Source organism: Rattus norvegicus, chromosome 11 (genome assembly GCF_036323735.1).
Source record: "Rattus norvegicus strain BN/NHsdMcwi chromosome 11, GRCr8, whole genome shotgun sequence".
Classification (NCBI taxonomy): Eukaryota; Metazoa; Chordata; class Mammalia; order Rodentia; family Muridae; genus Rattus; species Rattus norvegicus.
The window spans coordinates 91,846,420-92,096,356 of NC_086029.1; the positions used below are offsets into that span (position 1 = coordinate 91,846,420).

At 47.3% G+C, this 249,937-nt stretch overlaps 1 protein-coding gene and 2 long non-coding RNA genes across 20 annotated transcripts; 1 reads left to right on the plus strand and 2 right to left on the minus strand.

Moving 5' to 3' along the window:
* Nucleotides 1–32,185: 32,185 nt before the first annotated feature.
* LOC102552590 (uncharacterized) lies at nucleotides 32,186–61,145 on the minus strand. Of its 11 annotated transcripts, XR_010056187.1 has the most exons (7): nucleotides 60,434–61,145; nucleotides 57,831–58,118; nucleotides 57,037–57,288; nucleotides 50,823–50,881; nucleotides 50,422–50,576; nucleotides 49,685–49,788; nucleotides 32,186–48,829 (listed from the first exon to the last, which is right to left on the minus strand). It is a non-coding gene; the product is annotated as an uncharacterized LOC102552590 (long non-coding RNA). The 11 variants fall into 11 exon arrangements; XR_010056194.1 differs by lacking the exon at nucleotides 50,422–50,576 and having other exon boundaries at nucleotides 32,186–41,987; XR_010056191.1 differs by lacking the exon at nucleotides 50,422–50,576.
* On the plus strand, nucleotides 42,538–237,296 carry Dgkg (diacylglycerol kinase, gamma). Of its 7 annotated transcripts, XR_005490982.2 has the most exons (26): nucleotides 42,538–42,678; nucleotides 81,483–81,796; nucleotides 94,003–94,079; nucleotides 102,823–102,988; nucleotides 103,542–103,595; nucleotides 112,424–112,594; nucleotides 116,360–116,409; nucleotides 120,278–120,352; nucleotides 120,933–121,055; nucleotides 124,484–124,601; nucleotides 126,111–126,199; nucleotides 128,993–129,109; nucleotides 130,038–130,130; nucleotides 131,804–131,863; nucleotides 134,793–134,872; nucleotides 135,883–135,957; nucleotides 138,338–138,423; nucleotides 142,987–143,076; nucleotides 144,692–144,852; nucleotides 154,378–154,442; nucleotides 181,103–181,193; nucleotides 202,466–202,643; nucleotides 221,796–221,916; nucleotides 224,816–224,876; nucleotides 234,461–234,904; nucleotides 235,742–237,296. XR_005490982.2 is itself a non-coding variant. In NM_013126.2 (25 exons), the coding sequence occupies exons 2-25, from the start codon at nucleotides 81,730–81,732 to the stop codon at nucleotides 234,557–234,559; spliced, it is 2,367 nt and encodes a 788-aa protein (NP_037258.1). In that variant the 5' UTR covers nucleotides 42,617–42,678; nucleotides 81,483–81,729; the 3' UTR covers nucleotides 234,560–235,350. The 7 variants fall into 7 exon arrangements, 6 of the variants coding, with proteins under 6 accessions (XP_063126382.1, XP_006248600.1, XP_006248602.1 ...); NM_013126.2 differs by lacking the exon at nucleotides 235,742–237,296 and having other exon boundaries at nucleotides 42,617–42,678; nucleotides 234,461–235,350; XM_063270312.1 differs by lacking the exon at nucleotides 221,796–221,916 and having other exon boundaries at nucleotides 234,461–237,296.
* On the minus strand, nucleotides 148,798–154,834 carry LOC120095691 (uncharacterized). Of its 2 annotated transcripts, XR_005491472.2 has the most exons (4): nucleotides 154,514–154,834; nucleotides 152,663–154,423; nucleotides 151,106–151,154; nucleotides 148,798–150,300 (listed from the first exon to the last, which is right to left on the minus strand). It is a non-coding gene; the product is annotated as an uncharacterized LOC120095691 (long non-coding RNA). The 2 variants fall into 2 exon arrangements; XR_005491469.2 differs by having other exon boundaries at nucleotides 148,798–154,423.
* Nucleotides 237,297–249,937: the final 12,641 nt, after the last annotated feature.

The window sequence follows — 249,937 nt, forward strand, 5'->3', positions numbered from 1 at the left end:
GAAATAAATTAAGTTATTTTGTAGGAAATAATAACATAATTAAGAGAAAGGAGAACTCAAGGCAGGTCTTTGCAAGAGAAAAACCGTAAGTTCATTAATTTTCACAAGTTAGAAGAGTGTTAATTAAACAACCTGTGACTAAAGTTTATTTTTTGAAAGAAACTTGTCAAGAGGGGATAGGAAATTGTATCGAGCCACTGCTAGGATTTGAGTCTGTGTGTTGTCTCCCAAAGACCCATATATAAAGGCTTGCTCCCTGACTGTTGAGAGCAGACCCGGTTGTCCAAGAGTGGTAACACGTTTGCAGCCCCGGCATCCGGGACAGGAAGATCAGAATTTAAAGGTCCCAGGCTAAACAGTAACTTTGAGGCAAACCTGGGATTCATGAAACTCTGTCTCAAATTCTGCTCAGAAACAAAAAGTAAAAACAAAAACAAAGAGCCCTGTGGACTTTGTAGCCATTGGCCTCTTAGGGGAATTGCAGCCTCTGCCTTCTGGTTTGACACCGACTCCATCAGACAGACATTCCTACCACGTGGTGTGAATGTTTCTGGAGGCCTGAACAAGTGCAGCTACCTGATCTTGGCTTAAAAAGTCAGAACTGTGTCAGCAAGTGTCAGATATTCTATTCCAGTGATGGGAAGTTACTATATCTACTGGTCTCGTGAAACACACTGTATATGAGAATATATTTGACCTTCTTGGTCTTCAGTTACGTTTCTAGCTCTTTCTCCATCTTAGCCTCTCATCCCTCTACCGACATCCCTAGATATCTCAGAGTTCTAAAATAGCTAACCCAGTGAAGTAATGTCTGAGACTTACAGTCCCGTTTTCCATGGTTTCAGCAACCTGTGGTCAATTTGGCCCAAAAGTATTAAATGCAAAATCCCAGAAACAACAAATTCATGAGTCATAAATTTAGAAACTATGAGAACTACTGTAAAATTTAAAATATTAGTAAAAAAACAGAACAACGAGGCATCACGGTAGGCACCTGCAGCCTCAGCACCTGGAAGGCTGAGGCAGGACTTTGAGCTCCAGGCCAACCCTTGGCTACCTCATGAGTTCTAGGCCAGCTCAGATTTCCTCAGAAAGAAAGGACAAAAGAAAAGGGGAAGTAAATAAGCATCTACGAAGCTCAATGAAGCCTCAACCACCTGACTCTGCCCCTCCCAGGATGTGGTCATCTTTGTTCAGCACATCCACACCCCATGTGTCAGCCACCTGTCTGGCACTCTGAAGGCTGCTCAGCTACCGAAGTGACTACCCGAGCGTCAGAGGGTCTGTGTTACGGTAATCTTTTATTTTCCCTTAGTAATCGCCCAAGGTGCAACGATAATAATGATAGCAATTTGGGAATGTTTCCTAAAGTAGAAAAGGTGAAAGTTCTCTGCGTTATGGGTTTGGTGTTATTTGTGGGTTCAGGTATCTGCTGAGGCTCCAGGAAGGTGTCCTCTGCAGATGGGGGGACGGCCGAGCACATCTCAGAAGTCAGTTCTCTGTGCAACCTAGGCAGGGTCATTTCTTCTCCTCTCTTCCTTTGTGCCTTCAATTATAACATCTCAAAGATCTCGGTTGCTTTCATGTCTTGTTGAGTCTTTCCTTTCTCTTTTCACCGCCACCGTGACCACCAGCCCCTTCTAACTGTCCCATGTTAGAGGAATCACTACTGTGTTGTCTTTCTGCCTCCGGCCTGTCCACTCCATCTCCCCATACATCTCCTCTTTAGTGTCTAATGACTCCTTTAAAAGATAAATACACAGGTTAGAGAGATGGCTTAGGGGTCAAGAGTTCATATTTCTCTTGCAGTGGACCCAAGTTTGGATCCTACCACCCACCAAGCAGATCACAACTGCTTGTTACTTCATCTCCAGGGGATCCTGTGTCCTCGTCTGACCTCCATATATCTGCATGTGTGTGCACAGACTCCCACATAAATACACACATACACATACACACACACACACACACATACACACTTAAAATAATTATTTAAAAGTAAATAAATAGAGCTAGGTAGCTCTGTTGTGCTTGTGAGCCTCATGGGGCTACAGAGACATGAGCTCCCATAACAGCAAGAGATCAAGTCCACGGCTCCAAGGAGCTCCAGGCCCACTGGGCTTATGTCTGGCGGAGTTGGGCAAAGTTGGGACTGACAAAGTGACAATCCTTCCAATTCCCGGACAATCACGAGTTGTGGCTGGGCCCTGGAGAACACATCAAGACAGGCTAGGCAAAGAGCACAGCTATGGGGTTGAAACAGGAGCTTAGTGACTGGGCTGTGACCCTCCAACACCATGTTTCACAGGTCCATTTGGGGATTATAGACTATAACAACAGCCTATATCAATATTTTATACTCAGTTTCCTACAGACTACCCCTTCAAACCACTAGCAGTTGTATTTTTAACAAGAATTTATCATCCCAATATTAGCAGTAATGGCCGCATTTGTCTTTATATTCCGGCCACAGGCTCCTGGCTTAACTCTTACTGCTATGTGACCCTAACACATGCCAGAGATTTCACGCATCCATAAACAGAGGCAAGCACAGTGCCTTGTCTGGGCAATAGACTCAGGAGTATGCCAAGAGGAGGGGTATACCTCCAAGTCGGAAAAGCCTGCATCTCAGCTGAATAGACTTTACATGGAATGCTGCTCCCCCACCAACCTTTATCATTGCGTATTTGATTTTGCTTACCTCCCTCCATTCATTCACAAACTCACACTCAGGTTCTTACAGCTTTGAGCAATTGCTTTAGGAAACTCTATAGCAGTCTAAGAGTGTTATCTAACAGTGGGAATTAAAACAAAACAAAACAAAACACAAGAGTGTGAGTATTGAGTGGCCAGTATCTTCCTTCATACTTGGCTACAAGACTGAGACATCCATCACCACTCTAGCAGGCTTGTGAAGCCATCTGACAGGGAGGGAGATGGATGTCCAGCTGTCACGGCAAAGGCAGCAGCATCATTCTGACAGCATGCACCCCCTTGGGGGTGGGGTTGCATGATATACTTCCTGCTCATAACTGATGTGTTGGAGAATTGGTAACGAGCCTATTGCATCAGCAGAGCAAAAAGTGTGGTGTCTTTTGTGCACAGCAGTAAAGGGGTGTGCCCCTTGATTTTGCAGAGAATAGAAACACCCTTTGGATTCCAAATAGGGCCTCAAAACATGCTGTTACTTTCATTTACATTGTCAAAGGCTTCTATTACACTGCTTAACTGTTCATTATCACACGGAAGAAATTCTGCACACTGTCTACGGACAAGTGATCAGCTAATCATTCTGCTGATAACTGATTTTTTTTTCGATCAGATTGCATAACAAAACTAGGTGAATCTAGTTCCGTACCTTCCTACTGAGTGGACATCCCAGAAGTAGGCATCTCCAGCACTGTTCCAGGTTAACTCCACTATCCTGAGAGTTAGCTGGGCACCCCACTCCCGACATCCTAGTTCAGATGATAAATTATCTACTCTGCCTAACTCTTAAGTTTTCCCACAACCTGACTCTTGCCCATCTCTCCAGCTTCACCTCCCACTCCTTAGTCAGAACGCTAGAGATGTCACCACTATTTCTCAACAGAAAGATGATCCAGTAATGGCAAACCCCAGACCACTCAGCTCACATATGCAGAACTTCTCATCTTCGGGTTTGTTCTCCTACATCGGCCTTCAGTTACCATAACAAAAAGGAATCGATCAACTAAGAAGGGAAACTTTCCTTGTGTCTTCAGTCCATAGTTGTGGCCTTGTTATCTTTAGGCCTGCGAGGCATTACAGCACGGCAGAGGCATGCGACAAGACACTACTCATGTCAAGACAAACAAATGAAGAGAGAGGAAGAGAAGGAAGTGGGCTCCCTATATCCCCTCAAGGGCATGCCCCCAAATGACCTAACTTCCTCCTATTAGGTCCCACACCTTAAAGGTTCCACATCCTCCCAGTTGTCCACAAGCTGCAGGACAAGCAGCTCTTTTGGATTATCATCCCTCCAAGGGATGTGGAAACCCAGAAGCTGCTCCAGAGACTTACATTGGACGTTTGGGTTTCATGGCTGTGAAGAGACACCATGACCAAGACAACTCTTAGAAGAGACATTTAATTGAGGGTGACTTAAGTTTCAGAGGTTCCGTCCATTATCATTATGGCGAGAAGCGAGGCAACCTGCAGGCAGACATGGTTTGGGAGAAGAAGAAAGTTCTACATCTCGACCTGAAGGCAGCCAGAAGGAGACCCTTTCTTCCACACTGCGGGGGGGAGGGGGAGACTTGAGCAATAGGAGCCCACAAAGCCTGCCCAACACAGTGACACAGTTCCTCCAATGAGGCCACACCTCCTAATAGTGCCACTTCCTATAGGCCAAGTATACTCAAACCTCCACAGGTAACCTAGGTTAATTATTGAATGATGAGTCCTAGGGAGAGGCAAGATAACAACCAGGAACTCTCGGCAGCCTCTTGTATCCCACCCTCCCAACCCACCCCCCCGAGCCCCAGAAAAGCAATCACCAAGCCCAGCTTTTGTGGTCCATTCTGAAGAGACATTGTAGGGCATGAGGCCAAAGGGCTATGAGATGACTCATTGCCTGGGATCGTGAAGATCTTGGGGAGCAGGAGAAAGCTGGAGGAGTCAGTCCCCGCTTGACCTCATCCTGGTTTTCTTTGCCTTCTGTTCACCAGTGTGTCTGGGGAATGTACTATTGATTCCATGGAGATAACCTGAACAATGGAAGGAGCAGAATACCCAGTCTAAAGACAGATTAGTATCCTTCACTCTTGCTTCCCAGCTCTGTGACCTTGGCCTTCCTACTGGATGTCCACCACTCTCCTATATCGATTGCTTCCTCCCTGCCCACCCAGCATTCACTGTGTGTTTTGAGAAACGCATACTTGAAAGCATGCGTTGGTAATGTACTCTGCAAGCATACTGGGCTGTGATGTCATTGTTTGCTTAATTAATTTGCATTTCCCTATCCCTATCAGCCAGTGAGGTAACAGGGCTCATGCTACCTTGCAACTCAAGCTGTGTCTTTGCACCTGTAAAGGTTCCTCTCAGGATTTCTCACACCCCTAGAGGCACATGCCAGGTATCTATGCAATCAGACTCCACAGGCCCAATTTCCCAGCTGCTCTCCTGGGTAAGCCTCGATGTCCTCTTGATCCAGGATTGTCTCTGTGGGCATGCTACCAACGCCCAAGAGTCTTTTCAGTGCCAGTACAGAGCCATACTCCCACAACCGCTCACTCTCAGACACCAAACTATATACTGTCCCCTAGGGTTTGAACTCCACCAGAACAGGCAAGGAGCAGATGTCTACTAGCCTACCCCCCCCACCCCCGCCATACCTCTTTATATTCAGAACCTGTGCTGCAAATCTTCCTTCTCATTCTGCCAAATCCAGAAGACTGGTCCTGGTGTTGGGTTCACCAGATCCCCATGCCTTAAATGTAAGCAGGAGTAGTCCTTTAAGAGTCCCCTAAAGAGAACAGACCTGGGTTTTGACAAGTGAGCTGCAGCTGAAATGCTGACAAAGAAGGACTTCATGTCTCAACATCATGACAAGGGGATTTGAACTAAAGCTAAAGAGCAAAGGAAAAGAACCCAGAGAAACCCGGTTACCATGACAGTCTGTGTGAGTCTTGCTTTCTGAAACCGAAAGTGGGAACTCATTTATGTATCTTAAAAATCAGTTTAGTAAGTTGTCACCTTCATTTTAAATGATCAAACAGAAGGGCAATGGTTTTCAACCTGTGGGCCAAGACCCCCACAGGGGTCACATATCAGATATTAACATTATCGTTCATAATGGTAGCAAAATTACCATTATGAAGTAGCAAATAATTTTATGGTTGGGGGTCACCCGAGGAACTATATTAAATGATTGGAGCATTAGGAAGGTTGAGAACCACCCTAATAGAGTTAAAATAGTAGAGCTCACTACATAGAATAAGGCTAAGCTTGGCTTCCTGACACCCTTGCTTCTATCCAATAGTTATTGAACTGTATGGAACTGCTTTTGTGTCAAACAGTCAAATATCTAGAGCTTCGCCCTCTTCACTTTAATAATATATGAACCTACTTGGTTACAACTGAAAAACTAAGTTTAATGAACCACAATTAAAATTTGAAAATTGGTTTTTTTGGAAAAAAATAAATGTGTGCCAGTCCCACCAGAGCCCTTGACCTACTGTGTACTCGCGGAGGCCTCTCTCCTGTCTGTTTATTGGGAGGTTGTTCTGCCTATTTGGTTTAACCTCTATTGGGAATTATAGGAGAAAATGCATGTGCTGGTATGAGATAGATATTCATCTATGCATCATTTAAATGTGTAGGAGCTGCAAATAGTCAACTATACCCCAAACAGCTGTCTTGAAAAAAAATAAGTATATTTCCACACAGTTTCAGAAGAAGTCCAAAGTCTAGGATCTGCATGGTGAGGAGGTTCTGACTTTACTGTCCATGGTAAAAGACAGAATGGCAAGAGATCATACCAACATCATCAAGCCCACATGTAATTGGCATGTACCCACTCATGAGGGTAGAGCCCACTCCCTTAAACACCTCCCACTGGGCTCCATCTTCAAACACTGCTAATGCTGCAGATTAAACTCCCCAACTGCATCCTTTTGAAGGACACATTCAAACCACAGCAGCCACTCAAGCAAGAAAGAAAGAGGATAGGGGTGGGGCGGGGGCGAGGAGAAGCAGCAAGAAGAGATCATTGTCTGGGAGTAGAACAGTCTCGGGAAGAAGTAGATGTGGGGACTCAGATGAGACCCCCGGGTCTCTGTCATTCCCAGGACTCTACTGTTCTGCTTCCCTTTCAGAGTGCAGTTCTCTTGCTCAACAAGACGAGAGGGGATTTGATGCCCGCATGCCACTTTTATCCCATCCCACTAATGGCCCACATGTGCTTCCAGGGCATATGCGTCCTGTCTCTACAACAGGAAGATCAGGTGAAATCAACTGGGCATAAGCCCCTTACCTGTGCCCGAGGGTGGGATGTTGCAATGGACCTTCTAGTAGAGATAGGAATGCAAGCCTGGGAGCTGTTCTGAGACTAACAACTTGTTGTCCACAGAAGGAAGAGAGAAAAATGAGGCCAACCAAAGCACCCTATGTCCAACGGTGCAAGAGGACTAAGGAGGTTGGAGGTGAAGTCTGAGGCATCATTTCCTATTACAGCTGTTTAAGATGCCCATCAACACAATGAACAGAGCAGGGGTGGTGGACAGAGTCTCACAGTTTACCCATGAGGCCACATCCCTTACAAAACTCTGGTCACAGTAATCAGGGTGAGGCCGGACACGATAGGATGTTCTGGAGCCAGGAAGATTTAGGGCTCTCTGAAAAGACTCATCACCCCCACCACCACACCCCTGAGAGGGGCAGCATGCAGAGGACCAAGAAGGAAATCCCACAAGAGGAGTGGACGCTGGATCCTGGCTTTGGGGAGGAGCAAGAGGTTTTTAGTGCACGTCATAGAATTGGCCCAGCAGAGAGCAGGGTAACACTAGGACTTGAGCTGGTAGCAGGTCCAAAGGAAAAGCCCCGTGGCTGATGACTTCTTCCCAGACTTTCTTAGCACCCAGCAAAGATAGGAAATGGCTGATAGACTTCCCAGACTAAATTCCAACCAATAAGGAGCTGAGATGATCGCAGGAGAAGTGGGAAGGGAACAGTGCTAAAGAGGAGCTTCACGGGAAGAGAGGACGAACGGTGTTCATTGTCAGTTTCTGATAACAGAGGAAGATAACGGCTGAACAAGACCAAAGATGGATGCCTGAGAGTTTCGAAGGTTGGGTGTGATTTAATGGCTATGGGAGCCTAGAAAGGGCCAGCATGCCCTTTAAAATATAGTTGTGGTCACATACACTCCAGGAACAAAAAGATGCTGGTGTCTGAAGTGTAGCTTCAGTGCCATTCTCATGACATCTGCCTCAGTTTCTGTTCATAGTAGAACTACATTTTCTAAAATTAATTTGTACCTTCCTGTTATCTCCATAAATGTGTGTTCACAACCAGTGATAGGAGATAGATAAATAGATAGATAGATAGATAGATAGATAGATAGATAGATAGATGATAGAGTAGAGATAAAGATAGATGATAGAGATAGAGGATAGATAGAAAGAAAGAAAGATAATAGGGAGATAGATTAGAGATAGATGACAGATGATATAGACAGATTATAGATGATACAGAGATAGATTAGAAATGGAGACAGATGATAGAAGATAGAGATAGGTAGATAGATGATAAATAGACACAGATAGATGGGTAGAAAGCCTCCAACGACTAGCGTCCTCATTTCTCTCACCTCTTCCTCTGCTCCCGTCAGAGAATTCAGCCAGCCACTAAGCTTTGCGTCATCCTTGGGTTACCGCTCTATATTTAGAACACCATGTTAAAAACTTGTTTGTTAGCCGAAATTCAAATCATTTGGGCACCTGCTTTTTGTTTTGGTTTTCGCTTCTGTGCACGAACTACATCTGAAACTGTACCCCTCTCACTCCCACCCTTCCTCTGGGAGGGGAGACAGTGGCAAAGACTCTCAGCAGGGGAGGCAGCCAGGGACCCTCTGAATCTGTGGGTGCTGCGTCTCCAATCAACCACAGTTGAAAATAATTTTCTTAAATTACATCTGCACCGACCGTGTGCAGACTTTTTTTCCCCCTCGTCATTATCCCCAAAACAATGCAGTAGAGCAGCTGTTATGCAGTGGGTTGTGACCAGCATTTTAAAAGATCAGATGGGCTAGAACAGAAGTATTAGGATGCATTATACATACGGACACATATTGTTTCACAACATTTTACATATCATTGGCCCTGTATTCAGTTCTAAAAGGAAGCTGGAGAGGATTTAAAGTACTCAGGAAGATGCACATCGGTTACATACAAATAACACGCCTTAGACAATAAGGGTCTTTAGCATCCTCGGACTGGGACACCATGTTGGATCCTGGAACTAGTCTCCCACAACAGCGAGGGACAACTGGAACTCCAGACCTGGGGAGTTCCCAAGTGGCAAGAAGGGGACAGCTATTGTTCCCACCCCCAGGAGTTTCTCTCCTGTTCTAGTCCACCCACTCACTGATGGAAGGCTCCCAGAGCTGTTTTAGTTGTATCACTTAAGAGCTTTGAGGAGACAGCGCCTTTGCCTTTGCTGAGCTCTCAGTGAAGAAATCCTGCCCCCGACAGCTTCTCTTCCTGACCTAATGACTCTGCTGTTGTAAACCCTCAGGATTCCCAGGTCAAGCTTCTTTCCTGTCAGTCAGTGGATGCCACACTAGACTTCCTCCCACAGTTCCCTTCTGGCTTTTCTCTGAGCCCTTCAGGAGGCTGTTGTAGCTTCCCTTTGGGCACACTCCAAGTTGTTGTGGCCTCCCAGAAGTGAACAGTGTACCTCTAAATCCAACACCAGGCAGGACACCTGAAGGAAAGCCTCTAGTCTCCAGTGCAGGTCTGCTGGGGATGGGGTAGGCGCGGGGTGGGCTGGGGTGGGGGAATTTCCTAGATGAAGGCATTCCTACCGGTGATGGTTGGTTTTAATGTCAACTTGTTACAAATTAGAAACAGCTGAGCAGGGAGCCTCAGCTGAAGAAGTGTTCTTATTGCCTTAATTGATGCGGGAAGAACCCCCAAGTGTGGGCGGCACCTTCTGGTGGCAGCCCAGATTTTAAAATGGGGGGTGTGGGGGAGCTGGCAAAAGGAAACTCATTTGCCTTCTCCCACTTAGCCTTTCTCTTGGAGGCACTTGATTTACCCCTTTTGTGCTGCAATGGATTCCATTGTTCGTATCAGAACCAAGATTTCCTGACTTCCATCACTGGCTAAGGACCAGGTGCTATTTTGTAACCTTCCAGGTCCGCAGCCAATTAGGCCTGCAGAGGTATCCAGGCCTGAACTTGGAGCAGCTTGTAATTAGCATGCTCTGATTGATACAGCTACTGTGGGACAGTCCAACGACTGAGAGACCCAGGCTCAAGGGCTGAACAGCCTTCCCCCAGGTCCCTGGTTCCTGCCTCCAGGTTCCTGCTTAAGCTTCTACCCTAGCTGCTCTTGGTGATATACTCTAACTAACCTGTGAGATGTAATAAACCTTTTCCTCCCCAGTTGCTTAAGGGCATGGTGTTTTATCATAGCAACAAAAGGCAGGCTAAAACAGCCATCTCAGCTTGCCCAATCCCTCCTGTACCGCATGTTCTCTCTGTTGCCTGGAATACTTTATTTAAATTACATCTGGTCTCCCCTTAATCAAATACCCACTGATCGGAGTTGAAGGGTATAGACCATTTCCTGGGTATCCATGACATTCATATAAACATTTTGTACATTTGCCCGGACAGTTTCCCATTTCCTTCTTGAGACAAGTTTTTCCCATTCACAGCTAACAAAATAAGAATTGATCCCATGAAAAACAGATCAAGGAGATGCTGTTTACAGCGGTTTAATAAAATGAACAAAGTCGTTTACTCTTGGGAAATGTGTCAGGAAGAAGCACCTAGTAAAAGTGAGGTCATTGGGGATGAATGTTTTTCAAAAGCCAATTAGAGAACCAAATGATTGTCACTAAACTGTCCTTTTAGGAAGGTTAGGTAGATCTGGTGATCGAAGACACTTTCTTTGGTTTACAAAGGAGTGTAGTGTGCAAAACTGAGAATCCTTATAGGGTAAATTAAAAGTACAGTGGGGAACAGGAATATGTCTATGAAGAAGTAAAGAAAAATCTGGGAAAACAAACATCTCTTTCCAGCACTCCAGCTACATGAGGTTTCAGATTTAATACAAATCAGACGTGGTTAGGAGAGCAGTTGTGAATGTTACCATAGGATATACAAAGTAAAAGCTTTTGAACCTTCTCTGTGGGCTCTAGGAAAATGGCCTGCATTACTCACTGACAGGCTCGTAATGGAGACATCCTCGTGCTAAATTCTGTAAATGGAATGGACATGGATTGAAGAAAATGGGGCAGAATTAAAGTACTGCCGGGTGGCTTATGTGCACTCTACATTTGGCAATCATTGGAAATATTACATTGAGAGACTTCACACAGCTATTAAAAATAATGTCTCCGGGGCCGGGCATAGCAAGAGTGTCAGCCATTATCTAGGCAATTGCCAAGCTTGTTCCCTGGTACAAAGAACTGAACGACCAGGAAAGAGTGAAGACCTCAGAGGAAAGAAATGTGACAACTTAATATGTTCCTGAGGAGGGAAACCCAAGGCTGAAAGTCCATTAAACAGTTGCTTACTTGGTCCTTGGGTCCTCCCTTTTCCCTTGTTGGTTCTGTCTAGATCCTTGCCCCTGTGCCTTCCTGATGTTTCTCCTTGCAGAAACTTCTGGGAACTCGAAGCCATCATCTCAGGGAGCTTGTCTTAGCTTTCCCTGCCTAACCATGCCTCATGGGGAGTAACGTTCTTGCTGTGCGAGCATGTGGGCCTGAGTTTGTATCCCCAGCACCCAAGTAAAAATTGCTAGGAGTATTAATCGTGGCTGCCCACCAGAAGCTGACCTAACACCCTATTGGTGAAGACACTTGACGCATTGATTACAGAACAGAGAACTCAGGCTGGAACCAAGCTGAATGCTTTGGGCCTGCTGGCTGGCTTTCATATTGCTGGAAAGTGCTATGCTACTAAGTAAGAAAAGCCATTAAGACTGTGAATCCTGCAAGTTACAATTATGAATGGCTGGCAGTATATGCCCGCCAGTGTAATAGAGGCATGACTCTTATAGGATTAACCAACTGCTCTTTGATTGGATTGCCACTCCACAGGAAAGAACTCTTGGTTTCTAAGTATTCACGTTTCTTTTTTCTTTTCTTTTTTTTTCCATCTCTATTAAATTGAGTATTTTTTTTTCAGAGCTGAGGACCGAACCCAGGGCCTTGCGCTTGCTAGGCAAGCGCTCTACCACTGAGCTAAATCCCCAACCCCTAAATTGGGTATTTCTTATTTACATTTCAAATGTTATTTTCTTTCCCAGTTTCCAGGCCAACATCCCCCTAACTTCTCCCCCTCCCCCTCTATATTGGTATTCCCCTCCCCATCCTCCTCCCACTACTGCCCTCTCCCCAAGAATCCCATTCACTGGGGATCCAGCCTTGGCAGGACCAAGGGCTTCCCCTTCTACTGGTGCCCTTTCTGGGCTATTCATTGCTACCTATGCATTTGGAGTCCAGGGTCAGTCCATGTATAGTCTTTGGGTAGTGGCTTAGTCCCTAGAAGCTCTGGTTGGTTGGCATTGTTGTTCATATGGGGTCTCAAGCCCCGTAAGCTCTTCCAGTCATTTCTCTGATTCCTTCAACGGGGGTCCCCTTCTCAGTTCAGTGGTTTGCTGCTGGCATTTGCCTGTGTATTTGCCATATTCTGGCTTTGTCTCTCAGGAGAAATCTACATCCAATTCTTGTCAGTTTGCACTTCTTTGCTTCATCCATCTTACCTAGTTTGGTGGCTGTATATGTATGGGCCACATGTGGGGCAGGCTCTGAATGGGTGTTCCTTCAGCCTCTGTTCTAAACTTTGCCTCCCTATCCCCTCTCAATGGTATTCTTGTTCCCCTTTTAAAGAAGGGGTGAAGCATTCGCATTTTGGTCACCCTTCTTGAGTTTCATGTGTTCTGTGCATCTATTGTAATTCAAGCATTTGGGCTAATATCCACTTATCAATGAGTGCATACCATGTGTGTTTTTCTGTGATTGGGTTACCTCACTCAGGATGATATTTTCCAGTTCCATCCATTTGCCTATGAATTTCATAAAGTTTTGATAGCTGAGTAATATTCCATTGTGTAGATATACCACATTTTCTGTATCTATTCCTCTGTTGAAGGGCATCTGGGTTCTTTCCAGCTTCTGGCTATTATAAATAAGGCTGCTATGAACATAGTGAAACATGTGTCTTTGCTATGTGTTGGAGCATCTTTTGGGTATATGCCCAAGAGAGGTATAGCTGGATCAGGTAGTTCAATGTCCAATTTTCTGAGGAACCTCCAGATTGATTTCCAGAATGGTTGTACCTGTCTGCAATTCCACCAACAATGGAGGAGTGTTCCTCTTTCTCCACATCCTTGCCAGCATCTGCTGTCGCCGGAGTTTTCGATCTTAGCTATTCTGATTGGTGTGAGGTGGAAACTCAGAGTTGTTTTGATTTGCATTTCCCTTTTGACTAAAGATGTTAAACATTTCTTTAGGTGTTTCTCAGCCATTCGACATTCCTCAGCTGTGAATTCTTGGTTTAGCTCTGAACCCCAAATAGGGTTATTTGTCTCCCCGCAGTCTAACTTTGTGAGTTCTTTGTATATTTTGGATATAAGCCCTCTATCAGTTGTAGGATTGGTAAAGATCTTTTCCCAATCTGTTGGTTGCTGTTTTGTCTTAACAACAGTGTCCATTGCCTTACAGAAGCTTTGTAGTTTTATGAGGTCCCATTTGTCTTGATCTTAGAGCATAAGCCATTGGTGTTTTGTTCAGGAAATTTTCTCCAGTGCCCATGTGTTCGAGATTCTTCCCCACTTTTTCTTCTATTAGTTTGAGTGTATCTGGTTTGATGTGGGGGTCCTTGATCCACTTGGACTTAAGCTTTATACAGGCTGATAAGAATGGATTGATCTGCATTTTTCTACATGCTGACCTACAGTTGAACCAGCATCATTTGCTGAAAATGCTATCTTTTTTCCATTGGATGGTTTTGGCTCCTTTTTCAAAAATCAAGTGACCATAGGTGTGTGGGTTCATTTCTGGGTCTTCAATTCTATTCCACTGGTCTATCTGTCTGTCTCTGTACCAATACCATGCAGTTTTTATCACTATTGCTCTGTAATACTGCTTGAGTTCAGGGATAGTGATTCCCCCTGAAGTCCTTTTATTGTTAAGGATAGTTTTAGCTATCCTGGGTTTTTGTTATAGTATTCATGTTTCTATCTGTGGATCAGTGCTGCTGCCCTCAGCCTGCTTCAGGGAAGCTTCTCACTGTAGGAGGTGGCAGTTAATGCAGAGAATCATACATTTTCAGTGCACCAAGAGTAAGCAAGGGAGGAACACCTGACCCTACGGAGACATCTGTATCACCCTCTCCAACACTCAGACAACATTGCAGAAGAGAAGGTGTAAGAACCCCAAAATGGGGAGCTGTGCCATCAAAGGATGTCTTCTGGATAAAAATGACCTCTGCACTCATGAGCTCACAGTGTCGGTTTAACAGCAGAAGACCAGGCCCTTCAACACTTCATCATAGATGAGAGGGGGCCTCATGAGGTTCCAGAACCCCCTTAAGACAATTGCCAGTTAATAGTTATTGGTAGGGGAGTAATTTCTTGAATGTAGCCATTAATTGTAGGAGTAATGTTTCTGTACACTGTGAAGAAACAAATAGCCTACTACCTATGCTCATGGAAACAACCCTCTTGAACTTTGTGAATCATACTCGAAGGGATGTGAAAGTAGGAGGGGCTTCCTGGAAAGTAGGATGGGCTTATGGAAAGTAGGAGGGGCTTGTTGGAAAGTAGGAGGGGCTTGTTGAAAAGTAGGCGGGGCTTATTGGAAAGAAGAAACGTTTCATTAAAAGCATGCGGGGTGAGATAGGGCATTGGCAGTGAAAATGACTAAAATTCATTATATAATTTTATGAAACTGCAAAATAATTTTTGAAATTAAAACAATGTCATGTGTTTGTAACCTCAGGAGTTGGGAGACAGAAACGGGATCTTTGGGGCTTTCTCGCCAGCCAAACTAGATAATCACTGGAGGGCCAGGATTAGTGAGAGAGCTTGTCTCAAAGAATGAGGTGGACAGTGATTGAAAAAAGAAACATGATGTTGACCTCTGCTCTTTACATAATGTCTAAGCCTGGTGTGGTGGTACTCTCCCAGAAGCCAGCACTCAGAAGGCTTGTGGTAGAGAATGTTCAGTCCAAAGACTTTTTGGGTTACATAAGAATACTTTGTCTTAAAAAAACAAAATAGGGGTTGGGGATTTAGCTCAGTGGTAGAGCGCTTGCCTAGCATGCACAAGGCCCTGAGTTCAGTCCCCAGCTCAAAAAAAAAAAAAAAAAAAAAGAAGAAGAAAAAGAAAAAGAAAAAATAAGTAAATGAACATATAATATTAAAAATTAAATGATGTGCACAGAGACTTAAAACTATGAGTAGTTTGTGCTAAATGTTTGATTTAGAGAGCCAGGTTTAAGTGTAGAACATATAATCTTACTCATGTAAAAATTATATAAAATTACTTGAAAGTAATACATCAGAATGTTTGTAGATGAGATGGTAGAATCATGATGACAAATGATGGTAGAAATTATTTTGAAACAGAATCTCACTGCGTAGCCCTGGCTGTCCTGTGTAGTCATTGTGTAGACCAGGCTGGCCTCAGATTTCTGCCTCCTGAGCGCTGGGATTAAATGTGCAGCCGGTGGTTACGGCACGTTCTGGTACTCAGTTTCTTTGTGGTTCAGATCTATAAAATGAGTCCATACCTATGTGGTAAATAGCAATAGTAACAAAAACGAAAAAAGTACAGCATGTCAAACTGCAGACTGGTTTTATCCACCCCTCTGCCTCCCAAGTATGTCTCTAGTGGAATCTGCAGAGCCCTTACTGGGACCCTGTCCTAGTTAGCTTTACCAGGTAAGTTGACATAGCCTAGAATTACTTGAGAAGTTAACCTCAGTTGAAAGATTTCCCAGGTCATATCGACCCATAGGCATGTCTGTGAATGATGCCTTTGTTAACTGATGTAGGAATGCCCCCAAACCACTGTGGGCAGCACCATTCCCTATGCCCCTGGTCCTGGACCACGTAAGACAGTTAACCGTGAACTTGTGATGGAACCAGCAAGCTGCATCCTTTCATGATTTCTAAGTTCCTTCTTGAGATCCTTCCCTGACTTCCCTTCATGATGGAGTATGCCCTGAAAGTATAAGCCAGATATAGCCTTTTTTTTTTCTGCATAAGTTGCATTTGTTCGTGGCGTTTGTCACAGCAATGAAATGAAATCTAGTAGAGCCTTCAACAGCCCATGAGAAAGAAAAGGTGGGACTTGATAGACAGAAGTTGGAAATCCTTTTTTTGTTTGTTTGTTTGTTTGTTTGTTTTGTTGTTGTTATTTTTTAGCTTCTGGTCCTGAGGTACAGAAAGTAGATGCAAGGAGGATACTGTCTTCCTAGACTAGGGATGGTATTGTATCTGTAGGCCCCAGAGCAGTGGGTGGGATCCTTATGCATTCAAGGAAGATCGCAAGCAATGCTCACCAGTACTGGACTTGGCTTTTTGACGGAGACTCGAAAGAATTTTTCTCAGTCAAACGGAGATTCATGGAAACAGTATGAGATAAGGCAATAGTGGCAAGAAACACCAATGTGGGGGTTGTGTATGCTCAGGATTCATTCTTTCGACTTTACTTCTTTTCTCCGATATTCCTACTTTTCAAAAATAGTTGACATTATACCTTGGAATGGCAAAGCAAGGTAAACACTGTCCCTTCATCAGACTCGCTCTTCAAGGCCCCTCTTCACAGCGTTGCAACGGCTATCGTGGGGGTTTCAACAGGAATTGCCCCATAACTCATGTGTTTAAATGCCTGGCCCATAGGGAGGGGCATTATTAGGAGGTGTGGCCTTGTGAGTGGGTGTGGTCTTGTTGGAGGAAGTACGTCACTGTGGAGGCGGGCTTTGAGGTTTTATGTGCCCGAACTACACCCAGTGAGGAGAGACAGTCTCCTCCTGCTGCCTGCAGGTCAAGAAGTAGAACTCTCAGCTCTTTCTCCAGCACCACATCCTGTTGCTAAACATGCATGTTACCATGATTCCCACCGTGATGATAATGGACTGTGTTGCGATAAAAAAAAAAAAAAAAAGGCAGCGTGACCAGTTCCCGGGAGTACCGCTCTGTGCTTCTCTCCCGGCTCCCTCTGACCTGGGCGGTCACTCTCTGGCTAGTTCTGTCTCCATCAGGCCATAGGAACTAGTGCCAATTTATCTCAGCAGCTCCACACTGCCCCCAAGTACTCTCTAACCCAGGAGGTCCGCAGGCCGTTCCAGCGTGGCACCTTGCTACACTGGTCTCTAGTGTTAGTTCTGGCACCTGTGGGGCCAAATGGAACTAACCATAATTTATCTCTGATTAGTATCTCTCCCGTAGGCTCTCTGCTAACCATGAACTCTCTGGTTCCAGCTACCCAATAAAATCAGGGCTCTAGAAGTCCAGCATGTGCTGGCCTATCATGGCTCCCTGTCATGGACTCTACTCACACTCCCAATAACCCAATGATATCATCACTCAATAAACTGTAATTTATCAATCAGATTTATATGTTAAATTCCCAATCCACAATACATCCTCACAATTAACTCACAACCTATTGATAAGGATACAACCCGCCCACCTAGATAAGATAAATTTGTCTACAGTAATCCATTCCAGCTACCTTGGCTATTCAAGACCACCTAGATCTGAGGCATTCTCCATCTCCATCTTGATTCTCCTAGCCCCTCTCTCCTGCTTCTCCCTTTCCTTCTGAAACCTCTGTTCCTGCCTCCCTTCCTTCTCATCCATTGACAGGCCTTGTTCTGTCTGCCTTCACCTTCATAATGACATCAAACTACAGAACTGGACCTCTGAAACTGTAAGCTAGCCCTAATGAAGTGTTTTCCTTTCTAAGAGTTGCCATGGTCATGGTACCTCTTCAGAGCAATAAAACCCTAACCAAGACAGCCATGAACACACTGAGAGTTTTATGATCTTGTCAAGCCTTTGAACAATGCCCATTAGTGACCCCAGTCCCTCCAGGGACTTCCCAACCCTACTGTAGGCCATTGCACTTTCTCATGGACTTGGAGAAAGCAAGCACTGGAGAAGGACACAGCCAGTAAGAGCCACGGAAGTTTCCTCGCAGCCTGACTCTTAATTTCATCTCCCAGGGGCCACGTGTTGACACTAGTACAGATCTGCTGTAGGACTGCGTCCAGGAGACGTAATGAAAATAATAACTCCAGGCACGGAGCTTTAAAGGAGACAAACTGCCTTGAAGTCCATGTTAATGCAGTAGCGGTGAGCTAGTCAGGGATCTTTACTATTTTACAAATGAGAAAACCGCTTTGGAGAGGTTCAGTCTTCTGCCCTCTAAGCCAATCCTTGTCCCTTCCCAAGTCCATGGCCCCTTTGTTAAAGCCCATGCAGACAACTGAGACAGACCGTCTCTGATGACTCCAGACCATGACCCACATGGAATACATATGCAGAATGTGTAGGTGCTGAGTAGGTAAGGAGGCAGGGGTGTGAACTTCCTGTGGCTGCCATCATAGATTGTCACAAATTCAAGTAACTGAAATTCATTCTCTCCCAATGGGAGAGGCTAAAAGTCCAAAATCAACATTACAGTACAGAACTCAGTGTCCTATACTTTTGGGGGATTTTAGGGGACAAGTTTACCCTCGTCTCTTTTACCTTCTGCTGGCTGTTATCACTTCTTGGCCTCAAACTACATCGTACTTCTGTGTTGAAGCCAGCATCTGACATGTGACTGCAGGCAGGCCTGCAGGTCCCCGGATGGTCCAGGACCACCCCTACTATCATGCCCTTAACTTAATCAAGCATGCTCACAAAGGCCAGAGAGAGCAAGCACTTTAGCATAAGGTGACATTTACGGGTTTTAGACACGAGGACTCAATGTTCTTGAGGGTCATTACTAAGCCAGGCGCACCAGGCCAAGGCCTGGAATGCTACAGTGGCCCCTTCTTTTTCTGGGTAACTGCTTAAAGGGGCATACACTTCGGAAAAGGAAATATGATATAGTAACAAAAGAATTTGGGGGAAAACTATGTGGAGGAGTGTAGGCCCAAAATAGCCTTCCTTAAATAGTGCATTTGGTAATTATAGCCCCAAGCCAGTTTGCTGGTTCTTACAGCTACTGCCTCTGCTCGTGTGCCTCTAGAGCTGGCTCAAGTTCCCAGGCTCTGAGCCTCTACTGTCTCCAATCAAATATGGGGAAGAAGGGCTGGCCCCTCAGTCTTGGAATGTCAAAATTGAAAAGTCCCTAGGGATTGTGTTGGCCATTCTGCACTTCCCTCCTTCAGTGGTGTGGGGCCTGAGGCTTCCTGGACCAGGGTATAATGAGCCTCCATGGCCTATAAACAACTCCCACTATTTATGTCTATATTTTTAAACAGTCACTCCCCAAAATGCCTTTAATTCCAGGACACAGGGACAAGATTAGGAGTTAATGGGGATTATTAACTAAGTATGTGACAACTTTCAGGACAGCCAATGGCGTCCCTTCTTTCTGGCCCTCCCCAAGCTCTATTATAGTGCTTTTTCCTCGTCCCTCTGTGTCTCTAAGCTACCTGTTTGGCACACTCTCAACTCTCGTGGCCCTGCGGAATGTCTACCTTCACATACACACTGGCTCCTCTCCTCACTCTCTGTAACCTTCAGCCTCACAGTCCAGGCTGGACCCCATCCCTCTTTCTCTCTCTCTCCTTCCCTTCTGTACAATCCTGACTTCTACAGCAGTAGACTATTCACAATGTAATAATACAGATATTATTACAGATAATAATACAGAGCATAATGGCTTTAGGCTCCCCCCCACTCCCTCCCTAAGTTTAAGACCTTCAAACCAGAAAGATAACAAGGGAATAAGTGTTGGCTTGCAGAAGGGATGCGCTTTAACTTTAATACCTGCATGAATCTTCCTGTCATGTCATGTACCATCACACACACACACACACACACACACACACACACTCACACACACATTCACACACACATACACACTCACACACACTCTCACACACACAAACACACACACTCTCACACACATGTGCACACACGCACACACATACACACACATACACACACTCTCGCACACACACACTCACACACTCTCTCACACACACTCATACACACACACTCACACACACATACTCTCTCACACACACTCACACACACTCTCTCACATACATACACTCACACACTCTCTCTCACACACATACACACACTCATACACACATACTCACACACACTCACACACACATACACTCTCACACACACTCACACACACTCTCTCACATACATATACTCACACACACTCTCTCTTGCACACACACACTCTCACATACACATACACACATATTCTCTCGCACACACACACACTCTCACATACTCTCTCTCACACACACACTCTCTCTCACACACACATACACACACTCTCTCTCACACACACACATACACACACACTCTCACACACACATACACACACACCCTCTCTCTTGCACACACACACACTCACATACACACTCACACACACATACTCACACACACTCATACACACACACTCTCTCACACACACACACACTCACACACACACTCACACACACTCTCTCACACACATACACTCACACACTCTCTCTTGCACACACACACTCTCACATACACACACTCTTTCTCTCGCACACACACTCTCTCACACACACACATACACACACTCTCTCACACACACACATACACACACTCTCTCACACACACATACACACACACCCTCTCTCTCTTGCACACACACACACACACACACACACACACACACACACACACTGGCCTTTGGGTCCATCATGTCACCAATGAAGCATGTGTGCATTAGTAAAATCAGGCCCCAAAGTCAGCACCTTCGGGCCTTGGATGGTCACATTGCCGGTTACTTCTCTGCTCAAGTGTCAGCCTCACTTGTTAGCCATATGACCTCTTAACATACCTTCCTCGCCCTGGGAAATCACAGGGCTAATAATACCTGCTTCACGGGGACTTTGTGAAGCATAAATGAGGTGACGCCTGTGAAATCCTCTGGCACGGAAATTAGTGCCAGTTGACATCCAATAAATGATAGTGGAATCGATATCTGGGTCATTTCTGTGAAGACTTTTTTGACCCCCATCTCCTTGGAGCATTGACCTAAACCCTTTTGCCCCACTTGTACCCTACATATGGTCGTCTTAGAAATGATAATAAATAATTATCCCATTCTGCCCCACTGTCCCTACCGTCACCTCCCTCCCCAGGCTCTGGGCTTCTCTAAGACAGGTGAGCTAAGTTGACATGGTAAGGCTGTCTGAGGACAAGCATCTTAGCCAGAAATACTATTTCTGCTTCCTATTTATCAGTATCAGTGGCAAAGCCCATTGAAAGGCATCTGACTGCAGTAGCTTCGAGAGATTCTGTGGGCTGTGATTGACCCTGAGCAAATGGGCCTTAACAAGAGGGTTCAAACTGTTAATATCCTGCCAGGGCTCAGACTCACCCCACCCATTGGCATCATTTCCCATTGGGTACTCTCAAGACTTGGAAAGGAAAAGTCTCCAGAGACTTGTTCCTGAAAGAACTGCTTCATGGTCTCATTGCTCTGTGGAGCATCCTCTGTATGACCAGGTTCTTGTCTATGTGTCAACACACCCTGTCATGTCTAGACAGGAGGACCTAGGACATAGTCTGGGACCTGAAACTGTCGTAAGTCATAAATGTCCAGAGCATGGCAGCGTGATGTTCTGCGAGAATGGAACTTGGGGAAGAATAAGTTTAGCACCAAATCTGAGGCTGCCGTGAAGGGCCAGCAGCATATTAAGCTACAAAGATATAGTGTGTTTCTGAAACAGGTCGAAAAACATGAGAGAAGTGGGCTGGATGGTTATTAATAACTGAAGCTATGCATGCACTGTGTGTTGAGGAACTACTAATATTCCTAGCACAGATGGACACTTTATCTTTTCAGCTACCATAGGAATACAGGTGATAGATTTGCTCAAAGGGGGATGGATATCAAAGAGCTAAGAACCTTGTTGAAGCACAAATCCTAAGCAGAGAGCAGAAAGAGAGTTACACCCAGACCATGGATCTGGTCTCCCCTGCACACACCACCACCGACATGGCAACAAAGAGCCCGTGCCTTACGATGCCTCTTTTGACTCCTGCTTGCTATGCCCAGCTGATTTGCTATGCCCACGGTTGATGGGGAGGCATAGTACATCTGCTGCTCTAAAAAGAAATGATCCCCGTTACCCAGCTCTGGCTCTGGGATCCACACTGATGTCATTGCTCCGAGCTTCTTTCCTTTGCCACTCAACAAATATTCCTTCCAGCTAGTGCGGCCTAAGTAAAGACCTCTCGTTGCCGTTGGGAATATTGTCTTTGAGTTAATCATAAGAGGCAAGACCTGAGACAGAACTCGGAGAGAGTAAGAGAGGAGGGCTCTCTCTTTTCCTTGTCCCCAGAAAGCCTGCCAAAGAAAGTGGGTTTCTAGGGCACGATTTTTCGAGGTTGGATGAAACCCATGACATAAAGACCAAATGCAAACCATGATCTGGACATCAAGTTTACACGGAGCAGTAGGCTAGCTGGCTGAAGGCTACACTCCAAGCTTGTTTTCCCTGGGCAGCGAGCAAAGGCCTGCATTCTGTTCTACAGGACTGCTGTTGAGAGAAGGCTGCCCTCTGATGTCACTGCAATCCCAGAATCTACAACCAGACATGTTGCTTTCTGTTCACTCTCTAAGAAGAGCCCTCCTCTTTGGCTACAGTGCAGAGTACCTCACTTAAGTTTCTTCTGACTGTGAGGATGGCACATGGCAAATCAAACTGACGCATCCAAGAAGGGAACATCCCATTTGACTTAACTGGAGGCCCGGGTAGGGCAGGACCTGGACATTGTACGTTCTGTGCAGCAGTGGGGTGTCAGAGACACAGACTCTTCCTTGTGTTTCTACCTACTCTCTCTAGCAGCTCTGTCTCCAAGCTGGCTGTCCTGCAGGCTTCAGACGGCTGCAATCAATCGTTGTCGGGTTATTGATGTTCAATGCCAATCAAGATGTCTGATGCTTTGTAGAGTGGACTGTGGTTCCTTAGTCTTAGGGAAACACCTCCACACCCAGCACCAGAAGCCAGTGGGATGCTGAAGTATTGGTAATGGACGGATGCTCAAATATAACCAAGATTCAGCTGTGATTCAACCAGCAGAGCCTGCTGCAGAACTGACATACGGTTTTAGCCTCCTTGAACTCTGTATTCTCCTCATGGTTGATTAGGGAGACCTCTCCTTTCATCAAGGCTGGGCTCCCCAAGCGTGGTAGAAATGTCGACAGCAGAAATGTGAAGCGCTAAGTCATAGACCTATACATGACATGGCATTGCATGTGGCTGGGCCTGTAATTGTCATTGCCCTTGTCCTCCTGAAGGGAACTTTATACGAGTCTCTGGAGAGACTAAGAAACCTAAGAAGTAAGATACTGTCTCCAAAACTACTACCACTCATATTTTCACCTCACCCTCCAGGGCCTTCTCCTTCTCTGCTATGACTGCTGCCACCCAGCCCTGGTACCTTCTTCAATATCACCTCCATTGCCACCATCATATCTTCTGACAACCTTGTGTCTTCATCGACCAACTGCTCCACTGCTATCAGCATTATTACCCTACACCCACCATTCCATGTTGTTAACATCTCCCTCACCTCCATCGTTACCACGACAGCCATCGTTACCACCATCTCCACCATTAACACCTCCTCCACCATTAACACCTCCACTATTCCCACTTCCACCATTACCACCACAGCCACCATTGCCATCCTAGCCACCGGCTCCCCTCCCCACTGACATCATCACCTCCATCCCCATCCCCACTTCACAGCCATCATCACCACCACGCACACCACTTTCCTTCACGACCCCAGCTGTTGCATAATTCTGGGTATAGGTGATGAAAGCCTGTGTTGTTGAAATCGCAGCTCATTTTTCGTTTAACAACCGCTCCTTCTGTAAAAGTGCTCATAATCTATAGCTGTCCAATTGCCGACAGGAGAGCTATTTACTCCAAGCAACTTTTACCCATGAAAGAGAGCCGTTACCAAAACGGCCCTCAAATCCTCTTCTGCTTCCATGGCTCTTCAGAGTGTGGTGGGTGTGACCAGAGTATCTGTCAATGAGCATGCCTACTGGTGTGCAGAGAGGTATGTAATCAGTTGGTCCAGCCTGGTATATTTGCCTGTCTTTCTAAGGAAGTTCACATAGGACCTGGATTTCTAGACTATAGAGGGCTGAGGCAAAGACACTGTGTCCATAAACACTTCTAGAAACACGCCATTTAGCATTGCCAGTGGCTTCCCCAAGAATTCAGGTTTGTGACTCAGAGGAAGGGTCATCTGGAGAGTGTATATAATACACATACTACATAAATGTGTATGTGTACTTGTACATATTTGGGCTCAAGTTTACTTGTATGTATATTAACAGCCTATGAGATGCCTATTCACTGAATGGCTCAGCCCCAGTTTTACCTGGATATAGGAAATTTGACCAGTTCTCTCCTTACTGAGGGATTAAGGAAAGGGTAATGAGCAAAAATTTTGGATGTCTGGATCGGAACACAGTGTGCTGACTCCTTCCTTCCAGCCCCCACTGCTCCCGGACCCCGAAGCCATCAGCTGCTGGGGGAACACAGTTCTTGATGCAATCCTCTGAGACAGTGGGCTTCCTGTTCCCAGTTCTATCTCAAATGGCTCTGAAGAAAGAACACAGCGATCTTGTAAAATGTCACTGAATCAGAAGCTTGGCAGCTTTGCTGACAAGCTGGAGGAGAGGACTCTAGCTCAGCTTCAGGGGAGAGTGAGCAGACAATCCTAAAGCTGAGTTCCCTGTAGCAGCCCCCGGTAGGACCTTCATTTCTTCTCCTCTTGAGTATGGGGCTGTATGTGCCTGTGCGTGCATGCGTGCGTGCATGAGCAAACTCACACGCGCGTGTGCAAACTCACACATGAGTACACGCATACTCATAAGCCAATGTCTTTGTTGAGGCAAAGGAAAGTAGAGAATAGGAGAAAAGTCCCTCAGAAGCCCAAAATTATGCTCGTGACCTTGACTGACTCCCAGCCCACATCCCAGTGAAGCTGCCTGAACTGTGCTTCTGCTGCAATGCTCGCCCGTGGATCCCTACGCAAGAGCAGCCTGGCAGTCTACTGCCGCCGCCGCTCGCTTAGCTTCCCTCAGACTTCGCTTCTCTCAGACTGGGAGTCTCTCCAGCCTCTACCTCATTTCTCTCCTCTGTCTCTTTGGTCTAAGCAAAGTTTGGCAGAGCCTCCTGCTGAGAACTGGACTATGAATTTGTGATAATGGCCTCCCCTCTCGCCTAGCTGCTATTACTAGCTTCAAATGTCTCAGGTCACTTCCTGGAATGACAGCCAAGGAGCCAACAGCTCTACCTTGTCAGCAGCCATGGTCATGTGTCAGCTGCCTTCCTACTTCCTTTTCAATGCCTCAGACTCTGCAGAGGGAAGAAGTTACAACCAAACCCTTAGGTCCCTCAGGTGGATGTAGGAGCCTCACAAATACCTTGAGTCCTGGGTTTGATCTTTCCTCCACATACTGGCTACATAACTCTGGCAAGGTATCTGTCCTCGTTCTTTCTGCCTTATAAATTCAAACTATAAGATACAAACACGAGATAAACACAGGCGATGTCTGTGTAAGAACATTCTTGTGGATTTAAATGAGCTGCTTGCTGGCATGTGAAGACTTCTCGGTGTTGTACAAACATCAGCTGATGGTGCTGTCGCTACATCTCCTCTCACCCCTCCAACAACTGCTGCTGTTAACCAGCAAAGCTGAGCGAGGGGTAGCTCCAGATCCCAAGTCAGAATTAGCCTTGGCTACCATTTAGTTAGCAGCTACTGTGTGTCACCGCTGGGTGTCCTTGGTGACACTGGCTCTTGCAGTTAATCTGTGGAGAATGTCATATGATCTCTACCTCTCCACAGATAAGAAAGGTCAGGGACAGCAGTGAGACCTCTTAAGTCTCCAGGGCGCTGAGAGATGGGAAGGAAACTTTGCATACCGCTCATCTGGGCAGCTCTCGAACTACTTGTACTTCACTGTGTTACAAAGAAGGGTTGAGGCTATCTATGAGTGACCCATGGAAGATGACCAAGTGCACAGAAAGCAAAAAGCTTCAAAACTGAAGGGCCTGAGTCAGGATGGTGGCTCGGTCATTTGCTAATCAAGCAAATAAAAAACTCCTGTTGGCAGAGACTTGGAGAACAGTCAACCAGTAACTGCCCTAACTCGAGACCCATCCCATGTGAGAGGGCCAACTGGACACTGTTAAGATACTCTGCTATGCTTCTGCACATAACTGTCTCCTGAGAGGTTTCATCCATCAGTGGATGGAGGCAGATACAAAGTCCCAAAGCCAAACATCAGGTGGAAAAAGAAGAGAATAGATTTAGGCAAGCTGAGGGCATCAAGGATACCACAAGAAGACCTACAGGGTCAACTAACCTGAGACCATGGGGGTTCACAGAGCCTGGGCCACCTACCAGGGAGCAAACAAGAGCTGGGCCTAAACCCCCTATATATTTGTGGCAAATGTGCATCTGGGTCTTACTGTGGGTCCTCTGGCAAGTGGAACAGGGACAGGCTACCTGGACTGCCTGGCTGGGCCTCAGTGGGAGAGGATGTACCTAGGCCTGCTGGGACTAGATGTCCCAGAAAGGGGTAGTACACAAGGGAGAGCTTCTCTGAGGAGAAGGGAGAGCAATGGGGAGAGGGGTTTGTGAAGGTGGATCTGGGAAGAGAAGAGGGAGGTGGCTGTGATCAGGACGTAAAGTGAATTTTGAAAAAATAATAAAGTATTGGAAGGGAAAGAAAGCGAGCTTCAGTCTCTGCCTCCTGCACATTAGCTGTGCCAACCAAAAGACAAGCACCATCACTCTCCTGTGATGATGAATAAATCGAGATTTAAGATGTTGAAATTTTGTGACTTACAAAACTTCTAAGGGAGGAAATAATGGAATGATAATTGGCTCTGGTTGACCTGAGCTCCAGTGGCCACCCACTTCCTCTATCCTGTGCTGTCTACATAGTATTCTTCCGAGTTGCAGAGGAGTGGGGGGGGGGGGTCGACACAGTCCTGTACTCCCTGTTACATACCATGGCTTTGCATGTGCTTTGGATTTAAAGAGAGCAAGTAAAACAGGGCTGTCTGCTCTTGACCATCTCCAATGACAAATTATCTTAGCCTCTACTTTCAAGAATAATGAGAAGGGCTGGAGAGATGGCTCCGTGGTTAAGAGCATTGACTGTTCTTCCAGAGACGCTGAGTTCAATTCCCAGCACTCACCTGTTGGCTCACAACCATCTGTAATGGGATCCAATGCCCTCTTCTGGTGTGTCTGAAGACAGCCACAGTGTACTCATATTAATAAAATATATAAATCTTTTTTTAAAAAAAAAGAATAATGAGAATAAGTAGAAATTCAAACTTAGGGTGAAGAGAGAGATAGGGCGGTAGGAGCTGACGGGCAGTGCATCCCCACTGGCGGTAGGAGCTGACAGGCAGTGCATCCCCACTGGCGGTAGGAGCTGACGGGCAGTGCATCCCCACTGCAGCTTGAGTTGCTCTTGCTTCTCCCTCATCCTCTGCGCTGGTCTCCATTGCTGCTCATCATCTAGCCGAGAATTCAATGGGGCAACACTTTCTCAGCGTCCTCAGCGAGCTCCTGGTGGTTCCCAGCATAGACCTTTACAACACCTCCATTGTCCTCGTCAAATTCCACTGCCAGTCTGTCTGGATAATCTGCGGTTTGTGACCCAGTGACTATAAAAGAAAAACAGCCAGAATGCAAGACGGAGTAGAAAGCAGAAAGCACAGACAGCTGGGAGCACCACGCTGATTCTCCTTCTGTGCCTCCACCTTTTCTGTGTGCTTCTTCTAGTCTCAGGAAGTAAGCTACCCTCCGACAACCATTCCCCACTCAACAGCTACAGTCCACAACCTTTTCCTTGATTGGGTTTCATCTTGTAGTTACAGCATTGATGGCTGTGCCAGTTGATTTTCCATGTCAACTTTACTGAAATAGAAGATGCCCTCATAGATGGCAATGCTTTGTTTCTGGGTGTGTCTATAAGGGTGTTTCCAGAAGAAACTGACCCAAGAGAGTCAGTACGCTAAATAAAGAGGATCACCCTCAGGTGTCAACTCACTCATTGATGACCCTCACCATTGTGGGTAGACACATCCCTCCACCCCCACTGATGTCCCGAAGAGAAAGAAAAAGGAAAAAAGGAAAAGGTTTCATTTTAAGACTAGAATTTACAAGCTTCAAGGTCAACTGAAAATGAAGCAACTTAGGGTTGGTCTTAAAGAATGGATCTGGGAGGCAACCTAGAGCACTGGTCAACACTACATCACAGGTTCAAACCCCAGGACCTCTACTTACTGGCTGAGTAATCTTTAGACTCACCTACCTTCTCTCACACCTAATTTTCTGCCATGTCAATTGTGTGAAGATTCTAGGGGGTTTCTGCAGAGACGTAATGAGATAAGGTCTGAAACCATGTGAGATCATTCCCTAGTCATCCAACTTCAAAGTCTTGAAGCTTGGGTTTTCTGTAAACGTTACTCTACATGGCAGTCAGCTTCCCAACTCTGGTCATCTCTGACCATTAGGACTTTTTCCCCCTCTGTGTTGAGCCAAAATGGGTCTTCTTCTGCTGTTTGGTATGTCATCTCTAGTTCTTCTAGTCCTTTGGTCATTTGATGGAGTTCAGTAGATCTTGTCCTTTTATTCCAACGATGGGAAGTTTGAATAAGAGTGGCCCACATGAGCTCATATATTTGAGCACTTGGTCCCTAATTGGTAGAGTTGTTTGGGAAGGAAAGAAGGTGTGGCCTTGTTGGAGGAGGAGTGTCACTGGGGGCATACTTTGAGGTTTCATAAGCCCTTACTATTCCCAGTTAGCTTTCCCTGCTTCATGATTGTGGGTTAAGATGTAAGCTCTTAGCTACTGATCCAATGCCATGCCCGCCCACCTGCTGCCATGCTCCCCACCATGGTCATCATAAACTCACCCTCTAAAACTGTAATCTCTAAATACTTTATTCTATACGTTGCTTTGGTCATGGTGTCTTATCACAGCAATAGAAAAGCAATTAAGGCAAACTCCGTGAATCAAGCAGAAGTATGCTTAGAGACCATGCTCTATCAGAGCTGATTGGTGCTGAGGTCTGCTGCTTGTACTGAAATGTTAACACTGACCCTGGTTGCCTCAGGGATGAGAGAATCCTCGTGTACACCAAGTGATGCTATGTGACCTTGCTCCTTAATTTAAAACTATTGGTTAAATAAAGATGCTGACAGCCTATAGCTGGACAGAAGAGAGGTAGGTGGAGTTTTGGTTCCCAGGCTGGGGGCTCTGAGGCAGGGACCATGAGAGAGAAGGGAGAAGAGAGAGGGGAAGAGAGGATAAGACGCTATGGGGTAGGAATCTTGAAAGCATGGTCATGATGGTTGGCCAGTTGGGATAGGAATGGCCTAGACAGAACATAGTGAGTCACACTGATGGTTTAGTGTCAGGAAAGAAGACAATAATGGCATAGAGGGTAGATATCTGCCCAGCTCTAGTGCTAATTAAGGCTTATTGCAAACGTAAAGGTTGTGTGTCTTCTATCTGGGAACTGAATGATCAAAGGCAGGATAGAAATCCCCAGTCGAGATTTAAAATTCCTACAACAAGGGGTGGGCACTTGACTCAAGTCAGATCAATCAAAATTCTTCCCTAAGGTTTCAAATAGAGGAACCGAAGCAAACTACTGTTGTGTTCTGCAACCTTGAAAGAGCCAGACTACAGCATGAGAAAATGAGGAATAAAACTGGATTTGTGAGGCATCAGAGTGGGGGCAGGAGGAGAGATCAAGGCCTGACACAGTCCCCACCTCCAGTGTCCATGGTGTCCACCCATTTCCTTGCTTTTACAAGGCTTGATGCTTCTGAGGTTTGGGGTTGTTTTCTGTTGGCAGACACTTCTTCCACAGTATCTGCACGCACGCCATGTTTAAATTCAACACTCGAGTCCTCTGCCTTGAGCCATTCCTGCCCCCCCACCCCACCCCCATGGTTCACTAACCATGTGCAGTGATGGGATTTAGGAGCCTAATGTAGGCAGAACAGGGCTCTGCCTGGTCTTTACCACTGAGCTGACTCTAAGGCTCAGTTTGGAGTTGAGTTCATGGCTTTAAAGATTTGACAAGCTGCCCTTGATTTTCAGTTTTCTGGGGACACCCATATTAGCTTCATCCTGCATCTTTAGCATCTAGATTACACAGAGACACACTAGGTCATAGGTCACTCTCATACGAGTCAATCGATGCATCTTCCAGTTGGGTTCTTTACCACCTGGTTGTTTTTTCTTTGAAGGCACTGGGCTGAAAGTCACCTAGAGTTACCTTTATCCACACCATAAACCTCCCCTTTCTTGGGTACATTTCCCTTCTGCCAGGCCTGGACAGGACACCACCAAGTCCCACACAGTGCTCATTCTACACCCACTAACACAGCTAACTCATCAGCTGGTGGGCTAACTTGAAGGATGCCCTTCCTCCCATACTGAATTTTCTCTTCTCTTCCTTTCAAATCCTGCTGAGCTTTTATTCAGTAATGAAAACAGCAGAAATCATTTTCAAGAGGAAGCCAGCTGGTTCATTAGTCTGATTAAACCCAAGCAATGGGATCCGAGAACAGTCTACATATGGAATGCAGTGACTTCTCCCTGGCCTCAGGGAGATTGGCAGTTGTCATTAATCTGGTGGCTCGGTGGCTATCACATCTGCAAACTCACGTGGATCACAGAGGAAGGACTGGGTTACAGAAAGAACATGTCGGCGTAATCTGAGTCAATAAGGCTTGGTCTCCCCACTCAGCCTCACTGAAGGTCTGTCTGACTCTCCAAGGTCTGCCAGCCTCCTCTATTTATTGGAAAGATCATGATCAACTAAGTCATTGAGGTTTATCTTGAAGAACTCAGTAGTGTTTGCTATTCCGACACTACTGAGCTGGACTGCTGACTACACAGATTGGATTTGCTCCAAGGAACCATTTCTAAACTCTCTTTAAAACTAGGTTTGAAAATTTATCAGTTACATGATTGGAGGCTCTGATTCTTTAGCCTAAGGGGGAGATAAAAAATACAAGGACTGGTGAATACTTGAAGTTCCGGATCTTACGGAATGAGTGGGGTGTAAGCAGGAGTACAGAGAGGTGAGAATCCTTGGCAATTCCTTCAGAAGGGGCAGAACCACTATTGGGCACCAGCAGTTAAGGGTTTATAGTAAAGGTAGCAGGGACATTAAAAAGATGGCATCACTGGAGGATGCTAGGGCCTCCTTACTCAGGCTACAGGGCAGAGATGTGGTGAGGCGTGATGATCTGCTGGAGTTAGGGAGTGTGGCTGGATAGCCAGTTGTCACCACCAAGGTAGGTTGATGGGCATCTAACAGAAAGGGGTATAGAGCCAGGAAGGGTCTGCCTTTCTAGCAGAAGCCTGGGATTCAGAAGGAAGCAGATCAGATCGTCATGGCTGAGGGACTGAAGGTAGAAGGGGCTGATCCCTGAAGTCTGTAGCCCAGGAGGCTTGGCAGAGAATGGGAGCCATTTTCTAAGGAAAAACAAGCAAACGCCGTGAAGAATCGACGTCTTCTAGGACATTAGATGGATTCAGTCTTGAAGATATTGTGAGGTGCCGTCTTCAGATGTCCAACTTACAAATCCAATATGATAGAGCTGACCCTGTCTGAGGATACCCTACCACCACCAATGCCCAGACTTTCTTTCAGGGAGATCAATAGCCCAGTTGGCTAAGAGCAGCCTTTGTCTATCCAGTTTTAAAGCTTCCACAGGTAAGGGCAGGTGTGCTGGGGCTGCAGTGGTTTAGAAATGAATGCTATTGCCGATTCTAAGAAGTCACTTCCTGCCAAACTGCAGCAGGAAAGAGCCACAGGTTTGTGGCAAGGTGGATGGGGGAGAAAGTCCCAACAATGGTGGGGAATGTCAGGGAAACATGAAGATAAATAAATGCTAAGGGAAGACAATAAAGTGAAAATTAAAACGTGGTGACTGGCGTACAAAGGAATCCCTGAAGTGATTGACAAGAGGAGAGAGCGAGAGCGAGAGCGAGAGCGAGAGCGAGAGCGAGAGCGAGAGCGAGAGCGAGAGCGAGAGCGAGAGCGAGAGCGAGAGCGAGAGCGAGAGCGAGAGCGAGAGCGAGAGCGAGAGCGAGAGCGAGAGCGAGAGCGAGAGCGAGAGCGAGAGCGAGAGCGAGAGCGAGAGCGAGAGCGAGAGCGAGAGCGAGAGCGAGAGCGAGAGCGAGAGCGAGAGCCCGGGTCACTACGTGGACTCAGCAGGGCAGAAGGACCGCAGTTTAGAGCACAAAGTCTCGCCTTCAATCCCAGGAGGCAAAGCCCGGCTGTGTAACCTTGGCAGAGCTGGTGAGCTCCTCTAGCCTCCATCCTTCCATCGTTAGAGTAGCTGTGAGTACCCACCTTGCAGGGTCAGGCTGAGACTCGACTCCGTGAGGTGACTGGCACAGTGAAGGTGGTGGACAGTTTCACTGGTTACTCAGGCTTCAGCCGGCAAGCCAAGGATATTCCTGCACCCACGGACCTGCTCTGTCTCTCCAGGTCAGAAAGGACACCGACTACCCACCATCCTCTGCACACATCCTCCCACCCAAGGTGCTCTGCCGAACCCCTCTTGGTTAAGGGAAAGGTGGATCTTGAAAAATCACTTTTGGAAAATGGAAGGACCCAGGCCTTGATGCCTAGAGACAGTGTCTCCTGTCACCGCACCCCTAGGGTGACCTCAGGCACATCACCTGACTCAGCTGAGGTCCCCACCTTCTCCTTACAGGGTGATGGAGAAGACAAAATGATGTATCCTTCAAGACAGAGCCCGGCCAGAATAGGCCCAGAATACCTATCCTTTTTTTTTTTTCTTTTCTTTTTCATTTTTCCTTTGTAGTAGCTTTGAGATTCCAAAAGGATTAGAAATTCCGTATAAACTGCATAACGCCAAGCAGCATCAATCACTCTCTTACGTGGCTGTCAAATTTAATTGTCAGCAGAAGGAAGCAGTAAAACCAGCATCCAGAATCCAATGAAGAAGCTGATCCTGCCCGTGGTCGGTGGCGGATAGGTCGCGCTCCCAGATGCTCCTGTTTTGAGGCTTCAGAACTGAGGTTACATCACTACCAAGGCTGCAGAAAACACGTCTCTCTGTTGCTTTTTGAGCTTAACATATTCCAAATACAAGAAGCAGTGAGTGCAGGCCATCAACCGAGGGACTCGTCTGTATCTCTCTTTACAGCCCGTAAAGCAAAAGGCAAGACAAACAGCAAATTTCTGCCAGTCACATCTAGGTTAAAAGGTCATGGAGTTGAAGCTAAAATGCATGTTGATTTTAATAAGCCAATGTGGAGATAAAGGAGAAATCTAAAACATGTAGAGATGCGCTTCAGACTTTGCCTCCGAACCCAAGGAAGAGACATGTTCACTGTGCAGTGACAGCGATATGTCTCGGGGGGGAGGGGGACATTTGAGAGTTTGTGCATGTGTGTGTGCAAGCATGTGTATGCATATGTGCATGTGTGTATGCATGCTTACACATATGTGAATGCATTCACCCGTGCACACACCTGTGCCCTCTATACCATTGAGGGAAGCATCATCCAAAATCAGCTCCCTGAAGTTCTCACCCCCAACACCTCCAAAGAGCTTCTACTAAAGGACCCAGTGAAGGGCAACACCAGTCTGAGAGTCCCTAGGAGTGTCCACCTAGGGGTTCAATGGAAGTTCTCAGAACAGAAGAGCAGGCCGGTCATCCACCGGTTAGAACCGGAAGCCAGCCAATACCTTTACCTCAGTGTGAGACTCTTGCTGGTAAGCACTTAACCAGCCTAGAAATGGGAGGCCTAGGCTACAGCATTTTCTGGTGGTTGCCGTGTAAGAGCATACACCACAGCTGGTTTGGATCTACCAAGAGATGTCATTGGATCGGGCAGAGATGGGCACCATGACTTCTAGCATTGCCTCTTGGGAGAGTCCTGGGTCTGGACCATCTGCCAACCCTTGGGATTACAGTGGATAAAGCCTGAACCAACAGAGGGACATGGCATGGGAGCAGCTTTCTGTCTGCAAAACATAATGTCTATGGGTAGACAGGAGGTAAAATGCCCTCTGCCTCCCACCTTTTCTATTACCGTCGTGCATCTATTCCCCTGGCTTCTAGCTCTGCTCACACTTTAGCCTGGGACATGAGCAGTTGACAGTTGCGACACATACTAAAGGAGTATCTGGCTGCTTTGCATCCTTAGCCCAGCAGAGGTCGAGTTCACTCAAAGCAAAAGAAGGTATCATTCTCTGAAACGGATGTGTGGAAAGGTCACCCAGGGTGCCGCGAGTCCTCTCTTGTGCTTGACTCTCTCCCTTTTAGACTGTACCCTACTGCACCTCTCTCACCACCACAGTCCCCCTGCAATGCCACATTATGTTCCAACCGCAAGAGTGTGGGCTCCTCTGGGACACAGAGCAACACTCCTGTCTGACTTCGCAGCGGTGAACCCCTGGCAGAGGCTTCTGCACAAGGCTCTTGTATTACATAAACATGCTTTGAAATGAGAAAGCCTACTCCCCACACCTCTGAGCTCAGTACCCCAAGCTGTCTAAACCCTTGGAAACACCTAGAAACAATGTGCAGACAAGCACTCTGTGAAACTAGCCAGCCATCTGCAAGAAGACGACTTGGAGAGGCACGGAGTCCTTGGTCCGCGTCCTTCTAGGGCCAATTGTAAAAATCCTCTTCTCAGACAAATCGCTACAAAGGCTTTGAAACACAGACAGTTCCCTACTTAGGAACACGTTGTGTTCTGGAAGTCTATTTATGAAATAGTTGTTTGAAACTCAGATACACTTCCTCATAAACCGTGATCAGAAGAGTGGCTGACGGCATAGCTCGAACCTGAGACTCATCAGAGGACAGCAGGAGAAAGCTAGAGAGCTGTGCTTTCCCATAAACATCACAAAACAGATATGCAAAGTGTGTCAGACTCCACAGTAGCCTCTGATCAAGGGACAGTGCTGGAAGCCGTTAGACTGTTGCTCTGGCTTCAGGAAGCACAAAGTCGCCAGTCGGTGTTGTTCAAAAGTCAGAATTCCGTTCTCTCCTGGAGAATCAGGGTGTCAGGGGAAGGCCATGAGAGTCTCACAGCCAATACAGACAGCATATCTAGGAAAGAGGAGGCCACACCACCTCTGCCTAGGATGATGCTGCCTCTCTGAGGCAAGCAAGCACCTACCCCTTCCCAGGAAGTGTGCAGACCAGGGAGTTAAGTCAAGAGCGCGGACCAGAAATAGAAGAGATTCTACCATTCATTTAATAGCCAAGCTGCCTGGGGTGCTGGCAATCAGACTAGACTTAAAGGGCTTTGTAGGATTGGGAAATGGCCTCTTCCCTGGGTCTTCTGTCTGTCACACTTCCCCCCCCCCCCGACTATTTACTCTAGGTCCATGCTCGGAAGAGTGGCATGACTGTAGTGATGTATTTGGAGAAAGTCAGAGAAAGAGAACAGTCACTTGTTTTATTATCGTAAGCTCCACACCTATGAAGTCACAAGACTGTATAACGATAAGCTAATTTTCTATAATACAGCAAAAGTTGTTCAGAAATTCTGTAGAAGGAAAATCAAAATTGGAGAAACCTTTAGAGGAAGTGGGGAATCTCCCCCCCCCCCTGCCCCAATCTGGCTGGCTACTGGTTAGGACATCCCAAGCCACCATCCCCTGCAAAGCAAAGCCCTTGAGACAGTTGTGTACAAGACCACAGACATTTAGCATGCAGTAGGAGCCCGGTGACAGATTTTCTTTTATTCCCTTCCAGTTCTAGAAACGTAATGCCAGTGTTTGAGGTTGGCGTTCTCGACACTGGACTGTGTGCAGCACTTGGAGCATGATGGGAAAGCAATTAAGGTACAATCTAGGGATGAGCTCGATGGCTGCCTGTCCCTCTGATGGGATAGGGCAGCAGACGTGAAGTGCTCGTGGGCAAACCAAAGTGCCAGGCAGCCTGTAAACACTCAAATGGATCATGAGGAGGTTTTAGTGTGAGCACAGCAGGGTCGATTTAGGAGCTCGAACCTTAGAAGGAACTTAGGAGGAAGAGGAGGAGAATGACGAGGATGAGGAAGAGGAGAGGTAGGTGCAGGACAGCAGGTCTTCACTTCCAGTGAACCAGCACCTCCTAGCTGAAGACGGAACAGGTGGGTGAAGTGTGTTTGGAAGATGGCGCTATAGCCCGAGCGGATGAGTAAGACTATTTCACGTATGACCATGAATGTCATTCAGGGAAAGCTGGCTTCACTGTAAAGCAGTGGCCACAGCCACATCATTCACCAGGCTGCTACATGACTCATTCTGTGTTAGATTGCCCAGTCGCTTATCCTCTACCCCTATGCCTATGCCCAAGTCGGGTGACAGCTATTTCAGGACAAGGAATCCAATGCTCTGAGGACTTCTGAACACGTGGAGGACTTTCAAACGCAACTGTCCTGGTTGGTTTTGTCAACTTAACACAAGCTATGGTTTCTCTGGGGAAGGGGACTGCGATTGAGGAAACGCCTCAATTCGATCGCGGGAGGCAAGTTGGAAGGGGCATTTTCTTGATTAATGATGGCTGTGGGAGGGCTCAGTTCACTGGGAGTGTTGCTGCCCCTGGACAGGTAGACCTGGTTTGTATAAAACAGAAAGCTGAGCATGGCGTGGGGAGCAAGGTGGTAGCCGGCATGCCCCATGGCTTCTGTATCACCTCCTGCCTTCAGGTTCCTTTGCGTCCCTGTCCTGACTGCCGTCGGGGATGGAGTGTCACCTGAGAGTTACAGTTGAAACGAGCAAAGCAATAAAAACCCTAACTAGCACAGCAATTCTGGCAGGAGAGGGTGGAAGAATGGATGAGAGACATGGCACCAGGGGCCCCCTTGATTCCTTGTCTTCTGTGACATTTTTGCCCCTTCCCCCCAAATTGGTTAACAAGAAATAAAGAAGCGGCTGGTAATTCTAAAAACATTCCAATCCTCTTGAAAGTCCTGTGGCGAGGCAGGCTTTAGTGTTTATGGTCATTTCTGGAATTAGGACCTGCTCCTCCCCGGGGAGGTTCCTGGCAATACACATGAACCGATCCCCTCCCCAGCCCACCCCGCCCTGAAGATTCACTGAGGAATTCCACTGCAGCAGCTCCTGGTCAGGCGGCAAAGAACGCAGACCCAGGGTCATGCAGCGAACCAAAATTAGCCTCTTTACCAGCCCACGCAAGCAGGATGATTAGAGCCCATTGCCGAAAATACTCAGGAAGGTGAAAGCTCTCTCCTGCCTTTTCGCACACCCTGCTCGCACCTCCCTTCCCTTCTTGGCACCATCCGTCTTCCTGTAGACAATAAGCATAAAGGGACCTCAGGTGGGTAGGTATCTTCATCACCTTTCCCCAGACAGCCACCAAGGGCCGCCGAGGGCCACTGCGGGGCCACTGCACAGTTAGCTCCAGGCACGGGAAGAGTTCCGCAGTCAGCCCTGAATGTGGGCCAGCACATTTATTAACTGTACATGTTAAAAATATTGCCATTCTAATTTTTTTTAAGTTACTATTGTTAGGAGCACGGAGACAGAGTTCCTGGCCCGTGGTGCATTGCTGTCCCTTAGCAAGCAGACGATTGAGGGAGTATTACCACAGGTCAGCATTTTTCTTCCTTCCAGACGGTTAGGGGAAGAAATCATCTTCCACCCTCAGCCGAGTTCTTACACGGCACTTCTGAAACTGACAGAGGGGCAAGGGTGGTGGCAGACGCCTAGCCCTTGGAAGCTGAGGCCAGAGAGCTGGGCATTTGAGGCCATCCTGAGCTACAGGAAAGACTCTGCCTCAGGTAATAACAGAGTAAAGCTGGTGGAAGCCTGCACACACGTCTGCTTCTGTGTCATTCTAGAGAGAAAGTGGGTTCAGATGGCCTGACCTCATTTGAATTTATATCTGTTTCTTACTCCTGAGACCTTCGAGACTTTGGCTTCCTTTTATGCTTTTTTTTCAAAGTTTAGCCATGCTGTCGTGAGGATTTTTCCGGGCTGCTGCGTTAGAGGGTCCCACCCAAGTGATCAGCAGTGTTTAGGAACACTGTGGCAGTATTTAACAGCATACGAGAGCCGGGAATGGTGGTAGAGACCATCTCCGACCTCTGTTTTTTCCTGTGAAACCAAACCCTGAGGCCCATGGAGAGGATAATATGCCTATGTTCTCGAGGGTGGGTCTGTGAGCCCCACTCAAGGTGAAACTGGGGTTATGTTCTCTCCATCCCAGAAGCTCATGCACGTGCCAGGGGCAGCCCTGCCTTCATCACCAAAGTCAAGGTTAGGCAAGGCCAGGAGGACTAGATGAAGCCAGCTCGGGAGAGCAGAAAGATCCCGTTTTGATTGCAAAGTCCAAAGCGAGCATGCCGATCTGCTGTAACGCTGAGTCCTCTGTGTGTGACAAAGGTGAGGTCTAGAAAGGTAACCCAAGGTCCCCAAAGCCAGGTCTTCACATCTCCAACCACTGAGCTACCTGGCGCTTAGTAGCCCTGGTCTTGGTGTGCTCGGAGAGCCGACTGTCAACCTACTTGTCACAGACCGTTGGACTTAAAAATTTCCAGACACAGGTGGCTGACTCAGCCCTCGCTTTGCTGTGGAGATGGTGATCAGGCAACACCTGCTGGCTCGGATGATGTGTTCCCAGAGCGAGAGCGCGAGCTGCCAGCATTGGAGGCTCAGGAAATGCAACGCGTTGAGCCAGCTAAACACCCGAAACTGCCCTGTCTCTCAGAAATAAGGGTGACTCATCAGAGTGCTCCGTGACTGGGAGAGGCACCAGGGAAGCCGCTGGGCTTGGAAATCTTCACGGGGAGGCCCCAGATAACTTGACCACCTCTGGTCCCACCCACAGCTTCTTCTCTGGCTGAAAATGGACATAGGTGCCATTCTTAAAACTCTGCCCTCCTCCTCGAGGAAGTCCAGGGCGATGCTTTCTCTCGCACCGAGGGCCTGCGCTCTACAGTGTGGCATTTGATTCTCTATTTTGTTCTTTGCTTCTTAACCGTTTCCACTGTCTGATTGTAGCTGGCACGGACTGTAAAGTCTCGAAAGAGAGAAGCCAGCTTCCTCCTCTGTATTCACAGTGTATCCGAGAGTGTCACCTAGGAATGGAGACGCTCTCGGCCTCCTCCAGCTCACCCAGAGTCTGCGCGTACAGCAGGTGTTCCATAAATCCTTACCAGTTGAACCACGGCATCCGTGTGTGCAAAGTGCTTAGCAGTCAGGCCTGTGTGCCAATTGGAGAAAGGGTAGCCCTCCCTCCCAGGCAGATAGGGCTCACGGCCAGGCAAGAAGAACATGGGTGGGGTTTCGTCCCCTGGGTTGGAGATGTTATAGAGTGAGACACTTGTATCACCTGGGCTGTGGCTCCTTGCAAGAGATAGTTCTCCCCCACAGTACTCCTCAATTCTCCATTCCCATGGGGGACACCTCCTGCCTTGGGAAAGCTGGCTTCAGGCACTTCCCAACTTGCTCACAAGTACCCTCTTGTCTGAAGGAAATAAAAGGAACATACATACAGACACAGAAACACACATATAAGTGCATGCATACACACACACACACACACACACACACACACACACACACACACAACATGCACATGCAAAGAGAAAAAAAAGAGTTTACCTCACTGTGTCTCCACCCCAAGCAGGGTATGTAGAGTACTTGGAGGCTCTCTCCCACACCTCTCCTCTCAACCTTTTATAAAAGTGTCCATTTTCTCCTGGCCTTTGAGGCAAACACCACTCATCTTTCCAATCGCATGCCCAACCTGCCCCCTCCACGTTTTGTTTTACTTGTGCCTTCCACATTGCTCTGACCTTCATCAGGACACTTTTCCCGCATGTCACTGGAATGGAACTCAACCCGACATTTCTTCGCCCCTGTCAGCAAGGCTTTGTGTGCTTACCCTGTGTGTGCTTAGATGCTTAGCTCTGCACCACCACTGAATCCCCCAAAGGAGTCTATTCACAAACCCGTTTGGCGAACACTTTTGACTTCATAAATGGTGTATTTTATAGGAACAAGCACCTTCATATTTACCAATCTTTATAAGCACTTCTGTTCTCCAAATTCTCGCTTGGCACCCTTTGCAGAGTTTCTTATTGTTATATAATAACTTCCCCGGCATGCCAAGTTGGATCGCTTCACTCTACTTCTGCCCGCCTTCCCCATGTGTCCCATCAACCTTATTATTTCCTTACTGTAAAGGACAGAACAGCTCCATGTTGTCCCAGCTCCTGCTGCAACCATGACTTCCCCATCTGGGTTCTCCTTCAAGTCGGCCTTCTCTAGAATGAGTCTGGCCTAGGGAGAGCCAAATGGTTTTCTTTTCTTTTTTCTTTTTTTTTTTTTTTCCGGAGCTGGGGACCGAACCCAGGGCCTTGCGCTTCCTAGGTAAGCGCTCTACCACTGAGCTAAATCCCCAGCCCCGCCAAATGGTTTTCTGTGACACATGTACAACTGTGTTGGCCTCCTCAGGGATGCAGTTCAGAAGATAAGGACTCCATCTTCCATAGTCATTCAGCCCAGCACAGTGAAGATGATGTATACAGTAGACCTGTGCCCAGTGAAGATGTATACAGTAGGCCTTTGTTCAATGAACATGTATACAGTAGGCAGGCCTGTGCACAGTGAAGGTGATGTATACAGTAGGCCTGTGCCCAGTGAATATGTCTATAGCAGGCCGATGCCCAGTGAAGATGTATACAGTAAGCCTATGTCCAGTGAATAGGTATACAGTAGGCCTGTGCTCACTAAACATGTATACATTAGACCTGTGATCAGTAATTATAGATACAGTAAACCTGTGCTCAAAGAAGATGTATACAGTAGGCCTGTGTTCAGTGAACGTGTGTACAGTAAACCCGAGCTTGGAGCCTGACTTTGAAAAGGACAGGCTGCAAACATTTCTAAGCCCTTCCTGTCTTTCCATTCCTCTTTTCTCCCAGGCGAGGTCCGTGACCGGAGTCAGTGGGAAGTGCTCGAAAGGATAGCGGGAACTCTAATGAATATTCTCAGAATGAGTACGTCAGTACGTGACATGGAAACAAGAAGATAAAGGATGAACTCACGCATGTGTCGCAGAACGCGCTCACACCAAGTGTGTCGGCCTGGCTGAGGGTAGCTCTGAGAAGCTCCCCAGGGAAGGTGGATTAAAGAGTGGATCGTGGCTGACGGCTGACGTATGAGCACAGAGTACCAGCATCCATCCATTCATCTGCTTCGCCCTTATCGAGTGGGGAAGGAAGTGTAAGAGTTCTCAGGGCCTCTGTCTCTTCTTGGTTTCATCACCCTGCCTGCTAGTAGCCGGGGATGAATTAACCACCCGGGTCCTTCAGTGCTTTGCAACAGTCACATCTGCAGCTTCCTCCCCAGATGCCTAGACACCCAGCCCCCTGCTCCTCTGCCCTTTGCAGAAAGCTTTTCTTGGCTGCGGTTCCACCCAGGGACCTCCACTGCCCACTGGCAGAAGGGAATTCTTGGCTGTGGAAACGGGTGAACTCCACATATTTTACAGATGAGAGTAAACTCCTGGTGACTCTAAATGTGGTGTGAAACGGACAAAAGTCATTCTGCTGAAATAACATCACGGCCGCCACCACCCCACGCAGACACCCGCGTCATGGAAAGAGAAGGTCCCACGGGTCCCTGTGCCTCTGCCACTGCTGCCTCCGGTGCCCTACCCTCAGCCCCACGTCATCATCTCTAGTTTTCTACTTTTACTTTTTTTTTCTTTCTCTTTTTTCTTGCGCATGTGTATTTGTTTGTTTTAGAAGTGTTCTATTTGTCCTGTAGGAGACAGCCCAATGTCATGCACAGGAAAAGAAGGAAAATCACAACCTTACCCATCCATCAGAGCCCCTTTCTGCTTAGCTAGATCGATCCCGACCATGTAGGCCTGCTGAGGAGAAATGATCACCAATCTACTGCCACTGGGTCAAGATTGTCAGAAATGTCCTTCTGGACGGGACCGATGACAATAGACATCAGAGACAACGGGTTCCTAGAAAACAGAACTTGTTGATTTATTTTTATGTTTACAATTTTTTTTTTTGCTTTGGTTGAAATATTTAGGCATCCCGGACTCCTCCTAGGTTTCTAGGTTAAGGAAAGTAAACAGCCAGAGGACACTGGATTTTTCAAGTAATGTCCTCTACCTCGTTGTCAGCTGATTTCTCACAGCCACCAACCAGCACTCTGACTAAAGCCAGCCAGGAGTGCCCTGATCATGCACAGAGGTTCCCATGCACAGAGGCTCGGCATCCGTGGGTGTGCGCGCAGCACGTGTTTATGTGTGTGCACCCGTGTGTTTGTGGGGGGCGCGTGTGTCTGCGCGCGCGGGTGTGTGTGGCGGGGGCGGTCTCTGCGCCCGGGGGGCAGGGCTCCGCAGCGAGAGTGGCAGCTGGACTTGCCATGCTGCTAGGGACAGGGTGCAGAGCCGCAGTGCCGTAGCGGGTAGAGGAGGTAGCCTCCCCTTCCAGCCACCCAGCCCCTAGCAGAGGCGGAAGACCCTGGGGCGCCAACCCTGGTGGCTGCCTGACGTCTCCGCCCCAGAGAGGGCTGCACCGGGAGAACGCCCGGGCGCCCGCTTCGGTCCCCTTCTGTCTCTCGGTTCCTCTTTCCTCCCAAGTAAGGGAATAAGCGGCTAGGAGGGAGCTCCCCGGCAAGCGCGCAACCAAGTGTTGCATGGTGAGGTAAGACCGCGGCCGCGAACCGGGGGTCACCAGTTTGGGGGAACCCAGCAGCAACTTGGAAAGCCAGGGCAAAGCGAGAGTGGGTCCGTGGCTGGGAAAGGAGCTGCAGAAGAGGCCCCTGCGCCCATCCTGACAGCGCCACCTGCCACAAACCCGGGCCAGAGGGGATGCGCCAGTGGACTGTGCAGGGTGGGGCCCCCTCCCTGTGTGGTCGGTGCAAAAAAAAAACGAAGGTGTGCAGAGGATAAGCGGCCTTGCTTCAGGCAATTTGCTGAAGCAACTGGTCAAATGTCAGCCTTTCTTACGTTGGCTCCGGGTATCCAGAGCGCGGCACGAGGAACCGGAGGGCTGCGGGGAGCAGAGAATGTCTTTCTCTGCCTGGCCGCCAGAGCCTCTGACAGTCCCACAGGGTTCTGAGACTTCGGGACACTCCAAGTTCAAAGCCTCTAGGGCGGGGGTGGAGGGGGAGGCTTAGAGAGGAGCTGAACAGAATACAGACCCCTTGGCAAATAAAAGGGGAAGCGTCGTGGGAATCTAAAAGTGACCTGTTTCTTTTGGGTCACAAGGCATGTCTGTGTTGGTATCTATAGGGGAGCATCCACAATCACCTGTGGGGCTGTGGGGTGTACGAGAACTCCATCGGGCCCCCGCACCTCATATCTCCTAATAGTCCTAGTGAACTAGAATTTGAGGAGGGGGCTGTGGAGTTCTTAAAAGCCCTACAGGTGATTCTGGAGGAATGCTTCCATCCCTGCCGCCAGCGTATAGGGAAGAAAAGCACCAGAAACAAGCAGTCCTGCTGTGCAATTCTGGGTAGCAGGGTAGCGAAGAGACCCCTCCCTCAGTCGCCAGGGGCATCACGAGGGTCTGCTGGGGAGCGAGGTGACTTGTGACTGAACCAGAGTGGCGTTAGTTCGGGAGTGCTGGGTGGACCTGCCGGCTCACTTGTCCAAGCTGCAAGGTTATCTGTCTGTGCCTCATTAGCATACGATGACCTCCCTGTGGGGTGGAGGACCTAGGCGAGCTATCTGTCAGCTTTCGTTTCAGAGCCTTAGGGAACACATCACAGATCTAGAGACGTACAACGACCACCTCCAAACATAATGAGGGACAGTAGTCAGACACAAAACTGGAAACTGCCCCTCTGGTCTGGATGGGGACATCGACTTTGTTATCTTGGCAGCTGGGATTCAGTGTTCATAAAACATAGCTCCAAGATCCACTTGCTGGAGCACAGGGTATCCCCACAGTCAACAAAGGACTGAAGGACTGACATGGCTCACAGTGCAAACATCAGAAACCAAATACACACACACACACACACACACACACACACACACACACACACAGAGAGAGAGAGAGAGAGAGAGAGAGAGAGAGACAGAGAGACAGAGAGACAGAGAGACAGAGAGACAGAGAGACGGAGAGAGAGACAGAGAGACAGAGAGACAGACAGAGTCAGAGAGAGCACAGAAAGAGACTCTTTTACAACTATACCCTTCCCAGTCTATGGGTGTCCCCTAACATGGAAAGGTGGTTCTTGCTTAAAGGGTTGTATTTGCCAGAAATTCCACTTTGAATATAAATTATACTCATTAAATAAAACAGCTGCAACTAAGCTAATTTCCTGTGGTGCTTCTGTTCTGATCTAAGCACCACACCACCCCATCCCTTTAACATGTAACTCCAGCCATCTAGGCATTATTGATTCTGGGAAAGATCTGGAGGTAGGAAGTGTGTGTGTGTGTGTGTGTGTGTGTGTGTGTGTGTGTGTGTGTGATGCCTGTGTGTATATATGTTCCATGTTTCTCTTGTCTGTATGTACATGCCCTATGCCTGTGTGTGCATGCTCAATGTCTGTGTGTATGTATTCCATGCTTCTCTGTGTGTACATGCCTCCTCATGCATATACATGTTTATACATGTTGTGTATCTGTACGAGAACTCGGACACACAAGAGGGGCAGGGGGAGGGAGAAGGGGGGAGGAGAAGAGGAGGGGGAGGGGGAAGGAGAGAGGGTGAGAGGGAGAGAGAGAGAGAGACAGAGAGAGAGAGACAGAGAGAGACAGAGAGAGAGACAGAGAGAGAGACAGAGACAGAGAGAGAGACAGAGAGAGAGACAGAGACAGAGAGAGAGACAGAGAGAGAGAGATCCTCTATCACTTTCCACCTTATTTTTAGAGACAGGGTCTCACTAAACAGAGCTGACTGGTTCAGCTAGACTGGCTGGGCATGAAGCCTGGGAACCCTCCTAGCTCTGCCTCCTTGGTGCTGTACCACAGCTGCCTTGCCTGCTCTCTACATGGTGTGAGGATTGGAACTCAGATCCCCATGCTCCAGCCACAGACATTTTACCCATGAGCCACCTCCCAGCCCCCATTCACCTGATGTTTTTCTGTTAGTCTTTTGTTCAGATCAACTGAAATGATTAGGGAGACGATAAACATCACAGCAGCCTGGAAGGTAGCGTCCCCTGTGGACGGTGGAAGGGACACCAGAGGCCATCTACTCCAGCTTTTCTGCTGCCCACACATCAACCTGGGTCAATGACCCCAGTCCCCACCCGACATGGCCTGCCCCTCCCAGAGGCCCGCACTTGTGAGACAGGGAAAGAGGAAGTGCTGTTTCATTGTGGGTAGCATTCTTTTTTTAAAAAGTATCATATTGAATTACAATATTATGATATACTCCTAATATAATAGTACTTCCTGCTCATTGCAGAAGATTTGGGGAGTAAAAAGTAAAAAGAAATTATATTGCCCAAGATTCCTACCACCCAGACCCCACGTTTTTAATACATTGACATATTTCTCTTCCGTCTATTTTTATGCCTTGAAACCGTACGCTCCGTAGAGGGCCAGCATTTTAGGTAACCTAATAAATGTACTTTGCATGGTTTTAATCATTTTATCTCCATTATGTCACTGAGTCCTAGGAAGTCCCTCTGAGATAGGTGTTATTATTATCAACCCCGTTTTTCTAGGATGGCATAATGTACAGGTGACTCGCTCCGGTGCCGAGCCACGGTGCCAGTCCAAGCTCACCGACTCCGAGGTGCGGTCGCCATCACTCCTCTGGGGTTTGTTTTGTTTCGTTTTTCCTCTATTGGTGTTCTAGTGAGCATCCCTCACCACCAGCATTTCCCAACTGTGTATTGTTGGGCTATTTAAGTCGCGTGCTCTCTTTAGCAACCTCAAATAATTCCGGGCAAAATCTCCCACACTCATGTCCAGCTCCCTCTTTCAGGTAGATTCCCAGAAGAGGAATCACCAAGCCAGAGGGTATGACTAATAGGAGATTCCTTATAGGTACACGAGAAGCCACTGTTCTTTTAGGTACAAAAGAGCTACACTGACTTACACTTCCGTTTCCCTAGGGCGGCTGTACCACAGTCTAAGTAGGTAACTCTTTTTTTTTTTTTTTTTTTTTTTGGTTCTTTTTTCCGGAGCTGGGGACCGAACCCAGGGCCTTGCGCTTCCTAGGTAAGCGCTCTACCACTGAGCTAAATCCCCAGCCCCTAGCTAGTAGGTAACTCTTAGCTACTCAAGAATTGTCCAGAACTTCACAGGACAAAGCCACAGACATGACCGTCCCAAGTCCAGTGGGAGAAGCCATAAATACCACCTAATTTATACCCTCAAATATGGGTGAGTAAACTATTTCATATAAGGCCATAGTTATTTATTGCTGTTTTCCAAGGCAAGGTCTCACTAATGTAGACTAGGCTAGCCTCAAATTCACAGCAATCCTCCTGCCTCAGCCTCCTAACTGATGGGTTTACAGGCCTCTATACCCATCGTTGGCTTTAAAACTGTATTGCTTTTACATGAATGACTGTGGGCTACGCAGTTCTTTGGCTGGATATCATGTATTAACTCGGAGGACATCAAACTACTGTATAAAATATACGGAAGTATATAATGTCCCACATCTTCACACAATGCTTATAGTAATCTTCACTTTTACAAGCATACATCACCTTCACAAACAGACTCAATAGGCTCCTGTTAGTCTCTTACATTCCTCATAATCTGGCCGGATACACAGAGCGATTTGTTTAAATCAAGTATCAGACTACCACAACAAAACCAACAGTGCCAAGTAGCAAGTTTGTCTAACCAAACAGCAGCAGCACAGCCCAGAACAAGGAAAAATAGTTTGTTAGGACGTTGCGGACAGGAGATGCTCATCAGAAGAGCATTTGTCATGCCCATGCAAAAACTAGTCCAAGTTTAGATCACACCACCAACATACAGAAGAACTCTTTACAAAAGAACGTGCTGTGTGCCTATGATCCCAGTGCTGGGGAGAGGGAGAGAGAGGAGGGTCCCTGAGGCTGGTTGGCCAGCCAGCCTGGCTGCAACAGTGGGCTCCCGGTTCAGTGAGAGGCCACATTTCATAGTGTGGAGAAAGTGGGAGGGAGGGAGACTTCTGACCACAGAGAGAGAGAGAAAGACAGAGACGGAGAGACAGACAGACAAACACAAACAGAGAGAGAGAGAGGGAAGGAGAGAGAGAATCACAAAAATATTATCCTCACGTCAAAGAAAGTGTTGCTGGCAGAAAAGAACCCCAATCACGCAGTGCACCACCACTCCGGAACAGGGCAATTTTAAAAGAAAACAACTGGGCCCTAGTCATGGGTTCTCTTTAGCACATGTTCGCCTTGTACCTACCTCTCCTACCAGCAGTTGGCTCAGTTACACATGGAACAAACATCAGTTGGATCTCACCCTGAAATCAACTTTTGCAAGACTCAGCTTGGATCTGGCCAGGTCCTTCTGTAAATCTCTCCCCTTCTGTGCATGGAAGAGAGACGTCTCAACAGCCCACAGCATATGCTTACCTCACATGGTGAAAACACCTCTTGGCCTGTATCTTCACTAAGGCGCAGGCTCCCTGAGGGCAGCTTTGCCTGTGTCTGCCATATTGCTAGCATCTGACATTTATACATCGGTAACAATTTGGTAGATGGAAAGACAAGTAAGACTGTCCGATGCACTGTTCTGCGTGTTGTGTGCACAGTTTTCCTTTAAAGCATCTTAATTCTTCCCTGACGAATAACTCTGTGTCTGTGTGTGTATGTGTACGTGTGTGTGTACATGTGTGTATGTGTGTATGTGTGTGTAAGTGTGTGTATGTGTGTGTAAGTGTGTGTATGTGTATGTAAGTGTGTGTATGTGTGTAAGTGTGTGTATGTGTGTAAGTGTGTGTATGTGTATATAAGTGTGTGTATGAGTGTGTGTGTATGTATGAGTGTGTGTGTATGTGTATGTGTGTGTATGAGTGTGTATGTGTGTGTATGTATAAGTGCGTGTATGAGTGTGTATGTGTGTGTATGTATGAGTGTGTGTGTATGTGTGTATGAGTGTGTATGTGTGTGTATGTAAGTGTGTGTATGAGTGTGTATGTGTGTATATATAAGTGTGTGTATGAGTATGTATGTGTGTAAGTGTGTGTATGTGTAAGTGTGTGTGTAAGTGTGTGTATGTGTTTATAAGTGTGTGTATGAGTGTGTGTGTAAGTGTGTGTAAGTGTGTGTATGTGTTTATAAGTGTGTGTGTATGAGTGTGTGTGTGTGTATATGTGTGTGTGCGCATGTCTGAGGTAGAACTAGAGTTGTGTCATCTCTCATCCATGCTTATTTAAATCTTCAAAGCAGAACAATTAAAGTTCTCAGCCATGCTGGTCATATTTCTGGTGCATAAGTGCTGCAGGCAGCTTTTGGTGAATGCATTAGAGAATGTACAAGAAGAAAACCTTAAGTGCAAAGAGTCCAGCACCCCAGAGCACAAACTGGGTGTCTGCATGCATCGTGTTTTCCGTACACACCCTCTGCACAGAGTCTGACCCAGAGGAAGAGAGGAAAAGGAAAGCAGAGGAAAGCGAAGGCAGGGCCTGTCCAGCACCTCCTCCAAGCCCCTACCACGCTGCACATGAGCACATACTCACACATATCCACGTCATCACTAGGAGCCTGATATTAATAACCCCATCTCTCGGGCAAGGACGGTGAACCTCAGACAGTTTGAGTAGCTTTGCCTGTGTTTGCAAGGCTGGTAGGAGAGATGGGATTTTCAAAGGCTACATGTGTTGCCTACGTATCGATGTGCGCGGTGATGTTGACATGACTCGTAGCCCTCTTGGCTTCCTGGGAAGCAGATAAAAGGGTGAATTTGAAGGGGTTCCAAGGGAAGCCATCCATACAATTTGAAGATGTAAGTAACATTCAAGAGTGCAAATTGTGTTCAGGGAAGCAAGAGACCTAGCCTCTGGATGGACAGAGAGAAAGGAATTCACTGCCTAAGCACTCCGGCCAGCCACTCTTCTCCTTGAGTCTGCCAAGAGCAGTGCTGTCTCACCCAGGATCACAGCCCTCTTCTTGGGGGGTTGGGAGGGTCTAATTACAACACCAAGTGAATTGAGCACCTTCCTCATCCTTCATTTCTATCTCTGCTAAAAGCTTCCTGACATCTAATTAGATATTCATGCCATTAACACTGGCTGAGACTCCTAGCCACTGAAATAGCTCGACTTGTCTTCAGACTGGCCCCTGACCTGCCCGCTCACTGCTTCGCCCCTGTCCCATCGGTGAACAGGTGCCATGTGGAATGCAGACGCAGAGCCTTGGCGTTTATTCTGCATTGTGCCTCATTTAACTTGCCTTCTTGCTAACATGGGAAAGCTAACTACATCAACATCCAGTGTTTCTGCTGGCCCTTCCGGCCAGCTTCCAGCCATGTCAAATCTAATGTTCATGGCCACATTGCCTAAGTTCTCAGGACAAACAATGAGTATTGTAGGATTCCAAGGTATTTCTCTGCGTGCCCCAAGGACTGGGTATGAGTTCAATAATTAAACAGCATGGTTTTAGAAAACTTATTCAGGGGGTTGGGGATTTAGCTCAGTGGTAGAGCGCAAAGGCCCTGGGTTCGGTCCCCAGGTCCGAAAAAAAAAAAGAAAAGAAAAGAAAAAAAGAAAAAAAAAGAAAACTTATTCGGCTTACACTGTACTCCTTTCCAAGAGATCGTCAACCAAAGCTTGTCAAACATCTTGGGAAGGTCCTGATTCGCTATCAATGATATTCCTTTGGTCTGATGTTCAATATCCCTGTTAAAGAAGCAACACCATTGGCTTGGGGTAAAGCACTTTTAGTGAGCTCACGTCACCTCTTCGAGATCACAACTTTAGTCCTCAAAGTTGTTTCCAAATCCTATTTCAGAATATTTTCTGGGATTAACACCAGCACACAACCCCCCCCCAAGTTAAGGAATGTTTCCAAGTTACTTTCTCATTAAAGGACTCATATTCTGAAGGTGGTGGTGATGGTGGCAGTAAGGCTAGCGATGGACGTGATGCCATCAATGGGGATGGCGTCAGTGCTGGTGGTGGCCCCTTGTATGATTGTGGATAGATTAAAAACTGTGCTGTAGTTATTTGAACCATGTGTTGCTTTAGCATCCTAGAGTGCTGTTCAGTCATGACAAGAGATACGTATTAATTTGTGGCATATCTAAAAGCTTCTAGGTTATTGAAAGCGAGATTGGAGAAGGAGACGAGAAAGTGTCTCAAGTCATTATCTCAACAAGGAACCCAGGCCCAGAGTAGGGGCACATGCCTGATGTCCTAACTACTTGAGAGACTGAAGCAGAGGGATTACAAGTTCAAGGCTGTGTTTAGTGAAAGACCATACTGAAACATTAATAAGCAAACCAATCAAAGTGGTGAGAGCTCTCCACCTACCCAAGGTGAGCCTGGCCTGGAGCTCACAGCAGGGAGGAGTCACCATCTCTCCTCTGAGCAGGGCCTCTCCAGGGTGGACTTCCTTCTTCTAACCTTCTCTTCTGAATGTTTGGGTTCATGTCAAAATATCTACTTCTCCTTTAAGAATTGGCCGCCTAAGTAATCAACACAGGGGTTGGGGGGAAGGGGCTTTTCCTTGATCACAATGTGAAGGGTGAGATCCAGAAAAAAAAAACTGAAGAATTCTCCCCGCTCTCTCTCTCTCTCTCTCTCCCTTCCTTCTTTCTTCCTTACTCTCTCTTTCTTTCCTTCTTCCTCTCTCCTTCCTTCTGTCGTCTCTGTTTCTGTCTCTCCCCCTCCCACCGCAAGGGCCACGTAGCCCAGGCAGGCTTCAAACTCACAATCCACACAGTGCTTCTGCCTCAGCCTCCCAAGTACTGAGATGCATGGCGTACACGGTCTGTGGAGAAAAGGAGCACAAGATAGCCGAGGTTTAAGTGAGAGGTCATCTTAATAATTAATAATAACCATTCTTTTGCACATGCACCACGCTTAGACAAACAGCAGTCCGTCATCTCTCCTGGTTCCCCACACAGGCATGTGAGGTGGCGCCGGGGATGCCACCAGCCCACCTCCCTCGTGTGACCAGCTAAAGCAGAGGCTGTGAGCGGCTGACAAGCACAGCCAGAGGGAAAGCTCAGTGGTCACCAATCGGCTGATAAAGCCATAGCTGCCCTCCCAGTTGGCCGTTTGAGCCTTACCTTCCTTTCTGTGTGCTCTGTGTGGTGGAGGTGGTGTTCTGGTGCCTAGCAGTGTCATTGTCAGTGTGGCTGTCCACGCAGGAAATGACTTTTCATTTCCTCATGGCCCATCTGCTGTGGAAGTTCCCAGCAGCCACGGCCTAGCAGCCCACTTCGATCCTCAGGTATTGAGTTGCTGAATGTTTTCATTGCCCACTGCACATCTGTCCCTCTCAGCTCTGGGGCAACAGAACAAATGCCACAGTGGCCTCACCTCTAATTAAAGTGGTTGAGCTAGAAAAATATCTCTCCACGTCTTCTGTGATGGCAGATGCTCTTTCCAGAATCTTGAAGAGCCAAGGCAGGTGCTGCTGTCCAGACCACCCCCATGCTAAAGTTTCATCAGCAACGATGTCCATGAACCCAAGAATCTGAGTCCAGGTCATCACTGTTAGAAGTACAGTCTCTTCCCTTTTCTAGTGCCGTGCACCTAGCTGACTTTGAATAGTCACAAGGCGCTGTTTCTTAACTACTAGGAAGCCAACAGCCATGTGCTCCTGCTCTGTTCAAATTAACTTGCTGCCCCAAACACCTAAATCATTCCATCACAGCAAGTACATTCCTGAACAGACACTGAGTCATGAACCCACATGTGTACTGGGTACCCACTGTGTGCTCCACACAGGACCAGTTTCTAAGGAAGGTCACTGAGCACCCACTGTGTGCTCCACACAGGACCAGTTTCTAAGGAAGGTCACTGAGCACCCACTGTGTGCTCCACACAGGACCAGTTTCTAAGGAAGGTCACTGAGCACCCACTGTGTGCTCCACACAGAACCAGTTTCTAAGGAAGGTCACTGAGCACCCACTGTGTGCTCCACACAGGACCAGTTTCTAAGGAAGGTCACTGAGCACCCACTGTGTGCTCCACACAGAACCAGTTTCTAAGGGAGGTCAAGTGTTTTCTAGCAAGGATGTGTAACAGAGCCAGAAACAAAACAGTGCTAATCTTAGATGAAAGTCAGAGGTAAATCCACAAACTGAGAAGTTAGTAGATCAAAGAAGCCAGATAACGATCTGGAGAACTTGAGCCAAAAGTCGTAAAGAATGAGAGGGAATGGCATGAGCAAAGTCTCAGAGGCCGTTCCTGGGACACAGCTCAGTTACTGAAGCGAAGTCTGCATGAGAAAGTGATAGGAGCTGTGTCTGGAAACGTGAGCAGCAGCCCAACTACAGAGGGTCTTGTCTGCTGCATAAAAGAGTGTAGGTTTTTCATGTACAATGTAAGGGACCCTGAGAAACTATTACGTGGGGAATAATACGGCCATTATACATATAATATGGCCCACACAGGGGCTCTGAGGGGAAATCAGGGTGATGAGAGGGCTGAGCAAAGGCTGCAGGAGTGGAGAATCAGGAGAGAAGGCTTAAGGGAGGGGTGGGAAGCAGGGCAAGGGAGCCCAGGGTCACTCCCTGGCTTCTGTATCTGTGCCTGGGGGTGTGGTGGCTTCATGAGGGAGGGCTCTGAAGAATAGCAGCAGAATGTGTGAGCAGACGAGAAGCTCAGCTCAGGGCTGAACTGTCGAGAGAGGTTCAGGCAGGCATCCCTTTAGAGCCATGGTTCTCAGCCTTCCTCATGCTGTGCCCCTTTAATACAGTTTCTCATGGTGTGCTGACCCCGACCGTAAGATTATTATTGCTACTCCTTAACTGCGATGTTGCTGCTGTTGCGGATCATAGTGTAAATATCTGTGTTTTCCGATGGTCTTAAGCACCTCTGTGAGAGTCATTTAACCCCTGAGGGGTCGTGACCCACGTGCTGAAAACCACTGCGTTCGTCACGTTTGCAGAATGAAGACCTTTCAGCCTTTTGGCTAAGCTCACGTGCAGAGCCGTGCCTGGAAGCCCAAAGGGGGAAACAGCACAAAAAATTTAAAATGAGCATGATGTTGAGAAGACATCTGGAGACATGAGATAGGGAGACTGGAAACATGTGGCCGTAGTGGGCACACTAAGGTGGCAATATAGATTTTCCTCAGGACAGGAAAGGGGGGACAGAAGGAAAAATGCTGAAACACAGAAACTCTATTCTTCACTTTAGTTAAAACAGCTCATGCATGCTCAGGGGAAAAAATTAAATTAAAAAACTAAGTAAGAAAATTAGAAAGGAGAGGTAAAAACAGGAAGTTCGAGACAGGGTGATAAAAGTGAGGTCAAGCATGCACATTATTACCTAAGGGTAGCTGGTTTCATTATTTCGGCTACAAGGCAAAGAGGTTGGAAGGGTCTCAGTTCTAAATACATTCTGTGTTACACAAAATGGGACGGATCGGGGGAACACAGGAATGCCAAGAAAACACACAGGAAAGAAAGAACGGTGATATCAACATTAATCAATCTAGAATTTAATATGGAAAACATTAGAAATATCACACACATGGGTATTTTTTCTGAATAGAAAATATTAAAGCATATGAAATAATTTGGTCACACACAATAACAGAGGGAAGTCTTATGTCAGCCTTCAACAAACCGAGTGATGAAATAAGTAAGTACGGAAAGGATTTTAAGGAACTAGGCAACCTGGTAGTGAGACACACGGAATTTACCTTGACAAGCATATATATACATGTAATATATATTATATTTATATATAGTGTTTGGGAAGTGTTAAGATATTTGTATCTCCTCATAGAAAAGACCAAGCATTCTGGAGAGCAGGATCTTTCTGGGAGTGAGAGGAAAATAAAATAAAAATGAAAGGTGATGCCCCAGGGACGCAGCGTGGGTCTGGGCTTCCCACATTTCCTTGCCACTAGTGATTTCGCGCACAAAGGGACCGAATCCAGAGACTCATTGCCTGAAAGGAGCACCCCCTTTCAAAACGAGTAAAAGTAAAATATGGGAGTTGAGGGAAAAGTAAAATGAGGTCCAAGAGAATAGGACAGAGTATGCAAACAGGCACTCCAGCTGGGCCTAAGGGCACAGCTTCCAGAGACTGGACTCCTAATGAGGGCGCAAGCAGGTGTGGCTTCCACCAGGAGATGAAAATGTAGCATCGTGTTCAGAGGTGTGGATGCAATACCGAAGCAGACAGCCCTAAGCCACTGCTGGGTCAAAAATCACACTTAGCTTGTGAAGGAAGGATCCCATAAAAGATGGGCAATCCAAATTACAGAAGCCCGTTTAAAATGCGCCCAGATCACAACATACAGCTTTAAAACTAAAGAAAACGCATACTCTGCAACAAAAAAGAATTCTGGAGATTGGGGATTTAGCTCAGTGGTAGAGTGCTTGCCTAGCAAGCGCAAGGCCCTGGGTTCGGTCCCCAGCTCCAAAAAAAAGAAAAGAAAAGAAAAAGAATTCTGAAACAAATTTGCCCATATAACATCTTAAGGTCTGGTGTGTTCGTTAGCTTCTGTGTGTGTAGCTTCTACTGAGGTGGATAAGCGTGGCCCTGAGCTCCGCTTCTCGCCCGTTAAAGCCTGAAGCGACACCACTCTGTGTGGGTCAGGAGAAGAAGGTCGAGGTAACGGAAACAAAACGTTATGAATGCCCAGGTTCAATCATGAGCAATTTTATTCTTGACTTAAATGTAGAAAGTAACATCTGTAAAACGTATTTTACTCTCTGAGTACATGTTTTCACGTATTGGCTAAGAGCAACATTTTAGTGTGTGGGTGTGCACATGTGGGTGTGTACGAGTGGGTTGCCGGCCAGAGTGTGTCCTGCTCTATCAACTTCTACCCTATTGTCTGAGACGGGCCCTCTCTCACCATCTAACGATACCTGGTTAAAATTAATGCCGTGTCCAGCGGACTTATAAATGATTTCGTGGAATTGATCTTCTTCCACTCTGACAATGAAGTGGTTGACATTTCCTCAGCTCTAGTCATCTGGATTTTTGTTATTGTTTCTGCAAAATGGCCCACACTGTGGGGCAGCCCCGCAGGTCATCATTCCTGTAAGCAGCAGGCCACATCATTCTTGTCATCTGCTCTAAAATTAAGCAGCCGACTTCCCAAGTTTCCCCCGATTCCCAGTCTCTGGTGGTGTTTCTCTGCAGCGCTGTTGGACCATCTTATGCTGTTTTATGAAGTAACTTTGAGACGTTTGCGCCACCTGCCTACATGGTCCTTGGCCGTGCACCCTCACCTTTCCTTCTCAGAAACGAAGCCACAGGCTAGTCCTGTGGTGCTTTCCATGAAGGGCCATTCCTTAGTCCTCTGCCTTGGAATGAGTTTGATGCTTCCCCATTTGGGGGAACTTGGATCCGATTCCCTTCTTTCCTTGCAGTTGACATATCTTCATATCAACAACAAAACGTCTGCCTGAGTCTAGTGTTCTGTGTTGCACTAGAACTGGGCTCGACTTACAGGCCATCGCCATCTGAGCCCATCGGATTCTCTCCGCAACTGTCCACACTGATTCCTAGTGTTTTCTCAGCCTGCTGGCCCCAAGGCAGGAGGAGTTCACCCTCTTAGATTGCTGTGGTCCACATCCACAGAGGTGTGGAAGGGCATACGAATGCCTGCTCTCCAGCAGCATGAGGCTTCTGCCTTGTCTACTTCATCACCCCAGAAGAGGGGCAGTGGAGGACACGCCCCTCAGTTCCTCCTTGTGGCATTGCTCACTCACGAGACACCCTCAGGAGCTCCGCCCTTGGGTTCACAAATTCCAACCACAAACTAAATTGGGTCCCAAACGGTGTTACCATGTAGACAAATGAATAGTTCCTAGTGTTCTTTGTAACTATGCAGTGTGTGTGTGTGTGTGGGTGGGTGGGTGTGGGTGTGGGTGGGTGGGTGTGTGTGAGTGTGTGTGTGTGTGTGTGTGTGTGAGAGAGAGAGAGAGAGAGAGAGAGAGAGAGAGAGCAGGGATCTCATCTCCGAGAGAGAGAAAGAGAGAGAGAGAGAGAGAGAGAGAGAGAGAGAGAGAGAGAGAGAGAGAGAGAGAGCAGGGATCTCATCTCCTATCTCATTTGTTTAACCAGGAGTTCTAGTCAATGTGCGAACTGTACCTCTGCTCTCTGATATCTTCCTCATTAGACTCTAGGCAAATGCACTACCCACGCCCACACAGGTCCTTCCTGGAATATCTCATTCAATTCCACCTTACCCCAGAATCGCAAACATGAGCAGAGAAAACTGGATGCAAACCCCACCTTACTTTCAAACTGCTCAGTGTCTCTGGATGCTGAAGGACCTGAACACTTGAAAAAGGAACCAGATACAAACTGACAGTCAGCTTGGTTCTTGAACAAGAAAATAATCTAAACTAGGGGCTTCTGTGAAGGGCTCCTGTGCAGAGCCGCTCTAAGGACTGAGGCTGATGCCAGCCAGAGAGGAAGTCCAGGGTCAGGGCGGGCAGAGCAGAGAGACAGGGAGGAAAGAGGTGTGCCATCACACGAACTGGGAGAAGAGGATTCCGATCCTCTTCTGAGATCTGGGAAGAAGGGGATTTACGGAGCCTGGTGAGCGTGCAGAATGACATTTCCACTGGGAAAGTCCTTTTAACTGTGGAGGGTGGGGTGAGAGTGGACTGATTTCCAAGTAAGTCATACCTGGTGGAGGCAAGAGCAATGAAGACTGGCACATGACTCGGTCGGCCACAGGGTGTCTTTCTGACTAGCCCAAGGCAGCATGAGATTTCACATTCTGATCAAAACAATGTCAGTCAATCAAATAAAATGATTTTTCCCTTTTCTTCTCATGTGGGGCTGGTTTCTGTTGGCTATTTTTGCCTACTTCAAAGTGACTGGCCCACAAAGGCCTGTCCCTGCAGCTGGGTGGCAATGCATTAAATGCTTTTAGCCCGATGACTCACACTGTTCATGTCTCCTAGTGCCACTGCCCTCCTCCCTGCCCCTCCTAACCTGTGATCGGCGGTCCCACGAAGGCTGTGTCATTCTCTGCTTACTCCATCGTTGCTTGTAAGCACAGGGGAAATTCTGTACTCCTTACAGCTTCATCGCTCGTGCCTCGTCCCTGAAAGCGTTCTTCTCCATTCCTTTCCTTAAGCCGAAGTCGACTGTCCATCGCCTTCAAAATCGTATCTTTTCAACCCAAAGCCCTCGTTCCTTTATGAGAGTGCTCGTAGCATCGGGGAACCTTGGGTTTCCCTGTATCTGATAAAATAGGGAGGAGGGTCACCATCCGCTGAGTCCGGTGTGCCAGGCAAGTTCTAGGAGATCACTATTGTCTTCTCTTCTTCACGTTTGTGTCTGTGAGCACAGATGCACACGTGCCACAGTTTAGAGGTCAAAGGGCAACCTCAGGTGCGTCTTCCTCTTCCCTTCTGTTTGAGGCAGGGTCTCAACACCACTATTCCAGCTCACCTGGCCCACTAGCTTCCGGGAATTCTGTCTCATCTCTCCATCAGATTGCTGGGATTACAGTTGTGTGAACCATGTCCAGCTATACACCGGCTCTGAGCACTAGATCACACACACACACACACACACACACACACACACACACACACACACACACACACTGGCTTCTGGAACAAGTTCCTCCTTCACCTGTCTTTGTCCTGCAGTGTAGAATCATGGATACTCTCCCTCCCCACATTCCCATGAGGAAACACAGGTTTAAGAGATCGAGATGCCAACTCGTCCCTGTGGGCCCCAGCACCGTACTCTCTTCCTGTTTTCTGACAGACACTCACTTCCATTTGTAGCATGTCCTTGGTTCATCGATCTCCACCTCAGACCCAGTCCAAAAGAAGAGCTGAATGAAGCCTTGTGTATCTCCAGTCTCAGCTATCCACTCTGAACACATACACTCCTCACTGGACCCAGAGTCCATGCTCCAATAGGCTGGACTCACTCATTTGAAAGATTTGGGAGAAATGACACGTTGCTTTGTGGCTTTAATTCCAGCACTCGGGAGACAGAGGCAGGCAAGGCTAGTCCACAGAGCAAGTTCCAGGGTGGCCAGGCTATACAGAAAAATCCTGTCTCAACAAACCAAAACCAAACAAACAAACAAAACCAAAACAAACAAACAAACAAAAAACTAATTAGTTTGAACTGCAGACTTCATTAGCTTTACTTTATTTGAAGGTAAAAATATAAGGAAAGGATAAAGAAACTCTTCTTAAAATTAAGTTCTGGAGAGATGGTTCAGTGGTTAAGAGCACTGACTGCTCTTCCAGAGGTCCTGAGTTCAAATCCCAGCAACCACATGGTGGCTCACAACCATCTGTAATGGGATCTGATGCGTCTGAAGACAGCTACAGTGGACTTATACATAATAAATAAATAAATCTTTAAAAATTTAAGTTCAACGTAGGGGTTTTGCAGGGTTGTTGTTATTGTTATTATTTTTAAAGAAATGCTTCAAGGACAGTTGTAGCCTTGAATGAATTTCTTAGCAAACATGGTAGGTCAAAACCTCCCACCCACCTGTATTTTTAGTGCTCTATTATTTCCTTTTGTTTTTAAAGACTTTTGTTGAAACTTAATTTACATCACTTTCCCCCTTCCTATGCTCCCCTCCATCCCCTCCCAAGTCCCCTGCCTTGAAGCATGAGGTGGGGATAATTCTTACTAGATCTCACTCCCTGACAAAAAAAAACCACGGGCAACAAAAGACCAACAAGAAAAGGAGACCGAGCCTCTCCCAAGGCTGAGCCCGCTAATTCACTTGTCAATCTGAGATAGCCAGCCCTAAAAAACGGTGCACACACTGATAACTTCCCGCCTCCAGCCCACGCATTACGGCAGTGAACAGGTCTTGTCTGCTCCTCCCAGTCAAGCATGACTGTGTCTGTGCACACCCCACTCTCCTTTCTCTGAGCTCTTTGCACACACAGGTCACATACGACGGTGGCTTCTGTGAAAGCACTGTGGCACCCCGCACGGACTCTGCACCCGGCTGGAGACTGAGGTCATCCGTAACTTGCGTCTCATGGTCTACTAAGAGACCGGTAAATGTGCAAGCGCAGTTGCCTTTATACACACATTAGCCAAACTTCATAGGGGAGAATATGATAACCAGAAGGCAGAATTGAACTTCAATGGGGGAAAGACGTCCTCTGTGGTACGCAAAGTAAAGTACTAGTGTGGAAAATCTGAGAGGGCAAGCAATGCATTTATTTAACTGGAGCGGGCATTCTTGCATTGGTCATATCATAACCGCACACTTCACACATGGACGTACTCCGAGGTATACACAGAACTGCTCGGAGTCTGCCCTCGAGTGAATGCTCTACGTTTTCTCGGGAATTTTCCGTCTCACCCACTTCCCCAAGAGCGGTCCTCTAGAGCTGCACAGATGATTCTCTCATCCGTCCCCACGTCTCCCCTCTCTACTTGTGTGCCCTGCTTTGTTGCTGACATTGCTGGTAATGAGGGCTTGTCCGTGTGTCACCTCCCCTGGTCTTCCTCTACCTTACTGAGCCAGACTTGTGGGCTCTGTTGTTGCTGTTGTTGTTGTTGTTTTTTTTAATTAAGCAACACTGCCAACAAAAAAAGAGCTTTTGGTTTTATTGACTGTCTGATTATTTTTTCAATTTTTTTAAGATATATTTTATTTTATGTGCATTGGTGTTTTGCCTGCATGTGTGCTGTTTGAAGATTCCAGATCTCCTGGAGCTAGAATTACTGACTGTTATGCACTGCCATGTAGGGGCTGGGATTTGAGCCTGGGTTCTCTGCAAGAGCAGCCAGTGCTCTTAACTGCTGCGCTGTCTCTCCAGTCCCCTGTTTTTGATTTCCAGGTCATTTATTTATGACTTTATAACAGCCCTTTTTAGTCTATTTAGATTCCTTTTGCATTCACTTTCCTATTGTATGAGCTGGAAGCTTGATTCTTTTCTGGTGGGAGGTGTTGTTTGGATGGATGGGTGGGTAGGTGGATAGATAGGTGAGTGGTTGCCTAAGTGGCTGGTTGGCTCAGTGGATGGGTGGGTAAGATTGGTTTTGACCTACCACACTTCCTAAGAAGTGTGTTCAAGGCTACAAGTGTCCTGTGATCATTGCTGTAAGTCGTGCATCTATTAAATCAATATTTAACGCCCCCTACGTTTTTTATTTCTTTTTAAGCATGAACATCTTAAGAATGTGTGGAGGTCTTTCTTGGTTTCCATATTGCTGAGATGACATTGATACCCAGACCCTTAGGTGGAGGTCACCAGACGGACGTATTCTAGCATCACTGAGGAATGTTCCAGGATGGGATGGGGAGATGGTTGTCAGCCAAGTACTTGCTGCATAAGAACAAGGACATGAGTTTGGATTCTGTCACTCAAGAGAAGAAAAAAGTTACCTGTAATTCAGCTCTGAGGAAGTAGAATCAAGATCTCTGGGGCTTGCTGGCCACACCATCTAGCTAAATTATTGCACTCCAGATTCAATAAGATATCTTGTCTCAAAGTAAATGGAGGGTGGTTGAAGAATCACTTGGTGTTGAGTTCTGGCCTTCATATGAGTGCTTGCGAGAATGCAGAGAGAGGGGGAGTAGGGAAGGAGAGAACACAGAGGAGCTTGACTAAGGAAGAAGCTGGTGTTATTCCTGCTGAGAATAGGGGGTCAGCCCTTCATACCACATAGCTTTCTATCAGTCAGCAATTCCAGGTGTGCTGTGTCGTGCACCCAATTTAAACATACCCCCCACTCATTAGCTTACAAATAAATGAGACTCAGACTATGGCTATTCTGTTTGGCTTTGACAATTGCTAGGGGTCACCCATAATCTGCTATTCTAACTGCAGGCCTGGCTACATCCCCAGCAGTGTGCCCCAGATACTTGCTGTTTCTCCTGTTCATGTGTTCATGGTCCATCTCCCCTCATGGCGGCTTCCTCCTCTTCTCCTTCTTCCTCCTGGTCTCTTCTCTCTCCTCTCACTTCTCCACCCCCAACCAGGTAACTCAAACCCCATCTACCTCGAATCCCTCCAGTAACTGGCTATAGCCCATTAAGGAATAAGGCATGCTCAACAAAAGCTGGTAAATGTGAGACTTCCCTGGTAGACCTAGAATTTAGCATTGCAACAACAACAGCACTGCCCAGAAGGAGGTGTGGCCTTAGGGTAATGAAGCCCTTCCTCAACTGAAGCAATTGCAGGAAAGGGCAGGCAGGGGGAGGACTGGGTGCCAGAACCTCCCTGGGAAACAAGGTGGGGAGCAAATCTTTCTTTCCAAGTGGGAGTCCAGGCAGCACAGTTCATCATCCACTGAGACCGTTTCTAGCCTAATATTTTAAATAACTTTTGCTTGTTGGCTTGCAATTTCTATAAGGTGCTCCTCCGTGCATCTTAACAAATCTTCAAAGCTTTTGAGTGATGTCGGGGTATTTAACTTTCACATATTTAACACACCGTGCTTGTCACCCTCGGGATGGCATGCATCCCGTTGTTGGAATTTCCGCTCCTGTAAACAACGCTGCCACAAATATCCCTGGCGTGAAACCATGCAGCGGTTGTGCCAGCGTTGCCACCCGTGTGGTTTAAGATACGCCCGTGGGACTAAATTTGGTGGAAATGCATCTTTGGGGCTCTAGCTGGCTGTGCTGTTTGGATAATATACCTCCACATCAGCAGTGGTCGTTTTCCTGCTTTCTTCTCAACAAAGCGATTACCTTTGGTTGTTAAACGGTTGTCTGATTGTTGACAGTTGGATAGGTGACCTTAGACGCTCGCCGTGCCTCTACTCAATGAAGTATGTTTTAAATGAGTACAAAGTGAATGGCCTTCCCAGCCTAAGACGTGGCATCAACACCGTGACTACCATCTTCGGAGAGAGAAGTTACCATTGAGAGGTGATCTAAATATTACTTAATTCCCTCTCTGATGCTACCACGTGAGCAGCTTGAAGCCTAGCAAATGGAACTAACTGCTCAGCTACTTAAATTAAGACCCCAAAGCTCCAAGACACACGTCAGCCCCCTCTCCAGTCGGGAGGCAAATCCGTTCTTCCTTCCCACTTGAAACTGTGGTTTTGAAAGGGGATTCTCGAATTTTTTACCTTGTAGTTTATTCTAATGGCAATATTTAAAATGCCTGTCTATGTGTTTGCATGTTCTTGATGACTGTCTCCTGTGGAGCACTGCCATGTGGCACCAGTGGCCTGTTACCTTTTGTTGCGTGACATAGCGGTCAAGAGCAGTCCCAGGGTCAGACCACATGGACTCCTGAGTCTTGGATTTGTCAGTTAACAGCTGAATGGCCTGCGTTGGCATTTCTAACATCTGTGCGTTCGTTTTGCTATCTTTTTTATTGGGTTTTTTTAGAGATAAGATCTCATTATTTCACCCGGGCTAGCCTGGAGATTACAATGGAGCCTGGACTGGCCTTAGCATGATTTTCCCTGTCTCTCTCAGACAGTGGTCACATGCACTCAACCGAATACAGTGTGCGAACTGTTTAGGCCAGCTTGGCACACAGTAAAGGCATTTGCTCACACTGGATTCTAGGTAGCTTTGGGTGTCTACACTGAGCCCTACAGGGACATAATGTCTGGGGGAGGAGTGTCTGGCCAGAGCCACTGAGTTTTCTTGTCCATGGTGCTGAATCAACACTGCACGTCTGCCCATCGTTGTTCCTACCAAGATGCTGGGAGAAGAAACACCTTTTTATGTCTTGTAAACAAAATCTTGGATTTCTGGGATGTGCCAGAAGATCCAACCCCAGGCAGCTTACACTCTAAGGAAGCCATTCATAACCTTTGAAGGTATGAGAACATCTATATGAAGATATATAGATGCTGGGGATGTGAGCTACTTTATGTCCAGGCAGAAGCAGGTTTGAACGACGGCTCAACTGACCACAGGGAAAAGTGCTCTGGTAAGATCATCTGAGAAGATTGTCTTGTAGCTGCTAATATAGAATCAATAGACTACACAAGACAGTTGCCGTTTGTTTCTGTCGGTGTGGGGAACTGAAAATAGAGGAGAAAAGGAAGAGGAATGGAGACAACAGGAGGGCGAGAAGACAGAGATGTCAGAGAGAACACAAGGTGTCCACACAATGGAGAGCAGTACCAGACCAACCGCAGATTCCTGCTGGTCGGTGGAGCCCAGCCGACTGTCCCAGATGTGAACAGCTCCGGTGCGATTGCTTCAGCCTCTCGGGTGCTCACATCCCACCCACTGCACACGGCGTACACAGCGCCAGATCGCATCGCACCACGCTGCCTGCTGCTTTACAACCCCATCCCCTTTCCTACCTACTGAAGCCTCGTGCTTTAGGCTCACAGCTTTTCTTTGCTGTTTCTTCCTTAATGGTTGTGCCTCTCACATGTGATTGGGCTGCCAGGGTTGACGGAGCTGCCATTTCTCTCGCCTTCTAGAGACTCTTTGATGGTTTCTTGTCCATTCTCTTTGTAGTAAGAAATCATTATTATCTGTTCCGTGCCCTCCCTAGATGACATATTTGTCACAAAGTGTGACATAAGGACTATTAAAAAAACATGTAGATAGGAGAAGAAGGGAATTTCTACAGGGAACACAAGTCATAGTGAGAACTTTAGAAGCTTAGCAGAATGACAGGTTTCGGATGTCTTGAAGCCCTGGGCTCCCAGTAATGTTTTCCTCCCTCAGGGAAGTATGATTGACATGGGAGACCCAGACCCAGTGTGCCCAGGGGACTTGGGAGAAATACTAACTCCAGGCATCCCAGCTTTTCCCTCTCAGCCCTGCCCACTGCACCAGTAGAAGGCAGTGCTTACAGACCTGCAGGTTGCTAAGACACTGAATTTCTCAAGGCCTTTAAGTCCTACTGACTCTCTTTTCCAATGAGTTTCCAGGCAGTGCGGTTGCTGTGGGTGGAGGGACCACACTTTGGCGACCATCGATGCATGCGAAACCTGCTTGTAACTCAGCTTTATGAAACGGACGCAAAGGGCAGCCCTGCAAAGCACGCATCAACGTTACTGTTTTGCCTATCCTGAAATTATGAATAACTTGTATCAAACCACACAGTTGTGAGCCGAGGTTTGATTTCTGGCATCTTTAGATCCAAGACCAGACTTCTGTCTGGTGCTTTGGACGCAAGTTTCCCTTGACACCTGATGAGTCTCTAGAGAACTTTCCCTGAGGTGGCTTCTATTCACGACCCTATCCCAGCATGGCTTCCCTGACAGGACAAGAGTCATAGGCTGTGTTAGCCTCTCATGTTTTACCCACAAACTCCCTGCATATTTTTTTTTGGTTCTTTTTTTTTTTTTCAGAGCTGGGGACCGAACCCAGGGCCTTGCGCTTCCTAGGCAAGCGCTCTACCACTGAGCTAAATCCCCAACCCCTCCCTGCATATTTTGCATCCTACTGCATTTCTGTGTCACGTGTGCTATAGTTTTCCCTCTTTACTGACAGCAGCCCTCCGAAAGCCTCCTGTGGTTTCACCTCTGGTCTACCTCTCCACATGGATGTGAGGTTACTGGATCTCTGAACATGGCTTGGTTGATGGCATCAACACCTTGCACTAACCCAGCTGCTTGGGTACCCACCCAAAACCTATTCACCCAGAGGTAGAAAGGAGAGATGGTGAGCCTTGAAACTAAGCAGACTAGGGTTCTGTCCTGTCCTGTCACTCACTAGAGGGAAAACTCTGGCCTGTCTCAACCGCTCTAAAACCGGCATAAAAATGGCATTCATGCAGGGCTTGGTGCCTGTTACAGATAGAATGAGAAAGGCAGGGGATGTGCAGTAGGCTGTTTCTGGGGGTTACAGCTATTGTCATGTGTTGTTAAAATGGTTTGTTGAACAAGTTCGCAAACAAATTAATGACCAGCCCTTAAAGTGTGATGCCTTTGGGGTACCCACACTCTCAAAGAGAGCCCCTGGGAGTATCAGCTTCTACCCTCCCCCCACCAAAAAATGAAAGCTCTCCTGGAGACCAGACCAGCTCTCAGATCCCACCTGTACCTGCACAACTTGGTTCAGGTTGACAGGTCCACACTCGTTTGCTTGATGCCACAAATATAGTACAACATGCTCCTCAAATGGAAGTCCAGTCTGGATTTCCTGAGTAGCACGTAATTCCAAAATTCCTAGGGTGTGTGTGTGTGTGTGTGCATGTGTGTGTGTGCATGTGTGTGTGGTGTGTGTGCATGTGTGTGGTGTGTGTGTGTGGTGTGTGTGTGTTTGAGTGTGGTGTGTATGGTGTGTGCATGTGTGTGTGTGTGGTGTGTGCATGTGTGTGTGTGGTGTGTGCATGTGTGTGGTGTGTGTGGTGTGTGCATGTGTGTGTGTGGTGTGTGTGTCTGTGTGTCTGTGTGTGAGTGTGTGTATGTGTGGTGTGTGTGTGAGTGTGTGTGCATGTGTGTGTGTGTGGTATGTGTGTCTGTGTGTCTGTGTCTGAGTATATGTGTGTGTGGTGTGTGCATGTGTGTGTGTATGTGTGGTGTGTGTGTGTGAGTGAGTATGTGTGTGTGTGTGGTGTGTGCATGTGTGTGTATGTGTGGTGTGTGTGTGTGAGTGAGTATGTGTGTGTGTGTATTGTGGTGTGTGTGTGTCTGTGTGTGTCTCTGTGTGTGCATGTGTGTTGGGGCTCTATGCTGACATGCTACTAAATGAATTTCTTAGATATTACTCTTATTTGTTATTCATGAACCCAAATTAGCTCATTACTAAGTTCCCTGGCGGCTCTAATTCAATTCTCTGTGAACTTAAGCTCCGTCTGAAGGCTCCAGAGCTCCTGCCCCCACACTGACACTTACCTCAAATCCTGTGACCTGGGAAGACCACACTGGTATCGTTTCGACGTCAGTTCTGCTCTAAGTCGTTTGTGGCTTTCAGCTATTTATATGGTTGCTTTTAAATTAGGAATTATAGCTCCCTTGGCTTCATAGCTGTCATTGAGTCAGGGAAGGAGAGTGAGCTAACCCTGCTACACGTGGTGATATTTGCATCAAAGTTATTTTTAGTCTGCCATTTTCCAGTTAGTAGGTTTTAAGACACAAACTAGTTGCAGTTTGAGATCAACCATGCAAATCCATACCGAGAAAATACATGGGAAATTTGCACCCAAAATTGCTTGTAGAGCTGTTTGGTTACCTGTGACTGTGCAACTAACTACCCCAAAACTTAGTGACTCAACAGTCACTTTATTAATCCACACAATCATATGCACTGGGGATGCAGACAAGGGTCAGAGGGAACCCATTGTCTTTGCTCTGTGTGGTTCTTGTTAACGCTACAGAATCCAAGATGGCACCTTGCCTGGCACGCTTAGCACCATGGCTTTTGTGACTCAGTGAGTGGTTTGACTGGGGTCTTCCGGTTTCATTGTCATCTGAGTTCCTTGGTTTTCTGTGTAATGGTAAGCCTCACCCTGTGCTGTGGTCTTCCCATGTGGTCTCTATGGGCTATCTCCAACCCTGTGTGGCTGAACTTCTTCCAAAGAGGTTTGGTAATCTCAATAAAGCAAAAATGAAAGGCACTGGCTCGGGTCAGAGCTTCAACCTGATAGTCACAATGTTGTCTCTGTGACTTTGTGGTTAAAGTAGGTTACAGGCACAGTCTAGACTTCAAAGGCTCTAAAATACCAGGACGAGTGGTTAGTGGGGGACACCAATCTATCAAGACTGTGAGGATAGCAGCAATTCATTGGTGAGTCAAGCAACTTAACCACTTATCTTGATACACACAACCAGACACATATAGAACTACCTTGATACGTACTATGGAGGTAAACATAACAGATAACTAAGTTACGTTGGCAAGATAATAGCCCTGATATCCTACAAGTTCATAGCTCATTATTTTAATACAAAACTATGTATAAGTGCATTTTTATTGTAAGGTTAGCAGCTCCTAAGTGAGATCATAAACAATTTTACTCCAACTTGTGTCTCTTTGTCTCTTCAATTCTTTATCATTCTATTCTCTCTCTCAAAGATGTGCAGATAGATATGGTAAGATCTTTTGTTCCTTGCAAATCTTCTCATTTAAAAGGGGAGGAGGGCTGAAAACCACTTTTTAAATGGTCAGGATACTCCATAAATCTTGAAGCTAGAGCTTAAGTGAACAGGTGATTTTTTTTTTCTTCCCTGAAGGAATTCAAACCCTCGTAGGAGAGAGATATTTGTTGAATTTCATTCAGTGTGGTAAGAACTGCAGTAGAAAAAAGTCCCCCCAACCCTCACCCACTACCCCCAGTGCCGATGAAGGGCAAAGATGCTATTCCTATCTGGGATGAGCATTTTAAGGGACCTTCTTAGTGCAGCTAACTGAACTGAATTGCTAGTATACTAGCTAATTCTTAGGTCAACTTGTCTCAAGCCATGGTCATTTTGGAACCTCAATTAAGAAAATATCCCCACAAATTAGTCTGTGGACAAGGTTGTGGGGCATTGTCTTGACTGATGATTGACATGGGAGGACCTAACCCACTGTGGTTGATGCCATCCCTGGGCTGGTGGTCCTGAGTTCTATAAGAAAGCAGGCTGAGTGAGCCATGGGGAGCAAGCCAGTCAGCAGCATTGTTCCATGGCCTCCGCATCAGTTTTTGCTTCCAGGTTCCCGCCTTTTGTTCCTGTCCTGACTTCGCTGTATGATGGGTTATAAGCTATGAAATAAAATAAACCCTTTCCTTGCCAAGTTGATTTTGGTTATATGGTGTATCACAGCAATAGAAAGATCTAAGTAAGGCAGCTGTGTAGGAGTCAAGGTTGAAGGTGAAATAAGCAAGATTAAAAGCTAATGTAGAGAAAGTCATCGAAATCTGACCTTGTCCAAAGTCTGAGAAGACAAAAAAACCTTTATCTCTCTAGTCATTTTTCTATCATAAAAATAGGCTCATAAGTAAGGTTCCCCCAAGCTATGGCATCTTCACTCACTGATGTTTGTTTTGTTTTGTTTTGTTTTGTTGTTTGGGTTTTTTTTGTTGTTGTTGTTTGTTTTTTGTTTTTGGAGAGCGAAAGGGAGATGAAGGGCTGTTTGTTCCTGAGTAATTGGGTATGACTGATTCATTCTGATGAATACTGAGACCTGGGGTGCAATTCAATACACGTTGAACTGCTGTCTCCTTTTAACTTATAAATTCCATGTTGACATCTGTACAGAGCAAATGAGTTTGAGCCAGTATACAAAAACCACGGAGCGAGAAATGCGCGTTAGAAACAATTATTTCCACCCCTTCATTTTATAGACAAGGAAACCGAGGCCCAGGGAGCTGGAACAATTGCCCAGAGTGGCAGAGAGCTTCAATGACAATAAAATATTGCTCCCATCCAAGTCAGACAATACCCAATCTGAGTTTTATTTAGAAAACCCTACGAAATTTTATTCTGTCGAGCAAGACTGTTTACACAGAATGCAGCCTCGACGAGCAATGATCGGGCCGGTGCTAGAAGGGGAGCGAGTGCTGGTGGAGAATACGCAGCCCATTATGAACTTCTGGTTGTCTGTCAAAGAGCCGAAGGCACGGGGCGGGGCCGGGGGCCGGCACTCCGTGGGATCCACGGGAGAGTCAAGCAATGGCTCAGGCCCTAAGCTCTCCTAACAGAAAGGAGCACTAACAAGGGAGGTGCCTTCCACAGTGCGTCAAGGTTCTCAGCCATAGCGGAGCAACGAGAGAGCAAGAACACGAACACTTATTATTACAACAAACATGTCTTCCCCTCGCCTTACACAGGGGCGGTGGCTCCTTCAGGACACTTCTGAACCTGTGAGCCTCTGGCACCCTTATAATCCGCTGCGCATGTCTGCGCCAGTGTGCAGACAGCCTGGGTGGTAACTGGATGTTTGGCGCCCATCTCCACCCAGGCCCATCTTCGATAAGAAAAAAACAAAAAACAAAAAAACCCTGTTCCGTGGAACACTGCTAGGAGGGCAGATAAACTGCTGAGGAAGATTCGAAATCCTCTGGACATTAAGTGACCTTTTTTTTTTTTTTTTTTTTTTTTTTTTTTTGGTTCTTTTTTTCCGGAGCTGGGGTAAGTGACCTTTTAAACTGGGACCGGACAGACGAGTACTGGTTTGCTGCGGGAAGAAAGTAACGGAAGGCATTCCAAGTAAAGCAGAGAAAAGTCCTGACCTGTCAGTCCGGTAACCTGTGTTTGGGCGGTGCTATCGTGTACCTGGCACTTGGCAGGAAGTAACAGAAAGTGGATTTGACTGAAACATACATATGAAAATCCCAGGGAGTTGCTCTCATGGGTCCCTGGGCCTTCTGGAACTCCAAAGCTGGCCCTTTTGTCTTGGAGGTTGAGAGAGTCCTCTGAAGAATTTTAGGCAAGGCTATGCGTTTCAGTCACGTAGGTCCTAAATGAGGAAGCTCTCTGTAAACAGACTTGGAGTGATGATTCATAGGATACACCGTTATGTGAACACAACAGGCAGACCACAGTCTCTGGTGTGCTGGCTAACCTTCGTGTCAGAAGGGGAAATGAGGCTCTCCTCACTTGCTCTTGTGCAAAGTTAAACCCACAAAAACAAAAACCAAAAAGTAAAGTAAAAACTCTTAGGGTGGGTGGAAATTGGATGAGGAAGAGGTGGGCAGGAAACAGCAGACAGAACCAAGGTGCCAGGCTTCTCCGGGTGCACCCTATGCAGTTTGGCCCTTGGAACCCCACCCCAAAGAAGATTCCATGGAAAAAAACAGGCAAACAGAAAGTAATGGGAATGGTGCAGACTCTCTCAGAGCCGCTTTGGAAAGAGTATTTTTGAGATCTGTTTGGATAAACAAAAGAAGCTTGGACGAGTCACGAACCCACAGCAGTGAGGCCTAGCAATTCCACAAGGAAGGCCCCTGTGTTTTAGAGCCTTACAAGTTAGTATACTGTAGATGAAGGAAAGAACTTCTGTGAGAAAAAGACTTAAAATCTTGGATGAAAGAAAGCTGCAAAAGGAAGGACCATGTGGGACCAGAGCTAGAGGCCTGAGTGTGAACGTCAGTGAAAGACAGACAGACAGATAGTGTTGCTGAAGGCCTGAGTGGGAATTCCAGTGATGGGCAGGCAGACAAATAATGTTGCTGGAGGCCTGAGTGTGAACTTCAGTGAAAGACAGACAGACAGACAGATAGTGTTGCTGGAGGCCTGAGTGTGAACTCCAGTGAAAGACAGACAGACAGACAGATAGTGTTGCTGGAGGCCTGAGTGTGAACTCCAGTGATAGGCAGGCAGACAGATGGCATCTTGCATTAGAGCTTCTGTTGTTGGGATAAAGCACCACAACCAGAAATGATGAGGAAAAGAGGTTTGTTTCATCTTGGAACTCTCACTCCATCCAGTCAGGGCAGGACCTCAGGACAAGAATCAAAAGGCAGGCCATGGAGGAGCACTGCTGACTGGCTCTCTCCTCGTGGCTTGCTCACCCTGCTTCCTTCTGCTACCTAGGAAATACAAGAAAATCTCCCACAGGCTTGCCCACACCCCTACCAGATGACTCTAGCTTATGCCAGTTGACAACAGAATAAACCAGGCAATTAACCCCTTGCCAGTGCCACACTCCAGAATGCTACTAGTCAACCATCACCTTTCCCTTCTTGCTAACCCTCAAGGTCTTCTATTAATATTCGTCTTATAAACCATAGAATAATATTAAATGTCCTAGACTCTTTCAAAGTTCAGCTTCTTTAAAGTATGAAAGAAAAAACCCTCTAGAAATCCGAAGTCTCTTACTTGTGGACTCCTACAAAATAAAAAATAAGTTACACACTTCTCATCCCAGGAGAGGCAAACTCAGACACAGTTGCAATCAAAACTAAACCAAATTCCATCCCTGAAGAAAGCTCAGTGCTTGACACCTGAGAACCACTCATGATCCTCTGGGCTCCAAGGAGCCTGGCCAGCTCCACCATCTCTCTGCCCTCCTCCAGAGGACACTCGCTTGTCTCATAGGTTCGAGCCAGCTCCAATCCACAGCTGATGCTGTCCTTGACAGCCATTCTGTGGTACTGGCATCTCCGTTCTTTTGGGATCTTTCCTGCAATTGAGACCACACCCTCCCCAAGGCTCTCACTGGGCCTCAGGAACTCCAGCCCTGCCACCCAGTGCCCAACCTCAGCTGCTCTCCACAGCCCACTTCCTGCCTTCAAAACCAGTACTGCCCGGCTCATTCTTACACATTACTCAGTTCGGCTGCCGGTGTGCGATGCAGCCTTGGCCACCCTGCACTACAGTGTCTCTGTGCTCATCCTGAGGGAAGAGTCCCAGAAGGTTTCGCCTCAAGGATTTCGGTTTCTCCATAGCCATGGTGATTCTTGATGACAGTTATCGATTCTCCCACTAAAGCAGAGGGCACACCCCCCCACTGGTGCTGATTTCTCCTTTGTCACTGTGGACTCTTCAGCCCTAGCTGAGGTAGCAGGAAGGGTGAAGGGTGGGGAGGTTCAGAACACTGTTTCCTCTTGCAAAAGACCCAGCACCCACCCAGCAGCTCATAACTCCCCTTCCACGGAAATCCACACCCTCTTCTGGACTCCCTGGGCACTCCATGTATTCAGTGCACAGACACACAGGCAAAACACCCACACGCACAAAATTAGATTAAACTAAGATTTAAAAAAAAAGTCAAATGAATGAGCCTAGTAACAGCCTTGTTTCCCTCTGAAACTTCACAAGCCAGGCCTCCATCATCTTCCTCTCCTTCCACATCCCTGTCTTCCAAGCTCTCAAGCCCCCTCATTAAGCACTGAGCATGCAGTGGCTTTTCCAGCTCAAAGCTTCAAACCCCTCTGACAGTCTTGCCAAAAACAAATGGTCAGATCTGTCCCAGAGGCGCCCCATAAATCTGGTTCCAATCTCTGTCTTAGTCAGGGTTTTTTTTTTCCCTTAAAGATTTATTTATATATTTTATGCATGTGAGTACACTGTCGCTGTCTTCAGATACAGAAGAGGGTATCAGATCCCATTAGAGATGGTTGTGAGCCACCGTGTGGTTGCTGGGATTTGAACTCCACACCTCTGGGAGAGCAGTCAGTGCTCCTAACCTCTGAGCCACCTCTCCAGCCCACAGTCAGGGTTTCTAATGCTATGATGAAACACCATGACCAAAAGCAATGTGGGGGAGAAAGGGTTTACTTCACCTGGCAACTCTGAGACCACACTCCATCACTGAGGGAAGTCAGGGCAGGCACCTGGAAGCAGGAGCTGATGCAGATGCATGGCGGTGGGAGGGTGGGAGCGCTGCTCACTGGCTTGTTCCCCAGGGCCTGCTCAGCCTGCTTCCTTACACATCTAGGACCATTCGCTCTGGGGCAGCCAAGACTGCAGTGGGCGGAGCCCTTCGACATCAATTCTTAATCAAGGAGGTGACCCACGGGTCATGCTGGTGGTGAGGTTTTCTTTTCTTTTTCCCTAATACTTTACTTATTGACAATAATGTATATTAAACTACAACTATAAAAGATTCATTTGAGGTGAAACAGACATTTTTAAATGTTTCCCTTCTAGGTGTGAAATAAATACATGGGCAAAAAAAAATCTGTGGAGGCTAAGTATAATGGCTAATTAGCATTCTCTCTCTCTCTCCTCTCTCTCGCTCTCCCTCCCTCCCTCTCTCCCTCTCTCTCTCTCTCTAATTAATTTATTTATTTGCTTTATTCTCCCTGTCTTCTTGATGGTTGCGCTGACATTTTCTTAACTGACAGTCCCTTCCCAGATAACCTGTCAAGTTAACTTGAGAAACCTAACCAGGACAGACAGACAAATGGACAGTCATGCATGCATCTCTTAGCCCTGCCTTTGCTGTAACAGAGAAACAATGACAAACCTTAATGAATGTTCTCACTGTCCAAACCTTCTTTCAAATATCTTCTACTTAAAGGAATCAAGGCTCCAAGGAGAACTAGGGCTGACAAGACCAAGATGAGCCAGAAAAGTTTATGGCACCAGAAACTAAAGATGTACTCAAAGAATGCAGTTATGTTTAAAACGGGGACTGCTTGCGATGAACTCCTACTGTTCAAATGTGAGACAATTTGAGAATCCAAACAGCAGTGGTTTATAACCCACAGAGGGAAATGAGTACCTATAACTATCATTAAAATTTTTATTTCCTAATTCAATATACATTTGTACTTAATATATAACTCACTGCTTATACAAATGTGTTTATATATGTTATATTTACTCATACTAATACATACTATAGTATAGTATATACTATATACTATATATAATATGTGTAGATATCATATACATTGATGTAAATAAGCTCTTCCTACCTAGACTGTTGACTAATATAAAATGAAAGATTAAATTATAAAGCCATTATCATAACCATCTAGTCAAGACTCATCCATGGGTGCTGAAGCCAGTGTGTAAAATGTTGATGAGTAGTTACAAGATTACAATAAACTGGGGCACGATGAGATCAAGTTCGGAAACCGGAGGCGCTAGAGACCTCCTCCCGGCTGCGGCTGTCAGCTGATCCCCACTCCATCCCCACTCCTGCATCCGCAACAAGTGAACGACTTTAGTTTTACATTTTTATTTATTCATTGACAATTTCACACATTTACACGATGCATTTCGCCTACATTACGTTGTTGCATCTCTCCCTGTGCCCTTTGGGACCCCACATACCAACAAGTCCCTCTTCCCTTCATGGCTTGCTTTATGACCACCGAGTTTAATTAGAGTCGTTTGCATGAGCACAGTGGAGGGTTATTTACCAGACCCAGGCCAACTTGCCAGAAGAAACACCAGTGAAGAAGATGACTCTCCCTCCCCCAGCAGCCATGACCTGATGGTAGTTCCTTCAGCTTATGATAAATTGCGGAATAAACATAACTGTTTAGAAGGCGGCTGGTCGGCATGTTAATTTAACGCAACAGTAGGAGAAGATTCCTCACTAGAAGACCTGAGCCCCCAGCTGTGGGATGTTGACCACATTTATAATACTGGGTATGAATTCTCTCTTCTGGAGCAGGCCTGGAATCCAATCTGGAAGCAGTTACTTCCCACCAAACGAGCTGTGCCAGTATTGTGTCGTGGGGCTCACCTGGCCTAGCATGGTGTTCATGTAGTGCGTGCGTGCTTTTGCAGCCATAGAGGCCTGCGTTGCACTTGTTCATGCTATGGGAGCTAGGCAGCAGAAAAGAAGCTTCTCACCCAGTTCTAGGTTGATTCCTTTATGTCCTGCAACCAAAGTATGGGACTTCGGCAGTAGGTTTTACCCAAGAGGAAAGTGGGGAGGTACGCACGGGAGGTCTTCTGTGGCCTCCCAGACCTGAACTGCGTAAGAAAGAAGTGGCCCACACATCTGCCACTGGATTTTCTTTAGTAACCTATGACTTCTGGGGGCATTGTTATTTGCTATGAAACTCTGTTTAAATGTCCTTTACTTTTTTACACTTATTCGTGTTGACTTATTGATTGAGTGTATGCACACAGGGTGTCTGTAGAAGCCAGGACAACCAAATGTTATCTCTCCTTACAGCATTGCCAGGATGGCAGCTGAGTCAGCTCACCAGCCTGCCCGCACCACCCCGATGCAATCCTCTGCGCCCCCAGCATACTCCCTACCTTTCATAGAGCGTGTTGAGAGCAGCCATTTTTATTGAACATCACTGCATCGGCAGGCATCGTACTGGAAGGGGATGGTGTGTGTGTGGAAGGGGATGGTGTGTGTGTGTTTGGAAGGGGATGGTGTGTGTGTAGAAGGGGATGGTGTGTGTGTGTGGAAGGGGATGGTGTGTGTGTGGAAGGGGATGGTGTGTGTGTGTTTGGAAGGGGATGGTGTGTGTGTGGAAGGGGATGGTGTGTGTGTGGAAGGGGATGGTGTGTGTATGTGGAAGGGGATGGTGTGTGTGTGGAAGGGGATGGTGTGTGTATGTGGAAGGGGATGGTGTGTGTGTGGAAGGGGATGGTGTGTGTGTGTGTGGAAGGGGACGGTGTGTGTGTGGAAGGGGATGGTGTGTGTGTGTGGAAGGGGATGGTGTGTGTGTGTGGAAGGGGATGGTGTGTGTGTGGAAGGGGATGGTGTGTGTGTGGAAGGGGACGGTGTGTGTGTGTAAGGGGATGGTGTGTGTGTGTGTAGAAGGGGATGGTGTGTGTGTGTGGAAGGGGATGGTGTGTGTGTGGAAGGGGACGGTGTGTGTGTGGAAGGGGATGGTGTGTGTATGTGGAAGGGGATGGTGTGTGTGTGGAAGGGGATGGTGTGTGTGTGTGTAGAAGGGGACGGTGTGTGTGGAGGGGGATGGTGTGTGTATGTGGAAGGGGATGGTGTGTGTGTGGAAGGGGATGGTGTGTGTGTGTGTAGAAGGGGACGGTGTGTGTGTGGAAGGGGATGGTGTGTGTATGTGGAAGGGGATGGTGTGTGTGTGGAGGGGGATGGTGTGTGTATGTGGAAGGGGATGGTGTGTGTGTGGAAGGGGATGGTGTGTGTGTGGAAGGGGACGGTGTGTGTGTGGAAGGGGATGGTGTGTGTATGTGGAAGGGGATGGTGTGTGTGTGGAAGGGGATGGTGTGTGTATGTGGAAGGGGATGGTGTGTGTGTGGAAGGGGATGGTGTGTGTGTGTGTGGAAGGGGACGGTGTGTGTGTGGAAGGGGATGGTGTGTGTGTGTGGAAGGGGATGGTGTGTGTGTGTGGAAGGGGATGGTGTGTGTGTGGAAGGGGATGGTGTGTGTGTGGAAGGGGACGGTGTGTGTGTGTAAGGGGATGGTGTGTGTGTGTGTAGAAGGGGATGGTGTGTGTGTGTGGAAGGGGATGGTGTGTGTGTGGAAGGGGACGGTGTGTGTGTGGAAGGGGATGGTGTGTGTATGTGGAAGGGGATGGTGTGTGTGTGGAAGGGGATGGTGTGTGTGTGTGTAGAAGGGGACGGTGTGTGTGGAGGGGGATGGTGTGTGTATGTGGAAGGGGATGGTGTGTGTGTGGAAGGGGATGGTGTGTGTGTGTGTAGAAGGGGACGGTGTGTGTGTGGAAGGGGATGGTGTGTGTATGTGGAAGGGGATTGTGTGTGTGTGGAGGGGGATGGTGTGTGTATGTGGAAGGGGATGGTGTGTGTGTGGAAGGGGATGGTGTGTGTGTGTGTAGAAGGGGACGGTGTGTGTGTGGAAGGGGATGGTGTGTGTGTGTGGAAGGGGATGGTGTCTGTGTGTGGAAGGGGATGGTGTGTGTGTGGAAGGGGATGGTGTGTGTGTGTGGAAGGGGATGGTGTGTGTGTGTAGAAGGGGACGGTGTGTGTGTGTAGAAGGGGATGTTGTGTGTGTGTGGAAGGGGATGGTGTGTGTGTGTAGAAGGGGATGGTGTGTGTGTGTGGAAGGGGATGGTGTGTGTGTGTAGAAGGGGATGGTGTGTGTGTGGAAGGGGATGGTGTGTGTGTGTGGAAGGGGATGGTGTGTGTGTGTTTGGAAGGGGATGGTGTGTGTGTGTGGAAGGGGATGTTGTGTGTGTGTTTGGAAGGGGATGTTGTGTGTGTGTGGAAGGGGATGGTGTGTGTGTGGAAGGGGATGGTGTGTGTGTGTGGAAGGGGATGGTGTGTGTGTAGAAGGGGATGGTGTGTGTGTGGAAGGGGATGGTGTGTGTGTGTGGAAGGGGATGGTCTGTGTGTGGAAGGGGATGGTGTGTGTGTGTGGAAGGGGATGGTGTGTGTGTGTGGAAGGGGACGGTGTGTGTGTGTAGAAGGGGATGGTGTGTGTGTGGAAGGGGATGGTGTGTGTGTGGAAGGGGATGGTGTGTGTGTGTGGAAGGGGATGGTGTGTGTGTGTTTGGAAGGGGATGGTGTGTGTATGGAAGGGGATGGTGTGTGTGTGTGGAAGGGGATGGTGTGTGTGTGTGGAAGGGGATGGTGTGTGTGTGGAAGGGGATGGTGTGTGTGTAGAAGGGGATGGTGTGTGTGTGTGGAAGGGGATGGTGTGTGTGTGTGGAAGGGGATGGTGTGTGTGTGTTTGGAAGGGGATGGTGTGTGTGTGTGGAAGGGGATGTTGTGTGTGTGTTTGGAAGGGGATGTTGTGTGTGTGTGGAAGGGGATGGTGTGTGTGTGGAAGGGGATGGTGTGTGTGTGTGGAAGGGGATGGTGTGTGTGTAGAAGGGGATGGTGTGTGTGTGGAAGGGGATGGTGTGTGTGTGTGGAAGGGGATGGTCTGTGTGTGGAAGGGGATGGTGTGTGTGTGTGGAAGGGGATGGTGTGTGTGTGTGGAAGGGGACGGTGTGTGTGTGTAGAAGGGGATGGTGTGTGTGTGGAAGGGGATGGTGTGTGTGTGGAAGGGGATGGTGTGTGTGTGTGGAAGGGGATGGTGTGTGTGTGTTTGGAAGGGGATGGTGTGTGTATGGAAGGGGATGGTGTGTGTGTGTGGAAGGGGATGGTGTGTGTGTGTTGGAAGGGGATGGTGTGTGTGTGGAAGGGGATGGTGTGTGTGTAGAAGGGGATGGTGTGTGTGTGTGGAAGGGGATGGTGTGTGTGTGGAAGGGGATGGTGTGTGTGTGTGGAAGGGGATGGTGTGTGTGTAGAAGGGGATGGTGTGTGTGTGTAGAAGGGGATGGTGTGTGTGTGTGTGTGGAAGGGGATGGTGTGTGTGTGGAAGGGGATGGTGTGTGTGTGGAAGGGGATGGTGTGTGTGTGTAGAAGGGGATGGTGTGTGTGTGTGGAAGGGGATGGTGTGTGTGTAGAAGGGGATGGTGTGTGTGTGGAAGGGGATGGTGTGTGTGTGTGGAAGGGGATGGTCTGTGTGTGGAAGGGGATGGTGTGTGTGTGTGGAAGGGTTGGTGTGTGTGTGTGGAAGGGGACGGTGTGTGTGTGTAGAAGGGGATGGTGTGTGTGTGGAAGGGGATGGTGTGTGTGTGGAAGGGGATGGTGTGTGTGTGTGGAAGGGGATGGTGTGTGTGTGTTTGGAAGGGGATGGTGTGTGTATGGAAGGGGATGGTGTGTGTGTGTGGAAGGGGATGGTGTGTGTGTGTGGAAGGGGATGGTGTGTGTGTGGAAGGGGATGGTGTGTGTGTAGAAGGGGATGGTGTGTGTGTGTGGAAGGGGATGGTGTGTGTGTGGAAGGGGATGGTGTGTGTGTGTGGAAGGGGATGGTGTGTGTGTAGAAGGGGATGGTGTGTGTGTGTAGAAGGGGATGGTGTGTGTGTGTGTGTGGAAGGGGATGGTGTGTGTGTGGAAGGGGATGGTGTGTGTGTGGAAGGGGATGGTGTGTGTGTGTAGAAGGGGATGGTGTGTGTGTGTGGAAGGGGATGGTGTGTGTGTGTAGAAGGGGATGGTGTGTGTGTGGAAGGGGATGGTGTGTGTGTGTGGAAGGGGATGGTGTGTGTGTGGAAGGGGATGGTGTCTGTGTATTGACCTAACATAGCACCAGATGCATTCTTCTTCCCCACTGTTACACTCATTTTCAAAAAGAAAAAAAAAGAATTCAAGAAATGAGAAAATTGTCTAAAAAAGAATCAATGAGTGGCAGAACCAGGAGCCGGCTTCCTTGTCTTCTGGTTTGCGCTGAGCTTTGTTCTAACCTGCTCTGTGTTCCTGAGCCCTCTTTGGAGTCTGTGCTTCTGAGGTGTGTGGAGCAATCGAGCCGTGGAGGCATTGCTTTGTTTTCTGTTTTGTGTTGTTTGAGACAGAGCCTTGCTACAAACAGCTCAGACCTAGCCTCATGCTCACCCTCCTGCCTTAGCCTTCGGATTCTGGGGTTCTAGGCATGTGCGCTACCACAAACGGCTCCTACAGGCATTCTTAAGCAGTCGCCTGTGGTTCCCGTTTTTCTCTTCACCCTATTCACTAAGTACCTGGTTTCATTTTCCTCATCCATTCCATAGAGACAGCAACATGGTTGCCTGTCACTTGGTTATGGGGGCCCGTTCTGAGAGCTCAGATCTTAGATGGTTTTGTCATTGTAAAGACATTGCAGACACACATACACAAAGCTGAATAGTACAGCTAATTACTTAAGCAGCCTCTGCAGTAACACAATCATTAATGATATCTGCTGACAGAGAATTATGTACTGTACATGATTCCATGCCCCATGCTTTCCTGTGCTAACAGAGTAACAGGTCGTTTGTTTTACACAACCTTTAACACAGGTAAGTATGGAACTTAGTGAGCTAGTGCAATATGGATGCTAGACTCTTACCAGGCCACGGGAATTTTCGGAGGTATGTTGAGTCTATTGTAGCATGAACACGACAGTTCTTAACGTACATGCTCGTGTAAGGACTAGACTAGGCCATGCGTTAAAACACATGACACGGTGTGAAATGAGTGTCCGTTAAGAGAAGCAGAGGTAACTGTTCGATCCCCTAGCGTGTGTTAAAAGACAATGTCAACAGACATTCTTGCTTTTGAGTAAATAATCATCAGGGACTGGATCATAAAGAAAGAGGTCACAGAACAAGGTTCATGAGTAGGCAATAGAACACACTGAAGGATTTTATTAGCAGGAGAGATGTGTTGTGGCTGGCCATGGGGAGGAACAGACTAGGGGAGAGAGAGAGCAAAATTCAATGCAGGGAGACCAGCAGAAAGAGAGGAGTGGCCTGGGTCAGGGGGAGGACTGTGAGATAGAGAGAAGGGAGCACGGGATGGACACCACAGCTCAGGACTGCTGCTGGGTTAGACAGGAGGGAAGTGGAAATCTTCCACTAGGCCTCAGCCTTGGCCCAAGTAGTGACTCTTCTGGGTGACTGCAGTACAGAGGAGAAGAGGCCTGAGGATACTGGTGGGTGCTGGTCTAAGGTAATTTGGGGCATATAGGAGTCTCAGAGGGTGATTAGAGGGTCGTACCCAAGTGTAGGATGTGAAGATGTCTGAATTCTCAGATCCAGATTGAGGATAGGGCTCAGCGTTAGGGACTCACAGAAGCTGTGAAGGAATGAATTTCCATAGGACCGGAAGTGGGCTAAGGACAAGCATCAGTGTTCAGAGATGGCAGAAGAAGACGGAGACAGAGCAGGAGCACTCAGGAAGACATAAGAGTTCAAGGCCAGGGCTTCCTGCCAGGAACCAAGCTGTATAGAAAGAGAACAGAGCTAGGAAGGACTGGGAAGGACTGTGGGTTTGCAATTTGTGACTGTAAGAAGATGTGGAAAATGAATCCAGGCTGCCTGCAGGCTAAGGAGGATGCCCAGCCTTCTTAGAAGAGAATCACTAGTAATATTTCCAGAGAAGCAGACATGCTACTCCCTAGCCATGTAAATGATCATCAGGGACTAGATCACTGTCCTCACACCACCGCCCTTTCTTATGGAGCTAGAATTTCAGTGCTTTAATATAGTCCATCCTACCGGGCTGGCCTGCACCAGTTGTGACTACACACTGCTGCAGACAGTCAATCCTACACGTGTCTCCCTTCTGGGACCTCCTTACCTCATTGTCAGTGCACTTGCATCCCCAATCCCCTCGAATGGCCTTGAAGTCAGCGCCGGAGTTTAGACTCTATTGTATTAAAACTCAGCAGATGGTTTCTTTACATCTCTTCCTAATGCCAAAGGTTTACCAACTTGTTCTATCTTCGACCCAGAATAACAATATGTAAATGTATGCGTTGTGCACAGGTAGGTATATGGTAAAGGAAAATCTCGTGAAACACAGCTTGCTACCGTGAAGGTGCTTCTACTTTGAACATTACTGATCTGTTTCGTTCTCTAAATGCTGGCCCTGGCCCGCTATGCTCATTTTATATAACTCGCAAAGCTGAGGGAAAGACCCTGGTCTCCTCGCCCACCCACCTTCCTTTGCCCTAGCACCTGCACCCTGAGGCTCACAGACCCTCCCCCAAAAGCCTCTTAGTGGCTCTGAGAACTGTTCTCGAACTAGAGGCCTCCAGCCTGGGGCTGACCTGAACGTCCACAGCAGCCCACAGCTCAAAGTTAGAAGCCTTGTGATAGGATCTGGGCATCGACGAGGGAGAGGAGGCTCCCCTTTCAAATCAGCTGAGTGGCTTCCTGTTCCAGTAGGATTCTAGGGACATCTAGCAGCCAGGGGTCTTTTCGTTGTTGCCTCTGGGAACCTAACACCACCATTTGTGAAAGACATTTCAGCTTCCCCAGTGTGAGTAGTATGGCTATCCTGTCACATAGGCCAGTCTGACATGCAGCCGGACAGTGGAGCAGGGCTGTCATGTGCTGGCTTCTGGGCCCTCCTCAGACCTCTCTGAAGGTAGACAGCACCATTAAGAACACAGAATCGGATTGGAGAGATGGCTCAGTGGTTAAGAGCACTGACTGTTCTTCCAGAGGTCCTGAGTTCAATTCCCAGCAACCACATGGTGGCTCACAACCATCTGTAATGAAATCTGATGCCCTCTTCTGGTGTGTCTGAAGACAGCTACAGTGTACTTATATACATAAAGTAAATAAATAAAATCTAAAAAACAAAAACAAAAAACAAAAAAACCACAGAATCATTGCTGTCTTTCAGCAGAGACCATGTTGGGATTCTCTCTCTTTTTTTTTTCCTGGCAACTCATTTACAATGGCTTTTACGCTTTCCCTTAGGAATTGACAGCGTTTTGGGATTGGCCTGGACTACAGCAGGAACATGTTACCTGAGGAGTAGCACAAGTCTTTCACTAGCTGCCGAGAGGAGTCCACAGCTGTCATCCACCCTCAAGTGCCCTACAAGTCCCAAAGGCATCACTCACTGCACATCTGTAATGAGCCAGGCCCTGAGCCGGGCCTCGGCTTCTTGCTGGTGACCGGAACTCCATCCGTGGGTCTTGAAGCGATCACACTCGGCTGAAAGATGAGTGACGGGCAATGGGTCTGTCTCTCATCAGAAGAATTTGATCAACTTCAGAAATACTCTGAATGTAAGTGCGGGCATTCACAGACACAAGGGAGGGTTTCGTCTCTGCTAGGGACTTGATTCCTGGAGGGCGGAGCTATCGGCAAGCCATGGAGAGGGAGGCCTGATGGATATGCTTGCTTTATAAACACGGAATTAGTGTTTGCATCTATATAACGATGCAGTCACTCCTGTGCTCAGCACAGAATTGTGGGAGTACACACTGGAGAGGAAAGGCTTATTATAGAAGCACTGGTGGGCTCAGCGAGCGCTTCAGCACCCACGGTGTGTTTGGCTGAATTCTGCCCTTCTTCCCAGGCCTGTATTCACACCTGACCATATCCTGAGCGTATTTTCAGCTGGTTGCTCCTTTAAACATAACTTTACAACAGGTGCGTGTTGAACATGTTCCACCACCACCGACTTCAACCCGCTCGTGTGTTTTGAAATCAGAACTGGACTCTTAGCTTATGCCTCCTTTCGGATTTTGTCCTGAGAAGGCCTGGGCTCTTAGTTTCCTTTCTGTTGTGCCCAGACACGCTGTCAGCATCAAGTGACATTATTCACTACTAGGAGCGTGAGATGTGACTCCCACAGACACCCTGAGTGGTGATAGGATGTGCTTGGCTGAGGCAGAGCCTCATCTGCATAAGTCAGGGACCCACGCCAAGTCTTCCCTCTGCCTCTTGTCTCTGTGATGTCACGACTCTTACAGACCCTAAGCACCACATCCCGGTTTGTAGAGAGGAGTGGAGCAGGGGCTGGGGGATGACTTAGTCTGTCAGGTGTTGCTGGCTGCCCAGCAAGAGGACTTTGGATCCCTAGCATCTTGAGAAAAAGAAAGGAGAGGAAATTCAGGTGCTGGGGCAGGTGCCTGTCATTCCAGCACTGGAAAGAGAGAGAAAGGAAGATTCTGGAACCTGCTGGCCAATCAGTGTAGACAAATCAGCAAGCTCCAGGTTCAGTGACAGACTCAGATTTAAAAGAAAACAAATATAGGGAGTGACTGAAGAAGGCATATGATCTACACACACACACACACACACACACACACACATATAGGGACACACATGCACGCACATGCACACACACATGGACAGGGACACACACATGGACATACCCACAAAAAGTAGGCACACCTCACATTCTTATTCAAGCCTACTGACCTGTTAGTCCATGTATCCCCAAGATGAACCCCGTAGTGGTCAGTTTGGGTGCTGGTATTATGGGGTCCCTGCTCTTCTCTAACGTCCATAGCTTTACAGAAACTATGCAGTGCTGACTGGGAACAAGGGTAAATTCAGTTTAACTAAATCTGCTCTCCAAGAGGAGAAAAGAATCAAACAGGTAAGGACTGTCCCATGTGGTGAAGAATCCTGTTCAGGGGTCACATCTGTACTCGAGAGACAAGCAGAACGTAGCTCAGAGACAGTGGAAGCTCAAAGTGCTCTGGTACCGACGATGGCTTGCAGTGCATATAAAGGCACAGGGAGCTACAAGAAGAAATCGGAATGGTAGACAGTTGTACCACAGAGTGGGTGACTGAACAACAGAAACTGATTCTCTCTAAGCTGTGGAGGCCCTGAGTCCAAAATTAAGGCATTGGCAAGTTGGTTCTTTTGTGGGATTAAAGGAATGGCCTCTCCTGGGCTGTGCCCATGGCTTATTGACAACCATGTTCTTCCTAGTCTCCTCCCATGGTATTCTCTCTCTCTTTCTCTCTCTCTCTCTCTCTCTCTCTCTCTCTCTCCCTCTCCCTCTCCCTCTCCCTCTCCCTCTCCCTCTCCCTCTCCCTCTCCCTCTCTCTCTCTCTCTCTCTCTCTCTCTCTCTCTCTCTCTCTCTCTCTTTCTCTCCCAATTTCCCCCTTTTATAAGGATACAGCATAGGGAATTGGATACATCCACTCCAGCATGACCTCATCTTAACTGCTTAGGGCTATGTCACCCTACATCAGGTCCCATGTTAAGACACTAAGGCATGGGCTTTTCGAGTGTGAGCAGGGGCCAAACTGAAGGCACAGGAGAGGATCTACTTGAGTGACCTCTGAGTAAGGCCCAGAGGGTCCAGAGCGATGAGGCGAGTGGAGAGGTAGGCAGAGGTGTGGACTGGCTGGGAGGAGCAGAAGGATGAAGCAGGATGTAGGGATGGGCTACCATCAAGCCTTTCGTGTCAATGTGTGGGCCATAGAGCAAGTTGGGGTGCTACAGAGTCTTGAGTCTGGAGGCTGTCTATAGAGTGGCTTGCATCAGGTAGCCGCTAGGCCAGGAGTCAGTCAGTCAGTGGTGGGGATGAAATCTAGCCTCAGGCGAGGAATAAGATTAGAGGGGAGAATTAAAGCTGGTTTGAAGGAAGCTGTGATGGAAATGCTATCTATCCACACATGTAGAGCGATGGGGGCACCTCAGAGACTGAGCTCTGAGTGGGGCAAACAGGAGATCCCAGGGTTGGTGGGAACAGTTGGGGATGCTGAGGAGAAAGGTGGCAATGGCCCACCCACTTACACATCCAACAAAGAGGAAGAGGCAGCTCCTGTCCTCACCTAGTAAGACATGGGACTCAAACCATCACATCTTCGTGCGGTGGGTCTTAAGAAGACCGGAACTGGTCTTGCAAGGCTCAGCCCCGCCCTGCAGGGATGCTTTTGTGTAATTCTTCCACTCAGACATGGGCTGGGAGCCTTGTAGAATGTGGGAGGAGTTGGAGAAAAGAACTAGAAGGCCAGCCAGGACCCCTTGTCAAGATGCTTCTGAGAGATGTGCGGTGCATAGAGGTACGAGTGGGAGCTCGGGTTAGGCTGCAGCTCTGCCTTGGGAATCTGTAGTAACAGCAGCTGGGGAGGCGGGAATGAAGGAATAAAAGCTCTTTAGAGATTAGAGTTAGGAGAGAGAAGAAGACAGAAGTTTAGGGTCTGCCATCAGCTAGGGATTCCAGACGGAAAAAGAGTCACAAGACAGAAGAGCGAGAAAAACAACCAGGTTAAAAAAGAGCCCAGGAAGCCGGGTGGTGGTGGTGCATGCCTTTAATTCCAGCAATCAGGAGGCAGAGGCAGGGGATTTCTGTGAGTTAGAAGCCAGCCTGGTCTACAAAGTGAGTTCCGGGACAGCCAGAGCTACCCAGAGAAACCTTGTCTCAAAACAAACAAACAAACAAACATCCAGGATGTGTGGGGACGCTGGATGGGTGTTCTGATCATGTTGTAACAGGAAAGGGGGAAAAAGATGAAATTCTTAGAAAAATGATTAATCCTTAGAGAAAACCTTGAAAAAGTCACTTCACCAGTTTTAGATGTATTCTGTTGTTCAGTCAGATCGTATTGCCATAGCAACCACTCCCTCATACCCACATAAACAGGAGCCTTACAATAGCAGAATGATGAAGGACACAGCCCAGGAACTGAGCTCTTTCATGGGTGGGGCTAGGGAAGAGGTGTTCTCCACTTGTGTTACGTAAACTCACACCTTCTCCGGAGGCCTTCTGGTAGGAGACGCCATCTGAAAGCTGTTCCTGGAAGCATGAAGTCAGCCCCACAGGGACACACATCTGTGCTAGAGAGTACGTTTGCTGTGAGGCAACTGTAAAGGGCTTTTATCAAGAAGCTACTGTGCTGTTAAGAAATTTTTATTACAAAATAAAAGCCAACTGTAGCCCTGACTCTCAGGAAGTGGCTACAGGAAGATGGCAAGATGAACGCCAGTCTTGGTGACATAGCTGAGTTCAGGCCAGCCTGAACTCTGCATAGCTCTGTCTTGATGTCGCAAACAAGCCAATAAATGGAAGGCAAGTTCCTTCTGTTTCAGCCTGACTTCAAGAAATTAGGTGTCTACTAGAGATAATCAATCCAATACATAAATGGATGGATGATAGATAGATAGATAGATAGATAGATAGATAGATAGATAGAGATTGATATGAATTAAATTAGAGAAAATTTGATATGAATTAAATTGAAAACAGTGAACCAATGTGTTGTGTTCTTAGGAATTGAGTTTTGTTAGAATTAGGTGGAAGCGAAGTGTTTAACTTCAAGCAGATACAGTCCGAAACCTTTCAGCGTTGCTTGTGGAGTCAGAGAACCTGTGCAGGCTTGAGTTATAGAACAGTGTGGGATCTAAGTAAGCATCAGGGATACCCCAATGTTAGTAATGCTAGCCACGGGGGCGGGGGGCGTGACATCATCAAATGCTCACACAGTCTGGCCCTGTAGAGGGTAGAGTCCACTTGCTTCCGACTTAGAAGGGAGGAGCCGGATGTCTTCTCATCCACATCTCTTTGAGCTCAGCTGGCCTCTTTTTCCTCTGTGATGATTAGGAATCTGCCTACACAGTCTCAGAAAATGTGAGGCTATGGAGGAATGTCTTTGGAATAATGGTGCTAAGAGTTTAGTAGCTCTTAAATCTAGACAGTTGTTCAAATGCAGATTCTGACCCAGCAGGCTGGTGTCGCACCACACCTGCGTTCCTCACAAGCTTGCAGATGATGCTGACGGTCCGGGGACCACACTTTGGGTTGCAAGAAGGTAGATAGAGGTTGACTGCTCCATCTCTCCACCTTCCCTTGTCTGTGAGTCCAAGCTACTTAGAGAAAAAGTGGGAATGTTGTTAGCAGTGCAAACACAAGAGTGAGTTACGTCGATCGTTCAGACCAGTCATAATGCAAACAGGAAGCTTGGCATCCTCCAACAGTTTTCTCTCAGCAGTTAAAATTCTCTGTGCTTCTCTGTAAACTCTCTAACTCTTGTGTTCTGTGCTGCTCTGTGACTGAGCCATCACTTCCACAGGCTCTGGAAGTGTTAGACCTGAACTGCTTCAGCCAGCCTCTGTCTTGGCTGCGCATCCAAATCTTGAGGAAGGCCCTGAATATTGCCGGGTCTCTGCCTAGGCTAAAGGCTACTTAATCACAATCTGTACATGTGGGACTCAGTCATTGGTATTTTCTAAAGTCTTCCATATGATTTAGTGTGCAACCAAGGTTGAGAAGCACTGGTTTATCATCTACCCCCTCCCCGCATATAGGACACACGGGACAGGCATGGCCTCTCCTACTGATCTCTTTTCTAGTTATCATTCCTTCAGTAAGCCTTTATGGGACCTCTGCTTTCTTCTGGGCTATGGGCTGCATGCTGGGAACAAATTGCGAATGGATAAGGAGGCACAGTAGAGAGAATGCGTGTGGAAAAGTGAGTCAGTGGCTGCCACCAGGCTTCCCCACATCTCTCCCATCCTGCTCTGTGGTCTGATTCCTCCTTACTGAAGTGACTACACGGGCTCCTGGCACTGGAATTACTATGGTAACATCTTCCCTCTTCCAACCCCTGCAGAAAGCCCTGCTTTGGTTGTTCTTGGCTTCTCGGAAGAATTGCAAGGATTATTTGTACCTCCCAGCCTTCTCTTGGTGTCCCCTATTCCACCACTCCTCAATCAGGAATTACCTACAGTCATTTTCGGTATTTAAAATATATCCTCCTGGCCTCCACCTCATAGCCTTTTCTGAGTTGTGAGGGGTGAGCCTGAACTGTTAGCCCATCAACTGGGCATTCCTGGAGGTTGGTTCACCCAAAGTGAGGGCATCCAACATGTTGGTAACTGGTGTCATCGTGGACCTTGGTCCAGATCTATAGAGTGAGAACCTCAACTTCCCCCCAGATCCCAGGCAATTCCTCTGCTCACTACAATTCAAGAAACTGCTAGGAAACCTTGAGGAATGGAGAGTTTGGCACCTTTGAATTTCACTTCTGTACATGGGTTTTCAGATTCGCCTTTGAAATGTTGACTTATGGTCAATTCCAGGCGTAACCTTAGTGTTCACAGCCAGAAGACAGCCTATAAACTTCAGGGTCTGGTCCAGGTAGCGAGGTTGATTTTCTGCTGTCAACACAAGGTTCTGGTTGGTCAGCTTGCTCTCACAGACCATCCCTGCCCCACAGCTACATGGCCAATTCTCCGGGAACAGAGGCTATTTCTTTTCTTTTAAATAGTCTTTAACTTTTCTTAAATGCCAGGAATAGATGTTTAGTTTAGGTCCCAGGTTTCCTGGCTCACAAAACCTAAGAGATAGTCATGGTTTGAAATTTTTCTTAAAGCAGTTGTAACATCTACACACCTGCGCTGGAGTGGATCTGTCTGCCCATGGCCCAGGCAGTCTAAGTTCATAGCTGCTGAATAATTTGACTTGCTGGGTGGAGTTCTATGGTACTGGCTCCTTAAACAATGGAAGTTGTCTGCTGCATACAGAGCAACTTCAGACTTGCCACAGTTGTGAGCTTTTATTTTCAATAATTATCCAACAAGAGAAGAACATGGCCAGGAGGCAGAACAATGGCCCTCACATGGCTTACATTTTAACCGATTGGGAAGCTTTCCAATATATTATTTGCTGAGCATCCCAATGGACTAACAGATCATGAGACCAGGTTTTGGTACATACAGGAGTTGCCCAGTTGACTCTAACAGGCATCCACATTTCAAAGCCACGGTCCTCGAATTTTAAAGGGCCATAGCTCCTGACATTCATCTACTGGGTGAAGCTGACAGCCATGACATAATCACTCAGATAAGTTAAACAGAAGAAAAGAAGAGGAACACACTCATGCTGTGTGTGCCCTTGACAGAATCACTCAAGTTTAACAAACTCCTGTTTCCCCTTCTCTACCATAGGAATAATTGTTACATCAGAAACTGTAACAGTGACTAACACAGCCAACATCTACTGACCAACCCACAACCAATGGGAATTGTTGCCAGAGTGGTAGACATGGCTCTATTTACTATATTTAGAAATGCAACTTCATATCCTCTAACACTATGACACAGGGTTTGGCAAGGGAGGTCTCTGCTGAGGTTACACTCCTAGGCCCACAATAATGCCCGAAATAAGACGAGGGTTGTTTCAAGGAATTCTCTCACTGTAACCACTCCTTCCTCAAGGAAAGAGAAACCTCCTGAGAAGAAATGGCCAGAAAGTGTCAGAGGACCTCAAGAGAAAGTGATGTTCCTCTACATTCGAGAATTGGGTTGTCTGTCTTTCCAAGAAGTGTTGCAGTGGGACTATAAAAGCTGTGTCCTAGCTAATTTTATGTCAACTTGACACAAGCTAGGGTCATCTGCAAAAGCAGGAACCTCAACTGAGAAAAGTGTCTCTATCTGTGTCTCTATCTCAGATAGAGACTTGATTAATGATTGATGTAAGAGGACCCAGCATCCCTGGACCCGTGGTCCTGGGTTCTATAAGAAAGCAAACTAAGCAAGCCGCGAGGAGCAAGCCAGGAAACAGCACCCCTCAAGCCCTACAGCTTCAGTTCCTGCCTCCAGAATTCCTGGTTTGAGTTCTAGCCCTGACTTTCTTTAATGATAAGGTGTGGCTGATCAGGATACGTAAACCAAATAATGAATGAACCCTTTCCTCTCCAAGTTGCTTTTGGTCATGGTCTTTATGACAACAGTAGAAAGCTATCAAGACAACTCCCTCATAGGTCAAAGTGAAATCATTTGTGAGAAAGAAGGTTGGGGTGCGGGGGGAATTAGTTATATATAGTTTGGATTCGAGAAGTTTATTGTCATTTAATCTTAGGCTATTGATCAAGTGTCTTAGATGGCTTTCTCATTTTTTTGGTGATGATTTTTTTCAAGATGGGGTTTCTTTGTGTAGCCCTGGCTGTCCTGGAACTCGCTCTCTAGATCTGCCTGCCTCTGTCTCTTGAGTCCGGGGACTAAAGTTGTGTGCCACCATATCTGGCTTTGTTTTCCTTTTTAAGATCTTGTTAAAGGGGGTTGGGGATTTAGCTCAGCAGTAGAGTGCTTGCCTAGCAAGCGCAAGGCCCTGGGTTCAGTCCCCAGCTCCGAAAAAAAGAAAAACACAAGATCTTGTTAAAGGTGAAATTTGATAAGTAAATAAGTATGTATGCATGTATGTATGTATATGTGTAGGTACACATCACATTTAAGTACACAGCAGGTTTTGGAAATAGAACCATAACACTTCAGGGTCAAAATATTTCTGCTACGTTGAACTTGGGAATTTTTTAACATGGGAATGATATCAAAGAGTATGGATTCTATTGAAGTTAACCCTTGATTCCCAGTAGGGTGTCTACTTCTCAGATTCACATGGTTTCCAATCTGGGCACTTTAGCTGAGTTGAAAACAAGCCACTAAATCAGATCATAAAATGCAGACTTTCCCTAAAGTCACACTGCCTGTGTGACAATGAAAACATGCCTGGGCGGGGTTGTGAGGTGGGGGTGGAGGGGTGATGGCTGAGCTCTGGCCCACTTCTCAGCTCTCCTCCCTTCGGATTCAAGAGTGGGCTTTGGAAAACAGAGTCCTGGCTAGTGCTCACCACCGTTCAGAACGTCTGTAACGATTTTGAACCAGTGAGCTTCCATTGGCATTCAAGAACCCCATAGACCTGGCCCCAATGTACTCCATGACTGTAACTTTTTCTAGGTGTTTAGGAAAGCCCTTCATCTTGGCTCATGCTGTCATCTTGGCTCTTCTGGGAAGAGTCCTTCAACATCATATCTGCCTTTAAAATTTCACTCAGGCCAGGAGAGGCAGTGTGTGCCTTTGATCCCAGTACTTTGGAGGCAGAGGCAGGCGGATCCTTGCCTCTGCAAAATGAGTTCCAAGACAGCCAGGACTGTAATGCAGAAAAAAAAAAAAAGAAAGAAAGAAAGAAAGAAAGAAAGAAAGAAAGAAAGAAAGAAAGAAAGAAAGAAAGAAGAGAAAAGAAACGCAAACAAAATCTTTCTCAGGTGCTTCAGATGCCAGGGTAGCGCTGAACCAGCCCCACCTGAACCTCGGTCTGTTTGACGTTTGACTTTATTTCTTGTTCATTTGGTGCCAGCCTTGTGCCACAACAGTCACACTTGACCTTGTGCTAGCAAATGTTTGCTAAGCAATAATGATTAATGCAGAAGAGAAAGGACGCAGATGCTCGAGTCAAACATATCCTTAAAAATGCTTGCTCTTGGGAAAGCCATGCGATTTTATGAATTTTTAACTTTGTCGTTTGTAGAACTGAAGGAAACATCCCAGTTATTTATATGAAACTCCCAGAAGAGGGTTTGTGAGAGGCCACAGGTCAACGTCCTCAAGGAGAGGACAGTTCACACCACCACACTACTTAACCCTTCCTTCACCAGCCCCTTTCCAGTGCCTTGAGACCTCAGGATGAGTCCGCAGTCGCTCTCTGAACTGAATGGAAGCGGCCCAAAGTGTTGGCATCTGCTGCCTCGATCTGACTGAGCTATTAGCTTTTCAACATCTGTTTTGAGTTTCAGAAAGAAATTTCCATTTTTAGGCCCCAGCGGCGTTCTCGTGAAGCATTTCAAAATGCCTCAATCCTGCAGTGATTATAACTGCTGCTTGATAGACTTCCAGTCAGCAAAACCACAGAGAACAGCCCAGCCCGTGTAGGATCCTTCACTCGGATGTTTAAATAGGAGTTAATAATGAAGCCTGAAGAAGCTTTTAATTACCCACAATTCCTGGGGGCAGGGGAAGCACAGGTCATAGAAACACTGATTTCTTTCACGGTCTGCTGCATCAAACCACACATGCACGCTTGGTGCGTTTTTATGACAATTATTGATCCCTTTTATCCCCGGTTCTTACAAAATTCCTGCGAGGCAGCGACCAGTGATTCTTCCTGTAGCTTCTGAATCCTTTTAAAGATTTGTTTTCGTTTCATGCGTACAAGCATTTTGCCCGTATGTGGACAGTGCTCTGTGCTGAGCTGTCTCACCAGCCCCTTCTGCATTATTTTCTATAGATAGTGCAATTTTTTAGTCGCCATGCCTCCCGAATGCCTAGATGTCCATTTCCCTTTCTGAGCAAATGTCGCCTATGGGAAGCAGCAAGGGGGAAGTGCAAGGCCAGAGACTCAACTCGCAGAGGAAACGTCTCCCTGTCAGAAATATGACCGAGCACCCATAGAATATCGAATCAGGCAGGCTAATTGTAAGACATAATTGAGGTTAATTTTTTGTGTCAGGGTGAATAACTCAATTCTCTCTATCAAGATGGAAAATAAAAATTAAGGAAAAGGGAACAGAGTGGTCAGGATCACAAAGCTGGAAGAAACCACCTCTCCTCAGTGCAGTGTTTCAGCACCAGGGGCAGAACCTTGCCCCCCAGGGCTTCCCACTGAATGCAGTTAATGAAATGCCCCCCACCTTTTTTTTTCTTTTTTTTTTAGAGGTGTGGGGTTGGTGGGTCTTTATGTGCTTTGCTGTTGTTTTGAAAAGTGTGGGAGTCAGTCTGTCTGTCTGTCTGTCTGATATATGGTCTCTGAATGTAGCCCAAGTTTGCCTGAGAGTCTGGATTCTTTTGGCTCTTTTTTTTTTTTTTTTTTTTTTTTCCGGAGCTGGGGACCGAACCCAGGGCCTTGCGCTTCCTAGGTAAGCACTCTAACCACTGAGCTAAATCCCCAGCCCCGCCTCAGTCTCTCAGGTCCTGAAATTACAGGTGTAAACTACCACACTCAGCTCAGGGTTTGGTTTGGTTTGGTTTGGTTTGGTTTGGTTTGGTTTGGTTTGGTTTGGTTTGGTTTGATGAGTATTTTGAGACAATGTCTTACATACTCCAGACCGGGTCAAACTCACTATGCGGCCAAAGCTAGCTTGATTCGTGACTGCCCTACCTCCCATTCCTGAATGCTAACAAGGTTTTTAATGCTCTGAACTTTTACTCAGAAGGCAAGATCGTGGTACAGTCCTGTAAGCCCAGCACTGGGATGGTGGAATTCAAGTCATCTGTGGCTACATACTGAGTTAGAAGCAAGCCTAGAGAAGCAAGCCTGGGCTACTTCAGACCGAGTCTCAGAAAAAATTAATAGATCCCACTCAGATGTTTGCACATTCGTGTACATGCTTAGAATGTGTCCTGTGTCAGATATAGACCCAGTATATATGGTTTGATATGGAAAGACCAAGTAGCTATTACAGTACCCCAGACATCCTCAGTTGTTCCAGAGGCTCCCTCATGGCCCCCAGAAACTCCTTTTTGCTGCACTCAAGTCTAGCATAACACCCTTCATGTGCTTTGGGGGAATGGGATGCACATATTTGTGTGTGTATGTGTGTTCATGTAGGTGACCAGAGGTCACCTTCGGATGTTGCTCTATAAGTGTATCCACGTTCTCAGGGTCACACCTAAGCCCCTGAGGACAGCAAGCACTCCATGAACTGAGCTTTTCCCTACACCAATTTTCTTCTCTTTTTAACTTGGGGAAAGGAAAAACAAACTTCTCTGGCCCCCAAATCATTGAGGGACGGAAAGGGGTCAAAAGGAGCCAGGCAGAATAAATGTAAATAAATTCAACAAGTCCATTTTTATTCCTAAAATACACAATTTAGGAAAGGGTCATCAAGAAAGACAGGGTAATAAATAATAGACGGCCATATGATGATGCCGTAACAGAGCTGTGTGCCAGCCATGCAGGAGCCAGGGGTCAGAATAACTGCCCCAAAGGAAGGTTTAACTAGAAGCTGACTTAGACAAGACACTAAAGACTGAGAGAATATGAAAAGCAGAGAAAAATGCCATGGGAGAATGTACAGAATGCTGGGGAAATTCTGGAAATACCTTATATGACTAAAAAGCTGGGAGGATGGTGAAAGAACTGGGCTACATCAGATCACCACGGGCCAAACCCAAGGGAAGAGGGTTCTGTGAGAGTGGGAATCCTCTCATAGATCCAGTCGGGATCTGATCACATGGGTGTTTTGGAAACACCAGGGGCTGGCCCCAAGGTTTAGAGCAGAAGGTAAGAACCTAAATTCAGTTCCCAGCATCCACATCAAATGGTTTATGGCACCTGTAACTACAGCTCCAGCGGACCTGACACCCCCTTCTGACCCACCACACACACACACACACACGCATGCACACATACACACACACACACACACACACACACATGCATGCACACATACACATACATGTACACACGCGCACACACGCATGCACGCATGCACATACATGTACACACGCGCACACACGCATGCACGCATGCACATACATGTACATGCACATGCATGTACACACACACGTGCACGCGCACGCGTGCGAGTGCAGGCAGGGAATAGGGGAAGGATATCTGTGAGAACAGACAGGACACCTCTGCTTGTGGCTCTGCAGGATGCTCCGTCATACTGTGCGTAAGCAGAATTTGCCTGGCCTGAGTTTCATTAGCAGCTTACCTGTGTCTTCATTTGGATTGTGTCTCTCCAGATTCCTCCAAGAAGATAAAAGATGTGTTGGCTGAGTTTAATGAAGGTGGAAGCCTCAAGCAATATGACCCACACAAGGTAAGTCTATCTCCATTTCAAGTCCTTTAAATATGGCTCCAACCATTACTGCTGGTGTCTCCACTTTCCTTGAAGACCTTGCTAAGACCTCAGTCCCACCACTCCACCCCACCCCACCCCCACCCTCATCCCCACCCCACCCTCTTCTCAGTCGAACCACCCACACCATCTGGGTTTGCCGTTCCCTTCACATGCCCACGTTGTCCTACAAGACTCCATCTTGCTTCTTTTGCTCATGGTTCGTGCTCCTCCCCCTCTCGCCATCCTTGATTAACAACTGAGAAAACAGAAACCAAACCCCTGGGCAGGCTCCCTGACCTGTGTGCCCTGTGCCGTCACTGTGGGTGAGCTGTCTGTGCTCCGATCTGACTCTAATTCTGCTCCTCCTGTGTCTGGATTATTGGTGGGCATTGATGAATCAAGAACTCTCCCCATCCTTTCCCCATTCTCCCCAGCGCTCTGCCTGTACACATTAGATTCTCCCCTGTGACACAAAGGGTATTATTTCTCCTCTATTAAAATATTTTTATATGTCTGCATGCACTGCCTCCAAATTCTCTCTGACTTTCTTCAGAATCCTTCAGGCAGCGTGCACCGCCGCTCCATCACTGATGCCACTAGTCAGGTGTAATGTGACTGAATCTCACTGTGGTGTTCAATGGCTTTGGATGCAGTCTGTCAAATCCTCCTTCATCGTCACCATTTGATCCCAGGACACCACGCTCTTGGGTTTTCCTTTGTCTTCTACCCTCGACATTTCCGCCTGAAAATTAGATATCTCGAACTTACCGCGAGCTAAACGGATGTCCCCGATCTTCTCCTGTAAAGCATGGTTCTCCAGCAGTCAGTCCATGACAACTCGATTATGATAGGCTAATAACTGAGCAATTAACCTAAGAGCCCGTAATCATCATTGATTACAGCGCTTTACATTGATTACCCTTACTCTTACTTCCTCATCCAGTTCGGCAGAGAACTCCGCCACATCTACCTTTAATGGAGATCCACATCTCACCTCCTGCCAGGTTCCTTGACCCGCTCCATCAACAACCTCTGCGCAGACCCTGGCAGTGTCCTCACAGGGCTCTCCCTCTCTTCTCCTGACCCTGAAGTGCGCTCTTCACAGACGCCCTGCACAGCCTGTTAGAACATGTGTTAGCAATGCTATACCCACGTCCATCTGACCTCCTCTATACTCTCCAGCTTTACTCCTCGCTACTCCCCCTGCCTCAGTCCCTCCGGCCACATTAACCTCCTTGATGCTCCTTTCCCTGTAACCTCAGCACCCCTTCACTTGCCCTTCCTCTCCTGGGGTGTCCTCTGACACATCCGCCCTCTCTTTCTTCACCTCCTTCAAGTGGATGCTCAAACCACCTTCCCGGTGATTGCCAGAGTCTTTACCAAGTGTGCAGGTTTCCTTCTTCACACTTCCTACCCTACTGCTTTGCTCTGTTTTCTCGGTGCTCCATCTGTCATGCTAACTAATTCACTTAATTAACTCCCTGCCTCTCTCACTAGAACATATTTGCTCACCGCTTTCTCGGCCTCCAGAACCCAGGAGAGTGTTTGGCTCCTAGTGAGCGTTTGACAAATACTTTTTGAATGAGTAAATGAATGTGAGGCCCCTTCCCATGAGGCCTCTTCCCATTTTGAAGTTCAAGGCATTAACATTTCTTGGGTAGGCAGGCACCGTGCTGGGCTCTGCAGAGGATCCAAAGATGGTGAAGCCTGGTGTCCACCTGTGCTGGCAGGGTTACGTTTGAGTCTCGGTCCTTGAATCCTGTTGATTTAGGCTAGCCCTTGTCGGCACCTGGCAATGTGGTCCTCTGATGTCTTATTGAATTTTAGTCCTCTCATCTGTGAACTGAAGCTAATGAGAATATTAAAAGTTTGGAGACAGCCGGTGAGTGAATCAAAAGAGGAAAACGTTGGAAAACACTGAATTCTTTACAGGACGTTTTATCGCTTTAGGTCTAATCCCCATCCCCTCCTCCCTCTCCTCTGTCCCTGGCTCATTTTATGGAGACTTAGTGGGAAAACGAAGCAGCATCTCAACAAAACTAACTAGGGGAGAGGCTGCTGTGTTCTTACATTCAGTCAACAAACCCCAGCCAAGGTTTTCTCCTCCGGCAGCCCTGAAAGAAGTCGCAGAGACTGTGTTCTCAAGGCATACCTGAGAAGGGACTGGCCTAAAACACCAATGACTTGGGAGAAAGAAGTGGGAGGGTGGTTGACAGAACAGAACAGAAATGCTCTTCCAAGAGCATTCCTGAGGGGAAGCCTTGCAGAGCACCAAAGAACTCGCTGCCACACACCTCCTGCCTCCAACTTCAAAGCCAGGGAACAAAGACTGGCAGGGGCTGGTAATCAGCCTGTCTGCCTGGGGGCTGATGTGTAGGAGGGGAACAATTTGGTCAGGGCCACCATGGGGTGTGAAGGCCAACAGGAGCTCTGAGAAGCTGGGAGCTTGTCTATCACAGAGTGTGCAGCCGCCCTCACACCCCTCAGGGTTGGCCCTCTCTCTTTGTATGCCTGGCCCTGCACCATCCCCAGGGGAGCTCCCTACCACCCGGGTTTTATCCTCTCACAGGGTGTGCTTGACTTCTGGTAGGTGTAATGTCACTCCATGGGGTTGGGAAAACAATGAGGGTGTCATTTCTCTTGAGCTCGATGGCTTCCTGTTGCTAAAATGTCTTGTGAGAAAGGATTTAGCTGTGGGCAGGGGCAGGTTGCTGGAGAAGCTGGAACAGGAATGGAAATTTGCAGAGTAGCAGGTCTGGCCATGATGAGCATGTCCTGGCTTTCATAGCTAAGAGATCCTCTGCTGAGAAGAGCAGAGCATCGGTGACAGCTAGAGAGAGGGGAAAGCCCAGCAGAGTAAACACAGGTAATGGTGACTTTGTGGTACTCAGACACGAGGCACAGGTTCTAGCTGGCCAAGAGCAGGCTTGCAGGAAGAGGGTTAAAGCCCTAGCTCACACCATTGTCTCATGCCTGATACACAGCAGGTTCCCCAGCTTCTCTCCTCCCTGGAGACCTGGATCCAAATTACAGGGATCCCTCAAAAGGGTTTCAGCAATAGCAGTTGCCTGGCTGGATGCTTCATGGCTTTGCAGTTCCTGAGAGAACATGAATGATGAAGGTGGTCATTGCTTACCATCGGTCCTCCTATTGGCTGGTGTCTAGTTTGGGCATAATACTCAACTCCTCCCTACCCGGTCACCCACTAAACATTTACCAAGCAGTCACTATCTATCCTGTATCTCACTGTTAGAGGAGAGCACAGTCACTCTCCCCTGCTCACTGAATGCATGTGTGCTGTTTGGAGGGAGTGGCTGGGAGCCCTCCACCAGCCCAGGGACAAAAACAATAGGATACAAAGATCTGGCTTCTGGTTAGTCCTGCCTCTAGTGGACTGGGACAAGTCACTACATGTCCCAGCACCCAGGGCATAAGAAAAGCCAGATCATCAAAGGAATTTCTGATTCGAATATTCTGTGTTGATTCTAGGCCATTCCGTTTTCCAGAGGATGCTGGGGTTGGACTGTGAATTTGCTCATCGTAACTTTCTAAGGTCTCTAAGGCCTGTCCCTGTGCTGTGTCACTCAGCACTGCTGACCATGCATCACAGTCATTTCAATACCTTTAGTTCTACACCTAGAACACTGAGTCTCTGTCTCACTCAGTATTCTTCATTAGTGCCCAACACTGTGCCTGGTCCTCTCTCTCTCTCTCTCTCTTTCTCTCTCTCTCTCTCTCTCTCTCTCTCTCTCTCTCTCTCCCTCCTTTCCTCCCTTTCTCTCCCTCTTTCTTCTCCCTATCTCTTTTTCTCTGTGTATGTATGTGTGTGTCTCTCTGTCTCTACCTCTACCCCTCTGTGTGTGTGTCTGTGTCTGTCTGTCTTTCTATCTCTCTGTCTGTCTCTACCTCTGTCTGTCTGTCTCTCTGTCTCTCTTTGTCTCTGTCTCTGTCTTTCTCTCTCCCTCTCTCCCTATCTCTCTGTCTATGTCTCTCTGTCTTTCTATCTCTCTGTCTCTGTCTCTGTCTCTCCCTCTCTCTCTCTCTACCCCTCTTCCCTCCATCTCCTTCCATATACCCATATATACATATTTAGACCCCACATTATTTGTGTGTGTGTGTCATTCCAGCAGGCCATTCCTTTAATGTGTCCCAACTCTGAAGCCAATATCTATTGAGAAGTACTTGGATGAATGGTTCAGGAAAATGAAATGAGACTCTCATCATCACGCAGGAGTTCCAGATCCAGTCTGAGAACGTGTCACAACAACTAGCTATATTAATCCAGAACAGCATGCCCGAGTTTCAAAGGCAGGAACCAAAGTGCACATTAAAGAAATTCCGATGCACAAAATCCCACACACCGGGTTTCAGGCAGAGGAGACACCTGGATTGGGCTTTGAAGCATCGCAGAATTTTAACAATTAAAGAAAGAGTTGGGTTGCAGAGCTTACTCAGGAAAAAGCTAGGGGACTGGGCAGATAGGATATGTAGTTACATATAACAGATAACAAGAGAAAATGGGAGATGGGCAGGGAGTTTGAAGTGAGCCCACATCTAAGCCGGAGTGGAATTATAGACAAGGTTCTGAATTCCAAAGGTCCCAGAAAACACATAAGTACCTCGGATGACAGACTGGATTATAGCAACATTACTCATCTATTAATATATGTTTAATCTTCTATTTCTATTCCCGTGGGTTCGCCTGAGCTTCTGTTCTGTGTGCATGTTATGTCGTATAACACAGGAGATCGGTCATGCAGAAGCAGCTCTCAACTCCCATGGGCAATCAGAAGCCATGGAGACTTTTTGAGTAGGAAATCAATCTTCTTGAAGTCATGCTTTGGGGAAATCAACGTGACAGGACTGAGTATAGCAGACGGGAGGAGCAACAGAGGAAGGGGAAACAAAGATGCCTTCAGTGGTGTTGCAGGGGCTGGAAGGATGGCTTGGCGTTTAGAACACGTGTTGCTCTCACAGAGGACCCAGGCTTTAGTCTCAGCTTCTACACGGTGGTCCAGGACTATCTGTAACTTATTACTCCCGATCCAGGATATCTGATGCCTTCTTCTAGCGTCCATAAGTATGAGGCACACACTTGCCACACATATGCGCATGCAGGTAAAACACTGAGACACATAAGATAATTCTTTTAAATAAGTAAGTTTTTTAAGAAAAGAGGCACTGCAATGATCTGGCTAAAATACATGAAAATGAAGTCAGACTCTGGTAATGGTACAAGGGACCTAGAATGGGCATATGTGTGTGTGTGGCAGCTACTGCAAAGGAACTAATTATGCCAGGTGAAGGGACAAGACCCAGTTCCAGGTCACTGAGAGGTCAAAGCTGAGTTTGGAGCAGTATCATTGGTATTAGCAGAAATGACAGTCAGGAATAGGGTCCCAACGAAGGAGGAGGCCAGGGAGGCTTAGAACTCCAGCTCTTCTTGTCAGGCACTGACAATTGCTGAAGTTCACAGAGCATCACATGCCTGAGAGCAGAGGTGGGGTTTGGCTGAGTGGACTGGCCACAGCACGCCTGCCACATCCCCAGAGGATTCCATGTCCGTCACAGGGGGACTCTGCACACCATGCTTGTTTTTGTCCTGTTCATAACAGCCCAAGAATGGAACTAGAGAGCTGGTTTGAGGACATCCATGCTCAGGACATCCATGCTCAGGACCTCCATGCTCAGGACCTCCATGCTCAGGACATCCATGCTCAGGACATCCATGCTCAGGACCTCCATGCTCAGGACCTCCGAGGAAGGAAGTTCACAGGCCAGAGGCAGGAACCCGAGCAGAATGGACTTCATTGTGAAAGGAAGGCCAGTGCAGGTTCTTTGCAGAAATCAAAGGTGAAGGGAGGAAGGATTCCTCAGGACAAAGCGCTTGCTGGTAGGAGACAATCAAATGATGGAAGACGCCATCAGAGACAGTGAGGACAGAAGCAAGGTCGTAGAGGACGGTGACACCTGGAGAGGAGAGGAAGTGACTTTGATGCTGTGTCCTGGGAAGGAGCTGAGAATGTAAGCAGACGGTGGCCTGAGGTAATGATACCGTAGATACAGAGAGAGACATGAAGTGCAAACATAAGGGTTCTTTGGAAAGTCAGTTGTGTGGGATGGTGTTTGCTGGGGCAAGCATATGAAGGAGTGAGTGTTTTCCTGAAGTAGACATAGGTAAAAGGATGTTCTGCTAAAGCAAACACATGGAAGGGCCCGCTAACGACACATATGTATTGGTCCACCTTACATTGTGTAGCTGAGGTCCTTTTGTCAAGACTCCATGGAGAGAAACACACCAAAAAAGCTTCTGGTAGTGCGCTGGCAGCTCAGGCTGATTGGCAGAGTGATGTCAGCTGAGACAGACTCATGTGCTAAGACAAGACACGTGGTGAGACCAGGCCCATGGAGGACACGTGGTGTTTGGAGGGAGTATAATTAGGACGCATCAGACAATGACACAGGCTGAGCTTGGCTTGCTTACCTAGCTAAATGCTTCTTGGTCTTGGGGCTTCGTTAATCTTGGCTTAGTTGAGAGAGACACACCTGAGAACTTTTCCTGGCGTTCCTGGTGATCCTGCTCTCTCCTGCTGACTTGTGCTGCTTCTGCTGGGGCCTGACTCTTCGTGCTAGGTTTTGCCGCCGCTGTCGCTATACCGAGCTGGACTGCTAGTGTATCTGTGAACTGTTTCTGTCAGGGAATCCGTTACTGATTCCCTGACAACACAAATGCGATTTGCTCCAAAGAACCATTTTCTTTTTTTTTTTTTTTTTTTTTTTTGGTTCTTTTTTTTCGGAGCTGGGGACTGAACCCAGGGCCTTGCGCTTCCTAGGTAAGCACTCTACCACTGAGCTAAATCCCCAGCCCCTAAGAACCATTTTCAAACAGGTCCACCTTCCCCTTATCCTTTCTTTTCGCTCTGGTGGATGGTGAGCTAGAAGGCAGGTTAAAGCGTCTATGAACCATCATTAAAAGTAGACTTTGAAAAATTAAAGCTCCAGAGACGGGCAGAAGGTGCAGCCAATCCTCAGAGACTTGGGACAGAAAAGGGACACAGAGAGCCAAATCGCTGTCACAGTAAATATCGATCGTCCATGTGCTGGGTTCTCTGAGTCTGGACTAAGCAGAGAACGGTCGTGAGTTCCCAGAGGAGCCCATACCTGACTCCACACATGTGAGTCGGCTCCTGATTCTGAGAAGGCTTACCGAAACCCTAGAGCATGTAAACGCTATCGGCGTTTGCCAGACAGCACCAAGTAGGTTTCCAAAAACGGGATTCTATCCTCCTGGCCATTATTATGCACAGAAGCAGCACAACAGCCAGCACCTCAAGTGGTTTCCAGAAGCTTCTGTGATTTGATGGCGCTCCAGCGCCATGAAAGCGCAAGCCGGCGAGCGATGACTCACAGCAAACTGTCGTTGTCATTGTTGGTGAGTGTTTGCTGAGGGTGTGGATGCTCAAAGCCTGGGACCAGATGCCAGGCTGTTCTGAGAGAGACACAACAGGGACAGCATCTAGTTTCTGCCATGCCCCCTGCTTCTGCCTTCCGTCCTTAGCTTCCTGCTCCCCTCGATGCCCGAAGCCTTCACAATGACACGTTCTGGGTCACAGCTTAGCCAGACGCACACAATTGCTTTTGATCGAGGGATCTGTCTAGGGAAAATGAGAATTGCATAAGCACTCCGGGGCTGAGCCTGCCCTTTACTCCCCAGCCTCTCCTGTTTTCTGAGACCTGACCCCAAGAATCAGAAAACCGCATCACGATAAGCACAAAAGGACATTTCTTTCCATCCTGCTCTCTACCACGTCCCTCTTCATCTTAACCAGAATTTTCAAGCCCTGACTGAATCTCTGGTCCACAGACCTTCACATGTGCCTAGGCAAAGGCAGATCCATAGAGCTCACTATTTATGAAGACCACCTTTTAACCTTTATGCGGTTTGCTAATCCTCTGAGAATTTCATACTTACATCGGGTTTGTTTTGGTTATACTCATCCCTACTCCTCCCGCTAACTCCTCTGAGGTCCTCCCTCCCCACTCCCCCTTTGCAGCATTGCGTTCTCTATTGCTTGATGACCTACGAAGTCTAGCTTGTGCTGCTCATATACTCATGGGTGTAGGACCATTCACAGAAGCGTGGTAGACCTACTGGGGACCACACCTTTAATGAAAATTGACTTACTTCCCAACATGCCAACAACTGTCTATACCTCCTTCGCTAGGGTGAGGACGCATGAGCCCATCTCCTCTCAGGTCTGCAACGTTAACTGGCTGAATCCTATGCAGGTCTTGGGCAGGCAACCATGACTACTGAGTTAGTGACACCTGTAATGTCCGAAGAGCAGTGTTTTACTCTTGTGCACTGCAACATCTGACTCTTAGACTCTCTCTTCTTTCACAGTAGTCCCTGAGTCTCAGGGGAGCTATCACCCCCACTTTTAATCCAAACCTAGACCAAAGCATAACCTATTACAGAACCCTACTCTGCTACTGTGTCTGACAGCCAGCCTCCATGTTTTCCTTGTCTTTGTCCCACCCCCGTCTCCTGTTCCTTGGACTCTCTGTCTCCCCCCTGGTCTTTTCATTCCTGCCCCTACCAACCCCTTCACTTCCATCACTCCCATTTGGCCTGCCTCACCAGCCATCACCCTGTTCCCTTTCTTTCCTTCAGCAGCCTCTCCCTTCCTGCTATTGACTTCTCTCTTCTTGCCCTCCTCAGCCCATTAGCTATGATGTCTTCAAGCTGTTCATGAGGGCATACCTGGAGGTGGATCTTCCTCAGCCACTGAGCACAAACCTCTTCCTGGCCTTCAGCCAGAAGCCCAGACAAGAGACACCTGACCACCCAAAGGAGGGGGCCAGCAGTAGTGAGCCCAATGTCTCAGGTACAAGGTCCAGCTTTCCCCAAGACGGGAGGATGCTGAACAGCTGTAACCCTTGGCAACGGGCACAAGCAGCACACTTAAAGGGGCACCAGAGCATAGTAACTTCCTTAAGGAGGGAGCAGAAGGGAGACTAAGGGGTAGGTACTCCTCTGTTTCTAAACCCTCACTGGAACTTGTGTCTGGTGAGTCCTTCAGCAAGAGGGATAAAGAGGGGGCCATTCTGTCACCACCCAGGGTCAGAGAATAGAATGGGGCAAGAGGGGCCACAAACTAGCATGTGGCAGAAAAAGAAGAGCCTTTCAAGAAGGCTTCGGTCCACGGTTAGAGCACGTTTGGCACACGTCCCAGCCAGGACTAATCAGGGACTGTCAGGGGACAGGAAGTCATGGCCAGGGTCTTACTGGAGTTTCAGAGACCATAAGCCAAGCTGACAGTAATCCTGGGTTACGAATACAAGCTTCATGAACCAGAACCCACGGGAAGGTCCCCTGCACGCCCCTCAAAGAGTCTGGGGGACGTGGACTGGCCTTTACACTGCTCTTTTGTTCCCTAGATTCTAATGCGGAGAGCACTGCCAAAGCGGATGCTGCCTGCGCTCCAGACACTGGTAAGACAGTGGGACCTGAGGTTGGGGAGGAGGAGGGACTAAGTGTCAGCTCCTTTATTATTATTATTATTATTATTATTATTATTATTATTATTATTAACTTGAGTATTTCTTATTTACATTTCGAGTGTTAATTCCCTTTCCCGGTTTCCAGGCAAACATCCCCCTAACCCCTCTCCCTCCCCTTCTTTATGAGTGTTCCCCTCCCCACCCTCCCCCCATTACCGCCCTCCCCCCAACAATCACGTTCACTGGGGGTTCAGTCTTAGCAGGACCCAGGGCTTCCCCTTCCACTGGTGCTCTTACTAGGATATTCATTGCTACCTATGAGGTCAGAGTCCAGGGTCAGTCCATGTATAGTCTTTAGGTAGTGGCTTAGTCCCTGAAAGCTCTGGTTGCTTGGCATTGTTGTTCATAAGGGGTCTCGAGCCCCTTCAAGCTCTTCCAGTCCTTTCTCTGATTCCTTCAACGGGGGTCCCGTTTTCAGTTCAGTGGTTTGCTGATGGCATTCGCCTATGTGTTTGCCATATTCTGGCTGTGTCTCTCAGGAGAGATCTACATCCGGTTCCTGTCAGCCTGCACTTCTTTGCTTCATCCATCTTGTCTAATTGGGTGGCTGTATATGTATGGACCACATGTGGGGCAGGCTCTGAATGGGTGTTCCTTCTGTGTCTGTTTTAATCTTTGCCTCTCTATTCCTTTTTATCCATGTAACTGAGGGATTCTACCGCTCAGTAAAGGTTCTTACCTCCCTTGTTCTGGAACAGAGCAGGTCAAGACTTGGGACAGGTTGCCAGATGTTTACTCCCGACAAGTGTCTTTGCTAGGGTGGGGAGGAGCCCCCTCCAGGGGCCTGGGAAGGGGAGTGTGTTTGCTAAGACCCGGCTCGCAGGCAGAAGCATGCATGATTCTGTATCTTACCAGTGAATGGCTGGAGAGGGTAGGGCAGGTGTGTAAGAGTACGTCCTGACTGAACAACAGAAAGTGCAAACGGGGGGCTGGAGGGATACTCCAGCAGTTAAGAGCACTGGCTACTCAGGCTAAGCACCCTTGTTGGAATAGTAGCACCCGCATGGCAGCTCACAATGGTGTGGGACTTTCTGGTTTCCTTTTCTCGCCTCCACAGGCAGGCACCAGGCATGCATGCAGGAAAACACACACACACACACACACACACACACACACACACAAAATTAAGTTAAATTTTAATTTAAGAAAAAGAAATGCATACGTCGTTTTTAACAAGTTAGACGGTTTCTAACAGTTGCCCAAAGGAGCCAGCAAACGTTGGTTTTGGAGAGCTGTCGGCTGGGTGCCTGCTTTTTTCCTTTCCTCTGACTTCACATTTCCATCACATAAGAGAGCCAAAGAGACTTGTGGGGCTGGGGAGTCAATTCCGACCTGTGCGACCTCAAATCCCTGATCAAATTCCTGCACGCAGCGAGGAGGCGAGGTGCAAACCAGGCGGTTTGCTCCGTGCAAAGGTGCCAAGTCCGTTAGTACACAGTGGAGCTGCTGCAGTCCGTTGACCCAACTCTGACGCAGCAGATCTGGAGCCTTCCCTGACACGTTTATAAATGAGAAGCCACTTCCCTGGGCTCTGGACAGACCCGGGCACTAGAAAGAGCAATGCTCACCATCCCTGGCATTTGCTCTCATGTCCAATAAAGATGGCCTCTCACTTGCCACCCAAACTGGATCAGGCAATAAAACACATTGGTTAAGAATCCGGACCTCACTCCCAGCTCCGTCGTTACCTATAGCGGATAGCCGTGGATGTGTTTGGGCGAAGTCTGTTTTGCTGTCCCCTCTGTAGAACAGGATGGTAATAAGCATTGTTATGCAAGTTGAATGAGTTAGCCATTGTCTAAAGGTTTAGAACAGTGCCTGGCCCCATAGTAAATGCTCAATGATATCAACACTTAGAGCAGTGGTTCTCAACCTTCCTAATGCTACCACTCCTTAATACAGTTCCTCATGTTGTGGTGACCCTACACACACACACACACACACACACACACACACACACACACACCACACACGCACCAAACACACACATACACACACACACGTACACACAGACACTCACACACACAGACACACACACAGACACACACACAGCATAAAATCATTTTCATCGCTGCTTCATAACTGTAACTTTGCTACCATTATGAATTGTAATGTAAATACCGTGTTCTCCAATGGTCTTAGGAAACACCTGCGAAAGGGTTGCTCCATCCCCCAAAGACTCACTGCTCTAGATGAACACTCTGTTCTTAGCCCATTCCAGTCAGCCAGACTCTCTGGGAGTCTGAAGCCTCAGTCTCCTGCTGGGCCAGCTTAGCATCCTGATCTAATGAACTTGTGGACTCTGCGCTTTGCTCTTGTGGTTCTGAATACAAAGACTCCAAGTCAGCTGGTGTTTACTGCATGGGATCTTGTTGTTGAAACAATTTATACACGTACAAAGGTGAATCCCACCTCTTGGGATGAACGCTGAGGATCAAGGATGTGGTTCCGCCCCATTTTTCAATTATGTGTCAGTAGGTTCTACAGCTGAATGAGAAAAGTATCGATTTCAGCAGAGACCTAGGATGAGAGCCTCTTCCAGTGGGCACTAGCTACAACCCTGATCAGTCTCCTTTCTGGTCCCAAGAGGGAAACTAGAAGCATTTTTTTTTTCCCGGAGCTGGGGACCAAACCCAGGGCCTTGCGCTTGCTAGGCAAGTGCTCTACCACTGAGCTAAATCCCCAGCCCCCCCCCCCTTTTTTTTTAACTAGAAGCATTTTAAAGCTTTCAGTGTTTGGTGGAAGGGCTGGTAAGTTAGTTTGGGTTTATTGTTATTGTTCTTAAATTCACCTTGGAGCCAGATGCTGTACTCTCGACTTTTAGGGGGCAAAGGTGAGAAGCTCCTGTGAGCCCCTGAGTTTAAGGCCAGCCTAGGCAACACGGAGGCTTCATCTAAAAAGAAGAGGGAGAGAGTACAGAGATGGCTCAGTGGTTAACAGCACCTGGGGCTCTTTAGAGGAAGGTTCACGTCTACCGCCCACGTCAGGTGGCTACACCTAGGCTCCAGAGGATCAGATCGGGCATAGACGCTCACAAGCACATATCCACGAGTAGACGTGCACACTATACAAAATTTAAAATAATAAAAGTAAATTCTTTAAGAGGCAGGGGAGAGGGAGAAGAATTGAAAAGAGACAGCAGGAGAGAATGGGAGACTGCGGCGAGGGAGAAGAGAAAAATAACATTACACATGGCAATCAGAGTATGCTTCAGAAATGGAAGGCTGTCAAGGCAGCCTGTGGAGCTCAGAATCCGGGTCTTCCCGATGGCTTCAGTGACAGCCATAGGACAAGGCTCTTCAGGATTGTGGGCTCACTCCATCTTGCCAACCCTGCATCAGCTCTACTAGTCCAGGGTAGATATCGCTGTCCTGGTGGATAATTCTGACAGGAAAAATTCTCCCAGCAGGAAGGAGAGGGCAAGGCTTTGAGATTTTTAATCTCCCAGCAAGGAAGCCTGCAGCCCGGACTTCGTAACTGGTATTTGGAACTTCCAGAGGAATCTTTGAGTTCCATTTCATGCCTTAAGGCCCAGAATAACATGGGCAGAGTTTGTTTTAGTGACTGAAGAGCGAGCATCAAAGAAGGACGGTCACAGGTGGGAGGTCACGTGACAGTACCTGAGGTCACGTGATGTTGCTGGAGCTGGACATGGCCTTTCTCATTCTCAACAGGTCTGTCATTCTCAAAGAGAAACTTCCACAGACTTCCTCCTGGAGAATCGATTTGTCAGGCACCATTTCGCCTGTTTATGGAGAAGAAAAACACCAGGCCCTACAGGTTAAAATCATGAAAGGCAATTATCTAATTGGGGACCCAGGGAGATATTTAAAGTTTTTCTTTTTTTTTAAAGCTGGAGCTTTAAAGAAGAATGATCCGTTTTCTGTTAGGTCTCCATCAAAACATGGCTTAATTAAAACCTCTGTTTACCAAAACTAAGAATTGGGACCAGATAGATACTTCGTAGAGATACCCTTCCTACAATAGCCAAGTCCTGGAATCGCGATTGGGCCATCTAACTGGGAAACCCCAGCCTTTTCCCATTGTTCAAGTAGAAACCTCAAGAGGCTAGGTTCTGATTGACATGACTTCCACCAATCACAGCACTTTCTACACTCAGATGTAGCACAGCCCACCTCAGCTCCCTCTTCCCAGGAGGGGCAGGATGACTCTGTCACAGGATGCTTTGACTAAAAGCCCCCCAGAGTCACCGTCATCGTGTCAGCTCAGGATATGATAAGGAAGAATTTTGGTCCTTGGGGTTTTATTCGATTTCTTAATCTATTTAGATTTCTCACCAGTGCACAAACTGAGTATCTAAAAGAAATGCCGTGGGTTTTTTTTTTTGCTTTGTTTTCCCAGTTATAAAAGTACTATACTCACACTGTAAACAGCTTGAAGACTAACCTTCAGATCCCCCTAAAAGAGAGAAACAATGAATCATATAGATAACAAAGATTGGTGGTGATCTGAGACCGGGGCAAAGAGATGGATTCCCAAGCACAGAGCAACTGTGGGGTAGCACGGTTCCTCTGCTCCGTGCTGCAGTAATAGGCTGTGGCCTCCGCCTCAGTGCAGACCCACGGGATACACAGTTCCACCAGTGATCACTGCTGTCGGCCGCAGGCTGTGAGTGACAACGGTGTGTCGGTGAAGGGCCACCAGTTAGGACACAGTCAGCAATGTTTCTGTTGATCGTGACCATACGTGGACCCAGGGAGCCACAGGGCACGTGAACAGAATCTCTGTACCTTCCACTACTGTTGCTATAAACCTGAACTGCTCCAAATTGTTTTCATCTTTAAGAAAAAGAAAATTGAACTCAACCATATTTGGAGTTAAATGTGTATGACCTCGTATGTTTTTTTTTCAGTAGGTTTCTTACATAATTAGGACTAGACCATATATAATTTTGAACTTAGATCTGTTATTTTTGCTTGACCTCGGTTGTAATGCAATGGCCTCTTTTAATAGGCTTAAACAAATGCTGGTTGAGTCTGGAACTCTCAGCCTACCTGAGCAAGTCACCCACCATTTAGCGCAAACCCAGTGCTAGGGTCCCAAAACTCTCTTCCCTGCCACAGCTGGAAGTCAACCAGTACCACAGAGACTGCAAGCAAACACAGAACAGGCAGGTGACTTTGATGGAGGGGCTTACAGCAGGGGGCTGGGTGAGAGCTGGGTGGTGTAGAAGAAGCTGTTTGTCTCGGTTGCTGAGGGATGTATCAGATGACTGGAGGTTTGGACATTTCACACATGGACCTTAAGAGCTTGTTTGGAGGTTCTGGGGGGGGCAGCTACTTGTCTACCCTTGACCAAAGACCGGTCCTCCTTTATTCAGGGAAGATCACCCTCTTCAGACTGAGTGCGTGGTTTCGGGAGGGATGCCCATGGAGTGGCGAGGGAGGAAGGGGACACCCGTCTAGCCAGCCAGATGAGCCGAATCAACCCTGGCAAGTAACGGGGTGGCAGATGTGGCAGCCTGCAGCCCCCCACATAGAATTCTACATGTGGAAACATGAGGAGAGACACTAATGGGTGATATGGTCAGACCTCCTGGGTTGGAGCGTCTCCATGCAGGAGTAAACCCAATCTTGTTACGAATGAAAGCTGTGCCTCACGATCCACCCAGAACTCTACTGATCCAACCATCTTTAGGGGACAAAAAAAAAAAAAAAAAATGGAGTCATGTTCTTCTTACATAGCTCTGAACTGTAGTCAGCATAAAATAAATTGCACATTCAAAGTGTGAGATCAAACATTCCCAGAGTGCATACGCATTCACAGAAGCCAGTGGCAGGCAGGAGAATGAGCACATCCAATGAGCACATCCACCCTCTCCGAGCGATTTCTCGATGCAGCCTTTCTCCAGCCCTGCCCCTTCCCATGCAGCCTGTGATCTGCCTTCCATCACTCCGACGGTCCCTGCACCATCTGGGCTCTGTGTGAGCAGACTCATGCAGGGTTTCCTTCCTTGGCTCTCCTTTTGTTGGACATCGTCATTTTGACGTTTAATTGTCTGTGTGTATTAGTAGTCAACATGTTTCGGTTGTTCGTTAGTATTTCAGTTTCCATGATTATCTCACTTGTTGGGGGCAGGGACCTTTGGTTAGTCTCCAGTTTGTGAGAATTACAACCTTGTTGTAAATATTCTTCCATAAGCTGTGGCGGGGAGAACATGTTCCCCTTGGGGAAACACCTTAGAACGCAAGGCTAGGTGTAACGTCCCAGCACTCACTCTGCACACTTCAGTTTATAGGAAACTATAACATTGTCGTAGTTAACATTGTACAGCTTCTGCACCTCCGCCATGAAGAATATTGAAGTCTTCCCTCTTCTCTTGTGATGTCTTTGATTTGGGCCTTGAAGCAATACAGCTCCTTTAAAATAGCTTGGGTAGTATTCTTTGTTTTGGTTTGGTTTGGTTTTTTTAAAGATATTTGTTTGTTTGTTTGTGAGCACTGTATCTGCATATACACCTACATGCCAGAAGAGGGCATCAGGTCCTGTTATCGTATGAGCCTCAGGGCAGTTTCCTCACCGGGGAGGAACATTGACCACTAAGCAGAAGTGGAGGTGGATGCGCTGGTTGTAAGGGAGCCTTCTACATGTCTCTGGGTTAGTGTCTGAGTGGCTCCCTGGGCTCCAGCCTTACATGGAACCACTGTGGGCTCCCAGGCTCCCATCTCCTCCTCAACTCACCAAGAATGCCAGGATCCCCCTCCCTTGGTACAACGTGGGAAGGTCTTCCAAATGCTCAGAGGTGGCCATCCCGGGGGCGTCTCGCCTCTCCTTTGTCTTCCATTTTCTCAGGGGTCCTACTTGAAAGACGTTGTCCTCTAAACTTTTGCTTTCGAGGCTTCTTCTGTCCAGGCGCTGGTTGGATCAGGTGGGATCGCACGTCTGGTCCACGAGACTCTGTGCTGGAGACAAAAGTGGAAGCTGTCGACGGTGCTTTAACGGGTGGATAACCTGAGCACACAGTAGTAATCCGGGGTCCTGGGATCCCCCATGCAGAGGGCCATGCAGCCATCTGTCTTCTGCATCACTGTTAATGGCGTTCCATAGCCTTTCTTCCCAGGATGACTTGGTAGTTTGGTTGCGTTAGTAATCTCATCTCGGTCTCCCCACATCACTGCTTCTGTTACCTCATCCAAGTGCCTTGTGCAATAGAAAATTACCTGCAAACACCTGGTCCTCTGGGACTTCTTCTAGGCTCCATCTTGGTCTCTTCATGGGCCCTCTGTAGGTCAGAGGCCTGCCATTATGAATGACAGCTGACTCCTTTCTACCTCACAGCCCACACTACATGACGGGTAGCCTTCTTCTCTCTCGGTTCTGCTGTCTTGAGGTCAATGCTCCCTTCCAGCATGTGGCCCTTTGGTTCTCTGAACAGCGTGTGGTGATACTGCCTTCCCCAGCAGTCGGTGCCACGGAGGCTGCCTCTGCCTCTGTCTGCTGGCCCTTATTGCTTCTTGACTTCACGGTGCCTACACTGGTCTGCCTACTGGCACCTTTATCTCACGGTCAGGTGTTCCTGTGTGTTATGCGTCCTACTGGGTATGAAGAGATTTCTGGTGGACTTCCTGTTACTTTCATAGTAACAACGCTAAGGGGAAAAAGTACCTCAGAGAACAGAATTCACGTAGTGAAATAAAACTCCTCGTGTCCTGTTGACAATGAACTTTATATTTTCTGATCTGGGGGCAGAGTATGAGGGAAACTTTCCCTTGTGGAGCATATAGCAAGTCCCTTTCTGCACTTTCTTGGTAGTTAAAGTTTCCTACTTTCTGAGAATGGATTGTCAGTAGAGTTTTTCCTCTTAGAGGTCAATCTCTTCATTGGTCATTAAGTATATTTGTAGAACTTTATGACATACCATGTCCTTGCATGGGCCCAGAGACAGACCTACCTGGGACAGTGATGGGATGAAAATGAAGAAACGACAGACACAGGGATGCAGAAAGCTGGATTAGAGAATTTAGGCTGTGATGGGGAAGACACAGCATCCCTGGAAGATCAGCGAACTGTTTGTTATATACACTTGAACAGGGAGGTGGGATCATTACATCAGACAAACGAGAAGGCAGGACTATTATATACTGCTGAACAAGGAGGTGGGCTTCACTAACTCAGTAGAAGCAGTCTCTAAAATGGTGCAGTCTTCAGGCATGGTGGGAGGAGCTACCGAGATCATTTCCTGCATACATTATCGTTCATTCGTGGACCAGAGGAAGCCTTCGCCATCCCTCTGAGCCTCACCTGGGGAAGGCTTTGTCACTCGCATGGTGTGAGACATCCATCCTTGACATGGCTGGCTGACGTCAACAGCATACATCCACCGAGAACGTTGTGCTTACTCAAGGCTTCAATAGCTCCCCATGAAGAAAGGGTTTGGATGTGGCAGAAGCCCATCCAGAGTTACATCTGCAAATTAAGTATTTGGAGCGTACAGTAAATGATATTTTCGTTCACTGTTTCATCGCCAGGACTCACTGCCATCTTTCCTGGAAATTCTGAAAACGAACAAACTTTCTGCAAGGAAATAAAGCCTTAAATGAGTCAAAATTGATAAAAAAAAATTTTCCTAGAAAATAACTGCAGACTGGATTTCTGCGGCCACATCCCGCAATGTCTGTCGATTGCATTCTTTAAGTCACCCACAGAACAGTCTTGCCTCAACCACGAAAGGAAGGGACCATAGGCAGGATAACGTTTACTAGCGTGAAGGTCCTAGATGTCCCCCTTTTGTCTTTCAGAATCAAAACCGATCAAGACACAAGTACCGTCTGAAGAACTAGAGGCTGCAGCCCCATGGGGAGAACCTAACGCTCCGGCTTCAAGCTCCGATGCCCCCATAGTGTACCTGAAGGATGTGGTGTGTTACTTGTCCCTGATGGAGACCGGGAGGCCTCAGGATAAACTAGAATGTAAGTGCTCACTGGCCTAGGGCCTCAGCTTCCCAGAGGAAGACCAAGGCTCTGGACAGTTGTTTCATACACATTGGAGATTCATCTGGGCACTGGGGAGCGTTCTCTGTCCTTTAGTAGCAGTGATGACAACATGTCCTACAATCTACCCCAGGGCATAGTACCAGTAGAGAAGTTAGACAGGAATCGGAGACCATAGCCATTTGGAAGAAAGAGGTTGCTACCAAGGACTCCAGATCGTTTTGTCTGTCAGGGCTTCCTGGGTGCCTCTAATCAGAAAGCCTTGGCCTCGTGTTGGTAATCGTTTTTAGGAAAAGATACTCAACATCTTCTGATCTTCCCCTAAGCTGTGAGCAAGGAACGCCATAACTATAGGGCTTTCTTCTTTCCGTCCCCCTCTGTGTTCTTCCCTTTTGTTTATTTTACTTTATTTTATTACTTTAAGACAGAGCCCCTCTCTATAGCCCTGGCTGTCCTGGACCACACTATATAGACCAAGCTGCCTTGAATTCCTAGAGATGGGTCTGTCTCTGCCTCCTGAGTACTGAAACTAAAGGCCTAAGTCTGCATGCCAGGAAATTCCTCCCTCCCTTTCCTCTTTCCTCTTCCTTCCTTCCTTTTCCTTCTTTCCCTTGAGTTCTTATAAGCCTGTCTTGATAAGGCCTATTTCCATTTGGACACTCATGCCTGTGCTCCAGCTTTTGGCTCGCTAGAAGAGTTAAGTGTGTTTTGGGGTGCTTCAAAGTCAGTTGCAAAACCCCCTCAGATGCTAGAACAATGGCGAACGCCTGGTGGATCTCTGAATTCACAGAAAGCCTGGTCTGTGGAATGAGTCCGAGGCCAGCCAGAGCTGCATGCAGACATCCTGTCTCAAAGAAATGTGACGGATGTAAGGTGAAGCAGGCCTTCAGGACAAGAAAGAGCTCAGCAGATGGAGCCTGCGGCCTAAAGAACTATCCCAGGATGGCTTTCCTGGTCTCTAGAGCCGCCAGCATGCTTTTGAGGGCAAACGAAAGGACCTTGCCATAGCCCATCTTGTATTTGCCTCTTGGCAAACTTAAGTAGCAGGAAAGAAATAGCTTCTGTAGCAAAAGTTAAAATTCAGTTAATAGGACTCGTCAACAAATAGCATTACCAAGAGAAGCGTCCCAAAGGTGAGCTCTGCCAAAACCAAACGACAGTTTGCTCATTAGCTGAGCGTAAACTCTCCCATAGGCTGCGGGGCGTTCACAATTCACGTCTCAAGTGCTAATTCGGTGGGAGCGCAGCAAATTTCTTTTTTTTTTTTCTGGCTAAAGTTAAAAGTGAAATATCAAATTATTTCCAACCATGAGGAGGGCTTTGAGTCTTCAGCATCGCGTTTGTCGGCGAGTGCCAAGGAGGACGTGTCAGATCCTTCACAACAGTGATGCTCCAAGTGACTTTTTCAAACAGAAAGGAAAAATTTTCTGTCTTTCTCTTTTTAATATTGAAAAATCTCAGAGGTGGATGAGAGCTGTGAGCCCCCCCCCCATCTCCCACTATTCACACTAACTGGTGTTGGTCACGCTTGTTCTGGGTGTCCCCTCCCACCTTAGCCTCTGATTGTTTCAAAGCAGAGTCTAGGACCCTGTGGTTCTGTCTAGAAATAGTTCGTTGTGTATTTCTTAGGTCATGCTTGCCGCCCTGCTCAAATACAACGATGTGGTGGCATTAGGGAACACTTGGCCAACAGTCACATTTCCTTATAAATTTTCGCTGTCCAGATCACTTTCCAGCCAAGCCCCTTGTCATTCACCATTCCTTACATCTCTTCGGTGACTTTCCCTCTCCATTGTCAGCCAATATTTTCCCTTACAACCTTTGATGTGAGTTAAGGTCACTTAGTCAGCATTTCTGTTGGTTTGGGTTTTTTTTTTTTTTTTCTCTATCAGTCTAAGTCATTCTCTCATTGTAATGATTGAAAACAAGTTAAGTGTCTCGAGTTTGAGAACTAGGCATGTGGCCTTTTGGAAGTCATCCTGAGATTCCACCTATTGTCGATACATGACAATACAATACCCTCTCATTGGCTGGACACTAGACATTTACTTGCTAAGCAGTTTGAATCCACCTTCTCACTTACTGTTAGTCTTATAACAACCCTGGAAGGCAGACATGGTTATCTCACTTTACGTATATGGGAAGAAGCATGTCTGAACCTGGGTCACCTGAACCAGAACATGTCCTGGAATGAAATTAGTATGTTCACTTCAGCATTCTCTATGTCACGTGGCCATGCACTATGTGCCCCTGACCAGAATATTCTGAGGAACCAGAGAGAACTTTTAAAAAAATTTAAATGCTACTCAGGTACATAGCATGGGGGAGGGGGATGAGGAGATACAATGAGCAGGGAATTTAAAACCTCTGAAGGACAATTGTACGAGAGAGGCGTAGTATGACCAAGAGGCCTGTACTGAACTAGACCCAGGATGTAGCCAGTAGGAGGTGCACATAAGAGAACCCGATTGTGAGCACCATAAAGAATGGGGGTGAAAGGGAAGAAGTGTTTATCTTGCTGCCTGCCCTGCTGGCTTTTGAGATCACACCATCTCCACGTTTTAGGTAAATGTCCCTGTCAGTGCACACTTAGTCTTTAGTCCCAGTCCTTCCCAGACCTTCCTTGTCTGCTTTGCCTCCCTGAAGCTCACAAGATATTTCCAATTAGCATATTGACCCTCACTCCAAAACCCCGAACTTCCGAGGCTCCATGGCATATATGGAGAATTTCTCATCTGAGCTCCTGGGTTGGATTTCAGTCTAAGTGGGATGCACTAAAAATATTCCATAGAGTTTCCTGGAGGCTATGCATGTAAGACATGAAAACTATAATATTGCATGTAGACCCAGGTAATGTCCCCCAAAATATCGGAGTATATATCCCTAATCAAAAAATATCCCAACGGAAGGCCCTGGGTTTGGTCCCCAGCTCCGAAAAAAAGAAAAAAGAAAAAAAGAAAATCCCAAATCTGAAGTGCTCCTGTCCCCCAGCATTTGGGATAAAGGACAATTCAAAAACTAACATTTTGAGTGCCCTGTAGCTCCATCAGCAGCAACAACCTCAGGTCGCCATTCATTCCTAAGGTGATTATTATTACTATGTAATTATGACCGGGTGCATACAGCAGTGCCTGCCACCCAGGGAATGTCATATGCAAATGTTCACCGATGAAAGAAAAGAAACAATCTGTTAAATGCTTTCTGTACATCTACAGCTGTAAATATTAATTCTTATGCTCACGCTAATAGAAATAAATAAGACTACAGTTTCCATCTTTCAAATAAAGTGAACCCAGAAGAGAGCTAACTCCTTTGACATCGCAGAAGTGGCAGCGGTCACTAAGATTCTAGCATGCACTACTCAGCAGTCAGGTGCAGTGGGGGCAAAGGCCTCGCTGTAATCCTGGTGCTGCCCTGGCCAGACCAGCTGCTGGACATGGGTTTCAAACTGTGTCCAGATGGTGCAGAAAGATATGCATGCTCTCCGGGGTGTCTCGTTTGTGACCTGGGTCTCATCTGCCACAGAGTCACTGCACAGGAAGCCCCGAAAGCCCAGGGGGCCTCATTCTTCTCCCTAGCGTCACCTCTTCCTTAAGGAAGTCATGTACTGAATCTCAGCGAGTAAGCTGGCTGTAATAGCTTATGCCCCAATGCTGCCTGGATCTGGGCTAAAAACGGGTGTAGCAGAGTGTCAGCCACACTGGCTCCTGGAGGACCTCGGACTAATCTGAGTGTTTCTTGCAGTCATGTTTCGTCTCTATGATTCGGATGAAAATGAACTCCTGGACCAAGCGGTAAGCTTCCACTTTCAACACAGTCCTGGGATCTGAAAACGAGTGGGAAGAACAAGGGACAGTGGAGGAAACATCCAAACGCCCCAGTTCCGTCCACACAGGAGCTGCAGCATCCTGGCTAAGGGATGCAGACCATGAGTGGAGTCCCAAAGACCACGAGTGCTTCCCAAAGACTCAGATGAAGCATAGACTCCATTTTCCTTCTTCTGGGCCCAGAAACCTGGAACTATCTCAGGATAGGGAGACATTTTAGTATTTTTCTCAAATATAACTTCGCCATCTACAGACTTCCCTTAAAATTTCCTGTTGAAACCCAGGAATCAGGAGGCGTGGGGCAGAGAAGCAAAAAGACCAGGCCAACAGAAAGGAGGTTAACTGCCTTACTATCTATCCGAGTTTAGGAGACTGTTTCCTATCTGTTCTAAACCCTTTACCATCACCTCGCCCCTTCAGGAAGAGGCAAGAACAGGACCAGGGAGGGAGAGAAAGATGAGAGAAAAGTCCAAGAAAAAGGAAGCCCCTGAAACCAGGCCTTGTGGTCATGACTACTGCCAAGAGTTATTATAAACAGGCAGGTCTGAGACTGGAGTGTGTTTGGCTGACTGAAACCAGAGAAAGAAAAGAAAGAAAAGAGAGAAGGGAGAGGTGGAAGGAAGGAAGGAGAAAGGAAGAGAGGGAGGGTGGGAGGGAGGGAGGGAGGGAGGGAGGAAGGGAGGGAGGGAAAGAAGCATAAGGGACAGACGGATAGAGGAAATAAGTCTACTAGGCCAGTGAACCATGCCAATGCTCTCTACCCTAGTGCCTTCACTGGTCTCCCCAGCACTGCTGCAATGCTCTGGGTTGTGGTCTTTGACAGAACAAGCACTCTCTCAGAACACCAGCATTTACAGAGGGTTTCCATCAAGTCCTCTACAGCCAAATAACAAAGTTCCATTTCCTTTCACTGTAGTCTAGGCAACACTACACGGCGTATCAGATGGCTGTAGGTTGGGGAGTGGTAGTGCACACCCGTCATCAGGAAGCTGGGGCAAGAGAGTCATTAGAACTTCTCTCAAAATAGAAGGGGCTTGGTGCAATTGGAAATAAAGCTCTGCGACACAGCATTTGCCTAGCCCGAGACTTCAATTCAATTTTAGCATCGCAAAAATAAAACCGTACAGCATAAAGTAAATACATACACATACACACATATTGGGTAGATGTTTACCGAGAAGAAAAATGAAGTAGGAAACACCAGAGGGAGTCGCAGCTTTCAGAAGTGTGGTCAAGGAAGGCCTCCCTGGGGAAGGGACACTGGACAGAGACTTGGAGATGGGGCTATCTAGGGAAAGAGCCCTCTAGGTAGAAAATACTGTGTGCAAAGATCTTGAAGCGTGCCCAGGATGCTGTAGGGTTAAGTGGAAACCGGGCTCGCTAAAGAAGAAATAAAAAGCAATGTATTGGCACGTCTCAAGGATCGCTCAGGAGACTACGTCAGGTAGACTGTAAGAGGCATATCAGACAGAGACCTAAGGAAATAATCAGGACACAGAACAATGGTGATCCTACACAGGACAGCGGGGCTGCAGGTGGAAACTGGTTCAATCCAGAATATATTCTAAAGATGATGTTAGTGGACTGAAACACGTTTCCAAAGAGGTCTCTGACTCAACTTCACACCTGGAATCCCTGGCTGGTGGCTTCCAGCTTCTTTGTGAACACTTTGTGATGAAGAGGCCACTCCCCGACAATAGCTGTCCTACTGCTGGGAATGAGCTGGCCAGGGCTTCCTGCCAGCATCCCAGGCTTCGGTTTGCCAGACATCACACGGTACACTGGTATCCCTTCCTTCCCCAACTCAGGAGGGAATCAGAATGGGCTGCCCTCCCACTGTCCCTCCCCTGTAACCCTCAGCTTCCTGCTGCCTTCCACAGCTCACAAGAGAAACACAAAACTACAAAACCTTTGCTGCTTAAACATTCTGTCATACCCAGATAAAACCTCCTTGGAGACAAGTCTCCCTGGTCTCCATTAGTTCTCATTAGGATGTTTTAAATACCCATGTTTGTTAGATGAGTGTGAGCTGATATTATTGAAACACAGCATGCAATAAAGCCTGCCCATCCATCGCTTTACATGATCAGGCGTGGCCTGGCCAGGGTAGACACGGGGGACCCACTTCTTCCTGAAGCCAGACCATTCTGCTTCTGTTTGTACAACCCACAGTAGAGTCTAACTTTCAGTTTCTAAGTCACAATATCTTGTAGAATCCCGAACCCCAATAGACTCACAGATTTTTCCACTCCCTTCGTCGTGCTCAGCCGCTGCCAAGCCTGTAGTTTTGCTCTGGGCTACTGTTTCCCTTTGGGTAAAGTAGTATTTCTTGCAGGCAAGAGGCTGAGGCAAGAGAATCACAAGTTTCAAGTCCAACACGAGATGGGAGAGGAGAAGAGAGGGACGGGGAGAGAGGGAAGAGAGAGACAGAGACAGAGACAGATATCTTGGTGTCAGGGTCTTCAGAGACGACTCGGGAGTTAAGGGTGAACACTACTGCTCTTACAGAGGACCCAAGTTCAGTTCCTAGCACTGACGTTGGGTGGCTGACAATCACTTGTGACTGTAGCTCCAAGAGATCTGATGCTCTTTTCTGGCCTCTGCAGGAATCTGCACTCTAATGTGCAACACACATGCATACACACACTCACACACACGTGCACACACACATATACACATGAACACATGCATGTGCACACACACATACACATACATGCACGAATGCATGCATGCACGCACACGTGCATACACACATACATGCATGCATGCATGCATGCACACGTGCACACGTGCACGCACACACACACACACACACACACACACACACACACATACACACCACAATTAAATATATCTTAAAAAGACAAATAGCTGTTGAGACATGGCTTGTTTGGCTTAACCCTGAATTCGACATGAAGGAAATAACACTTTCTAAACTTTTCCAAACTTCCTTCAGTCTCCCACACAATCTCCTAGGACAATCTCCCTATGAACATCTTAGGTTGTATCCATACGTAAGATGCTAACTGACACCAGATACAAGTCCCAGCACAATGTGTTCCCATAGATGCCCGAATGCACTGACTCACTAACACCAGGCACATCTTTAAGGTTTTAGGTAGAGACAGGCCTTGGTACCAAAGGGGTAATCCATCAGGTAAATAAACCATATGCATACACTTCCGTTCCCCAAGTTCTAGGCTCAGGATTGACTGTAATGCAAAGGAAAAAGAAGATGTGAAATAAATCTAAGTCATGGTGCTTGAGCAAGGACCAACACAGGATGTGAACCTGACTGCAGAGGCAGACAGACAGAGAGACAGAGCCTAAGCTGCTAAGGTGTGGTAATAGACAGGAAGTGATAAGAATGGCAAAATGGGGGGTTGGGGATTTAGCTCAGTGGTAGAGCGCTTGCCTAGGAAGCGCAAGGCCCTGGGTTCGGTCCCCAGCTCTGAAAAAAAAGAACCAAAAAAAAAAAAAAATGGTAAAATGGGGCCTGTCTTCACCTGCATTTGCATTCGTTACAAAAAGAGAAAACAGGATTCCCAATGCTTTAGGTCAAAGGACAGAATGGTGGGCTTGGAGTCAGTGCTCCATGTGCCTCTGGCTTTGACCTGCTGTGAGCATCTACGTCCCCTGGCCTTTGTAGTCAAGGTGGCTGCCCTTGTGGGGTTCTTCCTCATGATCCACCCTGCCAATCTTCCCACCATGTCTTGTTCTTATCCTGATGAAACACACACACACACACACACACACACACACACACACACACACACACACACACACATTACTTTGGTTTTCTCCCTTTGATATTTTCTCTCCTGATGTTTTCCAGGAGCTGGATCAAATTGTGAGCCAAATGCTACATGTTGCCCAGTACCTGGAGTGGGATCCCACAGAGCTCAGACCTGTGAGTTTCTACAAACACAGTCTTCTCAGAGACAGTGAGGCACATCTGACATGTGGATGCGAATGGTTGAATGATTCTGTGTGGTGCCCCCAGATTCATCCTCCCAGCAGCTTCTTCAGAGCCCTACAGCTTGATCTCCCCTTTCTCCAACAGGAAAGATGCTGAAGGCCAGTTTCCCCAACCTATCAGCAGGGGCAACTTTATGCTAGAAATTCAGAACAGAGAAGCTAGAGCCTGAAATGGAAAAGTTATCAATTGTCAGCTGCTAATGTTGACTACCCGGGGAATGCTACGTATCAGATATTAGATTAAACACTTATCTTTGCTAAGGCAATATTATTTCCATTTTAAGACGAGCAACCCAGAACACAGAGAGCTGGGGTGAGCCACCACAGGTCAGGACAGGGCAGAGCTGGGCCTCGAACGCTGGTCTCTCACTGCTTTGTTCCCTTGCCACTCTACTCTGAATAAGATGGGCAGTGGGTGACTCAGAAAACAGCACAGGACAGAAGAGAGAACAGAGCAGAGGCATCCAGAAACAGATGCAAACAGGCCATTTATTGTTCTTTGGCTCCCACAGATACTGAAGGAGATGTTGCAAGGCATGGACTACAACAAGGATGGCTTCGTGTCTCTAGAGGAGTGGGTCAGTGGGGGGATGACCACCATCCCGTTGCTGGTCCTCCTGGGAATGGATGACTCCGTAAGTCAGTAAACTACAGTCAATGGCTCTGGAGTCTGTCTGGTTGCTAGTGTCTGCTCCAGACTTCCTGATGGGCAAGCCCCGCCCCACCTGCTGCCTCTCTCTTCCCATCGCTTTTACTCTGCTTGCCCAAAATCTATTCTTTCCACTGACAACCCTTTGCCGCTCTGTTACGAAGGGAAATTTTTTTGTTGTGCTCACTGTAAAGAGACACTTGGCCAGGCAAAGTGCAATAGAAATCTCACAGAGGAGCTCATCTTTTCATCAAGTTAGGTCTTAAGATACTAGGAAAGGGGTCAGCAAAGTGCCCAGCACATAAAGGCACTTGGCACCAAACCTGGTAACCTGAGTTCGATTCCCAGAATCCACATCTTGGAAGAAAAGAGCTCACTTCCTTGCCACGTGACCTCCACACACCATGACACATATGCCCACCGGCCTCTGCCAATGAGTAAGTGTAATTAATTAAACGTTTTAAAACGAGGGAAATGCAAAGAATTGGCAAAGGAAGTGGGGAGAAGAGGAACAGTGATCTGCCCCGGGGGCTCTTGTGAATGGATTCTGGCTTAACAAGCAAATCAGATGGGACAGCAGTTTTTATCCCACTCTGTACAGATGGAAAGCCAGAGTTCTGTACGGAATGAGAGAAACAAGACTGGGGTTTCCACCTAGCTCCAAATTCCCCACAGTTCACAGCACCCCACTTTAGTCAGAACAGGGAGAAGACACCTTGGAGGGAAATAAGCAAGGTTCTGAGAACTCATTCTGTTTTCTGTGTGGGGTCCATGTGAATTGAAGCAATGGCCTCCTGCATGCTAGGTAAGCACTCTGCCGCGGTCCGTATTTCCCTGTCTCTTTTTTATTTTTTGTTTTTTGCATCAAAGTTTCACTCTGTTGCACGGGCTGGCCTCAGACTTGCTCTGTAACCCAGGCAGGCCATGCTGCATGAACCTGTGACCCTCCTTATTCAGTATCCTGAGTGCCTAGGCTTGCACACCAGGCTTGATAACACATTCTGACTCTTAGGGCTGCAGTGATGTGGCTAAAAGAGTCCTTTGTGACTCTTACTCTAGCCCTTTTCATTCTATAAACAGAGATCCAGAAAGATAAAGGACTGGTCCAAGGGCAAACACCTAACCAGAGCTCCATCTGCCACACTCAGTAGCATGGAGACCTGTGCATAATGACCTCTTGTTCAGGGGCCACACATACAAGAACCCAAAAGCAAAGTAGATTGTTGTCAGTGTTCACTTGGAACTGGATCCAAAGAGATGCTCTGTGAGGTTGCTATTCTAACAGCAACAGTTGTTGTCTTGGTTTGTTCTCATTTGGGGGAACAAAACTGGGACCCTGTAAGCATAAGGAACCAACTTCTGTTCTCCATGTATTGAACTCAAAGCACCACCAACATCTTGTATGGAAAGAGCCCACACTTCAGGAAGCAGCAGGCAAAATCTATGTATTTCTTTAGCTCCTTTCCAGGGTCCCTGTCAAACACCAAATCAGCCTTACATAAAACTGTAATTCACATCAAAAAATGTACAAAAACTGTTCATTTCACTGATATTAATCAAAAGCCTTACGTAAGCCTATTGTAAGTGTGTGCTAAGTAAGGTTTTAACGAACAAGTAACATACGGGCCTCTACAGGAAGCCCAGCCAACTTCCTGGATGGCCTGCTGTTGCAACTCTCCTGCCATTTTCAATCACACATACGACCTCTGAGAATGCTTGGGGCTCTCTGCACATCCTGTTTTCTAGTAAAATTGTAGCAATGGGGTAAAATCTGGCCAGAAATAAACAAGCCACACGGTGGTGCTAGAACACAAGCAGAAGCTTTACCTGAGCCATTTGCTTCATGGAGCTGAGAAAGGCAAGGGATTGGGCTAGCCGACTTAGAGAATGGAGCTGCTCTCAGATAAAATGGTGATTGGTTGATGAATAAGCAGACCTCCTGACGAGGTGTGAAGTTTCCTTCTGTCCAGGAAGATCCTTGTGGAAGTGAGATGTGGAAAGCCTGCAGACCTACCGTCTCTCATCTTTGCTGTGGCGTCTCTCATCTTTGCTGTGGCACTGGCCTAGTTACAGAATCTCTGAGTCTGTTTTCTTCTCTGTTTACCAGTAATGAACTTACTGCTCCTGCAGTAGTTTTGTATCCCCCACCCCCAGTATTTAGTACAGCTTAGAATCAGGCAGTGGACTAGAATAACATTTATCATTATCATCATCTGTCCTTGAGGCCAAAAAGACAAACAAATTACCTCCCAATATTAAGTTATATGGATGTACTACAACTTTAGTGATCTGGGAATGGTTAGAACATCTCTAGGTCCTCACTATTTGGAATAATGCTGCGTCTGACTAGCACAGAAACACTCATCTGTTTTCTCAAAAGTTATTTCTTTAGACTAGAGCTCAAGAAGGGATGTTGCTGAGTCTAACTGTAATCATTTAAGATAGACAGGTGAGGTAGATAGGTGATAGATAGATAGATAGATAGATAGATAGATAGATAGATAGATAGGCAGATAGACGATAATTGATAGATGATAGATGGACAGATGGATGGATAGATGGTTGGATGGATGGATAGATGGATGGATGGATCAATGGATGGATGGATGATTGATAGATGATAGATAGACAGACAGACAGATAGATAGATAGATAGATAGATAGATAGATAGATAGATAGATAGACTGATGATGATTGATAGATGATAGATGGATAGATAGATGAATGGATAAATGGATGGATGATGGATGGATGGATGGGTAGATCAATGGATGGATGGATGATTGATAGATAGATAGATAGATAGATAGACTGATGATGATTGATAGATGATAGATAGATGAATGGATAGATGGATGATGATGGATGGATAGGTAGATCAATGGATGGATGATAGATAGATAGGTAGATAGATAGATAGATAGATAGATAGATAGATAGATAGATAGATACCAACAGACAGATAGATGATAATTGATAGATAACAGATGGACAGATAGATGAATAGATGAATGGATGGATGGATGAATGGATCAATGGATAGACAAATGGATGGATCAATGGATGGATGATAGATCGATCGATCGATAGATAGATAGATAGATAGATAGATAGATAGATAGGCAGGCAGACAGATAGACAGACATATCAGATTGCTCTTCCATTTATACTTCTGGCATCCAGGTAGGAGAGGGCTTGTTTTAGCTCCCCTCCCACTGCCATTCAGACGCTCTTTCCCTTTGTATGTGCTAACTTTAGAAAACACACACTGAGAATTTGTTAATGAATCTGAGTAACTTATCTTCCAAGTTTGAGAAGAGAACATAGAGAAAAAGCCACACCTGCACTAGGGGGCAGCCTCTGGCTTCCAGCAGGGATCCCAGCTCAAGGTCTCACCATCATTATCCCTGCAGGCCTCCAAGGGGGATGGGAGGCACGCCTGGACCCTGAAGCACTTCAAGAAGCCCACTTACTGCAACTTCTGCCACATCATGCTGATGGGCGTTCGGAAGCAAGGCCTGTGCTGCATCTGTGAGTAACCATCCTGACGCCTTTCCCCTCGGGCGGGCGCGTTTGCTTTGCACATGCTCAGTGGATCCATTCCAGCCAAAGTCCAGATACTTCTGCTTCCCAGATAGTGAGACTGCCCTGTTTCAACAGCAAGGCCTCTGTACCCTGCCTTGGGGCTAGCTGAGTCAGAGGGGCAAGACGTTTGCTGCTGTTGGGATCACAGGTCACTGCTCCTCTGGAAAATAAGTATTAAAGCCTTTCCACAGGTTAAAGGTAGCTCATGCTAGTTGCACTGTGTTTCTGGCCAGCGTTCACTTCTTATATGTTTAGAGGAGCTTTCTAGTTAGTTTAAGAGCATAGCTTATGTTCTAGAAGTGCAATGAACAATAAACGCGTGTGTTCATTTCGTCTTGTAACCCATTTTGTGGAGCTAGAGGGGAAAGCAGAAAAAAAAATCTCGAAAAAAAAATCACAACAAGGGAGTAGATCAGGACTGAGAAGGGAAAGAGAAGAAGAAGAGAAGGAGGAGGGGGAGGGGGAGGAGGGGGAGGGGGAGGGGGAGGAGGAGGAGAGGAGGAGGAGAGGAGGAGGAGGAGGAGGAGAGGAGGAGGAGAGGAGGAGGAGGAGGAGGAGGAGGAGGAGGAGGAGGAGGAGAAGAAGAAGAAGAAGAAGAAGAAGAAGAAGAAGAAGAAGAAGAAGAAGAAGAAGAAGAAGAAGAAGAAGAAGAAGAAGAAGAAGAAGAAGAAGAAAGGGTGGTGTTTGGAAAGGAGGGAGCGAGGGAGCAAGGGGGACAGGGCTAAAGACAGAGTTACAGATGGACCTGAGAATGTGGGTACACTGAGCCCTGCCAGCCACCTCATGGCCAGATAGCAGACACCAGTTGGAACCAAGGAGTGAACAGACTAAAGAACAGGTCCACCGATTGCCCCAGACCTACCCAAATATCAGCTCGTCAACATGTCCTCATTCCTGTTAAGCCTGAGACCTCTTGGTCCCTTGCCTTGTGCACAACCACAGTCACAACAATGATGACAAATTTTGGAATCGCCAATCTGACCCTGTACATGGTACTTCACACAAATGTCCCACTTATTACGGCAAAAATCCATGCCCCAGAGAGAAAAAGAAAAAAAGCTACTGTGTGTGCGTCTGACAAAGAACCCTGAGTGTCCAAAGGGCACAAGTTACTCAACATGCTTCAGGCTGTGGCCAGTAGCATCCGTCAGCCCAGGGGCCGTAGGCTTTCTGTCTACTCACTGGCATCCCAACATGCAATGCTGAGACATCTGTCCCTTACCACACCTTCTGAGGTCACATCTGTGCAGTCACTGCCATCAAAGAAAGGTAGTGTGAAGAGGTGGGGGGGGTGGCCACAGACTGCTCACATGTCACAGTGTTGGGTTTCTGCTAAGCCAGGCCAACTCCAGAAGGAGAAGCAAGCCTTTCCTGCATGCAGTGTGTGCACTGGGGAGGGGGTGTAAATTTTCCCTTGGTGGCATTCGTAAAAACTGTCCTTTTTTTTTTTTCCAGACTGTAAATATGCTGTCCACCAACGCTGTGTATCCAACAGCATTCCTGGATGTGTGAAAACATACTCCAAAGCCAAAAGGAGCGGTGAGGTTGGTGACACCTATTGGCTCATCTTACTGCATGCTGCCTCGGGGGGGGGGGGGGGGGGTAACATGTTCATCATCACAGATCCCTGAGCAGGAAGGGGCTCAGAGAGCTTTCTCTAGTCCCTTCTCTGCCTCAAGGACCCTTCAGCCATCTCACTCATCCATCGATCCATTCAGCATCTCCCTGAAGCCCACTGTATGCCAGGCACCATACCAGGGCATCCACAGGTTATGAGAAATAGTATCCAGTCTTCTCGAATTCCGCACAGGTTATGATGCTAGACAGGTATGTGAGCATAGTGTGAAGCCTCGAGGTGTGTGCTACCATAGTAGGGCCTCATGGAATGTGTGTGCTACCACAGTAGGGCCTCATGCAATGTGCAGTTAAGGCCTGAAAGGAAAAAAATATTCACAGAGGTGGCACTCTGTTTGTTCTTTGAACCAGGGGGTGCTTCACAAGGCATGGAAGAGGGTTGAGCATTCTAGCAGAGTGGGGCCCCTACGTACAGGCATGGAGATGTGCCTGACTGTGGCCTGGACTGAGTTTGAAATGGCTGGGTCAGAAGATCACAGGGAAGGTCAAGGAGCTGTGTTCACAAGGTGATGAGGAAGTTAGAGACCAGCTCCAGAGTCAGAAAGCAGTGCAGGGTGGAGGAGAGCTTCAGACATGAAGAGATGGTGACGTTTCTACTGAGATGACTTTCTGAGGCGGGTATTGGAGGAAAAGCAGAGGGAAGAAGACCCTTCCAGCAGTTATAGCAGAGCGGATGGGGTCTGTCTCTAGTGTGGGTCTGGTCATGTCTGAGTGTTCCCGACAGACTCCACTAACAAAGGTAAACAAAGGAAGGAATGAAATGCAAAGGCATTTGCGTGGCTCGGCTCTAGGACTTGGGCATGTGGATGCCAAGATGAGGTGGCAGGAAGTGGGGGGAAGCCCCCAAAGTTCTCTGGGCCCTTTGGGTGGCTCTAGATTTCCCTTAAAACTGCAGGCAGCCCATCTGCACTGCCACAGAGGGATGACACAACTGAGGAATGGGAGCAGAGAGACAGTTAGAAGGTGGGACGTCTCACAGCTCTCCCAGGGAAGACCTCCTGGGAGGAAGGCTCCTCAGAGGACTCCTCATACGCATGCCCCATAACCACTGCATGCCTCGCTCCCCATCATATACCTCATGTTCATGCCTGGCTGCCACCAGAGCACACAGCGGGCCTCCTATGCAAAGGCCTCTCGCGTCATCAGACGCAGGGAGCAGTATGACACAGCTGAGGGCCCAGTAGAGCATATCCACAACCTTGTGAGCTTGCAGGGACAACCCAAGTCTCTCACCATTTCTCCAGACCCCAGACAGACTGAAGAAAGCAACACAGTGCTGGGGCAATAACCCTGAGCTTAGAATCCAAAGAACTGGTTGTGGGTCCCTGGGTGGCTACTCACCGGCCTTAGACCCCAAAGCCGGTCACTCACATCTCTGAAACCTCTACTTGTCCCTCTGCAAAATGGAAGCAGTCATCTCGGCGGCGCGTAGCCTGCGGAACCGTGTAGAATTCAGGTTCACAAAGTGACTTCTTTGTCCACCTTGCTGATGCAGCTGAATGTGAGAAGCTACACATCAAAATGTGACTTCGTGTGTCGGAGCAATTAAATTAGTAAAAATGTTCTGGGTGGATAGCATCACACGACATAGCTGCTAAGAGATTTAAAACACTTATACTTGTTCGAGGCAAATATGGATTCATGTGTTTCTAATATAGTATTTGAAGCTGGGCGTTTTGAGATACGCCCCCCCCCCCACTTTCCACATCTTCCTGCTGCTGCACTTCACCACGTGCAGAACACCACGGTGGAAAGTTTTGAGATTCTGGGGGGCGGCGGGGGGGAAGATCTGAGTACAGAGGTTCCCATGTTTGCTAAAGGTATGCATAAAACCACCCCACCCCACCCCCCACCCATCCCACCACTACCACCCCCTCTACCCTGGTGGCATTTCCCAGCCAGGTTGCTAATGCATCCAGATGGCCAGGAGATGGGTCTGAAAGGGACCCAGACCTGACTGATGGCTTTAGACTTTGTAATCTAGCCTCCTCCTTGCTTCTTGGCTACCTTACAATATTAGCACCCGGGGCACTTTTAACTCGTGAGAATTTAAATCATCGTGGGGAGATTAAGTCAAACCTCTGGGGCCCACCACCAGAGAGTCATCCATTCGGAGTATGGGGTGGGCACCAGGGTGTCTACAGAGTCCTCAGGCGAGGAGGCCAAGGGAAAGGAAGTGAGTGAACCAGAGAAGTGCACCACAGAAACCTTCCAGATGTGCTTGTCCAGTATATCCAGAGGTGCTCACGCTGTTGTCTAAAGAGGAGGGGCCAGAGACTCAAAGAGGTGCAGAAACTGGCCAGAAGTCACCCTGCTGTGATGCGCAAAATGAGTGCCTCCCACGGATTTGGTCTGCAATGCAGCCCTCTGGCTTCACCTGTACCACACTGCCTTCCAGAAAAGGGCCCACATGAGGACAAGCCTCTCCAGCAAGTTCTCCAAGACAGAGGAACCGCAGGAGAGCGGCTGCTTAGATGCTTGCCTGCTGGAGTGAGAGCTAGTACAGGCAAAATGGAACCGGTTTTTAACCTATTTTGCTTAGCATAGTGGTGGTCAGGCAGGAGGAACTCTGCATCTAACAAGCTTTCACACTGAGGAAACAGGGCCCTCTGGGCTCCTCGCGCCGCCCACTTCTTTGTAGCCCTGGGCCCAGGGGCGTAATTCCACTGCCTTCCCTGGTATCCTTCCCTTCCCTCCCACAGGTGATGCAGCACGCGTGGGTGGAAGGGAACTCCTCCGTCAAGTGTGACCGGTGCCACAAAAGTATCAAGTGCTACCAGAGTGTCACCGCGCGGCACTGCGTGTGGTGCCGGATGACGGTGGGTCGGTGCCCAGGGCGGCCCTACTTCTTTTCAGTGTGGGTTTTGTTCAAGCTGTAGCATGGGGTAGTGATCATCCCTCCAGAGGGCAAGTATAGAGTGAGGGGAAGAGTCTAAGAGGATAGCCCAGAGCCCCCCCCCCCCCATACCCATTCGAGCCTCCCAGCAGCCAATGACTGACTCAAGTTGCCCAGAGAAAGGGCTGCTTAAGAAATTAGCCAACCGACTACTGCTTACATGACCAGCAGCTGGGAAGAGCAGGCTAGACCACGAACATCCTCACCCAGGGCTGCGGTAACTGACAGGCTGGGAGAGGGGTTAAATCCTGGAAAGCCCCCTTTACGCTTTAGAGTTAGACTTTGGCCCAAAGGCACATTACTGTCAGCAGCACTCTGCCAAGCCCAGGGGCCTGGCCTTGCTACTGCCACGCTCATGCCAGAGTCCACAGCATTCTAAACGTGACAAATGCCACAGGGCTGCCCAGTCTTCCTCCCATAGCCAATTCCAGGCTGTGTCTTGTACACCATGGCTAGGTATCAGCCCTAAAGTGGAGGCTCCTCCAAGACAGACAAAGCGTCTCTCACGATGCACGAGTTCCGCTGATGCTTTACTCCAGCCTCCCTCGGGTTTTCTCAAGAGGTAGCCTTCCTTCAGAGTTTCTAACCCAGAGATCCAGGGTTAGGGGTATAGAATCCACTCAGGTTGCCACATTTGAAGGGCAGCTCTAGATGTCATTTCTATGCCCCTGGCAAGCCAGGCCACATGTTCACACCTACTCAACAACCCTGTCAAAGCCAAAGGCAGCAGTACTTCAAGACGCAGGGGCACTGGACAGCTCGCCTCCCCAGAAAAACCTCGACACGACGCCTACCTACCCCGTGTCTCCTTGGCCACTTGTGCTCATTATCCTCTTCATTTCTCTCTCCAGTTTCACCGCAAATGTGAATTGTCGACAGCGTGCGATGGTGGGGAACTCAAAGACCACATTTTGCTGCCTACCTCCATATACCCTGTCACCCGAGTAAGTGGTCCTGCCCCTACCAGGGCTCTGGCTTTTCCAGGGTCAGGGGTCAGAGGCAGGTGACATTCACAACTTCACATTCTCCAGAGTGTTACCCCACCGATTCCCAGGGCTTTTGCTTTGGCGAGCGATTAAGAGAAGTTAGTGCTGTGCCAGTCAGACTGAGCGAGAAAGCTCTGACACAGCAGCTTCCAACGGCTCTTCCAGATGTTCAGAGCATCCCTTCTAAGCATCCTTGAGGCAGAGCCCAGCTCAAAGGGCCACCTGCTCTTGGCCCCCTTCATCCTTGTCAAGGTTTCGCCTGTGTTCTTTCAAGGGCTCGCACCTGAGGGCCTCAGACATAAGTGGTAGCAAATGAAGCCCCCAGTACTACCACCTGAAACCTTTACCGCCTCTGGAGCACACTCACCCACCCCTCCCTTCTCACCCTTGACTGGGACAGACACTATTTCCCCTCTCACTTAAAATCCTATAGGAAAATCACCACTTTGGAAATCCATTTGCCAGTTTCCATTAAGTTAGAAACATACGAACTTCCTATCCTGAAAATTCTCTTTATTCCATCGAAGGACAAGTATTCTGCTACTCACACAGCCGTGAATAAGCTGAGATCATGTGATAAATGACTGCAGTGGAGTAGAAAAGACAAAACCATGCAAAAGTGGAGACGCTCAAACAGCTAAACAAAACAACACAAAAGTTGGATGCAGAAGTTTGAAGATGTGGTAAAGCCAAGGCTGTATGCACAGGCAGCACACACACACAATACACACACACACATACACATGCCACACATACCACACATACACACATACACACCACACACACACACACAACACACACCATACACACACACTGTATTACATCACACCACACACACACACAACACATACACAACACACACATGTACACACCCACACACTATATTGTATCACACCACACACACACAACACATACAACACACACACATCACACACACACACACACCACACACACATACATACCACACACACACACCACATACACACATATACCACACATACACACCACACACACACCACACACATACACCACACACACCACACACCACACACCACACACATACACCACACACACCACACACCACACACCACACACCACACACCACACACCACACACACACACACACACACACACACTGTATTGCAGCACACCACACTGTCTGCTGGACACCACACTGTCTGCTGGACAAATTTCAACAGAATAAGCAATGAACTTTGAGACAAGGCAGAACAAGCAAAGCCAGGAGCAGTAGCCATGCCCTGGTGTCAGCCATGCCATGGTGTCAAGTCCCGCTGAGCAGGAAGGCTGAGTGAGGCCTGGCTTCTCACAGTTTTTAAAGCCCTCAGCCAACAAACCAGATTCCTGTGTGCTTCATTCCCTACCATGTCCCAAGATTACAGTCACCTCAAGTGACATAATCGCAGATTACAGTAATCACAGGGACCTGCGGAGCCCAAGGAACCTGTGGGGTGCATCCTCTTCTGAGGACCGAAGTCCCACTCTGAAACACTCAGGTTTTCTGCCTGGCTGAGATTTTTGCTGTGACCACCATTCATTTTAACACTTTGATTGCCTCTTGTCTCAGGAGTGGGCTTTTCCTCCTCTAAGGCTGTTTGTGTTCTCTCTCCCAGGACCGGCAAGCAGGGAAGTCCGATAGCGGTGCGGCCGCCAAGGGTGAACTTGTAATGCAGGTAATGCATGAATGGGCGGGCAGCCAGCACTCATTCCGAGTGAGTCCAGAGGCTGGGGCAGGGAGAGTGGGGCCTGGGCACCGAAGAAATGCATCCTGGCATGTGCTCTCTCATGCCCAATTCTGTCACAGGTGGACATTTACCTGGGCCTCTGGGGTTAACCTTTGACTGCCACCCGGTAGACAAGTAGAAAGCAAGGAGACTGACTGATATCACTGGTGGTCTAATTGGCTTTGTCGCCTCCTTAAGAGAGGTCACATGAATCTACACCTTGCAGTCCTCCTGAACAGTAACAAATGTGTGTCGTAAGACCAGTCAGTGGGTGTTCTGCCATTATCCAGCTACCTCTGGAATATAATCTCTCAAAACAAAGCAGACCACATCCAAAGGCCCTCGATCCTTACGCGTGTATTTAAGATCTCGTTTTCCACTAACCATCACCAGAGAGTATTTTCTCATGTCCTCCCTGAAGTTCTGAGGACTGCAGAGAAGGCAGCCCGATGAGGTACAAAGAATATCAGAACAGGAAAAGGGAAAATGGAGCCCTATCCTTTGCCTTGAGTGTAGGTTTCCTTGTGCTAAGAGGGGTCCCTAGACTGCCCGCCTCCCACAGTGCTGTAAGACTGGGCTCACAAGACTGTGTGCTTTGAAATCACAAGATCAATTGAAATTGATGAAGGTATAAGATAAAAATGACGTGGGCCACAACAGACGAGGATGCTCCAGACCTCCTGATGCTGTGACCCTTTAGTACGGCTCCCCACGCTGCGGTGACTCCAACCATACGAGTACGTTGTTGCTGCTTCCTGACTGTAACGTTGCTACTGTTATGAATCTTAGTGTATCTATCTGATGGTATGCAGGATATCTGATCCCTGACACACGTGATACAGTTGTTCAAACATCACCCCCAGGTCATGATTGCTCCAGAAGCTCAAAAGAGAAGGTTCTAGATACCTGTCTAGACACCACAAAGAAAGGAATCTAGAAGAGTACACACACACACACACACACACACACACACACACACACACACACGGGCGTCAATCTCACTCCCCATGCACTGAGATACTAAGTACTTTGATAGCATCCCCCAGACTTAAGAGTTTACTCCCCAGACTCCAAAATGCTTCTGTGTGTCACACAGTTACCCTAGGAGACAAGAGAATTCTTTAAGATCATGAACAACAAACAGCTGCCCTTTGCAAACCTGTCAGGCTGTGATAGGCGTGAAGTTTAAAACAAACAAATGCAGGCATTAAATATTGATCATGAAGCCAAGCGGGATCTCTGTGTGGGAATATCATTCAGCTGAATTCACAAAAATGGAGTGAGGGCTCGCTGCTGTGTCAGGTACCATGGGACCCATAGAAGCTCCACTCTGCTCTCAGTGTTTCTGACCTACTTGGTGGTCTGAGATTTTACCTACAAAATGAAAGACAAAAAATAAATGCAAAAAAATCAACATAAACCCTCCAGGATATACTGCAAGGGTCACACTGCAGTAGGAAATACTACACAGGTCACATTGCCATAGTCTTTAGTTGCTCTGGCTGAGGGCAACGTCACAGGTGATGACTGGAACTGGGCCATGGGTTAGGTTTCTCTGTAGCTTGGCTGTCCTGGAACTAACTCTGTAGACCAGGCTGCCCTGGAACTCACAGAGACCCACCTGTCTTGCCTCCCAAATGCTGGAATTGAAGGTGTGTGCCACCACTGCCCGGCTTATTCTGGACTTCTTTAAGAGGTTACAAAGAAGAGAGTGTTTCAAGCCATGGGACAAGAGCACTTGCAGGGGTGAGCATATGCAGGGGCCGACTCACTCACTGGAGAGTGAGCATACGCAGGGGTGGACACACTCACTGGAGGGTGGCAGCCAGCTTCTGGGGTGGTTGCTGGGGGACAGGAGGAATGGGGAGAGCAGAAGCCAGGGGCAAGGCTGAGAAGGCTTAGAGACTAGAATCTGATCCTGAAGGCGATCAGGGTGTTGTCACAGATGCTTTAACAGGAACGGCATGTTTGATGTGGTGTCCCAGGAAGGAACTGGGGTGGGGGGTGTGGAGGATACAGTGTGGGTAGGAAAGGCCTCAAAGGCATGGGGCCACAGTGGCTGCCAGGGAAATGCTTAGGGAAGGACTTGTCAGGTCAGGATCTCTGCCTGTATGTCCATCTGAGTAACCACACCATTAACAGGAAGGGAGGGACCGCTAGGCTTATGAGAAAGACAACTTGTCTGGGCCTGTTATGTGGTACCATCGGTGAAGTGCCCTCAGCAGTGAGGCATCAGAGGAGGATAGACCTCACAGTGAGAAACGGGTGTAGGAGGAAAATCGGGTGTGGCCACAGGATTTGGACAGTGCTGGGCCCTCAGTGCCCCGTAAGCGTTCATTTCATTGACACATGAGTTGGTAGATGTACCCTTTAGACCTGCAGCTCTCAACCTGTGGGTCTGGATCCCTCGGGGTCATAAACCAGACGTCCTGCATATCAGATTTATATTGATTCATAACAGTACCAACATTACAGTTATGAAGTAGCAACAAGATGATGGGGGGAGGGGGCACTCGGGTCTCCACCACATGAAGAATTGCATTAAAGGCTCGCAGCACCGGGAAGGTTGAGAACTGCTGTGCTTGACTATTTTGATCTCGTGCTGTGGGCATGATGCCACATGACTGTATAATTTGAAGCTGGTGTCATCGCCCCATCCCCGATCCCGACCTCCAACTCTCATTGCCATTCACCCCCTTTAAAAGCCCCTCAGGCTGCAGTCGGCCATGTCTCCCCCAGGAAGCTCAGTAAGCAGCCCCTTCCTCTGCTCCATGCCTGGGCCTGCTCTCCCTCCACCTTCCAAAGCTGTCTCAACACCTGCTTTCATCTCCTACCACGACTGAATGAAGCTAACTTCTCTTCCTTCTCATTTTTTAAGTATAAGATCATCCCAAGTCCGGGGACGCATCCCCTGCTGGTCCTGGTGAACCCCAAGAGTGGAGGAAGACAAGGAGAAAGGTAAGTCCTCTCTACTTTCAAAACAGGCTAAACCAACCTGACCAAGCCCCTTCCTCCCCTCAGCCCCAACATAGTAACCTGTACAGTTAAAAAACCTGGGCCTGTGGTCAGTTCATCATCTGGCCCAGGTGAGTTAATAACCGTGCCTCAGTCACCACCCCCATGACGTAGATAGCAGTGAAATCACCTCTCACACGTTACTTTAAGGATTAGAACGGACCTAGTGCTTAACCTCGGACCTGCCACGTGAGCCTCTGTGAAGGCCGCCAGAGTCAAGTTCTGAGGGGCCTGTTCCTTCCTATCCCACAGCAGGACTTGGTTTTAAAGACTTGATGAGATTCAACTGCTTAGGACCACCTGGCCTAGCCCCGACCCCATCTTATCAGTGAAGCAAATGCAGGGTTTGGGGGAAGCTGGAGTAAGCACAATGGAGTGGGAGAAGAGATGGGGGCAGGCAGAACCACTCTGACTTCCAGGCCTGCTCAGTCTGGGAAATGAGCAGATGGTTTGGAGAGCAGGGATCAAGGCTTAGGTTGGACCCAAGCAAGAACTATGAGTCCTTACAGCAAGACACCCTCCTGGCCCAGCCTAATGGTCTCAAGGTAGAGCCTAGAAACCAAGGCCCTCGGCTTCCTAGCCTCTCCTTCTCCTCATGTACTCTTATGAGGATGCTGGCCCTCTGCCTAGGAGCCTTCAGCACCCCTGGATAGTCTACAACACATAGAATACCCAGAGGTCTCTAACACGGAGGAAGCTTTAGGACAGCAGTCCTGTTCTCTGTCATAGCGATTAGCAGTCCATAGGGTGGGGCTGGAGTCAGATGGAGGGGCAGCTTTGGGCCAGAGGGAAGGATGTGTGGATGCTAGGTGTACTGGGATATCGGGGTCTGCATGTACCATGTCCCGTCTTGGGTTTAAGCACCTGGAGAACCTCACCACAGACGCCTGCCCTATGTGACTGATACCCTACCATTTCTCAACTCTATCGTTGTGGTTTTTTTTCCCCTGTAGAATTCTTCAGAAATTCCACTACCTGCTCAACCCCAAACAAGTTTTCAACCTGGACAAAGGGGGGCCTACGCCAGGGTATGGACCTCAGTCTTCACTCTGCCCTGCCTCGGTCTCTGAAGAAAACATCTTCCTTTGCCACCTTTGAAATCTCCTGGCTTTCTCTGCCTGCCATCTTTCTTTCCCACTCCTCACCTTGGCCCTGGTTCTTGTTTGGGAACTTGCCCCGTGTACCTTGTCACTGAAGGAGGTGTTGATGTCAGGGGGAAACTATGACCCAGTCATGGGACAGACAGGGAGGTCACACTGGCGACTTACTTTGACCTACTTGCAAGGCTCTTAGCTGATATCGTCATAGTGCTTTTTTTTTTTTTTTTTTTTTTTTTCGGAGCTGGGGACCGAATCCAGGACCTTGCGCTTCCTAGGTAAGCGCTCTACCACTGAGCTAAATCCCCAGCCCCCCGTCATAGTGCTTTTAATGCTGTCTCTCTGTGGATCAACACAGTCACTCCAAGTCTGTCACGTCTTCTGCCACAGGAGCATTTCCGTCATCGAAACTGTTCCCTGAGTTACCCAGTTTTGTGGAGGTTACACACCTCCCGACCCTTCTCCCACCTCCCTTCTCCCTAGCAAGCCGGGAAGAGCTGTTAGAGGGGAGGAGACAGGACCTAGGAGGATGGTCTGAAGGTCTGGTGGGTGGAGCTTGTCTTCAGCATCGGAAATTATTCCCTCAATGGCCTTGAAGGCATCTACCCAGTCGGAGGTGGTGCCCTAGCGCCACCTGCTGGCAGCTCTGCCAGCACCATCTTCCAGGTCTGGTCGGGGCTTTCACACCTCCTGACCTGCATTTCTACTCTAGAGTCACTGAGATTCCTCAGAGAGGGCTGGAGTAAGGTGTCTAAAAATGGAACCTGTCCCTGTCTTTCCGTTGTCTGGCACGGGGGTTATTTATAGAATCGGAAGCACAAGATCCAGTTAAAAGGAGAACGACAGACAGGTGCACATTCACCGATCTGTAAAATTCACTTCAGAAGTCGGGCCAGACTCCTGTAGTTGCCATGACAGCCAGGTGTGTGCCGGTTACTGCCCGATAGTGGTGTACCAGAACACCAAGTACCTTCTGGGCCCCGCTCTCCTTGGGGATTTCAGTAGCACAGCCTTCCCAGCCTTCCATTGGTTTCCGGTGAATGACAAGCTCGGAGCCTACTTCCAGAACTGAAGACCCCAGGGCATCTTCACTGTTCCTGTCCATCCAGCTGATGCGAGCCTCTGTTCAGAATGTACGGCCTGTGGAAGGGAGAGATAATGACTTGTCAATAGGCATCCGTGCTCAGAGCACCCCGGGGACTTCTCAGACGATCTGGCTGGGAAGAGAGATGTACAGGCCTTGGGATTCCTAAATGGCACTTCAAGGTGTCGACTGGTCGGTCACATTTTCTCCAAAGCAAGGGCTCTTGACTTTTTCTGCCAGGGACTCCTGTCACAATCGGGTAGAATATGAGCTCCATCTAAAATAATATTTTCCAAAGCGTAATAGGAGATAACGTCATTTCCAGTGGAGCTAATTATGTTGAGAGGTAGTTACCCAAGACTAAAGAGACAAATTTGCGGTATGTAAGTGAGTGTCTTCTGACAACCCGTTAAGCAACAGTACCCATAATCAGGTTAAATGATGACTGCAAACTGAAAACCACAAGCTACAGAAATGACAGCACGTGGCCTGCGGTACGGCTGTACTGAGGTGTCGCAATAGCTGTGGTGTTCACTGTGACAAAAAGTTGCAGGTGCAATCGAAGCCTCTGTGGTCTGTTATCCATACTCAGGTAGAGGTTTGAGAAGATATCAGGGTAACATTTTCTCTTCCAAGTTCACGAACCTCTGAATTATATCCACAGACCCCCTGGAAGGTCAGTGGACCCCAGGTCCTGCTCTACCAGATCCGTGCTTCCAAAGAAGAGGGGGTCTCCCTCCCCTCGGCAGGGGGCCCTCAGGGGACCCAAACAATTAAATGGATCTCTCTTAAAGAGGTGGTATTAAAGACAGCAGTCAGGAGAGCCTGAGGGGAGTCAAAATATTAGGGATGCTTTGTGTTGATGCCAAAATGTGAAAACTGGGAATTCACAAAAATGGTTTTCTGCATGCTGGTTGTTCGGTCAGACTCTTCTCCTGTTAGGAAGTGAGCACCCCACGTACACATAAGTACACCACTGATTTTCTCCATAGTTGGGAGCACCACATAGTCAATTCTGGTTCCAGAGGCTGTGACTCTTCCAACCCCCAGGGAGGACCGACTCAGAAGTAATGCGTGCTAAGGCTGTAATGTAGTTCATTCGTAGTTTGTTTAGTATCTGCGGGGAACCAGGGTTCAATCCCCAACACCACACACACTGCACACGTTATCAAGTATCAAGTGTTAGTCACCTAATAACAAGACCACTGTGGCCTTTCTTCTTCCCAGATTGAACTTCTTTCAGGATACCCCGGACTTCCGTGTTCTTGCCTGTGGCGGAGATGGGACAGTTGGCTGGATTTTGGATTGCATTGGTAAGGATGGCCAGGAAGGCCTTTACTCGTTATTTATAGTGAGTAGATTTAAAGTCAGCGGAAGGCAATGAACTAAAGAAGGAACAGAGTCATGCTTTCTCCATCTGGGGGCCCACCCTTGTTGGACTCTTGCTTGTTTAGGTCTCTGGGGTTGAAGAGTTTTCATTGTAGACTTGGTCTTTAAAAACATGTATGTCACAGGCACAGCTGGACCATAGCAGAACCAGATGTATTGGACTGGAGATCCAGGTGGAGCCAGGGTGATGTTAAGGAAAGGCCAAGAAGCTAAGCATGGCAGATCTGCTAGAGAGGAACGCCTGGAGCACAAGTCCAGAAAGCACATCTGGAAAGCGCAGATCAGTGCAAGCAGAGAGACACCATGCTGAGCTGTGTCCTGTGTGGAAAAGGCAAGGGAGTAGGCTGGAAGGCTGGGGGCCTTAGGTCTAGCCTAGCCCTGCCTGGATCCAGAAAGTGATATTTGGGGATGGGGTGTAGTTAAGATATAAGCCCTGCTGAACCAAGGTAAAGTCTGCAATATAGAACACAGAGGCAGGAAATCTGCCAGTGAAGGCACTGGGGTGGGCAGGCGTCAAAGAGGGACAGAATCAGAGCCATGAGTCCAGGGCTGCTTCAGACCATCTGTCAGCCATTACACAAATGCTGCCTTGAACCTCTGTGGGCCAAGCCCTTTTGGGGTTAACTGGAGATGCCAACAAGGAACGAAGAGGCAAAATTACTGCCCTAATGGAGCCTACCTTCTAGAGCCATGGTTCTCAACCTGTAGGTCATGATCCCTTTGGGGATCAAATGGCTCTTTTACAGGGTCGTCCAAGACCATCAGAAAACACAGATATTTACACCACGATTCATAACAGCAACAAGATTAGAGTTACGAAGTAGCAACAGAAATCACTTTGTGGCTGGGAGTCGCCACAACATGAGGAACTGTATAAAAAGGTCTTTTTCTGCATGTGGAAGGTTGAGGACCTCTGGTCTATAGGCAAGACTCGGGCAACAGAGAAAAGAGGGAAGTGGATAGACTATCAGAGTGAACGTGTAAGAAGGGGGGGCGAAGGAAGAGGCGGGGGTGAGCTAAGAGAAGTCAGGAAAGGCCTCACAGGGTGGGAAGGGATGCTATTTCTAAAACCTGGAGGGAAACCGAGCTTTGTGAATGCCCAAGAGTAGTCCAGATGAAAGAAAAGGCAAGGGCAAAGGCCCTAAGGTAGGAACGGGGAGGTTGCTGAAGGCAGATGATGTGATGAGAGCTGAGTGCACACAGGAAGCATTGCAGAGGGGACACAGCGGGAATGAGGAGCTAGGTCATGGGGGTGTGTAGGGCATTGGGTAGAGTGTGGCTTTTAGGGGCTGTTGGGTAGAGTGTGGCTTTTAGGGGGCTCTTGGATAAAGTATGGCTTTTAGAAGGAGGCAGAGCCAAGGCATCAAGTGGTTTTAAGGAAGGGACATGACATGCTAAGAGATGAGGGCAGGAGTAGGAAACCGGTGGCTCCCACAGTGACCCAAATGAGAGGTGACCAGGTCAGAGCCACAGTGGAAACCAGAAGATGTGAGGAATACATAATTCTGTATAAGAATAATCAAGGTCAGTCAGAACTAAACCCCAGCCAAATCAGGCGGGGAATTCGAGGCCTTGAGGGCAGGAGAGAAGACACACCTGCTAACTGCTGCTCCTCCATAAACCATGCTTTGGTTCCCATGCCCCCCAACACACACACACAATACACACACATACATACACACCATATACACCACACACACACACACCACACACCATACTCACACATTATGCACACACGTCATATACCATACACACACATACATCATACACATCACACACACATCATAAACACACACACCATACACATCACACACACACACAAGCACACCATATACATCACACACATCATACACACACATCACACACACATACACACACACCATACACATCATACACATAAACATCACACACATCAGACATACAAGTATCAGTCACACATACAATATACACATCAGACATGCACATCATACAAGTACATATCATACACATAATCAGACATACACACATTACACATAATGCACATCATATACATATATCATATACATATACATCACACATATCACATATACATATCATACACACATCTCTCACAAACACACACAGCACTCTTCTGCCACAAACTCTGAAGTTTGTGGGAAGAGGAAAGTCTCCTCCATCCAGGAGCCATGGGGAAAAGGCAGCCCCTGGCTGCAGCATCAGGCTCTTCGCACTCCCCTCTGCCCCACTCACTGAGAGGAAGATGGCAGCCCTCTGTGAAACACTGTACGGGATTTCTCTGCAGAGGACACAGGACAGAGGTAGCTAGGGAGAGAGAAAGGCGATACTGTGAGGTGAAAGATGGACTTTCCACACGGGTCAGGGGCTCGGAGAACCCACTGAGGAAAGAGATGAGCTCCTTTCTTCATTCATGTAAGCACAGGTGCCATGATCTGCACCGCCTCACTAGGCTGTCGCTCCCACCTCCCCTGCTATGGCTGTAGCACTCGATATCAGTGGGTCTGCAGTTCACAGAAAAGACACCAACAGCTGCTTGTGGTTCCTCAGGAAATGACAGAGTTTCTTCTAATGGCCTCTCCCCATCCCAGCTCAGACCCTAAAATGTAGCAGTCTTCCTCCCCACATGAGCCTTGTCCAAGTGATCTTCCCCAGCCTTGACTGAAATGTGGCTTCTGAGGGCACCTCTCCTGCACACCAGACAGCCACAGTCACCTCGTAAGAGGACTGCCCCCTTCCCTGTCCAGTCAATGACACAATCAAACATTGTGTGTACTAAGATCTCACCCTGAGAGCCTGACCATGGCCACCGACCACAGCATCTGGCAGGACTCAGTGGACCCAGATGCAGTTGCCATGGCAAATGAAACACACTCTTCCAGGGAGTATGATATGGTCACCAGGCCCGATGCTCTAGGAGCAACAGAGTCTCCAAAATGCAGGCCCCATGACAAGAATCTGCCTCCTCTGCTGAGAAGCAGGAGTGTTAGGGCTGAGAATACTTCAGGATGGTTTCCTGGTAGGGAGGAAGGCTAGGTGTACTGAAGGTGAAGCTGAGGAAGAAAGGCAGAGCCTGGGCCCTAAGGCCTAAGCATGTGGAGGAAGCCATAACACTGGTAACTCAGAGCACTAGCATGATGGGTCTGGGCCCATGAACCCTTCTGAGGAGAACACACTAGGAGGGTGGGCCTGGAGGTGGAGAGAGAAAAGGAGGCTATGGAGACAGAACAGTGTGGAGAACTCAGTCCCATACTCAGTGTCTCCATGGGGATGAAGAGAGGAAGTTGCTGGGAAATCTGTTACGGAGATAGCTCATAGGGAGTGCTGGGTGGACGGATGAGGTTGAGGGAAAGGGGAAGACTTGGGACTAGATTTCTGGGCTCAATGCTCTCTAACCTGTCAAGGTGGTGACCACAGGAGAAGGGACAGACATAAAGAAACACGTGCCCTCCATGCATGTTCAAAGGCAGGGGGACTCCAGGCATGTAACGAGAAAAGTCGGTTCATTGCATCCTTCCATTTCTCCCCTCAATCATCAGTGGTGAACTCAGCCCTGAGACCAGACCAACCACTCACGGTATAGATCAGCCCTTTGGACTCCTACTCTGCTAGGGAATCCCCAATTTGAGCTCCCTCATTGATCCCTGCAGCTCCCTCCACCCCCCACTCATGGCTAATATCAAGGCACCATGTAGGGCAGGGTTTGCATACATGGCCCCCTCAAAGCCCAGTGGTGCCTGTGCCTCCCTCTTGCACCCTCTCTGCTCTTCCAATATGCTGAAGACTACTGGCAGACAAAAGCACTCTTGACTGACTTTCCTCTGACTGTCCGGGCAGTGTTCCTGAGCAACCAGGAAGGAAGGAAGAGTAAGAATCTGTACTCTGGAAAGTGGCAGGAGTGGAGAGGGTAAGATAGTTTGTGGATGTCAAGTAACACCTGGATGCTCTCCTGCTCTACACAGTGGTGTATCTTAAGCCTTAGAATATAAATGAGGTTCAGTGAGCTTTGTCAGTTCTCCAGACACCCCAGCGCCCCCTACTGTCACAGACATGTCTCTTTCACCATGCACTGTCTAGCCACTGAAGACAACAGAATGGACTTGGAGCCAGAGATCCGTGTTTGGATCCAGGCTCTGGAATCACTTCTCCACAAACCTCCGTCTTTGCTAGGTTGCTGGGCAACTAATGGTTGATAACCATGGTTAATGTCGACCAACGCCAGTCAATGCTTTTAAAGTGTGTGCTGTCATCCCGAAGACCAGAACTGGGACATGTTTGGGATGCAGAGGTGCAGATTCTAGGGAGACAGATTTGGCTCAGTATAAAGAAGTGATCGACGGCTTTGGCAAACATGTAGCAACTTGGAATGGCCTCTGCAAAGGGTGTTCTCCATCCCAGGAGGGATGCTGTGATTACAGTGCGGGGAGCAGGTGGGGTTATAACACAAGCGTCTGTAATCTTGTGGCTTATCTGATCTTTCCTGTGGGTTGCAGACAAGGCCAACTTCACAAAGCATCCACCGGTGGCTGTCCTGCCTCTTGGGACAGGGAACGACCTCGCACGATGTCTTCGCTGGGGAGGAGGTGAGTCTGCATGGCACCGACACCACACTGGAGCCAAGCACTCAAGTTCTCAGGGATGAGCTGAAGGACACAGACAGAGCTCACCTGTCCCCTCCTAATGCTCATCCTGATAGATGGGTTTATTAATTGTAAGTTCCTGCATGAAATTCTTCCCTCCTTCCTTCTGAATTAGGGTTCAGAATGGAGAGTGAAATACCTAGGAGATACCAGGGACATCTAGATTATCAGACTTGCAGGACAACAGCCTTTCCTTTTGACATTCCCCTCAGCTGAATAGGGAGTGGTGATAGCTTTTAGAGCAATGATCAAGGACTTTGCAAACAAGACCAGACCAGGCCAGCCCAGGCGAGACCAACCAGTATGCATGTTCTAGCTTGGGGATAAGGCAGAAGTTAGACCTGAGGGTTATACGAAGCGTATGCCCACCACTGTACTATCCATATTCCACACGATAGGGTCCTGGGACGGATCTGCTGTCTTCTGCACACAACTTCCCAGCCATGCAGCTGGCAAGTCTTTGCCTCCCCCTTTTCCTTCTTTCCTCTCTTTTTCTTTCTTCCAATTGGTGGTTTATTTACTGTATAAAATAATAAGTTTGGTTAAGTCCTTTTATACATGTTTATCCTGTTCTTCGATTTTATCTACCACCCATACCTTCTGTTGCTCCACCTCATTTCCTCCTCCACTAGACTCCTGCCTTAGGGTTTTACTGCTGTGAAGAGACACCATGATCGAGGCAACTCTCATAAAGGGAAACCTTTCATTGGGACTGGCTTATAGTTTCAGAGGTTCAGTCCATTATAGTCATGGTGGGAAGCATAGCAGTGTGTGGACAGACATGGTGCTGGAGAAGCCAAGAGTTCTACATCTTCACCCACAGATAGCAGAACACACTGGGCACAGCTTGAGCTTATATGGAGTCTCAAAGGCCACCCCATAGTGACATATTTCCTCCAACAAGGCCATATCTCCTGACAGTTCGACTAATTCCCAAGCATTCAAACACATGAGTCTAGCCCATTTCTAGTCAAACCACCACATCCTTCTACTTTCATGTCTGGTAGGTGAGTGGGTGGATGGATGGATAGGTGATAGATAGAAGATGGGTGATAGATAGATAGATAGATAGATAGATAGATAGATAGATAGATAGATAGGCAATAGATAGATAGAAGATAGGCGATAGATAGATAGATAGATAGATAGATAGATAGATAGATAGATAGATAAACATAAGTGCTTAATCTCTATTCTGCATATGAAAGAATACCCAAGTCTAACTATTTTGCTTAGCATAATCCTTAGTTCTATCCACTCCTACAAATGTCACTAAGTTTGTTCATCAGCTCACCCACTCTCCAGGGCTTGCTTCAGCTCCAGACCATGCCTGCCTCTAGCCAATACGTATTCTACACCTTGCTGTCAGGCTTCCCACTCACCCCAAATGCTTGCTAACTACTGTCCTCCCCCTTCTCTCTGCCTCAGAGAACATAGGTGTCTCCAGCCCAAAGACACCTAGACGTATTCTAGCCACAAAAGCCTAAGAGTTACTTGTGCTGCATGAGCAGCAGCCTTGCCTCTGCTCTGGTGTTACATACCATGCCCATATTCATAGGTTATGAGGGGGGCAGCTTGACCAAAATCCTGAAGGAAATTGAACAGAGCCCCTTGGTGATGCTGGACCGTTGGTACCTAGAGGTCATGCCCAGGGAAGAGGTGGAGAACGGAGACCAGGTCCCATACAACATCATGAACAACTATTTCTCCATTGGTGTGGTAAGTTGGCCATTCATTGCTTTTCTGCATGACCAACAAGTGTCTGTTGACCCTTCCAGACCACTACTCCTTATCTGTTCTCTCTGTTCCTAGCCCTGACGTGGGTCTGAGCATCCTCAAGTCTGGCATGATTGTGGCCACCCTGCTTGCACAGCCATTCCACTCCTTGACTATAGAAGAAATTCTTACTCCTATCATTTTAGCTAACAGGAGAAGAGACTGAAATGTTTCTTCAAATGTACCTATTCTTCAGCTAATTAAAGAAAACAAACACCGAGAAATAAGGCCAGGAAGAAACCCTCACATAAGTGGGAAGATTTGAGAATTCTGATCATGTGGATGGCTACTTGCTTGCACCAGGCTTGGCACATAGACTCCTTTCCTTGTGCTCACTCACCTCCGCCCAGCCTAACCACACACACTCCAAGTGCTTCATACACGCCTAGGAGAGTTCTTCTGCTAACTCTCTGGCTGAGTCTACTGTTCCTCCTTGATGCCTCCTCTCCATCCCTCCATCCAACTGAAGGGATTGATTTACCTGAATCAACCCTCCTCCTATGTACAAGAGCATGCTTGCATGCACAAGTACACATATACACGTATACATGCACACATGCAGACACACACACACACACACACACACACACACACACACACACACACACACAGATGGACAATGCTGTCTGTGTTTCCTTCTATCCTCCAGCCTAGCTAGTGTAACTCAGTCAGTTTGTCATACTGAACTCAACTCCTAGCTAAGAGTAAGCATTGTTTCCTAGTTTGTTGGGGACAATATGGTGAGTGGTTTTTTGGTTTGTTTGCTTGGTTTTGGTTTTGGTTTTGGTTTTAGTTTTGTTTTTTGAGACAGGATTTCTCTGTATAGCCCTGGTTATCCTGGAACTCACTCTGAAGACCAGGCTGGCTTCAAACTCATGAGATCCACTTGCCTCTGCCTCCCAAGTGTTGAGATTAAAGGTATGCACCACTGCTACCCGGTTTGAGTGTATTCTTTAAAAAAAATATGTATATGGGCATTTTGCCTATGCATATGTCTGTGCCAGGTACCCTAGGTACCCACAGAGACCAGAATAAGGCGCTATGTCCTGTCCAACTAGAGTTACAGATGAGTATGTTAGCTACTGTGCAGGTGCTAGAGGTTGAGCCCAAGTCCTCTGGAATAACAGCCAGTGTTCTTAACCACTGAGCCGTCTCTCCGCTCCCACCCCCAGTTGGAATATTCTTAAATTGATCTGGGGCTTGAGATGGTGGTACAGGGAAGGACACCTGCTGTGTGCTCTCTATGGTGGCAGGCTCACTCATGCTAATTAGCACAGCAATCTGTAGGCATTGTCCGTGTTTTATGGGAAGGATTGGGGCTCTCGAAGAGGTAGAACAAGAGCACACTCCCTCGCACACATGTGCACGAACGCACACACACACACATTCACCACACACACACATATTCACCACACTCACACACACACACACACATTCACCACACACACACACATTCGCCATACACACACACATTCACCATGTACACACATATTCACCACACTCACACACACACATATTCACCACACTCACACTCACACACACACACATATTCACCACACTCACACTCACACACACACACACACATTCACCATACACACACACATTCACCATATACACACACACACATTCACCACACTCACACACACACAGGCACACTCCCTCACACACACACACACACACACACACATATTCACCACACTCACACACACATTCACCATACACACACACATTCACCATATACACACACACACATTCACCACACTCACATATTCATCACACTCACACACACACACACACATGCACACACACAGGCACACTCCCTCGCACACATGCACACACACAGGCACACTCCCTCGCACACATGCACACACACAGGCACACTCCCTCGCACACACGCATACACACACACAGGCACACTCTCTCGCACTCGCGCGTGCGCGCGCACACACACACACACACACACACACACACACACACACACCATCTCCGGGCCAGTCCTGGATCTGCGCATCCTTCCTTTCCTCCTTCCTTTGAGATTGTTTAGGCCAACAGGCACATGAGCTCCTCCAGGCCATCCTCTGGCACCAGACTGAGGGATACCTGTGCGCCTTCTTCTCCTGCCTTGATGAGACTGTTGGTGGTAAGGGGTGGGGTCAAGAGATGGGGTCTAAATGACAGCTCCAGGGGGTACAAGATTTAATGAAGGCATTTTGCTTTTTAATAAGGCTAAAACTAGAAGCATGGGAGAGAAAAGGCCTAAAAACAATGATCTTGCATTTACAAAGGGTTTGAAGGGTTTGCCACACTTGCTTTTCTTTGTTGTTTGCTTTTATTTTTCCTGGTTTTCTGAGGGAAGAGCACTTTCAGGCGAAGGGGTTTACCTTCACTTCTCACTCCTTCGCTCCAGCGCTCTTGGCTAAGACTGAAGCAGGCAAGGCATGGTGGGTCCAGGGTATAAGACTGAATGTGAAGGTGGTGCACTGGGAGTTCCTGCGTCCTAACTGGCTTATCCCTCCCCACCCCCACAGTCCCCACACTTTCCCAAGCCGTTTTTCAAGGCCACCTGCAGGGATGGTATACACACACACACACACACACACACACACACACACACAGGCACACTCCCTCGCACACATGCACACACACACACACACACACACACACACACACACACACACACACACACCCCTTTCTTATATTCTGGCCCCTCTAGCTCTGAACAGTCAGGCGATGCTGCTCCTGTCAGAGTCCCTGAATATGGCCATCCTTCCGTCAGCTTTACCAAACCTCAGATCCTGTTCCTGCCATAACCACTGTGTAACCTGCTGGTGTTTACTGAGAGCCTGTGATGCACCCAGACCAATTATCCTTTTCCCCTGTTGCCTTTGTGTAGTGAAGCTGGGAATCAGCATTGCAGGGGATCCTGAGCCTGCTTAGCTGTGGGCTGTGCACACTCACCCCATCTTCACACATCTACAAGCAATGGAGTGAGGGAAGGAAGGCCTCCAAATCCAGTAGGAGATACCTCACAGCACCTCTTTCTTTTTTTCTTTTATTAGATTTTGAATTTATATTTTAAATGTTACCCCCTTTCCCGGTTTCCACTCCAGAAACCTTCCATCCCATCCCCTGCCCTGCTTCTATGAGGGTGCTCCCTCACCTACCCACCCACTGCCTCCTACCTCCCTGCCCTGACATCCCCCTATGCTGGAGCCTTCACAGAACCAAGGGCCTCTCATCCCATTGATGCCCAACAAGGCCATCCTCTGCTACATATGTGGCTGGAGCCATAGGTCCATCCCTGGGTACTCCTTGGATGGTGGTTTAGTCCTTGGGAACTCTGGGGGGGGGGGTCTGGTTGGTCGATATTGTTGTTCTTCCTAAGGGGCTGCAAACCCCTTCAGCTCCTCCAGTCCTTTCTCTAAACGAGAACCAATTCAATGGTTGGCTGTGAGCATTTGCCTCTGTATTTGTCAAGCTCTGGCAGAGCCTCTCAGGAGACAGCTATATCAGGCTCCTGTCGCTTGCACTTCTTGGCATCAGCTATATTGTCTGGGTTTGGTGTCTGCATATGGGATGGATCCCCCAGGTGGGGCAGTCTCTGGATGGCCTTTCCTTCAGTCTCTACTCCACATGTTGTCTCCATATTTCCTTCTATGAGTATTTTTGCTCCCCTCTCTAAGGACTGAAACATCCATACTTTGGTCTTCCTTCTTGAACTTCATGTGGTCTGTGAATTGTATCTTGGGTATTTCGAGTTTTTTGGCTAATATCCGCTTATCAGTGAATGCATACCATGTGTGTTCTTTTGTGGTTGGGTTACCTCACTCAGGATGATATTTTCAAGTTCCATCCATTTGCCTAAAAATTTCATAAAGTCATTGTATATTTTTTTTAAATTATTGAAAGATTTATTTAGTTTACATATGTGAGTACACTGTTGCTGTCTTCACCAGAAGAGGGCATCAGATCCCATTACAGATGGCTGTGAGCCACCATGTGGTTGCTGGGAATTGAACTCAGGACCTCTGGAAGACCAGTCACTGCTCTTAACCGCTGAGCCATCTTTCCAGCCCCACCCCCCTTTTTTAAAAATGAAAGTTCCACACTGCACCAGATTTTGATTTGTAATTTGACTCTCAGCAAGGTCTGGGACTCTCCTTTTTTATGAAGTTCCTGGGAGCACTCTGGTGCTGATGGTCCTGAGCAAGGCCTCAGAGAAGAGAGGCAGCACAGGAGCAGAGTGGACACAGGAAGTGGGGCTGGGGCACAGACATTAGGTAATGAAGGAGAAAGACCCAAGAAAAGAGAAGAAGCTGGCAGCAGGACAGATGGACGGACAGGCAAAGCTACCCAGGAGCTTCTGGTTGGCAGGGTCAAGCCATGGCTACTATTAGAACCTTCAACTCATCTTCCCTTTCTGCACACAGCTCTGGCTGGGAAGAACAGAGTTCCCAGCACTGTCTCCACTCAGCGCCCTGTTGACAACCGTCCCTCAAATGGATGCCCAGGCCCTAAATGCAGGAGTTTACTACCTTCTTTCAGGAGGAAGGAGGAAGGGAGGAAGGAAGAGCATTCAAACAGAAACCATCACCCTGGGCTGGCCACCATGCTTCCCCACCCGGCCTGGTCTGGCTACAATATTCCAAGGGAATCCATTCGCGTACCTTCAGTTTGCACGTGTTTATTGTCACACTGCAGATGAGTGAGGAAGTGGGACTTCCGAGCCCGTTAGTGTGCCCTTAGCCTTCCCTTCACAGAATGTTTGCAGGCTTTGTGTGCTCGCTCTTTAAAAGGTGGAAGGTAGAAATCTTGAGAAAATAAGTACCCAATCCTCAACCCTGACAGAGTGTAGGGCTGACATTTGCAAAAGGTCTTGCTTCCTATTTGACTTCCCAAACTTTGTGAGCGAAGTAGTTATGTAAACCAACCCAGTTCTACCTCCTTATGATGCTTAAACATAGATACACACACACACACACACACACACACACACACACACACACACACACACACACCACCCCTGGCAAAGAGATACCTGTAAAGTCTTGGCCGCCATGAAGGGCGTGCGGTGCCTAGTGAACAAATGGTTATTACCCTGCAGCTATAAAGATGACAGTTGTACAACCGATGCGGTGCCCCGGGGGGAACAGAACAGGGTAGATAGAGGGTTGAGTAAGACAGACTCTTCTGGCCTGTCCAGGGAGCTACCAGGACTCCGTGCCACCATACACCCATAGACCAGCCGGAATCGTTGAAGATTCGCTCTGCAGCTTAATGGTTCTTCTAACTGCGGACACCTCCTGGGAAGAGGTCTTGAACAGCCATCCAGCACGTTGCTTCCTCTCAGTTCTCTGGCTTCTTCCTCCCTGCTCTCTATTTTCGGGTTAGCTGAAAGGTCAGGATGGCCAGATATCAGTGACAGGAAGTTAGGGACTACAAAATCATTCCTGGAGCCCGTGTAACTCGGAGCTCCTCACAGGCTCCGCTTTTAGTGGGCCTTAGCAGAGTGGTGAGCAGCTAATCCCTGGGCTCTGTGAAATCTATTTTGGATGCCAGAGGGCCACCAGCCCATATACCATTTTCCACCTTATAGATTACTAATGTTCACCCGCCCACATCCCACAGTGACAAGCCTCTTACCCACTAGGGAAGGTGTCAACAAGTCAGATGCCTGCAAACTCGAATTCTGTCGACACTGAGTTCTAATCTGTCACGTGTAAGACTCACTGAGAAGTGACTTGGATAAGTCAGCCACACCTTTCCTATTCCCTAATCTGCCATAAAATTTTCAGACAATCCAAATTTCAAGCAGCCCACCCTGTGACCTCTTTCCTGCCTCAGTCTCTAAAAGTTGCCAAAGTGACTTAGCCCTGCACTGCCCGGGATGGCAAGCACAAGCCACAGGTGACTACTGTGCACCTGAAATGTCTAATTTAAAGGTGTGCGTGTCAACATTAAAAACACGTCCTATTTCAAGGTCGCAATATAAAAAATGAAACTTATAATTTTACTGATTATATATAGAAATTATAAAATTTGGAGCATATTTGGCTAATTAAAACACCCATGAATTGATTTCAATTTTTTAACTTTTTATGTGGTTTCTAGAAACTTCTAAGTCACAAATCTGCTGTATTACTATTGGACTGGCCTGGCATTCCAATATCTCAGAGTCCAAATAGCAGAAGCTTACGTTTGGGAGAGAGCCAAAATCCTTCATCCAACCACGTGTTTGATGTAGGCTGTAGAAAGAACAGATCGTGTCCACCCTTCACTCCATAGAACACGCCGCCCACCGGAGACTGCCCCACAACACACAGAACACAGTGTCGGACTGCTCAGACTGAGGCCGGCATTTCTGATAGCTGCTTCCACTGGCCACGGTTGTCTCACTCTCCAGAGTGAAAATGTTCTTTGCAGTACTCAGCATCAGAGAAAAAGGATCTAAGCCCATAAAATAAACACCCTAAGGCCAGTGCTCAGCATGGAGCCGCTCAACTGGGCACACTGGAGTCCTGACCCTTCTTGACCCTTCCTATCTGCTGGAAGAGAAACAAAGTCTGAGCCTTTCAGGAGACAGCTTAGCTCTCCCTTGCTGTTCCGTGTATTTGTCAAGAGATTATACGGTCAAATCAGGAATCACATGCTGAGCTAATGATCTTGTAAACGCTGCCCTTTGGAATAAGAAGCCATGCAAAACTTAGCAATGGAAAAACCAAGGGTGATTAGGACTGACCAGTGGGAAAAGTCTATGCAAATATCCCAGGAATTAGACCCAGGGGCCAGTCTCAGCGTGTGTGTGTGTGTGTGTGTGTGTGTGTGTGTGTGTGTGTGTGTGTGTGTGTGTATGTGTGTGTGTGTGTGTGTGTGTGTGTGTGTAATGGCAGTGATGTATGAATCAGGCTGCCTCACAATATATGGATATTGGCTTTGGGTTTGGGTTTCTTTGGGGGTGTTTTGGTTTGGTTTGGTTTGGTTTGGTTTGGTTTGGTTTGGTTTGGTTTGGTTTGGTTTTTTTCCTGACAGGAGAAAATCAGTGCTTCAAAGGAACACAGCTAGATGGAGTGCTCTCTGGAATTCTAGAAAATCACTTGACAAATATCGCGTCTACCTTACTGGGAGTGTGCACTGAGATTTTCTGGAAGAGAGGGAGGTAGGCATGGTCTAGGCTAGGAAGAGCTGCTGCCCAGAGGAGCTGAGAGGCCGTGTGGGTCCAGGGGATCGGAACCGGCCTCCCTGAGTTTTGATACCTGCCACCATGCATGCACATGTGATTCTACCCAGACCAGCAGCTCTTGACAAGTCAGAAAACTACAAGAATAAATCAGTAGCAAAAAGGAAAAAAAAAAAAATTTAACCATTAAATGCCCAAGGAATATTTACCAGCTACAAAATAAACCCAGTAATTGAGACCTGCCCTCCCAGATTCCACACAGTGGCTGCTGGCTGGGGTCACCCCTATCCCTAATGAATTCATCCCACATAGTATGCACCCCAAAAGCTTCTTCAGTGAGCTGTACTTGATGTTCTGTTGTAGACTTTCCTTATCAAGAAACAATATACCCAGTATGGAAGCACACGGCTTTAATACCAATGCAGGGGAGTCAGAGGCAGGAGGATCTCTCTGAGTTTGAGCCGAGTACAGTCTACATCTGTGATTCTCAACCTTCCTAATGTTGCAACCCTTTAATATGACTCCTCAGACTGCGATGACCCCAACCATGAAATTCTTTTCATTGCTGCTTCATACCTGTAATTTTACAACTGTTATGAACCGTAATGTAGATGTTTCTGTCTTCCAGTGGTCTTAGGAGACCCCTGTGAAAGGGTCGGTGGACCCCCCACAGAGGTCACAACCCACAGGTTGAGAACTGCTGGTCTACATAGTGAGTTCCAGGCCAGCTGGAATCACATGGTAGGAGCCTGTCCCAGAAAAGAGGGAGAGAGGAAGGGAGAGAAGGGGAGAAAGAGAGAGAAGGGAGAAAGGAAAAGAAGGAAGAGAGGAAAAGAAAAAGGGAAGAGGGGGAGAGGGAGGAAGGAAGAGGGAGTATACATTAGTTAAAATCTGCTCTGTGAACTCTTTTTTTGGCTCTATGAAATTTTGAAAATCTTTCAAACACATGGTCTAGTAGATGGGTTTTTGGTTGTTGGGTGTGTGGGTGGGTGGGTTCATTGAGATGCAGGACCTACCACCTTGTAGTCCAGGCTAGCCTTGAACTCTAAATTCTCCTGCCTCCATATATCCATGGGCTAAGACTACAGGCATGTCCCAGCAGGCCCCGAGATTTCTGATTGTCTACTGCTGTTGATTCTGGGCAAATCTAAATCAAGTCAGTCTATTTCCAGTGTTCAGCATCTGCCCCCACAGTGCTAGATTCGGACTGGGTGATAAGGGGACTCATTCTTCTGCAGGGAAAGGGGCTCATTAAGAGGTGCAGAAGGCTAGGTTTGCAGAACTGCGTTCAGCTTTGAGCCCTATTCTGGCCTATAGATGATGGAACCCCAACACTAGACACATGAGCACTCACAGGGTGGCCTACAAATCATGGAGCCCCAACGCCAGTCAACCATGAGCACCCGGGGTGGCAGTGATGGGAGTGTGGGATGCAGACAGGGCTCGGGGCTAAGAGACTTCATAGTGGGAAATGGGATACCCAGAAACACAGTGTTGTGAAGCCTCGTGGTGAGTTCTGTGGTACAGATGGCCAACCCTGCAGCGAAGGAGGGAAGGAGAAGACAGCAGTGTGGGTAGGAAGGGAGCACGACCGTTGCTGGCTTCAGAAACAGTCCTGTGGACAGAACAATTACTAAGCAGAAGTTAGATGTTCAATACACGTTTGCTATCCGCTAACCCTGCTGTCCAATACTATTATTGATTGTTTTGAGTGAAACAGACGACAAAGAGTTAATACAGGCCGACCTCTACCAGCATCAGCTTTGGGTTTTGACAATGTGCAACGTTATGTAAGATGTTATCCTTGCTGGGAGCTGGGTGAATGGGACATGAGAAATGTCCTATTTTTGCAACTTCTCATGAGTCAAAATACTCCCTATTTTATGTCACCATCACCTCCCCCACTACACACACACACACACACACACACACACACACACACACACACACTCCTCACCCGCCTCTGGCTTCACCTGAGGAGAGCCCTTCACTATTCTAAAAAGAGAGCACCTTTCTCTTCACTCTAGAGCCTGCTCTTGCCTCTCTTTCCAAAGGCTGAACTGTGGCCGTTCACTGGGCTTGAGATGCTGTTATCACAGTGCCAGGCTCTGAGGCAACCAAGCTAGGCTCTCAAAAGACTGAGTGGTGACCCTGAACTTGGAGCTGCGCCCCTGTAATTTGGAATCTCTAGAATCTGGGCATTCCAGGAGTGTATATGTGTCTCTTCCCACCATACCTCGTGGCCACCACCACTAACCAGGCTTTTCTGCCTCCTTTTCTTTCGTTTCCAGGATGCTTCAATTGCACACAGATTCCATGTGATGAGAGAGAAACACCCTGAAAAATTCAACAGCAGGTAAGCGAGCAGGCTGGCTGCCGCAGTGGCACCCCGCCCGCCCCACACCGCCAGCCAGTGCGGCCTCCCACCTGCTACCACGGAAATGTCCTTGGCCTGGGTCGCCCGCCCCGGGACTTCGCTTTCCTGCCACGTTGCCGGAAGGAGGGTTTCCATTTCTAACAAGAAAAAAAAAAAAATGTCAGAAACCTGCCACAGCCTAGCGGCCGGTCCCCTCCCGCAGGAACTGAGCAGAGCCGGGCATCTGGGGACGGCATGGGTGCCAGGGCGCCTGCCTTTGGCCTCCTGGAACCCCTCCAGGGACTCAGAGGTTTCCCCTCAAAAGACCAGCTTCCCACAGGAGGTTGGGGGAGCAAAAGGCTCCGCTAGGGTCTTAGACCTGAGGAGGTGCTAGCCTCTCTCCGGGACGGCAGAGGGCAGCAGCGAGGCCCCTGCAATGGCTGTGACCGTGGAAGGCACCACAGCAGCCTCGCATGGGCTCCTGCATGCCTGGAGATTGGGTTCAAACAGGAATGAAAAGAGAAACCAGATCAGTTGCAAGAGGACCTAAACCTGTCTTGCAAAGCAAATGAAATTTACCAGAAGTGCGCTGTGACTGGCGTACAATCACCGTGGAGCTGTCCGTTTCCCCTTTCTTGCTCATGTCTCTCTTCTCTGACTCTATGGTCTTTGTTGCACGAATTTGAAGATCATCCCTGGATTCCACATCTAGCCTCAGGCAGGTTGGCAATACCGGGATAATAATTTGGACCTGATCTTTGACCCTAAAGTGTTGCTATTATTGGTTGAGCCCACAAAACTCTCCCCAAAGCAGAAGTTCGGGTGTAATTTGAGGACATTTCACTCTCAGCCCAGCTCCTGACTCCACAGCCTGGGAGCTTAACCAGGGAGAGGCTGAGCACAGTGAGGTAATGTGAAGCCGGATCTAACAGCAACTGAACTGTATTAGGGTGACATTCAGACATTCAGGCCCTAGACCCACAATCCACTACACACACATCTGCCAGCCCCTGCTTCTATCCTTACAAACTGGCAATACCATCCCTTCCCTCCACCCTCTTCATGCCTGTGCATGTGTGCAGCCGCTGTTTTTAAACCACTGTGCATATTTTATTAAAGTATTTACATGGAAGAATCCTGTTTACACTGGGAAAGTGGGCAAACTTTAAGATTTTCTTAAAAGTCAAATACAAATCTGTTAATGATGAGAAAAAAAATGACAGGCATAAAACTTTGAGATCATTGATATTGGGACTAAAACTGACGATCCCAAGACCTGGCCCTGATTGGGCATGCATCCTCAGCAGGCATGTAGAGTAGCCTCAGAGATAGGTGCCAGAAGGAACCTTTCTTTCCCTTGGCAAGGCCGGGAATTCCCAAGAAACCAGATCTCCTGACCAAAGGTTAGTTTCCGTGCCGGTTTCAAAGCTCCTTGTTTCAGCTGTCCTTGCTTCTTCAAGTCTTTTTCTGAGATGGCCTTGAGCTCCACTGCTGGGTTGGGCAGGATGTGTGTGGTGGCCTTTTTGAGAATAATGACTTTGGGGGCTTTTTCACTGTGTTACAATTCGAGACCAGCTCGTTTCTTCCTTGCTGTTCTAGGATTCCGTGTGTCCACCTGCTCCCATCCTCCTCCCCATCTGGGGACTTGGCCTGGCATGTTGTGGTGTTACTAATCTGTTTCAGAACCCCTGGCACTGTCCAGCTTGGTCCTCCTGGTGCCCAGACAGTCCTTCCCCATAGAAACGATGCTCATAGTGAACAGGCCCCTCTTGATGATCCACGTGATGTGTGGGCGAGTGCCATGGCCTCTTGGGAAGTGGTCCTGACTTGAACCTTTCAGCAGAAGTCTGCCTGTTTCCCACACAAATAAGATCTAGTTCTCCTCATTCATCCTCTTGTTCTTCCTCTACAAAAAGAACCAAACTTGTGTCCTCTCTTCTCCCAGAAAGGCAGATAGATGTTCGACCCAGCAGAATAACAGCCTCAAGATTGCTTTTTGGAAAACAAAACAAAATAAGACAAAACAAATCTCTCCTTCTACCCATTCTACAGACTTTCAGTGTCTTCTTCACACCCACCCCTCACACGCTCTCAAGTGCATGTGTCTGGGAAGGTGCCCTGTGCCTGGGAAACCCACTCATTCACTCGCCCACTCACTCAACAACATCTTTTGAAAATAAACTATAGACCACACACTATTTAGGTGTTTGGGACAGTTGACCTTGCACTCACTCCTCCCTGCCCCCCAACCCCACTGGAAACAGACTGAAAAGCAGGGGTGCACGCTAACGTGTATGAAGTGATATGTCTGCAGAGGTGATCTGAGAGAACAGAAAGCAAGAGAATGGAGCCGGCATGGAGGGCTTCCTAAAGGCAGAGATGCCTGACCCGGGATAAAGAAATCAAGAATACGTTTTTTTAACGACTTGATAAAAAGAGAAGGGCATTCCCCAGAGAAAGGACCAGATGTGCCTGAAGAGACAGCGTTAACGCGCATGCGCAGTGCATTAGGGAAGAAGCCCTTGGTGCAGCTGTTGCTTGGCCTCTTGCTGTGGAAAGGAAGGCGGCTCTGTTGTTTTTGGAGAATAAGGAAGCAGAAGATGAAGTTTCGCCACGTTCCAAAACTTAAGGGAGAGCAATACATGAGCTGACTAGAGCATCAGAAATCACAGTATTAAGTCCAACTAGAAAGGCAGATCTTGTCAGGGAGAGCATCACCGCGTGCACCTCAGTGCAATGCAGTAATTCATCACGATCTCTCCACCTTCTCCCCTCCCATTTCCCCAATCCCATTAACGGACGACTGCTACATTTGCTAGGGTTCAGGCCTCACATTGCACCTAGCAGAGATGACAGGCTTATGGATTCGAATTTAAGTACGTATGTTCGCTTGAGAAATGAAGTTGTTTCAGAGGCAGCCCCTGTTTTACAAAGTCACCAGCCATTTCCTCTGGAGAACTTTGGGTCCACGCTGCTCCATCCTGTTTGCTTGCCTATATCCAAATTACCCAGGAGCATTCAACTTGTCCACGGAGAGGCAGGCAGGCAGGCAGCCATTTTCTCTAGGCTTCCTTATTTAGCATTGGAGATGGTTTTAAATAGGCAGGTGGTTGTTGCCATGGTAACCCCATTACACCAGCAGCTAAACTTAGGAAGGGCCACAAGGGATAGGAAGAAAGCCTGATACCCGGGATTTGAAAATGTAAACGATATTATCAAACAAAGCTTCGTTTTACTGGGCAGAACACAAGTTCTTCAAAGAGTGGTTGCTGCTTGGCTGCAAGCCTTTAGCATTAATGCCTAAAACTGGCCCCCTCAGGGATAACCTGGAGGCTAAATATAGGGAGTTGTAATTGGTCTGTTTGTTTCGTTTTCTTTTCAACAAGAGAGGGCGAGTCAGGGCTGGACTCGGCTAGGAAACCTGAACTCTCACATTGCCAGTCTGCTTGGGGCTATTCTAATCATTCTTAGCCCAGGATCCAAAGGCTTTAGTGGTTCTGAGAACGTTTGAAATTGTACCAAAGATGGGGTGTGTGTGTGTGTGTGTGTGTGTGTGTGTGTGTGTGTGTGTGTGTGTGTAAGAGGCATCCAATTATGACTCTGTTGGGGTTTCTTAACCCCACCCCCACCCCAAGTGATCTCTCTAAACTAGCTGTTCCCAGGGAAGATGGTAATTGTATGGAGCCAAGTGTTCACTGCAGTGGAATAACTTTGTTAATGGAATAAAAACCAGACCCAAGAGGGTAGTAGCAGGGTGAGCTATCTCAGACAAGTAAGACCTCAGGAGGTAGCAGTGTGAGTTATCTCAGACAAATCAGGCCCCTTGCATTAACTATTCCTAACTTAGCTGTTATGAAAAGTGTTGTCTCGCTGTCAACATCAAGGACACAGAACTTTAATTCTACCGAGATTCTAATGTTAGAAAGTGTTCTGCTGTAAATGAGTCACGGTCCCTGACTTTAAGAAACTCATAATGTAGCCAGGTATGGTGGTGCAGTCCTTTAATCCCAGCACTCAGGAGGCAAAGGCAGCTGGGTCTCTGTGAGTTTGAAGCCAGCCTAGCTACATAGCGAGTTCCAAAGCAGTCAGAGTTCTGTAAAAGGAAGGAAAGGAAAGAAAAGGAAAGGAGAGGAGAGGAAAGGAAAGGAAAGGAAAGGAAGAGGAAGGAAGGAGTTCATAGTCTAGCAAAGAAGGGAAAATAATCCTCAAATACTTTTTATAAATTATTTTTATACAAAAGGAATTTACGTTTAGCAAACCATAGGAAAAACAGGCAGTGGTTCAGCTTAGTAGAACATTTTAATGTCATACCTCAAAGTCCACTCATAAATAGACTAAGCATAGGATACAAAACTAAGACAACCAAGCTAAGAATTTTTTTTTCTTTTTCTTTTTTTTTTTTTTTCCGGGGCTGGGGATCGAACCCAGGACCTTGCGCTTCCTAGGCAAGCGCTCTACCATTGAGCCAAATCCCCAACCCCAAGCTAAGAGTTTTGATTCATTTTGAGCTCCCTCTAGAGGCCAAGTAGTTAACTAGGTTTGGTTTTTGTTGTTGTTTTGTTTTGTTTTGTTTTGTTTTGGAGCTGGGGACCGAACCCAGGGCCTTGCGCTTGCTAGGCAAGTGCTCTACCACTGAACTAAATCCCCAACCCAACTAGGTATTTTATAATACATTAAATTATTTCACTCTCATGGCAACCTTGAAACATAAGTGCTGGGCGTTCTCAAATGGCGAGTCCATGTGATAAGGTGAGAGCCTGGGAGAAAATCTTACCTTTTAAGCACTGAGTTTGATTTCCTTTCTAAACTACCACTAAAAATCCAGAGTTTCAGCCCTGGAGCCTTTCCAAGGTCTCCCTTTTCTAGGTCAGTGTTCCTCAGGCCTTCTCCTAGTGCTGCCCACGGGACCCTACTCAGTGGTCACTGACACATTCAAGGGGCAGTGCTGCTGCTCCCACTTCAGAGACGAAGAAACTGAAGGCCAAGAATGATGGAACCACAGTGTGCTTACCCACCTTTGTGAGCTGTCTCCATGGGGAAAAAAAAAATTCTTGCTAGCTTGTAAAGTGGGGACAAGGACATCACCCCTACTTATCTCCTATAATCTAAGTCTTCTTTCTATACCACTGTCACAGCAAGGAGCAAGATTAGTTATGGGATCTCTGTGACTCACAGCAAAATTCAAACATATGATCCCTAGCTCAAAAACTATTAAGAAGTTTGTGTGCAAGCATTAAGCTAAACCAAGAGCCCTTAAGGGCAGGGAGTAGAAGACCGCACGGATTCCTCTGAGGTGGCAAGAGAGATGAGTCAATTCAAAGGCACATTGGTCGGAGCTTACAGAGTAGACGATTTGCAAAAGAGGCAAAAGAACAGAGTGAAGAAAGTTTTGACTGGTTGGGGGTGGGAAAGGCCAGTGAGTCCCAATCTTCTAAACCGGAAGTGGTCACTGTTCACAGAGGCAAAAAAGGACATGGCCCCCATCTTCTGGATAGCCTACCACAGTCCTCAAGGAGTTTCCAGACTGTGGAGTTTTGTGTATCTGAAATCTACTCCTTAAAGCCACCCAGTATCCCTCTCAGTGAGCATCTCAAAAGGGTCTCACGGTGGAGTATTTTTACTGGTGCATGGGAACCCCAAGCACTGGAGGAATGTGTTATATAAACCTGCTGAGTGCCATCCACTTGAGCACATCCCTCAGCAACTAAGACCGAAGCAGCCAGTTATTTCCTGTCAGGCCCTTCAAAGGGTTCTTCGAATCAGTGCTGCCAATAGCTAGCTGACCATCTTCCCTAAAAGCCCTGGGGCAGTTAGCAAACTCTGGAGGGTTGGCCTCCTGGAACAGGACCAAGGCGCTGATGAGGGGTTCCCCAGAAATCTTACTGTAGCTTGACTCTAGAAGGTTAGAACATACGTTGCAAAGAACCAAGTGCTTAGTGGATATTTATAGAAGTAGGCAGCAGGGCACAGCCCAAGCTGGCATCAAAATTTGGCTGTGCCGACTACTGGCTGTGTGACCTTGGGCAAGTAAATTAATCTCTTTAATCCTTTGCTTCCTCCCTTGAAAGTCTAGCAAGGTTGCCAGAAGCTTGGTGAAGAGCGTCTATGGTAAACGGTAGGAGCCCAACATTTGTTGTTGACCACCACTGATCCGCAAGCATGAGGGCTTAGCCTCGCCTTAAATCACTGATAAGCGCTGACAATGTACGCCTTTGATGGAGTGCCAAGCAAGATGCGGCTCTCACTCAATCACTGTTACAGAGACAGGGTCCTTAAACTGAGATGTTGGAGGAAACCCGAAGTTGTATAAAATCTGGCCGGTGGGAAGATAATATTAATTGAGCAGCAGGGTTGAGTCGAATTGGATTAAATTCTCCTGGATTAGAGCTGTGAAGAAAATTCCTTCCACTGGTACCATGGGGCAGAGTGAGGGGTCTAAGTACCAGCCAGAGATTCTGAGGCTAAAACCTGAAGGCTGAACTCAGGGAGGGAGTCAAGCAAGTCTCTAGGCTGACATGGTAGTGGGGGAGGAGGGAGGGTGGGTGCACGCAGGACAGATGTTAAATGCTCCAGGAATGCTTAGGGCTTACCAGCTGAGGCTATGGAGAGTGCAGCGGGTAAAAGGACCGGTGGCTCTGGCAGTCAGGTGCTGGACATGTGACTCTTCTCTCACTCCCGCCTCTCACCTTCACTGTTCTCCAACCTTAGCCAAGCATGGAGATGGGAGGTGGAGGTAGGAGCACCACGAGGACTGACATGTTCCATGCATACAGTATTGAAAGTTCAAGGGCTACCTCTCCTGATTGCCTGTGGCAAGCCCAACATTTATACCATTTACATAGCAAACGCTTTTATCTGAAAAGGAAACCATTCTAAGGCATCCTTTCTTGAGCCCATGAATACTCCCACATCCCAGTCTAGGTATTTAGATTTATAACAGCGCCAACCTGAGGATAATTTCCTAGTAGTTAAGAGTCCAGTGCCCTGAATCGGGCTTTGCTTTCTCCCCAGTACTCAGCATCTCAAGAGAGGTGCTCAATGGACTAAACTGCCTGTTCCTATTTCCTCCAATATATCAGGCGATGTTTTAAAACATTTAAACACCACTGGGGGTTAGAAAAGCCCCCATCTGAAGTTGATTGTGGTGTTTTCTACTTTTAGTCCGAGTCCCGTGGGTATTTTGTAAGGAAGTGATACCCTTATGTTTCATCCAACTTTAAGGCCACCAATGGTCAATTGAGTCTTTACCTAACTATGTCCCTCTAATGGCATTTCTTGTGTCTCTCCATTACACTTATAAGGACCCTGAGAGACACTGGACCCATCCTAAGCTCCCAGTCACCCCCAAGTGGAGGTCAGAGCACTACACTTTCAGTGTTCATCGGCCGGCTGCGAGTCTGTGACCTTGGGGAATTATTCTGAGAATTCGGTAGAGAAATGTATTTAAAGTGCTTATCAGGGAGCATTGGAACAACAGTAGCTACTCTTTTTAGAACTGTTCTCACCACCGAGGTAGACCCTGTGGCAGATGAAGCTAATTCAGAACCCTCGATTCTCCGTGGTGAACATGATGTGTGATTTTATAAAGTTGAATGGACTACTTCCTAAATGCTTTTCTTTGGACAATCCATTCAAGCTTACGGTAGAAAGATAAACCGTGCCATCCCCGATCCCGGGAAATCTGATCCCATCAACATCTACTTCCTCTCAGCATTCCCTGTACAGTTTTACTTCCTTGAGACGACACCATATACACTGACTTAGAACATTGTTACATTATTATAGTAACAATAAACGTTATCTCAGAAGCATTTATATGTAGCTGGGGATTAGTTAAACTGCTTTGGCTCTGGTCAGGTTGCAAGCCCTCCCAAGAGCTCTCTGGATTCTCGAATGAAAGACACACACACACACACACACACACACACACACACACACCAGCTAATTTTGATATGCCTTGACTATCTCAATGGTTGGGCACTTCTAAACCTCCCCATGGCTAGCAAACACTCCCCTCTGGTGTTCCTGAGTTAACATCTTTTAAAATCTATATTTCATCGCTGCTACCCCAGACCCAATCAGGGAAGTGGCCCCTAGAGCAACTTCCCTGGACTCTTACATGCTGGCAAGCCTTTAAGTTTTATCCTTCTGCTTCCCCTCTCCCTCGGTCCTTTCCCCTCAAAATCTAAAAGTCCCAGCCCATCTCCCTGCCCAGCCATTGGCTGTTTGACAATTCTTTATTATCAATTGAAGCCAGATGGGGGCAGGGACCCTCAGGTCTGGAAGTGCAGCTCTTGGGAGCCGAAATAGGACAAAGCACTAGAATCAATCCCCGACATTTATAGGCTGTGAAAGGAAAATTATTAAAAGCAAATGATCGGAATAAACTTATTCAAAGTGGGGATTTGATTAATATTTCGCTGTTTAATAGAAATTACAGTTGTTTTGTTGAGTCGCTATGAGAACTTAAGAGAGATTATTCAAGTCCCTTCACAATTGAAGTAATTCTCCGGCGTGCTGTGCAGCTCTTCTTCTATAAAGGATAGTAAAGGCTGAAAAGATCCTAATTCTCTCAGGTCCAGGCCCTGTACACAGTTTTGCTGTGTCTCGGTGGGACCCATTCCCATCTATTCATCAGGGCAGTGAGGTTGCTATCTGAAGCACACGGCTGTCAAGCTTTTAACCATGAGAGCGTGTAGTAAACGCTCAGGAGCTGGTCTGCCAGACTCAATGGTAGCCATCACCCGAGGAGGACTCTAGCACACACTGATTGAATCGATACAGTTGTCCAGGTATAAGACAGATGTTGTCAACTAATTTTACAGAGGGACAGAGGAATAAGTACCACAGGCCTCCTAGTCATGAGATGGGGCGGGAGTATCCCACATTAAAAACATGCCTGTCCGCCTTCACGGCCTCGGATGTCTGACTACTCTTCTGTGATTTCTCACGCTCAGTTTGTTAGGGTGGTCAGCCAAGAAAAAATGCAGCCCAAAAGGAGCCTAGAGAAGCCGCAGAGCCAACTGAAGGACTATATGAAACCCACAACCAAACCACACTCATTTCTCTAGAGAGAACCAGCGGGTGCACCGGGAATGGGCTGCTTCGAGGGGATGCACAACAGGAAACGCTTGGTCTCAGCTCAAGAGACGATGGGGAGGGAACAGGAGGGCTTGCGTTTGGGGCAGGAAGACAAAACTTCTGGTCTCAAGACATACCAAAGCCCGAAAGGAGATACTGAGAGAAGTCAGGTCCCTTGCAAGCATTATCAAAAGCAGAATTTTTTTTTTTTTTTTTGGTTCTTTTTTTCGGAGCTGGGGACCGAACCCAGGGCCTTGCGCTTAAAAGCAGAATTCTTGACGCCTCTGCGACATTAAACTCCTCATTCTCAGTCCAGAGGTCTGTGTTCACTGCATCGTCAAGTCAGACCAGATGGGAGTCTCCGCCCAATACACCAGGACTGCCTGGAGTGCCGTGGCCAAGGTCTCTCACATCTTGTCCTGCTTAACTGCTAGTCACATCCCCTTCAACCCAACCGACTGCTCCTCCTCAGCCCCACCCGAAAACTGCCCACTGATTGACACTTGTCGTCGTCTTGATGCCACTATACCAAGAGTCTCCTGCCAGAACCACGCTCCCTATTATAGGACCATAGGCTCTCTTGCTATTTGCATGGTTCCTTCGCCACAAGCATCCAAGCTGCCCATTGTTGGCTCCTCCATTCCTCTCTCCTTCCCGTTACACCTGTCCTGGTGCTCCTTGCCTCAGCTCGTATGACATGTCCTCTTCGGGCCTAAGCATCCGCTATTGTTTCAAAGGGCTATGCTACTGACCCAAAGACTGCCTCGCTGGCCAGCCCTAGCCCTGGTCTCCATACTTGTACTTGATTTTTCTCCTAGAATCTGTCTAGAAAGCTTTTGACACCGTTTCTCCCACTCTTATTGTCATCTTTAATGTGCAGAGTTTATTATTTGGGGGTGGGGGTAAACCTGCTAATTACGTCAACTCCTGTGGCCAGTTTCAGCTCAGAGTGTCCTCACCTTACTAGGGACTCACTGAACTTAACCTGGTAGCATGTTTTTAACATGGTAGCATGGTTTTGATCCTGCCAAAATGCATTGGGTGTCCGTTAAATATTTTTATGGTAGTCAGTATTGTTCTAGGGTGGGACAGATGTACTGTCACCGCCTCTTCTTTGCACGCACATGATCTGCTGATCAAGAGGACTTGATGCTTACCGGGGCCAGGAAAACATAGAAACCAAGCATAGCACTTTCTCTCCAGTCCTGAACTTTACACACAGAATTCTTCTCCATCAGCACAATTTCAAGAGTTCTACTTGCAGAAATCAACTTAGGTGGCTTTTAAACTTACTTGAACTCCGTCTATGTCTGTGCATGTATGTGTACATACATGAGTGTATGAGTGTGTATGTGTGTCTGTGTGTGTGAGTGCGTGCGTGTGTTTAGCCCTGAAGAAGAAAAGAAAGTCGGATTCATTAATCATCTATTTACTAGCTATAACTTTGGAGCATTTCCATTCATTTCAAAGGATTTTTGCCATACAACAGAGCCCATCTTTATATTTAGAGCTAATTTGACTAGTGTATTGATTATAATTTATTCCTTCACAAAGAAATTGAAAAGCAAAATGAAAGGGGTAATAAATATTTTTAAGAGTCAAGCCAAGCAGTGGTGGTGAACGCCTTTGATCCTAGCACTAGGCAGGTGGCTGTCTGTGAGTTTGAGGCCAGCCTGGTCTACAGAGTGAGTTCCAGAACAGCCAAGGCTACACAGAAAACTCCGTCTCAAAAACAAACAAAAAGAGTCAAATGCTTTAGTTTAATTCGTTTCTCTTTTTTTAAGATTTGTTTATTTAATTTATAGGACTATACTGTGGCTGTTTTCAGACACACCAGAAGAGGGCATCGGATTCCATTACAGATGGTTGTGAGCCACCATGTGGTTGCTGGGAATTGAACTCAGGACCTCTGGAAGAGCAGTCAGTGCTCTAACCACTGAGCCATCTCTCCAGCCCCCTAAATAATTCTTAAGGGGAATTTTAACACTCCTATTACTTGACCACAGAAAATTTTAGAAGCAGCCTTTCCTTCCCTTCTATCAGGAAAATTGGTGACTCTTAAGTGAAATAAGTAGTCTATGAAGAAATGCCACAACTGTGCTGTGAGGCCACGCAGCCCTGGTGTGAAATACAGACACAAGTCCCAGAGTGTTCTTGGATTCAGCATACAAGGAGCTGGGTGTTGACTCATCTTACCTCCTCTTCCTGTGAGCGCTTGGGAAGTTACTCACTTCTCTGGTTCTTATTGTTCTGCTGTGTACAACAGAAGTGCCAATATCTCCCAAGGTGCACAGAGAAATTAGACTAGACAGATAAAAAATGTCTGAAATGGTTACTATTGGCTGCTGTGGGAATTAGCAAGGAGGCCATTATGGCTGCGCGTCTGCCGGTTCTACAGGGACAGGAGGACTCTGGTGTAAGAGCGTGGTGCTGTGGTTCTCATGTGTAATATTTTGCTTTTGGCAAGACTTGAGCCTTCAGCCTCCTTTGCGGCATCAATGTACTCCTGTTTGCCCTCCATGGAGTGTCATGAGACCTCTGCTTTGAAGGCTGTAGGAGTGTTTACACTCTGGTGTTGGGGGAGAGGGGTCCCATCACTTCACTTTTTTACACAGAAAGCATTTCCCAACCTTCTAACACTCTTCAGTAAACGGAGGGCTCTCCTAACCCCCAAGAATGCACTTGGTAGTCTCCAACTGAGGAGTCAGGGACTTGGGCAGCCTCTTAGATTTGTGTTTATTGAACACACACTTAGGGAGAAATTCCTCACTCTCCAGTAACAAGACATTTTCTATTCTGTTCAATAGAGAACTCCTTTAATCTTGAGAGTGGGCCCTTTTTGGAAAGCATTCCAAAGTGCCAATCAAGCCAAGTGCCTCCCACTGCCTTTGAACTGAATGTGCTGAGAGCCCTGTTGGCCATCTCCAGCTTTGGGCTGTCACAGGGCACAAGGTAATGAGAAGGTCATGGATAAGTTAAAATCTCAAGCTATTAATTTCAGAGAAGCTTTCATTGGAGTGTTCCATCAGTCAGGCTCTCAACTTTCTCTTCTGCATCAGCTCGTCTCGGAGCTTGGTGGGGAGAGCAATGGCCAGTACTCAGAGTCAAGGGTTGAGGTGAAAAGAAAACAAATTGAGTGTGGACGGCCTGGGTCCTGGTCTTAGTCATAATCCTTTCTCCCATCTAACTACCAAGTATGGGTAGGAGGTTGGGATCGTCAGCCGAAGTTTGTGAGTTAAAAGGGACAAGAAGAACTAGATAACCTACTAACCACTGAAACTTGATGGTGTAGTGTTAAAATTCTTGAATAATCTTCATTTGTCAAACGGGAACTCAGGAATGAGAAAAAGCTACTTTCCCAGTTCTGGAAAGATAGTTAACCGCACGTAATTGTTGCAAATATCACCAGCTTAAGCTTTTACCCTGCTGTACCGGTAAGCCCTTGGGTTGGGACTCAGGACTAAATATGTCAATGCCTCAGGTGGGACAGAAGAGGAGGCACTTGAAGCAGCTGCTCAGAGTTTCATATAGGCAAGCTACAAAGGAAGGGTCACACATCCAAATGGTAGCAGAGGTCGGAGGGCTGGGGCCGATGAAATAGGCCGGTGGCTATGAGGCTACACGGAGTGGTGGGGACTCCAGAAAACTGGAAAACAAAAGCAAAACGAACACAAAGTGAGAGACTAGCTTCAGCTTCAGCCAGTTGTCAGAACGGCAAATGACCCGGTGCTGATTTCTCAAAAGAAAACGGGCTCTGCTGTGCATGTGTGCACACACGCATGTGCCTGTATGTATGCATAAGTCTCTACTTTTAAAAGGCTCTGCCCAAGTACACTCCTAGGCCTGTAAGTTCCTGACCCTCCCTGCACGCTATCATGATGGTGCCCAGGAATTACACTGTAAAGCTGTGATGGAGACCAGTGGTTTCTTTTCCCGGTTTGCCTTCATCTACAAATCACTGATGCTATGGCTGTAAATAAGGTCTCCTACCGACAGGGAAGGAATGGGCTTCAGAACGTCTGAGAGGCCAGCATGTTTGCAACGACAAAATGTCCCAAGACACCACAAAAGATATGATCCTACAAGAAAAGGACCCAGATAGTCAGAGGACCTACAATCAAAGTCTGGGTCAGAAACACACGCCGAATGAAAGTGAGGAAGGAAATGCACAGTCCCTGTCTGGGGGTAAACAGAAAAAGCATGAGGTTCTAACAGGGAGGATAGATGGGCAGGGAAGCTAACTAAGTCGTCATAAACTCAAGCCCACAATGAGCTCCCAAGGTTACCTACTCCACAGTAAAGAGCAGTGGCAAACTCCAAGATGTACCAGGGCTTGTATATCGTGGCAAGAAGACGGAGGGAGATGGGAAAATCTAAGAGAACCATTCCCTTTTTCTGTGTAATATTTGAGAGCCTTTAATATAGGCTCAGCCTACTGAAAGTCTACAAAAGCAGAATGAAGTATTCAGGTGAAGCGGCCCATCCGGTAGTCAGACTGAGGAAGACTGTTCCTCTGCACCACGGACTCTGACCCTGGGGTGAGAGGCCCTGGCACGAATCACAATGCCATCCCATAAACCAAGGGGATGTTCCTGGCCCGGGACCTGAAGACCAAGCAGAAGGAGTTTTCGACTGAGATTTAAGAAGGATAATGTTTAGAACGTTCAAATGAAACTCTAAAACCACAACCCACCGAGGACAGCAGGTATGAGCTGGAAATAAGAACCATGGCAGAGGCAGTGCCAAGCAGCTCTCCAAGGGAATGGACCAGGAGGAGTGTGGGGATGGACAAGGCTGAGAATGGCCAGGGAGAGGGACAAACCGAAGACATCCCTATAGGGTACAGCACACTGCCCACTGTGGACCAGGGCTACATATTGACAAGAGATGGCAAGCTCACATAAACGGAAGTCACTGAAATGTGTTAAGAACACATACCCAAGCACAAGGAGTCACAAACGTCAGAGCAGAAACAAGGCAGAGAGCATATGGTCGAGCTCTCAAAAAGTTGCAGTGAGAGAAATTCTGCTGGCAGTATCTAACACAGGCTTCCCAGGCAGTCAAGATACTTACTGGCTGAGGCTTTTCTATGTAAGTTTTGTGGTTTGGGTGTTTTTGTTTCTGGTTTTGTTTTGGGTTTTGTTTTTTTTTTTTTTTAAGCTGACATGGGACAGAGATGGAATGGGGGAAAGGAGGGACTGTTTATCTAAGCATCTGCCCATCTGGTAAATTTTCCCCTTGTCTTGAGGACAATTTCATAACTCCAGAGGTAGAGGAAGCAAAACTGCTTTTCTTGGACATTACGTGACCAGGAGGCTTTTGACTGCAATGGGATGGAAGGCTCAGAGAACCTAGCTGGAGGTGAACAGACCACCTGGTGTTCTAGGTCAGCAAAAGAAAGAAATACTACACCCGGCCAAAGCTTAGCTCCTCTGAGCCTTGTTCCTTCTGCTAATTTTCACCTTTCCTCCCACATCTCTGGCCCAGGCTCCAGGGTCACCGCCAGGGTCCTGGGTTATTTGAGTCTCCATATTTCTTCCCCAGAATGCTGAGGAAAGCAGAGATAATCCAATCCAAATCCGTCAGGAGAGATGCGCCCCGTGTATTTCAAGTTGTAACTCAGCCACGCATGAGCTGCAAACCCCACTCTGTATGTGGCAATGGGGCTTGCTTAGGTCCCGGGTATGTAGCGTGTAACCATATGTATAGTCTCCGTTTCCCTGTAAGACAGGTGACAAACGGAGCGACAGACTCAATGGCCTGGCCAAGGCCGCAGAACAGGTGAATGCCTGAAGGACGTGTGTGTGTGAACTGAACCTTTCTGGATTCTAATCAGAGGCCCCATCAGCTCAGGCAACCTGTTTCCAAACCCAGACTTTGTGCTCTGGGTAACTGGCCATTCAGCTAGGTTATCGTGGGAAGCTCATCTCAACATAACACTGTTTCTATGGGTGACATACACTGGGAATGACAAACAACTGGCTTAAGCAAGGGACTTTTGTAACCTGACCTATCAGAATCATGTTCGGAAGGGGTGGGGGGCAGACACATCCAGCCCACATTCTCATCCAGTGATGCCATCTAATCAGCTTCGGAACTCCCAAAGAACAGTGTCAGACCCTTTTACAAAGTATCCCAGTGACACCGCCACAGGAGGCAGATGTAAGCTACGAGGGAGGGACCCGTCGGAGGGTAAAGCCACTCTTGTAGTTCAGACATACGGGTCACATTGTTCCCAATGGCTGTGGGCATGCTGAGCTGAAGAAAAGGAAGGATTCTGCCTTCTGTCCCAAGGGACCTCCTAGCAAATCACTGGAGATGAAACGCGGACCTGTGTCACACCAGACAGCTCTGCTTTGGAGCCCTGCTTGGTCTGGAGCCAGGAAATGGCTGTCTTCAGTCAGAGGCTTTCAGCCAAGTAGCCGCCTTCTCTGGCCTCTAGGGCTTAAATTCCAATAAGCTGTTCTCGCCTAGCTGCCTTAACTGTCCCCAGCCACCTTCAGGTCAGGCTTCAAGGGCTGATGAATGGGTGGGTGACTGCTGGAGACCACAGCTAAACGAAGCACCTTAGGAGTTCACATTCCTACCTCACCTTCCCCTTCCCCCAAGCCAGGGTTCCTTTCTGCCCCAGTATTTGACCGTGCTCACTGACGAACACCACCCTGAGGCAGGCACATGTGGTAAGAGGTTCTTGTTTGTTGTCAGAGTTTGGTTTGTTTTTAGATGGGTAGAAAGAAACTGTTTTTCCGGCAGCAAGCGCAGGTACTGACACCTCAGATCTCAAGCTCTTGGGACAGGGAGATCCTGAAAACACAGAGCCCACCTTGGCTGTGTGTCTGAGGTTCCCCGCAAATCAAACGTTGGCTGTGTGTCCACCACTGTGGCGGGTGTCTGAGGAGACTGCTGGGACTCCCAAGAGACAGTATACAAGCGTGCTGAGTAACCACAGATTGTGGGTTTCAAAGAATCTTTTTTTTTCTTCGTTGAGTCTTAAGTGGCACTTTTATCACGTGTGTGTTTGTCTGCACACTCAGTGTTGCAGCGGCACGGGTCACAGCCTGTGAAGGTCGGAGGAGCACTTTCTGTAGTGTGTTCTCTCGCTCCATCTTTAAATGGGCTTCAAAGACTGGACTCGGATTGTCAGGCCTGCATGGCAAATACCGTTACCCACTGACCCTCAGACACACAGCAGTCCTCCTGCCTCAGCCTCCCAGTTCTTTAAAGAAGCGTCTTTATGGGTTGTGTCTTTGCATTGCCCTATGTGGGGCAATGGAGGGATTTGCTATTTCAGACTCGGGGAGCCTTTATCATGATTGGATGCCCTCTGGAGGAGATGTTGCCCGAGCCTATCAAAGATGAATATGCCCATAGTCCACAAAACGAGCTGTCTCCAGGGTAACGGGAGAGCCAAGCTGTAATCCTTCGGAGCTCAAACTTAGCCTTGAGAGGGGAGAATGTTCTCCAGCACGAGGTTATGGGTTTGCCTCTCCGTGCTATACTTTTGGCCAAGTATGAAAACAACAATCAATAAGGAGACCCAGACCGTTCTGATGAGTACCACAGGACCCCAGCGAGCACAGCCAGTCAACCTTGAGCTTGGCTCCCGTGAGCCATAAACATGAATAAGGTCACTTGCTTTTATGATTTTGATTGAATATTCCATTTCGCCGATATGCCTCTGGGACATGGTAGTGGGAGCCAGGGAGAGTGAGGTAGAAAGGGATACAAATTCAGGTCAGGAGCTGTGATTAGCATCCCAACTCTTTACACACCCCCCTGCCCCCCGGCTGGATCATCAAAGACCAACTCGGTTTCTTAATAACATACCATGAACAGGATGCTTAAAATAGAAGCACCATGCGAAGTGGGTAAGGAGTACCCTTTAACTATGACAGAGAGCACGGGTGCTAGCCATCTCCACTGCCCTCCATGGCTGCCATAGTCCTTTGCAAGCCAGAAGTCCTTCTAAGCTGTAATTCGTTCCCCAATCTTATTATTTAACATTCCCTTGCCATTCCGTCGGTATCTCTTGATACCAAGCAGTAACCGTATAATCAATATAATTATGTTTCATTTTTTTAGTTAGCTAGATTTTTTTTTCCTGTGTAACCCTGGCTGTCCTGGAACTTTCTTCGTAGACCAAGCTGGCCTCGAATTCACAGAGATCCTCTGCCTCTGTATTCTGAGTGCTGAGATTAAAGGCATGTACCACCCCCTCCATATTTTCATTAATAATTTATTTTTCTTAATTAATTTTACCCTTTTCTCTTTCTCCCTCCAACCCTTCCCACACGCCCCCTCCTTTCTTTCACATTCATGGCTTCCCTTTATCCCATATTTTTTTTAAAAAAAAAATAAAGGTTTAACCCACTAGTTAGCTTATGTGATCTTTATTATCATTAAATGCACAAATACCTATTCTATATTAAGGAGAATAGGCAGGTGTGGTAGCTAACACTTTTAATCCCAAGACTCACAAGGTAGAGAGGCAAGTGGATCTCTGTGAATCTGACCTGGTCTCAGAGGAGGCGGGGGGGGGGGGGGGGAGGGGAGAAAGAGACAGAGAGAGAGACAGACAGAGAGACAGACAGAGAGAGACAGAGAAAGAGAGAGAGACACACAGAGAGAGAGAGAGAGAGAGAGAGAGACAGAGAGAGACAGAGACAGAGACAGAGACTACATTGGAGAGTACTAAGAGCTAGTGTTTCCCTAGCTGGGAACTTGAATCTCAAACACCATTTAAATGCAAACTGTCCTCTGTGCTGCTCACCCATAAATGTTCTCACATGTAAGACTTTAAGAAGGGTCTTGATCTATTGGCTATTAAGGGGATTCCACACTTACACAATAACGTGCATCATATGCAAGTTTCTCTGTGATTGACCTATTTTTCTTGGACCCATTCTTGAAAGGGGGACCCCACCCTCCCCCTGCCCTCTCCCAGGCCTGTCCACTCCTTCCTGGTCTCTGGCCTCGAGCCTTCTCAGCACTCATCACCCTAGGTCTCTCTGAGTGCTGTGAACACAAATCCTGTCCCAAGAGTGGAACAGAGCCAGGGAATACCTTGCTCCTTGAAGCTAAAAGACACTGAGCCAACACAAATCTGTTGGCAGGCACAGCAGGCACAAAAGTCCCATTCAGGGCACAAAAACGGCTATTTATAAAAACCCCTTCCTGATGGCTGGGTGTTCACTTTCCCTTGGACCAAAAGGACCACTGCCGCCTCTTGGAAAAGATTATTCCTTTCACAGCCCCGTGACCGAGGGTCACCGAGTGCCCCATTCTGGGAGCAGCAAGAATAGGGGACAGCATGCGGGGTGGATTAGATGTGGTGACAAGCCCTCTGACGGTTGAGGGCAGCTGAGGATGCCAGTGACACAGATGGCCTCTTAGCACCTGTGAGGTGACAGTCACGGGCCTGTGGGGACTTCATGAACCCACCTGCCTTTGCTCTTTTCGCCCCTAACTCTTGGCATAAATGTTGGTCATTTTGATTGCCACAACTCCCCAAGGCATTTGGAGTTTGACTGTGTAGAATGCTCATGGGTATACATTTCCCTCGTATCTTAGTGCCATCACATTCGTCTTTCAATTATAGCTCAGTTCAGTTATAATTCAGCAGCAGCCATCTGAACCTTTTCTGGGTTTCTGGATGGGTAGATTGTCACTTATGTTAATGAACTGAACTTAGTTTATTGTTTCAGCGGATTTAGCAATAACATTAGTAACTACTCAGAAAGCCAAACGTCTTAGCTACTTTCTCTATTTCTGTGACCGGGGGAATGTATAAAGGAAAGTGTTTCATGTGGGGAGCTCCTGGTTCCAGAGGGTTTGACTCTGTAACCATCATGGTGTGGAGCATGGCAGCCTCCGGACAGCAGGCATGGCGCTGGAACAGGAGCAGGGAGCTTACAGCCTTCTCCATAAGCAGGAGGCAGAGGGAGCTAACTGGGAATGGCAGGGACTTTTGAAACCTCAAATCTCACCCCACCCCCACCCCCAGTGACACACCTCTTCCAACACGGCCACACTTCCCAATCCTTCCTGAAGAGTTCCACCAACTGAAGACCAAGTACTCAAATCTATATTAGCCTGTGGGGGGGGGGGGCTGTGTTCATTCAAAATGCCACACCCAAAACCATCCCCTTGAGATAAACTTGTGAACACGTGTCATTAGTGCATAGAAATGACGTGTTGACTAAGGTATAGTTTTCTCCAATACAGGACACCCTCTTGTGGGCAGCAACTGTTCCACCAGGCCTTCCAAACCAGTACTGACTGACACGGGAGGCCCGATGAACTATTTTAGTCATGAGCCACTCAGGGAACCTGGTTATCAAAGTCTAAACCACAAGAAGGGATGCCTTCAGTTCAAGGGCTCTATTTCTAGAAATAACTGTAACGTTCTCTGTGTAGACTTCTAAGCCCAAAGAAATGTTTTCATGTTTTGACTTTTGATGACTTCAAAAGCCCGTTGCCCTAAAAACTTCCTTGATTCTCAGAAAAGAGCCCTGAGAGCTCGGGGTGGTTGATGGAGCTGAACGCTCAGCCCTCCTGGTACAGATGGGCATCGGCTGGCTGGGTTTTACCTGAGGGCCTTCTTGTAAACAGCCTATTCATAGTTGTCAGGATGATGACCGATTCCGGCCCTAAATCACTGACAACATAAAAGAACGTTTTTAATTAATCTCCTTCCCCCGTCATCTGTCAAATGAAAAGACCCAACTAACTCATGTGTAATTGATGTTCTTTTCTCCAAATGGAATGGAGACAACCGGCACCAAAATCAACCATGTGTCCCTGTTGCTGTCTGACACATGGCTAAGGACCTCCTGGAGCCCCAAAGAGGAGCGGAGGGAGGCTTCAAGAACAGGTCCGCCTGGGGAGATCAGAGCCTGAGAAGGAGCCTCAGAGCCTCATGGACCTGGAGAGCAGCCCTAGGGCATGGTTAGGGATTAGTCACCTCCAGCTGCTAGGTGATTATGAGAGAGAGAGAGAGAGAGAGAGAGAGAGAGAGAGAGGCCAAAGAAAACTCAGGAAGAGCAACGCAGAAAATGTGCTCCAGCACTCATTAAAACGTTGTTAGTTTTCTCTTTTCCAAAACACATTGGCCACCTGTGGAGGAAAAAAAAAAAAAAACCTTCTGCCCTTAAAGCCAAAGGGGAGTGAGTCTTCAGTAACTGTGCTTCTTGGCAATAAAGAAGGACACTTACAGAGCACTGACTGTGCATTAAACCCCTGAACAGCACTTGGCATTAGCCACAGGAGTTTCCCAACTTTGCTGGATAGATACTAGTACATTCTAATCTTTGCAGAAGTAAAACAACGATTCAAAGAACTTAAATAATTGTCCAAAAATAAGTCTGATCTGTACAACAGAAGACGAAACTAGCAGACAGGAGATGAAGAGTGCATTTAATAAGATTCCTCTGACAAGATCTAGGAGTGGTGTGGCTTAGGTGGCATCTCTAGAAGAGAAGAAAGAAAAGTGCCCATGCTCTCTGGTTGGCAGAGAGAGGGGACTAAGCCTCCTGGCTCAAACTGTGGTCTCCCCTGTGGCACTCAGCTCCTACAGAAGGCTTGAGAAGGGGCTGTGCTGTGATGATTAAGGGAAGGAAGACAGGGCCTGGCAGAGAAGAACCCAGTCTTTGAATCCTCCCATAAGAGAATTCAAATAAATGGTATCTGCTTCCCAGGACTATTCTAAGAATTAAAGCAATCTTAAATGAAAAAGAATGTTTAAAAGAGGGGATCACAGCATCAGGAAGGCTGAGAACCACCGGGCTAGAGAGCTTTCTCAGCAGTTAAGTGCACTTGTGGCAGACCCGGCAGTCCCCAGAACCCACATGGCAGCTCACAATCATCTCTAACTCCAGTTCCCAGGGATCCAATGCCCTCTTCTGTACTCATAGGCACTGCTTGTTCATGCTGCACAAACATACACACGGGCAAAATACTCCTACATATAAAATTAAAAATAGACTTAAGCGCTTAAGTGCGGACTGAAAAATCGAGGGGCCGTGGGAACAGAGCACATTGACTCCTAACCCCAGAGTGCCTGAGTTAACAGAGAACAGATAGACTCTCTTAGATTTTTAAGCACAAGGCCCTCTGTCCTATGGGCCAGTGGTCCAATGTTTGTCTTGGTGATATGACTGAAATTACAGAAGCTCAGTGAGACCATGTGGTGTGTGGCCCATTGTAGACATCTGTGGTGGTTTGAATCACTTTGGCCCCCCACAGACTCACATGTTTGAATGTTTGGCCCACAGGGAGTGGGACTATTAGGAGGTATGACCTTGTTGGAGTAGGTGTGGCCTTGTTGGAGGAAGTGTGTCTCTGTGGGGGTGGGCTTTGAGAGCTCCTATGCTAGCTCTGCCCAGGGAATTCCAGATTCTTCCCGGTTGCCTGCAGAAGACAGCCCCCTTCTGTTGCCTTCAGATCAAGACGTAGAACTCTTGGCTCCTCCAGCACCATGTCGGCCTGCGTGCCGCCATGCTTCTTGACATGAGGATAATGGACTGAACCTCTGAAATTGTAAGCCAGCCCCAATTACCTCTTGTCCTTTAGATAAGAGTTGCTTTGGTCATGGTGTCTCTTCACAGCAATAATTCCCCAAGCCAGAAGTTAAATGCATTTTGCATTCTGTTATGGCTACAAGCCTATGGGAGCTAGGGAGTGGAATGTGGTGATTTGAATAGGTATGGTCCCCATAGATTCACGTGTTTGAATGTTTGACTATAGGGAGTGGCACTGTTAGGAGGTGTGGCCTTGTTGGGGAAAGTGTGTCACAGTCAATGTCAATATATTTTCAATGTATTTGGGTATTTGGATGTATGGGCACATGGGCCACAATCACAATCCTTTAGTCACCCTAAAGACTACGTGCAGAAAACTGATCTCCTGCACCCCTTTCTCAGGAAACCAGCTTACATGTATCATGCCATCTTGATGCTGAATACCTTTTTAGCTACTTCTCACTCCTTAGGACCCTACCCCTTAATTTGAGTTTCCAACTCTCTGAGCATTATTTTACTGCCAATATTGAGGCCTTTGGCAATTCTATTCTGGATTCCTGCACCACATCCAAACTGCTCTCCAAACTTCCAGTCAGCATCACCCCTTACAGCCCCGCTCCCCTCACCAGGACAGGAGGATCTTGAAAAGCACAAGTTGAGGGGACTAAGAGAGGCTAGTTGGTAAAGTGCTTCTTCAGCAGTCGTGAGGAACTGATTCAGATGCCCAGCCCTGCACAGGGGAGGCAGAGACTGCCTGAGACTGAAGGGTACTGGCCAGTCAGTCTGGCCAAAACTGTGAGCTCAGTGAGGGGCCCTGCCTCAAAACATAAGGTGAAGAACAGTTGGGAAAGACACCTGACATCAATTTCTGGCCTCCAGACATGTGTGCACACATACAACAAGTACCTGCACACAACACACCCACACAACACACCCACACACCCACACAACACACCCACACACCCATACAACACACCCACACACCCATACAACACACCCACACACCCACACAACACACCCACACACCCACACAACACATCCACACACCCACACAACACATCCACACACCCACACACCCACACAACACATCCACACACCCACACACCCACACAACACATACACACACCCACACACCCACACAACACATACACACACCCACACAAACACACCCACACACCCACACAGACTTGTACAAAAACCACACACATACCAGAACCCCACAAGGAATCAAGTCACTACTGTCACCAACCTACCCTCTCTTCTACTCAAGAATGGCCAGTGACTCCCCGTAGGCTTCATGGCCAAGCCCAAACACTGGAGTGTTCAGCCTTCACAGTCCTGTCCAACCTGCCTTTCTGGCTGTGGCTAGCCAGCCCCTCACCCACCCCAACTTGAGTCTGTGTCCCCTTGGCACTTGCCCTGACCCCCTTCCTGGGGTCATGGTTGAATGAGGTTTGTCTTCACTGAAACTCAATTTGGGGTTGCAATATAGCAAGGCTGAGAGGCAGCAGGGCCTTTGAGGGACCTTGGCTTGGAAGGGACCGGCCTCCATGAAGGATCTATGTAGCTTGGCTTGGAAGGGACTGGCCTCCATGAAGGATCAATGTAGCTTGGCTTGGAAGGGACCGCCTCCATGAAGGATCTATGTAACTTGGATTGGAAGGGCCTGGCCTCCATGAAGGATCAATGTAACTTGGATTGGAAGGGCCTGGCCTCCATGAAGGATCAATGTAGTTTATTTAAAATATACGTTTGTTTCCGTGCAGGGTTGTAGCAGAGCGAGCTCAGCTTCCCGATCTGCTCTTGCTTCCTCTGTCAGACACATGCTCTCTTCATACACACCTGCTTCTCCTCTTTGCTGCTTAGCCGTGCTATGGCACAGTGCGAGGCCTTTTGCTGAGCCTGTGCCCTGTCCTTGGTCCTCCAGAAAAATGAACCTCTCTTCTTTATAAATTGACCAACTCTGGGAGTTTTGTTATAGCCACAGAGATCACGCAGAGACCCCTAGGCTTCCTCCGCTACCTGGAATGTTTGTCCTTCATCGTCTGGGTTCCCTGCATTCTTCTGACCTCTGCTCTAGCATCACCCCACCCTAGGACACTTGCCCTGAATGCTTCTGACCCATTAAGAACTGGACATCCTCCCTTCTGTATGCCTCGGTGCCCAGTCTGTCACAGAGCAGCCTGCCTCTGTGTCCTCCTCACCCCGTGCCCAGTTGGTGAAATTCTATATTTGTTATTTGTTTCATCTCCTTCCCTATGACAAAATCAGCGTGTGTTGCGTTCATCTTTTTAAACTTTTTATCACATTCATGTGTAGAAGTGGATGCACACACCACGGTGCGTGCATAAAGAGCCAGAGAGCAACTTTAGGACAGCGTACGGGTACCAGGAATCAAGCTCCGGTGGTCAGGCGAGGTGGCCTGGTCACATGGCTCCAACCCCAGATTCATACTTTGTTTCCTACCAAACATGCAGTCCAGCTTTAGCTTCTCAGAAGTACATTTGCCACCATATCACATTTTTGACCAACCATGTAACCAGTCCAGAGGATTAACTAGGGACTAGGGTGTGGCCTAGGAGTCTAGAAAAAAAATTGTATTAAATTTGATAGGAGGGGAACACATTTTTAGCCAAGCCGAAACACCTAATCTAACGGATATGACTGATGTGTGTTTTCCTTGCCAATACATAAATGCATAAAGCCCACAGTACCTGTGTGCCAGGCAGCTCTGCCATTTCGCCCCCATCACACCAGCTGACCACTGCAGTAGCAAGGGCTACCAGAGAGCAGGCCCATCTTACTCGTCCTCTCCACCATCCTGAGAAGCAGGCCTTCTTCCTGTGCTGTTTTACAGGTGAGGAGAGTGAAATTAAAAAGATTAAAGATGCAGTAGAAGGGCGCACAGCTACCCGCAGATGGGTGATCCAGTCGGTCCCATTATTCCTCCCTACTGACCTACTCTCGACCGTTTAACCTCGTTAGATCATCAAACGAGCCATGTTGGGGCAAAAATAGCCATGGCTTCCGGAAATTTTTATTAAAACTCTAAATCTCTGGGCAATAACTTTCAGAAGTCATGATTCAGTCCAGCCTGGAACTTGAAAAAATACTCTTCGCAGGGCCAGTCGCCCACTGCTGGGAAGGAATGCAGGACCCTGGAGTTTAGAGCCTTACGTGGTCTGTAGTCATCGAGGCTGCTCCTCTGAGGAGTCCTCTCCTTCAGGTTCTAGTAGTTCCATAGTTGTCAACAGTTTTCTCAGCATCTGGAGCATTATTTCTCCACTGGCCGCAAGCATAATGGTCACCTGGACACTCATAAAAGCACATGTTCCTGGACTCTGCCCCACAGCTGTCAGAGTCTACAAATCAAACGCTGGAACAGCATTTCAACCTGTTCCCTGGGGGATCCAGCAGATGCTAACACCTGGGGACTGGCGGAGAAGCCCAGGGTCCTGCAACCAGCAGCATCGGCAGCATGTTAGAGATGAGGATTCAGAGGCTGCACCCTGTGAATGACTAACCGAGAGTCCTTATTTGCACGAGATCCTCATGTGATACCATATACACATTTCTGTACAAACAATCAATGGTGTGGGGCTGTGCTACATCCCCATTTTTCCTTCTGTGGTAGCATGCACAGGGAACGAAGACCCTTCTGTGACATAGTGGGGGGACAGGTGAGAACACCCCAGAACACAGGGCTCAGCCTGCCCCACACTTCCTCACGTGCTACCCTGAAGACCGAAATGGCAATTACTCAACACATCTATGCAGTGGAGCAGCTGATGAGCACTGGCCTAAAGGACTCCTGACACTGCTGGATGACGTACGATGCCCTACCTTTCCTTACACACCACAACCGTTTAGTCTCATGAAGGCCAACGGTCAGAAAGGCTGCTGCCCAACCAACCAGATCTCAGCACTGTTTACAGCGGGGGGACGAATGCAATAGGGTGTTTAAGTTCTGCATGAACTCTTGGAGAAACACAGAGAGCATGGCCGCTGTGCCGATCAATCAGCCACTGTGCCCAAGAAGAAGCAAGAGCCTCCATCCTGCTCTTTCTCCATGGTTCACCGAGCTGAGGATTAGCAGCAGCCAAGGAGGCTTCCTCTGTCTCTCGAGTGCCAAGAAGAATGTGATTTCGTTTAATCCTTTCTTAGCAAGATCTGTCCACCTGCAAACTGGACAGGTGCCCCTTCTCTTAGCCAGCCCTGCTAATGGGGTGAGAGTTGGAGTGGGAGGAAGGGAGTACCAAAGGGACACTTCCTGCCGAGGCTGTCTGAGCAAACCTCAGAGTGTCAGGGATGCCACCTGATTCTGAAAGGCTTCAGCCTAATAAGCACCCCACTGACTGATTTCATTCTTCTCTGTCCCCTAAAGAGAACATGGGAAATTCATAAAGCGCAGATTGGGGAGCTCCCACTTTAAAGCAAAGGGCTGCCGTGGCCTTTATAAATGAACCTGGAAAGACAGCGACCATTGCTTCCAAGGGACCCACTGTTAACCCTTCTCTTTCTAAAGTTCATATTAATTCTGTCACTACATCTCCCCCACCACCACACGGAAAATAAACAGAGCATCACATATTGGTTCTGGGTCAGGACAGAGCTTCTGAGTCTATCCGAAGGCTGCCCATCTTTTAAATCTCAAAAGGCTGCTTGGTCCTTTTGACCTAGAAGGGAGCTCCGCACGGATGTCTAAGGGACAGTAAGCAGGGCGTTCTGTCATTTGCTACCTCAAGCTGACTTTCCACAGGAAGACTCCTTGGAGCATCTCTGGAGCATGGCCTTTCTTGGTCTAACCAGGACCCTCAGGGTACAATTAACAGTTCACCCAGAGTCCATGGTGTCTAAGAGATAAGCAGATTTTCTAACTTTCTGACAAGAACATGTTGGTGAAATGTTCTGTTCCTTGATAAACTGATTGACAAGCATTGCGATGTAAGATCAGGGACCTCAGGGACTCTGGGCCTCAGGGGCCAAAGAGCAGAGCCATTTCTCAGGACCGGTTCAAGTCCAGGATATTGACTGAAAATGTCTCTCTCCTTGGTGATCCAGGATGAAGAACAAGCTGTGGTATTTCGAATTTGGTACCTCTGAAACCTTTGCAGCTACCTGCAAGAAACTCCATGACCACATAGAGCTGGAGGTAAGGTCCCGTGGGAGGAGGACACAGCCTCTTGAGTCTTTCAGAAATGACCCAATGGTCATTTCTATGGTGTAGAGCATCCTGCTTCAGTACATCTACACAACATCACTTAGAGGGCAACGATTGTTGGGGGAAACTCTTCGTATCTGTGCAAGTGAATGCTTGGGGTCTGGGTTCCTTATAGCCATGGTCATTCTGATGCTCAACCATGCTTTCCCCTGAACATGGGAAAGCTGATTGGTTACCACCTCATGGGAGGGGAGGTGTCTGTGGGTTGACCCAGCATCCCTCCTCTCAGTTGCTTCAAGGATCTGACTAACAAGCGCCTGCCAGTCCTGTGGGTGTGTAGCCTGTATAATGACACAGTTCCCTCAGAGCTGAACAGTTCTGCCACCATCTTGAAATTTTGAACAGTTTTTTTCTTCTCTCTCTCTCTTCTTTTTTAAAACAATATACATTCTTTTTGAATTTTATTTATTTTGTGTATATGAGTGTTTCAGCATATGTATTCATGTAAACCACATATGTCCCTAGTGCCCGTGGAGACTAGAAGAGAGCTAGAGATTCCCTGGAACTGGAGTTCTAAGTGGTTGTGAGCCACCAGGTGGGTGCTGGGAATCGAACCTGGCTCTACCGCAAGAACGGTCAGTGCTCTCAGCCCCTGAGCCATCTCTGCAGCCCCTTAAACTACTTTTTTAAACAAAGAGCTGTGCATTGTCAGTTTGAACTGGGCCCCACAATTGTGCTGCTCATCCTGTTGGTGAGTTCTGTTTTCCTGAGACTTCCAGCGCTTGTAGCAGCCTGCCTGTTATTTGCCTGTCGGTGCCCTTTGGCTTCTCCCTGCCCCACTTCTGCAGGCTGTGTTCCTCAAGTCTTCTGACTGCTAGGAGCCTGTCTCCTGCCTGCTAGAGACCCAATTTCTATGCACATCTGTGTCTTCACTTGCTGGGCTCCCGTCCATGGATTCTTTGCTGACAATCCCACCTTCTCATGGAATTCAGGCCTTTACACTTGAGAAAAACATATTCAGACATGTGAGAAAATCTCCTATCATCTGCACCCCTCCCCCAATTCCCACTCCCCCAAAATCTGGTCTAGAACCTTCTGTAAGAGCCATGATCCTCTACTGAGGCTGGGCCACTCCTCTGATAGGAGAATTAAGCCTGTGGCAGAGGAAGGTGCTGCTCACAGAGAGTGTTTGCAAACAAAACACAAAGCCAGAGGTTCCATAAGGTGGTTCTTGACTCATCTGCGGGCCTCTCCTTCTGGTTGCCTGGTTACTGACACCACGGTGGGAGTCACCTTTGTGCCAGCTTGGCCACAGGACAGAGGCCCAAAGGCCAAGAGCCTGTGTCTCCACACCTGGGAGAAGTTGAGGGCCCGCTCTCCTAATTTACACATAAATACATTGCCCGGGGCTGGGGCTGGGGCAGCTGAGCGTGCTGAACAGATCTGTGTGCATTCTCCCTCTTGGCACCGTCCTCTGCTGGGGTCTTTTTAAATATCCCCGCAAGTGAGGGACAGCCCTGCCTAACCACAGCCAGCTGCAGGCCCACAGCGAGTTCTTGTTCTCCCTGCAGCTGGCCTTGACACAGTGCCCAGAATACAGCAGCTCAGCTCCCCTGCCTCTTTGGCCCGCCCTGCTGGCTCCTGGGTAGCCATGCCCAACAGTCCCCTTGGGGTCCAGGATACACAGCGACACTTCCTCAACCACACAGGGAGTTGGTGGCAAATGGCACTGGTGCTTCAGGAGGGGCGGGCTGTTACGCTGTGTGTTGCTGGGAGCTTTAGGAAGCACTTCCTGTTTTCCTTATCTCTTAGTAATACTCTTTTCAGGGTTTATTCACAAGAGTAAGCTTTGGGAGTCAGGGATAGGATGACATGTGACAGTGGGTCGATTAACAGTGGATTAGGACAGGCACCATTTCTGCATCCAGAGGACAGTGGTGGGTAGTCCCAGGTGGTGTGATCAAGACTGAAAGACAGAGGGGGGGGCAGGTGAGTGCCAGGTGAAGGTAGGGCAGGTGGGTGACAGAGGAGGGAGCCTCTGGTGAAACATGAGAGAGAAGCTGGCCTTCCATATACACACCAAACTTCCACCACATACCACAGCCTTCAAAGGCAGCACAGGATTCACCAGCTCCCGGTCAGCCAACTCGGGAGGACACCATTGAGATGTCACTGCCCTTCCCTGCTTCCTAAGCTACACTAGCAGGGAGTCACCCCCACCATGTGGAAGCTGAGACTGAGAGGATCAGAAGAAAAGGGAGGGAAGAGATAAGGGACAGGATAAGTCAGTGCTTCGACTGCCTGCCTCAGTGTCTGAAGCCCAGGGAGACAGGTACTATGACACTTTTAAAATAAGGCTCAGATGCATCCTGCGACTGGGAAGCGAAGACTCCAGGCGTTCTGGAGTGAGGCGAGCTTAGAAACTAGTAAATAAATTTATCCACGGGGTGTTAAAGCTTAGCAACTCCTCCTGCCTCAGTGTCTTCCTCCTTCCTGGGGTGTGTGTGTGTGTGTGTGTGTGTGTGTGTGTGTGTAAGAATTTGTATACACGTGTGTATATGTCAGTGTTTGCATGTGCATGTGAGTGTATGTGTTTGTGTAAATGTGTATGCATGTTCGTGTGTACACATTTGCATGCATATAGTGTATACAGTATCTTTTTGTGTATGCATATATTCATGTATGTGATTATATGTGTAGGCGTATGTGTATTTGTATGTATATGTGTGTAATGTGTGTGCTAGTATATGTTTTATGTGTATATGCATATGTGCATATGTTTTTATGCTGGTATATGTTTTTTGTGTATATGCATGTGTGCATATGTTTTTGTGCTGGTATATGTTTTGGCGTGTTTGTATGTGTACGTGCGTGTATGTATGGGAATGTGAAGCTCCATCTCAGTTCAGGCAGCCATGGCACCCTGTTGAGAGGTGCCAGGCACAATCCTAGCGCCCACCAGAGGAAGGAAGGAAAGGAGGGAGGGAGGGAGGGAGGGAGAGAGAGGGAGGGAGGGAGGGAGGGAAGAAAGACTCAGTACAAGAAAAAGCAAAGGACTGAGCAGAAGTTTACAGAAGTTTTTTCTTACACAGCCCCTCATTTCTCCTGACCTACAGAACACAAGGGGGTGTGTATTCGTGCTCTTAATTAGAGAATGAGAAAATCTGAAGCTGAGGATTCAGCACTGAGAAAAGGCACCATGATGAGGATACAGGCAGGTAGTAGCATTTGGGACGGTGAGCAGGCTAGCCCCTCTGGTGGTGAGGGCCAGTTCTCATTCCGGGCAGTGGACATATGTAATGGGAGCAGAGACAGGAATTGCTGTCCTGCAAGTCTAGCTGAATCAGAGTGCTCTAGGTCAGTGACAGAGTCCGTCTCAGCGAGTAAGGCAGAGAATGACTGTGGAGGAACAGAATAATCTCTAGCCTACACACATACATACGTTCATAGGCACACATGCGTGTAAGACTGCACATGCCACATACACAAAATGTCATGAACACACACACACACACACAAACGTGCAAGGCACAGATATGCACACAAAGCTGCACATGCTACACACACACACACAATTGAATGACTAACATAAAAGGCTAATTTTTTTCAGGTAAAACTTCCATTAATGCCATAGACATGGCCTCTTTCTCTCAGATTGGTGGCCAGTTGAGAAGAAATAGGAAACTTGATCCTATCACTGACGTAAAGTTCATGTCCCACATGAATAGAGAGAATAGTCCAGAGAACACACAAAGCCCATTAAATGCCCACTTGGCTAGTGCTAGGAAACCTCCATGATCCCTGTGGATCCCTGTGGATCCCTGTGGATCCCTGTTTTAACAGCTCAGCCCAGTGCCTTAGGCAGGGGAGAGGTAAACCCCCCTTGCCTCTCTCTCCCTCACCCCTGGAAAGCTGTACTCGCTGTTCACGTGAGGAAAGGGACTGAAATTCACAGGATTGTTCTGTATTTGGGCTCAGGGACTTACTAGCTGGATGTCCGTGCCTCAGTATCTTTACCCATAAAACAGAGTTTCCGGAAGGCAGCCTATTTCCCAAGGACATGAGTTACGTTCCCAGGATCTGATGTTAAGTCTCACAGCCTCTACAAAGCAGCCCCACTCAGAGAGCGTCCTAATTACCTTTTACAGCAGGAAGGCGAGCTGAGAGACTGTTGGGTTTTACCTGAGTCCACAGCCCGGCAGGTCTGACTCAGGCTTGAGTCAGGATTTACCCGAGAGCTTGAGAGCAGCGAGTCTTGTCTGCTGATTGTTCGGTATTTTGTCTGTTTTGCTATTTCATATAAATTTAAGAACAGGCATGAAGCAATTTGCTTACCCTGGGGAGCAGTGAGAAATCTATGGCACATTCTCTCCAGGGTGTTCCACTTAAGGGAACTGTAGGCCCGTACCTGAACAGCGTGTTCCTCAAGGTTGCTTGTCAGTGCAGTCCTGGACCAGGCCAGCCCTGTCCATGCCACCCCTCAGAGCATGACCCTCTTTATATCTGTCCTAACCTGATTCCACCTGACTGCAGGGAGCAGTGGGGAGTGGGGTTTGGAGTGGGGAGCAGCATTAAGTCACCACCCCCACCTTAGGCCCAGAAGCCTTGCCAAGGATCTTAAAGGTTTTCCGAGTTAGGTGGGGCAAAGCAGGCAGGCCTCAACTGGAGGACTCATCTTCCATTCTGGGAACTATTTCCTTTTCCAAGTTAAAAATAAGAAATCCCACAATTTGTTGGTATTTAATCTAATCTTTAAGAAAGTGTTCACAAGAAAAGGCTATGGTCTCCGCTAATAAGGACCCAAATGGGAAGGTCGTTCAAATCTAGAAGCTGCTCAGAAGTTACCCAGAGTAACCCGTGAGAACCGAGGGGGAGGGGGTCTACACATCAGTTACCTTCTATTAAGGATTTAGGAATACAAGGAGATATTAAGAACATAGATCAAGGGTTGAGGATTTAGCTCAGTGGTAGAGCGCTTGCCTAGCAAGCACAAGGCCCTGGGTTCGGTCCCCAGCTCCGGAAAAAAAAAAAAAAAGAACATAGATTAATTTCCTTCTCATTCAGTATTTATCAATATTGCATTGTTCCTTTAAACAGTTTTTGATCAAAGAAATAAATTAGAGGTAAAACAGAAGCCCTCACAACCTGCTTTCTTCTTCCTTTAAAACAGAGAGCAGGAGAGAGGGGGGAGGGAAGGAAGGGGGGAAGAGGGAGAGGGAAGGAAGGGGGAGGGGGATTGAGAGGGGAGAGGGAGAGAGATAGGCATGCAAACATCACAGTGTTTCAGAGATCACTTCTAGACAAAATGGAGCTGGCTGACTATTTGCATGATGATTTGGTTTTGAGTTTTTGTTTTGTTTTCCATTGTTGGGTTTCGTGTTTGTTTGTGTTTTAAGAGTCTTGCTATATAGGCTGCTTAGTCTGGCTTCAAAACTATAATCCCCCTGCCTCAGCCCCACCTTCCATACCATCATTCTAAGATTATAGGTAAGTGCTGTGATACACCACTGCTTCCATACTTTTCACTGCTCTCTAGTGCTCTACAAATGTCCAGTCCATTGTTGGTCATGAGGTGTAGAAGCTAGAGCGAAGACAAGCCAATGGGAATGTGTATGGTCAACCATCTGAGGGAGTAATCTGGCTAGGCACACTAACCGGAAAGTGTCTCTAGCCCCTCTGAACCAGCAGGTGCCTCTCCATCTGCACCTGAAGAATGGGCTGTGTCCAACCTTGTGCACAGGGGTGCCGTGCAGTGTCTTTATTGCAAGAGAATGAAACTGACCTAGATGGTTATTGTAACAGCACTTTAGAAAGACAGTATGGAATAGAGCACTAAATGCCACTGACTTGTATAATTTAACATGGTTATTTGTACATACATTTAACTTCCATTAAAATGTTTAGGACTCTTTCAACTAAAACAGGGCCTTGTGCCAGCAGTATCATCCAACTTAGTGGATGGCTGGGATCTTGCCTATAAAAATTCTAAATTCTCAGAACACACCTTTGTGTGTGTAAAGAAGCTTTATAACAGGGCATGGAGAGCTGGGAGTGGTACACACCTTTAATCCCAGCTCATGGGAGGCAGAGGCAGGTAGATTTCTGTGAGTTCTAGGCCAGCCTGGTCTACAAAGTGAGTTCTGGGACAGCCAGGGCTACACAGAGTAACCCTGTCTTGAGAAGAAGAAACAAAAAAGCAAAGAACAGGGTGGTTTAGTCTGTAATCCTAGGACTCAGAAGGCTGAAACTGGAAGATTCCTGAGGAGACACAACAGGTCTATTCATCCCAGATAGGAAAATCAAAACAGACTTAAGTGCAGAAAAAACAAAAGTTAAATGTGAACCGATGAGATTTATTGGAGTTCCTTACATGAATATGGGTGAGGGGTTGTTTACAGGAGCAGAAATGAATCAAAGACAGCTTTGTCACCAAAGCCCACTTCACCATGGGTGACAGCTCACAAAGCTGGGAACTTGGAGCATACTGCACAGCCTCCAGGGACCTCAAAAGGTTGGACAGTGTACTTTCCAAGTGCCACAGTTGGTTTAAACCCCTTTCAAGGCAGGTGGTCTAGTCTGAGAGTCTTTGCAACATTGGCTCTGATAGTCCGGGGAAGAGGGTCTTAGACAATCTGGTCAGTTTCAGGAACTTCCTGAAGCTATTTGAGTTGTTTACCTTCCTATTTAAAGAGCTTCTCTGTGGGGTAGAATGTTTCAATATCAGAGGAAACTGTTACACAATAAGTGCCTTTACTCCCTGATTCACTCTTACCAATGCCATTAGTATTGAAAAGACTTCATATTCAAGGACTTCACAGATTAAATAGCTTGATCAGGTTCAATCATCCAGTGTAAAAGAGGAAGGAAAGAAGGAAAAAAGGAAGGAAGGAAGGAACCATGGCTCTCAGGGACCAACTGGATATTATCTGATCTTGCCTTTGCCTGCCCACCCACCCCCGGCTGTTTTGCACACCCTTAATTTGGAAGGGAAGAAATCTTAAAACAACTTTGGTCTCTTCTGGTTAACTTTGTTGACCTTTCAGATCATGTAGCAAATAAGTGGAAAGGGCTATCCCGCCCAACCAACCAGAGTAGATTAAATGGCCACATCTTTATGAGAGAAGGAAGTGAGAAGAGAAAACTGCTACAAGTAAAGCCAGGGCATCTCCGGGTGAGAGTCTCTTGGTGAGTTTCCTTCCTCAATCAAGCCAAGTGCCCCATGTGTCCAGCAAGAGCCACAATGTAGCCTTTTTAGGTCCGCTCTGGCCAGTTCAGGCTTCCTTTCTCAGCCCATCTACCCCGTCTCAGTGATCCAGTTGAACCTTCCGTGGTTTCTTAACTGCGTTCTCCTGAAATGTGTGCTACTCTTTCCTGATTTCAAATGTCAAAATGACAAGTACATCAGAAAATACTGAGGAGCAAAAAGGAAAGAAAAAGAAAGAAAAGTAAACAACAACCTCATCACGCAGGCGCCAACAGTGCTGGGGTTAATAGCCTCTTTTAATCTATATTATTGCGAAACTTCTTGAGGACCTGTGATTTATTCTGTGGCCTTATTTAAACTCCATTTTCAAACTCGGCACCATGATGCCTGCCTCCCCACCTTTTCCACGGTGCATTGACCACGAGTCTCCTCCTCATGGACTCAACCACCGTAGTTCCGCTGACTCAGGGCAAACTGTTTTTGCTAATTCTCCCTGTGAAATCCCATTGATTGCTTTCAGATCTGATGCCACTTCTCTCCCTCGAGTGACCCTCTTCTTCCATTTCCTGCTAGCATGCACCCTGTAGTTCAGTCGAGCCTGTGTATATGCTATTGCTTTCTGTTCCCTTCTGTCTCCTTTGTTTTTTGTGAATTGCTTTGATTATCCTTTGTCTTCAGGTTCCTGACAATACCATACTTTGTGTCTTCCAAGTATGTGGGAATGACTTTTAAAGATTAAACCTTCTGCCTACATTTTCTTAAAAAAAAAAAAAAAACACAGCTGGGTGGTATGATTAGTGTGTCTGATAGGTTAGCCCCAGGAAGTCTTAGAGGATCGAGGCAAGAGTCCCATCCCTGACATTCCAGGTTAAAGCCCTGTCTCCAGCAAATTCTGGACGACTCTCTCAGATAACCTCTGCCCCCAGAGAGCTTAGCTTTATGGCTGCCAAAGTCCCTTGGTAAAAGGATAACTTCCCCCCAAGCAATGTGTCTTTCAAGGTAAGAAAGCAGTGAGATCCTGTCTGTAGAAAATGTTAGCCTCCTTAGACATTCCAGAATACCGAAGAGTCCTATGCTCTTTCTTTCTTTTTTTTTTTTTTTTCCGGAGCTGGGGACTGAACCCAGGGCCTTGCGCTTGCTAGGCAAGCGCTCTACCGCTGAGCTAAATCCCCAGCCCCTCCTGTGCTCTTTCTTACAATACTCCACAACTCAGGCACTTCAGGGAAGAAAAGTAATCTAATCCTTTCTTGCCTCTTTACAGCTTGACTGTCAAACAAGGAATACAATAGAGAAATATGACTTACGGGTTACAGAAGAGAAATGTGTATTTCTTAGGCTAGTGAGGTTCTAGAAGGGAAAAAATTGACTCTTTAATGAAGGGCAGAGACCTTCATTAAACCAGGGCTGACTAAGTACCTCTCACGTCGATTACAATCTGCAGATCCTAGCACTTCCATACAGTGTCTGATTTAACGCTCACAACAACTTTGTATCCCGTGTAGTATCCTCATTATTTTCATAAAGCCCCAGAAAATATATAAGCACTCATCATTAAATGCACAGTGGCCCATGCTTTTAAATCCTAGCAGAGGAAGGTGCATCTGTGTAGTTGACACAAACCCTCTCCTTCAGGGCTTGATGTGTGCATCCGACAGTGAGCTCTCTGAAGCGACGACTTTTTCATCTGGCAGTCATAGAGCCAGCAAGCAGCCTAAAAGGAATTAATTTCTCGGTAGTAGTGATCTGTTGATAGTGAGGTTGACTGAAAGTGCGAAAACCTCATATACGGTGTGAACAACAATAAAATTACCAGCGACCCCCTGAAGTCACACTTTTTTTGGTTGGCAGCCACTAGAATCAAAGGGAGCTACGTGCTCCATTGGTAGCAGAGAGGGAAATGCATGGCCAAGCTAACAGCCTGGCACTCAGAGAGTGGGAAGATATCCTACACAACACCCTGAGTCGTCCACAGGGTCTGGACAACTGGGAACCAGGGCAGGAAATGCCAGGGCTCTCCCACCTCTTTCCCACCGAACTGAGTTAAAACAGGGAGTGGGCAGTGCCAGTAAGGCGGTGAGGATGCTGGGCACTGACCCTGCAGGAGAAGAAAGGGCCTCCATTCTGAGCCCTGCTCCTTGCCCAGAGGCCTACCTGCCCTGGAGCCCTGCCAGATCCTAAGGCTACCAGTCCTGTTCTGCTTAATGGGGTTGGACTCTCAGAAAATCCCATTCAGTCCACTGGCCTCAGCCCTCCAGGGAGGCAGAAAGGCCTGCTAAATCTGCATCCAGAAAGTCCTAAAACACCAAAGTTTTTCTAAGCTTGGGGAAGTGGAGCTGTAGAGAGGAAACGGCTTTGCCCTCTGTCCAACTCTGAGGCAACCCGCCACCATGAGCTCTGAGAAACAGCAGTTTTGTTTTGGAAACTGGCACCCAGTGCAGGCTCACTCCTGGATATGAACTTGAGCCCCCCACCCCCACCCCAGCTGCAACACTCCACTTCCAGCCTCTCTGCCAATATCCCCTTCCAGCTGCCCCTGTCAAAGGCACCATTGTGCCCTCCTGGCATAGCAACAGAGTAAGGCTAAAGAGGAAGAAAACATTTTCTGCCCATGAGATGTTCTTAAGCAGGTTGTGTGTGCATGGCTTCAATGCCACATTCCTTGAGCCCACACAAATTCACCAGAACTCCATCATCCCTATCACAGATGGCAGCTTACTTTCCAGGCTAGCTAGCCCACCACAGTTAGCTGTCAGAGAATGTGGAGCACACAGCCAGGATGTCAAGGCTGGGCAGAAAGAGAGATCAGGATAACATTTCTCAGAACAGCACGCACTAGCCTGCCAGAGTAAATTCTGAACTTCAAACCTCTGAACTGGAAGGCGTTTTGTTTAAACATACACACTCGACAAAAGAGTCATTCTAGCACATTCTAATAAGTGAGGTTCTTACCCACTTCTTGATTATTGGAAGAGTAGGAAGCCCCCAAGAAGCCTGTTTATGACTAGATAGCATGGACTTTCAGAACATTCTTCCAGACACTGAACAAGTGTTGCATCCTGTTCCTTGTTATCGGTTCCCTAGTTGACACTGGGCACTTTGGTTGGAACAAAATATATACACAGTATCTGTGGATGCATGAATGATGTTCCCATTGTAGGAGCCTTATCATCCTTCTCACTCCTCCATATGATTGCCTACCGTAAGGCTAATGATAAATCTATTACATAGTATCACACTACAAAGTATCGCATTAATTTACAATGAGCTATACATTCCTAGTTCCTACATATCTCTACTTATAGATGCATAACTCTCCTGGCCACTTTTTTTAAAAAGATTTGTTTGTTTTATTTGTATCAGTTTTTTTTTTTTGCCTGCATGTTTGTATGTGTACCACGCGTGTACAGTATTCCTGGAGGCCAGATGAGTTGCTATGTGGGTGCAGGGAACCCAGCCCAGGTCTTCTATAAGAATATCAAGTGCTCTTTAGCACAGAGCTATCTCTCCAGCCCCTTCTGACTACTCTTGTCTCACAGGCAACCAAGCACAGCACTAACAGATCCCTTGTATGTGCTCTTTCCATGGTCTGGCTTCTTGATCTTGCCACTTGCCTCTCGTACAGGAGACGGGGAACCTGAGGGAAGACAAACACCAAACAGAAGACTGAAAGAGATAGACCCGCCTTAACTTTGCCAAGTCAGTGATTTATCATCTGCATAACGAGCCTACATACACTGACGCTGCAGAGTTAAAAGGATTAGATCTAAAATACATGGTGAGCCTGTTGCTGAAAATGATGTTATTATCTTACTGCCCGCTACAAACAGCAGTTCCTAAAAATCATATCCAACAGGCTCTCTGAGCATAGTGCAAGCATTACCTGTACCATTTACCTACATACCAGACCCATTTTTGTATGGAGACCGCCTTCCCAAGACAGCTCTCTCCACTCAATGTAGCACGGTCTCTTCCCTCAAGATAAGTCTCAGACATTAACTCCGGAAGCATTCACTCTTGTTCCTCTCTAGGGAAAACAAATCCAGTGATTTCCCTGGCTACTTTTCTTACACTCTCTGAATCTGTAGATAGAAAGGTCTGGGCTTCCTTTTCAGTCTTGTTGCCTCTAGCCAGCAGTGCCTCGAAGCCAGACTGCTTGCTGGCCCAGCTCTTCTCAGCTCTCCTCTCTGCTGATGCAGTTGTGTCTTGCGATTGGCTGTGAGTTGGCGTGTTTATACCTTAGAATACAACATTCGCTCTCTGTGCGTTGTTTCCTGAAGCTCTCGCTGGTAAGCAGTTGGCAGCACCTGTCGCAGCACCGACTGACCTGAGAAAGCCCCTGGGTGACTGGGCCCTGTCTTATTTCCACTCCATTCCTTCATCTAGCAGAGAGTAAGTTCTTGATTGTTCTTGATGAATGATGGAGTGCCTCTGTCTTCCCTGTCTCACCGAAGGAGCCTCCCATGTCTCTTCCTGTTGGGGTTTAGGGTGTGAGGTGGGGAGCTTTAGCCATAGTCAGAAGATGACTTCCTGTGGACTAGGGTTAGCATTGGCATCTCTCCCCGTCCTGGGCATTTGAGTCTACTTTACCTGGTCATCCATCACTACATTAATGTAGAGAGATTGAGCAGACTCATCAGGGATGGAGAGTTTTGTCGGTGTTCTTCATGGAATAGCTTGTCTTCCATTTTGGGGATTTTTTTTTTCCCCACAAGTGCTTGGGTTTCAATTCACAGGTAGTTATCTTGAGCACCCAATATGGGTGAGACTTCCTGATTCTGTGAGAACACAGAGCCGTGTGGAACACTGTCCTTACCTCCGACTGAGCTTCATGTCTCCTGTGCGACACGTGGCAGAACATACACCACATCCAAGGGGGAATCGAACCAATGAAGTGCAGAGAAAGGGGCCATTGTTTCCCGGCTAGACACCTGGAACAATTTTGAGGAGCTGCTGCATTTCAGGCACCTTGGGATTTATCAGCCATCAAAGGGGCAGTTTGGATCACATGTGGCAGAAACAAAGTAAACAGGCCCCAGCTCTGTCCGCACACAGCAGTTCAGTCCCTCTAACAGGCAGTTACTAGGGCCCAGCTAATTATGAACCTTAACCACCATTCTCTTTCCAAACCAAAGAGGACAAACCAGACAGGGGCTGGCCTTCCCCAGAACCCTAACGTACCATCTAGGCTGCCAAGCCAATTTCAACCTGCCTACCCCTCCCTGTCTTCTCCTGGGTTCTGTAAGACTTAGAACTACCCAGCAAGGTTTGATGGAGCTCTCTCTTTGCCTGATGCTTGTTGGTCTCCTGTTTCCTCAAAAAAAAAAAAAAAAAAAAGAGGCGAGGAGGAAAGGGTTGCCCAGGGGGAGTGTGGTTGTCAAGACTCATGTCAGTTCCCTAACCTCTACCCTTCAGGCTTGGTCTGAAACTCTGAAATGGAGCCTAGGCATCAAAGGAAGCCATGAGAGCTAGTCAGAGGTTAGGATGTGGTCTGTCTTTACCTTAGTTCCCTTCTTCCACATTTTAACTGAAAGATCTTTCCTATGGATACAGCCCAGTATTTCTCCCTCAGCAGGAGAGCTACTCCCTGAATCTTGTCACTCAGTGGGGAAATCATCCTCAGACTATCTCCAAAGGAGGAAAAGTACAAGTAATTTCTAGTTCAAAAGGAACCCAAGAGATGTATCAACAAAACATGGTACTGCTTTTAGAAAACCAGTAATTTGGGGGGGGGGGGGGCCTGTTAAGAAAGCTAAGGAATTATGATTGCCATTGGAGGGTGATGATGATGGATTTAATTTGTAAGCCCTTATTGTTTAAAGATAAGCATCATTTACATATGAGAAGAGAAAATCTAGGTTTGCGCAGGATAGTTGAAAAATGTATGTGAACCTTGAAGTTTGGTTGCCATACGTAACTGCTATGCTGGGTCTTTTCTTTCGCTACTTTTTCATACTTTTAGAAATAACCATAATAAAAGATTAAAACAAAAGAAGAAAGGGAGATGCACATCGGGATAATGCAATGGCAGAGGTCCGGGTTAAGGGAACTTGAGAGGAGCCTGAAGCAGAGCGCCCTTAGGAGCCCCCAGAGCTCCGCCTCCTTGCTCAGAAGCCAGCCCAGCCTAGTGATGGGTGGAGCTTCAATACAAAACAATCTTCCTCCAAACCAGAGAAAATCTGCATGTGGGTGGTGTGGAGAATCCAGGTTAGGGATAACGCAGTCTAAAAACTGAAACAGGTCATCAAATGATAGACTCTCTTTCCCCGAGGACATGCAGAAAAGGGCCAGCAGAGCTGGAATCCGGAGGCCTCCGGCTCCCCACCTTTTCAGGTCAGAGGGGAGGGCCAGCAGCAAGGGGCTTGATGCTCCGCCTCTAACGTTGTCTACCCCCTCAGTGACGACAGAGCTGGAAGGGTCTAGGTTCTACCTAGAAATGCAGAGATCTTTGCATTTGCTTATAAAGGCCTGTGGCCTCTTAACCTTGTCTCTAGTTACCTACACAACGGTTCTCCAGCCAAAAGAACTATCCCCTCCTGAAGAAGCCAGAACTATGGCTGCTGGGGCCGCCCTGGACTGTAGCCAACAACCAGAGCCTGGATGAGCCCTGGGAAGGGAGCCAAGCGGGCTTCGGTGGCCCAGTCACACCTGCACCCGGCAGCATCACCCGGCAGCAACACCCTCACCCGCGGGGGATTTGGAGTGTTTGCGCGCCCACACAACTCTGAGCCCCATGCCTGGCTGTAAACGCTGGGTGGGTGCTGCTCAACTACCTTTCAGAGCAGAGCCTGCCAGTCCCCCTGCCAGCCCCAGCCTAGCTCAGGGCTCCAGGCTCTCCCTGGAGCCGCCCGGAAGGGGGGCCAGATGACGTCATGGAACACTTGGAGGATTTAGCTCGGGAACCGGCCTTCGCCAGTGTTCCAGTTAGGCCTACAATGCCCCATTCCTGGCTCCACTTTCCCGGGACTCAGTACAGCAAGCCTTACATCTTAGGAATTCCAAAGGATACAAATGACAGTGGCTAGGAGACAGGTGTGCAGAGGAGTGCTAAACTGCTCTGGCCAAGCTGGGGGAGCAGGGTCATGACCTGGGGTGGGGGTTCTTCCTGGCACAAGAGATGGCGGGGGTGGGGAGTGGGGTAGGGGGGAGTCAAATCATGCAAGAGTTAGGAATTGCCTTTGCCTCCCACCAAAACTTGGTCACCCCCACCCCCATTTTCAGACTACTTAAAGCACAGAGAGATTAAGGATCACACCCAGAATCACACAGCAGGCTCACCAAGGCTAGCTAGAGACCTCAGCCACCTCTCCCCTCTACTATTTGCCCCAGTTTACACCGGACAGATGGAGAGAAGACAGTCAGTCTATCAAGAGCAGACAGAGGAGGACTGTTTTCTAGGGGAGGAAGCAACAGTTATGGCTACAGAGAGACAGAGGGCACTTAAAACTGCAGGCAAGGAAGAAAGGTGACTGTGGAATACAGTCTGTCAGGGGGAGTGCTGGGCGGTTGTTTTTAAAACAAATCTGGCCTGGAGACGGGATTTAATAACACTAATGTCTAAGCCCTTATAAGATAGAACGGCAGTGGAACATTCAATTATTCAAACAACAGCTGCAAGCTGAATTTTGCTGTAAGCCCAGCATCAGCCTCACTGCCTCGTCTCTAGAATGTGGCATCCAGGGCCTGCTTTGGCAACCTACATCTGCATCTTTGCAGTGCCATGTTCTGTGACCTTGAGCCAGGGCCCGGGCCATCCGCTGGGGTAGCAATGGTGTCTCCCTCAGCACCGGGCTCCTCGGAGACAAGGTAGACAAAGGCTGCCTGGTGCGCAGGGAAGTCTGGCCAGGGGTAGCTGTGACTATCATTTTTCAGAAGGGAAGAGATATTTCAATCAGCAATGAATAAATTGAGATGTTATGGAAGTTACTCCAACCAGGAAAGGAAGTGGCCTCTGACCTAGAAAGAGATACGGGAAAGGGGACGATTCCAGGCTTAGAGCAGAGGAAAACTCATTTTGAAGTGCAGAAAAATTTTGGCACAGTTACTAAATTCCTAATTAGTAGCTACAGAGGAAGGATGGACCCGTAAAAAAAAGGCATTCCAAGATGAACTCCTAACAGATCATGAAACATGTTGAGAAGAAAGAAGGAAAGGAGGTCTTGTTTTCAAGTCTCTGTGACAGAAACAAGGAGGCCAGGATGAGCCCAGGCATTAAGGGAACCGTTGACAGACACGAAGGCAGCATGTAGCCACACCCAGGAGTATGCACACAAAGCACACCTCAGACCTCTAACCCGGCTCAGGGAAGCCTGCAGCTGAGGAGAATCAAACATGGAAAGTATAGTTTGAGGCACCTTGGAAGAAGATCCCTCAACAGAGAAATTGATTGGCCCATGGGCATGTCTGTGGGGTAAAGTCTGGACCAATGGTTGATGTAGGAGGACCCAGCACTTTGTGGGTAATATCACCCCGGTGCAGATGGTCTGAGCTGTGTAAGACGGCTGAACAAAGGGGTTGGGGATTTAGCTCAGTGGTGGAGCGCTTGCCTAGCAAGCGCAAGGCCCTGGGTTCAGTCCCCAGCTCCGAAAAAAAAAAAAAAAAAAGAAAAAAGAAAAAAAAGACAGGCTGAACAAGCCTTGGGAAGCAAGCCAGTGAGCAGCACCCCTCTACGGCCTCCAATTCAGGTCCTACTTCCTGACTTGAGTCCCTGCCCTGAATTCCCTCTGTGATGGACTGTGACCTGGGATGTGTAAACCAAGTAAACCCTTTCCTCCCTGGTTTGGTTTTGGTCCATGTTCATCACTGCAACAAAAAGCAAACTAGGACAGGTCCCAGATCAAAACTTGGGAAACAGATGCTAAAGGGACCACCATGTTGAAGGAGGGACAATGGACAGCTTACAGGCCTTGGAAAATTCATACCGGTTTGAGTCCAAGTTGTTGGAGGTTTTTTAGGTATCATCCAGAAGTCACGTTGATAAATCTAGAATACAGGAGATTCTATCCAATGAGAGGCAAAGGGACAAATACCACCCAGTTTCCCTAAGATAAAAAGGTATACCATGAAAACTACATATTGAATACTTCTGTCTAAAGCCTGGGAACTGGAATTGATGATTGATACCCTCGCATGGGTGATACAGTTGACTAAAGACAGAATCTTTTCTTTTATTGGATATCTTCTTTATTTACATTTTAAATGTTATCCCCTTTCCCGGTTTCCCCTCTGAAAAAGCCCTATCCCATCCTCCCACCCCCTACCTCCATGAGGGTACTCCCCCAACCTACCCACCTACCCCTTCCAACCTCCCAACCCTGACGTTCCCCTACACTGGGGCATTGAACCTTCACAAGACCAAGGGCCTCTCCTTCCATTGATGCCAGACAAGGCCTCCTCTGCTACATATGCAGATGGAGCCATTGGTCACTCCATGTGTACTCTTGGGTTGGTATTTTAGCTCCTGGAAGCTCTACGATATCTGGTTGGTTGATATTGTTGTTCTTCCTTTGGAGTTGCAAACCCCCTCAGCTACCTCAAGTCCTTTCTCTAACTCCTCCATTGGGGACCCCATTCTCAGTCCAATGGTTGGCTGTGAGCATCTGCCTCTGTATTTGTCAGGCTCTGGCAGAGCCTCTCAGGAGACAGCTTTATCAGGCTCCTGTCAGCACACACTTCTTGGCATCTCCAATAGTGACTAGGTTTAGTGACTACATGTGGTATGGATCCGCAAGTGGGGCAGTCTCTGGATAGTCTTTCCTTCAGTCTCTGCTCCACACTTTGTCTCTGTATTTCCTCCTGTGAGTATTCCCCATTCTAAGAATTACTGAAGCATCCACACTTTGGTCTTATTCTTGAGCTTCATGTGGTCTGTAAATTGTATTTTGGGTATTCTGAGCTTTGGGGCTAATATCCACTTATCACTGAGTACATATCATGTGTGTTTTTTTGTGATTGGGTTACCTCACTCAGGATGATATTTTCTAGTTCCATCCATTTGCCTAAGAATTTCATGAAGTCGGGGCTGGGGATTTAGCTCAGTGGTAGAGCACTTACCTATGAAGCGCAAGGCCCTGGGTTCGGTCCCCAGCTCTGAAAAAAAGAACCAAAAAAAAAAAAAAAAAAAAAGAATTTCATGAAGTCATTGTTTTTAATTGCTGGATAGTACTCTATTGTGTAAATGTACCTCATTTTCTGTATCCATTACCCTGTTGAAGGGCATCTGGGTTCTTTCCAGCTTCTGGCTATTATAAAAAAGGCTGCTATGAACATAGTGGAACATGTGTCCTTGTTAAATGTTAGAGCATCTTATGGGTATATGCCCATGAGTGGTATAGCTGGATCCTCAGGTCCAATTTTCTGAGGAACCACCAGATTGATTTCCAGAATGGTTGCTTGTACCAGTTTGCAATCCCACCCACACTGGAGGAGTGTCCCTCTTTCTCCACATCCTCGCCAGCATCTGCTGTCACCTGAGTTTTTGATCTTAGCCATTCTGACTGGTGTGAGGTAGAATCTCAGGGTCATTTTGGTTTGCATTTCTCTGATGACTAAGGATGTTGAACATTTCTTTAGGTGTTTCTCAGCCATTCCATATTCCTCGGTTGAGAATTCTTTGTTTAGCTCTGCACCCCATTTTTAATAGGGTTATTTGGTTCTCTGGAGTCTAACTTCCTGAGTTCTTTGTATATTTTGGATACTAGCCCTCTATCGGATATAGGAATGGTAAAAAGTCTTTTCCCAATCTGTTGTGACCATTTTGTCCTAATGACAGTATCCTTTGCCTTACAGAAGCTTTGTAATTTTATGAGGTCCCATTTGTCAATTCTTAGTCTTAGAGCATAAGCCACTGGTGTTCTCTTCAGGAAATTCTCCCCAGTGCCCATGTGTTTGAGGCTCTCCCCCACTTTTTCTTGTATTAGTTTCAGTGTATCTGGTCCTTGATCCACTTGGACTTAAGCTTTGTACAGGGTGATAAGAGTGGATCGATTTGCATTCTTCTACACGCTGACCTCGAGTTGAACCAGCACCATTTATTGAAAATGCTATCTTTTTTCCAGTGGATAGTTTTAGCTCTTTTGTCAAAGATCAAGTGAGCATATGTGTGTAGGCTAATTTCTTGGTCTTCAGTTTTAGTCCACTGATCTACCTGCCTGTCTCTGTACCAGTACCATACAGTTTTTAATCACTATGGCTCTGTAATATTGCTTGGAGTCAGGGATGGTGATTCCCCAGAAGTTCTTTTCTTATTAAGGATAGTTTTTGCTATCCTGAGATTTTTGTCATTCCAACTGAATTTGCAAATTGCTCTTTCTAACTCTATGAAGAATTGAGTTGGAATTTTGATGGGGATTGCATTGAATCTGTAGATTGCTTTTGGCAAGATGGCCATTTTTATTACATTAATTCTGCCCATCCATGAGCATGGGAGATCTTTCCGTCTTCTTCCATTTTTTTCTTCGGAGACTTGAAGTTCTTGTCATACAGATCTTTCACTTGCTTGGTTAGAGTCACACCAAGGTATTTTATACGATTTGTGACTATTGTGAAGGATGTCATTTCCCTAATTTCTTTCTCAGCCTGTTTATCAAGACAGAATCTTTTGTTACTTTCATTACTTTTGTGGTAAAGGTCGTCAGGGAAAGTCTGCCATGACACTTAGGAGATTCTCTTCTGTCTTGGTGGGAAGTACACGGGCTTGAGGTCTGCGGACCTGCATTTCCATCTTGCTTCACCATTCATAGATCTGATGCCCACAAGGAGGTTGCTTTACTCTCAGGGCCTCTTTTATGAAAGGCAGGGAAGTTCTCTTAGGTCCATCTCTTCTCAGAGCTCTGTGATTCCGTCTCAAAATTCTTATGCACTGGTAGAAGCAGGGTCTTGAAGACAGTGCGTCAGTAAAATGCCTCCACTCTAAGGTTACAACAGCACCATGTGACCAAGTGACCAAAGAGAGGCTTGATCCCTGGTTTTGCCATTATGACTTAACCCCCAAATGATGGCGAGCTGTGACAAAGGCCACAGAATATCGATCTGAATAGACTGAATAGAGGTGCGGACCAAGAACCAGATTAAATAAAATTAATTAATTAATTAATTAATCACTGTGAATTCCCACATCTAAGCTATACTTTTCAGTCCTACATAAGGTCAAGAGAGAGAAATGCATGGTAAGAAGGAGGTCAGGGTGACTGAGGTGACTTTTTTTGCCTGTGGAACTAGATGCGTCATCATTTAGCTGCAAACAAAGAGCTAATGAGGCTCTTACAGTATCAGCAATAAGGACAGTGGCAGGTAACACATGACACTTCTATGGGTGCTTTATACACGTCTTGTTTTATGAGCATGATGATGTGATGGAATTCCAGCCCCAAGAAATACTGGCGTGACTGCCACCTGTCCTACCAAAGAGGTCAGCGCTGTGGTTTTCAATGTCAGGGACGGTATCAACTAGGCAGGGAATAAATTGTGGTATGTACGAAACAGAACAATCAAAATACGGAAAGTCTGAAAAGGAGGTCGGAGCAGTGGCCACAATCAGCCCAGGGGCTGCACAGCCACATGAGTGGGAGGAAGAGAAAGTCCTTAAGGCTGGGACTGTTACTGCTCACCTTGCCGCCGTCTGAACATCGTACCCACGTAAGAGAACTTTCAAAGGCTCCAATCTCCCCAGTGGAGAAATGAGTTCCCAGTTATCAGAAAAGCTCGCTGTATTCTTGTTCTGTGGTTGGAAAACGAGTCAGAGGCAACAACACTGATTAGAACTTCAAAGAAATCAGGCAGCGGACTGGGGTGGTGAGTCACTGTGAACATTACGGAGCCCCAACTCTCCCTAGACCTCCTTTGGTGAAGAAAGTTTGATTTCTGGGTATTTTAGGCCGTTTTCCATCATTCCCAAATAGCACAAGCTGGGTGAACAGTAAATAACAAAGGCTAAGTCCTCACAATTCAGGACCAGTGTCAAAGGGCTGCATGTGGTTGGGGCCAGGGTTTCCTCCTGGGAGTCCTGCAGTCTGCAGGCAGCAGGAGCACACATGGTTTCCTTCCCCTTCTGACAAGGCTAATGAGATCAAGGCGCTCCAGTTCTAGAGAGCTCTTCTAATCCTAATTAGGCTGCTTCTCTTCACACTGTGACAATGGAATTAACTCCCACCAAGACTCTGATAAGGCACCACCCAGGTCATAGCAGTAGATAACCAGGGTGACAGAAGATTGCTACTCTATGATTTTGATTGCCTTCCTTCCTTAAAAGAAGCATCATTTTAAAAACAGAAACAAAAACCATGGATGGGCTTTATCGTGAAAGTCCACAAATGTGGAGTCTACCTGTGCATTCTTGGATAACAAAGCACATCTTTTTGGGTCCCATTTGTTCTTCTGTAAATGAAATAAATCACCAATCATCCTGAGGGACAAGGATCAAAGCCAGTGCTCTTTTTTTTTTTTTTTTTTTTTTTTTTTTGGCTGTGCGGGTAAGACTTGTGCCAAAATGGGATAGCTCTACAGCTAGGCGAAGCCTTCCAGTCTCTCAAACCCCGTGGGGGAGGGGGTGGTAGAAAGCAGATAAAGAAACTCCTGCTACCTCAGCAAGCACATGTGCCAGAGCGACACTTAGTGCAGCTACGAGAGACAGGCAGATTGGAAGGCCTCCCAAACCCGAAAGTCTTGCACTTCTTGCCAGACGGAGAGAGGGGATAAAATAAAGGAATAAAATAAAAACTGTCATTTGTTGAGAATCCACCTAATACTGGTTTCTGGACCCAGCGACACCACAGATCTTCACAGTGATTAGCAAGGGTCCAAACCGAGGGTATACGGACGGACTGAAGGACAATCTGGCAGCCTCCTCGATCTAAATTACACCCATGAGTATTTCTAGCTCTTTGGAAGTCAGTACTGGATGGCTCCATCTCACCATGGTGGCCAAAGCCTTAAGTCTGAGAAGCTGCCACATACTTAGCTTCTGACTGACAGTGGCGAGGAGGCTAAGGACCCGTCACACCCTTTTAGAAGCCCGGTGACCATGCATGGCCCCACCGTGATCTGCTTTCTCTCCGCTTTGCAGTGCGATGGCGTTGAGGTGGACCTGAGCAATATCTTCCTGGAAGGCATTGCCATTCTTAACATTCCCAGCATGTACGGAGGCACCAATCTCTGGGGAGAAACCAAGAAGAACCGAGCTGTGATCCGGGAAAGCAGGAAGAGCGTCACAGACCCAAAGGAGCTGAAATGTTGTGTCCAAGGTAAGCAAGCGCGAGGATAATTGCTCCAGCCATTGCCCGGGTGACAGAGTGAGCTGGCAAGCCACAACAGAACCTACATCAGGCTCGATAAGGCCCCACTGCTGCCAAGGACCCGGTGCTCTGGGAACAGGCTGACTCATCTACCCTGGTGTTACAAAGTTTACAATCTAATTGAGAAGGCAAGATTCCCAATGAAGGAACCCTAAACAACAGGCCGTAGTCAAACCAGGGCTCCATGAGGTCAGCAGTCAGGTGCTGTTCCTGCCTTGGATACCAGTGTCAACACCCAATAGTTCTCAACCTGCTCTCACTCTTGCTCCCAAGTTTTCTTGGTCACCCTCCTGCTTCTCTTTTCTCTGGCCTCTTGATGCTACAGGGTTCCCACCCAGGTCCTTGGCCTTCTGTATTCTGTCTGTACCTCACTGATGGTCTCCTCCAGTTGTAAGCCTGGGATGCTACCAAACCTGCCCTGCCTGCCCCATGCCATACCCCAGGCTTACACCTAACAATCTGTGCCACATTTCCTTGTACGTAGCAGACACTACCATCTCAGTATGTACAAGGCTGAACTCCTTCTGTCTGTCCCTCTCCCAAGCTTCTCCAGCCTCCCCCAGGACTCAAGCCCAAACATTGGCTTCAGCCTCAATTCCCTTTCGTGTCTTCTTACACTCGGCCGATAAGAAAACCCACGAGTTAACGACTCTTTAATTTATTTATTGTTAGTATTGATTTTACATGTGTGGGCGTTTAGCCTGCATATGTATCTGTAAAGCATTGGTATTCAAGTGCCCACGCAGGCCAGAAGAGGGTGTCAGATACTGTGGAACTGGAGTTACAGACGGTTGTGAGCTGCCATGTGGCTGCTAGGAACTGAATCCCGGGTGCTCTCAGAAGAGTGGCAAGTGTTCCTAACCACTGAACTATCTCTCCAGCCCCAGTTGTCTGCCTTTTAAAAATTCAGGAATCCATTCGCTTCTTCCCACCTGCCTTCCGACCACCTGGATCTAAGCCACTGTCTTCTTCCTTCTGAATGACTAAAATCTTTCTCTCTGGATTCTTTCTTCTAGCCGTGCTATGTATGTATTCTTACCAAGTGTGTGTCTGTCATACCAGGACTCTAGAGGTAGGACATGAGGGCAGCCTAGGCTACATACCTAGAATAAATAACCCCCCCCCCAAAATGATCTGTTCTTATAACCACAAAAAGATCCTTGAGAAAAATGTCAGTTTTGACAATGTCCAAATCCAGTACTGACTCCAAGGAAAACACCGGATGTTCAGTGTGGTCTGGAGCCTCATGGGGTCTAGCCTTCAGCTAGCTCCTCATGAGGTCTAGCCTTCAGCTCACTCCGAGACCCTATCTTCTGCATGGACTCTCCCGGTCATGTACTCTATTTCTGTCAATCATGCAGGCTGCGTGTGTAAGTCAACTAGCCCTTTCCAGAATAGCCAGCAGTATGTCTCAGGGACTCTCAGCTTTTTAAGATACCCTTAAATGACTTTCATCCCAACATCCCCTTATCAGCCCCTGGCTACTGGTTCTGATTGGTCACCCTTCTTGGTATCTGAGTTGCCAGAAGAATGAAGGGGTAAGAAGGTGAGGTGAGGACATTGCCGTGGGTACTGTGCCAGCAGGAGAGGACTGGATTCTAGGACAGGTATTGCTAACAACCCATTTTGACACCTCAGTTTTTATTGCTGTAAAACCAGACTTTTAGGTAAAATCTTGTTAGCTGGGTAGATGGGGCTGAACAAGAAGATTGATTTCTAAACTAGACTTGTTTTGTGAAAAAGAAGATTCCTGGACTTCAAGCTACCTACCATTGAAGGGAGGGACCCACCTACCATTGAAGGGAAGGGCCCACCTACCACTGAAGAGAGGGGCCAACTACCATTGAAGGGAGAGACCCACCTATCACTAAAAGGAGGAACCAACTACCACCGAAGGGAGGGGCTACCTACCATTTAAAGGAGGGGCCAACTACCATTGAAGGGAGTGGCTACCTGCTTATCTCACATAGATCTGTATTCTAGAGAAAGGTAATCAAGCAACATCATCTTCAGACCTCTGTCCTTTCAAAGTGGACTCAGGAATATTTCTCTTTTACCCTCCTAAGTTTCACACAGTAAACTTTGCAATTTGTATGAATTATTAAACTGAATAATGCATTCCTCTTTCCTCCCTTAGCAGGGGAAGTTGAGGGTGCTAGCAGAGTGAGGGGAATATTGGAGGTTGTAAAAAAAAGTCCCTGACACCCCTCCCCACCATGCTCCCACTCAACCACACCCACTCTTACCTCCCTGGCATCCAGTTCTATCAGAACAGAGAAGGAACTGGCAAAAAAGGGCTCTCCTCCATATTCACCCTTGGGGGGTTGAGGAAGCCCTTCCTGGGATCATATTCTGCCTCAGGACTCAATGTCAGCGTGCATCTTTTCCTTCAAGATCTGATCTTACAATTTGTGTTCTTTAAGCAAGAATAAACTATTGATCACTCTTAGCCCTTTTCTACAACCCCCTTTTCCTGTCCCCAAAATGCACTGTAGAGGAATGATGCAGCTCTTCCAGTAATTCCACAGGAGTGTGAGTGGACCAAAGCAGAGGCCCGGGAAGGGCCCTGGCTTCTGGGCTTTGCATAGATCTCGACTTTGAGCCTTCCTCCTGAGAGCCACCATTCCATAAGAGTTGAGTTGGCAGTGGGGGAAAGCTGAAGAGACACGCTGGTTCACTCATTTGTTCATTCACTTAGTGCCTGGGCTCTAGCCAGACTCACTAGTATGCAGCCTGGGGTGTGTCCTTTCAGCTTCTTGGTGCTCCAAGTTTCTCACCTGAAAAATGAGCAACCTGGAAATCACATCTTGAGACTTCTAGGAGCTTCAAAAATGGCAGTCCTCTTTTGGTCTACATGACCTCCTTGAGCAGTTACCTGTGTATTCTTTCTTCTGCGTTTTGTCCCAGGATTTCCGGGTCAGTAGCTAAGGGCAGAGAGCTCTCTGCAGACTCTTCATTTGTTGTGACTCTTGATTCCTTGGCCTTTCCTGACTCTTTGGCTTTTCCCTGGGACTGGGGAGGAGGGAAAAGGCAGGACAGAGAGTACCAGGAGAAGTGTCTCATCATAGAAAGTGTGGTAGAAGGCTTACTGCCAAATCTCTCAGCAGACATCGGTCTTCCTCCTCAGAAGATTGACCCACGTAAGAGGGGTCTCTCAGCATTACCCCTGAGTGGGTTCTACGAGAACGCAGGCTACTGAGGGAGCAATAAGGATGGATGCGGGGGGTCTTGCAGGTGGACAACCCCCGGCTTAAATTTTGGCTTTATGTTTCTCGGTTTTATAACAATTTGAAAATGATTCCACCCCCTGCCCCAGCTTCCTCGTCTATGAATTTGACATAATAATACCTAGTGCCCTTACTGTGTTACGAAGACGGTGGGTGGAAAAGTACCTGGACTCGGTATGAGCTCAGACTTAAAAATAACCACCCTCTGTCCTCTTGGACACCTAGCATGCAAGTAGGGGTCTGGTTTGAACACCTCTGTCTTCAGCACAGAATGAAAAAGAGCAAAGCAAGTTACTGCAGACCTCAGCTCAGCCTTGACCCAGCACAGAAAACTCAGACAAGCAACTGTGCCTCCCTAGGCTTCTCAGATTCCAGGGACAAAGGTTAGGGATTATGCGTTTCTGGAGCCCCACTGCCTGCCCCCAAGTATCAAAATCTAAAAAATTAGGGACTTGTCAGATGGCTCAGCAATTAAGAGCACAAAATGATGCTCTCTCAGAAGACCCGAATTCAGTTCCCAAGATTCATATCTGGTCGTAACCGCCTGTAACTCCAGTTCCAGGAGACTTGACACCTCCAGCCTCCAAAGGTTCCAGTACTCACCCCCACAGAGATATAGACACACACTTTGAAATAATAAGATAATAACATTTATAAAAGATGAAAAGCATTCGATAAACAAGAAAGCACCTAGCATTAGTTTCTTTAGTGTTGGTAACAAGAACAGTCAGAATTTTTTTTTTCTTTTGGTTCTTTTTTTTCGGAGCTGGGGACCGAACCCAGGGCCTTGTGCTTCCTAGGCAAGCGCTCTACCACTGAGCTAAATCCCCAACCCCTCAGAATTTTTTTTTTTTTTGGTTCTTTTTTTTTTTCGGAGCTGGGGACCGAACCCAGGGCCTTGCACTTCCTAGGTAAGCGCTCTACCACTGAGCTAAATCCCCAACCCCTCAGAATTTTTTTTTAACACTCTATTGTAGCTTGCAAGTGATTTTATGTGAACTAATAGATCCAAAAACCTATGAGTATGTACTAAATATACCTGCTTCATAATTGGGGAGGGGGAGACTAATCAGTTTATATCCAGAAGTAGCATCAGAACCGAGACTCCTGTCCATGATTCCAAATCAGCCCCTGGAGGATGCTATCCATCTAGAAAATGTGCTGAAGAGACTCCTGTGCCTGTTGTGTAAGCCAGGCTGTCACAGCATGGGTGACATGTAGATATAGTCCAAGGGAAGGAGAGGACCCCATCTACTTGGTAACACCGCTCTTCCGTGATAATGACTCCTTCTCTCTGGAGCCCCCAACAGGGAGATCGGCTCTGAATTCCCTGGGCACTGAGCTCTCCCTTGGTCCCACCAGAACACTGGTTGTAGGTTGCCCTGAATCGTGGGCTCCTCACCCTGATCTCTTTCCTTGTCTGTCCTGGAAAGTAAGGGGGACATATGTTCCCCAGTGACCCCTTCTTTACTGCTCCAGTTGGCGTGAGCCTGGGAGAGTGAGACCTAAAACACGAGGCGGACTGAAGTCTGAAATAGCCAACTTTATTCAGAGCCTCAGACAATTTGTACCCTGAAGGTTAAGTAAAGTGCTCAGGAGTTCAGGCTGTATGCCATCATGAGGACAAGCTACACGTGGTAATAAAAGCACGTTTTCCCGTAGAGGCACATAAGCAACAACAGCTGGGGTCAACTCACTCCTATCTGCTACACCTGCCCAAGAACACGGAAACACATTTCAAGAACAACTGTGTTTTGGCAAATCCGTCACAAGACTCTGGTTGTCCTGGAGTGTTCTCACACACGATCAGGATTCTCACACGACTCCGTTCTTAGACAGTGTTCTGACAACCTTTCTGTCTTTTTCACAGCCTACTACCCAGGAGGGAGTAGGATGTTCTACAGAAAGGGTTTCTATAAGGAGAGAGAGGAAGGAATCCTTCCTTCAGTAGGCACAGCAGATATGGATTCTACGGGACTAGATCGGGCATCAAGTGAAACTGATGAGAGAAAAGTCTTAGAAAGTGTGATGTGTGAGCATGGGGACTTTTGAACTTCATCTGAGCAGTGAGATGTGCTAACCATCTTTAAATAAGTCGTCCAGATGCAACTTGGAGAACTTGTAGCCAAGAGTCTGTGTGAGGTGGAGGGATACCCCAAAGGAGAATTAAAAACAACTCAGGCCTTGTCACCACCACCATGTGCCCCTAGTGACCCTCCCCAGGCCTCCATTTCAGCACCTCTCCAAACAGAGCAGTGATGAGCTCCTTCCCCTGGGACTGTGGTGAGAGCTGAATTACATCATCCTTGTGGGCATATAGCTGCACCCAGGGTTTGATGAGGCCTTGGTTAACAGTCACCATAATCGCCACTTGGTGTTAAGTAATGTGAAAGGGACAGTTTAGAACCTTTCTCTTCACTTCTCCTTCAGAATTTTGGCCAAGATTCCCTTTAAATCACCCTTGGCTCTGACACCCAAAACTTCTTGGGTTACTGTTGGGGCTATGCTTAAAGTGCACCTGGCTGTTGCTGCAGGCATAGGAGGAGCAGACTGTCATCTAGGGATGCAGGGGGAAGGACAGGGGTCTGGTCGCCAAGTGAAGCAGAAATACGGGTGAGCCAGTGAGGTTAGAAAGCAGAATCCTTGGACGTCTGCCATTTCCTCTGGCACCAGCCCAAGATATAAACGAGAGACTTCCGACACACTCTCTCTAGCCTGGGATCAGTTACCCCCACTGGACCCTCTGGCCATCTCACACATGATTTCTCTATCAGTCCCCCTTGAGCCACAAATAGAGTGTTCTAGAAAGTTTTAAACCAAGAATCTCTCTAGACTCTCACCAGATAATAATTTCTGCCATTCTTGGTAAACAGAACAAGGGTCAGACATTTCTGGTAGAGAGTTTTGAGTCGTTCTTACAACATTACAGATAGGCTTTCTGTCAGATCGCCCACCATACATGCAAATGTACCTACACCATCAGGCCCTAGAGCATGATGGGAAGTAAAGATTTTCCCCAGCCACAAAGGGGACTGAACAGCATGGCTTCAATAAGATTAAACCCACAAAAAGACATAGGAACTGTGATAAGTGCTAAGAAGAGTCCACGGTTCCCAGGTCCGGATGAGGCCAGCTAGCCAGTCATGTGACTAACATAGGTACACCGAGGCCTAGTTAGTCAGGTGCTTGAGCCTGATGACTCGCCCTGCCCATGCGAATCATTCTGCTCTCCCAGATTCAGAGGCTCTCTCTGGGAAAGGGAAGCAAACCATAGCATGCAAGATCCCAGGACCCCTCTGCTCTCTTGTCTCTACCACTCTGCAAGTATAGAGGGTTTGCTCACCTGAGCATGGTGCCTCATGGGTCCTAAAGCCAGGACACAGATACCCTTTAGCCATCTCAAAGGTTCATACTCCCAACTGGGAAACTACAGCTAAGTTGAGACTCAAAAATAACGGTGAGCACAGGTTCATAGTTTCTCGTAGCTTTCTTTCCAGTTTTATATAAAGACATAACCGGGTAGGGCCTCATAGGTTCAGAGCTAGCCAAGGCTTTCCCTAATGAGCCTAAAGATTACACATTTAATGGGGGTACAGTTCTTACTTTCTGTATCTATGATAGAAAGCTGACCAAAAACCAACTTAGGGAGGAAAGGGTTCATTTGACCGACAGGTTACAGTCCATCCCAAGTGAAGCTGGAACCTAGAGGCAGGAACCATGGAATGGTTCAGCTTGCCTTATAAAACCCACAACCACTTGCCAGAGCCAGGTGGGGCACCATCATAACGGTCCCTTCACATCCATCATTAATCAAGAAAACGCCCGGCAGGCATTGCCAATGGCCCAGTCTAATGAAGGAAATTCCTCAGCCGAGGTTCTTCTCTCTTCCCAGGTGACGCTAGTGTGTGTCTAGTTGACAAAAACGAACCAGCATAAAGATCTCTCCTGTGGGTTGCTGGCACAGAAGGAGGCATGCAAGCCCTGAAGGGCCTCGGGAGTTCTAGGTGTGTGCAGTGGGACTCTTCCCGGCACTGGAAATTTTCCATGGCAACATGTGTCATCTTGTTAAATGTTTGCAGGCCTACCGAAAGCCTTTACTTTGCTGTGCACAGGAAATCACAGCTCTGCCATTCAGTCTTTCAGCAGCCCACGCCAGCATCAACAAGCCCCAAACTAGTCATTATCTCTCCCTTCTACCCATCTCCTTCTCCTCTCTACAAACACATGTTCCCTGCCTTGTTAGTGTCTTACCTGTTTCCCAAGACAGATATCCAGAATCCTGCATTCCCCCCTTAAAGCTACTTAGTAGGGCTCTCTTGTGAGTCCTTCTTTACTGGGCATCTCCCTTACCAGAATGGGAGCTCTCTAGGGAGCCCAGATGTCATAGTCCCTGTGCCTGGCAGAGTCTCTGAGGCCTCAGATGGGCCTCTGAGTACTGGTTGGGCAAATGAGCGGGGACACATGGAATCAGGGTGAGCTAGGGGGCTGTTTTTAAGTTGGCTGTCAGGAAAATGGAATTGTTGTGAACGATGCGGGTACTCAGGGTCCCAGGACATCTCTGCTGGTGACAGTTTGTATTACAGCTTAGGAAAGCCTGCCTCTGATCTCCCCCTCTAAGCTCCTCTCTATTCCCAACTGACTGTCAGGAAGCAACTGTGGTATATGGAAACTCACAGTGACTAGCAGAAGTTGCCCTTCTGTATTCCACAGGTAAGGCCAGCACCACCCCAGATGAAGGCTGAATAATGTGGTTCGTAGATGCCGGCTTCAGTAGAAATAGGCTTTTCTACGTAGTACTGAAAGTCTGGAATCGTAGGTCTCTTAAAGTTTTAGTGACTATTTTATCCTCTCGATGAGAAAGAAACAGCAAGGTGGAGCGGCTTGCCCTTGGTCAAACTTGGATTGAAATATAGGTCTTCTAGTCCACAGAGAACAATCTTCACTCCTCCTCAGTCTCCTAGGGGGCAGAAAATATCTTCTATATTAAGACACGTAACTAGGCTTTGTGTGCCAGAGTCTCCAATGCAACTTCCCAACTCAGTTCACTTAGCCGTAGAAGTAGCCCTAGAGAATAACTGAATGTGCGTGTGGGTCTGAGTTCCAATAAAACTTTATTAACAAAAACAAATAGCAGGCTGCATTTGGCCTTCACGCCATGGCTAGCTAGTCTGCACTCTGGAGCCTCAATGGTCCAAGAGGATGGGCATCACTTCAGTGCAGTGCAGACTGTCCCACACAGACATGCTGGAACTGAGTCTGCATTCCCGGCACCCTCTCCACTGATGAATGTGAAGGACTCTGCTGGTTGGCCTGGCCCCTGCCCCCCAAAAAGCCATGATGAAGTTTTATATACTAGAAGAATGAGGTGTTGGGAAGTTACATGGCTCAGTTGGTGTGTCTGGAACTAGAGTCCAAGTTCTAGCATTCCAAACATGGAGTTCTTTCTACACACGTCAAAGAACCTTCCTGAACTCCAGCCCTATCGCTTTGGGTTGGCCCCTGATCCAGTCAAATCTGCTGGAAATCCAAAGGGAAGTAACCAGGCCTTCTTCCTTAGCTGACTTTGGAGCAGAGAGGATTCCAGCTGGGTCTCCTCCCACCCCCATCTCCTGAAACCTAGGAGGGGCTGGTGAGATGGAAATGTGCCAGGAGAGGCGGCTTACCATCTGCAGAGGGAAACCTGCTGTCATGGCGTCATGCTGGAGCTGAGCTCTCTAGCTTCATCCCTGCCTCCAGAGGTCTGCTGCTCCAAACAAGATAGGCCAGGCAAACGTCCCCTCTAACATGGAGATGCCAAGAGTCCAGGCTCTCAGATAGAGCCAAACACCTTGTTGTTTTGTCTCAACTGTTGCATTTTCTATGGCTCGAGCCATTTTGGTTTCCAAACCCGTCCCTGCTGTCTGCTGCAGCTTTTAAGTCATTCAATTTGGGGGGGGGGGTGGCTTCCTGAGATCCACCCCACAGCAAAGCACCCTGCTGGCCACGTGCCCAGATACTGTTGCTGAGAGTTCTTGGTCAGTTTGTGCAAGGATGGGTATGTCTTAGTCAGTTGGGGCTGCTGTACTAGAAGACCACAGGCTGAGTGAATTAAACAGCAAAAACTTGTTCTCATACTTCTGGAGGCTTGGAAGTTATATCAACATCAAGATGCCAGACAGTTTGTGGGGAGAGCCGCATCCTGGTCTGTAGATGGAAACTTCTTGCTACACCGTCATTCATTCGCAAAGTTCCTCTCATTATACCTCTTTAAAAAAAAGGAAAGAAAGAAAGGTTACCTCTGCTGTCAAATCGATGTTGAGACTTCAACATTTGAATTGGGAAGTGGGGGGCAGACACAAACATTTAATCCACAGCGGTATTTGAGCTTCTTGGGCGTTTTGTTCGTTTGTCTTACTGTATAGCCCAGGCTGGCCCAGGATTCTCTGAATGCTAGGATTACTTTCATGAGCTCTCAGCCTTGAGTGTTAAATCATAAACAACTAGTTTGCCATTTAGTGAAGACCCATTGAGGAGACGAAAGGTCGTATATTTTACTACTTAATTTCATGTCTGAGGAAGCCGAGGCTCGGTAGGGTTAAAACACTAGGCTGGGGGTTGGGGATTTATCTCAGTGGTAGAGCGCTTGCCTAGGAAGCGCAAGGCTTCGGTCCCCAGCTCCGAAAAAAAGAACCAAAAAAAAAAAAAAAAACAAAAAAACAAAAAAAAAACACTAGGCTGAAACCACATCAACAATGAATAATCAAGCTGGACTCACACCTGGCTTCACGTACTTACAGAGGTCCAGTCACTGCAGAGGCTGCAATAAAAAGACAGTGTGGTCCAGCCCTCTATCCACAATTCCACCAGCATGGCGTTTTGCCTAGGATGGGTCTAGAGGTAACCTAGCAACCATGTCAATATTAGCATAACAGGCAAGCACCATGGAGTCTCAGAGTTGTGGGTACCACAAACGTGTAAAACACAAGAAAGAGAAGGTTTCTTCTTCAAAACCTGATCCTTAGGTTCAGTACTATGCAGGTGAGGGACCTAGAGAGGGGATAGACAAACAAGATAGGACATGTGTGTGCTGGTCCTAGACTCCGACCAGGAGAACGAGATGAGGAGAACCTGAGCTAAGACAGAATGTGGGGTTGCAACTGTAAGGCCTTGATTTGGGAGACAGTGGCTACAAAGATAACAGGCAGAGCCAAGAGTAGTGGTGAGTACACAAAGAAGGCTACCACACAGGTGAGTCCTCCCCACAGACGACCCCAGTTCCTGCTCCTTCCAATGCACAAGCTCAGCCTTCACTGCCTGTCGCCTCTCCATCCCAGCCTCTCCCTGAGCAGATGCTTCTGTCGGCAAGATGGAGACCGCAAGCAGAGACCTATACTTCTCTCAGCGCACTGCCAACTCCGATTTCCCCCCACGTTAGGTCGATTCACCCACCATTTGTTAAGCATCTAGTTATATATATGCTAAAATATGCTAAAAATATTTTCCATTCGTCATCTCATTTTAGCTTCCTGTAGTGTTCCTGCCTTGGTCCATTTTCTTCAGCTATGACACACTGCCACAGACCACACACCTCACGATATCCAAGATGGAAGGATGGTTGCTTCCTGCCCAGCCTCACCTTAGCAGCTTGGTGATGCCAGATCTTGAAATTTTTCCCAGGACTTCCTTTCTTCCTGAGAAATCCCCCCTTCCCTGGTCTTCCCCACTTCTGCCGATACATGGTTCCTTTCTGTCTAAAGCACCCACCTTCTAAAACACAGAGGCTTAAAAGCCCTCCTTCTTCCGGGCAGCACCTGTCTCCAAGCCCTGGCTAACCCCTAAGGCACAGCCACAGAATGAAGGGAGCCATTTTTCCTCCCTGCTCCTTCCACAGGCAGGCCCCATGTGCAGCCATGTGCAGCCTTATTTCCACGATTTCCCTTGCATTGGCAGTGCTTGTCTTCTGCATGGTGGTGACAGGCCAAGGCCTCTCCGCTTTTGACTAGGCAAAAACCGACCTTCAAGTTGGAAGGAGAGGTCAAACATGCTTAGGGATAGGGCACATCACCCTAATTGAGAGAAACTAAGACATGGAAAGTGATTTACCTATGGTCATGCCACTAGGCAGAGCCCAACCCAGACAATATCCCATCTCCCACCTGTCAGACCAGCACTTTCCCTCCCTGACAGCCATTTCTTTCTTCTCTGAGCCTAGCTTCTCCTTCCTACCCTTTTCTTGCCTCAGCCAAGCTCAAAACTGACTTGTTGCCTTCTGGCTACCTTTGTGCCTTGATGAAGCTTGACAGGTGTGAGACTTGAAATCTAGGCACTAATGTGACAGGCACATGGCACAAAAGAAGGGGTTCACTCCAGGAATGGATGGCAAGTCTATGTCTTTATGCTTGTAGAGCCCCAGGAACAAGAGAAAGTAAGGCAGATTGCTTGTTTACTCTGTCTCTCCCTGTCTGTCTCTCCCTGTCTGTCTCTGTGTCTGTGTCTCTGTCTCTGTCTCTCTCTCTCTCTCTCTCTCTCATGCATGTGCACACACAAGACACTGCAGCTGTAGTCTAGATACCTGAGGGTCCATTTTAGGCCCTTTTTAGCATAAAGAAAACAGACACGGGTATACATCTCTTGCCAAGATCTGAGCAAATCCTTTCTAAGGAAACATAAAATCACAGTGACAGCACTGCTTCCTGAGGGCTTCCTTCCAATGAGATAGGATTCGTACAGAGCACTCGCTGCTCTGCCAGGAGAATGTCATGTCTACCTTCCAGAGGGTGTACTCAAAGTCCCCAGGAGAAGCGAGTGAGTAACAGGAGTCAGACCCAAGAATGTGGCACTCGTGTTCTGCATAGGGCTGAGAACAGCAGTGTTACTCACCATGGCGTTCTCCAGGTCGAGCCCTACCTTTCAGGCTGCCGTACTTGTACACTTGCTTTGAAATGCCTTTGCCAGGAGCTGTACTGCATCGGTACTCGATCCTGTTGGGGCACAGGTGAGCTCAGTGCCCAGCTTTAGCATTGAGCTGCCAAGAGCACACAGACCATCTCTGTCTCTATGGAGATGTGGAGGCAAGCGAGGAGCACAAGGTAATGCCCGCCTCAGCCTCAGTGGTCGAGTCTGTGGGAAAGCCTGACAGTTTCCACCGAAGGTCCTGCTGCTAGGCAGAGCTAGGCTTTCCTTTTTGCAGAGGTAAGAAGGACCCATGTACCTTCCCGCACACACTGGCTTCTTTGGAGCACAGGGACAAGGGACATTGCTGTTTATAGAATACCTTTGTATCCACTCAATATGTCAAGGCGTGTTTTATTACCACCCCTCTCACGGGCACAAAAGACCATCTTCTAAGTTCCAAAGTTGAAGCTCTAAATTGTGCTACCTAAGAATGTAACTAAAATTTGATGCAGGTTCTTTTTTGTTTTGTTTTGTTTTGTAAAGTGGGTATATATATTAATAGACCTTGTTTGTCTCCTCTCCTATCACCCTGTCCCTTCTTGCTGGCCTGAAATTGTCCCCTTCCTTCTTCTATGTCATGTGTAATTATTACTTTTTTCCTTCCCTTCCCTCTTTAGTATCTCTTCCTCTCCTTTCTACATTCATGACCTATGTGTGAACACACACACACACACACACACACACACATACACACACACACACACACACACACATAAACCTGGAGTCCATGTGGATGAGAAGCATGTGTGATTTGTCTTCCTATGTCTGCCTATTTGCCTTAACAAAATGGCTTCCTTTCACCCATTCTCTTGCAAATGGAATTTCATTCATATGTAAAGCTAAATAAATTGCATCGTGTATATGAACCATGTTTTCTTTATCATTTGTCTGTTGATAGACATCTAGACTGGTCTCATTTCTTAGCTATAGTGAAGAGGCCCTGAGGCCATGGGTGTGCCTTAACTCTCTGTAGCATGATGACATAGCCTCCTTTGGGTGTATATACCTACAAGTGCTATATTTGGGTTGTCGGTAGTTATGGTTTTTACTTTCCAAGGAACCTCAAACATGCATGGGTTTATATTAAAGAAACAGAGTCTTTCAGGGTGTGGTTAAGATGAGCTGTGATCTAATCTCATTGCTGTCTTTATATGATATAAATTTTGGAGCCATGGAGGTAACAGGGACGTGTGTACACAGAAGTATATCTGTGTGGCCTGTAAGCCAAGGAAAGGCCTCAAAGAAAGCCAACCTTGCTGGCACCTTGACTTTAGATATGGGTGTGGTCCCTCTGGCTTCTAGAGCTACTGGCTCTGGAAGTTGTATGCCCTGAGATACCAGGGTTGTGCCGGCTTTTGTTGTTGTTGTTGTTGTTGAGTTTTGGCCCCTCCTCCTGACAATTGTTAGGACTAAGTAAAGAAAAGCAAAATGGTGTTGAGATAAAAGATGGGAAGGAGAGTAGAGGCACAAAAGACAGAGTGGGATGCTGTCCTTGTTCAAAGCGAATCTTGGTTTCTGGCCTCTGCTTGGAGGCTAAGAGGCAGTGGGGAGCACAGTCTGATTATACTGAGGTCTCATGTTGTGGTTTGAGGACTCTGAACAGGGCTAAGAAGCCAGACAGGTAAACGCTTAGGAGTTGTAGGGAGGAGAGAGAGTGGAACAGTAACTGTAGCACCAGCTCTCAGTCAGGCATTTCACACACTTGGGGTGAGCAGCTCTCAGCTGGGTACTTTCACACACTTTGGGAGAACATTACCATCCCTAATTTTCATCTGAGAAAGTTGTAGATCAAAGCAGTCAGGAAGAAACTTGCTTCTATTCTTCTCCTGAACTCCTGTGGGCACTTTCATTACCCCAGGCTCAACTTCTCAAACTTGAATGTGTCTAGGAATCTTCCAGAGGGCTTGTTAGAACACAGTCTGCTAGGCTCAACCTCCAGGATGTCTGATTTCACAGCTCTGAGGTGGGGCCCAAGGATTTGCATTTCTTACAAATTCCCAAGTAGAGAAGATTACACTCTGGAAGCACTGCCCAGTGGCAGTAGCAGCTTAGCTAACTGGATAGCACTTTGGAGTCACTGAGGACTGTTCCAGAATAAATGTGATTCCTGGTTCACATGCCCATGCATTTTAACTGTGATAGAAGGCACACAGTCCTCCAGGTAAGGCTAACATACAGCAAAGTTTGGCAACCGCTGACCTAGCCACACTCTCTTTTAATTTTTCTTAGTTATTCTTCAGCTGCCCATTCCTCAGACCACAGGTAATCGGCCACTGACCAGTTCCGCCCACAGCACCCACCCACATTTTACTCCAGTGTCTCACAGCACCTCTACTCTAACTTACCAAGTCTCTTCTTTGCCTCCTTTCTTGTCACCCCTTTATCTCTTTCCACATTCAACCCAGAAACAGCTTTACAGCAACTGCAATTGTAGTCTGCCAGCAGTGGATATGACCCCATCCTTTCTCTGGTTGACTGTGTGCAAAAGACCTTGAGGACCCTATAAATCAACCTAAAGGCAGAGCAGAACACCCCAGAGAACCTTCTGGAACTAATGTTTGGTATTTGTTACCATGAGTAGCAGTTAATGGGTTTTTTAAATATTACCTTTTGGTTATAATACAACTATATATTTAAAGAAACACTTAGAAAAGCATAAAAAGCCTTTATCTAAAATATTTTCTCACATTATCATTCGGTTCTAATCTAAACCTGTAATGAACTAAGAGGGTAAACCAGATTAAAAGAAATAGAAAGCCAAAAAAAAAAAAAAAAAAGAAAAGCATAAAAAGAAAGAGAATTGACATTAATTTAATTATCCAGGTTTCACCATCATTAAGAAAACTGAAGGGGCTGGGGATTTAGCTCAGTGGTAGAACGCTTACCTAGGAAGCGCAAGGCCCTGGGTTCGGTCCCCAGCTCCGAAAAAAAGAACCAAAAAAAAAAAAAAAAAGAAAACTGAGATTTTTTTTTCCTTATATGCATTGGCTCGACTAGTTGAGATCATGCTACCTAAGTAAACTCATCGGTTGACATCATAATCATCACATGGACATATTTATGATGAGTAAATATGCATGTTGCCATTTTAAAATAAGGTCTCACATAGTAGCCCAGGCTTGCTTGGATCCTACTTTGTAGTCCAGGCTGGCCTTGACTTCCTCCCTCAGCCTCCTCAGTGTTGGGATTATAAGCATGAGCTACCATACCTGCCTTGTAAATATTTCAATGGAGGCGGAATTTTCCATCATGTAGATACCATACTTTTTGTTTGACTGTTCCCATGCAGGAAGGAATGTGGTAGTAGGGTGTGTGTGTGTGTGTGTGTGTGTGTGTGTGTGTGTGTGTGTTTAAGTGTTGCTACACTGCGGGGTTGGGGATTTAGCTCAGTGGTAGAGCGCTTGCCTAGGAAGCGCAAGGCCCTGGGTTCAGTCCCCAGCTCCGAAAAAAAGAAAAAAAAAAGTGTTGCTACACTGCACGTGCTTTCATGGACTTGAGTTCTGTCTACGATTTCTCATACAATCCCAAGAAAGTAACAGAAGAAGCAATGTAAAACGTTCAGACTTACTGCACTAGACAAGTTATTTTCAAAACCTGTTCTCCCTGTAACATCTTGATTGCGAAGGAACATATACTGCATCTCCTTTTCTCAAACTCTCGGTGGTTCGCTTGATGCCACTGAGGACTAGGAGTCTGGCAGTGACATGATCAGATAGGCACTTATAAAACTGAATGCCAGAGGCTGAACAGGTTGGAACCAATGTTGTCCTTGCTACCCTACCCCTAGTACCCACATTCTCCCCTCTCCATTTTCCAACCCCATGTCTTCCTCCTTTCCTAGAATGCAAATGTTAGGAGTACACTGTGCACAAAGCCTTGTCATCACGGAATTGTAAGGGCAGTGCTGAAGGCCTAGCTTGTGGGCTACACAAACTTGTGCCTTGTGTTAGACACAAGTCTCTAAATAATAATCCTCTTTACAGAATTGTTTCCCTTTTGTCCCTTTGTCCTGTGCCTGCCAACCCCATATATGACCATCTCTGTCCCTGGTATATTCTCCTGTCTTCCTCCTCCCAACCCAGAAAACCAGCTTGACATTCAGCTATCTTTGAAGTATTTCCAATACCAATCTCCTTTAACTTACCCACTCAGCACCAGCTTCCCACATATCCCTGACCCCACAGTTCAATCTGGACATTTTCTTCACACTTTTTTTGTTTCTCCTTCCTAACAAGACTCCTTCAGCAATGGAACACTTGTATTGCTGGTTCCTAACACAATGCCTAGAACTTTATTGCTAATTCAGTCAATTATGTGAATGAGTGAATGAATCCTACTTAACTAAGGTACATAGACAGTCTATCTTAAACATTAATGAGTGGAAAAGTATAAAAGAAAATATGAGCATGACACGATTGCCAAACGCACTCTGAATCATTGGTACCCAAGGTAAAACAGACACCTGGTATACCAGATGTCCCAATTCTGGATTCTGTGTTCTAAATGCAGAATCTAAACATTCACTGTTGTTTGCACCTAGACACTGCCTTACATTCTGTTCTCTTTCATCTTAGTACCAAACTTAATGTATACATAAGTATCTCTGTGGTGGAGAAAGAAAGGAAGAGTTGGTTGATGACAGATTTTTTTTTTAAAGTGTGATACAAAGAAAACTAAAACCTTGGGCTATTTATAGTTATCACACAAAAGAAGGGTCTTGATGCTTAGCTACTTTAAGGAAAGAATGTAGAGTAGGTTTCTTTAAGACTTTCTCAGTAGGCTTTCTAGAAAGTTGACAGAAAGATAATTAGGCAATGGTAGAAAGGGCCAAGAGCAGCTCAGTCCTGCAGTCAGGGGTCAGGGTCTGGCTTAGGACTAGGATGACAGACAGGAGCCACCTTTGTTACACCCGAGAAGGCAGAGTACATGTTCAAAAGTAAGATGACAACAATATAATAAGCCCCTAGCCCCCTCCCCTACAAGTGTCTCCCCAGTCCACATCTGTGCCAGCCCCTCCCCCACCTGCCCACTCCTGCTGGTGAGATCAGCCTTCATTACAGCTCTTCCAGAGCCAGGAAGCAAGGTACTGTGTGGGAAGTGATGGCTGTGAGGTACTGTGTGGGAAGTGATAACAACTTTAAAGCCATTCAACAGGAAAATTTGTTAAAAGACCAAGACATTGTAAAGCTGAAACACTTGAGTCTATTAAGTCCCCTGCTCCTTAGAACATTTTGTTACCAGGGCATGTTTCAAAGAGGCAAAACACTGAGCCATTGAGCTCTGTCAGATACCAAAGCCTGGTATAAAATGCAACATTTTTTAAGGCATCTGTTTCTGCCACTGTGCAGAATAACTTGTAAAAGTTTTGTTTCTTCTCCTCTCTCCTCCCCTCCCCTCCCCACCCCTCCCCTCCCTTCTCCTTTCCTATCACAGCACATCTCCCCTGGCCTTCCCACCTCTAGAAGACTCTCTTACATTTCTCTCCCTCCTCCTCCCTCATCATCTGCATCTTCTTCTCTTGCTTCCTCCCACCCTGCCTCCCACACCTTCCATAGCCTATGCCATTTTCATAGACATTATTAGACCAGCACAAGAAGCTACGGCTCTGGGATGATTATTCAACCCTCTGTGGTAAGGGAGCTAATTAAGTGACTGGAGATTTAGACATTCATTGTTGATTAGCTCCCAACCCCTTCAGAGAGCCTCGAGCATTGTCTTAAACAAACCTTACCCTTTTATGGGCTTCTTGTCCCACGTCCAAATGAGATGGAGAGCTTAAGGGAGACTGTGTTTTCAGGGATGTGGAGAAAGGTAAACTTAAGGAGAATGGAGTGTGGATGGATGCAGAGGGGGAAAGTGTGGGCTTTTCACAGATGATCCTGCTTGTATGTCCCTTGGCAGCTAACAACTGTCAGTGATCATCAATTTAGACTTCGGGGTTGACATGTTCATGGTCAGTCCAGTGGTTTGGTTAGCTGTCTTTATCAGGTATACAGTCATCAATGGAATGGTTTTTAAACACCCATCTTCTAAACAAAAGGATACGTATTTCCTCACTAATGATAAACAGCACATCTTTAGAGGACAGAAAGTCTTCACAGAGCTTTTTCACTTGTGGCTAGGAATGGAATAATAGTAGCTAGCCTCAATCTGAGAAAATGCACTTTTCTTCCATTAGCAAAGGGACTAGGGTTTCCTTTAAATTCTTCATCTCAATTTTGCTTCTGCTCTAACTATACAAACAGTTAACATTTTAGGGTGAGTACTGAACTCAGTACCCAACATTACCCCTGCTATCATTCTCACAGTGGAAAACAGAGACAGAAACCCCAAGCAAAATGGACCACTCCTCCTAGGCTGGAAATCAAAAGCCACTGCCACCACTGTAGGCAATTTATCCGGTAGCACGGAGCCTAGGATTTGGGGTTTTCTACCTGCTTTTCTACTGTGATTTACAATGGCCTGAGGTAGGGAAAGTATACTAGTCCTTTGCTTGGCTTATGCCTGGGGTAACCTGAAAGAGGCCGTTAAACTTCCGGAGGATGTCCATGGAGGTTGGTTCACCAGCAGCTAAGTAAGGGCCAAATTCAAGGTTACTTATTAGTCATCATTGGCAGAGCTAAAATGTTGCTCTGAAATTAAGAATAGTAAATTATAAATGCTTCGACATTCCTTCTTATCCTAGACTCAATATGTCTCTAGCTGCTCTAGTTGCTGTTGTTGTTGTTAAACAGCTATAACTTGGGGTCTGCTCACAGAAAGGTCTATCCATTTCAGATTTTTTTTTTAATAAAAGTGTCTGACTCAGTAGATAAAGGCACTCTTGGGTGGGATATGAGAGGATGCAGATAGACCTTGGTTGGCCATCCATGGACTAGACCTTCTAGACAGACTATCCTAAGAGAGATAGTCTGCATGATCTTTGTCGTTCACTCCACAGACCTCAGTGACCAGCTTCTTGAAGTGGTGGGTCTAGAGGGAGCCATGGAGATGGGACAGATCTATACCGGCCTGAAGAGTGCAGGCAGGAGGCTAGCCCAGTGCTCCTCTGTCACCATTAGGTAAGTCTCCTTGTTTCCCAGCCTCTTCTGGGTCTCCCCTACCTCCTTGAACATCCTGGCACATAAAATAACTAGAAAGCTACCTTTGGGTTTCAGGATAAGGCAAGTTGGGAAAAGAAGCTTTGCAGCAGTTACAAAGAATACTTTGATGATGTTCTTTAGTTGTTGTTGTGTGTTCCCCAAATATCTGCTCAGCCCGCATGGTTATGTGTATGCCTATGATTTCGGGGATAACTGTTTGGTATCAGATAAGCAATCGGTGTGCTCTTCCCTGGGGAAGTCTCCTGCCCTCAGAGTTCCTTAGTTGCCTGTGGTTCTTAGTGTAGGGTTGATGCCCCAGGAGCTTCCCCCTACTCTCACCCCCCCCAATCCACATCAGCATGCCCATTGGTGTCCTGCTTGTTGAAGTCTTGGGTGTAGCTCCTCTGTGATTTCCAAGAGACACTATCTCCACATCTGTTCCTCTGGCCGTTGCAATCATTCTGCCCCCTCTTCTGCGGTGACCCCTGGCCTCGGGGGAGGAGTTGTGTTGTCATTACTTAAACAGGATAGAATGCTATCATCAACCACAGGGTCCACCGTAGCCTAGCCTCTAAACATTACCTGGTGAGGTAAACAGTGCATAATATAAAGTCCAGGGCCCCAAGTCCCATTCTTCGTGCTTTACTCTTTATAGTTTTAAAATATTCAGTGCATGCGGGCAGGGGGGTCATGGCTGCTCTTCTGTATGTGCGATGATAGACTCCACATTCATATGTTAAACCATAAACATCATCAAACTTCTCTTACTGACCAAGAGGGTAACAGGCTTCTGGGACATGGGTGACCTGGCCAGACACTGCATTTCTGGACAGAGTGGGGTCCTGGGGGGGAGGGTGTCTAATTTTAGTTTCCTCTAGTTACATATTTTCTTTTCTCAGCTGTTTACTTAACCTGGCTGTTTGAGAAGTTGTTGTTCCTTTGTTTCTCTCCCTTGATACAGATCATATCTGTTGGTTTGCCTGGGGGATCTTCTAGATGGGACACTGGGGTAAAGGGTTTCCCGGAGGCATTTGACTAAAGAATCTTTTCTCCCAGAAACCCTGAGCAAGTGTCAGTGAGAGCACAGTTGGAGAATCTGTTCTTGGTCCTTCTCTCATCCCTCAGCCAGATCTCTACTGAGGTCCCCCCGAGGGTCTGTTCCACAATTCCCCCTGTCAGTTCCTATCTCTAGATTATCTGTCTCTTCTATTCCCAACACCAGGTCCCCGTTCTCTCAGAGTCATCGCTGTGGCAGGACCCTTGTTTTCCAGACTGACATCCGCAGCCCTCGTCCAGAATTCTAAAACTGGCGGGGCCAGTTTGTCCATAGAGGCCAGTTTGGCCATAGAGTGTCACAGCCTTAGCTTTTAGAGATTATAGAGAACATGGTGTCCTGGCGGCCAAGGTTAGGTACCCAGGGGGCTTTCCCCAGCAGCCAACAGACCCACTATCAGATGGAAACAGAGGGGTGAGCTAAAAGCCCTGTGATGCTAGCCCTGTGACGCTAGCCCTGTGACGCTAGCCCTGTGATGCTAGCCCTGTGATGCTAGCCCTGTGATGCTAGCCCTGTGATGCTAGCCCTGTGATGCTAGCCCTGTAATGCTAGCCCTGTGACGCTAGCCCTGTGATGCTAGCCCTGTGACGCTAGCCCTGTGATGCTAGCCCTGTGATGCTAGCCCTGTAATGCTAGCCCTGTGATGCTAGCCCTATGATGCTAGCCCTGTGACGCTAGCCCTGTGACGCTAGCCCTGTGATGCTAGCCCTGTGACGCTAGCCCTGTGATGCTAGCCCTGTGATGCTAGCCCTGTGACGCTAGCCCTGTGACGCTAGCCCTGTGATGCTAGCCCTGTGATGCTAGCCCTGTGATGCTAGCCCTGTGACGCTAGCCCTGTGACGCTAGCCCTGTGATGCTAGCCCTGTGACGCTAGCCCTGTGATGCTAGCCCTGTGACGCTAGCACACCTCAGATACTTCCCTATCCATAAGTACACAAAGGCCTCCTTTCTGCTCCTATTTTGTTCTTATTATTAAATGTCTTGCTTTTATTATGAAATATACTCAGAGATTTATTGTATCAAAATAGTGCTTTCCCCTCTCATTTTGTAATTTTCAAAATATGCCAAGCTCGGGTAAGGGCTTCCTGTCCAGTGGGTGTTGACTGTTCACATGCCCTTGGCCAGAGGCCTCCAAAGGACTGCCCCCTTCACAAGGCATGGAAGGACAAGTTAGAGTTCTACAGAGCCCACACTCCAAAGGAGCCTTTCCCAAGCAAGAGAGCAGCACTTTCTCCTCAACCTCTCCCTCTACACTTGGGGTCACTATTCCTATGTGTTACTTTCTAAGCAAAGCACAGTGCATACAAACCCAGAGTAGCCTGCTTCTGGGAGTTGAGTGCACATGATGAGAACATCTACAGCTTAGAGACATTAACTCTTGGATATGTTGCCACCCCTCATTCAGTGGGGAGGGTAGGCCTTTTTCTACTCCAGAGTGGAGCCTCTTTCCCCTCTGGTTGGTCCCTGGACTGAGGTGCTCAGCTGTGGGACTGCCATGTTTACTGGCCAGGTTTCCAGGTGGTTGTGGCTCTCAGCGTGCCCACGACAGTTTCTCAAAGTAAGGTCTGAAGACAGAAACCAGAGAAATAAATGCTTTTGGTAACTAGGTGTGCACAGGTCCCTAGGCCTGGCCCCAGACCGGCCACGTCCTGTCCCTGAGATAGGTTAAAGATTATAATTTTAGAAGTTCCTGTGGTCTCCATGAACTCCGCTAAGTGAGCAAGCGATGTCTGCCTACTTCTTCTTCCTCTGTGGTGGGAGTGACGATGATGGTTCTCCAACTCTGAGGATCTCACCATGGTCTCTTTGGTTTGGGGGTTCTAGGACTAAGAAGCTTCTGCCGATGCAAGTGGATGGAGAACCCTGGATGCAGCCGCCATGCATGGTAAGTTAGCCAGTCTCGGGGGACAGTGAGAAGTGTGGCTTTGTTTTACGTCTTTAACCCACTGACTTGATATAAAATCACTGCATCTCAACGTCGAAAGCCAATAATTGCTGGAATTAGGCAGGATGACAGGAATCTCTACCGTTTGTGACCCTGATGAACCTGGGTTGAGGAAAATCCATCCAGTCTTGTCCTGTGCCTAAAGTCAGATGGCCAGGCCACCGCAGCGGTGGCTCAGCATTCACAAGCGCCACTGCTCTTGCAGAGGACTCTCCAGTTAGGTTCCCACCCGACCGGGTCAGGTGGCTTAGGACTGCCTACCACTCCAATCCTCAGGGGATTGACATACACGCACATGCACATGCACGCATGCACACACACACACACACACACACACACACAGAGAGAGAGAGAGAGACTTTTAAATAATTAAAGTAAGTCATTTTTAAAATGGAAGAAATTATACTTTTCTCATGTGGCTCAGAGATATCCAAAGACAGGCTACCATTCTGCCTCTGCCTTTCTCTGCCTCTCTCTGTCTCTCTCTGCCTCTGCCTCTGCTTTTCTCTGCCCCTCTGCCCCTCTGCCTCTGCCTCTGCCTCTGCCTCTCTGCCCCTCTGCCTCTCTTTGCCCCTCTGCCCCTCTGCCCCTCTGCCTCTCTCTGCCTCTCTCTGCCTCTGCCTCTCTCTGCCCCTCTGCCCCTCTGCCTCTCTTTGTCCCTCTGCCCCTCTGCCTCTCTTTGTCCCTCTGCCCCTCTGCCCCTCTGCCCCTCTGCCCTCTGCCTCTGCCCCTCTGCCCCTCTGCCTCTCTCTGCCTCTGCCTCTGCCTCTGCCTCTCTCTGCCCCTCTGCCCTTCTGCCTCTCTTTGCCCCTCTGCCCCTCTGCCCCTCTGCCCTCTGCCTTTGCCCCTCTGCCTCTCTCTGCCTCTCTGCCTCTCTCTGCCTCTCTCTCTCTGCCTCTCTCTCTCTCTGCCTCTCTCTCTCTGCCTCTCTCTGCCTCTCTCTGCCTCTGCCTCTCTCTGCCTCTGCCTCTCTCTGCCTCTGCCTCTCTGCCTCTGCCTCTCTCTGCCTCTGCCTCTCTCTGCCTCTGCCTCTCTGCCTCTGCCTCTCTGCCTCTGCCTCTCTGCCTCTGCCTCTCTGCCTCTGCCTCTGCCTCTGCCTCTGCCTCTGCCTCTGCCTCTGCCTCTGCCTCTGCCTCTGCCTCTGCCTCTGCCTCTGCCTCTGCCTCTGCCTCTGCCTCTGCCTCTGCCTCTGCCTCTGCCTCTGCCTCTGCCACTGCCACTGCCTCTGCCTGTGCCTCTCTGGCTCTGCTCTGCTGGGGGTATAGGCATAAGCTGCCAATGCTACCACACTGGCATTTAAACATCTGAAGTATATTTTTTGGTCCTTCTAGGGTCTAAAACCCCAAATCAAAGTCTTAGCAAGGCTGGTTTCTGGTGTGGTCTGAATCTATGAGAACTAGTGTCCTTGGACATAGAGAAAGAGCCACAGAGCACACATACATGGAGGGACAGTCTTGTAACAATACAATGGGAAGGCATCAAGCTGGCTGCAAGTCGGAGATGTTTCTTAAAACACACACCTAAAACAAAGGAATATATATTGCATATGTTATATATTATACACACATATATGCTATAGTTTATAAGTTATATATTATATACATATTATATATGTTATGGGTTATATAGCCATTATATATAATTTTATTATACATTGGTGCTAAATACTATCCTTTACCAAGCATAAGAAATCAAATGAGTAGTAATAATGCTAATAATAATAATGATAATAGACAAAGTAAATAATGTTAAACACAGTAAAATCTAAGACTGGTTCTTAGAAGAGAAAATCTGGTATAAAGAATATGTAAGTGTAAAAAAGTCTTGCAAATGTAACAAAAAATTTAAGGTATATGGGTGATGGCATTACTTGATTATAAAGTAATATGTAATTTTGATTCTAATCAATGAACAAAAATTTTAAAAAACCCAACCATTAATGAAATAGAAAATGCTTACAAAGACTTAAATACAAAATTATCTCAGAATAGATGAACGTACCAGAGAGGGGGCTCAGGAGGCTCCACCTCTCCCTGAGGATCAATACACAGATAGTGGTTTCTGGTGGAAGGCAAGACACTGTGCATAGTCAGTGGAAAGTTGCCTGTGCTCCTGCAGATAACGCCTCACTCTGCCCTGTAAGGAGTCCTAATCACTCAGTGGTCAAACCAAACAAAAGGCACGGAAGCAGAAGGGAAACTAGTTCGAAGATCAGTGGGACTGGGAGAGGACAAAAGAGGGTCATGGGTAAATGTAATCAAAGTATATTACACACATGTACGGACATGTCATAATGAGGGGCTGGGGACAGCACTCAGTCAAGTGAGGTTGGACCCCAGGCACGGATAACAGCCTGCTGTTCTCATCCATGCCTGTAACCCGATTGCTATGGAATCAGAGACAAGACTCCCTGGAACTCTCTGGCGAGCCTGGCCAGCCAAAGGGTAAGCCGTGAGCTCAGAGACAGACTCTGTCTCTATCCTGTGACAGAGAGTGACAGAAAATACTTGAGCTCAGAGATAGATTCTGTCTCTATCCTATGTCTGAGAGTGACAGAAAATACTGACATCAACCCTGGACCTCCACAGGCGTGAGCACACACACGCATACACACTACAAACATATGTGCACACCTGTGTCCTTTACCTCTCTCACACACACACATACCCCCAAAAATGAACTAAGTAACTGAAAAAAATATTCCTAAAAGTAGAAAACTATAAAGCAATGTGACTCAAAAGAATGTGATGTAAAAATTCAAGCCAAAGTATAGATAGGTAGGTTAGTAAAATATATCAAAAGGTCATTCAACCCTGAGGACACATTATAGGAACGAAAAGGGAAACCTGCTATCATTGGTTTAGAGAGAGAATTAGCATGATAATATAAATAAATGACCAAAAGTATTCAATTATATTTCTTTTTTGAAAGATTAGTTCTAATTTTAAATGTGTGTGTGTGTGTGTGTGTGTGTGTGTGTGTGTGTGTGTGTGTGTGTGTGCAGGTACCCACACAGGCCAGAAGAGGGCTTAGAACCCCTGGGGCTGGAGTTACAGGTGGCTGGGAGCTGTATATGGGTGCTGGGCACTGGGGTTCTCTGCAGGGACAATAAGGCATCTTTTTAACCCAGCATTTTGTTTGTTTGTTTGTTTTGTCTTGAGGCAGGGTCTCCCTCTGTAGCCATAGATAGCCTAGAACTGCTATGTAGTCCAGGCTGGCCTCAAACTCACCATCTGCCTGCCTCCTAAATGCAAGGATTGAAGTCTGGCAACAATTCTTTCAAAAATAGAGATTCATAGAATACTAGGACTGGCGAGATGGTGGTGCCCCACACCTTTAATCCTAGTCCTCCAAAGACAGAGGCCAGAGGATTTCCGTGTTTGGGGCCAGCTTGGGCTACAGAATGAGTTCCAGGACAGACAGGCAGACAAGGATACACAGACTATCTCAAAAAAACAAACAAACCTAGAACTAGAAAGAAACTCCTTCAAAATATTTTACTAAATACATAACTTCAGAAAAATTCCCATTAAACAAATAGACAGGAAAGAAATGCTAACACTGCTTGGCAGTTCTAGCCAATGCAATATATTCAAATATAAAATAAATATAAATATTTGAGAAACAATCAAAACTGTCATTATTGTTAGGGATTGTGACCACAGACAGCTCTAGAAATCAGTGGGAAACCTCATAACATATATTATTTCAGCAAAGTCCCATAGGAAAGTAGACAAGAATAATAGCTTTTCTATATATCAGCAGCAACCAGCCAAATGAATCTACTAGAAAAGAATAGTGTAAGAGTAACAACAAGTTGTAAGATACACAGCTGAATTGTGGGCAATGAATGTAAAGTTTTAGAAATTGAATATGGAAACCTTCTTAGTTTCTTTTCCTGTTGCAGTGATAAAACACCCTGACAAGAACAACTTAAGGGAGAAAGGGTTTATTTCCACTCACAGTCCCAGGTTACAGTCCATCCTAATTGGGAGGTCACAGAGGCAGGAGCTTGAGGGAAGTGGTCACACTGTGTCTGCAGTCAAGAGCAGAGGTTATGTAGACTAGTAGTGCTCAGCATACCAAGACCCCTGGCCTGGGGAATGGTGCCACCCACAGTGGGCAGGGCTTCCCAGCTCTGTTTATCAAGACACTCCTCCACATGTCAACCTGATCTAAACAGTTCATCAGCTTTTCTGGAATGCATTTTGAACCACGGATCAAGAAGAACCTATGGCTGGCTTATTAGTTGAGAGCACTCTCTGTTATGCAATAGACTCAGGTTTGGTTCCCAGCACCCGCATGGTGGCTTCCCACCATCTATAACTCCAATTCCTGGAGATCCAGTGCCTTCTATGTGCCTTTGTGGGTACAGCATGCACATGGTGTGAAGACACACAGGCAAAACACTCATAAACATGCAATTAAAATGAATAAATCTTAAAAATAGACATAGATGTCTAAGAATAGCAATTTCTACTTCATGCAGCTTAATTTTCTTGGAAGTCCAGCCTTCAGTGAGAAAGTAGGTTTTTTAAAACATTTATAAAATTGACTTTATGGATGTCAGTGTTTACTCACATGTAAGTGTGTGCACTGTACACATGCCTGGTGCCTTCAGAGGGCAGGAAATGATACCAGATCACCTGAAACTGGAGTTACATAGAGTTGTGGGCTGCCATGTGGGTGCAGAAAACTGAACCCAGGTCCTCTGCAAGAGCACCAAATGTTCATACCACTGGGCCATCTCTTCTGCCCTATTGAAAAGTTTTAAATATACTTCGTGACATTCACCAAATGGAATAATATTTAGGCATTGGAAATACAATTTCATAAAAATTTAAGGACTGGAGATGTAGTCAGGGAGCAAATGTTTTCCTAACATATGCAAGGCCTGGGCTCACTTTCCAGCGCTAAGATAATTAATTAAAGGGTAAATCTTAATCCTAAATTAAATATTGACATTACAGCACCGGCAAAATAATGTCAGAGCACAGTAGATTTAGAGGCTGATCTCAATTTTAGTCAAAACATGCAAGCATGGGAATAAACTGAAGCAGGGTACCAAGAAAGTAAGTTGCTTTCTGGGTGGCTTTTAAACTTTTAAGTTGTTTTGTAAATTCTTTAAAATGAGCAGGTATCTGTTTATATAGAGAAACACTGTCTTAGGGTTTTACTGCTGTGAACAGACACCATGACCAAAGCAACTCATATAAGAACAACATTTAATTGGGGCTGGCTTACAGGTTCAGAGATTCAGTCCATTATCAACATGGCAGCCTCCAGTAGACACAGTACTAGAGAAGGAGCTGAGCTCTCCGTCTTTATCCCAAGGCAGCAGCAGGAAAGTCTCCCCTGCAGGCACCAGGAGGAGGTGCTCATTCACACTGGGCGGAGCCTGAGCATAGGAGGAGACCTCAAAGTCTACACATTGGCACACTTCCTTCAACAAGGTCACACCTCCTAATACTGCTACTGCCCATGGGCCAAGCATATTCAAACCACCACACACATATATACATACATAAAATATGTATTTATTAAGAACTTTTGCCTTACGCAGTGCTGTAAAATGACATCTCATGCTTCACTACCAATTAGGTGGTTTCATTGTTCACACTATGATCCCAGCACTGGAGATGTGGAGGCAGGAGGATTACAAATTTGAGGTAATTGTCAGCTACATAATGAGTTTCAGGCTAGCCTGGGGCGCATGACACTCTGTCTCAAAAAGCAAAACGTTAAAAGACTCTCCTTCTAAAGCTGGATAACGGATGAATCACTAAGTTAAAATGTAGCTTCCAAACTTGAGTGAATGTGTGACTTACTGAGGTGGGGGCTAAAATCCACTAGAACATCTCTCAGAGTTCTGACCGAGTAGGTCTTGATGCCCAAGAATTGGGTGTTCTGACAAATTCCAGAGGGATGCATGCTGCAGGTTCAGACACCAAAGCTTGAGAACCACGATGAAGTAAACCTCCCCAACTATTAGCAAGCCTCACTCTGCAAAGCCTGGCTTGCTCCTACTACATCTGAAGCCCGTCTTGGGTCGTTTTATGTCGCTGTGAGCTATTTTAAGGAAATCGTCTTCAGGGCGAAGGGATTATTCTGGTTCACAGTTCAAGAGTACAGTCAAGGCACCAGGAAGTAGAAACAACAACAACGTGGTGTCTACAGTCAGGAGAAAGAGAGGATGCAAGCCCCACTTGGCTTCCTTTCTCCATTTACACAGTGCAGGGTCCCAGCCAGGCTAAGGTGCCCCGCCTCCCTAATTAACATAATCAGGAAACTTGCTTCTAGATTCTGCCAGGTTGACCATTGACTGTCCGGGTCTCGAAGGCCTCTCGTGCTAGGAGACTCTTCTAAATGAGGATTTCAAGATCTTGGAGGGGAACTGAGAAATATCTAAGATTTTAAAAATGATCGTACAAACTCTGGCAGCCCCCGCCCCCTTCTATGATCACTTTCAGAAGGAAACTTACTTTAACCTCTTGGCTGTCAGAGAGACTATTTCAGACCTCTCAGGTCTGTACTCTTCTGCCCTCCAGCCGACCTGGACAGGCCTGGGGCGCCTCCCCTGTGATTTAGGGCGGGTTCACACTCCATTTGCCCTCGGATGGAAATATCCAGGATGGACTTCCGAGGTTCAGTGTTTCTTTTGAAGTCATAAAATGTGGTGTTTTTTTTCAGAAACCGAGACTATAAAGCCAATCTCTAACACGAGTGAGAGAGACGCATAGCATTTTGCTCCACTGAAGGGAGAAATCACAAGCTATGGTAGTCCCATGAACTTTGAACTATGACATAGGAATACTGGATCAAGTCTCTGTGCGATGGGACAAAACACTTCACAGTGGAGCCCATCTCTGTCTGTCTTGTTGTGAACCACAGAGACCGAATTTCCAGCCCAGTTACCAAGTGGGCTTGGGCTTTAACTACAAAAACGTAGTTAAATCTGGGGTTGAAAAGGTGGGTCTAACTACGTCAGACTATCTCCTCAGTGAACTCTTGACTACTTTAACCATATACCCTCCTAACTTAGGGATAAAGGTCCCATATCTTTTTTACTCAAAATGAGGGTATGATTTCATACATCTGTCAGTTACCTATAGTAATAAGATCCTCGAACATGATCAAATTTTCATGTAAAAGAGACACTCCAAGCACCCACCCTACTGGCACCTGTGTTTAAACTGCAGAGATGCCTCGGTGTTGCAGAGCCACTCAGAATCCCAGCTCTCAGAAGGAAGGAGGATCACCATGAATTTGAAGCCAACCTGGGCTACATAAGAGAGTTCTAGGCCAGCCAGAGCTACAGTGAGCCTGTCTTTAAAAAAACAAACAAAAACAAAACAAAAAAGTTGAAAAACAAATTTGAGTTTCGCTTTGTTAGCTTTGGAGGGACTGACAGACAAGTACTTAGTTCGGTTAGAGACAGAGAAAGAAAAGGAGAGAAACCAGGACCTTCTATCGGAATGTAAACGTACACACAGCTGCCACCCACTTCCCCTGAACACAGCCATACCGAATGCCAGGGGAAAATGCTTTTCTTCTCTGGACTGGTTCCTCTTCCCCAACACATTCTCCCAGCATGCATCTGATTGGTTCAGGGATACCAAAGCGAGGAGGCAGACGTCTTCCTCAAACTGGTGTGTGAGCTCAGGAGCGAGAGATTTGTCCCAAAGCCCGTGTCCCAAATCTCTATCATTTTAGCATGTCGAATCGCCGGGCCATGAAGCGGCACAGTTAGAGTCCCCATCTGAGGCTCACCTCTATCTATGCTAGGGCAAACGTAACAATTGCAATACGGCGCACAACGGGGAATGAGGTTTGATGCAGTCTAGATCCGTTCTTGTCACCGTCTGCAGGCTGAAAGCCGAGGGGGCCATCGTTTCAGCTCTAAAGGTCTTTCCAGGGTCTTTCGCTTCCCTAAAAAACGTGAGCCTGACTTACAGTAAGTAGATCCTTCATAGCCAGACATCCCTACTCCAGCCGCTCTGCTGACCTCTGTTAAACAACTACCTTCATCCCGGCTCTCCTCGTGTTCTTCAGCCATGTTTAGAGGGTTCTGATTTACCCCCCAGGAACCCAGTCTCATCATTCCCTTTGAAAGCGCTGTATCAGCCAACTGTCCAGTCTCCCGCATCCCTCGCCCCGTGCTCTCAGCTCAGCCTGATGCACTGTTCCTCTGCGCCGTGCCTTCTCTTTCTCCTTTTCCTCACCTTCAGACATTAGGGGCCTCCCTATCCACATCAGACCTTCCTTGCTTCTTACGGTGTTTTAGACCCCGTGGCAAATCCTAGATTAATTTAAAATAGATGATGGGTTTTCTCTTTGGTAATTCTTCTTTTTCTTCATGGTCATGTGGCCCCTTTTAATAGCATGGCAAAACTACAAAGATTAGGTTCTTAGAGTGACGGAATTCCAGGTTCTGTTTCCTTTGGCATCTGCTCTCTTTCTCTCTGGGATAAAGCTAGCCATTTCCTTCCGTGTTACAGTTTACAGGGGGGTGGGGGGGTTCATTGACAGTCTGTCACGTGATCTTTCTGTAAAGAAATAGTATCAGTGTTACCCTCACTTTGAAGTTTGACAAGCACTGTTCTCTGAATGATGAATTATTTGTCCAAAGTTCTGAACCAAGGAAACAGAAGTACACGGCCCCGCACCCAAGTCTTTGAATCCTAAGTACTTCCTGTTCTCTTATCAACCACCCACTCTGATCATCTATCATACTTGATAAATGTTGATGGAATGATAATGAGAATTATTAGTGTGGGGGCATCACCAGGCCACATTCAAGAAGTAGGGATTAAGCATTTTAAAACCATGCATATAACTAATAGAATGTTTACAGGATAAAGTAAAGAACCTTAAAAATATATATATATATATATATATATATATATATGTTTGATGGTATAGATGAATATATATAAATTCATCTAAGAAAATAGGGCTAACTTAGAGTCTAAGAAGAGGGGATAGACCTAAGGGACTCATTTGGAAACTGTCCAATGAGGGTTATTGGCCAGAGGTTAAATTGAAGCCTCCAGGTCAGCTGGTTGACATATGTCTGCTGCCTGGGCCGGGATCAGGGCTGGGAGCATGGAGAGCTATGCCCCTACCCCATGTGACCTTTGACTAAGACAAGTCCCTGACCAAGCTCTGGGCTCCTCTTCCTTATCCATCCCACAGAGTGGTGAACGGGAAGGTTCCTGAGGTTTCCTCTGGCTGTGACATTCTGACAGGCTATGAATAGCAAGGACACAAGACAGGTGCTAGCTGACTGCCACGTGGGAAGCTCACACCTGTCTCTCCCTGGTGTTTCCGCCCCTCGCTTCCAGCAGTGCCAAACTCCAGGCCCAGTCAGGGTCAAGTTGCCAATTTTGAAACCGTTCAAGGACAGTTGTCCTGTGTGGGGCTCCTTTGAGCCCAAACTGGCCTTCTTTCTACTCCGCAGTTCACTCTGCCCTAAGTTACTGGACTGTTCATTACCACTAATTGACCTCTGTTTCCTTTTTCAGATTAAAATCACTCACAAAAACCAGGCACCTATGATGATGGGGCCTCCCCAGAAGAGCAGCTTCTTTTCTCTGAGGAGGAAAAGCCGTTCAAAGGACTAAACGATATGCCAAGCACCAGCTCTACCAAGAAAGGAAAGAAGAATATACACGCACACACACATGCACACGCACCAATGCAGACACACGCGCACACGAGCACGCACACACGTACGAACGCACGCATGCACCTATAACCAGAGGAAGCAAAGCCACCTTCCACCTGCCATGTGGTCTACCTATTTTGAAAATGGATCCACTCCTAACAGAGCCAATACCCATGAGATATCCCGGATGGACTCAGGGCCCACGAAGACCGGGTTGGCTCATACAGCGACTTTCACATTCCCACAGGCTTTAGACTTTGAGCCTGAAGGAGACATCTCCCTTTTTCTGCACCACACTCCAGTAAGGCTCCAGGCTGTAGGTTTCCTGCCTACAGCAAGATCGGATGTGGTCAAGGGAAAGAGCTCCAACCCAGAAAACTTACACAAAAGTCCTTCTGTACAAAAACAAAACAGCCTACAGCTCTCCAAGCAAAATCCTTGGCAGGGCTCATTGAGCACAGGATGGTCTCTTTGCCGTCCTTCAAGCAACAGCTCCTCCCTTAACTTGCAGAGGAAAGCCAAGAAGCTGTGGAAAGCCGTTTCCATTCTTGGTTCCCTCTGCTGTCCATGGGTACTTGTTCGCTTCCTGAAGCATCTCTTGGTGTCTGTTTTGCTTAGAGAGCAAACAAGGCTGCTGGGGCAGCATACTTTAGATGTGGTATTTATTTTCATAGTTCCTATGAACACTTGGGAGGGAGAGCTGAGAAAGTGGACTTTATTTTTCAAATTGATGTCATAATGTTGTGTAAAAAGGAAAGAAAAAGAAAAAAAAAACCCACTACCAGTACTCCCTACTCCTCACTACCATACAAGCCAAAGTGTGTCTATTTGAATCCCAAGCCCTGGTGGCAGAGACGATGTGGGGAGGGGCGCTGGGGGGCTTTGCTGGGAAAACCAGGAGACAGTCGGTCAGGGGATTCCCTGTTTGCACATCCCACTCTCACAGTGTGGCAGAAGGGCTTTCTGATGGCCTTCTATATGTACATAATAGAGCTTATATGTTTATATATAATATATAAATATTTATTTACTGCCAGACTTTCCCTGATTAGAAATAAACATAGTGTGGGAACAGAACATGGGAAAGAAAAAAAAAAAAAAAGAAGGCCCTTACTCTCCCACTGTCATTTGCTTGTAGAGACACATTTCTCTGGCTGGTTTCAAGGTTTACAAGAGTTATCTACATCCGGGGAGCAACCATGAAACACGTGCCATTCCAGCCTCATTGTCCCATTGGTTCATAAGGAAACTGAGTTGTGAAAAAGTAAAAGGCTTCTCCACTGTATCTTGGCTAAGGAGGTTTGACCATAAATGTTACTAAGGAAGTTGCTAATAGGAAAAAAAATAATAAAAGAACCTGCATCTGGGAAGAAGGTTATTTCTTGTCACTGAGGATTGGTCACACTTGGATCCAGGTTCCCAGGGAGGAGCCAACATATAGCCAGTGAGTGGATGGAGCAAGCCCACACAAGAGAATGGGAGGTGGAGAATTAGGCTAATTTCCAAGTTCTTTATGGCCTGTCCTACATGGGGAGAAGTTGGCCTGATTGTTGAAGGCACCAGACAGATCAATTGATTGACCCTCCATGTCACCTCATCATGGTCACCAGATCTTCTTGCCTTGGATACATTCCTGGCTACATATGTGACTTCTGTAAGATGTTGCCAACCAGGACGGAATAGTCTTGGTCAGGCTCATTGGGCTTCAGTCAGTTGGTGCCAGCATCTTCCTCCTCTCCAGAGGGCAACTCTACACAGTATCATTGGTAGAAAGCATTCTTTGCCTCAGCCTCCTGGCTCACCTGGACCTTCATTTCTGTCTCAAGTTTCTCAAGAGGGGATCTGGGCCCAGTTGACATCACTCCACTGAGCTGCCTCCTGTCTTGCCATAGACAAGGAAGGGTGTATGAAGAATCTACACAAATTGAGCCCACCTCTGAAGAAAGCGCTCATCTAGAATCTAGACGTGGAACACTCCTGCTCAACAAACATGCTTCTACTGAGCAAGGGAAAAACTCAGGTCACATAAAGAGCATGCTGGTGGGATGCTCAGAGATGTGACCAAACAGCTCCCAAGTGACAGCAAGTACTACCTTGGAAGCCACTTGGTTCTGAAACTGAGCTGGGTTCCACCTCAAGGTCACTGGTTCTAAAAGATTTGCAGACGTGTTTTGTGTGTGTTCCAGCTCTGATCTCCCAAGGTTACAGATGTTGAGACAGAAACATCAGTAGGTGAAATGGATCCCCAGAGACTCACAAGTCTTTCCATGGGGCCCTGCAGAGGTTGAATGTTACTTGAGAGACACTGCCCAGTCCTTTTCAGAGGCACAGAGTATGAAACTTCATGGCATTGCACCTCTGATTTGCTAATCTTAGTAGGTCCTGTGTTGTTGTTTAATCTTACCTTACAAATCATCTTTTAAACACCATGACTGTGGTTTCTTATTGTGTAGTGTATCATCCAAGTGACCCCCACACCAAGCTCTAAGGTTAACCAACAAAGTATTATTATCTCTACCCTACAGAGGAGAATGAGGCTTACCGGTGTTTCGTACCTTCTTAAAGTTACATGGTCAAGGGAGAGCCTGGTCCCTTATGTCTTATCCTGCTCAGATTCTTTCTACACTGTGGATGTGTCCTCACCTGCCTTCATGCTTCCACCCCACTAGCAATAAAAACAATGAAACTGGAAACCTTTGGTGCACCTTGTCTCTGGGTTGATGGGTTGGTGGGCTGGGTACTGTGGCTCAGTGTGCCGTGGTTTCCATGGGGTTTCCCCAGTGAGTTGGGAATGGAGATGGAATTTGTAGGATGATTATATTCAGGTCACAGACCAACTCCTCTCAAGAGAGTTCATTCTGCAGATGGAAAAAATTACGTTAAATTGCCAAATAAATTAGGAAATACTTGGCAGAACCTTACAGAGCCTCCAGACTGGCATTATATAACATGTGTATGTGTGTGTGTGTGTGTGTGTATATATATATATATATATATATATATATATATGCACATTATATAAGGTGACATAGTACTTAATGTGCTGTATATATTATGTAAATTACATATTTGTGAGTAATCATGATAAATATAGAGACCTACTAATCACTTTTTACACATACTCAGTGACAGATTAGAAAGTTGCTTTGCCAGAGAGTCTTAAAACTTACTCTCTCCTGCTGCTTTGGTTCCAACTCCTGCCAAAAATAATTACATCAGCCTTCCCTATCTCTAGCCCCCTCTTCTCTCAGCCAGAACTCTCAGTTACCTTCTGCCTCAGCTAGGCTGTGCCTTCCTTAATACTACCACAGTCAGGACCCACAAAAATACAGAATCCTAAGGGTAGGCAGGATCTAGACTCCCAGATTCCCTGTGTCAAAGGCTTACTCCTTAACATTCCGAAGCAGGTGGGTGTCTTATGTCAACATTAAAAGAGGGGAGAGGGAAGAGGAAGAGAAGGCAGAGGGAGCCTGCCAACCCTCTGAGAAGGAGAACCAGTCACGCTCAGTTACAAGCTCTAGGGTCCAGCAGGAATCGGTAAGAACGCAGCTGCAAGTGTTTAGTTAAAATTAAAATGATCTCACATGTCCAGTCTAAGACTTTACACCCGATCTGAAAACTGTAACTTTCTAGAATATTACTCACAAAACACTGGTATTCCTAAACGTTGCATGAAAGGGCTGAGGAGATTGCTCAGTGGGAATAAAAACACTTGCTGTGCAAGCCTGATCCCTCCATGTTAGAGCTCTGGAGCCTGCCTAAAGGTAAGAGAAGGGGGTCGGCTGGGCAGGGTTGACTCCTGACCCCCGGTGTGAACATCAGGGCGTGAGCACACACACACATACACCACACAAATATACACACTAGTAATAATTATTTTAGTGTTCCATTAAAAAGAGTTCTCTATTCAAACACTAGCTGCCTTCTAAGAACTACGTGAAGAGGCAGGAATTATAACGGGGGAGGGGAATATGGAGGGCTGGAAAGATGACTCAGCAGTTACAAACACTTGCTACTCCTGCAGAGGACCCAGGTCCAGTTCCCAGCAGCTTGCAACTCTCCACACCCCAGGTCCTAGAGGATCCTGCTCCTTCTGCTGCCCCAAGGACACTAATCATGAATGTGGTTACTTTTCTCGCCTTGAGAAGAGACACCACGATGAAAGCAAGTTACAGAAGAGAGCATTTCACCAAGGGCCTGCTTACAGCTTCAGAGGGAAAGTCTGCAAGCCAATGGCAGGAGCATGGCACGGTACTGGAGCAGAAGCTGAGGACTTACATCTGAGCTGCAAGTTGGAGGCAGAGAGACTGACTGAAAGGGACAGACAGACACACAGGCACACAGATTGGGGTGCCACACCTCAAGTGGCACACTTCTTCCAACCGCCTAATTCTTTTCAAACAGTTCTATCAATGTCAGACTGAGCATCCAAACATGTGGGCCTGGGTGGGCCATTCTCATTCAAACCACCACATATAATTATATATAAGTAATATATATATAATATTTTACATCGTATATATTATATTCATATATTTATATGGGATAAATATATAAACAAACAAGCAAACAATAAAACATGGAGTTTTCTGTCCCCATAAGAAACCAGGTTTTATTGTTCTCCAGTGAACAGGGAAGTAACCACTCTCTGAAATGATGGTCCAAAGAATGCTTTTCTAGAAAAAGAAGCTCTGGGGGTTGGGGATTTAGTTCAGTGGTAGAGCGCTTGCCTAGCAAGCGCAAGGCCCTGGGTTCGATCCCCAGCTCCGGGGGCAAAAAAAAAAAAAAAAAGACAAAGAAGCTCTATCTTTTAAATGTTTTTTTGCATGTTTGTTTGCTTATAAACATGAATTGTTTGCTTTCGACATGGGGATGAGGGGGAAGTGCATAGGGGGATTCTTTCCACGTTGCCAAGACTGGCCTTGAACCTGGCTCAAATGATCCTCCTGACTCGGTCTCCTGAAGAGTTGGGAGGACAGGGTACCAAGTAAGAATTCCTTGTTTCTTTTATGATAGCATCCATCTTTCCTGTTATTATCCACACATCTTTAAGCAAGAATCAAGGATCTGCACTCTTCCTCTCAAGTGTGGGACTAGAAAGGAGATTTAAAGAGGGGGGACAAGTAAAAGGAGACCCAACAGTTGCTGGCGTCTGTGTAGCTCAGAGAATAAAAGCACCTCTAAAGACTAGCTGGAGAGAGAGGAAACTATGCCAGAAACGACTGCCTTGCGGGGCAGTGAACATAAACTCTTCTTAGAGAAAGAACTCCCGGCTCTGGTTGAGTGAAAAGCAAGCTATGAGCCCGTTACTTGCCCCCCTCGAAGCCGCTGGAGCTGTTTGGTAGACAGCAATGTTAAATCAGCTCTCGGTAGGGTCAAGAAGAGAGTATGAGGGCAAAGAAAAGGGGGGAAAGGCGGTAGATCTGTTAAGCCCTTCTGATAAACATTTCTCGGAATCTCTGATTTCCTAAAAGAATGAAAAATGATCCCAAGAGATATTTCTAGATCAATGGGCACTAACCAGTCAGGCCAGACTTATATGTGACAAACTGCTCTAACCCATGTCCCAATTCGAGGACAGCTGATAATGACTGTGAGCTCTCCCTAACAACTCTGATAGTCCATTAAGAGTGGACTATGAAGGCCAAAGGACACTGCCAAGTGTGGTGGGCACACACAGGTGCAGCAGATCTCTGTGAGTTCAAGGCCAGCCACGGCTACATGGTGAGACCCTGTTTTCAAAAAAACAAACCAGAGAAAGACAGACAGATGGACAGACAGACAGGCAGACAAGACTAACGAGGACTTCCTGTCACATTCTCACTGGACCCAATCCAGTAGTGTGAAAGTATCCTGTTAAGACCTATGTCAGACTGTAGTAACAGGAAAAGCTGCTATCCTATTCTGTGTACAGTAGGGTCAAATCATGCAAAGCTTTCAGGAGTCCATTCTCTGCCTCCCCCTTGGGATCTAGGGATAGAACTCATACTGCAGGACTTGCACGGTAAAGACTTCTACCCACTGAGCCATCTTGCTGGGTGTTGGTTGGTTGGGTTTTCAGTTTTGCTTGATGTCCCACCATATTGGAGTGAATATTCCCATACTCTGTACAGAGGGGGAAGAGAAAGGGTGACTTTATAGAAAAGGAAATTCCTATGTGTGTCCTACTCACTTGCTTCCTGTAACTCCATCAAGGTCTTCCACTGATGTCCCTTTTAATCCTCAAAGTAGTCTAGAATGTAGACATCGGACTTATTTCACAGACTAGAGAGTTAGTGCGTAGGAAGGAAAAACTCGTTGTCCCACACATAGCAAGAGAGCAAGGAGTTGACACATATCTATCTCCATCGAAACCTCTGCTTCCCCACAGGTTTCTGTGCTGTGCCCCATCACTCTTACTGAAGTGTTTTCACTAGTGTTCTGAGTCAAGTAATGTGGTGTTGAAAGGCTGACATCCTAGCCAGTCAATCTTTGTAGAGCCACGTAACGACGAACAACTGACTCACCTCGCCTTAAACCTAACCGCCTCTGTGGACAGCTGGATCCTCTGAACCTCATCCTTGCTATCTGACTGGAAGCCACTCCTTAATCCTCAGACTTCGGGTTCTACCAGAGTAGGACCCAAGACCCACCTAATACGCTTTTGTTCTGCCCTGTGAGTGGAGAACATCAGAGTCTTTTTAGGCTCAAGTGTCACCGTCAACAGTGACCAGCCAGCACGGGGAAATAGTGCCGGGGTTGTTAAGGGAGCCTCCCAAAAAGAGTCTCTGCGTGTGATCCTTACTAGTGGTAGGTGTGTGCTGAGCCATCTGTGTCCCACAGAAATGGAATAGCAGGCTGCCTTTCAGATGCCAAGAGATCTAATGGGAGGATCCAAAGCGCTCAGAAGGCAGAGAAATATCATCCCTAAAGGAGAAAGAGATCCAGAAAGCCAAGGGGGTTGGGGAAATCACTTATTTAACCTACTGGGCATCTTACTATTGCTACCATCTCCTTCTTCATACGTCATACAGGACAACAGAACCCCGAGGCCTCATCTGTTAGCCTGAGTCCCGTAGACAGAGCTGTGACGAACTTGTTTTGTTCTGAACTATGCGGGTGCAGAAGCAAGTCCTACTGCTGGCCCGTGTGACTCCAAGTCTCAAGGCGGGTCAACGAAGACTAGCTAGGAGCTACCGACGGAATGAGAGTTGTTAATTCTAGAAGAATCGTCAGAATGTAGAGTGTGTCGAGGGAAGAAATCTGGGGGCAAAGAGAAACTCACCCGGCACCACGCTTGCCGTTGGTAACGAGCGGATAGTTTTCAGTGAATACGTGAACAGCTAATGTGGATATGTGTCCTTTGGTTCTGGACTGGGTAGGGGGGCAGTGGAGATGAAAGCTTTCTAACCAACGGCTCAGGAACTTGAAACCACAGGATGTAGAGGGAGCTCATGGGGCCTTCACCCAGACATCTGTCGAGTGATGGATACAGCTAAATCTGGATCATCAAAGGGCTCCCTGGGTCACATGGAGGGCAGCTTCGAGACTCAGAAAATATGAAATCCAGCTCGTGCAGAAGGGCATAAACACTTGCCATCTACTTCTTGGAGGTCGAATCGGAAGTAATAGAGGGCAAAAGGTAAACTTACAAAACAGGAAGAGATCAGTAGGCCAAAATACAGATTCAATATGAAAAGAGAAAGAACTAGACTTTTCAGATGATCGGCCTGGGTAATGTCTCCAAAACTGGAGGAAAGGACTTAGAAGTCCTGAAGCTAGGGAGTGAGGGGTGGAGAGAGGGCCGGCTGACAGAGGTATCTATGCATTCATGAAATCGTTACTAAACAATGACTACCTTTTCTATTTAGTCCAAAGTCTGCTCCTTTTGAACTTCCTGAGGCCCTTACAAAATTAGTCCATTTCTTGACAATGAGGAAATTAAGGAGCAGCAGATGTCACAGTGGTCAATCCAGGACTTGGATTTCTCAGAAGCTGCCCTCAAAACCTGATGACTGCATCACTGAGAGCTCCTCAGGGCTCCTCTGTGACGGTGACTCACTATCCCATGTCAGCCCTATGTGTGGCATCCTTCCTTTCCAAAATGAACATGTAACCTTATCTCCTCCCTCTTCTGTAGATCTGGAGTGTGTGGGCACAGGACAGTCTGGGCAGGAGAGCCCCCACACACCTTCTCCTCCTCCATCACTACTCCTCAGGTCCTTCCTCCTGGTCACCTGTGGGGCTTTGTGCTAAGACTCTAATCCAGGAAAAGAAACAGCCAAGAATGTAAGGAACTCAAACAGATCAGAGTCCTCATGCCGTACTAAAGGTCAGTCTGAAAGATGCGGGGACCAAGGTGAAGACAAAGAGGAAAAACAAGGAAGGCTAAGTTCTGGAGGTCAAACACTGAAAGACCAGAGAATCAAAGTGTCATTTAAAAAATCTACTGGGCAAGTCATTATTTAGCTGATGGAAGAGACTGAGCTTTTCCCTTTCTGTAACATTAAATTATTTCTGAAGTGGAATTTTAGGAGAAATTACAAGGTGAGGGGCAATTAAACACAGGACTTCTATTTACCTTTGACGGCAGAGGACAAAGGAATTTTACAATCCCGCCGCATAAGTCGGGATCAATAAAAGTCCATAAAGTCTGTGCTTTCTGTTGTAGAACTACACAGAAGCACATTTAAGTAAGGACCAAACTTGGTTTTTTTCTCCTTCTTATTTCCTTTTTGAAAGAAAATAATAGATGGTAGATATGATAGATAAATTGATCAGTAGATGATAGATGGGTGATGGATAGACTATAGATAGATAGTGATAGAGACAGAGATAGCAATTGGAAGCCATAAAACTGCACCATCTTGAGGAAAGGAGCAGTAACTCATCTGCGTGGGACGTGCCCATCATCCCGCCTTCCCAGGCTGAGCCGGAGGAGCACAGGTTCAAGGCTATACTGGGTTGCACAGTGAGGTTTTATCTCAAGAAAAAAAATAATAAAGACGGTTTTCCCAGTATTTCCTCTCTCCTCATTATCCCTGAGGTAAGGGAGATGGAGCCCGAGATCTCAGTTCAGGAGGTGTTAGCGCAGATAGTGAGGAGCCATTGATTAGCACATCCTCTTGGCAACTAGAAAAGAGCATGGTCATGGTAGACGGTGGTTTCGTTGTTTTTTTTTTTTTTCCTTTTTCCGGGGCTGGGGACCGAACCCAGGACCTTGCGCTTCCTAGGTAAGCGCTCTACCACTGAGCCAAATCCCCAACCCCGGTTTTGTTGGTTTTTGTTTTTTGGGGAGGAGGTGGCTAGGCAAAAGCCAGGCAGTGGTGGCACACATCTTTAATCCCAGCACTCAGGAAGTAGAGGCCAGTCTGCTCCACAATGCAAGCTCTGGGACAGCCCGGGCCACACAGAGAAAGCCTATCTTTAAAACCCAGATCAAAAAGAAGACTTAGGCAAGTCCCCTCCACCTGCCCCTCTCTACCTTCTGAAGGCCTCACAGGTCGATCACACTTCTTGGAATTAGAACATTAGAGAATCGGGTTGGGGATTTAGCTCAGTGGTAGAGCGCTTGCCTAACAAACGCAAGGCCCTGGGTTCGGTCCCCAGCTCTGAAAAAAAGAAAAAGAAAAGAAAAAAAAAAAAAAAAAGAACATTAGAGAATCGCTTCATGCTCGATGAAAATGTTCAGATACACTGCAGAAATGTTCAAATACATTGTAGCCACAAGTGCAGTGTGAGAGCGTGGGCCTATCATCTAGGCTTAATAACGTTAATATTCTGCCATAGCCAGATTCAGGGCCTGAAATCCCTTAAGGCTGTAGGTTTTGTGACATCATAAATAAAGCCAAACACGTAAGCACTTATCACTGGGAAGTCTTTCATAAGAACTCCAGGTTGTCCCTCGTCCACAGTGCCAGAAGACTCGAGACAACGCTGTACATACAGATGAACTCCATTGTTTCCTTAGATGATTAAATCCAGTTACTCTTCAGACAAAAGTGAGTGAGACTTCATAGCCATCACCCACAAAGATACATTTTTTGACTGAAACCAAAGGTCTTTGCTATATTCAAAACATTTTTGGTCAATCTGGAAAGAGGAAAGCAAACAGCACTCCGAGATGACATTAAACTGGGGGTGTCATATGCACCAATGATACTAAGAAAAAGATGTGAAATCCTGGGAAGAATTAGAAATCTCTCTGAAAAAAAAAATCATGTTCTTATTTTTGAAACAAACAGAAAATGTTTAAAGAACCAGTCACAGGGAAGCTGGGAATGTTATTATTTTGAAGAGATAAAAATAATAGAGCAGGGGTTGGGGATTTAGCTCAGCAGTAGAGCGCTTGCAAGGCCCTGGGTTCGGTCCCCAGCTCAAAACAAAACAAAAAACAAAACAAAACAAAAAAACCAGAGCATCATGTTTAAAAATGTACACATTCATATAAAAGCACAGTCATTGCCCTGTCTTGTAAAGAATACGCAACCCGACTTGGGGAGGGGACAGGCTACGGAGATACACAGGCAACGCCTCCCGCTCCACTGAGACCCAGCGATCCTGGAAGTGTGTCAGCCCCTGAGAGAACGCCTGGGAAGGCTGACTGAAAAGCGTTGGCTCACTTCTGAGGGATAAGAGATTGTTTTTCAATGATTAAAATGGAAGGACAGCAGCCACCCTCCACTTGTTTTTACCAAGTCTGGGGGTGCGGCAGGGGCTGACCGCAGGGGCTGACCGCAGGGGCTGACCGCAGGGGCAGTTTATGACAGGTAGGATGGTTTGCTTACAAAGGTCTACTAGTTACTTGTGTGAGCCACAAAAAAAGCAGTCAGATGAAGTGAATGAGAGAAAGCTCTGGAAGGTTCCGTCTGCCAGTCGATAAGCACAAGGAGTCGCCCATTTGACTCAACTTACTTAGTGATAACTGGAGATCGAGGACGGATTCCCGGCCTGTGCCTAGTGGACCGAACTCAGCACCCGTGTAGCTGTTCATACATCATGAGGAAAGATTCCCAGTCCAGTTCACAAAAGCACAGCTTTGATTCATTTAACACCAGTCGCCCCTCCCCCCACACCACAGGGGTCCCAAGACCACGCGTCGTCTTTCCTTACTGTTACCTGGTGGCTGAAGGATGTGGGTCTTTGATGACGAGCATATGGATGAAATTGCTTTCAACATTCTTAATTTACATGCATATCTTCCTCCAGGATTGCCCTCTTTGGAAGAGAACATCTCTTCTAAGCTCCCTCCTCTAACGTCACCCAGGCCCTGAAAATCGAGCACACTGGATCCCGAGTGCCTTTGACAGTTCTCCAGGGCTCTGATGGTAGGGCTGGGCCTCTCCACCCTTGCATCTGCCTTGTCTTGGCCTTGCCAATCTTTCCTCTTTTCCTCCAGAAGAGAGGGTAGAATGCTGGGGACTTGTTCTGTAATGCACTCTGTGTGTGTGTGTGTGTGTGTGTGTGTGTGTGTGTGTGTGTGTGTGTGTGTGTGTGTCCTCACTCCGTAGTTTATTGCAAATAAAAAAAATGGCGACAGGTGACTAAAGCATGACTTTCTGGTACTTTCTTTATATGCCATTACTGAAGAATTTGAGTGGTCTGATCAGCTGTGTAGCACTGGGGATGTATAGTCTCCAGTAGAATCTTCTGGAACCTTTTGGAAGTTACCTACTTCGGGAAAGATACCTGATAGGCGGGGCTGGGAGGAATTGAAATTCTCTTTTCTCAGTTGCCTGATATTGAAAGAGAGGAAGAAGAATCCTAAAACCTTATTTATTACGCCCAAACACATTATATACATTATTTACCCGACTCTGAAAGTGGTAAGTGGTTTACAGACAATGAAACAGAAGGTTCACAAATAGTGATTAATCGAAAAGTAACACAGGAAGCAATCCAGTTCTATCTCTCTCATTCTCCCAATTCTTTTCTTGAAACTAGTATTTTCCTCCCCACAAGCATGGCCCATGCACTCTGTGTTCAATATACCTAGACTCCAGATCCTAGGCCCCACAAACCTCCTGGTTCACGTCTCCAAGAGCCCAACTCTGAAATCTGATATTTTACAAGCTGCAGCTACAGATGGACTCCCATTCTCATGAAAGTTGGGAGACCTACTCATGCATTGCCCCATCCGGAAGGCAGAGCGATGCGGCAGAGCAGAGCTCAGGAGAGCTTCAGAGTAGCTCCACCCAGAGCCTGTAGATAATTGGCTGAGGTGAAGAAGCAGGAAGAGGAGGAGGGGCAAAGCTGTGGGCTTCACTTCAGAGCCAGCTGGTCCCTCGCCCCAGGATCCAGACCTGGGAATAAATCTATTTCAATCTCTAGGATGAGGCCGTCTGAGCCAAAGGTTCAAGTTCCTACCTGCATGGGGCTACACAGGAGGTGTAGATGTAGGGAGAGTCCAGCAGTGTAGCCACAGTTTGATGGGTGTTGGGGAGCAGGGCATGGACGCTCCCTAGCTGCCACCCCACCTCCCTGGCCTAACTAGCCAGTCCTGTAGGATCTGGCAGAGCCACAGCCTCTGTCTCTCCAAGCTCCGGATGCTGCCACTGAGCAGCAAAGTCCATACCCCAGAAGTCATGCTCTGAGTCCTCAGGCCACTCCATGTCCCCTCTGTCATTCTCAGAGAGAGCAAGGACACTGACCTCAGGACACTGAACATCAGATAGGATTCTGTGACACCCATTCCTGTCCTCTTCCTCCTGGATCTGCCCATGTCTATTTTGTGCCTCGGAGCCTAGGCGAGGGTTTCTGAAATGAATGATGGGATGTCTGAGGTGGCGCACCATGAGACAGATACATAATTACTACTCACGGAAACCGGAAGCTAGAAATAACTAGGCAGCCCTCTCCGGCCGAGGCTTAGCTACCGTCTTCTCCAGGACAACACTACCTATGCATGAAAAATATTTTCCTGCAGAAAATGGCTTTCTGGAGTCAAATCCCGGAATTTGACATAAACAACTCACCAAGCTGCTTCAATTAGACATCTGAAAACTTGCTCTCGAAAAATAAATGAAGTGGGAATTTTCTTGAATCCGTGTAGCAAACCTGTGCAAACAAGGGAAACAATGGTCTGTTGAAGAACAAAGGCTTGTTAGCTGTTGTGCTTGCATTTTCAACTAGAGCCAAGAACAAATGGTACCTGTCCACTGGCTAAGCATTTACCGGTTTAACACAGACAGCCACATGCCGGTTCCCTCCCCCTCTGAACAGGTTACTGTGTGCCCTCGCAAGCAACAAAATAGCCTTTGTTTTCAAACGCCCCTCCCTCCTACTTTCCATTAAGTCAAACTATCAATTATTACGGAAATAGTTCTGCATCTAAAAACCCTACAGCCATTTGTAGAAGGAGCAGAAAGTCAACAAAGGCGCCAGAGAGAGGCAGATCAGAGGGAGCTCCCTGTGACCACGGAAGTGAAGGTATCACAGAGAATATTTAACCCAACTTCTCGCCCAAAGGGAGTCTTCCTTAAACAACACCCATGGGTGGCTGCCTCTTCTGGTGATGCCTGATGATGGACAGCTGACGTACCTTCTCAGGCAATCCCTCTGAAAGCATCCCTCTGAACCTTAGATAGGGTCCACTTGTGCCCAAAACCTCCCAGCAACTCTCACCATTGGCACACAGAATAGATCTCCCTTCCCTTGTGAAGGACAGCGTTCAGATGTGTGGAAAGTGCTACTCATCTTAGCTAACTATGTATGTGTACATGTATGTATGTATGTATTTTTGCCTATGTGTGAAACATCCTCCAGATTCTTAAATGAAGCCTTATATATTATGAATCTCAATCTCTATTGTTCTTGCAACTTTTTCTGAAACAGCAGTCACCAGTCAAAGTCCTTCTTACAATGACCTGAGAACTGAAGACCATGTGGTGCCCTAGAAGCATGTGGGCAAGCACAGGGTTCCATCCTTTGTCTGGATGATTGCTTTAGATTTTTGGAGCAGTCACATGACCTGATTCACCTTGATCCCACTATGATAAAATCTCTTAGCCTCTTACCAGTGGTAATGACTGTCACTGATGTCTTAATCTATTTCCCGTTGCTGTAATAAAATTCTTCAAAATAAAATTCTTACAAAGAGAACACATAGTCTTTGATGCTGAACAGTTCTAGAGGGTCGACAGTGTGCCGCCGACTTCTCTTAGCATCTCGGGGACAATGACATTGCAACAGTAGGACATCACCTGGTGACACAGATTTCAGAGAAAAATTCCAGGATCAAGGTCCCCCAAGCATATACAACTCTCTTATTCGGGAACAAACCAGCCCCTGATGTTTCTTAATTTCTTCTCGGGAATCGCAGTGTACAATTTCCTCTACATTGAAGCTCTCCTTCCTAGAAGGAAGAGAGAAGCAACCAAAACCCAAAGAGCTCATGTCCCTGAGGAGGCTAGGGAAACTCACAGAACTTACGAGGCAACCTTTTCTACAGTCGGGAAGGAGAAGACTCTTCTGAAGAGGACCCTGCGAGTGCGATGGGAGTCTAACCACCTCCCACTGGACCCTAGCTCTGAAGCCACAGGCCTATCACTCCTCCACTGAGGACAAAATCCCCATGTAAGGAGGGGCGAGCATGGGGCTGTACAGCCGCATCATATGATTCCTTCTCTACTGTACCAAGGCTGGAGGTCACCCAGTCTTCCCAACGGTAGCCATTTAAATGCCGTGTACAGAGAAAGAAACTTGTGCAGCACATTCAGCATTCATTTACGTGGTTATTTATTCCTCTTTTTTTTTTCCGGAGCTAGGGACCAAACCCTATTCCTCTTTTTGATAATGGACACAAGCTTTGTTTAAATGACACTAAGGATTTCTCGTGTGCTTTCCTGTGGAGGTCATAGGATCGATGTCCTTTCGTCAGGGCACCACAGAAACATCAAAGCATGTCCATAGCATGGTCCAGTGGAAACATAGCATGAGCCAGTGTGGAACTTAAAACGTCTGCGAGCCACAAACAAAGAGTGAACTGGAACAGATGAAATTAATGTTTATAAAGAATTCTGGGGCTGGAGAGATGGCCCAGCATTTAAGAGCACTGACTGCACTTCCAGAGGTCCTGAGTTCAATTCCCAGCAACCACATGGTGGCTCACAACCATCTGTAATGGGATCCGATGCCCTCTTCTGGTGTGTCTGAAGACAGCAACAGTGTACTCATACATTAAATAAATAATATTTTTAAAAAAAGAAATTTGAAGCATCATATGTCAAGTACTATCATTTCAATAGCAACCAATATAAAACCTTAGTGAGGTGAGGCACTATTGTTTTGTAGTAGGTCTTTAAACCTAAAGTGAATTGACGCCTTCAATGCTAGCCCACCGTTGGAGTGAAGTCAC

What these genes read in the sequence shown, in the direction of transcription:
- Dgkg (NM_013126.2), top strand. Translation starts at nt 81,730, where the DNA reads ATGAGTGACGGGCAATGGGTCTGTCTCTCATCAGAAGAATTTGATCAA. An exon ending in GCCTCAGGATAAACTAGAAT is followed by an intron (nt 112,595 to 116,359) that starts GTAAGTGCTCAC and finishes TGTTTCTTGCAG; the next exon opens with TCATGTTTCGTCTCTATGAT. An exon ending in GCAAGGCCTGTGCTGCATCT is followed by an intron (nt 124,602 to 126,110) that starts GTGAGTAACCAT and finishes TTTTTTTTCCAG; the next exon opens with ACTGTAAATATGCTGTCCAC.